Source organism: Nycticebus coucang, chromosome 17 (assembly GCF_027406575.1).
Source record: "Nycticebus coucang isolate mNycCou1 chromosome 17, mNycCou1.pri, whole genome shotgun sequence".
Taxonomy (NCBI): Eukaryota; Metazoa; Chordata; class Mammalia; order Primates; family Lorisidae; genus Nycticebus; species Nycticebus coucang.
The window spans coordinates 80286330-80512127 of record NC_069796.1 but is presented as its reverse complement, the minus strand read 5'-3'; the positions used below and the strand labels follow the sequence as shown (position 1 = coordinate 80512127).

Genomic DNA, 225798 nt, shown 5'->3' with positions numbered 1-225798 from the left:
GGACTAATGGAACAGAGTAAAGAACCTAGAAATAGGTTGGGCTTGGTGGCTCATGCTTATAATTCTAGCACTCTAGGAGGCTGAGTCAGGAGAATTGCTTAAGGCCAGGAATTTAAGAACACTCTGAGCAAGAGCAAGACCCCATCTCTACTAAAACTATATAAGTTAATCAGGCATTACGGTGGCCACCTGTAGTCTCAGCTACTCCAGAAGCTGAGACAGGAGGATTGCTCAGCCTGGGATTCTGAGATTGCTGGGATTCTGAGCTAGGCTGATCCCATGGCACTCTAGAGTGACAGGTGAGACTATATTAAAAAAAAAAAACAAACAGCCGGGCGCGGTGGCTCACGCCTGTAATCCCAGCACTGTGAGAGGCTGAGGAGGGAGAATTGCTTGAGCTCAGGAGTTCGTGACTCGCCTGAGCGACAGTGAGACCCCGACTCATGAAAAAAATGGAAAAACCCAGCCGGGCGCCGTGGCGAGCGCCTGTAATCCCAGCGGCTTCCGGAGGCTGAGGCAGCGGAGTGCCCGCAGCCCGAGTCTGAGGTTGCGGTGAGCTACCACGCCCACTGCACTCTGCTCAGGGGCATAGGATGGGACCCTGTCTCAACAACAACAACAAAAAGTAAAGAAATAAAAAATAAGCAATGAAATAAAATTTTAAAAAGCCAAAATAAAATAAAATAAAAAACCCAAAAAAAAAAAAAAAAGACCTACACAAGTATGGCTAGCTCCATCTGCTTTTTTTTTTTTTTTTTTCATAAGGCAGGGTCTTGGTCTGTCACCTAGGCTAGAGTGAGTGCAATGGCATCATCATAGCTCACTGCAACCTCAAACTCCTTAGCAGGTGGAACTACTGGCCCATGCCATCATGCCTGGCTGATTTTTCTATTTTTTGTAGAGACTGGGTGGGGGGGTCTTACTGTTCTTGCTCAGGCTGGTCTTGAACTCCCGGCCTTAAGCAGTCCTCCTGCCTGCAGACCTTCCAGAGTGCTAGGATTACCTTGCCTGGTCAGCCAACTAATTTTTAAACATTTGATGAAGGGCAATCTTTTCAAAAAATATATCCCACAATTTACACAGAAATTTATTCAAAACGGATCATAGATTTAAAGGTAAAACATAAAACTAGAAAACTTTAAGGCTCCGTGCCCATAGCACAGTGGTTACGGTGCCAGCCACATACACCAAGGCTGGCAAGTTCAAACCCAGCCTGGGCCAGCTAAACAATGACAACTGCAATAAAAAATAGTTGGGCATGGCAGCACCTGTGGCTTAAAGGAGTAGGGTGCCGGCCCCGTATGCCAGAGGTGGCGGGTTCAAACCCAGCCCGGGCCAGAAACTGGAAAAAAAAAAAAAAAAAATAGCTGGGCATTGTGGCGGGTGCCTATAGTCCCAGCTACTTGGTAGGCTAAGGCAAGAGAATTGCTTAACTCCGAGAGTTTGAGGTTGCTGTGAACTGTGACACCACAGAACTCTACTGAAGGCAATATAGTGAGACTGTCTCACCAAAACAAAACAAAACTAGAAAACTTTAAGAAGAAAACAGGTGAAAATCTTCAAGATCTAGGGAAGAGATCTTGGAGATGACTGACACAAAAAAATAATCCATAAAAGTAGAGTTGATTATTGGACTTCATCAAAAGTAAAACTTTTAAGTAGCAAGCCACATATCTGACAAAGAACTCATATGTCAAGTATATAAAAAAACTCTCAAAACTCAACAAAAACCAAAAAATCAATATATTAAATACACCTATACTTACAAAAAGACGTTCAACACCTTTAGCCAATAGAGAAATGCAAATTAAGCTACAATGAGATATTATTATACACCTATTAAAAGAACCAAAGTAAAAAATAGTGACTATCGGCTTGGCGCCTGTGGCTCAAGCGGCTAAGGCGCCAGCCACATACACCTGAGCTGGTGGGTTCGAATCCAGCCCAGGCCTGCCACACAACAATGACGGCTGCAACCAAAAAATAGGTGGGCATTGTGGCAGGTGCCTGTAGTCCCAGCTACTTGGGAGGTGGAAGCAGGAGAATCGCTTGAGCCCAGGAGTTGGAGGTTGCTGTGAGCTGTGATGCCACGGCACTCTACCCAGGGCGTCAAATTGAGGCTCTGTCTCAAAAAAAAAAAAAAAAGTGACTATCAAATTCTGGCAAGAATGTAGAGAAACTGGTGGTAGGAATGTAACATGAATGATAAGCCACACGGAAATACCGGTACTTTCTTATAAAACTTAAGTAATTACTTACCATACATTCCTAGACATTTAGCCCAGAAAAAGAAAGACTATGTCCATGCAAAAAATTATACACAATTTGCTGATGTGGTACCTTCGGGAAAAAGAAAACAAGGCCAGAAGGCTCGGCGCCTGTAGCTCAGTGGCTAGGGTGCCGGCCACATGCACCGGAGCTGGCAGGTTCAAATCTAGGCTGGGACTGCCAAACAACAATAACAACTACAACCAAAAAGTAGCTGGGTGTTGTGGCAGGCACCTGTAGTCCCAGCTACTTGGGAGGCTGACACCAGAGGATTACTTAAGCCCAAGTGTTTGAGATTGCTGTGAGCTGTGACGCAACAGCACTCTACCAGAGGTGACATACTGAGACTCTATCTCAAAAATAATAATAATAATTAAAAAAATAAATGAATAAAATTAAAAATAAAATATAAAGGATCTAAACTACAACTTGGACTTTACCTAACAAATGCATGGATAGCGTCTGTGGCTCAAGGAGTAGGGCGCCAGCTCCATATACAGGGGTGGCAGGTTCAAGACTGGCCCCGGCCAAAACTGCAAAAAAAGAAAACCAAATGCAAACAATATAACCGAATCGTTTGTACCCTCATATTAATCTGAAATTGAAAAGAGAGAAATGAGCTATTGATACATACAACAACTTGGATGGATTACATGTAAATTATGCTGAGTGAAAAAAGGAAATCACAAAGGTTACACATGACTTCATTTATATAACATTATTGAGACAATGACATCAGAGAGATTGAGAACAGATTAGTGGTTGCCAGGGGTTAGGAATAGGGAGGCAGGGGGTGGTGTGACTATGAAGAGGTAGCATGAGGACTATCTTCACAGTGATGGAACATGCAGTATCCTATTTTTTTTCAGTCTCATTTTGTCACCCTCGGAAGAGTGCCATGGCATCATAGCTCACAGCAACCTCAAACTCCAGGGCTCAGGTGATCCTCTTACCTCAGCCTTCCAAGTAGCTGGGACTACAAGTATCTGCCACAATGCCTGGCTAGTATTTCTATTTTTAGTAGAGATGGGGTCTCATTCTTACTCAGGCTGGTCTCAAACTCCTGAGCTCAAGCAATCCATTAGCCTCAGCCTCCCGGAGTGCTAGGATTATAGGAGTGAGCCATCACACCTGGCACATTCAGTCTCCTGATTGTGAGTACACACATCTACATGTGCACTGAGACTGATAGAAGTACACACACGAATGGATGCATATAAAACTAGTGAAATCGGTAGACTATACCAATGCTGAGTTTCTGATTTTATACAAGATGTTAGAGCCAACATTACGAATCAGATTACAATTCCAGTGTCTTCAGACTGAAACTCTGTTATTTTAAGGTGTGATGGCAGTAAGGGGGTAGGAGGTCATTCTGGTTACTTCTTTTCTATCAAAAGCTCTGACTGCAGCAGCTACAACAGTACCGAACCCATGTGGGTGTTTTTAAATGAATGAATTGGGAGTAAAGAGTGTTTTTATTTTAATACAAGTTTAATAAAACAACTTTCTAAGGAGTAAATACAAGTTGTCCTCAAAGGAAGGAGGTTGGAGTCCATGACTGGATGCTTTCCACCATTTTGAGATCAGCCTGTATGTTGACAAGAACATTCTGGTTCTTCTTTGGGCACAAAAAGATTATAAAAGGCTTGACACTCTAAGGGCAGTTTAACAGCCACTAGATCTTCAGTGGCAAATGGTAGGGTTCTTGGCATGTCATTTATGACAAATACATTCATTCAACCAAAAGTGGCTGAGTGCTTCTGCCTCAAGCCAGGCACTGTTCTAGGCATCAAGCATACCCCAGTGAATGAGACAAAGTTCTTATCTCCAGGAAGCTTGCATTCTAGAAGGAGAGAGAGAGAAACAAAGAAGTCAAATTACTCCAAATCATAAGGGCCATCGAGGAAAAGACAATGATAGGGCACCCTGACATAGAGGTGGTCTGGCAAGGGAGGTGACATTGGGATTAGTGAGACATGAATGATGAGAATGAGTCAGTCAGGAGAAGAGCACTCCAAATAGAGGGAACAGACACAAGGCTCAGATACAAGGATGAGCTTGAGTAGGAGCATGAGGAACAAGGTGAAGTTTCAGAGGAGGGCAGGGGCCCATTCTGGGGAATCATATAAACCAGGGTGTTTCATATGCTTCTCAGCATCCTGAGTCAAGGTGTTATCTTCAGTTTCCACTTGGAGAAACTGAGGCTCAGAAAGGTCTTGGTCTACACCCCGCTAGAAAATGGGAAAATCAGGTAGTTTGTAGTCTCCACGCTTGGACTCACCAAGTCGGAGAATTCACTTTTGAAAAGACCAGATGGAGTGCCCTAGGTTTGGCTGGTCTCTGAAGCTCTGAGGACTCTTCTCAGTCTGCTGTCCATGCATCCTCCAGATTCCAGGTGCACCCTTCCCCACCCACCACCTACAACTTCCCAACACAACAGGAGATGGAAGTCCTCTGTCCCTTGGGAAGTCCTTGAGGGAGCTGCAGCAACAGTTCTATATGATTTTTCTTCTCTGATCTTGAAATTTCAGAGGAAGATGGAGGATATTGAAGAAGCTTCCATGCTTATCTCCTCCAGCTTCTCTGTGAGAGGGGATGGAGGCAGCGGAAGAACCAGTATCCCAATTGTCTCCCTTTTATTTTATTTCATTTTTTTGAGACAGAGTCTCACTCTGTCGCCCTTGGTGGAATGCTGGGCTCCACCAAACTCTCAGGCTCAAGCGATTCTCTAGCCTTGACCTTACAAGCAGCTGGATTTATAGGCGCCCGCCACGATACCTGGCTATTTTTAGAGATGGGTCTCGCTCTTGCCCAGGCTGGTCTTAAACTGGTAAGCTCAGGCGATCAGCCCACCTCGGCCTCCTCTAGTCTCTCTGTCAGCTCTCTTCCTTTTTCTTTCCCACAAACCCCTCAAATTCTCATGGTTTCCCAAAAAAGCCAATTTCCCCCTCATGTTGTGCACGTTGTTTGCATTTTGTATGTGCCTACCATGCGGCCAAGTTCTCTCTCATGGAACCTTTCTATTGTCTTGCCAGTAAAACTACTATTGCTTTCCTTGTAGTTCCCACTGAGGACACAAGAGGTCAGAGAGGGAAGATAACTTACCCAAGATCGCAGAGCCAACAAGCAGCAGAGCTGGGATTCAGTTCCAGGTCTGCCTGTCTACTACACCCCTGTGCCCATGGATCACACTATGTTGCCTCTTTGATTTAACTTCTTCCTCTTCCTTCTGGTAAGCATGCTCCTTTTCCAAAGTGTGACCCCTCCTCAAACCAGAGTCAGCCATGTGTCCACTCTGGGCTTCTAAAGCATGCGGTGCAAAGGCCTCTTCTCTGTGTGTCTCACCTGTCACGATCAATCCTGCTGGTGGCCCACGTCTGTGCTTCATTAGACTGAGGGCCATGTCTGACATTTGCCAAAATCCCAGACCCTAACAAACGGGCAAGGACACAGCAGGAACTTGTGAGCATATCCTCAACAGGTGATTGAATAAGCAAATGAATGAACTGCCGTGTGGGAAGTTGACTCATCCCTAGGTCCCAGGTGATCTCGCATAGGCTCTGTCCTTTTTTCCAGTGCCTACCTTAGTGAAATTTCCTATTTATCTCATTTCCAGTTATTTTTATATGATGACGATGACTTCTCCCAACCCCCACGTGCTTGGACAAACCAATCTACCAGTCTCTGCTGCTACCGTTTCCCTGAAAATAAGACAGTGTCTTATTTTAAGGTGTGCTCCCAAAGATGCGCTAGGTCTTATTTTTCAGGGGACGTCTTAGCTTCCCTGTAAGTAGGTCTTATTTTCGGAGGATGTCTTATTTTCGGGGAAACAGGGTATTTCTGCCTTGGATGGAGGTGCATCTAGGAAGGCCCTGGAACAACAGAGGACTCAGCTGGTCAGTGCCCACATGTGGGCAGGTCTACTCAGGTGGCCAGCACAAAGTATAGTTCAGCTAGATGTTAGCCATATCTGCTGAGCATGGATGTATTTTAGCAGATATGTGAACATTTTTCTGTGATTTTAACCAAAGTATATCAATAGAAAAAAGCTGGAAACATGTGCCAAAATATTAATCATTTTGGATGAGTAATGGTCTTTTTTTTTTTGAGACAGAGTCTCACTATGTTGCCTTTGGTAGAGTGCCGTGGTCATAGCTCACAGCAACCTCCAGCTCTTGAGCTTAAGCAATTGTCTTGCCTCAGCCTCCTGAGTAGCTGGGACTACAGGTGCCACTACAACATCTGGCTATTTCTTGTTGCAGTTTGGCTGGGGCAGGTTCGAATCCGTCACCCTCGGTATATTGGGCTGGCGCCCTACTCACTGAGCCACAGGTGCTGCCCTAGTCATCTTTTCTTTATATTTTTCTCCAATTTTTTACAAGGCTCTGCCTCATTTTATTATAGTACAACAGAGCACAGAAGCCTGGGTCTCGTACAGATCATGTTCCATCCCAAAGGTGGTCCCTGACATCAGTGTCCTCCACATCTGGCAGGCCCTCCCCAAAGCTGTGCTCAATTCACCCTCCCTAATGTCTGGCTTTTAATTGTGGGACCTACCCCATAGCCTCTCAACATATCAATTTTTTCCTTAAATTAGTGAGAGTGGGTTTCCTGTTTGATGCTTACGACAAAAACTTCTCATGTTGGCACCAAATGGTAACAGTTGCATGAGAGGAGCTCTAGGTGCGTGCAGTTTCTGTGTGTCTAACCTGGTCTATCGGAGGTTATGATTTACACCTACACTTGCCAGTACGTGGGTTATGCTGAACCCAGGATCAAAGCCGAGTCTTATGTGATTCTGGGACTGGCTTTGTTGGTAACCAGAGGAATTTGAGAAACTGACATTTAAATCACTTACTTTGAATATCAGTGCTCAGTCTAGCTTTAGGTAGGAAAGTGCATTGTGTGTCTAGGCAACAATCAAAGGATTCCTGGGACAAATTAACATGATCACACAGAGGAACAGAGAAAAAAGGAAGCTGAGAGGTTAGGCAAGGGTCCCAGTGCTGAGGCCCCTGACTTCTGCCTGGGGAGCTGAACTTTCACCTTGGACAAAGGGGGCACTAACTGCTTCTGAATGCTACATGTGACTTCTCAGAAAGTGGCAGCTGTGAAGGTGGAGTGGTGACAAGTACCTTTTTGTGAGTGCTCCCACTACACACTCATGGTCTCAATCTCACCTGGGTCCTCAGTATTGTCCAAAAAACATTCTAAGAGCTTCCCAACCTCTTAATCTCTAAAGCAGCTATTTCAAATCTTCCTCGCTCTTTTTACACCTTTGACCCTACTATAGCATCCCCCTGCCTAACAGAAAAAGCTCAAGTTGTCACAAGGGAACTTCTGCCTTAAAACTTACAACACACCTACTTCTCACTCTTTTTACAAAGCCACTGCCCCAGTGACATCTTTCTCTGCCTCTTCCTATAACCTCTCATTGCTTTTTGTTGATTTTAGTGAATAGTTAAAATGTTACCAAGCAGTGAATCTAAGATTTGGGAATTTTCTTTATGTAAAATACATCTCATTAAAAAAAAAATACACCTGAGAGACTGAAAGAGGAAGCAAGTGGATTACAAAACAATTTTGAAATGAAATAGGAAGATGAGGTTTTGTGACAAGACCTCAGTTTTTCTCAGGAGGTAGGCTGCTGTAATAATGGGCCTAGACCAAGGATGTGGTTAAGACTGGGTTTGAGAAAGGGAAACATACTGGAATAGTCCTTATGCACAGGAAGTTACCTAGAGCCTGATTTCAAACACAGGCACCACTATCCAGGGCTCTTCTGTTTGCTCTGACATACACTAAGATTTTACAGTTTAAGGAGCAAAGGGAAGAAAATCAAAATGGTTAAGTTTATTTTAGGAATTGCAACAATTAGTATGGGCTTGTAATGGGAAGGGAATGAAGCCAAGTAGGAAGAATTGAGACAACTCAAGAGGGACAGAAAGGCTTTGAGGGCAGATCCGGGACAGTGGCATCTGGAGATAAGACGGTACTCAGAGGGATTGGTGCTGACATCTTGAGGGTGAAGCAGAAGGATAGGAGGGAAGAAAGCTAATACATTCAACATTCTGATACTGAATGCCAGGACTTCAGACACGAGCTCATTTAAACAGCACTCAACTTTACAAGGATGTACTAATGGGGAAATAGGTTCAGAGGTCAATAACCTACCCTCGATCATAGCAAGCAGCAGAACAATTTCAAATCTAGATTTGACTCCAAGGTCTCTTTTCACATACTCAGCTGTCATAGTTAAATTGGGAACAGTAGGGCTCAGCGCCTGTGGCTCAAGCGGCTAAGGCGCCAGCCACATACAACTAAGCTGGTGGGTTCGAATCTAGCCTGGGCCCACCAAACAATGATGGCTGCAACCAAAAAATAGCTGGGCGTTGTGGCAGGCGCCTGTAGTCCCAGCTACTTGGGAGGCGGAAGCAGTAGACTCGCTTGAGCTCAGAAGTTGGAGGTTGCTGTGAGCTGTGATGCCATTGCATTCTACCCAGAGCCACGGCTTGAGGCTCTGGCTCAAAAAAAATAAAATTGGGAATAGTAGGGCCAGAATTTCAGGGAATGTGTAAATGTGGGAGTCATCTAGGTTGCTAGAGGAAGCAAAAAAAAAAAAAAAATCAGTTGCCAACTCCTGGAGAATGGTTAGTAGTTACCAAAAAAGGATAAATTCATCCAAGCAGGCTTGGTGCCTGTAGCACAGTGATTGCGATGCCAACCACATACACCCAGGCTGGTGGGTTCAAACCCAGCCTGGGCCAGCTAAACAATGACAACTGCAACAAAAAACAGCCAGGTATTGGGGGGGGGGTGGCTGAAGTCCCAGCTACTTGGGAAGCTGAGGCAAGAGAATCGCTTAAGCCTAAGAGTTTGAGGTTGCTGTGAGCTGTGACATTACAGCCCTCTACTGAGGGCGACATGACTATCTCAAAAAAAAATTCATCCAAGCAGATGGTATGTGCTTCAGTGATCTCCTTCAGGAACATGCATAAATGGGGCAGAAAAGAATACAGATCCTGCTTCCTGGTGCCAAGGTTCCTGGGGAAATGAGTGGCCTTTGTTTGAAGGTTTTTTTAAATGGCTTTTTCAAGGGATGACCAGGTAAAGTGGAAGAAACCTGGGGGTTTTAGGGTATCTTTTGGAGAGTTAGCAAGAGGAGCAAGGGGAAGGTAGGGGGAGGGCTAGGAAAGGCTCAGCATGCGTGGTGACTAGGTGCACAGGCATGAGGGACTTGGGGCTGCCAGAGACTGCATCAGGGTAAAACTGCTCATGGAACTGATCACAAGTGGAAGTGTCAAAAAAAAAAAAAAAAAAAAAAAAAAGTGCCTGACTGGGGCTGGGCAACCTTAGCTCAGTGTTTAGATTGCTAGCCACATGCACCAGGGCTGGTGGATTCAAAACTGGCCTGGGCCTGCTAAACAAAAACAAAACAAAACAAAACAAACAAACAAACAAAAAAAAAAGCCCGGCTTTGTGGTGGGGGCCTACAGTTCCAGCTACTAGGGATGCTGAGGCAAGAGAATCACTTGGGCCTGAGACTTTGAGGTTGCTGTGAGCTGTGATGCCATGGCACTCTACCAAGGGCTACAAGCAAGACTCCAAAAAAAGTGCCTGGCCAGGTACAGTAGCTTCACACTCTGGGAGGCTGAGGCAGGTTGATTGTTTGAGCTCAGGAGTTTGAGACCAGCCACACATTGTGGTGGGTGCCTGTAGTCCCAGCTACTTGGGAGGCTGAGGCAAGAGGATTGCTTAAGCCCAAGAGTTTGAGGCTGCTGTGAGCTATGACACCATAGCACTCTACTAAGGGCAACAAAGTGATACTGTGTCTCAACAACAAAAAAGTGCCTGTTTCTATGTGCCAATAAGTAAAGCCTAAACTTCATTCCCTCTTCTTTTTCTAACCTTCCCCTTACCTACACCTAGAGTAAACTTTTAGTAGTGAGTAAACTCCAAACTTTTTTTTTTTTTTTAAAGAGTTCACTGCTATTTATTTATTTATTTGCGCAGTTTTTTTTTTGGCCGGGGCTGGGTTTGAACCTGCCACCTCCAGCATATGGGACTGGCGCTCTACCCCTTTGAGCCACAGGCGCTGCCAAACTCCAAACTTTTTAAAATAAAGGCCAAGTGTGGTGGCTTACACTTGTAATCCCAGCGCTTTGGAGAGATAGGAGGCCTTCCATTTGAGGCCATGATTTTGAGATCAACCTGGGCAACAAAGCAAGACCCTGTCTTCACACAAAATAAAATTGGTGTATGCCTGTTGACCCAACTACTTGGGAGGACTGCTTGAGCCTAGGAGTTTGAGGCTGCACTGACAAATGATCTTGCTACTGAATGAACTCCAGCCTGGGTGATAGAGGAAGAGCCTCTCTCAAGAAAAAAAAAAATGAAAACAAAAAAGCAAGCCCACCCACATTGAATAGGAGATAGATATTCCATACATCTACTGTATGTGTTAGGCACACTGCAATAGCATTTAATTTTCACAGCAATGCTACAATCAACCCTATTTTGCTGATAAGATAGCAGGCCTATAGAGAGATGAAGTCACTTGGCCAAAACTATGAGCGAGGATTTAAAACTGGGTGGCATCAGATTTGGATTTTTTTTGAGACAGAGTCTCAATCTGTTGCCCTGGGTAGAGTGCCGTAGCGTCACAGCTCACAGCAACCTCAAACTCTTGGGCTTAAGTGATTCTCTTGCCTCAGCCTCCCAAGTAGCTGGGACTGTAGATGCCTGCCACAACATCCAGCAGGTTTTTTTTTTTTTGCAGTTTTTGTTGTTGCTTAGCAGGCCCAGGCTGGGTTCGAACCCACCAGCTTCGTTGTATGTGGCCGGTGCCCTACCCACTGAGCTACGGGCGCCACTCAGATTTGGATCTTTCTTGATTCTATTAATAGCAAAATTTTCATAAATAAGCTTCAGAGTCAATTATGAAATTCATTTTAAGTGGCTTCTGACCTTAGTTGAATAAACTATTTTTGCAGACTTAACTAGACTTACTGAGCAAATATTAAGGTTCACACCTGAAAAATATGAGGGCCTTACTTTGGACAGAGTAACCAGAAAATTTTCTCTCAGAAATGAAAAAAAGGCTTGGCGCCCACAGCACAGTGGTTATGGTGCCAGCCACATACACCGAGGCTGGTGGGTTCAAACCCGACCCAGGCCAGCTAAACGACAACTGCAACAAAAAAATAGCCAGGGATTGTGCCAGGAGACTGTAGTCCCAGCTACTTGGGAGGCTGAGGCAAGAGGATTGCTTAAGCCCAAGAGTTTGAGGTTGCTGTGAGCTGTGACACTCTACCAAGAGCGACATAGTGAGATTGTCTCAAAAACAAACAAAAAAAAACCAAAACCAAAAACCTTTCCTCTCATTCTCTCCCTCCCTCTCTTTTCTCTCTCACTTTCACTCTCTTCTACACATTCAGGGAAAAGACTCTAGTAACAAACAAGCAACTACACAAGCGATCCCTGAAAGTATAGTCTTGAACTATATACTTTAAATGGGTGAATTGTGGACTGTGTGAATTATATCCAAATAAAAATGTTATTTTTAATCTAGGTGCCATAAAAAAAGTGAAAACATGAACAAAATTACTCTAGGAGGGGAATTCTGATGGTTCAAAGTCTGAGGTCAAAAATGACTCTTCTCCAGCCACTCCTTTGCAAAGGAGAAATGAAAAATTCCTTAAGAAAATGAAATTATTGGGGTCAGGCGCAGTAATCGTGCCTATAATCCCAACACTCTGGGAGGCCAAGGCAGGGTGGATCACTTGAGCTTAGGAGTTCAAGACCAGCCTAAGCAAGAGTGAGACCGCATCTCTATTAAAAATGAAAAACTGATGCAAGAGGATCACTTGAGCCCAAAAGTTTGAGGCTGCTGTGAGCCATGATGCCACGACATTGTACCCCAGGATGACAAAGTGAGACTCTCTCTCTAAAAAAAAACAACAAATTATTGCAGGAAAATATTTCTTTAAAATATACTCCCATGGAGAAGAGTTCAAAGAGTTCTATACGCCAAGAGCTTTGTATATATTTATTTGATTGAATCTAAAAACCTATCTTGAGGCAAATGGCTTTATATTCATTTATAGTTGGGAAAACTAAAGCTCATGGAAGCTAAAGAATTTGCCTGGTTCACAAAGCTAAAAAATGACATAGCCCAAATTTGAGCTCCAATATACCTGCTCTACCACATCATGCTGCCAAAGCTGATATTTTTCATAAGAATACAATATAGAAGACCTATTTTAACTCCTTGCTCCTCTTTGATTTTTCCCTTGCTTCATGGCCATGCAATGTTCTGCTCCCTCCCCCAACATTTTCCAATCTTTCCTTCATACCCCCAAAATATCACATCTCTCCTAGACAGAAAGACCCACAGCTTGTTAGAAATTTTTTGTTATAAAACATTTAATGTTAACCTACAATACAATGTAAACTTTTATGAAAAAAATTTAAAGTACACTAGATTTCTTCAGTAAATTATCATGTTATCTATTCAGGTGCAGTACAAGTTGGGGCACTGCATCCTTTGTGGATGGATTTCCCATTGCTGCATTCCTCACAAGTCCTAAAAAACCAGTTGTAAAGTGGAGCTCCTTGTTCAAGCACCAGATGATAATACTTCCCTGACTCTGCATTCCAGGGATTATCACTCCTTCCCACAGTCATTTTCTGAAACTCTTTCTATGGCCTTGGCACCATCAGCAATTTTTGTAACTGCTCATTTGAAGATTCTAGATTTTTTTAGTTTTACTTTTTTAAAGAGATATTCTCCTCTGGCTATTCTCTCATCATGGTGGAGGCAAACAAGGAGAAATACTTGCTGGAGGAAATTCTGCATGAGTGGGAGAAAAGACCAGAATGGCCCCACTGAGGCTGCAAAAATCCGACTGACTCCAATTGAGTGTCTTTGCTTGGTTATTTCCCATGGTTATTCAGCTGAATCTGTAACTTCAGTCTTGGGAGTACGGAACAAAATTCGAAACAAGTGTTTTCATTTAGTTGATGGCTTGCCATTTAGAAACAACAGTTGAAATATCCCAGTGATTTGGAACAAGAGCAAATGCCTGCAGATCACCAGCTTCTCAGTGTTTTCTCCCTTGCAGGTCCCATCAATCTCCCAGAAGTCCTTGGGAGTAACATATAGATTGTACTGGCATTAAGTGACAAATGTGCAGCCCATATTTCACTTAGGAAAGGAAATGGCACAGAGGCAGCAGCAGTGGGGTCAGCAGAGAGACAGGCACCAGGGTCTGAAAGCAGAACTGTTTCAAATGGGACTGGAAAGGGTAATGTGCTGAAGCCTCTTGAAACGTTAACCAATGGGGATGCTGTCCCAAGAGTTGTACTAACATAAAGATTTAGAGACTTAAAAAAAAAAATTCTGGCATCGGACCTCCTTCACTGAATAAGTTATCAAAGTCAAGAGGCATAAAGTGCATACTGTAGAGTAAGATGAGAATGAATTATAAAAGAAAAAAATCACAATTTCCCCCAAAGAAGTGTGGGCAGAATACTTACACAGTAAACCTAGCCTAACAAAGGTTCTTGATACCCTCCTGTGTGCTACCAGAGAAAAGTTGTGAATTCCAGTCAGGGAGGGAAGCTTAGTTAAGCGGAAAAATTCCTCTTTGCTTGGTTATCAGAGGGAAGCAAATTTCACATACAGTTTGAGTGCAGAACATGGTTTATCCTGGTGTTCACTCCAGATATATTTCATGACAACAGTCAGATGGTGACTTCCCACTCATCTAGACTTGGGACAGCAGAAAACAAAGTAGAAGAATAATCAGCAGTCAGGGACAGAATTAAATCTTCCTAGAGATGGTGCTCTAGACACCTGTGCCAAAGCCACTGGGAAATTCTTAAGACTCTCTAGGTGATATCTGAAGGTGCCTCATCCTACACTATGTTTACTCCAGTAACAAGGGCTACAGACAAGAGTAACCATATTACTTACTCCTTAGGTTTTAGTTAAGCACGAGAGAAAGGCTTTGGAGACACAAATCTAGCAAGTTATGCTTTATCTTGTTGATCTGAACCCCCTATCCTCACAGCACTCTAGGAACTATAGGAACTTCAACAAGTTGCAGTGTTACGAGCCTGCACCAGTCTAGAAAGCTTTGGAATACTTGTCAACACACACTGGCATCTGTAAATACATGGCCTGACCCATGTACCCTTTACTATAAACCCAGTCATAAAAAACCTATTACTTCAACACAGCAACAGAGGGAAGAGGATAAAAAGTGCCTCCAGAAGGTGGCTACATCAGAAACTAAAATGTGCCTCCAAGAGTTTGTACAGGCTGGGAGTTCTGTCTTGGCTTCCTTCGAGGCCACTGGTTCCTCCTGTCCTTAAAACACACTTTCACTGAGACAAACAGGGCACCCTATATGGTTCTGCTGACTCCACCACAGGCCCTGCTTGGAAAGGCACCAAGCTTGGCAATTCAGGGAAGCATGCACATGTCATAAGAGGAATGAAGAGCTGCTATCCTTTGGTTCACACCCCATAACCACCACCTGGCACAGATTCCAAGGAAAAGCTGCAGTTGTGTGTGCCTTTGTGGAGCTATAAACCCAGATTTCCTCCCACTGCTTCAAGTGGTGTAGATAGGTGGCAAGAAAGGACAGCAGGAGTTGGACCAAAAAAGAACGACCTCCCTGGGAACGTGAGAGGAACAATGGCAGAAGTAAGTACAACCCAGCCCGGGGCACCTTTATTACACTACTGTGCACTGAGGAGCCCAGAACATGAACAATTAACTCGTGGGTTTAAAAATTGGCTCTTTATCAAATAAAGTTACGGGGAAAAAATAAAACAAAACATCTGTCAGCCTCATTCCTTTGGTCATTACAAAGCAACACAAAGTTATTTGTAAATTGTGGGCAGTTTAAGGAACATCTCTGTTCTGTGCTTTTTCTTTCCTTTCTTCTCCAGATATGGGAGAAGCAAGTCCTTAGGAGATGCTGCAGTAAGTCGCTGGTTGGAGGTTTTCCCACTTTTACGTTCCATAAAAGCAGGAATGAATGAGAACTAGTGGGAATGTCCCCATCCTTAGTTGGGACAATGGATGCATTGAAGGTAAAGAGTCTCCGCTTGCTGGAAGGTGCATGTGCAGAGGCCATAGGGAAGGATGGGCTTGTCCGGGGTCACGTTCATTGCTAAGTTAGCGCGCGCGCACACACACGCACACATGCACGCACGCACACACTCACACACGCATACAGGTTGTGACTCTTGCAGGCAGCATGGTTTCTGATCCTACCTTAGGATGCAGCAGTCTTTTTAAAAAAAATATTGTATAATAATAATAATAATATGAATTTCTCTCTTTTTGTTTGTTTGTTTTCTGTTTTTTCTATTTCTCTTAGGGATTGGGGTAGGAGCAGAGAGAAAGAAAAAGTGTCTATCATTCGTCTGTTAGGTCCTGAACAAAGAGAACTTCTGTGTGGCTGAGTCCAGCTTCCTGCAGTGTAGGGGGATTAGGCCACTCCTCTGAAGGGACGCAGGGCAGCACCCTCCTGGGAAAATTGGCTTCAATCTGAAACTTTTCAGGGCTTTCCTTCAAGGAGAATAAGAAGTCATGGATTACCTGCAGAAGTCATACAGAAAAAGAAGGGCAGTAAGAAAAAGAGAGATATACACATGACTATGAAGTCAAATGTCTCCAACTCACCCTAGGATGACTCTGAGATATGAAGTAATTAAATTACATCTGAATTCCACTTTGAGTTCTTTCCATTTTCCTGGGCAAACATGTGGAGCAGCCCGTTAAAAGAAATTACACAGGCCCAACACTAGTCCTGCTCTGAACTAATTCATCTGTATCTTCTTTGACAACTTGTCTGATTAAATGCTAAAAAATTTTTCTTAGAAATAACAAAGTTACAGACAAGGTGAAAGTATAGGACATAAACTTTTTTTCTTTGAACCAGTTGTGAGTGTGTTCCCAACCTGATTTCCCATTACTCCAGAATACTTGAAAGGGTATATCTCACAGGCGGTGCCTGTGTCTCAGGGAGTAGGGCACCGGCCCCATATACTGAGGGTGGAGGGTTTGAACCTGGCCCTGGCCAAACTGCAACAAAAAATTATCTGTTGTGGCAGGCACCTATAGTCCCAGCTACTTGGGAAGCTGAGGCAAGAGAATCGCCTAAGCCCAAGAGCTGCGATGCCATGGCACTCTACCGAGGGTTGACAAAATGAGACTCTGTCCTTAAAAAAAAAAAAAAAAGAAAGGGTATATCTCACAAACAAGACAATCTTCTACATAACCACAACTCAACCATCAAAATCAGGAAACTTGACAATCCAGTGATGTGTGCCTTGTCATCCCAGCTACTCGGGAGGCTGAGGCAGGAGGATCTTGTGAGTCCAGGAGTTAGAGTCCAGTCTAGGCAACTTAGCAAGACTCTCGTCTCAAAAACAAAGCAAACCAAAAAAAATTGGGAAATTTAACTGATACATTATTACAATATAACATATAGTACATTATAATTTTGGCCCCATTAAAGCTTCACCAGTGTGAAGCTTCTGCTTTTATAGCAGAAAGATGCAGATTTAAATCAAATCCTCAGTCTTCCCTTGACTTTCATGACTTCGATATTTTTGTTTACTTGTTTATTTATTTATTTTTGAGATACAGTCTTATTCTGTTGCCCTGGGCTAGAGTGCAATGGCATCAGCCTAGCTCATAGCAACCTCAAATTCCTAGGTTCAAGTGAGTAACTGGGACTGTAAACACCTGGAATGACATTCAGCCTTTTTTTGGGGGGTGGGGCGGTCTATTTTGTCTATTTTAAGACAGGGTCTTGCTCTTCCTCAAGCTGGTCTTGAACTCCTGGGCTCAAGTGATCCTCCTGGCTAGGCCTCCCAGAGTGTTGCGATTACACGTGTGAGCCACTATAGCTGGCCCTGACCTTGACCTTTTTAAAGATTATGGGTTGGTTATTTTGTAGAATGTCCCTCATTTTGTCTTATGTTCACTCACAAATATTACAGAAATGATGCTGCATTTTACTCAGTGCATCTCATCCAGATGGAGTAACTATAAATTTTGCTACATGATGTATGATCACTGTGATTGCTCAATTATGGTGGTGTCTACTAGGCTTCTCCACTGTAAAGTTATTCCTTTTCTTTTTGTAATTGATCAGTATTTTCTGGAGAGGTACTTTGAAACCATAGAGATATTTTGTTCCTCAAACACTTAAATTTATTTATTTATATTACTGAATGGGGAGTCATGATTTCTATTTAACAGGTTATAATTTATTTTAATGTTCAAACTATTCCAGATAGAGTAAGCATAAATGGTTGCCTTCTGTGTCATTCTCTGAACAATTCCTTGCTTCCTGAAACAAGCCCCATTTCTTCAAAGGGGCCTGGTTCATTTTCATGGACAATGGTATGTATGTATGTATGCATGCATACATGTGTTTATTTATATATATTTTTAATCTTTTTAGACAGAATCTCATTCAGTCACTCTGGGGTAGGGTGCCATGGCATCATAGCTCACAGTAACCTCAAATTCTTGGGCTCAAGTGATCCCCTTCTTTCATCCTTCCGAGAAGCTGAGCCTACAGGTGCCTGCCATAACATCGGGCTAGTTTTTCTTTTTTCTAGTAGAAATGGGGTCTTGCTTTTGCACAGGCTGGTCTCAAACTCCTGAGCTCAGGCAATCCACCTGCCTCGGCCTCCCAGACTGCTAAAATTACAGGTGTGAGCCACAGTACTTGGTGTAGATCTTGACTTTTTTTTTTTGGACAGAGTCTCACTTTCTTACCCCTGGCAGAATGCCGCTGCATGATACCCCACAGAAACCTCAAACTCTTGGGCTCAAGTGATTCTCTTGCCTCAGCTTTCCAAGTAGCTGGGACCATGAGCCACCATGCTGGGCCCCTAGATCTTGACTCTTTTTTGAGACAGAGTCTCACTTTGTCACCCTTGGTAGAGTGCCGTGGTGTCATGGATCACAGCAATCTCCAACTCCTGGGCTTAGGCGATTCTCTTACCTCAGCCTTCTGAGTAGCTGGGACCACAGGTGCCCGCCACAACGCCCGGCTACTCTTCGTTGCAGTTTGGCGGGGGCCAGGTTTGAACCTGCCACCCTTGGTACATGGGGCTGGCACCCTACTCACTGAGCCACAGGTGCCGCCATAGATCTTGACTTTTGAATACCATTATCAGATGGGCTCTGTTGCTCATGGCTATAATCCTAATACTCTGGGATGCTGAAGCCGGTGGATTGCTTGATCTCACAAGTTCGAGATCATGCTGAGCAAAAGTAAGACCCCATCTCTACCAAAAATAGAAAAACAGGAGCCAGGCACGGTGGCTCACGCCTGTAATCCCAGCACTCTGGGAGGCCAAGCCAGGTAGACTGCCTGAGCATAAGACCAACCTGAGTCAAAGTGAGACCCTGTCTCTAAAAATAGCCCAGTGTTGTGGCGGGTGCACGTAGTCCCAACTACTTAGGAGGCTGAGGCAAGAGGATCACTTGAGCCCCAGAGTTTGAGGTTGCTGTGAGCTATGATGCCACAATACTCTACTGAGGGTGAGAAAGTGAGACTCTGTCTCAAAACAAAATAAATAAAAAAATAAAAAAAGGCTCAGCGCCTGTAGTGCAGTGGTTACAGCGCCAGCCACATACACCAAGGTTGGTGGGTTCGAACCCAGCCCGGATCAGCTAAGCAACAATGATAACTGAAACAGAAAAATAGCTGGGCGTTGTGGCAGGCACCGGTAGTCCCAGCTACTTGGGAGGCTAAGGCAAGAGAATCTCTTAACCCCAAGAGTTTAAGGTTGCTGTGAGCTGTGACACCATAGCTCTCTACCAAGGGCAACATAGCAAGACTTCGTCTCAGAATAAATAAATTAAAAATAGAAAAACTAGCCAGGTGAAGTGGCAGGTGCCTGTGGTCTCAGCTGCCTGGGAGGTGGAGGAAAGGCAATCGCCTGAACCCGAGAGTTTGAGGTTGCTGTGAGCTAGGACACCACGGCACTCTACCCAGGGCACAGAGTGAGACTATCTTAAAATACAAAAATAAAAATATCAAGATCTAGCAGCTAGGTGTGCTTATTGCTACTGGGGAGTTGCTGCTCCTAGGCATTCTTTGTGGATTGGGTTAGAGAAATCTGTGTCTATGTGCATCCCTGCACCTATATTTACATATAAAAAATATGTAAAAGGCTAGGTGCAGTGGAGCCTTGGTGTGTGCCACACCTTTTCGGGGCAAGACAAGATTGTAAGAGGGACTTTATCTAACAATGCAATCAGTGTAACGTGGTTTCTTGTACCATCGATGAATCTCCCCCCAAAAATCAGGACTTTAGGCTTGGCTCCCATAGCATAGTGGTTACGGTGCTAGCCACACACACTGAGGGTGGTGGGTTTGAACCTGGGCCGGGCCAGCTAAACAACAATGACAACTGCAACAAAAAATGGCCGGGCATTGGTCATTGTGACCGGCACCTATAGTCCCAGTTACTTGGGAGGCTGAGGCAAGAGAATTGCTTAAGCTCAAGAGTTTGAGGTTGCTGTGAGCTGTGACACCATGGCACTCTACCAAGGGTGACATAGTGAGACTTGTCTCCAAAAAAAAAAAAAAAAAATCAGGACTTTACTTCTTCCCCCTCAACCCCACAAACTGGTGAATTCCTATATATACCCTCCTTGCCCTGTTCTGGCTTTGATACCCATCCTGGGCTAGTTAGGCTGATGTTCCTGACATGCCCCCCTCATGTGGACATATTCTTTAACCTGATGAAAATATGACACCCTTATGTGGACTTTGCCTGTATGGCAATGACCTCTTCACCCTGCTATGCCTCTGACGAGACACGGGTAAATCCTTAGTGAGAAGGAACGCAACATCAGGAGAATTTCACACTGCTAAAACTTAAAACTGTCAGTGAAATACTTGTGGACAGGCCACCGTTGTCTCTCCAGGCTCTTAATGCTACACATTAGGAGTAGGCATGCTCTGTGTCCCTCCCTATCTAGCACTATTTCTTTCATTTCATTTTTTTTTTCTTTTTTTGCAGTTTTTGGCAGGGCTGGGTTTGAACTTGCCACCTCCAGTATGTGGGGCCGGCGCCCTACTCCTTGAGCCCCAGGTGCTGTCCTACCACTCTACTTCTAACAAAGACTGCTCATCTCTTTCAAGTCAACCTCAAAGATGAGAAACACACCACTCAAGTTATTCTTCCTTTTTTGGAGGTATCTACTTCCATTTTCTTTTAATCATACCTCTCAGAATAATGAATTTTCTGTGTTTACTCCCCTGTGGGTAAGTTTATCTGTCTTAAACTTACCTCTTTAGGGATTTTTAAGGGGCTACAATTCCAGAATTTAGGGAGTAAACCCATGTTCCTCTTATCTTAATCCATTCATGATTTTATAAACTTTTCATATTTTAGTCTATCAACCTCAATCATTTTTTTTTTTTTTGTAGAGACAGAGTCTAACTTTATTGCCTTCAGTAGAGTGCCATGATGTCACAGGACTCACAGCAACCTCTAGCTCTTGGGTTCTCCTGCCTCAGCCTCCTGAGCAGCTGGGACTACAGGCGCCCGCCACAACGCCCGGCTATAACCTCAATCATTTTTAGTTGCCTTCTCTGACTCTTTGCAATTACCATTAATGTTCATTCTCCTTTTCTTGAGATGTATCAATTAGATTTGCACCAATTATTCTTGGTATGACATTAACAAAGGTTTCATAAAAATGAAGTAACACTTGTTTCTTTTTTAGTCACTGCTTAAGAATTTCAAACATGTAGTCCCAGCTGCTCGGGAGGCTGAGGCAAGAGAATCGCTTAAGCCCAGGAGCTGGAGGTTGCTGTGAGCTGTGTGAGGCCACGGCACTCTACTGAGGGCCATAAAGTGAGACTCTGTCTCTACAAAAAAAAAAAAAAAAAAAAAGAATTTCAAACATGGGTGCAAAACTGGCAATTTGGTTTGTAAGGAACAGAAAAATTAGCTCCAGGTTGAGTATAACTTGAATTTCTGATTCACTTAAAAGAAAGTCAGCTGGCTCGGCACCTGTAGCTCAGTACACTGGAGCTGGCGGGTTCAAATCCAGCCTGAGCCTGCCAAATAGTCACAGCAAATACAACAACAAAATAGCCGGGTGTTGTGCCTGGTACCTATAGTCCTAGCTACTTGGGAGGCTGAGGCAAGAGAGTCGCTTAAGCCCAAGAGATTGAGGTTGCTATGAGCTGTGATGCCAGGGCAACAGCTTGAGATTCTGTCTCAAAAAAAAAAAAAAAAAGCATGGGACCTATATATTTTCCTGTTGTTTATCCTTTTTTAGCATAGCATTTAACCCAATGTCACTTCTTGAGATTATTTATGAAGGCCCAAGTTTATAATAAGATGACACAGGGTCTGCAAGAGTACTAAAAAACAATCACTACTTGGTTTTATGTAATTTTCTCTGCCAATGTTAATTTCCAGGCCAGCACCACAGTGTAATTCTCTTTAATACTACTTCCCCATCTCTAAGTCTCATTTATGACCAAGCATTACTCTTAGTCTCAGGTGGTCACAATGATCTTTTTTTTAAGCTTTTTTTTGTTTTTGTTTTTGTAGAGATAGAGTTTCATTTTATCACCCTCAGTAGAGTGCCATGGCATTATACAGCTCATAGCAACCTCCAACTCCTGGCCTTAGGTGATTCTCTTGCCTCAGCCTCCCAAGCAGCTGGGACTACAGGCACCCGCCACAACGCCCGACTATTTTTTTGCTGCAGTTTGGCCAGGGCCGGGTTTGAACCCATGACTCTTGGTATATGGGGCCAGCACCCTGCCCACTGAGCCATAGATGCCGCCCTTTTAAATAGCTTTTAGTGAAGAAATCTATTGAAGTCTTCAAGGATTAAAATAGTTAATGAATAGTTAGTACCTGTGGCCAGAGGCTTTTTTTTTTTAAATTTCAAAATATTAAGGGGGCCTAAATGTTTTTGTTACATGGATACACCATATAATGGTGAAATCAGGGCTTTCAGTTTGCTCATACCTGGATAGTGTTCACTATCCCTAACTCCTTTCCATCTTGCCTACTTCTTAGTTTCTAATGTCCTTTACATTTCTTTATGCTTGTGTGTATCCATCATTTAGCACAGGCCTATTCTATGCCACAATTCTCTTTTTTTTTTGAAACTCAAGTCTCAACCTGTCACCTGGGTTGAATTCCATGGTGTTATCTTAGCTCACAGCAACCTCAAACTCTTGGGTGCAAGAGGTCCTCTTGCCTCAGCTTCCCACGTAGCTAGAACTATAGGTGCCCACAACAATGCCTGGGTAGTTTTTCTATTTTTAGTAGAGATGGAATCTCAATCTTGCTCAGGTTGGTCTCAAACTCCTAAACGCAAGCAATCCCCTGGGCTCAGCCTCTCAGAGTGTTAGGATTACAGGTATAAGCCACCACGTCCAGCCTCCCCTCCACAATTCCAATAGCTTTTTCCTCTAAAACTCTCAGGAGAGTAAAATTTGGTTAAATTTTACATACAGTTTTATCTATCAGAGCAATGGGAGTAGAAACTTTAAGAAGTTCCATAGAGCTCAGGTGTACAACAGCGCAATAGCTAGTGAACAGGTAAGCTAAAATCCATATGCGAACCTGAAGTCAGGAAACAGAGGGGGAAGCCAGAGGAAGGGAATTTACATTTCCTAACCACCTACAGTGTGAGGCATATTCACAATAGCCAATTAAAAAATCCAAAGTTAAAGACATAAGCATTTTCCCCAATATGAATAAATTTATAAATGAAAGACAAATAAAATGAGGAAGCTATTTGCTTCTTTCTCACCAAGATGCTTTATGCTTTTATGCTTTTATTCTTTATAAGTTCTTTGAGCCTTCTATCATCTATGGCCAGTAAGCTCCATGCATTTCAGAATTATGGCTCCCTCACTTGTATGTGTATAATCTCTCCAGGGTCCAGCTCAGTGCATGACATTTCTCTAGTTTAAAGGTATTATTTTTTTATATTTATTTATTTATTTAGATAGAGTCTCACTATGTCTCCCTCTCACAGCAACCTCCAACTCTTGGGTGTAAGCAATCTCTTGCCTTAGCCTCCCATGTAGCTGGGACTAGGCGCCCATCACAATGTCTGCCTATTTTTTTGTTGCAGTTGTCATTGTTGTTTAGCAGCCCCGGGCCAGGCTTGAACCGGCCAGCCTCAGTGTATGTGGCCGGCGCCCTACTCACTGAGCTATGGGCACCGAGCCAGTTTAAAGTTATTAGAGGGCAAAGTATATTTCCATTTTATAAATGGGAAGTCTGAGGCCCTGTAAAAGATTCTGTGACTTGCCCAATGTTCTCTAGTTAAACAACAAGAAGCAATGAATGTGCTACCAGCCTCATTTGATTACAGTACATCTTCATTTCTATTATGAAGTTTACTCTTGATTATTTCAGGTGATAAAGAAAACACCACAATCTAAAATAGCTGTACAATTTGGAAAGGCAACACACCAATTCTCAATATAAACAAAAGCTTTCTTTTGGTTATATATCCCAAAGACAATAATTACTATTTGAGTACTTACTACAAGCCAGGCCCAATACTAAGTAACTGCATGTATAACAAACATATGAAGTAACCTCACAAACTGGTGCTTCTATTCTGAGTATGATGGCTTGCTTCTTGGGAGACTGAGGTGGGAACATTACTATAAGGCAAGAGCTTAAACTAGCCTGGGCAACATACCAAGACCTCTCTGTTAAAAAAAAAAAAAAAAATTAGGGGCTTGGTGCCTGTGGCTCAAGTGGCTAAGGTGCCAGCCACATATACCTGAGCTGGCGGGTTCGTATCCAGCCCTGGCCCGCCAAACAACAATGACGGCTGCAACCAAAAAATAGCCGGGCATTGTGACAGGTGCCTGTGGTCCCAGAGACTTGGGAGGCAGAGGCAGGAGAATCGCTTGAGCCCAGGAGTTGGAGGTTGCTGTGAGCTGTGATGCCATAGCACTCTACCCAGCACAACAGCTTGAGGCTCTGTCTCAAAAAAAAAAAAAATTAGGGTAGCACCTGTGGCTCAGTGAGTCGGGCGCCAGCCCCATATACCACCGGGGATGGCGGGTTTGAACATGACTCCAGCCAAACTGCAACAACAACAAAAAAATAGCCAGGTGTTGTGGTGCATGCCTGTAGTCCAAGCTACTCGGGAGGCAAGAGAATTGCCTGAGTCCAAGAGCTGGAGGTTGCTGTGAGCTGTGATGCCACGGCACTGTACCAAAGGCAACAAAGTAAGACTCTGTCTCTAAAAAAAAAAAAAAATTATTTATAAATTAAATTTTTACCTCCTTGTAAAATTATGTTATGAATATTTTGTTAATGAAAGTATATTTAGCTACAATTTCCCAACGTATGGTGACTTTATGGACTACCTTTGGGATACCCTGCACTTATATTGAGATGCATAATTCCAGTGTTTCTGGGTTTTTGGAGACAGAGCTTTCTCTATAGAGTAGGAGCTCTGGTGGGATTCTAAAACCAAGGGAAGATGAAAGCACGGAAGGGTCCCTCAAACATAATTTTTTTTTTTTAATTTAATTGGATTATTTGCTGTTAATAAACTGGCAACACAAGGAGGGGCAAGGGCAAGCTCCCAGCCAGGCTCCTGTGTCTGGGCTCAAGCAGGAGATGCTGCCCTGCACTCCAAAGGATAGAGGGAAAGGCCCCCTCACTTTTGGAGCAACCCCCTGGGATGAACACAGGCCAATGAGCAAACAAAACCAAAGGAGCTAAAGGAAAATACGGTGGAGGAGGGTGGGCTTGGGGGAAGGCAGCCTTCTCTGGTACCCCCCATCCCTGCCCAGGGCTCAGAAGCTTTTGCCTGGATCCAATGGCCAGGGACGGGAGGATTGGCTCACATAAATCCTCCATTTATGTGAGGGGGTCAAACATAAATCTTTTGTGGTGCTTTCTGTAAAGTACTTTTTTCTTTCTTTTTGAGTCTCACTTTGTTGCCCTTGGCAGAGTGCCGTGGCGTCACAGCTCACAGCAACCTCCAGCTCTTGGGCTTAAGGTGATTCTCTTGCCTCAGCCTCCTGAGTAGCTGGGACTACAGGTGCCCACTACAACGCCTGGCTATTTTTTTGTTGCAGTTTGGCTGGGGCCAGATTTGAACTTGCCACCCTCGGTATATGGGGCCGGCATGCTATTCACTGAGCCACAGGTGCTGCCCTAGGGTACCTTTTTTCTTAGCACAGCTCAAATATTACTATTTAAAAACCTTAAAAACTGCTTTGAATTGACAGCTGGACTTCAAGGAACCTACAACAGTTCACTGCACTCTTTCTGCACTCATGCTAATATCAAACCCATTTCTCTCTTCTTCTGTACCTCCCCTGTTTATCAGAGCAGCAGATAACACTAACAAGATTCTCAAAAGTCCATAAAAGCTTCCAAATCTACAGCCCAGATGCTACATATACTTCACACAACTTAGGTGGTCCTTACTGTTAGAGACTGTGAAAAGTGGAACCGTCTCTCTACTCGAGAATCATTGGGTAATTTGAAAATGATCTTGACACTTTCAGGGTCATCAGGGGAAGGCTCAGGGGGCAGACACTCCAACTTTCTTTCCTTTTCCTCCTGCAAATTCTGTAGAGACACAAAGTAAATGTGGCACAAATAGGGAAACAGGAAACAAGAAATACAATGACCATGCATGTTTATGATACAGTCAGAAAAAAAATTAACAACTAATTAATTAGCATAAGAAAAACCTCTTCGTGAAAGTCAGAAACAGCCTAATTCAAAATATTATTGCACCATACATATTATTTATGGACTATATTTAGGTATTTATCTGAATAAAAAGAGAATGGGAGCTGGGTGTGCTGGTATGTGCCTATAGTCCCAGCTACATGGGAGGCTGAGCAAAGAGGCCTGCTTGTTGCAGTGCACTAGGCGAGACATATATAGAGAGAAGGGGAATGGCTACTAAAAGACATTGGTTAGATTAAAAGTAAGTGGCAATACACAAATAAAATGCCAATGCCAAATCAGCTAACACTAAGAACAAATATTTAAATGGTAAGGAAAACTTAAATCACCCACAATCCCAACATCTAGTTCTTTCCTTTCACACTTATCAAGACCAAGATGACAAAATCTCAACAGTTTGGAAGTCACATGAATGAAGACACCGGTTCATTACCCGCCGCCGTCTCTCCTCTGCTAGCTTTTGCTGTTGCACCTCCTCCTCCTTCCGTCGCTTCCGCTCCCGCTCCTCCCGTTTCTTTCTTTCTTTCTCCTGGTCAGCCCTGAGAGAGGCCAGGTAGGCCTCATCTTGCTGTTGTCTCAGCACCTGGGTCTGGTTTCTTTCTTCCCTTTGGAAGAAAGCATAGCAGGAAAACAGCAATCTCACGAAGTTCTGTGTTTTCTGATATTGAAATTTTAGGTTTGGGTAGGGTGGGGATAAAAATGTTGACAATCTTGGCAGATGACTATTTCACACTATCATAAGGGATTCCAAAAGCAGACCACGGCAGAATCTGAACAAGATGTCTCTTTTTCCTTTAGTCTAATTTGGCATAAAAAAAAAAAAATGGCAAGCTTTCATTTTAATTTTTTTTTAGAGACAGAATTTCAGTTTGTCACCCTCAGTAGAGTGCCATGGCGTCACAGCTCACAGCAACCTCCAACTCCTGGGCTTCGGTGATTCTCTTGCCTCAGCCTCCTGAGTAGCTGGGACTACAGGCACCCTCCACAATGCCCGGCTATATTTTGTTGCAGTTTGGCTGAGGCTGGGTTCAATCCTGCCACCCTCAGTATATGGGGCTGGCACCCTACTCACTAAGCCACAAGCCCTCCTTTTAACTTTTAAGATAAAATTTTATCTCTTTTCCACATTCTTTTTTTGGCCAGGGCTGGGTTTGAACCCGCCACCTCCGGCATATGGGACCGGCGCCCTACTCCTTGAGCCACAGGTGCCGCCCTCTTTTCCACATTCTAACAAATGTAATACAGTAATATTAAGAAGTGGCAGGGCACCCGCAGCTCAGTGGTGAGGGTGCAGGACACATACTCCAGGGCTGGTGGGTTAGAACCTAGCCTAGGGCCTGCTAAACAAACAAACAAAAAATAGCCAGGCGTTATGTAGGGCCCCTATAGTCCTAGCTACTAGGGAGGCTGAGGCAAGAGAATTGCTTAAGCCCAAGAGTCTGAGGTTGCTGTGAGCTATGATGCCACAGCACTCTACTGAGGGTGACAAAGACTCTGTCTCAATTAAAAAAAAAAAAAGTGATCAGCACCATATTTTATAGGTAAATCATTTTTGTTTCTTTCCTTTCTTTTTTCTTTGATTCCTTTTCATCCCTTCTCTTTCTTCCTCCCCTTCATTCTTTCCATTCATTCCCTTCCTCCTTTTTTCACTTTCCTTCCCCCCTTCCCTTTCTCTCTTTTGCAACAGAGTATCACTCTGTCACCCAAGCTAGAGTGCACTGGCATTATCATAGGTTACTGCAACCTCAAACTCCTGATCCTTCTGCCTCAGCCTCCCTAGTTGGGACTATAGGTACATGCCACCACACCTGGCTAATTTTTCTGCTTTTATTTAGGGATGGGGTCTCACTCTAGCTCAGGCTGGTCTCAAATTCTTGGCCTCAAGCAATCATCCTGCCTTGGCATCCCAAAGTGCTAGGATTACAAGTGAGAGCCAATGTGCCCAGCCTGTGTTGCTTTCATAAAACCAAAATCTTTACATGTACACCAATACATACATTGTGGAAGATGTTAAAAATGCAGAAAATATTATTTAGAATTTCACTAATCAGAGAAGAAAACACTAACATTGTGGTTTATTTCCTTCTGTCCTATAAATTTTTTGTTTTCTCTTACAAAGAATATTCAGCCAATCAAAATGGTTAATGAGATAAGATATTCCTATTTTATACTTTCTTTAAAAATTAATGGGCAGTGCCTGTGGCTCAGTGAGTAGGGCGCCGGCCTCATATACCAAGGGTGGCAGGTTTGAACCCAGCCCCAGCCAAACTGCAACAAAAAAATAGCCAGGCGTTGTGGCGGGCGCCTGTAGTTCCAGCTACTTGGGAGGCTGAGGCAAGCCCAAGAGCTGAAGGTTGCTGTAAGCTATGATGGCACAGCACTCTACCAAGGGCAACAAAGTGAGACTGTCTCTAAAAAAAAAAAATTAAGATAAAATTTATATGCAGTAAGATGCACAAATCTTAAATGTACAATTCAATGAATTTTGATAAAAGTAATCACGTAATCATCATTCCAATTGAGATACATCATTTCTGGTTCCCCAGAAAGTTTCCCCTCCTATAGATTTCTTAGATACACAGCTAAAATCATACTATATTGACAAAATTTTTATCCTGTATTTTTATGAACATTTCTCATAAGTTTTATTTATTTTACTTATTTATTTTTATTTTTTTTGCAGTTTTTGGCCGGGGCTGGGTTTGAACCCACCACCTCTGGCATATGGGGCCAGCGCCCTACTCCTTTGAGCCACAGGCACTGCCCTATTTATTTATTTTCGAGATAAAGTCTCACTATGTTGCCCTTGGTAAAATGCTGTGGCATCACAGCTCACAGCAACCTCAAACTCTTGGGCTTCAGCGAGTCTCTTGCCTCAGCCTCTCTAGTAGCTAGGATTTACAGGCACCTGCTATAACATCTGGCTATTTTTTTTTTGTAGTTGTCATAGTTGTTTAGCAGGCCCAGGCTGGGCTCGAACCTACCAGCCTCTGGTGTAAGTGGCCGGCACCCTACTCACTGAGCTATAGGTGCCAAGCCATCTCATAAAATTTAAGTTTGTGTAACTTTTTTGAGGGTATTTTTTTGGTATTATAATCAAAAGCCTTAAATACATTTATATTGGGAGGTGAGCGGGGCCTTGGTGTGTGTCACACTTTATGGGGGCAAGACATGATTGCAAGAGGGACTTTACCTAACAATTGCAATCAGTGTAACCTGGCTTATTGTACCCTCAATGAATCCCCAACAATAAAAAAAAAAAAAATACATTTATATTGTCTGACCCTGAAATTACACTTCTAGGAATATAAATTTTATTATTTATTTTTTTGAGACAGAGTTTCTCAATTTGTCATACTGAGTAGAGTGACATTGCATCATAGCTCACAGCAATCTCCAACTCGGGCTAAAGCGATCCTCTTGCCTCAGTTTTTCTATTTTTTAGTAGAGATGGGGTCTCACTTTTGCTCAGCTGGTCTCAAACTTGTGAGCTCAAGTAATCCACCCACCTTGGCCTCCCAGAGCGCTAGGATTACAGATGTGAGCTACCAAGACAGGCTGGAATGTAAATTTTAATCCATGCAAAAAATTTTCTCCATGCATATTTTTAATAATAAATAATGTGAAAATTGGCTCGATGCCTGTAGCTTGGTAGCTAGGGTACCAGACACATACACTGGAGCTGGCAGGTTCAAATCCAGCTTGGACCTGCCAAACACCAATGAGAACTAGAACCAAAAAACAGCTGGGTGTTGTGGCGGGCGCCTGTAGTTCCAGGGAGGCAGAGCCAAGAGAATTGCTTAAGCCCAAGAGTTTGAAGTTGCTGTGAGCTGTGACGCCATAGCACTCTACTGAGGATAATATAGTGAGACTCTGTCTCAAAAAACAAACAAACAAACAAAAAAAACAGTGAATATAATCTAAAGATCTAACAAGAGTGGTCTGGTTAGATTATGGTATGTTCATAATGGAATGCTATGCAATAATTTTTTAAATGTGACAGAAAAATAAAATATTTAATGATGAGAGAAATGACTGTGACATATGCTGCATTTAAAGGGCTTATAAAGACTGGGTGAGGTGGCTCAATGCCTGTAATCTTAGCACTCTAGGAAGCCAAGATGGGTGGATTGCCTGAGCTCACAGGCTCGAGACCAGCCTGAGCAAGAGAAAGACCTCATCTCTAAAAATAGCCAGGCATTGTGGTGGGCATCTGAAGTCCCAACTACTTGGGAGGCTGAGGCAAGAGAATCACTTCAGACCAAGAGTTTGAAGTTCCTGTGAGCTGTGACGCCATGGCACTCTACTGAGGGTGACAAAGTGAGAATCTGTCTGAAACATAAATAAATAAATAAATGGCTTATAAAATAGTATTATTCTAATTTTATAAAAAATGTGTATCTATATAGGAAATGAATATATATGCACAAAATCAAAAGAAAATGTTAAAAGTGGTGTGATATGATTGTAAGTTATTTTTAATTTCTTCTTTTATTTTTCTGTGGTTTTTAAATTTTCTATAATTAATGTATATAACTTATGTCATGGGGTAGGATTTATAACTATTCCACATCTTTTACATTTAAGTTCTTTATATCATGTTCAGCTATTCTGTTTTTTTTCATTGCAGTACAATTCAATGTTTTGCTAGCTATTCTAAATGACATAACACACCTTATTAAGCCCTGTCTCTATTTTGATTCACATCTCTAAGAACAGATCTGATATAGAGTACTTTAGGTCAAAGGACTTAAATATTTTAATGTTAAATGGGCTAGGACTTTAATGTTGCCTGATGCAGGGGAAAAGTCAGGATTTGTGGAGCACCAGGTCAACCCTACAAATTCAAATCTAGTCTTTTTGCTCCATAAAAGAACTCCCTTGTAGGGTGGCACCTGTGGCTCAAAGGAGTAGGGCACCAGCCCCATACACCAGAGGTGGCAGGTTCAAACCCAGCCCTGGCCAAAAACTGCAAAAAAAGAACTCCCTTGTACCTTTCTAGGCGTTCTGACACCAAGTAAGTCTGGTTGGCATCCATGATAAATGTCAGTTGGTTAATGAGGTCATCAGGTTGAATAAGGCCTTCTAGCCGTCCCACCACAGTCATCCTCCGATCCTTAAGCATAATCATGGCCAGGAATGGGTAGGTGTTCTCTCGTAAAGCCTGTGAGACTAACAAAAAGACCCAATGTATTAAGAGCAGGACTTGAGAATACAATAGATCAATGCTTAGACTTTTCTTAGTGATTTATAAAACTGCTTTAATCCCAGTTGAGAAAAAAGAGAAGTGTCATTTACTCTCTGCCTACCATTTTCCCACCTAGTTTCTTTCTCTTTCTTTCTTTTTTTTTTTTTGAGATAGAGTCTCACTCTGTTGCCCTGGACCTGGGATGAATGCTATGGCATCATAGCTTATAATAACCTCAAACTCTTGGGCTCCAGCGATCCTCTTGCCTCAGCCTCCCAAGTAGCTGGGACTATACCTGCTGCAGTGCCCAGCTAGAGATGGGGTCTTGCTTTGCTCAGGCTGATCTCAAACTCCTCAAGCTCCATAATCCACCTGCCGTGGCCTCTCAAAGTGTTAGGATTATAGGTGTGAGCTACCACATCTGGCCCTGCCTACTTTATTAGTCTTTTCTTTTTTATACATCTGTGTCCCTATCCCTAAGAGCTTGATTGGAACCAGACAATATTTTCTGGTGGAGGTGTGGTTGCTGCAGTGATGTTAGGGAAGGCTGGAGAGTTCAAGCATAATGTCTACTTCATGGTAGGAAAAGGATCTATATAGAATATGTCTACTACTTAGCATATATATTTTTTTTTTGCGACAAAGTCTCAAGCTGTCATCCTGGGTAGAGTGCTGTGGCACCACAGTTCACAGCAACCTCCAACTCTTGGGCTTAAGTGATTCTCTTGACTCAGCCTCCCAAGTAGCTGGGACTACAGGCAACCACCACAATGTCCGGCTATTTTTTGGTTGCAGTTGTCATTATTGCTCAGCAGACCCGGGCTGGGTTCGAACCCGCCACCCGATGTGGTGAGTGCCCTGCTGACTGAGCAACGGACACTGCCTGCTTAGCATAGTTTTCCCTGGATGAGGGGTTAAGTCTAAAAGGGGATAAGGTTGCAAGTGTCAGCCTGCTGCTTCTCTCTGTCTTTTCTTCATCTTGCCTAAACCTTTCTTTATCCCTTTTCCCTATATATCTTTTTTTTTCTACTTCTAAAAAGACCATTTGCTCTGTTCCATAGGAGTTTAGAAAGGTGGTCTCCAAATAACCAAGATTTTACTGTAATAAGAGTTTTCCTTATGGTATGAAAGGAAAGATTTTATAAACATCTAAAAAAATAGATCCTTGGGCGGCGCCTGTGGCTCAGTGAGCAGGGCGCCGGCCCCATATACCGAGGGTGGCGGGTTCAAACCCAGCCCCGGCCGAACTGCAATTAAAAAAAAAAAATAGCCGGGCGTTGTGGCAGGCGCCTATAGTCCCAGCTACTCGGGAGGCTGAGGCAGGATAATCGCCTAAGCCCAGGAGTTGGAGGTTGCTATGAGCTGTGTGACGCCACGGCACTCTACCGAGGGCAATAAAGTGAAACTCTGTCTCTACAAAAAAAAAAAAAAAAAAAAAATAGATCCTTAGTTTCCTTCTATTCACAGCCCCATTATCCCCATAAAGCCATATTAGAATGGCAAAGTGTATGCTGCAGAAACTCATCACATGTTTAAAAACAATTAGTAAAGATTCAGATTCTGAGATGCAGGGAAAATGTGCATCTTTGGTTTTGAAGATCTCACACAGTGGTACTGGCCAGTGCCCTCTGCCACACAGTGCCCACCACCTGCGCCAACTAAAAAAAAAAGATCTGACACAGTGCTTGACATGCTAGTATATACCCAAAGGTTGCTGTATAGCAGTAGGTGCAAAATGAGTGCTTTTTCCTTTGTCTACTGACTTCTTCTTTTTTTTTTTTTTGTAGAGACAGAGTCTCACTGTACCGCCCTCCGGTAGAGTGCAGTGAAGTCACACGGCTCACAGCAACCTCTAACTCTTGGGCTTACGTGATTCTCTTGCCTCAGCCTCCCGAGCAGCTGGGACTACAGGCGCCTGCCACAACGCCCGGCTATTTTTTGGTTGCAGTTTGGCCGGGGCTGGGTTTGAACCCGCCACCCTCAGTATATGGGGCCGGCGCCCTGCTCACTGAGCCACAGGCGCCGCCCTATCTACTGACTTCTAAAAATACTTAACTCCAGTTAAGACTTATTATCAGCAAAGATCTAATTTCTGAATTCATATCAACACTCAAAGCACTCAAATAAGTAACTCTGTGCAAGAAGCTCTGTTAAAATTGTTGATGAATAAAATAAGCTCTTCAGACATCAAGGTAAGTCAAACGGGCCAGGCACGGTGGCTCACTCTTATAATCCTAGCACTCTGCGTGGCCAAGGCAGGTAGACTGCTTGAGATCAGGAGTTCAAGATCAGCCTGAGCAAGAGTGAGACCTCATCTCTAAAAATAGCCAGTAGTTGCAGCAGGTGCCTGTAGTCCCAGCTACTTGGGAGGCTGAAGCAAGAGGATTACGGAGGCCCCAGAGTTTGAGGTTGTTGTGAGTTATACGCCACGGCACTCAACCCAGGGCCAGGGTAACAGAGTAAGAATCTATCTCACAAGAACAAAAAGGCTCTAGCAGTAACTATAAAGAATTGGCTTTATATTCCATTTAGACCTGCTACCACTCCAAAACTTGCTAACTATATGATCATGGCCCAGGGGCTTAAAGTCTCTGAGCCTGATTCCTAAACTATAAAGTGGAGGTAATACAAACTGTATCTCTCAGGACTGCTGAGAAGATTAAATGAGATAATGTTAAAAAAAAAACCCAGCAACTAGCATAGTGTTTGCCGCATAGCCACGTAATAAATGGCATGATATGTCCTCCCAGACCATTCCAAAGATACTCCAACAATCTCAATGAGGCAAAAGGAAGAAACTTACCCCTGTAGCCCTCAGGTTTGTTTGTAGAGCATGCCCAGAAGAGCATCCTACTGTTTATTAATGAAATAACTTCAGGTGCACAGAGTGTGTTGCTGTGGAAAGGAATGAAAAGGACATGAGAACAATTTGCTGACTATAATCTGCCAACAGAAAAGATCAAAAAAGAGAAGTAAATCAAGCAATCTGTTTACCGACAAAACTCATCAGAGTCCTGGTGATCCTCTCCATGAAGATAAACCAAAAGAAAGCGAAGTTCCCGCTTGGCATCATTAAGTGCCTGTGAGAAAGACAAGATCATTTATTATTATAAAGACTATGCTTTGAGCTTTTAATTAGGCTAAAAGTCCTAATGGATACAGGTATGTATTTAGGACAAAAAGAAAATAAGAAAAAAAGGTGAGGAAGTCACACAATAATTCCTGAGCTCCTACCTTCACATCCCTGTCATTTTTTTTCCCCCATACAAAGTCCACGTTAACAAGCTTTAATGAAAAGGTTTTAGTGCAGTGGTTCTCAACCTTCCTAATGCCACGAACTTTTAATACAGTCCAAAGGGGCTGCGACCCACAGGTTGAGAAATGCTGTGTCAGTGTTATTAGGATTTATTAAATAAATTGTATCAGGCACATGAGAGTAGACAGGCTTACAAATACAAGTCCCCAATAAATCACAGAAAAGTCAGCTGTTCCCACAGTCTAAAGGAAGATAAAAACAGGAGAATTAATCATATAAAAAGGGAGATGATAATTTTGTCACTTCACAGCTACAACATCCTTATAAGTAAAAGTTAACTGTGAAGATGAGCCTCATTCCAGGCTACAAATAAAGCATTAATAGGGGTGGTGTGGGACCATAGGACCCAAAGGCATTCTATTTTTTTTTTTTTTTTTTTTTTGGCCGGGGCTGGGTTTGAACCCACCACCTCAGGCATATGGGACCGACGCCCTACTCCTTGAGCCACAGGCGCCGCCCCCAAAGGCATTCTAAACAACACAAGATTTAAAAGATCTCTGAAGACAAAGCTAGAGTACAAGATTGCTGTGTATGCTTCTACGTGTACATACTTCTGAGATTTCCTGAATGGCCAATGCTGGTCTCCCCTCATGATGATAATGATCATAGTAAAGAGGGTATCTGAGAGGTGCTCATTTTATTCATCTCTGTATCTCTAGCACTGAGGACAGCAACTGGTAATATGATAGGTGCTCAGTGTTCGCTGAATGGGGTGGGGGCAGCCAGGAAAGAAACTGACTATGAGAAAAAGCAGATGAGGGAAAATCAAAGCAGGAAGGGTAAATATTTTTCTTTTTCTCCAGATTCAGGAATCCTGGAGGCTGCAGAATAGAATCGCCCCTTTGCCTATGCCAACAGTGTTAATTCTATATTTTTCTCTGGCAAACTAGAGATATGTCTAACACCCAGAAAACTCTAATTTTTCCTCCCTTGAGAGGTAACAGTCAAAAGTCTATGTGGCTTAAGTTGAATGGTCTATGTCCTTATTCAATTCTGTCAGGGATCAAACAAGATTTAGGCTTTGGCTTTAAAGGACTTACAGTCTGGTAGAGGAGACCAGTCATGAACACAAATAACTAATATAAGGCAGAATGTGAAACTGCTATAAATTTTTTAAAAAGCCATGGAAGAACAAAAGGAAAAATTAATATTTTAGATTGCAAGGTAGGGCAAGATAGGGCACGACAATTAGCAATGGTTATAAGAGAAAAGCAAAATGAACTAGAAGGATGGGCAAGATTCCAATTAGCAAAACTCTGAGAAAGGCATTCCAGGTGAAGGGACTAGCATAAGCAAAGGCACAGGGGTAGGAAAGTAGAAAGTGTATTCAGGGAATGGTTTAGCTGGAACCTACGGTATATGGGAAAACAAGTAATTCAGAAAGACCTCAAAAGAAGGCTGTTGGAATTAGATCAAGAAGGCCCAGCTAAAGGCTTTATTTATTTATTTTCTCCCCTGTAAGCAGTGAAGAGCTATTTAAGGTTTTTGAGTAAAAGAGTGAAATGATCAGTGCTGAGCTATGATTTCCTTTGAGGACAGAACCATTTCAGTAAGTTGGCATCTATATGGTTTGTGGCACTGACCTGGCTGTACGTTCCCTGGTAGAAGACAGGGTGTGCCCTCCCATATTTCTCTTCAAAAGAATGCATAAATGAAACAATATCCCCAACGGGATCAGTGACCCGGCTGCGAGGGTCAGGCCGTATAAAACGAAGAGCAAACCTGGGGAAGAAGGAATAAATATCACATGAATCCAGCTTACTGTAGTGCATATGGAGTGGGCCAGTTTGTACAGATTCCTGTAACAGAGCCAGAGGCATGGCAACAAAGGCAGACAAATGGTCTGTGAGTAGACCATCAAACCTTTGAGTCTGACTTAAAAGCCAAAGTAACAAGTGTTGTTCCACTGCCTGCTCAAGGAGAATGCAAACTACTAGGATTACAAATTCCAACTGTGGACTAAACAAAAATCCTGAATATTTTTTGCAGAAAAATTTAACGTACAAGGGTTGGGAAGGGAAGATTAAGGGTCAGGCTGTGCACCTAGACTCCTAGAATGGCACTGCCTAATACAGGAGCCACTAGTCACATGTGGCTATTCTACTTTTATTAAATTAAATACAATGAAAAATTCAGCCCTCAGTCACAATAGCTACACTTCAATAGCCATATGGGTTTAATGGCTTCCATATTGAATGGTGCAGGTACAGAATATTTCCATCATCAAAGAAAGTTCTATTGGATAGTGCTGCTCTAGAACAGGGATCTCCTTCTGGTTGTCTTACTTGTCTCTCTTCTTTTCTGTTTTCCTGGGATTTTGAATTTTTAGTTCATACTTCCATACTCTGAATTTATTGTCAGAACTTACTTGTTCTTTAATGGGACAAGTAAATTTTGCCTGATGGCTTCTATGGGGGAAGTTATAAAAATGATCCAGAGTACACTGGCAGATGTGGAATACTGGCAGCTATTATAAAGTTAAGGATGTATTACCTGATGGTACCACATATCTGTTTCTAAACAGCCTATCATATCATATTTGTCTAGCACCATTTTATGTACCTTTTGGGTTTCTACAGAAGACAAAGGCAGAGGCCATGTGCTACATAACATTAAATAAGTTGCTTGGATGATAAAGCTGCATTAAAATTAGTAATACATGCCATGCATATTTACCCTGGAAAAGCAAACAATATTCATTTACTTTAAGAATTTTCAACACAGAAAAGGTGACTAAAGTATGACACTTTCCTTACCAAATCTTGAGCCAATTCCTTATCCCCTCAACAAATTCCCCAGTATATAACAAGTGTATATAAATCCACTTGTAATTTTTCCTGAGTAATCAAATCAAATTCACTGATACAAACACTCCAGAGCAAATTAAAAACATATAATGTAAGATATAGTGTACATGGGGAAGTGGTTACAGGTCCTACAGTGGTTCTCAACCTTCCTAATGCCTTTACTACAGTCCAAAGGGGTCGCAACCCACAGGTTGAGAACCACTGTGCTTTAGAAGAATGATGTTTTGGCTACTTTAAAAGAAAAAAAAAAATTTGAAGATTATCTCTTTAAGTTTTCAAATTCTGGTGAATGGGCAACAGCTGTAACATTTAGTTTCTCCCTACGATATACTGTCATGGCTTACACAATTTGGGATAATCAGTTTTTTAAAAAAATAAAGGTATGCGGCTTGGTACCTGTAGCACAGTGGTTACGGTGCCAACCACATGCACCGAGGCTGGTGGGTTCAAGCCTGGCCCCGGGCCTCCTAAAACAACAATGACAACTGCAACAAAAAATAGCTGGGCATTGTGGTGGGCACCTGCAGTCCCAGCTACTTGGGAGGCTGAGGCAAGATAATCACTTAAGCCCAAGAGTTTGAGGTTGCTGTGAGCTGTGATGCCATGGCACTCTACCAAGGGTGACATAGTGAGACTGTCTTCAAACAAACAAACAAACAAATAAACAAAACAAAACCAAAAAAACTGAGACATCAACTCTTTCATCATCTTGGTTTTAAAGGTTTTTACACCCTTTTTTTTTTAAATTTCAGATTAGTATGAGGGTACAAATGTTTAGGTTACATTGTTTTTATTTCAAAGGTAAAGTTTAAGTTGTAGTTGAGCCCTTCACCCAGGAAGCATGCTCAACACCCTCACATTGTGCACATTAGGTGAGATCCCGCCAATCACTTTACCCTCCCTTCTCCCTTGCTAGAAAATACTTGTTTTTTCTTTTAGATGGGTGTATAGTTGTTTATATATACATATGCCCGTTCTTTTATTTTGAGTCAGAGTCTTACTTTGTCACCCCTGGTAGAATGCTATGGCATCATAGCTCACAGCAACCTCTAATTCTTGAGTTCAAGTAATCCTCTTGCCTCGAGGCAAGATCCTTGAGGCAAGAGGATCACCTGAACCCAAGAGTTTCAGTAGCTGAGATTACAGGGGCCTGCCACAATGCCCAGCACTCCCAAGTAGCTGGGATTATAGGGGCCAGCCACAATGCCCAGCTATTTATTTTTTTAGAGATGGGGACTCGTTCTTGCTCAGCCTGGTCTCGAACTCCTGAATTCAAGCAATCCACTCACCTTGGCCTCCCACAGTGTCAGGATTATAGGAGTGAGCCACTGCACCCAGCCTACATTCTCATTCTTAAATAAAACAAGGATGGAAAGAGTACTAAGCAATTAATCGGTGACCATTAAGAATTGTGCTAAAGTTAGAATGCCATTAAGCAGGCAGTCTCATAAAAAGCCAATGTAAAAGCTATTAATCTGCCCCTCACACTTCAGCTGTGGGGTCTTTGCCTCCAGCTTCTGTTCCCTAGAACAGGCCAAAGATGGTTGCATATGTGGAGGGAGGTAAGGTTTCCCCGGCATGCAATGTCCAGGTCACATGTTATAGCCCCATCTACTGGCCTGGATGCCCCTAAACATTTTAGTTCTCTGTAAAGCCAGGTGGGCTTTAGATGAGATACACTTCGTGCCAAGAAGTTGGGTCCCACTCAACATTTTCTAGCTTTGGGCATTCTGTAGCTTTCAAGGATTGGTACATGAAGGAAGCTAGAAGGAAGGTGAAAGTATGAAGCAAGTAAGGTGTATATACAAAAGGGTTCCCGGGGTTGCCAGGGCAAAGTGAAAGGTATAGACCGAGTGTCTAGAGAGGTGCCACTATTATGGCAGGTGGGAAATCACAAAGCCAAGAGATTTTGTTGGAATTGTGAGCAGTGAGATAAAGGAGTAGGGGTTTTAGGAAAAAAGTTCTAAGGAATGTGAAGCCAGGAGATAGTGGTAGTTAAAAAGGAAAGGGTGTAGAGATCAACAAAAATGTAGAGGTGGCAAATATGGTGAGGGAAAGAGAGGGAGACCAATAAACGTATGCAGACTGATTTTTGCAAACAATGTAAGTAAGACTAATCTAAAACAATTCCATTTCACGACATCTGTCACAATGTTTGAGCAATTTAAAATATTTTTACAATATTAAAAGCTCAGGATTAAGTATTTAACCTGATGACAAATTGGCAAGTCAAAATTGACAGAGCATCAAACTTAATTCTGGTCTAATTTTCAGCTCCAAAGTCTACCCTGATGCTATTAACACATAAATGCAGAAGTACGTACCTAAATATATCAAGTATCGTGTAATAGGTAAACCGGAATGGAAGCATTATCAAGTAATAACCCCATCCAAGCAGCCCCTGAAAATTTTGGAAAACAAAGTTAGAAACAATTCCTTCAACCAGTAATACTTTACTAAATGGCTAGTTCAAATTTTCTCACTCTTTTTTGTCCTTTCACTTGTTTTCTTCCTCTACAATACAGCCCCCTCTTCCCGGCCACCTCATCCTTCTCAAAAGCCCATGTCTTTGATAGTGATCAATTTCACTTAATACTATCATTTTTCCTTTTTTCATATATTTTTTCCCCCAGTTTTGCTTTTTATTTAATCAAAGACTGGTGGATAAACATAAACACAGCACAATTACTTCAGCTCATTCTTTATATTATATACACACAGACTATGAACATAATCTGAAAGAACTCTGCAGTCAGCAATGAAATTCATATGGCTTTTTCTTCCCTTGCTCAAAAAAAAAAAAAAAAAAAAATTTTTTTTTTTTTTTTTTTGAGACAGAGTCTCACTATGTCGCCTTTGGTAGAGTGCCGTGGCATCATAGTTCACAGCAACCTCAAATTCCTGGGCTTACGTGATTCTCTTGCCTCAGCCTCCTAAGTAGCTGGGACTACAGGCGCCTGCCAAAACACCTGGCTATTTTTTTTGTTGCGGTTGTTTAGCTGGCCTGGGCCAGGCTCAAACCCACCACCCCCCTTGGTATATGTGGCTGGTGTCATAAACACTGTGCTACGGGCACCAAGCCAAAACAAATTTTTTTTAAAAACACACAAACTTAGAATCTTATCAGCACATACTCTCCTGTGACAAATGATTCAGGCATAAATAAAGAATGGATGCAAAGAAACTATATTACATATGAATAACCTTTGTTAATGAAAAAACAGAAGCAGCCATATGATTAAGATACATTTGGTTACTGATAGCTAGTTGTGCCCTAAAGGGCATTATCAAAAAGAGAAACAGTGCTGCAGAGAAAAGCTCTCTCTATACATACACAATGAGAAAACAAATTGCAAGATTAACGCATGCATTAATTGGAAAAATCACTGCCCTCCAAAATTTCTCCATGTTTGTTATAAAAGCCCTCTGCACTCAACTAAAATTAAAATGATCTTAAAAAGGATAATACTTGTAAAGTTTAAGTCTTTTCAGCCACGGAAACTGCAATGGAAATAAATGTTCAGAGTCATTTTCAAAACAAAAACAAAAATCTGTTCTTCTGATGACATGCATGATTAAAAGGTCTACGCAAGATACATTGCTCTACATTTCCAATGACTAGGAAAAAGAAGTCAAGTCAATTTTTAGTTTGCAATGGTCAAAGGATTTTGTATTCCAGCAGGAATTCAAATCTTTGGATCTTTTCACCAACAACTACTGGATTTTCTTTTCTGATTTTCTCAGCAGCATCAGCTTCGTAATTGTAAGAGCAATTGTGTACGTCTGAGTAATGGTATATATACCACAGTAAACATTTCCACATCGGCATTCAAACCCAGTAGGTCCCACTTTCTTCCTGCACATGAAACAGCAATTCTTTTCTTGCTTTGGTTTTTCAAGAGACTTGCTTTGCTCTTCAGATAGCTTCTGTGCCGTATCTGATACTAAAGCTTGCAGATCTTCTGTTTCAGGTACTGCTTTATCCACAGAGGTACTTGGGAAGATGCTACCGATTTTGATAAAAGCGACTGATTTGACACAGGGGTTGGCTGCATACATGAAGATGTAGAGTCTAGTGTTGACCGAGCTTCTGGGACACTCCTCTGTGCACTCAACTGGTAAAGATTCAGACAGACTACTGACAGAAGTTGCTGTAACAGTACCACATTTCGTATTAGTGATTCCATACGCAGGGCAGTCTAAGACCTTATCAGATGGGCTTACTCTACCATTACTACTGTTCTGTCTTTGAAGATGTTCTTTACAGCATACTGAACACATGCCATTTGTATGAGGGTTTCCATAAAATCTGCAGCCACTGGAACAAAGCATAGGCCCTTGGCTGTGATTAGTTTCTTGAGCCATGTTTCTCTGTTACACACCTGGCGGCGGCTCTCTCTGCCTGACCCGCTGCCTGCCACCTCTAGGCACTGCCGGTGAATGGGGAGAGGTGAGGCCGCTGAACCCCTATTTCCTCTGGCCCTGCTGCCATCAGCCCCTCCCTCACATACTTTTTATATTAAATCTGCTTTAATGTTTTTAAACCACCTATATTAGTTCTCAAATTCAATTGCAAGCAACCACCTATATTAGTTCTCAAATTCAACTGCAAGTTAATCTCCCCAAATGATAAATATTAATTCTTTCATCTTCAGATATGCACATCAAAATATGGTATATACAGGGGTGGCGCCTGTGGCTCAAAGGGGTAAGGCACCGGCCCCATATGCCAGAGGTGGCGGTTTCAAACCCAGCCCCGGCCAAAAACTGCAAAAAAAAAAAAAAAAAGGTATACAGAAATGGCAAGAAAGATAACCACAATCACCATACTTGGACAACTATACATAAATGATACTTATATTAACTACAATGAAAAATCCTCATATAGTTGCTAATCTCAGTTAATAATACCAATTATTAACAATATTGACTCTAGTTATTGTTAAAACTAGCGCATACTTGGGGATCTAGTTTATAAAGCATTTCTTAGACACCATATTATTTTCTTTTCTTTTTTGTTGTTACCCTCCATAGGAGAGTCATAGTTCACAGCAACCTCAAACTCTTGGGCTCAAGCGATTCTCTTGCCTCAGCCTCCCGAGTAGTTGGGACTACAGGCGCCTGCCACAACACCTGACTATTTTTTCTTTTTAGAGATAAGGTCTCGCTCTGGCTCAGGCTGGTCTTGAACATGTGACCTCAGACTATTCACCTGCCTTAGCCTTCCAGAGTGCCTAGGATTACAGGCATGAGCCACTGCACCCAGTGACATCATATATTATTAACCCGAGACTCTTTCTGTGTTCATGGTCAGGGAGCTCTGGAGCCCCAGGGCTCACATAGGAACTTGCCCTTCTACTCTACTTCAGAGTACCTCAACTACTTAGAAACATTTTTTTAAATGTAAAGTACTCCACAAAAAGGTATGTTGATGGGGATAAATTCTAACTTCTACAAGGTTAAAGGGATGCTTTCTTAGGATTCTAAATGCAAGTAAGAGGTAAGTAAGACACCAAGGATAAGAAATTCCAAGAAGTTCATTACAGGTCATTATACACACACACACACACACACACATACATCTGATTATCTTCCCTAATCAGACTATAAGAATTTGAATTTGAATCAGACTATTTGAATTTGAAATGGGAAGACTGGCTATTTATTCATGTCTATATGCCAATAGCAAAATGCCAGGTTATAAGAGTACTCTCAAATACCTGTTCAATTTAAGTGAACCACCTTCTTGCTACTATCTCTTCAAGGCTAATTTTCTTCAGAAGTAGCTCAAGATTAAATAAACTGAGGCAATAAAGAACTGAATAAACAGAAAACACTCTCCAAATAATTGGCAAAGAATGAAAAAAATGATTCACTGGTGATTGAACTAGAAAAGAAAAGGAAAAAAAGAAAAGAAAAAGAAAAAAATGAATAGTTTCTCAATCAATTCACTGAGTAAGGCAAAATTATATATTTGAAGGGACAGGTCTAACTAACAGATTTATATTCTAAATATTTCTTTCACTTGTATCATAAAGAGATCAACATAACTAAGTGAACAAACTTATGAAATAAAAAAAGAGGAAATTCCAGCCACAAAATAACTTGCCCTCGGTTGTGGTCTTGAGACAACATAGCTGTAGATCCTGTGGTCAGCTGTATTAACCTGCAGGGGGCGGGATGGAGGTGGATTGAAAACACTCGGTACACCTTCTTGCTCATTCAGTCTGTCCTGTACAGCAGCCTGGGAAGGAAAACAGTAGCAAGAATTTCAATGATGCTCAAATCAACACAGAAGAGATGAGGTAACTACTATTTGGCATTCCAAACACGATGATCGTTAATACACCAAAAAGATTCTTGAATGTATTTTTAAGAACCTATTAACCTTGGGCGGCGCCTGTGGCTCAGTGAGTAGGGCACCGACCCCATATACTGAGGGTGGCGGGTTTGAACCCGGCCCCAGCCAAACTGCAACAAAAAATAGCCAGGCGTTTGGCAGGTGCCTGTAGTCCCAGCTACTCGGGAGGCTGAGGCAAGAGAATCGCCTAAGCCCAAGAGCTGGAGGTTGCTGTGAGCTGTGACACTATGGTACTCTACTGAGGGTGACAAACTGAGACTCAAGTCTCTAAAACAAACAAACAAACAAACAAACAAACAAACAGAACCTTTTAACCTGCTGGGAAGCAATTTAGGTCATGGTTCCAGAATTTAAACACAATAGAGGAGACCAGAGGATTTGTCTGGAAGCTACATTTATGTAGCAAGCAAGCTGCTTTTATTCAAATGGTATGTACTATTTAGAGTAGCTGGGATATAAAATGCTCCACTATACAATCCCAAGAAAAGCTGTGCAGAGAATACAATGTGGACAGTGCACCTGGAGTTAACAAAGCACTCCTGACAAGTAGAATCTGATGAAAGGCCCTGGAATACAGAAACTTGGGTCTGAATCCTAGTTCTATCACTCAGAAAAGTTTAAGCCTCAGTTTCCTCAAGTGCAAAATGAAGGAATATCTCTCAGAGTTACTTTGAAACTTTAATGAGTTGGCCATAGATAGATACTAACAGAACTCTTGGCAGATAGCTGATAATTCAGTTTTAAGAACTCATTTCCTTCTTAACTCTGTCCCTGACAATGGATATTTGTCCCAGTGTTGTAAAAAAATGTGTCCTTACCCAGAGAAAAGTCTGGTCTTTGTCTTTGGCTTCTGCAAGGTAGTAATCCATGACATACCTGAATACCTGATGCAGGGGTCCTCAAACTTTTTAAACAGGGGGCCAGTTCACTGTCCCTCAGACCGTTGGAGGGTTGGACTATAGTTTAAAAAGAAAATCTATGAACAAATTCCTATGCACACTGCAAATATCTTATTTTGAAGTAAAAAACCAAAACGGGAACAAATACAATCACACCACCTCATGTGGCCCACGGGCCGCAGTTTGAGGACCCTTGCGGGCTAACAGGAATGTCTTTATTATCAGATGAAGGCTGGAGCTTGACAATCAATAGTTAATAGGTGAAAGCTGACTACAGCAGAAAAATCAATCACAGCTGGTACAGTGGCTCACGCCTGTAAGACCAGAACTTTGGGAGGCCAAGGCAGGAGGATCACCTGAGCCTAGGAGTTCAAGATCATCCTAAGCAACACAGTGAAACCCTGTCTCTCCAAAAATTAAAAAAATTAGCCAGGTGTAGTGTTGTGCACCTGCAGTTACAGTTACTCAGGAGGATCATTTGAGCCCAGAAGTTTGAGGCTGCAGTGAGCTATGATTGTACCACTGCACTCTAGTGTGGGCAACACAACAAGACCCTGTTTCAAAACTCAAATAACAACAAAACCCAAAACAACAAATGAAAACAAAAAAGAAGACAAACCATGTAGTTTACGAGTGGGGATTTTGGATAACTTAATCTCTATCAACTTGAAGATTTGGGTTCAACAATGTAGGCAGCCAATCAAATCAATCGTGCTTATGTAATGAAGCCCCAGTAAAAATTCTGAACATACTGAAGTTCAGGTGAGCCTCTCTGGTTGGTTATAATAAAACAGTCACCCCTTATCTACAGGGATACATTCCAAGATCCCCAGTGGGTGCCTGAAACAGCAGATTGTAATGAACCTGACTGCCATCCACAGGAACCCATTTCTGTTCAAGTCTTCCATCCACAGATTTAATGCCTTTTCCATCTTAACATTGTGGCTGTAATTTTAGCAGTTTGAGGCACAACAGCAAAACTAGCACAAATTTTCTTTTTACGATTTCAAAGATAAAAGATTTGTTCTCACTATAGATCTTAGCAACCTTAGCATACGATTTTTTTCTCCTCTTATTAAACTGACATCTTTCACCTTTTCACTTAAAGGAAGCACTTTATAGCTCTTTAGCTTATCCAAATTTCTAGCATCACTACTCCTGAGCTTTGGGTCCATTAAGTAAAACAAGGGTTATGTGAACAAAAGTACTGTATTATCATGACAGTTGATCTAATAATGGCTTAGGCTACTAAGGGACCAATAGGTGGGTAGTGTTACAGCAAAGAGACAGACACTGGCTCAGCGCCCGTAACTCAAGTGAGTAGGATGCCAGTGACATACATTGAGGCTGGCAGGTTCGAGCCCGGCCCGGGCCTGCTAAACAACAATGAAAACTCAACCAAAAAATAGCTGGCGGGCAGCACCTGTGGCTCAAGGGGTAGGGCACTGCCCCCATACACCGAAGGTGGTGGGTTCAAACCCAGCCCCAGTCAGCTAAATCAGCAGTGGCAACTGCAACAAAAATAGCCGGGCGTTGTGGTGGGTGCCTGTAGTCCCAGCTACTTGGGAGGCTGAGGCAAGAGAATCACTTAAGCCCAAGAGTTAGAGGCTGCTCTGAGCTGTGACGCCATGACACTCTACTGAGGGCTACAGAATGAGACTCTGTCACAAAAAAAAAAAAAAGAAAAGAAAACTGGGCATTGTGGTAGGCACCTAGTAGTCCTAGCTACTTGGGAGGCTGAGGCAAGAGAAATGCTTAAGCCCAAGAGTTTCAGGTTGCTGTGAGCTGTGACATCATAGCACTCTATCAAAGTCTCAACAAAGTGAGACTGTCTCCAAAAAAACAAAAAAAAAGAGAAAGACAGACAGACACTGGATAAAGGGACATTTATGTCCCAGGCAGGCTGGAGTAGGACAGAATGAGAGTTCACCAGGCTACTTAGGAAAGTGTACAATTTAAAAATTATGAATTTCTGATTTAACATTTTGAATTGCAGCTAAATGCAAGTAACCAAAACTGCAGAAAGCAAAATCCACAGGGTGTAGTTCATGTACATAGTCACACATCTACAATAGGAATGTGAGAAGAGTATACAATTTTCATGTTTGAAACCCTTTGAGGCTCTTCTTTAATTGATTTTAATTTGTATATCTTCCCTGTAATAAACTGTAACCATGACTATAACAATTTTCAGTAAGTTCTTCCAATGCACTATCAAACTCAAGGGTGATTTTTTTGGAACCCTTTGAAACTGTAGCTAGAGTCAAAAGAGGCCACCTGCCCTCTAAACTTAGTAGTTGGTTTTAAACTTTGCAGTTTGGCCAATTTCAGGTCATCCCCTAGTTTTACAATTCAATGAGAAAGGAATATAGACATTTAGGAACAGAACAAAGAATAAAACAAACCAGTCTCCAGTAAGTCTTATTTTTAATAAGGGAAAATAAACATCATAAAAAGAAAGAATTATGAATGAGATGACAGCACAAATGCAAAGAATGAAAGACTTGCTTTGTATAGCTCTATGCAGAAAAAACTGAAATCTCAAAGAAGCATTTTCTGAGAAAGCATATCACTTTTCTTTCTTTCTTTTTTTTTTTTTTTTTGTAGAGACAGTCTCACTTTATGGACCTCGGTAGAGTGCCGTGGCATCACACAGCTCACAGCAACCATCAACTCCTGGGCTAAAGCGATTCTCTTGCCTCAGCCTCCTGAGCAGCTGGGACTACAGGCGCCCGCCACAACGCCCAGCTATTTTTTGGTTGCAGTTCAGCCGGGGCTGGGTTTGAACCTGCCACCCTCGGTATATGGGGCCGGCACCTTACCAACTGAGCCACAGGCGCCGCCGAAAGCATATCACTTTTCTAAGAAAGGTGTAGGAAACAGATTATGAATGTCAGAAGTGGGTAGAAACCTGATAAAGTTAATAGAGAACAGGCAAAAACACGTTTTCATGCTTTCTTTCAAAACTTTAAGGAATAAAGGGAGGGTATGAGGCATAATGTAGGCTAATGTGCACATTGTGAGGGTGTATAACACACCCCCTGGGTGAGGGGCTCTTCTACAAATGGAACTTTGCCCCTGGAAGTGAAAACAACATAACCTAAATATTGTACCCTCATATTAAATTGAATAAAGTTTAAAAAAAATCTTTAAGGAACAGATAATTTCTATGCTATTTAAGCTTCTCAACACCCCACCCTGCCTTTTTTGCCTTTTTTGAGACAGAGTCTCACTTTGTCATCCTCAGTAGAGTGCTGTGACGTCACAGCTCACAGCAAACTCAAATTCTTCGGTTCAAGTGATTCTTCTGCCTCAACTTCCCAAGTAGCTGGGACTACCACGACACCTGGCTATTTTCAGAGACAGGGTCTTGCTCTGGCTCAGACAATCCACCTGCCTCAGCCTCCCAGAGTGCTAGGATTACAGGTATGAGCATGCCCAGCCTTTCTCAACTCATTTTATCAAGTCAACAAACACATGAAATCAAAATCTAACAAGGAGCCGGGTGTGGTGGTTCATGTCTGTAATCAGGAGTTTGAGACCAGCCTGAGCAGAAGTCTCTACTAAAAATAGAAAAACTGGCACAATGGCTAACGCCTGTAATCCTAGCACTCTTGGGGGCCGAAGTGGATGGATTGCCTGACCAGCCTGGACAAATCCAAGACCAGCCTGAGCTGAGTGAGACCCTGTCTCTAAAAATAGCCTGGTATTGGACAGCGCCTGTGGCTCAGAGGGGTAGGGCACCAGTCCCATATGCTGGAGGTGGCGGGTTCAAACCCAGCCCAGCCCAGAAACTGCAAAAACAAAAAAAATAGCCTGGTATCATGGTGGGCGCCTGTAGTCCCAGTTACTCGGGAGGCTGAGGCAAGAGAATTGCTTAAGCCCAGGAGTGTGAGGTTGCTATGAGCTTTGACTCCATGGCACTCTACCCAGGGTGACCAAGTAAGACCATAAAAGAAGAAAATCTAAGAAGGAAAGGACAAATTATCACACTGAAAATCATCCATATCCTTTGCCTGAAATGCATTTCTCTCAAGTTGTTCATAGTCATCATTTCTTTTCATTATCTAGGTGTCAACTCAAATGTTAATCTCATCAGAATAGCTGTACTTGACCACCCTATTTGAAATAATTCTCCATATCTTCTCTACTACATATTCTATACTCGCTTTCTTCACCATTTTTCTTAAAATGTAATTTATTTATTTTTGGGAGAGAGTCTCACTGGGTCACCCTTGGTAGCGTGCCATGGCTTGTTAGCTCATAGCAATTGCAAACTCTTGGGTTCAAGCTATCCTCCCAAGTAGATGAGATTATAGGCACCCACCACCACACCCAGCTATTTTTTAGAGATAGGGTCTAGATCTTGCTCAGGCTGGTCTGAAACTCTTGAGCTCAGGCAATCTACCTTGCCTCGGCCTCCCTAGTCCTTGGATTATAGGCATGAGCCACCACACCAGGCCCCTCTTCATCATTTATTATAAACTGAAATTATCCAGAATTAAGCTCTATGAGAGTAGGGAACTAATCCTGTTCAGAGCCTTGGATTTAACTGCTCAAAAATATGTGTTGAATAACTAAATATCACTTAGGAATGTTATCAGGAATCCAGCACCCTATTAAAATAGTACAATAATTTAAAGTAGTAATTCCAGAGATCAAAAGGGTATCTGGTTCTTTGTGACAGTGGCTGTGGGGGGCCACATGCTGCTTTTGCCAACATGCTGCTTTTAGTACAGGAGCTATATACCCTTGAAGTGATTGGCCAGGAGATGGTCGCCCAGAGCTGAGTGAGACCCTGTCTCTAAAAATAGCCAGGTATTGTGGTGGGTGCCTGTAGTCCCAGTCACTGGAAGGCATCATGCCAGAAGATCAAGTCATGCTTTTGGCAGGCAAACCCCTAGAGCAGGGGTCCTCAAACTGCAGCCGGCAGGCCACATGAGGTGGTGTGATTGTATTTGTTCCCATTTTGTTATTTTACTTCAAAATAAGATATGTGCAGTGTGCACAGGAATTTGTTCATATTTTTTTTTTTAAACTATAGTCCGGCCCTCCAACGGTCTGAGGGACAGTGAATTGGCCCCCTGTTTAAAAAGTTTGAGGATGGGGTGGCGCCTGTGGCTCAAAGGGGTAGGGCGCTGGTCCCATATGCCAGAGGTGGCGGGTTCAAACTGAGCCCCGGCCAAAAACTGCAAAAAAAAAAAAAAATAATAAAATAAATAAATAAAAAGACTGAAAAAAAAATGGAGCGGCACCTGTGGCTCAGTGAGTAGGGCACTGGCCCCATATGCCGAGGGGGTGGGTTCAAACCCAGCCCCCGCCAAACTGCAACAAAAAAATAGCCGGGTGTTGTGGTGGTCACCTGTAGTCCCAGCTACTCGGGAGGCTGAGGCAAGAGATTGCTTAAGCCCAGGAGCTGGAGGTTGCTGTGAGCTGTGTGATGCCACGGCACTCTACCAAGGGCCATAAAGTGAGACTCTGTCTCTACAGAAAAAAAAAAAAGTTTGAGGATGCCTGCCCTAGAGGATGAGGCTATCCTGGGCTAATGTGCAGTGAGGCCCTGACAACTCTTTAAGTAGCTAGCCACAAGCTTGGAGGTAAAGTCCATGGTTCCCTGGCCTGTGCTGTGAAGTGAGAGGTCAGACTCCTAAGGTGGCCAAACAGGAGAAAAAGACAGGCCAGGCTAAACAGCAGATGCAGTACAATCAGAGCTTTGTTAATGTTGTGTCCACCTCTAGCAAGAAGAAGGGCCCCAATGCCAACTCTTATGTCATTTGTAATGCTGGCTTTCTCTAATCAAAAACAGCCACTTAGCCCCGTAAAAAAAAAAAAGAAAAAAGAAAAAAGAAAAAAAGCGTATCTGATAAAACTCAGAATTCTTCATCAGAAACTACTAATATACTAAGAACAGAACAGTCAACAGAAACTTACTGAGAACCTATGATGTACCAAGTTCAGTGTTATCAGCTGGGAATACAGCAGTTAATAAAACTGGAAAAAAAAAATCTCTGCCCTCAGGGAGTTTACATCTTAGTTGATGTACGTCAAAGCAAGAACCAACATCACACTGGAAAATACAACATCAGAGGCATCACAGTGAGCACAAAATGTTTGCTATTACCATTATAATTGACACTGGTCTAAAGTTCTAGCCAATTCGATGGTCAAATAAAAGAAACAAAAGATGCATATACTAAAAAAAAATAGAGTTATAGATAACATGACTACACAGACCTTCCCAAATAATATGTATTAAAAAGATTCAAATGGGGCGGCACCTGTGGCTCAAGGAGTAGGGCGCCGGTCCCATATGCCAGAGGTGGCGAGTTCAAACCCAGCTCTGGCCAAAAAAAAAAAAAAAAGATTCAAATGGGTGGTGCCTATGGCTCAGTGAGTAGGGTGCCGGCCCCATATACTGAGGGTGGCAGGTTGGAACAGGGCCCCAGCCAAACTGCAACAAAAAAAATAGCCAGGCGTTGTGGTGGGCATATGCAGTCCCAGCTACTTGGGAGGCTGAGGAAAGAGAATTGCGTAAGCCCTAGAGTTTGAGGTTGCTGTGAGCTGTGACACCACTGCACTCTACCACGGGCGACATAGTGAAACTATCTCAAAAAAAAAAAAAAAAAAAAAAAACTGATTAAAAAAAAAAATTCGAGTAGGGCACAGCCCCATATACCAAGGGTGGAAGGTTCAAACCCAGCCCTGGCCAAACTGCAACAAAAAATAGCTGGGCGTTGTGGCGGGCACCTGTAGGCCCAGATACTCAGGAGGCTGAGGCAAGAGAATCACATAAGCCTAAGAGTTGAAGGTTGCTGTGAGCTGTGATGCCAAGGCATTCTACCAAGGGCGACAAAGTGAGATTCTGTATCTAAAAACAAACAAACAAAAAAAACTAAATAGGCTCGGCGCCTGTGGCTCAAGTGGCTAAGGCGCCAGCCACATATACCTGAGCTGGCAGGTTCAAATCCAGCCCTGGCCTGCCAAACAATGACGGCTGCAACCAAAAAATTGCCAGGCGTTGTGGCAGGTGCCTTGTAGTCACAACTACTTGGGAGGCGGAGGCAGGCAAATTGCTTGAGTCCAGGAGTTGGAGGTCACTGTGAACTGTGATGCCATGGCATTCTACCCAGGGCGATAGCTTGAGGCTCTGTCTCAAAAAAAATAAAAACCCCAAACTAAATATATTAAAATCAGTAGTTTTACTAAAATCCACACTTTTCTTTTTAAAGAGTCATAATTCTGAAAAAAATCTATTGTGTGGCTCGGTGCCTGTAGCTCAAGCGGCTAAGGTGCTAGCCACATACACCAGAGCTGGCAGATTTGAATCCAACCTGGGCCTGCCAAACAACAATGACAACTACAACAAAAAAATAGCTGGGCATTGTGGCAGGCACCTGTAGTCCCAGCTACTTGGGAGGCTGAGGCAAGAGAATCGCTTAAGCCCAGGAGTTGGAGATTGCTATGAGCTGTGATGCCACAGTACTCTATGCAGGGCGACAGCTTGAGGCTCTGTCTCAAAAAAAAAAAAAGAGGGCGGCGCCTGTGGTTCAGTGAGCAGGGCGCCGGCCCCATATACCGAGGGTGGCGGGTTCAAACCCAGCCCCGGCCAAGCTGCAACAAAAAAATAGCCGGGCGTTGTGGCGGGTGCCTGTAGTCCCAGCTACTCAGGAGGCTGAGGCAGGAGAATCGCCTAAGCCCAGGAGTTGGAGGTTGCTGTGAGCGGTGTGACGCCACCGCACTCTACCGAGGGCAATAAAGTGAAACTCTGTCTCTACAAAAAAAAAAAAAAAAAAAAAGAGAGAGAATATATTGTGGGAAACAAATCCTGCTATGGAAAAATGTATGTTTTTGATTTTTTTTATCAGACCAGAGAAAACAAAAGAAATAATTTGTTTTCAAAAGAATGAATCCTATTATACCTCTATGTTCCAGTTATGCTGTTCCAAGGTATGGCGACATTGATCCATGGATTCTATGCCAGTCAGATCCTAGAGAGGATAAAAACAGAGTAACTTAGAGAAAAACTAACAGTACGTAGGTGAGTATTTTTACTCTTAATAGAGTATTATAAATATTGTTAGGAAAATACACTAAAAAGTACTAAAGGTATATATTAATGCAGCGATTTTCAACCGGTGCGCTACAAAAATTTTTTTAAAGATCACTAATTCAACTGTTTTCAAAAGAAGTTCAAAACACAGTAAGTTTATTCTTTTTTTGCTCTTTTTTTTTTTGATCAACATAATTTAAATGTGCCATATGAGTTTAACTATAGGTTCAAGTGTGCTATGAGATTAAAAAAAGCTGAAAAGTATTGTGCTAATTTATGGTAAAACTTCACGATTTACAATTTATTCTGTCACCTAACTATTATAGACTACTATCGAATTAGAAAATGATAATTACTTTTAAAACTTCAAGGCTCGCTCCTACAGGACCTTCTACATGTGTGAAACCACTCTGGCCAATGTGGGATACACAGCCACCTACGACTTCAAGATGGCCGACCTGCAGCAGGTGGCACCTGAGGCTGCAGTGCGCCGCTTCCTGCAGGGCCACCGCTGCAAGCACAGCGAGGACTGCACCTATGGCCGCGACTGCAGGGGTCTGTGCGACAGGCTCATGAGGCAGTGCAAGGGTGACCTCATCCAGCCCAACCTGGCCAAGGTGTGCGAGCTGCTGTGGGACTACTTGCTGCCTGGTGCTCCCGCAGACCTCCGCGAGGAGCTAGGCACGCAGCTGCGCACCTGCACCACGCTGAGTGGGCTGGCCAGCCAGGTAGAGGCCCACCACTCGCTGGTGCTCAGCCACCTCAAGGCCCTGCTGTGGAAGACAATCTCCAACACCAAGTACTCCTAGCCCCGGGGGTGGTGCTCCCCCCCATCACCCTGAGGGACCAGCCACAAAGTGGCCTCCCTCTCCCTCAAGGAATCCTGCTGCAAACTTCTACAAGTCACCCCCCTGCAGACCCACCCCAGCACCAGGGCAGGCTGGACTACAGCAGCCCAGACAGCTGGGACCCTCTGGACTCACAGGAAAGGCTCTAGCAAGTAGGGCAGAGGAGGGCCTAAGAGCCTGATTCTAGGGGGAACCTAGGCTGGCCTCACTGGGTTTTGTTACACTAAAGAATGTGATGTAAATAACTTTTGTGATGCCCAGTGTCTGGAGCATCCCCAGCCCCTGCTGCACAGGCCCCACCACAGGCCAAGGCGTGCCATACCCCTGCAGCCAGGCACTCCAACGGGAGCTGCTCTTGGCTTGGTTCTCGGGCAACCCCGCCTCAAGACTTCTCAAGCTGTTCCAGCTATCAGGGTGATTAATGAGGACACAAGGGGACAGGAATTCTTGAAAGTAGCCAATAAACACCCCATGTCCGGATTATGGCATAGTTTATAATAAAGATCATGAACAGGCAAAAAAAAAAAAAAAAAAAAACTTCAAGGCTCATATCCCAGATCTGATACTTTTATTTAAAAGGTCACGGCTGGCTTAGCGCCAGTAGCACAGTGGTTATGGCACCAGCCACGTACACCACGGGTGGCGGGTTTGGGCCCGGGGCCAACTAAACAACTGCAGCAAAATATAGCCAGGCATTGTGGCGGGTGCCTGTAGTCCCAGCTCCTTGGGAGGCTGAGGCAAGAGAATCGCTTAAATCCAAGAGTTGGATGTTGCTGTGAGCTGTGACACCACAGCACTCTACGAGGGCGACATAATGAGACTCTGTCTCAAAAAAATAATAAAAATAAACAGTCACGGCTGGGCGGTGGCTCTCACCTGTAATCTTTAGCACTCTGGGAGGCCGAGGCCAGTGGAATGCTCAAGCACAGGAGTTCAAGACCAGCCTAAGCAAGAGCAAGACCAATCCCCACAACTCATCCCAATCTCTACTAAAAAAAAAAGAAAAGCGGGCCTAGTGGCCCACACCTATAGTCCCATCCCAGCTACTGGGAAGCTGAGGAAAGACGATTGTTTAAGCCCAGGAATTTGAGGTTGCTGCGAGTGACTTTACCCAGGGTGACAGGAGTGAGGCTGTCTCAAAAAAAATTTTTTTAATTAATTAAAATAAAAAAAATAAAATAAAACTTCAAGGCTTTCAATTAAGAGGACAACTGATTATAATCAATATTCTTCTTTCAAATTCAAGTTTTAAAAGTTAAAGACTTCTTTATCACATCTGGGTTTAGCAAAATATCCCTTAATGTTAAAAAACTATTTTATTTATAATACAGGTTGAGCATCCAAAATTTCAAATCCAGCTTGGAGCCTGTAGCTCAATGGTTAGGGCGCCGGCCCCATATATTGGGGCTGGCAGGTTTCTGGCCTGGGCCTGTTAAACAACAATGACAACAACAATAAAAAGATAGCTGGGCACTGAGGTGGGCGCCTGTAGTACTAGGTACTTGGGAGGCTGGGGCAAGAGAATTGCTTTAAGCCCAAGAGTTTGAGGTTGCTGTGAACTGTGACGCCAAGGCACTCTACTGAGGGCAACATAGTGAGTCTCAGTCTCAAGAAAAAAAAAATTTCAAATCCAAAATGCTCTAAAATCTAAATTTTTTTGAGTAGTGACATGAAGCCCAAAGGAAATGCTCATTGGAGCATTTTAGATTTTGAATTTGCGATGTTCAACAATAAAAGGAAAATAATCCAACCCTCCCGCCCCCCAAAAATGTGAAACACCTTTGGTCCCAAGCATTTTGGATAAGAGTAATTAACCTGTACATAATAATGTAATACAGCTTTCCTGGAAAATGTTCTGCCTTTCTCCTTAACTTATATCATGTTTTATCTGTTGGTGTATAATATAGTTATTATACGAACATATAAAACATTTTAAAAAGAGTCTGGGCTGGGTGCAGAACTCATGTCTGTAATTTTAGCACTTTGGGAGGCTGAAACAGGAGGATCACTTGAGCCTAGGAGTTTGAGACCAGACCAACCTGAGCAAGAGAAAGACCCCATTTCTCCTAAATATAGAAAAATTAGCTGGGTGTGGTAGCACGTGCCTACTTGGGAGACTGAGGCAGGAAGATTGCTGGAGCTCAGGAATTTGAGGTTCAGTGAGTTATCATGACACCACTAAACTCTAGCCCCGTGACAGAGTAAGACCCTGTCTTAAAAAAAAGTCTGTAATTCAGATATTTCCCTACATTAACTATTTTCGTGACCTCTTCCTCCTTAGACAGCTGGATTATTCCATGCAAGGTTTTACCTTGTCTCTGACCAAAGCTCCTTCTCTGGCTCTTCTTCTTCCAGCTCTCTAAATGTAAGAACTTCCCTAAGGATATATCCTTGATTTTAGTCTCTCTTCTCTCTCCAACTACCTCTCTAGCTATTTCACTCAATCCAGCCTTCAGCTATCTTTCAATGCAGCTGACTCCTAATTTAATCTCAAGTTTAGCAGCGCATTTTCTTTTTTTTTTTGTAGAGACAGAGTCTTACTTTATGGCCCTCGGTAGAGTGCCATGGCATCACACAACTCACAGCAACCTCCAACTCCTGGGCTTAAGCGATTCTCCTGCCTCAGCCTCCCAAGCAGCTGGGACTACAGGCGCCCGCCACAACGCCCAGCTATTTTTTGGTTGCAGTTCAGCCGGGGCCGGGTTTGAACCCGCCACTCTCAGTATATGGGGCCGGCGCCTTACCAACTGAGACACAGGCGCCGCCCTGGCAGCGCATTTTCAATAACCTATTCAACATTTCCAGTACCTCAAATTCATCATTTAAAACCATAGTATCTGTTAACAATATCATAACACTCCAAAACATCCAGGTAAAGATGACATCTGGAACATCAATATCATCTTGGAGAACTCTATCCCAGGAATGCCACAATTTATCAGTAATAAGTTCTGAGAGTTCATTTTCTACCTTACATCTGTAATTGAATTTCCATTCCCACAACCACAATCTTTAATCTTTTCACAATGCTTTAAGTAAACTCAATAATTTATTATAATTTCTCTGTCCTTTTGACTCTTCTTCTCATTTATTTTTTTGTGAGTTATTCTTCTGCTCATAACCTTTCAGTTGACTAGATAATTCCAAAATCCTTAATGGGCCATTTAAGTGCTTCCGTAAGATGGCCCCAACCTGGCTTTCTGGTGTCCAATACTCTGCAAAATCTGATAGTTCATGACTACATATAATGCCCACAATTTCTACAGAGCTAAACCCTAGCCTTCCTTCAATGATCAATATAAAAGCTAAATTCATCCATCCATCCTTTCATTCAACACACGCCTACAGCATGCCTATTCTATATATTACTTACTATGTCCAAGAGATGTAAAGATGAATGAGATATACAGTAGTCTCTATCCTCGAGAAATGCCTCTCAGGGCTGGGAGCAGTAGCTCACACCTGTAATCCCAGTACTTGGGAGGTCAAGGTGGGCGGATCGCCTGAGCTCATGAGTTTGAGACCAGCCTGAGCAAGAGCAAGACCCTATCTCTAAAAATAGCCGGGCATTGTGGCAGGCACCTGTACTCCCAGCTACTTGGGAGGCTGAGGCAAGAGAATCACTTGAGCCCAGGAGTTTGAGGTTGCTGTGAGCTATGACGCCTCAGCATTCTACCCAGGGCTATAAAGTAAGACAGTCTCAAAAAAAAAAAAAGAAATGTCTCTCAACAACCACCAAGCATCAGGACAAAGAGACTGACAAGAACATGGTAACATGAACTGATGTTCAGAACACTAAAGTTCTCGCTTTTATTCTACACCCTATGGCCATGGAAAGGCAATTTTAACTCTGAATTTAGCTTTTATGTGCAACAAGAGGGGTTTATTTGGACAGAATATCCTTTCCAGAATTAAAAAATGAAATAAATTCCCAAACTAAAGTTTAGATTCTTTAGGTATGTATGTATGTATTTATTTGTCGAGACAGAGTCTTAAGCTGTCGCCTTGGGTCGAGTGCTGTGGCGTCACAGCTTACGGAAACCTTAAACTCTTGGGCTTAAGTGATTCTCTTGCCTCAGCCTCCCAAGTAGCTAGGACTACAAGCACCCGCCACAACACCTGGCTATTTTTTGTTGCAGTTGTCATTCTTGGTTAGCTGGCCCAGGCCGGGTTTGAACCCACCAACTTCAGTGTTATGTGGCTGATGCCATAACCACTGTGCTGCAGGCGCCGAGCCTATTTATTTATTTTTTTAAGACAGAGTCTCACTTGGTCACCTTGTAGAATGCCATGGTGTCTTAGCTCAACGCAACCTCAAACTCCTGGGCTCAAGTGATTCTCTTGCCTCAGCCTCCCAAGTAGCTGGGACTACAGGCAACCCACCACAACGCCTGGCTATTTTTAGAGACAAGGTCTCACTCTGGCTCAGGATGGTCTCAGACTCATCCTCCCAGAGTGCTAAGATTTCTTTTCTTTTTTTTTTGTAGAGACAGAGTCTCACTTGATTGCCCTCAGTAGAGTGCGGTGGTGTCACACAGTTCAGAGCAACCTCCAACTCCTGGCTTATAGGATTCTTTTGCCTTAGCCTCCCAAGTAGCTGGGACTATAGGCACTTGCCACAACACCCGGCTATTTTTTTGTTGCAGTTTGGACGGGGCCGGGTTTGAACCCACCACCCTCGGTATATGGGGCCAGCGCCCTACCCGCTGAGCCACAGGCACCACCCCAGAGTGCTAAGATTACAAGCATAAGCCACCATGCCCAGCCTGCCTTCCAGCTTTTAAGAGCAAACCTTCCTCCCCACTCTTAACTTCAAATTCCCTACATCATTACAGTCTACTAGAGGGCTAGGATGTCCGGGGCTCCTCCTTCCTACTGTACGTTGTATTTATGGATTGGACTCCAATCTTACCTTCTTCTCGGGGCACAAATGACTCCTCCCTCCTCTAAATACCAAAATTGTTTTCTACCTATTTCCACCTTCTATGATTATTTATATATAGTCATGTCTTCTCAAAGGGTTCCTTTTGAGCAATGTCTATGATTCATTATAACATTCCCTAGTACCTAGCACATAGTAAGAGCTTAAATAATTGCAGACAAGGTCCAAATTAAAAAGACCTTTTTGTCTGTGGGTAGTGGCTCAACCTATAATCCTAGCACTCTTGGAGGTGGGGAGGCAGGAGGACCGCGTGAGCCCCGGAGTTTGAGACTGCAGTGAACTATGATGATGCCACTGCACTCTAGCCTGGTGACAGAGTGAGTCTCTGTCTCCAAACAAAGGGTGTGGGGTGGGGTATGAACATTGTAAGAGAGAACAACCAGAGCGGTTGCACATCTTAACATACTAAACTATTTAACCTAATCTGCAACTCTGAGCCAGATGGATAAGTGGCACTATGCATTTTAAGTAGCAAAGCAGGGTAAACTGGAAACCCAACTGAACAAGCCTGCTGACAATCACTACTAATCATTATGAAAAAGCATGTACTGGGAATAAGCAATGCTGGACACACCTAGGACAAGATTATTCATGCTTCGATATATAAATCACTGACCCAATATTCTAGATATCTAGGATAATGAGATAGTCCCTGCTCTTATTAATGTGTATTCCAGTGAAGAAGGACTGATTAAAACAAAGTGTGTACACACACATAAGTAAATAAATTAACAAAATTTTCATATTGTTCTAGTAGACTCCTTTACATTGGGTCCTGCAGGAAAGCCTTCGGAAGAGGTATCATTTGAGGCCAGGAGTGGTACCTCACGCCTGTAAACCAGCTACTTGGGAGGCGGAGGCAAGAGAATCACCTAAGCCCAGGAGTGGGAGGTTGCTGTGAGTTGTGTGACACCATGGCACTCTACCCAGGGTGACATAGTGAGACTCTTGTCTCTACAAAAAATAAATAAATAAATAAACCCACAGAACTTTATAGCAACATTTAAGAGGTCAGAAGATCCCTGGCTGGAACACAGACTGTGACAAAAGAATCTAACTATATTACAAATATCTGAAACAACCTCAACTGAAGGGAATGAGGAGGGAGAAAGGTGTCAACTTAAACAACTATGGAAATAAGTTGTGTCTATATGACTAAAGGTAAAGGAACTACACAAAAGGAACTCCTCTAGTTCTGTAGCTCCCAACCCCTAAGCTATGGGCCACTACGGACCAGACTGGCATTGTGGCCTTCAGGAACCAGGGGACATCACGGATGGTGAGCAGTAGGACAGTATAACCACACCCCCATCACTTGCATCACTGCCTGAGCTCTACCTCCTGTCAGATTCCTGTCCCCATCCACCAAATCCATGGAAAATTGTCTTATGTGAAACCAGTCACTGGTGCCAAAAGGTTGGAGACTGCTGCTCTACTTGACAGCTGTTTCCCGTGGGAGTACATATTCAGTGAAGCTACTGTATCTGTGTATGTGTACCAAAACGGAATAGTTAAGAAAACAGATGGTACATGGTGAAAGCTAGTTTTCTCACTGTTGAAGTAGAAGGTTACAGATAGCCAAGGGAATAAGGCTAGAATGATCTATGTGGTAATGGATTAGACTTGGAGACATCAATGCAAGTTTAGTTTAGTATCAATACAGACGACCGCACATAGGAAGATTTAGTTTTGTATACACACATGTATGTCCTGGTCCTATCAACTGAGAGGGCCTACAAGCAACAACACTCTAGCAAGCACACTTAATCCCCAGATCTTGGTTTCTAAATACTACTTTCCAGTAAAAAGAACCCAGGCTTCTTGGATAAATGGCTGATTCTAGAACTAGGGGAAGTAACATATGAGATAAGCCAGAAGAATCTTATAGTACCACCAAGTAAGACGTGCTCAAAAAGCAAAACAAAACTCTCCACAATGATGTGGTTGGGATTATGTCAAAGGGATATAGGAGTCAACTAAAAAAGATCCCAGTGTGCTGGCTGGGCGTAGTGACTCCCACCTGTAATCCTAGCACTCTGGGAGGCTAAGGCAGTTGGATTGCTTGAGCTCAGGAGTTCCACATCGGCTTCAGCCAAGAGCAAGATCCCATCTCTACTAAAAGTAGAAAAACTGGCTTGGTGCCTGTAGCTCAGCGGCTAGGGCATATGCATTGGGGCTGGCTGGTTTGAACCAGGCCTGGGCCTGCCAAACAATAATGACAACTACAACAAAAAAAATAGCCGGGCGTTGTGGTGGGCACCTGTAGTCCTAGCAGCTACTTGGGAGGCTGAGGCAAGAGAATTGCTTAAGCCCAAGAGTAGGAGGTTGCTGTGAGCTGTGACGTGACACCACAGCACTCTACCAAGGGGGAAATAGTGAGACTCTGTCTCAAAAAAACCAAAAAAAAAAGAAAAGAAAAGAAAAACTGCTGGGTGCGGTGGGTTACATCTGTAATCCTAGCACTCTGGGAGGCCGAGATGGGTTGATTGCCCGAGCTCATAGGTTTGAGACCAGCCTGAGCAAGAACGAGACCCTGTCTCTAAAAATTGCTTGAGCCCAAGAGTTTGAGGTTGCTATGAGCTATAAGGTCACAGCACTCTATTGAGGTTGACAAAGTGAGACTCTGTCTCAAAAAAAAAAGAAAAGAAAAAGAAAAACTAGGTGGATGGTATGGCATAGGCCTGTCGTCCCAGGTACTCAGGAAGTTGAGGTAAAAGGATCACTTGAGCCCATGAGCTGAGGTTACTGTCAGCTATGATGATGCCAGGGCGACAGAGTGAGACTCTGTCTCCAAAAAAAAAAAAGAAGATCCCAGTGTCCAAAGCTGGAACAATTTGAGCAATGAAATATTAAATAACCACAATATAAATACGTTTGAATAAATAAATGCAGAACACAAAAATACTTCATGCAGAAAAATTCTGAATAATTTATGAAGAATCTACCATCAAGGAGGTGGATCATAACTTCCCATTCCTTGCCAGTGTGAGTTAGGAATAGGGTTTTCAGTATGGAAAAAGGGGGTAGGAGAAAATGAACTTTATAGTGGAGAAACTTGATAAACACTACCTCAGCCAAATGGTTACAGTCATCATTAACAGACACGGCTCATGTCTATAATCTCACTACTTTGGGAAGTTAAAGCTAGAAGATCACTTGATGCCAGGAGTTCAAGACCACCCTGGGCAATATAGTAAAACCTCATCATTACAAAACACAAAAAAATTTGCCAGGTGTGGTGGCTCACACCTGTAATTAGTTCTAGCACTTGGGAGGCTGAGGCAGGTAGTCTACCTGCGCTCACAGGGTCAAGACCAGCCTGAGCCAGAGAGAGACCTTGTCTCTAAAAATAGCCAGGTGTTGTGGCGGGCACCTGTAGTCCTACCTACTTGGGAGGCTGCAGTAAGACAATAGCTTAAGCCCAGGAGTTTGAGGTTGCTGTGACCTGTGACGCCATAGCACTCTAGCAATGGTGACAAAGTGAAAATCTGTCTAAAAAAAAAAAAAAAATTAGCCAGGCTGTACAAAAATAAATAAGATTGGGCGGCGCCTGTGGCTCAGCGGGTAGGGCACCGGTCCCATATGCCGGAGGTGGCGGGTTCAAACCCAGCCCTGGCCAAATTAAAAAAAAATAAATAAATAAAATAAATAAATAAGATTGGTGGATGCCTATAGTCCCAGCTAAGTGAGAGGCTGAGGGAAGAGGATGGCTTCTACATTGAGCTAAGATGATATCATGCCATTGCATTTAGCCCAGGTAACAGAGTAAGACCATGTTTAAAAGAAAAAATAAAAAAATAAAAAAAGGCTAGGCACAGTAGTTCAGGCCTATAATCTTACTCTTAGCACTTTGGGAAGCCAAGGTGAGACAATTGCTTGAGGTCAGGAATTTAAGAACATCCTGAGCCAGAGAGAGACCCCATCTCCACAAAAATAGAAAAATTAGCTGGGCACAGATGCATATGATCTGTAGTCCCAGACACTTGGGAGGGTGAGGTTGGGGGTGGTGGTGGATGACTTAAGCCTAGGACTTTGAGGTTGCAGTGAGTTATAATGACGTCACTGCACTCTTGACAGGGTGACAAAGTGAAATTCTATCTCAAAAAAAAAAGAACAGGGGCAAAAGTGGAAATGAACTGCCAAAGAAAGGCAAATATGGTCTTACTTACTTCATCACATTAAATATGTTATGTGGGAATGGACTGCCTGACGTCAGTCTAGTCAGCAGGATGGATCCTACTGATTTGTCCAAAAGATCAAATAAGTTGGTGGCGCCTGTAGCTCAGTCGGTGAGGCGCCAGCCCCATATACCGAGGGTGGCGGGTTCAAACCCGGCCCCGGCCCTGGCCAAACTGCAAACAAAAAATAGCCGGGCGTTGTTGTGGCGGGCGCCTGTAGTCCCAGCTACTTGGGAGGCTGAGGCAAGAGAACCGCTTAAACCCAGGAGCTGGAGGTTGCTGTGAGCTGTGTGAGTCCACGGTACTCTACCGAGGGCCATAAAGTGAAACTGTCTCTACAAAAAACAAACAAAAGATCAAATAACTACTAAGCTGAATTCATTCACTGTCTGAAGTTATATTCATAACCCAGATAGGGTTGGCTACCTGGGTTTTTCTCACCAGTTTTTTGTATTTTTTTCATTAAAATAATTTTAGAATTTTTTTGGGCAGCCCTTGGGGCTTAGTGGGTAGGGCACCGGTCCCATATATCTAGGGTGGTGGGTTTGAACCCAGCCCCCGCCAAACTACTGCAACAACAACAACAACAACAAAAAAATTTAGATTTTCTAGTTGGATTTTTTTTTTTTGAGACACAGTCTCAGTATGTCACCCTCGGTAGAGTGCCATAGTGTTACTCACAGCAACCTCAAACTCTTGGGCTTAAGCGATTCTCTTTCTTCAGCCTCCCAAGTAACTGGGACTATAGGCACCCGCCACAACGCTCGTCTATTTTTTTTGTTGCAGTTGTCATTGCTGATTTTAGTTGGCCTGGACTGGGTTTGAACCCATCAGCTTCATACACCCATCAGTGTATGTGGCTGATGCCCCACCCACTGAGCATAAGCACTGCCCCAACTTTTGAAATATTGTGATTTCGCTCATGCTAAAGCACAAGTTAAGGAAAGTATTATGAACAACAGATGGTGTGTAGTATTTTAACCAGATACCTCACTCAACTATTTGGATAGGGATTGCATAACTAGGGTGTATTCACCTCGATTTCCTAAGAAGTGTTTCTCTTTCCATATCTCATCTATTCACACTAACAAACACGGCAGGTGGTTGGCTCAAAATCTCAGTTGAGCTCTAAGTAATCTCTAACTTCTAATTGGCTTGTTGACTCTAGGTTTGTGAGAATGCATATTTTAAGTTTTGTTTTCGGTTATTCTCAGAGAGAAACTTGGCAAAAAAAAAAAAAAAAGAGGGATCTTCATTCTCTCCTTCCTACTACACAAACAGCTTTGTTATGCTTTATGCAATAGGGAGTTATGCCTTCTCAGGTAGTGGCAGGTAAAATGGAATTTGAAATCCATCCAGGAAGTTAAGCAATCATGGCTAGGCTCTGATCTGTAACTAAAACTCTCAACACTCAGATCTTTATTATTCACATTTAATCACTGATTTCCCAAATTCAGTATGAGCAGCTCCTATTTACTTAATACTTATTACTATAGTAAGTACTGAAACACTCATTTTTACTATAGAGAAGGAAGGGTTCAAAAGATGACGTACCTTGTCTAAGAATATCCAAATGATGATGACTGATAGAGCTGAGACTGGAACCCAGAATAACTACCTCCAAAGTCCAGACCATTTCTTATGCCGTAATGCCTCCCATTATTACTTGATTATTTAATGTTACAGAACAAAAAGTTTTCAATAAATTCTCAATTCAGAAAATTTCAATTTCGGGCTCCACACCTGCAGCTAAGTGGTTAGGGCGCTGGCCACATACACAGACGCATGCGGATTCGAACCCGGCCCAGGCCTGCTAAACAACAATGACAATAACAAAAAAAACAAACAGCCAAGCGTTGTGACGGGTGCCTGTAGTCCTAGTTACTTGGGAGGCTGAGGCAAGAGACTCACTTAAGCCCAAGAGTTGGAGGTTGCTTTGAGCTATGATGCTACGGCACTCTCCTGAGGGTGACACAGTAAGACTCTTGTCTCAAAAAAAAAAAAAAAAAAAAAAGGTAAAGAAAATTTCAATTTCTTTATTATACCTACTGTCGGCTATATTGCAGCTTATATATGTATATAAAATTGTTCTCCTTTAGATCCAGGATCATCAATAAACATGTTGATACAGTTTTGCTCTACAGACAAGGGATTTGGGGCCAGATAAAACTCGAAAATGTTGCACATCAAATTCTCCCTTTGGAAATTTGCAATACGATCTTTTAAAAACTTTGAAAGGTCCTGTTTTTAGGAAAAAAAGAAAACTAAGCCTCACAGCTTCATAAAATGGAAAGTCTTTTTTTAAAAAAAAGCACTATTGGAGCCAGGCATAGTCCTTGGCACTCTAACTGGGTGACAGAGTAAGACTCTGTCTCAAAAAACTAAACAATGGCTTGGCGCCTGTGGCTCAAGTGGCTAAGGCACCAGCCACATACACCTGAGCTGGCGGGTTCGAATCCAGCCCAGGCCTGCCAAAACAACAATGATGGCTGCAACCAAAAAATAGCCGGGCGTTGTGGCAGGTGCCTGTAGTCCCAGCTACTTGGGAGGCAGAGGCAAGAGAATCGCTTGAGCCCAGGAGTTGAAGGTTGCTGTGAGCTGTGATGCCATAGCGCTCTACCCAGGGCAACAGCTTGAGGCTCTGTCTCAAAAAAAAAAAAAAAAGAATGGTACAGTGGGCAACACTTGTAATCCTAGCACTTTGGGAGGCCAAGGCAGAAGGATAGCTTGAGCTAGATCCTGACTAGATAAAAAAATGAAAAGAACCAATTGGGTATAGAGGTGTGCACTCCCATCTACTCAGGAGACTGCAGGAGGAATGCTTGACTTTAAGGCTGCAGTGAGAAAAGATGATGCTAGTTCACTCTATCCCTCGAACCTGGTTGAGACAGAGCAAGACATTGTCTCAGACCACCTCCCACCCACCCAAATTCCAAACACTATTGTACTATTTGGCAGACACATGGGTCACTCTTATAACCCTAGCACTTTGGGAGGCTGGGGAGAGAGGACTGCTTGAGGCCAGGAGTTTAATACCAGCCTGGGTAAGACTGGTACAGTGAGACCCCATTTCTAAAAAAACACACAAAAATATTAGCTCGTTGGTGAGTCATCCCAGTCCCTAGCTACTTGGGTGGCCAAGGAAGAAGGATCACTTGAGCCCAGAAGTTGGAGGCTGCTATAAGCTAGGCATTCTACCTTAGGGAACAGAGACTTTATTTCAAAAATAAATAAATAAATAGGGTGGTGCCTGTGGCTCAATGGGTAGGGCGCTGGCCCCATATGCCGAGGGTGGCCGGTTCAAACCCGGCCCTGCCCAAACTGCAACAAAAACATAACTGGGCATTGTGGAGGGCGCCTGTAGTCCCAGATACTCTGGAGGCTGAAGCAAGAGAATGGCCTAAGCCCAGGAGTTGGAAGTTGCTGTGAGCTGTGACACCACAGCACTCTACCCAGGGCAATAAAGTAAGACTCTGTCTCTAACAAAAGTAAATAGATTCTGAATGGAATCTATTTTTAAGAGAATAAAGTCTATTTTTTGTATTTTAAAGATTGCAAGGGCTAGGAAGGTTGCCCTCAAATAACTTATTGCATTATAGGCCCCTATGCTGGGGGCATCAGTCTGTTGGTCATACCTACTTGCTTAGGCAGGTGCTCTGGTCTTATCCCTGATCCTTGGAGCCTAGGTGCAGAAGCTTCTACATTCCTGTCAAGTATGGGACCAAGGAGGCCAGAACCTGTCACTGGAAACCAGGGCATAGCCATGAGCATTGAGTGGCTCAGGGCTCCTTGGGTGCATGTGTATAGTTGAAGCTGCCTGTCTGCATGTATCCTCTGGCTCTAATGCTCTCTGTTGGCTCTGCAGCACAGTATGTAACCAATAAAGCTCCCTTGTTTCCAATAAATAAATAAATAAAAATTTATCACTTTTCCACATCAAAACCTGACATTATTGGCTCAGCACCTGTGGCTCAAGCAGCTAAGGCACCAGCCACATACACCTGAGCTGGCGGGTTTGAATCCGGCCCGGGTCCGCCAAACAACAACGGCTGCAACCAAAAAATTGTCAGATGTTGTGGCGGGTGCCTGTAGTCCTGGCTACTTGGGAGGCAGAGGCAGGAGAATTGCTTGAGCCCAGGAGTTGGAGGTTGCTGTGAGCTGTGATGACACAGGACTCTACCCAGGGCAACAGCTTGAGGCTCTGTCTCAAAAAAAAAAAAGCAAACAAAAAAGCCCCCCCTGACATTATTGAATGCTACAGGATTTATTTGTTTACTTGTTTATTTCTTTGAGGCAGAGTCTCACTTTGTTGCTCTGAATAGAGTGCCATGGCATCATGGCCCACAGCAACCTCAAACTCTTAGGCTCAAGTGATCCTCTTGCTTCAGCCTTCTGAGTAGCTGGGAATACAGGCACCTGCCACAATGCCCAACTAGTCCAACTGCTGCAGGATTTAGATTCAACTATTTATTACACATTATCTGAGTCAAGCACTATAGTATGTGCTATCTCATTCATTCTTTTAACAACCTTGTAAACATAAAATATTAGTCATTTTGCAGATACAGAAACCAAGAGGCTTAAATCTGCACACGTCTACAATCCCCAATGCCTATCTCCCCATTAGTCATGGCCTGGTACAGGTCCAGGACCTATTAGGAACCAGGCCTTAACACAGCAGAAAGTGAGCAGTGGGTGAGTGAGTGAAGCTTCATGTATATTTACAGCCACTCCCTATCACTCAAATGCAGCACAAACCCTACTGTAAACTGCACATGTGAGGGACCTAGATTGCACACTCCCAATGAGAATCTAACAGCTGATGATCTAAAATGGAGATCTAATCTGCCAAAACCACCCCCTAACCATCCTTACCCCCTATTCACGGAAAAACTATCTTCTACCAAACCAGTTTCTGGTGCCAAAAAGGTTGGGGACTGCTGGTTTAAGTAAATGTCAGAGATCTCAAACTGCCAACTTCTGAATACGGAGCTTTTCCCTCCTATATCATGCTGTAAAGATAAAAGATGGTTAACTGGATTTTCTAATTTATCCTTCCCCCTAAAAATGGGATAATTAATGCTGCTGGAATGGTGTGGGTTGGGGTCGACAGAATTAACAGTACAATAACAAAGTTTTCTGGAGTTAAATAATAATTCTGGTGAATTAGTCAATTAATTCATCAAATATTAACTAAGCAAGCACAAAACAAAGAAATCACAGTCTGGTCCTCAATAACTTTGTTGAGTAAAAAGATGTAAATAATTATACTATTAGGACAGGTGTCATACATCAGCAGTAAACAAATCCGTGTCTTTCAAGGAATTTATAGGGATGGTACCAAGGTTCTAAGCTGAAACTAGTGTAAGATGTTTCAAGGCAATGGAAGAACATGTATGGACACATGAGAAAGAATGATTATGTTAGGGTACTGAAACATATCCCTGGAATAGAAATGGAAAGGACAGAAGTATGAGGTTGGACAGGGAAGTATGGGTCAGATCATGAGGTTCAAAGAAAAATTTCATGCTGTTCTATCAATGCCTCTCCAATCATTTTTGTTAAAAATATTTAGGAAGCCTAAAATGAAGGAGAGAGAAACTTTAAATATGGGGCATCAGAATTAAAAGATACTGAAATAGTCCAGAGGAGAAATGGAATATAAACTAGAATAGTAACAATGTAGGCAGAGAAGAGGGTTAACTGAGGATAATAGATTGTTTAGGTTGTTTGATTTTTATTTCTTCAACTCCAATAAGAACTTGCAAAAAACCTAAAAAAAAATTCCCCACATATTTCACATGAAAAGTTTTTCTCTTATTCCAGGACTATGAGAAAATTTTCAAAAATTCCTTTGTGGGAAAGTCCAAAGGCCCCTGTTAATGGTGATTTCTTTTTATTATTTCTGGCACTCTCACTAAGGAGAGTTGTATTAAACAACTCACAATGCACAAACAATTGAAAGCAGTGAAAATAAAACCTTAATTTTATCACTTTACTACATCATTTTTCCTACTCATTGTAAGCAAAAACATAATGTTGGAGACATGGCAACTAGAATTCTTGAATATGTAAACTAATCCTTAGATGGTTCAAAAGAAAACTGACAAAATTTAATAAATCCTGTTCAAAGACCAACTTCTAAACAAATACCTACTGCACTTTGAGGAACAAATCATAATAAATAGGCGGTGCCCATACCTCAGTCGGCAGGGTGCCAGCCACCTACACCAAGGGTGGAAGGTTCAAACCCAACCCAGGCCTGCTAAACAACAATGACAACTGCAACCACAAAATAGCTGTGCCTGTAGTCCCAGCTGCTTGGGAGGCTGAGGCAAGAGCATTGCTTAAGCCCAAGAGCTGGAGGTTGCTGTGAACTGTGACTCCATAGCACTCTACAGAGGGTGACGGCTTGAGACTCTGTCTCAAAATAAAATAAAATAAATAGACAAATAAATGAAAGAGTATGTTTAGTACAGGCAATCCTTTACTCAGAATAATATCAATTTATACTTCTCTGGCAAGTACAGAAATATTTCTCAAAATCCTTAGAGGAATATGACTTAATAAAAAAATAATTAAAAAAAAACATATAAAGTGAAAGAAAAGAAAAAAGAACCTTAGAGGAATACATAAACACTGATGCCCAACGCATTCTGAAAAAATAATATTGAACCAACTTTGATAATAAGTGCCTATACTTGTTACATAAAGATGTGCCCACCGCTGGGTGGAGCCTGTGGCTCAAAAAAGTAGGGTGACGGCCCCATACACAGGAGGTGGCGGGTTTAGACCTGGCCCCAGCCAAAAGCTGCACACAGCACAAAATCTCAAAACTGCAGATACTGGCGTGGATGTGGAGAGAAGGGAACACTTTTACACTACTGGTGGGACTGCAAACTAGTACAACCTTTTTGGAAGGAAGTATGGAGAAACCTCAAAGCACTCAAGCTAGACCTCCTATTTGATCCTGCAATCCCATTACTAGGCATCTACCCAGAAGGAAAGAAATCCTTTTATCATAAGGACACTTGCACTAGACTGCTTACTGCAACTCAATTTACAATCGCCAAAATGTGGAAACAGCCTAAATGCCCACCAACCCAGGAACGGATTAACAAGCTGTGGTATATGTACATGATGGAATACTATTCAGCTGTTAAAAATGGAGACTTTACATCCTTTGTATTAACTTGGATGGAAGTGGAAGACCTTATTCTTAGTAAAGCATCACAAGAATGGAGAAGCATGAATCCTATGTACTCAATTTTGATATAAGGATAATTAATGACAATTAAGGTCACGGTGGGGGTGGGGGGAATGGGACAGCAGACAGAGAAAGAAGGAAGGAGGGGTAGAGAAAGGAAGAGCAGAGAGAGGGAAGGAGGGAGGGGGGTGGGGCCTTGGTGTGTGCCACACCTTTTGGGGGCAAGACATGATTCCAAGAGGGACTTTGCCTAACAAATGCAATTAGTGTAATCCGGTTTCTTGTACCCTCAATGAATCCCCAATAAAAACAAAACAAAACAACAACAAAATAGATGTACCCACCATCAAAAAGAAGTTTCTAAGAAGACATAACTGTATTCTTCAAGAGTCAACTTAAAGATGTCAATCACACTTCCTGAAGTTCATTTACAAATTTAATAAAAATTTCCATTTTAAAAAGTTGATTATAGGCTGGGTATAATGGCTCACACCTGTAATCCTAGCATTCTAGGAAACCAAGGCACAAGAATTGCTTGAGCTTATGAGTTCAAGACCAGCCTAAGCAAAAGTGAGACCCCATCTCTACTAAAAGCAGAAAAACTAGCCGGTGTTGTAGCGGGCACCTGTAGTCCCAGCTACTTGGGAAGATGAGGCAGGGGGATTGCGTGAGCCCAGGAATTCGAGGTTGCTGTGACCCATGACACTGTGGTACTGTACCCAGGGTGACAGAGTGAGACTCTCTCTCAAAAAAAAAAAAAAAAAAAAAAGGTTGATAATAAAGTTCTTTTAGAAGAGCAAATAAGTGATAAAATCTAGAACACCCCCCCCAAAAGCAATAAGGGGGCAGCCCTCCAGACCAAAATATAACAGAACCTCCATAAGTGACCACCTCCTTACCTGACCTAATTTTCAGAGACTGGACATGCACATGGACTCAATGGAATACTGACCTCTACATATTGACCACCTCTGTACATTGTATCTTGACCACTTGGACTGTGACACACAATATTAATTTACCCTCTGTAACCTGACCAGTTGAGTCCACTCTATATCAAGAGGTAGAAGGTATGGGCTTTGTCCCTTAATTGTAATATTTTTTCTTTAGTATAAGTTATTTTTTCATGTTTTCTTGTTAAACTTGGCAAGAGTGGAAGTGAAATCAGGAACTTATTAGTTCAAGTTTATGGGCATAATGCCATGAAGAAACAAATGGATTTAATGTTTTTCTGAGAGGAGAGAAAGCCATTACCAATGGAGAGAGGTCGGGCCACCAGTAAAGAGAAGAACTGATGAAGACAGTGCAAAAATTAATCAAATTATATGTCAAAATCATTGGCTGACTATGAGAAGCAAACAGACATCAACAGAGAAACAGGAAAATCTTAACTGAAAGTCTTAGACAATAACTCACAGCTCCTTGCTGCATGAGCTCACACGGTGCTATCTGTGAGGGAGTTTTTAGTCAGTAAACAAATAACTGTATTGAATACCCTTCCTACTCAGCTGATCTGGCCCCCAACGAATTTTTCTTTACCCCAAAATAAAAGAAATATTGAAAGGAAGACATTTTGATGATATTCAGGACATCAAGGGTAATATGACGACAGCTTTGATGGCCATTAAAAGGGTCCCAAAATTGCTCTGAAGGGTGGACTAGGTGGTAGCGTTGGGGCAAAGCTTCCCAAGGGGAGTACTTCAAAGATGACTGTACTGATCACAGTTCTGGTCAATCATGTTGAGGGCCTCCTTAAGACATGAAATGTGCCCCACTGTGGCCTCTTTGGTGGTCTTGGCCTTGGCCCATTTGCTGGACATCTTGGCTTCAGGTATGGGGGCGAGGGTGGCTTCCCTAGCACAGAGAAGGTACTGGCTTGCTGGGTGGCCGTCCTACAGCCCTTTTTCTTTTCTTCTTTTTGAGACGGTCTCACTTTGTTGCCCTTGGTAAAGTGCCATGGTGTCACAGTTCACAGCACCCTCAAACTCTTGGACTCAAGTGATTCTCTTGGTTCAGCTTCCTGAGTAGCTGAAACTACAGGAAACCACCCAACGCCTTGCTATTTTTAGAGACAGGGTCTCACTCTTGCTCGGACTGATCTCGAACTCCTGACCTCAAGCAATCCACCCACATTGGCCTCCCAGAGTGCTGGGATTACAGGCATGAACCTCTGTGCCTGGCCCCTACAGCACTTTTTCTAAGATGAGTTCACAAGATTGTCAGACTTCCATAGGTACATTCTACAATTACTGAAAAAAATTATAGTTAATCAGGACATGATAACCCAAAAGAAAGAGCTGACTGACACTGAAGGAAAACGTTAATCTTCAACACTGTCTGGAAAGCAGCAGCCAAGGGAAGATGGCAGAATATTTTGGTGTTAACCAGGTCACAAGGCCAGGTGTGGTGGCTCACACCTGTATCCTAGTACTCTGGGAGGCTGAGGCGGGTAGATTGCCTGAGCTCACAGGTTTGAGACCAGCCTGAGCCAGAGTAAGACCTCGTCTCTAAAAATAGGCAGGCATTGTGGTGGGTGCCTATAAGTCCCAGCTATTTAGGAGGCTGAGGCAAGAGAATCACTTGAGCCCAAGAGTTTGAGGTTGCTGTGGGCTGTGACACCATGGCACTCTATTGAGGGTGACAAAATGAGACTGTCAAAAAAAAGAAAGAAAAAAAAATGGGCAGTACCTGTGGCTCAAGGAATAGGGCACCGGTCTCATATACCTGGGGTCTCAAGCCTGGCCCTGTCCCCTCCCCCCCAAAAAAAAACAAGACCACAGCAACATCCAAAAACACAAACGTTAAGTACTTGGAGAGACATGTTAAGGAATGTAGAGACTTCCAGCAGAAAAGGAGGAAAACTTCCCTCAGTGAAGTCAGTGAAGCCATATTAAGCTGGTTCAAACAAATGAGACAGCTAATGCCAGAATCTCCAAAAAGTTGCTAAAAACTTCACACAGGAATTTGGGGTGGTAAATTTCCAGGCATCAAGTGATTGGTTCAAGAAATTTAAACTGTGACATGAGATCTCCTGGAAACTCTTGTGTGGTGAATCCAATGAAGTTTTAGTAGAAGTTGTGGAAAAGTTCACCAAAAAGTTCCCAGACTTCACCAGAGGCTTCAAGGATAACATCTGAGTGTGGAACTCTTTTTCTTTTTTTTGGCCGGGGCTGGGTTTGAGCCCACCACCTCCGGCATACGGGACTGGCGCCCTATCCCTTGAGCCACAGGCACTGCCTGTGGAACTCTTTTTCAAGGCAATGCCTGTCAGAAGCTTCATCAGGAAGGGTGAGGAATGTAAGAGAGAGAACTTTCCAAAGAATGTTTCACAGTTCTGCTTTGTACTAGCTCAACCAGAGAAAACTAAATCCCTTGGTGCCTAGAAAATTGGCAAAGCCACATATATTCAAACACCTGAAGCCTAAAGATCTCCCAGTTGGTTATTTGGAGAAGAAACAAATGCATGTGGATAACGGGTGCCCTATTTGAAGAGTGGGTAAGGAGTATGGACCAAAAAATGAAGAATAGTCTATTCTACTCACAATAGACAACTGTCCTTGCCACCCGCAAGTAAATCATTTCAACAAAGTGACAATGAAATTTCTGCCTCCAAACATGACCTCAAATATCCAATCTCTTGAAAAGGGCATTATCAAAATACTTAAAGTGGGCAGCGCCTATGGCTCAGTGAGTAGAGCACCAGCCCCATATACGGAGGGTGGTGGGTTCAAACCTGACCCTGGCCAAACTGCAACAACAAAAAAAATAGCCGGGTGTTGTGGTGGGTGCCTGTAGTCCCAGCTACTCAGGAGGCTGAGGCAAGAGAATCGCCTAAGCCCAGGAGTTGCTTTGAGTTGTGACGCCATAGCACTCTACCAAGGGCGACAAACTGAGACTGTCTCAAAAAAACAAAAAAAAAACAAACAAAAAAACCCCACACATTTCAAGTGCACTACCACGCCCAACACCTGCAGTGGGTCATTACTAAAACACAGTGGTCAATTATGGAAGCAACTTCATCCACTCTGAATGCTGTCCTCTGGATCAGTTCTGCTTGGAATAAAGTCTAGCCAGAAACAATACAGGAGTGTTTCAAGAAGGCTAGATTTGGCTCGGTGCCTATAGCTCTGCAGCTAGGGTACCAGCCACATACACAGGAGCTGGTGGGTTTGAATGCAGGCCGGGCCAGCTAAACAACAATCAATGACAACCACAACAAAAGATAGCCAGGTGTTGTGGCGGGCACCTGTAGTCCCAGCTACTTGGGAGGCTGAGGCAAGAGAATTGCCTAAGCCCAGGAACTGGAAGTTGCAGTGAGCTGTGTGACGCCACAGCACTCTACTGATGGCAATAAAGTGAGACTGTCTCTACACACACACACACACATACACAAAAGGCGGCTGGATTTATCGCAACTCAAGGACATGATCTTTTAGCCCCCATCAGATAGTCCATCTCCGGTGGCAGAATCTGAAGGAATAGATTTTGAAGGTTATGTTGATGAGGAGGTGGCAACTTGTAATGAACCTGACTCAAAACCACTTTTTCAAGTAATATTGACCAAAATACAAACAAGCATAAAAGTGCATGAGGCAGCTGATGAAGTGGAATGAGTGAGGATGACACAGAAATTGCAGACTCCAAAAGAAGATGATTCTAGGCATCTAGTAATACAGCTGAAGTCACTACTGTGGAAAATGGCCAGGTTGACTGGGCACAGTAGACCATGCCTCTAATCCTAGCTCTATGGGAGGCAGGATTGCTTGAGCTCTAGAGTTTGAGACCAGCCTGTGCAACAGTGAGACCCCTGTCTCTACTAAAAATAGAAAAATTAGCCAGGTTTTTACTGTATTTTGATAATGTATGACTTCATATAATATTCTTAATAAGGCTCAGCACCCGTAGCACACAGTAGTTACAGCGCCAGCCACATACATGGAGACTGGCGGGTTAGAGGTTGGCCCAGGCCAGTTAAACAACGATGACAACTACAACAAAAAATAGCTGGATGTTGTGGCAGGAGTCTGTAGTCTCAGCCACTTGGGAGGCTGAAGCAAGAGAATCACTTGAGCCAAGTGCTTGAGGTTGCTATGAGCTGTGACACCATGGCACCCTACCGAGGGTGACATAGGGAGACTGTCTCAAAAAAAAAAAAAAAGCTTTATACGAAAGTAAATGGGGCTGTGCCCGTAGCTCAGTGGGTAGGGCACTGGCCACATGCACCGAGGCTGGCAGATTCGAACACAGCCTGGCCCAGCCAAAACAACGACAACTGCAACAACAACAACAAAAATATAGCCAGGCATTGTGGCAGGCGCCTGTAGTCCCAGCTACGAGGGAGGCTGAGGCAAGAGAATGGCTTGAGCCCAGGAGTTTGAGGTTGTTGTGAGCTGTGACACCACAGCACTTTACCAAGGGTGACAAAGTGAGACTCTGTCTCAAAAAAAAGAAAGTAAATGAAGGCCCAGCACTTGAAGCCCAGTGGTTAGGGCACCAGCCACAAGCATCAGGGCTGGTGGGTTCGGACCCAGTCTGGACCTGCTAAACGACGACAACAATAACAAAAAGGGTGGTGCCTGTGGCTCAAGGAGTAGGGCGCCGGACCCATATACCAGAGGTGGTGGGTTCAAACCCAGCCAAAAAAAACAAAACACAATAAATAATCGGGCGTTGTGGTAGGTGCCTGTAGTCCCAGCTACTTGGGAGGCTGAGGCAAGAGAATCGCTTAAGCTCAAGAGTTTTGTGAGCTATGATGCCATAGCACTCTATCCTGAGTGACAGAGTGAGACTCTGTCTCAAAAATTTTAAAAATGGTAAATAAATAAGGAAAGGAGAGAAATATAAGGAAGAGAATGCATAAACCTACCCAGTGTGGTAAATGTTCTATTCTGTAAGTATGTTTGTGTGTGGAAGAGAAGCTAGATGGGTCTCTGGGGACTTGGGAATGTCACGTGAGCGTGACCCACAAAGTCTTATCCTCAGTGTCTGTAACAGAGAGAATGGTCTAAAACAAAGGGTAATGTGCTTGAGGTTGCTGTGAGCTGTGACACAAAAGCACTCTACTGAGGGTGACATAATGAGACTCTGCCTCAAAAAAAAAGTAAATGAAGTACTTGTCTGTATCACTACTACAGTAGGTCTAGCTTTTTTTTTTTTTTGAGACAGTCTTACTATGTTGCCCTCAGTAGAGTGCCGTAGTGTCACAGCTCACAGCAACCTCCAACTCCTGGGCTCAAGTGATTCTCTTGCCTCAGCCTCCCTAGTACTGGGACTACAGGCACCTGCCACAATGCCCAGCTACTTTTTGTTGCAGTTGTCATTGTTGTTTATTTGGCCCAGGCTAGGTTTGAACCTGCCAGCCTCGGTGTATGTGGCTGACTCCGTAACCACTGTGCTACAGGTGCAGAGCCAGTAGGTCTACTTTTTTGTTGACTACCTCTGTTATGTTGACGAGTTTGTTACAGGCTCTTGGGTGGTCCACTTACAGGGGTTCTGCTACATATTACAGGCCCCTATAATTAAGAATAATATTGTCCTGATACTTTGGAAGGCTGAGCTGGGAGGACTGCAGAAGACAGGAATTCAAGACTAGCCTGAGCAGCATAGCAAGAACTTGTCTCTACTGGAAAATAAAAAATTACCAGGGCATATGGCCCACACCTATACTCCCAGCTACTTGGGAGGCTGAAGCAGGAGAACGGCTTAAACTCATGAGTTTGAGGTTGCAGTTAGCTATGATGCCACCACTATACTCTAGCCCAAAGGGGCAAGGTAAAGAGCTTACTTAAAAAAAAAAAAAAATCTGTGTTGAGTAGCACCTGTGGCTCAAGGAGTAGGGCGCGGGCCCCATATACTGGAGGTGGTGGATTCAAACCTGGCCCTGGCCAAAATCTGCAAAGAAAAAAAAAAAAATCTGTGTTGCTAAAAACAAAAATTAATTGTGTAACAATTGGGATTTCTTTCTTTCTTTCTTCTTCTTCTTTTTTGTTTGAGACTGAGTCTCACTCTATGGCCTTTGGTAGAACGCCACAGTGTCATCATAGCCCACAGCAACTTCAAACTCCTGGATTCAAGCAATCCTCTTGCCTCAGCCTCCCAAGTAGCTGGGACTACAGACATGTACTACCGTGCCTGGCTAGTTTTTTTTTTTCTTTCTTTCTATTTTTAGTAGAGATGTGGGTCTCACTCTTGCTCAGGCTGGTATGGAACTCCTAAGCGCTAGCAGTCCATTGGCTTTGGCCTCCCAGAGTGCTGGGATTATAGTGTGAGCCACTGAGCCCAGCCACAATTGGGATTTCTTATTTTTTTTGAGACAGAGTCTCAAGCTGTTACCTGGGTAGAATGCTGTGCCATCACAGCTCACAGCAACCTCCAACTCTTGGGCTGAAATGATTCTCTTGCCTCAGCCTCCCAAGTAGCTAGGAACACAGGCGCTCGCCACAACACCCGGCTATTTTTTGGTTGTAGTTGTCATTGTTGTTTGGCAGGTCTGGGCTAGATTCAAACTCCCCAGCTCGGGTGTATGTGGCTGGCGCTTTAGCCGCCTGAGCTACAGGCACCGGACCACAATTGGGATTTCTTTTTTTTTTGAGTTTTAAAATGGGTTTATTAAAGAATGTTCTTAAGAAGGCAACAATTTTTGATTTGTCATTTAAAAAATGTTATGGTTTTTCATGCTGTATAATAAAGGTAAGAGGCTACAGAGTCATAAGCTTCTTTCTACTGGAATTTTCTGATATAACACAGTGTAGACATTTCAGCAATGCTAGAATAAATTAAAAAAAGTCTCTTCTATGCTTCTTTGCAAAAAATGATGAATAATAACAAAGGTGGCATAAAAAAGCCATTGCTTTCTATTCATTCTGTAGTACTGGAGCCAGTATTTTTACCATAACAGGCTACAATTTTCATTTTATCCACTTTAATGTAAGTTCTGTCTTCTCTCTGAATTCAACATCATTCAATACAAAAGTCCACACATTATCGCAGAATCTGTACGTATTTAGAGAGCGCCTGAAATTGACTCTGTCCCTGACTCTCTGAGCCAATGCTGAATTTATAGCCTTATCAAACTAAAGTAGAACTTGAAGGGCAAGTTGGGCGGTGATCTGTTGAGACTGTATAAGCTCATCTAAGCTCTCTTGTAGACTGTTTCCCAAAGTGGTATTTCTGTATAACCGATATGCCATGGTTTTAGGAAGAAGAAATTGTTTTTCTTATTCAGGCTTGCATTGATGTCCTGACATTCAATCTGTTAGCCAATCCTTTCAGCTCTTCCTTCTAAATAGAGCCAGAATCTGACTTCCATCATCTTCAATGCTATCATTCTTAAGTCACCATCACCTGTGACTGTGGGAAAGGCGCCTCCCACCGCAGAGCAGACAGAAGCGGCCAGGAGCACAGAGGGACCTTCCTACTTCCCGACCGCCTCCTCACTCGCTGCACAGACCGCAGAGGTAGCCACAATTGGGATTTCTTAAGAGAAAATAAAAATCCTTAGGAGACAACCCGAAGAGACTCAGAGTTGTCAAAGATGGCACAATCAGAGCCCCAGTAAGCATAATAATAATGAATTGCAGAACATTAAATATATTTAAACTCATAAGTTCATACCCATTTTCAATGTTTTTTTTGAGACAGAGTCTCAAACTGTCACCCTAGGTAGAGTGCCATAGTGTCACATTTCACAGCAACCTCAAACTCTTGGTCTTGAGCTATTCTCTTGCCTCAGCCTCCCAAGTAGCTGGGACCAGGTGCCCGCCACAATGCCTAGCTATTTTTTTTTTGGTTGTAGTTGTCGTTGCTTGGCAGGCCCTGGCTGGATTCCAACCCACCAGCTCCAGTGTATGTGGCTGGCGCCCTAGCTGCTGAGCTACAGGCGCCGAGCCAATTTTCAAAAAATTTTAAAATCTCACTGGTGGCCAGGCATGGTGGCTCACTCCTGTAATCCTTGCACTCGAAAAGGCTAGGGTGGATGGATTGCTTGAGCCCAGGAGTTCGAGACCAGCCTGAGACCGTGTCTTTACTAAAAATAGAAAAAAATTAGCTGGGCATTGTCGTGTATCATTGTATAGTCTCAGGTACTTGGGAGGCTGAAGCAAGAGGATCACTTGAGCCTAAGAATTTGAGGTTGCTGTGAGCTATGATGCCACGCTAACGAAGAGTGAGAGTGAGATTCTGTCTCAAATAAATAAATAAATAAATAACCAACCAACCTTTGATCACTTTTGGACGATGCTAGGAAACCAACTCATTATTTATATACCAGTAAATAACTAAAGGAATCAACTGTTTATGCTGCTTTAACTCAGTGTAACTAAACAAGTCAGAGAACAATTTTCTCTCTCTCTTTTTTTTTTTTTTGGAGGCAGAGTCTCAATCTGTCTTCCAGGCTAGTGTACCACAGCCTCAGCCTAACTCACAGCAACCTCAAGCTCTTAGGTTCCAATAAGCCTCCCACTACAATACCCAGCTAATTAATTTTTTTGTAGAGACAGGGTCTCACTCTTACTCAGGCTGGTCTCCAACAAAACAAGCCTCACCTGGGCCTCCCAGAGCGCTAGGCCACACCTGGCCAAATAATTCTCTTTATAGAGGTATCCCTATTAATAAATACAAAAGGAATTAAAAAATCAGAACATCATCATTTTTTGTAATACCTATTAAAAGCAAGGATCTAGGCAATGGACACTAATCCTAAAACTGCATAGGTCGTGTTACCAATACAAACAAAAGATACTATGTACCTTCTAATGAATGATCAAAACACATACTAAGCATTTCTCACTTCCCATCATCAAACAACAAAATATCTGAATGAGATGAAGCCTCTTGATGTAAATATCAATATAAGTGAAATACAAAGTGACAAAGAAACAAAGTACAGATCTTCAAGATGCAATCCACCAAATCCAGTAGAAAACTTTAGCATAGCTCTTTTCTTCAACAAACAAAAAACTGCAAGATAAAAAAGAAGGGGGAACCAATGGTTTAAGACACACATTAACCAACTTCAATTTGTAGACTTTGATTCTTAATTCTGTGCCATTTGACTTTAACAGATGGTTTAAAGTTATACTGAGAATAAGCCAAATCATCTAGCATCGTCTAAAATGTTACAGCAGGTATTAAGCCCTGGGTAAGAAGCCTAACCCCTGATTATTATTTTTTTTTTTTGTAGAGACAGAGTCTCCCTTTATGGCCCTCGGTAGAGTGCTGTGGCCTCACACAGCTCACAGCAACCTCCAATTCCTGGGCTTAAGCGATTCTCTTGCCTCAGCCTCCCGAGCAGCTGGGACTACAGGCGCCCGCCACAACGCCCGGCTATTTTTTGGTTGCAGTTTGGTTGGCCGGGGCCGGGTTTGAATCCGCCACCCTCGGTATATGGGGCCGGCGCCTTACCGACTGAGCCACAGGCGCTGCCCTGATTATTATAGTAACTGTTTCTATAAAAATAAAGCTTGACTCTCCCTATCCCTTATCTTATGGTCTTTTTCTAAGAACTTAAACCACAATCTATTCATTCAACAAGTACCAAACAAACTATGTAATAGGCACCAACACAGACACTGGAGAGTCTTAAGGCACAAGAAAGGAAATTCTTGTCTTCATGGAACTTCCCATCTAGCTGTAAATTAATGGAACTTAAAAAAAAAAAGAAAAACTCATCTAACAGACACTCTGAATAAACTTTTAAGTATTGAAGAAACTGAATCAGTAATTTATAACCTTCTTTTTTTTTTTTTTTGTAGAGACAGAGTTTCACTTTATGGCCCTCGGTAGAGTGCCATGGCATCACACAGCTCACAGCAACCTCCAACTCCTGGGCTTAAGCGATTCTCTTGCCTCAGCCTCCCGAGTAGCTGGGACTACAGGCGCCTGCCACAACACCCGGCTATTTTTTTGTTGCAGTTTGGCCGGGGCCAGGTTTGAACCCGCCACCCTCGGTATATGGGGCCGCCACCTTACCAACTGAGCCACAGGTGCCGCCCAATAATTTAACCTTCTAAAATGGAAAGTACCAGGCCCAAATAGGTTCTCTGATGAATTTTACCAAAGATTTATGAACAAAAGAGAACCTAAATGAGCCAGTTCTTCAGGATGATCGATCCCGAGTGGCTAACTAGGCCAAAATTTAAAATACAGCCAAGTAGCCATTTGCTGATTATGGGTCACATGCCTTTTATCTCTGGGACTTTCAGAGCTCACCTGCCTCAACTAATCAGCTCAGCTCTATCAACCAATCAGAACTAACCACATTGCAAGCTTTCATTTGTATAAAGAGACTTGAATGGGAACTTTGGGCAGGAAATTTTGCTGTAATACCTGAGTTTTCCCTTTGTTCCCTGGAACACACCTTCATTTTACACCTTAAGGCTGTGTCTCTCCAGGTTTGCAATCTGTTCACCGGAATAGTCTTTTCCTTTAAATTCCTTTTCAGAGAAGGTTTGTTCCCACATTTAATGAAGAAATTATATTAATTCTCTACAATCTCTTCCAGAAGATAGAAGCAGGGGAACAACTTTGTAATTCCACAGACAAGTATCACCCTAATCGTAAAACTAGAAAAAGGCATTATAAACAAAAACAACAGACCAACATATCTTATAAACACAGATGCAAAAATCTTCAACAAAATACTAGGAAATAGGGTGGTGCCTGTGGCTCTGTGGGTAGGGCGCTGGCCCCGTATACTGAGAGTGGTGGGTTTAATCCTGGCCCCAGCCAAACTGCAACAAAGACTAGCCGGGCATTGTGGCAGGCACCTGTAGTCCCAGCTACTTGGGAGGCCTAGGCAAGAGAATCACCTATGCCCAGGAGTTTGAGGTTGCTGTGAGCTGTGATGCCATAGCAGTCTACCGAGGGCAATAAAGTGAGATTCTTTCCCTATATATAAAAAAAAAAAATTAGGAAATCAAATCCAACAACATATAAAAAGAACAGTAGTATTCATTCTAGGTATGGAAGGCTGGTTCAACATTTAAAAACCAATTAATATAATCCATCAAATCAACAAGCTAAAGAAAAAAAATCACATGATCGTAACTGGAAGTATGTGACTTATACTAACTATAGATGCAGAAAAAGCATTTGACAAAATCCAACATCCATTCATTGTAAGGGCTCTCAGCAAACTATATATACAGATGAGAACTTTTACAAGAAACCTATAGCAAATGTCATTCTTAATGGTAAGAAACTTTCCCACTAAGATCAGGAACAATACAAGGAAGTGTCCCTTCTCATCATTGCTTTTCAACATTGTACTAAAAAGTCCTAACTAACGCAACAAGAAAGAAAAGGAACAAAGACGCCAGGCGCAGTGGCTAACGCCTATAATCCTAGCACTGTGGGAGGCTGAAGAGGACGGACTGCCTGAGCTCACAAGTTTGAGACCAGCCTGAGTCAGAGCACGAGACCTCGTCTCTAAAAACAGCCAGGCAGGCATTGTGGCAGGCAGTTGTAGTCCCAGGTACTTGGGAGGCTGAGGCAAGAGAATCACTTGAGCCCAAAAGTTTGAGGCTGCTGTAAGCTATGACACCACAGGACTTTACTGAGTGGTGACAAAGTGAGACTGTCTCTAAAAAACAAAAAAGGAACAAATGTATACAGACTGAGAAGAAATAGCTGGCCATGGAAGTACGTGACTTATAGTCCCAACTACTTCGGAGGTTAAGGCTGGACAAGAAATAAAACTGTTTGTGGGGGTGGCACCTGTAGCTCAAGGAGTAGGGCGCCGGCCCCATGTACTGGAGGTGGTGGGTTCAAACCCAGCCCTAGCCAAAAAACTGTTTGTAGATGGCATGACTGTCTATGTAGAAAATCTGAATATGTAGCAAGACTGCAGGAAAAAAAAGGGTTAATATACAAAAGTCAATCACTTTCCTATGTGCCAGCAATGAAAAAGTAGAATATGAAATTACCACTTATAAACAGCATCCCCAAAAATGAAATATTTAGGCATAAATCTAAAAAAGTATACAAATCTAAATAAGGAAAACTACAAACTATGATAAAAGACATCAAAAAAGAACTAAAAAAAAATGGAGAGATATTCCATGTTCATGGATAGGAAGACACAAAATGTCAGTTCTTCCCACCTAATGCAATCACAATCAAAATCTCTGCAGGCTGCCGGGCGCGGTGGCTCACACCTGTAAGCCTAGCACTTTGAGAGGCTGAGGTGGGTGGATCTTCTGAGCGCACGAGTTCAAGAGCAGCCTGAGCAAGAAAGACTCCCATCTCAAAAAAATAGCCGGGCATTGTGGAGGGTGTCTGTAGTCCCAGCTACTTGGGAGGATGAGGCAAGAGAATCACTTGAGCTCAAGAGTTGGAGGTTGCTGTGAGCTGTGATACCATAGCTCTCTAATGAGAGTGACAAAGTAAAACTCTAAAAAAAAGAAAAATAAAAAAAAAAACTGGACATAGACCACACATCTTTTATAAAAACTGACTCAAAATGGACCGAAGACCTAAATATAAAACACAAACTATAAAATTTGTAGAACATAACATAGGAGAATATGTAGATAAGCTTGGGTGTGGCAATGACTTTTTAGGTACAACATCAAAGGCATGATCTATGAAAAATAATTAAAAAGCTAGACTTCATTAAAACTAAAAACTTTGTGCTGGGTGCTGTGGTTGATGCCTGTAATCCTAGCACTCTGGGAGGCCAAGGCAGGTAGATTTCCTGAGCTCAACGGTTTGCGACCAGCCTGAGCAACTTCGAGACCTCATCTCTTAAAACATATCTGGGTGTTGTGGTAGGCACCTCCCAGCTACTTGGGAGGCTAAGCCAAGAGAAATCACCTAAGCCCAGGAGTTGGAGTTGCTGTCAGCTGTGATGCCATGGCACTCTACCGAGGGCAATAAAGTGAGACTCTGTCTCTACAAAAAACAAAACAAAACAAAAAAAACCTCTAAATTCAGCAGTAAGAAAATGAACAACTTGATGTAAAAATAAGCAAAAAAGATTTCAATAAGATTTCAATTCAAAAAATGCTCTGGTTAAAAAAATGAGTTTTTAGGATATATCTCACCAAAGAAGATACATATAGATGACAAGTAAGCATATAAAAAGACATTCAACACCATATGTCAATAGGAAATTGCAAATTAAAAAAATGAGATACCACTTACTACATACCTATCAGAATGGCCAGCATCCAAAACACTAGTAACACCACATGTTGGTAAAAACGTGGAGCAACAACAACTCTCACTCATTGCTGGTGGTAGCATAAAATGGTACAGCTATATGGGGACAGTCCAGCAATTTCTTACAAAGCTAAACATACTCTGGGCACTGCCTTGTGGTTCAAGAAGTAGGGCGCTGGCCCCATATACCGAAGGTGGTGGGTTCAAACCCGGACTCAGCCAAAAAAAAAAAAAACCTGCAACAAAATCTAAACATACTTCCTATTGCATAATCCAGTACTGTCATGTTCCTAGGTATTTGTCTAAATAAGTCAAACACTTTACGTCCATACAAAAACTTGGAATGGATGTTTGTATATCCACATAGAACTGCTACAACATGAAAGCAAACAAGAAGTCCTCAGTAAATGAGTGAATAAACTGTGATATATTCAGATAATGTAATGTTATTCAATGCTAATAAGAAATGAGCTACTGAGCCATAGAAAAGACATGGAGGAGGTGCCCGTACCACAGTGATGACGATGCGGGCCACATACCCTGAGGCTGGCGGGTTCGAACCGGCCTGGGACAGCTAAACAACAACTGCAACAAAAAAATAGCCGAGCATTGTGGCAGGCACCTGTAGTCCCAGCTACTTGGGAGGCTGAGGCAAGAGAATTGCTTAAGTCCAAGAGCTTGAGGTTGCAGTGAGCTGTGATGCCATGGCACTCTACTAAGGGCAACATAGTAAAACTGTCTAAAAAAAAAAAGACATGGAGGAATCTTAAATGCATATTACTATATAAAGGAAGTCAATCTGAAAAGGACATATATATATATACTGCATATTCTGGAAGGGGCAAAATTATGGAAACAGTACAAAGATTAATGGTTGCTAGGGGTTCGTAAGTGGGATAATAGGCAAAACACAGAGGATATTGAGGACACTGAAACTATTCTGTATGATACCATAATGGGGCATACATATCATTATACACTTGTCAAAACCCTTAGAATGTACAATACAAAGAGTGAACTCTAATGTAAATTATGAACTCTGGGGATAAGTCATCAGTCATAACAACTGTACCACTCTGGCTCGGTGCCTGTGGCTCAAGCGGCTAAGGTGCCAGCCACATACACCTGAGCTGGCGGGTTAGAATACAGCCCCGGGGCCACCAAACAACAATGACGGCTGCATCCAAAACAACCCAAAACAACAGCCAAGCGTTGTGTCAGGTGCCTGTAATCCCAGCTACTTGGGAGGTGGAGGCAGGAGAATCCGTTGAGCCCAGGAGTTGGAGGTTGCTGTGACCTGTGATGCTACAGCACTCTACCCAGGATGACAGCTTGAGGCTCTGTCTCAAAAAAAAAAAAAAAAAGAAGAAAGCAAGAAAAAAAAAAGTACCACTCTGGCATAGCATGTTGACAACAGTGGAAGCTGTGTGTCTGTGTGGTGACACAGGGTGCATGGGAACTATCTGTACTAGCTACCAAATTTTACCTAAAACTGCTCTTCAAAAAAAAGTTTACTACTTAAAATAAAATTCAGGCCAAATGCATGGCTCATGCCTGTAATCCTAGCACTCTGGGAGTTTGAGGTGGGTGGACCACCTAAGCTCAGGAGTTTGAGACCAGCCTGAGCAAAAGTGAGACCTTGTTTCTACTTAAAAATAGAAAAACTAGCCAGGCATGGCAGGTGCCTGTATTTGGGAGGCTGAGGAAAGAGGATTGCCTGAGCCCAGGAGTTTGAGGTTGCTGTGAGCTATGATGCAACAGCACTCTACCCAGGACAACAGAGTGAGACTCTATCTCAAAAAAATAAAGTAAAATAAAAAAATTCACGTATACCTATCAATAAAGTAATACCAATTAAATAAAAAATCTTATGCAAAATAAACACTTGCCATTTGTTCAATTAACACTTGTAAAAATACAGAGTTTTGTTTGTTTGTTTGTTTTTAGTAGAGATGAGGTCTCACTCTTGTGCAGGCTGGTCTTAAACTCCTGAGCTCTAGCAATCCACCTGCTCAGCCTCCCAGAGTGCTAGGATTATAGGCATGAACCACTGTGCCCAGCCAAAATGTACAGCTTTTATAAAGGTAACATGTTATAACTGAGGCAGAGGACAACTCTACTATAAATTAAAAAAACTACAATAATAACATATTTACTAAGTAATTATTTTGCATCAGGAAATATGCTGGGCAGTTTAATATGTGCTAATTCAACAACACTTTATATAAATATCTTTATTTTTATGGTTAAAAACTCTAATGTTGGGCGGCGCCTGTGGCTCAGCGGGTAGGGCGCCGGTCCCATATGCCAGAGGTGGCGGGTTCAAACCCAGCCCCGGCCAAATTAAAAAAAAAAACAAAAAAAAAAACTCTAATGTTCGCTCAGCACCTGTAGCTCAAGTGGCTAGGGCATTGGCCACATACACTGGAGCTGGCGGGTTCAAATCTAGCTCGGGCCCGCCAAACAACAATGACAACTACAACCAAAAAATAGCTGGGCGTTGTGCTGGGTGCCTTGTAGTCACAGCTACTAGGGAGGCTGAGGCAGCCTCGCTTGAACTCAGGAGTTGGAAGGTACTGTGAACTATGACACCATGGCACTCTACCCAGGGTGACAAAGTGAGATTTTGTTTCAAAAAAAAAAAAAAATATATATATATATATAAAAAAACAATATGTTAGATGGTATTTAGTGCTATGGAAAAAATAGAAAATTTCAAGGAGGGGCTTCAATCTTAAAACAGGATAGGGCCAGGTGAGTTGGCTCATGCCTGTAATCGCAGCACTCTGGAGGGCGAGGCGGACAGATTGCCTGAGTGCATAGGTTCGAGACCAACCTGAGCTAGAGTGAGACCCCGTCTCTAAAAGACAGCCAGGCATTGTGGCTGGCACCTATAGTCCCAGCTACTTGGGAGGCTGAGGGAAAAGAATTACTTAAGCTCAAGAGTTTGAGGTTGCTGTGAGCTGTTATGCCACAGCACTCTACCGAGGACGACTTAGTGAGTCTGTCAAAAAAAAAAAAAGAAATGTTGCAAAGTGAATTTTTGTTTTTTTGAGACAGAGCCTCAAGCTATTGCCCTGGGTAGAGTGCTGTGGTATCACAACTCATAGCAACCTCCAAATCCTGGGCTTAAGGGATTCTCCTGCCTCAGCCTCCCAAGTAGGTGGGATTACAGGTGCCCACCACAATGCCCGGCCATTTGCGGGTTGTAGCTGTCATTGTTATTTGGCAGGCCCAGGCTGGATTCGAACCCGCCAACTCTGATGTATGTGGCTGGTGCCTTAGCTGCTTGAGCTACAGGAACTGAGCCTGCAAAGTGAAATCTTGACTGGTATATGAGGTAGGATTCTCCAGAGAGAACCAACAGGAGATGGACAGATGAGAAAAGATTTATTAGGGAAATTTGCTCTTGTGATTATGGAGGCAGAAAAGTACCGTGAAGGCTGTCTACAAGTTTGAGACCCTGATGGCTCACATCTAGTCTGAAGGCTTCAGAATTGGGAAAGCCTATGGTATAACTCAGTCTGGGGTCAAAGGCTTAAAAACAGGGCAGTATGGAATTGAGCAGAAATGGAGTAAATCCTGGAGTCCAAACAATGAGGAGCCTGGAGTTGTCTGACCACAGGAGAGAAGAGTCTATCTTAGCTCCAAAGCATATGTTGACACATTTGCCTTTTCTCCATTTTTGTTCTTTCGAATGTGATGCCCACATTCAGGGCAGATCTTCTCCACCTAGTCCACTCAAACTTTCAGGCTTATTTCTAGAAACACACTCACTGAAACATTTCACCAGGTTTCTAGGCATTCTTTAACGCACTCAAGCTGACACCTAAAATTGCATACAATTGAAGTGAGTTCAAGAGAGAATGCGGCTCAGCATCTGTGGTAAGCCCAGGACTTGGAGGTTGCTGTGAGCTGTGATGGCACAGCACTCTACCCAGGATGACAGCTTGAGGCTATGTCTAAAAAAAAAAAAAAAAAAAAAAAAAAAGCTGGGTGTTGGGTGGCGCCTGTGGCTTAAAGGAGTAGGGCGCCAGTCCCATATGCCAGAGGTGGCAGGTTCAAACCCAGCCCTGGCCAAAAACTGTAAAAAAAAAAAAAAAAAAAAAGGAGACTTTACAAAAAAGCTGGGTGCTGTGGTGGGCGCCTGTAGTCCCAGCAGCTACTTGGGAGGCTGAGGCAAGGAGAATCCGTTGAGGCTTTGCTTAAGCCCAGGAGTTGGAGGTTCTGTGAGCTGTGACGCCATAGCACTCTACCCAGGGCGACACTTTGAGGCTGTCTCAAAAAAAAAAAGAGAGAGAGAGAGAGAATGCATGAGAAATTGAAGTTTCTGCAGATTTTATTCTACAAAGGAAAGAGAATAGGCAGAAGCTGGAGTAGAAAAAAAAGGGTTTTGTTGGTTTTTATCTGGGAGTAAGTATCGGCATGTTTGTATGCTGAGGAGGAAGAAAAATTAGAAAGAGAAAACTTGATCCAGAGGAAGGAAAGTTGCTACTATAGGCCAGGATTCCCACCTGTAATTCCAGCACTCTGGTAGGCCGAGATGGGTAGATCCCTTGAGCTCATGAGTTTGAGACCAGCCTGAGCAAGAGAGCAAGTGTGAGTGTGAGATCCCATCTTTAAAAAAGAAAGGAAAAAAAAAAAAAACCCAAAAACCCAGCCAGATGTTGTGATGGGCACCTATAGTCCCAGCTGCTTTGGAGGCTGAGGCAAGAGGATCACTTGAGCCCAAGAGTTTGAGGTTGCTGTGAATTATGACATCACAGCACTCTACCAGGGGCAAGAAAGTGAGACTCTGTCTCCAATAAATAAATAAATAAATAAACAGAATAAACAGAAATTTGGAATTTAAAAGAATTGTGATTTAGTTTAAGGGGATATGATCATATCAAAAAGACAAAAGATTGATTATAGTATTTGACTACAGAATTCATAATGGATAAGATGGGAAATGAGGACATAAGGTACACTGAGGTACAGTGAAAAGTTATAAGGATCAATAGATTGTAGGTCCTGGAAGGGTTGTAGAATTGTTACAGATGAGAGATTAGAAGGAAGAAGCTAAAAAGGCAGGAATATGATAGATTATGGAAGGGCTTGCAGTTTTTGACAATGGTGAGGTCCAGGGTTTGACCCCAGCAGTGAACGGCTGAGGTAGGGTAGAGATCATTGGAGGAGTTGTAGACAAGGAATGGAAAGACCAAAGTATTAGGACAACTATGCAAATAGTAAAATTACCAGGACACCAGAGAGAATGAACCCAGAAGCTAAAATTTTAGAGAAAGGCAATCATTGGGAGTGAGAAAATTGACCCTGACAAGAAGGGATATTGAATGGTATAGTCTAATAAAACTTTTGAGATTTGGGCGGCGCCTGTGGCTCAGAGGAGTAGGTGCCAGTCTCATATGCCAGAGGTGGCGGGTTCAAACTCAGCCCCAGTCAAAAACTACGAAAAAAAAAAACTTTTGAGATTTGAAGATTTTTTTTTTGAGACAGAGTCTATGTCACCCTGAGTAAAGTGCTGTGGCATCATAGCTCTCAACAACCTCAAACTCTTGGGTTTAAATGATTCTCTTGCCTCAGCCTCCCAAGTAGCTGGGACTACAGGTGCCTGCCACAATGCCCAGCTATTTTTTGATTGTAGTTGTCATTGTTTGGTAGGCCTGGGCTGGATTTGAACCTGCCAGCTCTTATGTGGCTAGCACCCTAGCTGCTGAGCTACAGGTGCCGAGCCAAGAGATTTTAAGATTTTTTTAATGATGTTTAAACATTCATTGAATATTTACTTTGACCCAATTGTTCTAGATCCACAGTGTAATAAATCTTCCAAATAAGCAAATGGGGTAGGACTGGTGTTGGTGAGTTAACTAGGATCAGTGTATAAGTTACCCAAGGTTAATCATAAGTGAGATTTGATCCAGTTCGACCCAGAACTCTAGATACCCTTTTCTGCTTTTCTTTTTTTAAATGGAGACTGAGGCTAGAGTGCCTAGCTCATAGCAACCTCAACCTCTGGACTCAAGTGATTCTCCTGCCTCAGCTGAGTAGCTAGGACTACAGACACCCACCACAATGCTCGGCTAATTTTTTTCTATTTTCTTTTACTTTTTTTTTTTTTTTTTGAGACAGAGTCTCACTATGTCGCCCTGGGTAAAGTGCCATGGGATCATAGCTCACAGCAACCTCCAACTCTTTGGGCTCAAGCGATCCGCTTGCCTCATTTTTTTTCTATTTTTAGTAGCGACGGGGGGTCTTGATTTTGCTATGGTTGGTCCCGAACTCGTGAGCTCAAGCAATCTACCCACTTTGGCCTCCCAGAGTGCTAGAATTACAGGTGTGAGCCATCGCGCCTGGCCTTGGCCTTTTTTACTATTTTCAGTAGAGATGGGAGTCTCTCTTGCTTAGGCTGGTCTCCACCTCTAGAGCTCAAGAGATCCTCCTACCTCAACCTTCCAGAGGGCTAGGATTACAGGCATGAGCTACCATGCTGACCCCCTTTTCTCCTCTTTCTTACCTTAACACTCTGGTGCCTAAATGTTAATTTGTTTTTAACTACAGGTAAGTGAGGAGGATCAATACAAATAACTATGTGGCTATTTTAAGAAAGAGAAACACCCAAACCTGGATGTTTGGTTCTAACCCTGGACATCATCACTGATGGAAACTCTCTTAATCTTCTCTACATAAAGGTGGTTTAATCTTTTGACTGTGAAGAATGCCTATATGTGTTCAAGCAAGTTCATTTGGTGCAAATGATGCATGTAGGCACATTTTGTTTCTGAGAGGTCCACAAAAGGTTAAGAAGAGAAGGAATGAAGAATTGCCCATGCCGGAGGTGGCGGGTTCAAACCCAGCCCTGGCCAAAAATCACAAAAAAAAAAAAAAAAAAAGAATTGCCCAAAGGTGGGAACGAAAAAAAAAGGAGACAGAGTCCACAGGGGACAGTAAAGTTTCAGTCAGATGAAGGAAATATTCAGAGGAGTTAAGGATACATCCCTGATATAGCAGGGCTTTTATTTCTGTACAACAGACTCCTAAAAATGTGGCGTTACTTAGTCAAAATAAATGTACCTGGTAAAATTTAATGCCTACTACTACACTAATTTCCAGAAGGGTTTTTGGCAGCTCTCTCCCACCAAGAGGATGCAAGAGGACCTATTTCCCCACACCTGTGCCAGCAATGAATGATATCTTTTTTTCATAAAGTCTCACTTTATGGCCCTCGGTAGAGTGCTGTGGCCTCACACAGCTCACAGCAACCTCCAACTCCTGGGCTTAAGCGATTCTTTTGCCTCAGCCTCCCAAGTAGCTGGGACTACAGGTGCCCGCCACAACGCCCGGCTATTTTTTTTTTTGGTTGCAGTTTGGCCGGGGCCGGGTTTGAACCCACCACCCTCGGTATATGGGGTCGGCACCTTACCGACTGAGCCACAGGCGCCGCCCAATGAATGATATCTTTTTCAATTTTTATTAATCTGATGGAACAAAAAAGATCTCATTTTAATATGCACTTCTGGTAGGGGTGGTGGCAGCTGTAGTTTGTTTTGTTTTGCCATCAGTTGAGTCGAAGGAGCAAATGCAGACACTTGCTTTAAGCTTCTTCAAGTAGGGAAAAACAGATATCTAAGGATTTAGAGATAAGTGTATCAGTATCTATTTTTCAAAGAGGTATGCAAGTGACCCTTAGTATTTGGAAGGTTTGCTTTATTGACCAAGTACATGGAGAACACAGGTGCTGCTTTTAAAATTAGATTCCATTATTCCATAAACCTCCTATCACAGATGATACTGACCTTCTTTTTATCACTGATTGTGTAAATTGCCAGTCTATCCTTTGTTCATTTTCTGCTGGGTTGTTTTACATTTTCTACCAATTTGTAGATCCTCATATAAATATGGATATTGGTCATGGATAGCAAATATTTTCTCCTGTAATATCATTTATCATTGAGTTTGTCATCTTTTCTCTTTTTTTTTTTTTTTTTTTGTAGAGACAGAGTCTCACTGTACCACCCTCAGGTAGAGTGCCGTGGCATCACACAGCTCACAGCAACCTCTTAACTCCTGGGCTTACGCGATTCTCTTGCCTCAGCCTCCCAGGCAGCTGGGACTACAGGCGCCCGCCACAACGCCCGGCTATTTTTTGGTTGTAGTTTGGCCGGGGCTGGGTTTGAACCCGCCACCCTCGGCATATGGGGCCGGCGCCCTACTCACTGAGCCACAGGAGCCGCCCGTTATCTTTTCTCTTAACATTTCTCTTTTTTTTTTTGAGACAGATTTTCACTTTGTTGCCCTCGGTAGAGTGACTTAGCATCATAGCTCACGGCAAACTCAAACTCTTGAGCTGAAGTGATCCTCTTGCCTAAGTTTTTCATTTTTAGTAGAGAAGGGATCTCACTTTTGCTCAGGCTGGTCTCAAACCTGTGAACTCAAGCAATCCACCTGCTTCGGCCTCCCAGAGTGCTAGGATTACAGGCGTGAACTACTGTGCTGGCCTCTCTTTAACACTTCTTTAAAAATTTTATGTCACAGCCAGGTGTGGTGGCTCACAGCATCTATAATCCTAGCACTCTGGGAGGCCGAGGTGGGTGGATTGCCTGAGCTTACAGGTTTGAGACTAGCCTGAGCAAGAGCAAGACCCCATCTCTAAGAAAAAAAAAAAATAGCCGAGGTTGCTGTGAGCTATGACACCAGAGCATGCTACCAAAGGTGACAAGTGAGAGTCTGTCTAAAAAAAAAAAAAATTTATGTCATATAAAATTGGTATTCCCTCACACCCTTTTTGGCTCTTAGATTTTCTGTTTATCTAAGAAGGCCTTCTATTTAATGGGGGCTATAATGGGGATATCCAAATATTCTCTTTTGTTTTCTTTGAAATATTTTGTAGTTTTGTTTTGAGACAAAGTCTTGCTCTGTCGCCCTGGGTAGAGTACAGTAGCTTCATCCTACCTCACTGCAACCTAAAACTCCTGGGCTCAAGCAATCCTCCTGCCTTAGCCTCTTAAGTAGCTGAGACTATAGGTGTACATCAGCACAACAAGCTAATTTTTCCATTTTTTGTAGAAACCAGGTCTCACTTGGGTAGGCCTTGAACTCATTGTCTCAGCATCGCATAGTGCTAGGATTACAGGCATGAGTTGTGGTGCTGGGAAAGCCAGGCCCATATTATACTTTCCATTTATTTTAACTCTTCTGTCTCTTCCCATTAGTATGTGAGCTCCACTAGGAAAAAAATTATGTTTAATGTATTGCTGTATCCAATGCCTAGAACTGTGACTAGCACATAGTAAGTGCTGACTGAGAAAGAAGAAATCTACACATATAAGAATATTTACTAAAAAAAAAAAAGAATATTTACTGTTGGGCGGCGCCTGTGGCTCAAGGAGTAGGGCGCTGGTCCCATATGCTGGAGGTGGCGGGTTCAAACCCAGCCCCAGCCAAAAACCAAAAAAAAAAAAAAAAAAAAAAAAAAAAGAATATTTACTGTAGCATTAATGTATTGATATCTCAAAATGAAAACAATCTGATCATCCATCAATTTTTTTTTTTTTTTTTTGTAGAGACAGAGTCTCACTTTATAGCCCTCAGTAGAGTGCTGTGGCCTCACACAGCTCACAGCAACCTCCAACTCCTGGGCTTCAGCGATTCTCTTGCCTCAGCCTCCCGAGTAGCTGGGACTACAGGCGCCTGCCACAACGCCCGGCTATTTTTTGGTTGCAGTTTGGCCGCGGCCGGGTTTGAACCCGCCACCCTCGGTATATGGGGCTGGCGCCTTACCGAATGAGCCACAGGCGCCGCCCTCATCCATCAATCTTTTTTTTTTTTTTGTAGAGACATAGTCTCACTTTATGGCCCTTGGTAGAGTGCCGTGGCATCACACAGCTCACAGCAACCTCCAGCTCCTGGGCTTAAGCGATTCTCTTGCCTCAGCCTCCCGAGCAGCTGGGACTACAGGTGCCCGCCACAGCACCCGGCTATTTTTTTGTTGCAGTTTGGCCGGGGCTGGGTTTGAACCCGCCACCCTCGGCATATGGGGCCGGCGCCCTACTCACTGAGCCACAGGCGCCACCCTCCATCAATGTTTTTAAAAGCTACAAAGTAATAATGTTTACCATTCAAGTGCTAGTGATTTAAATATATTTACTATTAATCAAATTACTGAAACAATCCTATGAAGTATTTAATTTTAGTCTATAGATATTAATCTATTAGGGGTGTCCAACCTTCCCCCCTCCAACCCCCATGTCTCACATCAGAAAAATAAGAGTTGTCTTGGGCCCCGCATTAAATACACAAACACTAATGGAAGCTGATCAGCAAAAAAAAAAAAAAGGTCCATGAATACTTTTCATGATACCTGACACCACAGATAAGCAAAAAAAGTCCTCACAAAATCAGCATGAAGCCTGCTGCCCACAGGTTGGACACTTGTACCTATAGATGAAGACACTTGTGCCATAGAGAGGTTAAGTAACTTGCTCCAGGTCACAAAGTTAGTAACTACAGAAGCTAGGACTTAAATCCAGGCAGTCTTATACCAGTCAGTCTTCAAGACCACTTACCATGCTACACTGACTAATATGATCATCTCTCGAGATAAGACATAAGTTCTTACCAATAAGTCCCATAACTAATTAATTGAAAAGTCGCTCAAATTGGCTTGACACCTATAGCTCAGCAGCTAGGGCGCCAGCCACATACACCAGAGGTGGCAGGTTTGAAGCCTGGCTGAGCCTGCCAAACAACAACCACAACCAAAAAAATAGCTGGGCATTTTGGCAGGTGCCTATAGTCCCAGCTACTTGGGAGGCTGAGGCAAGAAAATCGCTTAAGCCCAAGAGTTTAAGGTTGCTGTGAGCTGTGATGCCACAGCACTCTACCAAGAGCAACACAATGGCACTCTGTCTCAAAAAAAAAAAAAAAAGAAAGAAAAAGGAGAAAGAAAAAAGTTGCTCAAATTGAGGAATAAAAGGATCCTATAAAAATATTCTATAGAGGCCAGGTGTGATGGCTCATGCCTGTCTGTAATCCTAGCACTCTGGGAGGCTGAAGCGGGTGGACTGTCCTGAGCTCAGAGGTTCAAGACCAGCCTGAGCCAGAGTGAGTCCCTGTCTCTACAAAAAAAAAAACAACAAAAAAAAACTGAGCATTGTGGCAGGCACCTGTAGTCCCAGCTACTTGAGAGGCTGAGGCAAGAGAGTGGTTTCAGCCCAAGAGTTGGAGGTTGCTGTGAGCTGTGATGCCATGGCATTCTACCGAGAGCCACAAAGTGAGACTCCGTCTCAATTAAAAATAGCCAATTGAAAGTCAAATTAAAGAAAAAAACAAAAAAAATCCTACAGATTAAATATTTAACTTTAACATAAAGTATATACACTTACACAGCAATCTTTTAATAAGTCTACTCATTTTTTTTTTAAGAAAATGGGTCCAAAGGCATTCCTTGGATTTTTCTAGCATAAACCACATTGTTTTCATTTCTTTAAGTGTGCAACCTTAAACACTTGCCAAGCATTAAGCACACAATTCACTATCTCAATGATTTTTTCCCAGAGTCATTTACAGTTATCTTGCCCATATCTAACTAAATGGCATTTTGTTTATTTGTTTTAGCAATTTGTCCTTACAGAGCCATTCTAAAGCATCTAATTTAGTTATAAAAGAAAACTTTTTGCACGGGTATTTTATTCGTTTATGCAATTTTTAATTTAATTAACTTTATGCCACAAATATAACCAGCACATACTATGTTTCCAAAGAAGCAAATATGATTGGCTTTTTCTTTTTTTTTTTGTAGAGACAGAGTCTCACTGTACCGCCCTCGGGTAGAGTGCCATGACGTCACACAGCTCACAGCAACCTCTAACTCTTGGGCTGACGCGATTCTCTTGCCTCAGCCTCCCGAGCAGCTGGGACTACAGGCGCCCGCCACAACGCCCGGCTATTTTTTTGTTGCAGTTTGGCCGGGGCTGAGTTTGAACCCGCCACCCTCGGCATATGGGGCTGGCACCCTACTCACTGAGCCACAGGCGCCGCCCCGGCTTTTTCTTTTTTCTGATATAGGGTCTCACTCTAATGCCAGCTGGCTAGAGTATAGGTGTTGTTACAGACCAGTGTAACCTCAAACTCCTGGGCTCAAGCAATCTTCCTGCTTCTTGAGTAGAGAGGACTATAGGCACGAACTACCATGCCAGGCTAATTTTGATTTTTTTTTTTGTTTTAAGAAACAGATTCTCGGGCGGCACCTGTGGGTAGGGTGCCGGCCCCATATGCCGGAGGTGGCAGGTTCAAACCCAGCCCCGGCCAAAAAAAAAAAAAAAAAGAAACAGATTCTCACTATTTTTGCCTAGGCTGATCTGGAACTCCTGGCCTCAAGTGATCCTCCAGCCTCAGTCTCACAAAGTGTTGGTTGGGATTACAGGCTGAGCCATGGATCCTGGCCATAAATGGCTCTTATACACTCCAACCTAAGATGACAGAATAAGATCCTCTCTGTCAAAAAAAAAAAAATAATAAATAATAATAATAATAATAATACACTTCAACTGGTGAGAGCAGAAACACTTAAGTACATTATAGAAAAAAGGCCTTAGGAAATAGAAGATATCTGTTCCAATTCATCATTCAAGTGAAGTTTAGTAAGATAGCTTCAATATTAGTTTATGTGTCTGTATATACAGAACAAAGGCTGGGTGTGGTGGTTCACACCTACCATTCTTTTTTTTTTTTTTTTTAAGAGACAGAGTCTCATTTTGTCGCCCTCGGTAGAGTACCATGGCATCACAGCTCACAGCAACCTCCAGCGCTTGGGATTAGGCGATTCTCTTGCTTCAGCCTCCCAAATAGCTGGGACTACAGGCACCTGCCACAACACCTGGCTATTTTTTTTGTTGCAATTTGGTCGGGGCTGGGTTTGAACCCACCACCCTCAGTATATGGAACCAGCGCCCTACTCACTGAGCCCTGGTGCTGCCCAACTCACCTATAATTCTAACACAAAAGAATACAAAGACATAACAAACCTAGAATTAGGATGATGGGGCTTGGTGCCTGTAGCACAGTGGTTACGGCATCAGCCACATACACTGAGGCTGGTGGGTTGATTTCAGCCCGGGCCTGCTAAACAAGGACGACAACTACAACAAAAAACAGGGATGTAGCCAGTGCCTGTAGTCCCAGCTACTTGGGAGGCCGAGGCAAGAGAATCACATAAGCCCGGGCGGCACCTGTGGCTCAGTGAGTAGGGCGCCGGCCCCATATGCCAAGGGTGGCGGGTTCAAACCCAGCCCCGGCCAAACTGCAACAACAACAAAAAAATAGCTGGGCATTGTGGCGGGCGCCTGTAGTCCCAGCTGCTTAGGAGGCTGAGGCAAGAGAATCGTGTAACCCAAGAGTTAGAGGGTGCTGTGAGCCGTGTGACGCCACGGCACTCTACCCGAGGGCAGTTCAGTGAGACTCTGTCTCTACAAAAAAGAAAAAAAAAAAAATCACTTAAGCCCAAGAGTTTGAGGTTGCCATGAGCTGTGACACCACAGCACTCTACTGAGGGTGACATAGTGAGACTCTGCCTCAAAAAAAAAAAAAAGAATTAGGATAATGGAGATAAGATTCAATTACTTTTTAAAAATACAAATGTATGCTGCTAATTTGCAACAAGCATGTATAATTTGGTACGTTTTTTTAACATAAAAAAGAAAAAGAGGCTTGGCACCTGTGGCTCAAGCAGCTAAAGCACCAGCCACATACACCTGAGCTGGTGGGTTCGAATCCAGCCCAGGGATGCCAAACAACAATGACTACTGCAACCGAAAAATAGCCAGGTGTTGTGGTGGGCGCCTGTAGTCCCAGCTACTTGGGAGGTGGAGGCAGGAGACTCGCTTGAGCCCAGGAATTGGAGATTGCTGTGAGCTGTGATGCCACAGCACTCTACCCAGGGTAACAGCTTGAGGCTCTGTCTCAAAAACAAACAAACAAAAAAGGAATGCTGTAAAATTCTTCCAACTGAAAAGAGGAAAGAGATCCAAAGAATGAACTTATTCAAGACTGCAGAATTCACCAGAAGCTAAGTTGAAAGGTAAATTCATGTTTGCCTGGAGTTTCAAAACTGTTTTCTCTACAATACCAAATCCCCTGGCAAAAATCTCAGATTTTACTTTTCTTTTTAATTTTTTTTTTTTTGAGACAGAGTCTCATTATGTTGCCCTCAGTAGAGTGCTATGGCGTCACAGCTCACAGCAACCTCAAACTTTTGGGCTTAAGCAATTTTCTTGCCTCAGCCTCCCAAATAGCTGGGACTATAGATGCCGGCCACAACGCCCAGCTATTTTTTTTTTTTAATTGTTGTTGTTGTCATCATTGTTATTTAGCAGGCCAGGGCTGGGTTCAAACCTGCCAACCCTGGTGCATGGGGCTGGTGCCCTAACCACTGAGCTATGGGCGTCAAGCCTATAATTTTTTTTTAAATACATAAACAAAAAGCACCCTGTATTTTTTTCCCCTTTCAGGGACCCTCAAACTGCACCCTACAGGACACATGAGGCAGTGTGATTGTATTTGTTCCCGTTTTGTTTTTTACTTCAAAATAAGATATGTGCAGTGTGCATAGGAATTTGTTCATAGTTTTTTTTTAAACTATAGTCCAGCCCTCCAATGGTCTGAGGGACAGTGAATTGGCCCCGTTTAAAAAGTTTGAGGACGCCTGCATTATCATAGTCAAGACAAAGACAAAAGGAAGATCTTCAAAATGAGTTATATTCTGTAGCCCAAAGTTCAGGCTTCCTGCATTTTTTTTTTTTTTTTTTTTTTTTTGTAGAGACAGAGTTTCACTTTATCGCCCTCAGTAGAGTGCTGTGGCGTCAGACAGCTCACAGCAACCTCCAACTCCTGGGCTTAAGCGATTCTCTTGCCTCAGCCTCCCAAGTAGCTAGGACTACAGGCGCCCGCCACAACGCCCGGCTATTTTTTTGTTGCAGTTTGGCCGGGGCCGGGTTTGAACCCGCCACCCTCAGTATATGGGGCCAGCGCCCTGTTCACTGAGCCCCAGGCGCCGCCCCAGGCTTCCTGCATTTTAAGAGAAATGAGAGTCACACCTTCACATCCACTTAAAAGGAGAGAAACTTCTTACTCTCTCTTTTTTTTTTTTGTAGTTCTTGGCCAGGGCCCGGTTTGAACCCACCACCTCCAGTATTTGGGGCTGGCATCCTACTCCTTGAGCCACGGGCACCGCCCTATTTTATTTTTAATTTATTTAATTAATTTATTTTGTTGCAGCTGTCACTGTTGCTTTAGCTGGCCTGGGCTGGGTTCAAACCCTCCAGCCTCGGTGTATGTGGCCAGCGCCCTACCCACTGAGCTGTGGGTGCTGCCCAAAACTTCTTACTCTTTTGCTAATAGTAAAGGGATCATTTCTTCCTCTGCTCACTATGCATAGCTCCCTCTATTTCCTCTCTCTCTGTCCATGTTATCCCTCCCTCCCTCTTTTTTTTAGAGACAAGAGTTTCACTTTGTTGCCCTCAGTAGAGTGCCATAGGGTCACAGCTCACAGCAACCTCCAGCTCTTGGGCTTAGGTGACTCTCTTGCCTCAGCCTTCCAAGCAGCTGGGACTACAGGTGCCTGCCACAACACCCGGCTATTTTTTTTTTTTTTTTGTGGTTTTTGGCCGGGGCTGGGTTTGAACCCACCACCTCCGGCATATGGGATTGGCGCCCTACTCCTTGAGCCACAGACGCCGCCCCATTTTTTTTTTTTTTTTTAACACCCGGCTAATTTTTTTGTTGCAGTTTGGCGGGGGCCAGTTTAAACCCACCACCGTCGGTATATAGGGCCGGTGCGAACTCACTGAGCCACAGGCGCCGCCCATGTCATCCCTCTATAAGTGTTCAAGCACCAAGGCACTAGGGGAGTTTGAAATATTTGGAAACTTGGAGAAATGGATTCCATTAAAAATGTCCTTCCACATGCATTAACTCTTTTTTTTTTTTTGAGACAGTCTCAAGCTGTCGCCCTGAGTAGAGTGCCACAGCGTCATAGCTCAGAGCAACCTCAAACTCTTGGGCTTAAGCGATTCTCTTACCTCAGCCTCCCAAGTAGAAGGGACTATAGGCGCCTGCCACAATGCCCAGCTACTTTTTGGTTGTAGTTGACAGTGTTGTTTGGCAGGCCCAGGCTGGATTCAAACCCACCAGCTCCAGTGTATGTTGCTGGTGCCCTAAGCTGCTGAGCTACAAGCGCAGAGCATCTTTTTTACTTTTGCATTAACTCTTCTTAAAACCTATGTTCCTCCCTATTCTTTCCCATGTGAAACAATTTAAGTATACAATCGTTACTCATATCCAATTGGTTCCAAAACAAACAGGAAAATGGAGAACCACAGAAAAAAATCTTAGATGACATCAAATGGACTGAGAAACATAATAAATATATCTTGGAGAATTTCAATAAATCTCATGTCAGAAAATAAGTGAAAACAAGAAAATATTTTACTTTCACTAATTTCAATATAGAAAGAAACACATCCAAAACCAGCTCCTAGCAGTGTCACCACACTCTGTCCTGACTCCTGTGGAGATCCCAAGCATAAGCTCTGCATTGTTAATGAAGCAAACCTGAAACCTAGTATTGTCACTCTGTAGTTGAAATATCCTCTGATGGCTTCCCACACCTACAGATTAAAGTTTAAGCCACTGTGCAGTACTGAAAAGCCTCCAAATTCTGGCTCTAATTTACCTTTCTACTCTTATTTTCCATTTCAATTCTCTAAATCCATCACTACAGATACACTCCACACTTGTCCATCTCCATACCTTGTACAAGCTGTTCCCTCAGCTTTGAAGGTCCTCCTATTCAACACCTGCTGAAATGCTATTCCTCCTTCAAAGTAGCAAGATACAGTAGTAAGAGCCCAGTCCTTAAGTCCAGATCCAGACCCACCAGAATTCTACTACTTAAGAGTTTAATGACTTTGAGCAAATACATCAGTAGATATTTGCTTCCTTACCTGGAAAAAGGCATACCACCTATAGTATTTTATATCGCAACTGTTAGGATTAAGCATAATAGTTAGAAATTACCTAACAGTGTGCCTAAGACATAGTAGAATACTTAAATGTTAATTGCTAAGCCATCCTTATCCCCTACATCAATACTCCTACCCTTCCCTAAGCTGCCACAGCACTTTTTTAAAATACATATTGCATTAAGAACACTAATATGTTGCAGGATACTCATTATTCATGATATGTACTTGGCTTCTCCATTAGGTTAGATAAGATAGTTATGGAAATAGATTTCTAAATCTCTTCCACTTACTACTTGTGCAAGTAATATGATCTCTCTTAACTTGTTTCTTCATTAATAAAATGAACAAGGATTAACTTTCTACAGTGTTATACAAAAAAGTTTCTAAGAGTCAATCTATCAGCTTGGCGCCTGTAGCACAGGGGTTATGGCTCTGGCTACATACACTGAGGCTGGCGAGTACAAACCTGGCCCAGGCCAGCTAAATGACAATGACAACTGCAACAAAAAAATAGCCAGGGGCAGCACCTGTGGCTCAGTGAGTAGGGCGCAGGCCCCATATGTCGAGGGTGGTGGGTTCAAGCCCAGCCCCGGCCAAACTGCAACAACAACAAAAAATAGCCGGGCGTTGTGGCGGGCGCCTGAAATCCCAGCTGCTCGGAAGGCTGAGGCAGAAGAATCGCGTAAGCCCAAGAGCTGGAGGTTGCTGTGAGCTGTGTGACGTCACGGCACTCTACTGAGGGCGGTATAGTCTCTACAAATAAAAAAAAAAAAAAAAATAGCCAGGCACTGTGGCAGGTGCCTGTAGTCCCAGCTACTTAGGAGGCTGAGGAAAAAGAATGGCTTAAGCCCAGGAGTTTGAGGTTGCTATGAGCTGTGACACCATGGCACTCCACCAAGGGGCGACAGCTTGAGACTCTGCCTCAAAAACAAACAAACAAAAAGAGTCAATCTATCTTAATGCCTGGCGTAATGCTTAACACCTGTGCTTAAATGGCAATGAATCTGATTCAGCAATTGCTTCTAGAACACATAAATGTAAAGTATTTTTCCCTCAATCCAATTTCATAAAGCAATCTGAATACAACTAGAACCTGCTACCAATCTCCTATAATATAGATGTACACTGAAAACAAAATTCACCTCAGAAATGCCATAATTCATTCTCATGTTCTTCCAGTCTGAGAATCAGTACATCATGCTTTATAACTCACATCATTTTATTACACTTAAACATAGTGGCTTACCTCTTAAGAGTTTCTAGGGCAGTGGTTCTCAACCTTCCTAATGCCGCAAACTGGGTTGCGACCCAGAGGTTGAGAACCGCTATTCTAGGGGAAAAATAATCTATCAAAGTTAAACAAGACTTTGAAATTGGTCCGCTACCAGGAAGTGAAAGCTGGCTGCTGTTTATTCATTCTTTAATTCTAATTTGCTGTCATTAATTTCTCTATTAAAAATTCCAATCAAGGGCGGCGCCTGTAGCTCAAGGAGTAGGGCGCTGGTCCCATATGCCGGAGGTGCTGGGTTCAAACCCAGCCCCGGCCAAAAACCACAAAAAAAAAATTCCAATCAAATGTCCACAATAGTATTCTTCCATTTATACACTTTCAACCTATTGCCCAACTTAAAATGGGTTAAAAACACTTTGAAATTGGGCGGCACCTGTGGCTCAAGGAGTAGGGCGCCGGTCCCATATGCCAGAGGTGGCGGGTTCAAACCCAGCCCTGGCCAAAAACCAAAAAAAAAAAAAAACACTTTGAAATTACAGTGAAAGCTAATCAAGGAAATTACAAAAATGAGAGAACATAGCCCCCTCCCCAAATAATCAGACTTATATCACAGCATTTGTATTCTACTCCTAGCTGGTACTTATCTAAGTGATACAGCACACAAGTAAAAAACCTGGGAAAGGTTCCATAAAGATGGATCTGGCTTTAAATATGACAGGCTACAAACATTGTAACACAGCTGTTTGTACCCTCACATTAATCTAAAATTAAAAAAAAATAGTGACAGACATTTCTTAAGCCTGACATCCTTCATTATCCTTCATCTGTAAAATGAACAGTATGAACCTCTTAGGGTTGTAAGTATCGAATGAGATTATGTACGATAAGTCGCTTAGCAAAGTACTTAAAACATCTTAAATAGTAGATGGGATTCTACCTACCAGTGCTTGAGCACTAAAGTTCTTCAGGTATATTGTTAAATTAATGAATATTTGGCACATTTTACAAATTCCTTCTGATATCGATAGCTCATCTGATTGATTTCCAGGACATTTTCAGGGAGTAGATTTTTTAAGACATGCATTTCAGAGAAAAGGAAACTGGTAACAAATGCCAAGGTTACCCACCCTGGTGGTCTCCAACCAGATTCTCCAGCTCAGAGGTAAGTGATTAGTGTAGTGTTCTTAACACAACATGCTGCACAAACATAACATTCCTGCAAGTTACCACTCTCCTGAAGTACAATCACTGGCGTCTAGGAATATACCCTGTCGGAAGCCACCGATGGTAGTTATAACTATGCATTGTTCCTCACGTGGTGTCCTCCCAAACCTCTAGGGCTGGGACCAAGACTGCGTGTAGGTGCCCCCTGCCAAACGCCAGAGCGCCCAACACGAATCTGGTATTTAATCTGCTCTCAGCAAATGTTTGTGAAAATGGTATTAGAGATTTTCCACAAACTCGAACTGACGCCAGCTCAGCGGTGGGGATTAAGCATCTCCGGCAGATGAAGTCATGATCCACCCAGTAACCTGGCTGGAAAGGATGGCTGAGGACTGACTCTGCTAAAGGAAACCGCGGAAGCTGACCCGCTGAGGGCAGAGGGACACAGAGGAGATGACTTAGACCGCAGCGATGGCTGGAAGACTAGGGAAGACTCGGGGGCCGGGAGAATCAAGGCAGTTGGCGTCTGGGGGGAGGGGGGAATCACTCGCTGGTTTGAGAAGGATCTAGGCCCAATCTGAGGAGAGTTCTGCGCTCCTACAAGGGCCCACTCCCTATCCTGCGGCGGCACTTGCTGCACCGGGTATTCGCTGCTACCTGAAACTGCAGCAGCTTCTCTGTCTGCTCCTGGGTTAGATCCCGCTCCTCAGGCGCCGCCATTTTGCCGCCGCCTCTACGCTCCTGACCCGTCCGCACCGTCACCCGCCGGAACTGACGTCAGCCTTAACCACATCCGGTCTGAACGACCGCGGGCAAGCAACCGCGTCTGCGCGCTCTGGCCGCTCCCGGCAGCCGGCCGTCAGGGGGCTCCACTCTCAAGCCCATCCCGAACACTTCCGGAAACTGCCGACGGCTTGTCGGTACAATTTAGGCTTCGTACGGCTCTGCCAGAGACCTAAGATTCAGGACTAGATTGCAGAGCTGACCGTATCCGAAAGTGCCTCGAGAAGCTCCGGAATGTCTCGAATGGCACTCGGCTTGTTTCGACTGTTCCCAGACTATTTTCCGGTAATCTCGGATATTCCCGAAAGTTTCTCCGGAAATTGTGGCGTTTCTGTAACACCGGCTGTTTGATGTCTCTACGTTTCCAAAAGCTTTTGAACATTTCTCGAGAGGTTCCGAAAGTCCCAGAATCCTGGTGGGCCATTTCCAAACCCTGCTGTCGAACGGAAAGCCGTGGGAAGGCTTTCGCTGCGTTTAAATTGCTGTGTCAGGGTCACTGGCTGGGCCGGGCTCCCGGGGTCTTTGATAGTTAACGGTGTTCCCGGCTTTCCGCAGATATTTACATCCATCTGGCTGGATTGGAGCTGAGCCTCGGCCCAGCGTTTGCTCACCCCTGCCTCAGGCGTCTCAGGTTTCTCTACATTTAGTGCTGCGGACCCTGCTCCTTGGCCCTGTGGCAGGCGGAAGAAAGATGTCTTCGCTGGGATCAGGAGACCTAGGGTCGGGTTATAAATGCCACCTTGCAAAGTGCTGACATCTTTGGACAAACCGCTTGGGCTCTATTTTGCCTTTGGTGATTGAAATTACCAGCAACCTGCAAACGCCGCCTCTGCTCCTTCGTCTGGGAGGCCATCCCTTAAGCTGTCTGTATGCTGTTTCCACTGTCATATAACCAGTCCTCAATGTCTGCTTTCCTCTGCAATTTCCTTGCCTTTTCTAGTCCACCAGTTCCCTTAAAAAAATAAATAAAAATTAAGGACATAAATAAGTAACAAACTACTTTCCTTTAGATCTCTCTTTTTTAATTGCCACATCCTTTTCTTTTCTTTTCTTTTCTTTTTTTGAGACAGAACCTCAAGCTATCGCCCTGGGTAGAGTGCCGTAGTGTCACAGCTCACAGCAACTTCCAACTCCTGGGCTTAAGTGATTCTCTTGCCTCTGCCTCCCGGCTAGCTGGGACTACAGACGCCCATCACAACACCCAGCTGTTGTGCTCGCTTCGGCAGCACATATACAACACCCAGCTATTTTTTGGTTGTAGTTGTCATTGTTTGGCTGGCCTGGACTGGATTCAAACCCACCAGCTCTGGTGTGTGTGGCTGGCACCTTGGCTGCTTGAGCTACAGGTGCTGAGCCAATTGCCACGTATCTTCTACCATCCGCCTCTGTCCACTTTTCAGAAGGCCTTGGAGAGGCAAAGAGGTCGGGGTCTTGTACACACCTTTCCACTGACTCTTTGTGACTCCCAGCAAAGCAGCCAAGCTTCTAGGAGCCACTGTCCATTGTAGACCCCTTGCCACTTCGTAAGGTTGATCAAGTGAGACAGAAGACAGGAAGGGCTTTGAAAATTGAAGTTCTATAAGTAAGGAGTAGTGGTTTCAGCCTTTTAGCTGTAACCAATGACTTCCATGAAAGATCAGTATTGCCCAAACTGACCATTATTATTTTCTTCTTTTTTGAGACAGAATCTCACTTTGTCACCCTTGGTAGAGGACCGTGGCATCACAGCTCACAGCAACCTCAAACTCTTGGGCTTAAGAGATTGCCCATTACTTTAAAAAGCACCTACAGGCCAGGCCCAGGATCCATTCCTGTAATCCTAGTACTCAAGGAGGCTGAGGATAGTGGATTGCTTGAACTCATGAGTTTGAGACCAACTTGAGAAAAGTGAGACCCGGGTGGCGGGAATTCGGCTGCCACTGGGTGACTAGGCCTCTCCAGAGGCAATCTGGTGGGAATCAAAGCCATCAGAACCGCCACCATGACCGTGGGCAAGAGCAGCAAGATGCTGCAGCATATCGACTACAGGATGAGGTGCATCCTGCAAGATGGCCCCATCTTCATCTGCACCTTCAAGGCTTTCGACAAGCATATGAATTTGATCCTTTGTGACTGTGATGAGTTCAGAAAAATCAAGCCTAAGAACTCCAAACAAGCTGAGAGGGAAGAAAAATGAGTCCTTGGGCTCGGCGCCTTTGGCTCAAGTGGCTAAGGCGCCAGCCACATACACCTGAGCTGGCGGGTTCGAATTCAGCCTGGGCCCGCCAAAGAACAATGACAGCTGCAACCAAAAAATAGCCCGGTGTTGTAGCAGGCGCCTATGGTCCCAAGCTACTTGGGAGGCTGAGGCAAGAGATCACTTGAACCCAGGAGTTGGAGGTTGCTGTGAGCTGTGATGCCACAGCTCTCTACCCAGGGCGACAGCTTGAGGCTCTTATCTCAAAAAAAAAAGAAACGAGTCCTTGGCCTGGTGCTGCTACAAGAGGAGAACCTGGTCTTTATGACAGTAGAGGGACCACCTCCTAAAGATACGGGTATTGCCCGAGTGCCACTTGCTGGAGCTGCTGGGGGTCCAGGGATTGGCAGGGCCGCTGGCCGAGGAATCCCTGCTTGGGTTCCCATGCCCCAGGCTCCTGCAGGACTTGCTGGGCCAGTCTGTTGGGTTGGTGGGCCATCCCAACAGGTGATGACCCCACAAGGAAGAGGTACTGTGGCCACTGCTGCAGCTGCTACCACAGCTAGTATTGCAGGGGCCCCAACCTGGCCATGGAGGTCCTCTCCCACCTATGGGTCAAGGGGCACCCCCTCCAGGCATGATGCGCCCGCCTCCTGGTATGAGGCCTCCCATGGGTCCCCTAGTGGGAATTCCCCCTGGAGGAGGGACTCCAATGGGCATGCCCCCTCCAGGGATGCGGCCTCCTCCCCCAGGGATGCGAGGCCTTCTTTGACCCTTGGCCACAGAGTTATGGAAGTAGCTCCACAGAGGCGTGGGCTCCATTCCTCAGGGCCACGTTCCCACAGACCTGTTTGTTAGGCTGTTGTTCGAGGAGTCTCACCGGATTGTCTGGTTTCCCTTACAGGGCCCCCTCCTCTGGGAATGTGCCGACCAAGGCCCTAGACTGATCTTGGCCCTCCTCAGCTCCCTGCCTGTTTCCCGTAAGACTGTACATAGTCCTTTTATTTCCTGGTGGCCTATGAAACTGGTTTATAATAAACTCGTAAGAGAATAAAAAAAAAAAAAGAAAAGCAAGACCCCGTCTCTACTAAAAATAGGAAAACTGAGGCAAGAGGATCACTTGAGCCTGAGTTGGAGGTTGCTGTGAGCTATGATGCCATGACACGCGACCCAGGGCGACTGTCTCAGACTTTGCCTCAAAAAAAAAAAAAAAAGACAGAATTATTCTGCTAGTCAACTGTAATTACAAGTCAGGAGCTGCCAGCCTGCACCGAGGCAAAACCCTTATGGTCTCTGTTTGTCATGGAGAAGCAGAACTTGGAAGAAATTTAAGCATTTTTTGGTAAGTTTAAGATGAAAAGTATAGAAAGCATTACCTATTATAGGTTTGCTGTTTTCCTTTAAAAACAATTTAAGGTTCGTTTGCCAGATGTGGATAATGATAATGGTAAGTATATTGGACAGTGAAGTTTTGGAGTATTCTGAATGTCTTTTTTTTTTTTTTGAGACATAATGCCATGGTGTTACCCTAGCTCCCAACAACCTCAAATTTCCTGGGTTCACGTGAGACTTCTGCCTCAGCCTCCCCTGCCACAACACCCAGCTTTTTTTTTTCTTTGTAGAGATGGGATCTCAGTCTTGCTCAAGTTGGTCTCAAAATCCTGAGCTCAAAGGATCTGTCTGCCCTGGGGTCCCAGAGTGGTAGGATTAGAGGCGTGAGCCACTGTGCCAGTGCTGAATATCTTTTTGATAGATTTGTTAATTATATTCATCTATAGATTTTAGAAATTCATTCAACAAATATTTCTTTAGTGCTTATTCTGAGCCCAGCTCTAAACCAGATGCTACTAAGATAAAAAGGACACAGTTCTTGCCCTCTAAACACGGTTTAATGGAAAATTGAAGGGATTTCATCACTTCTCTAGAAGGATTTTTTGTGTATGTGTGTGATAAGTTTTTGAGTCCCAGTTTTCTCCCTGTGGCAACTGGGACTTGTGACTGAGAGCTATCTTAAAGAACCTAATGGATGGGTGGCGCCTGTGGCTCAGTGAGTAGGGCGCTGGCCCCATATACCGAGGGTGGTGGGTTCAAACCCAGCCCCAGCCAAACTGCAACAAAAAAAAAAGCCGGGCGTTGTGGCAGGTGCCTGTAGTCTCAGCTACTCTAGAGGCTGAGGCAGGAGAATCGCCTAATCCCAGAAGTTGGAGGTTGCTGTGAGCTGTGTGATGCCATAGCACTCTACTGAGGGCGATAAAGTAAGACTCTGTCTCTTAAAAAAAAAAAAAAAGAACCTAATGGATGAACGTTTCTGTAATCTTAGTAGAGAGGTTTTGCTGATGCCTTGCCATTTTGTTCTTGACAAGTGACACATTCTGTCCTGCTGAGTCATGAAAATTCTAGAACAATTCCTCAATTTCTAAGTAGCTGGAACATAAGATGTTTTCTATCGGTTAGGAACATGACATCTTGATTGCTGAGTAAAGCAGACCATTAAGATGCCAGCAACGGTTTTTGTTTGTTTGCTTTTTTTTGGTCTCCTGCCCCATCAAATTGTACATTATAGATTAAGAGGGGCCAATAGGAATTAAGGTGACTCAACTAGATTCACTCAAAGAGTAAGAGAAAGAGTGAGAAAGGTAATACCTGTACCCAGTAGTATATTATAGATCCTCAGGCTTCTGATAAGAGTATTCAGATTGATGCAACAAGTTAGGTTTGGAGGCAAAGTTTTACTTTTGTTTTGCTATTTATTTATGTTTTGAGACAGAGCCTCAACCTATTGCTCTGGGTAGAGTGCCATGGCATCACAGCTCACAGCAACCTCCAACTCCTGGGCTCAAGTGATTCTCCTGCCTCTAGCTCCAAGTAGCTGGGACTACAGGCGCCCGCCACAACACCCAGCTATTTTTGCAGCCATCATTGTTGTTTGGCGGGCCCAGACTGGATTGGAACCCGCCAGCTCAGGTGTTTGTGGCTGGCACCGAGCCGATTTATTTATTTTTTTGAGACAGAGCCTCAAGCTATTGCCCTGTGTAGAGTCCGGTGGCATCACAGCTCACAGCAACCTCCAATTCCTGGGCTCAAGCAATTCTCTTGCCTCCGCCTCCCAAGTAGCTGGGACTACAGGCACCATCTACAACGCCCAGCTATTTTTTGTTTTTTTTTTGGTTGCTGCTGTCGTTGTCTGCTGGGCCCGGCTGGATTCGAACCCACCAGCTCAGGTATACATGGCTGGTGCCTTAGACGCTTGAGCCCAGGCGCCGAGCCTTGTTTTGCTTTTTGAGACAGCCTCACTTTGTTGTCCCTGGTAGAGAGCTGTGGTATCATAGCTCATAGCAACCTCAGACTCTTGGGCTCAAGTGATTCTCTTGCCTGAGTCTTCTGAGTAGCTGGGAGTACTGGTGCCCAACACAACACCCAGCTATTTTTAGAGACGGGTCTTTCTCTAGCTTATGCTAGTCTTGAACTCCAGAGCAATCCACCCACCTCGGCCTCCTACAGTGCGGGGATTACAGGCATGAGCCAGCGCACTTGGCTCAAAGTTTTACTTTAGAAAGTTGGCGGCGTCTTTGGCTCAGTGGGTGGGGCACCAGCCCCATATACCGAGTGTGGTGGGTTCAAACCCCATCCCGGCCAGCTAAAACAGCAGTGACAACTGCAACAAAAATACCCGGGCATTGTGTCAGGTGCCTGTAGTCCCAGCTACTCGGGAGCCTGAGGCAAGAGAATTGCCTAAGCCCAAGAGTTGGAGGTTGTTGTGAGCTGTTATGCCACAGCACTCTACCGAGAGTGACAATATGAGACTCTGTCTCAAAATATATATATATATATTTTCTAGAAGCCCAGCTTGGTGGTTCATGCTGTAATCCTAGCACTCTGGGAGGTCAAGGCAGGTGGATTGCCTGAGCTCACAGGCTCATCAACCTGAGCAAGAAGCAAGACCCCGTCTCTAAAAATAGCTGGGTGCTTTGGCATTGCCTGTAGTCCCAGCTACTTAGGAGGCTGAGGCAAGAGAATTGCTTGAGGATGGCGCCTGTGGCTCAAGGAGTAGGACGCCAGCCCCATATACTGGAGTGGTGGGTTCAAGCCTGGCCCTGGCCAAAACTGCAAAAAAAAAAAAAGAGAATCACTTGAGCCCAAGAGTTAGAGGTTTCTGTGAGCTATGACAATATGGCACTCTACTGAGGGCAACAAAGTAAGACTTGGTTTCAAAAAAAAAAAAAAACGGGTGGCGCCTATGGCTCAGTGGGTAGGGTGCTGGCCCCAAATACTGAGGGTGGCAGGTTTGAACCCAGCCCCGGCCAGACTGCAGCAACAACAAAAAAATAGCCAGGAGTTCTAGTGAGCGCCTGCAGTGAGGCCACGGCACTCTCTAAGGGCGATAAAGTGAGACTCTGTCTCAAAAAAAAAAGATAGGTGGACGTTGAGGCAGGTGCCTGTAGTCCCAGCTACTCAGGAGGCTGAGGCAAGAGAATTAACTAAGCCCAAGAGCTGGAGGTTGCTGTGAGCTGTGACGTCACAGCACTCTACTGAGGGTGACAAAGTGAAACTCTGTCTCTAAAAAAAAAGAAAGATTTTTCTGGCAGCTGAGACTGCCCTAGAGAGGGACAAGATTAAAATCACAGAGATGAGGTAGGTAGTAACTGTAGTGGTCCAGGTGAGAGATGAGATAGGGAGCTCAGTAATACTGAGACAGTCTATTGTCAACCACATAACCTCTAGGTCTCTTGTCACTCCTACCTACTACTGTGGTTGGGTTTCTGTTAGGGAGATTCCTGAGGCAAGGTCACCCCCACAATGACTTAGTAGTAGACAGTAACAAACACATGATGAATGGGATCTATAGTAATAACTAACTCCTGAGAAGGGCTATCGCAATGGCAAAGCCTTTCCTCAACAACAACACCACCACCACCAACAACAACAAAGCCTTTCCTCAAACAACAACAGCAAAAAACATGTATCATTAGAAAACATTGCCTTGTTTACCTGTTTATTATTTCTCTCTCCACTCTGGGTTTTATGAGGATCACAGAGACAACATTGGCTTTGGCTGCCACTGAATCCCCAGGGCCTAGAATAGCACTACGCCCAGAATACAAGTTCTGTAAATATTGATAATTGGCGCAGGCTAGAGCCTTAGATAGAGGCCTCACAAATGTAGATGGACTTAGGGGAGTAAAGCCAGGAGAACTAAACTGGGGAATAAAGCTACTGCCTGTGGTATACTAAACAATGAGCTTTATTAGAGCATCTCAAATCAGGAGATAAAAGAAGGACCACTACAACGGGTGATAGAGTAAGAAATGCTTATAACAGGTGACTTTAGGGCAGAGATGTTTCGTTGCTCTTTTAAGTTCTATTCATAAAAAATTGCATTATTCACAGTTTGAACTGTGAGTTCAAACAACACCTCAGTTGGCAGAATGGAGAAGGGAGGAAAATCAAAAGACCTATTTACAGATGGTTCAAATAACCCACTTTTATTTAAATTGTTTCTATAGGGCAGCGCCTGGCGCTGGCCCCATATGCCGAGGGTGGCGGGTTCAAACCCGGCCCCAGCTGAACTGCAACCAAAAAATAGCCGGGCGTTGTGGCGGGCGCCTGTAGTCCCAGCTACTCGGGAGGCTGAGGCAAGAGAATCGCTTAAGCCCAGGAGTTGGAGGTTGCTGTGAGCTGTGTGAGGCCACGGCACTCTACCGAGGGCCATAAAGTGAGACTCTGTCTCTACGAAAAAATAAATAAATAAATAAATTGTTTCTATAACATTAGCCTCTACCTGGTTGGGGGAGGGCATGTTTCCCAGTGACATAGTGTGGGTTCCATTGAACTGTCTGCTGCAATTACTGTCTGAACACTTTGCGCTCCTTGTGCCATGAACCTGCAGGCGAAAGAGCTACCATTCCAGCAAGGTATTCCCTCTGATAGGATTGCTGTTAACACACCATGGCGTCAGAAGGGATATATCTGGCTCCCAGGGGATTCACTGGACATCTCTTGGCATTTCCATACCCGGTAATAACAGAAAATCAGTAATTGGAACAACCACAACCTGACAATGGCAAGGTAACTAAAAGCCTATAGCAGCGGTTCTCAACCTGTGGGTCTCAACCCCTTTGTAACTGAAAATACATCGCAGCATTAGGAAGGTTGAGAACCATTGGCCTAGAGCCTTCAGAAGTAAAAGTCTGTATCACCTCACAGGAAATCAGGCCTTGCATTAGCCAAACATGAGGGAAATCTAGAATGACTAATTGAGAGAAGGGATGATACGATTTTCAATACAGGCTTGGGACCAGTTGCTGCTGCTCAGAACTGTGGTTTGTCTCACTATCTCACTGGCTTTAAGTCTTTAGAGAGATTGTGGCTGACTGCTGCATTAAAGGGAATTTTTGTGAATGACTGGACTTTAGAAGGGAGGGCATTCTGTTCCCACAATAGAGCAGGACCCTTATTATAGTATGGGACTAGATATAATAGGAGGGAGGGAGTAACATGGAGCACCACAAGGGAGGTAATCTATCTAACATCTCTTAGTTTCCTCCTTAGATCTTTGCAGTCTTTCTGTGGCCTTTGGTCTCTTGTTTCAACCCCAGCCAATTCTGTGGTGACCAACTTTACTTGGATGCATCTGGCTCAGCTATCACAATGGTGACTAACTTACACAGACTCAATACAACAGCCTCTCACCTTATGCATGCACCACAGGCCTCCTGCCTCCTACCCTAGAGCTTTCTGATTGCTACCAAAGCGTGAGACACTATGGACCTGCACAGTGCCTATACTTCTCTAACTCTGAAGTGCAGAGGAAATAATGTCCCCGGGGTAAACGCTTAACCAATAAGAGATGCGGGAAATATTTTCATTTTCTGCTTAGTGATGAGCTGCCTTGAGGATACAGAATTTCTTCTTCAGTAGGTCCCTGGTCTTGGGATTCGAAGAATGAACCCACAGACCACAGATTAGAGGTAAGATAGGATTTTATTAGAAAGGAATACAAAAGAAGTAAAAAGCACCAAAGCTTCTGATGGGGGGGGGGAACTAACTGGGGAGTCTACGCAGGCTCTTTATCTAAGGGCATTAGGTCTTGAGAATTACACATGGCCAGGACTTGGTAGGTCACTTGGTAGGAAAAACAGCTTTTCAAAGTTAATGAATGCATTAACAAATAAATGAATGTATTTCTTCTAACACTAGGGCAAAGTTATCAGATCCTTACAGTTTTTTTCTCCGAGAAGGGATTAGGGTGTGTGCTCCCTACTCAAGGTGGAACCACCCAAAAACCATCACAGGCTGCTTTGTTATTGATCTTATTAGAGCCCAGAGGGTGTGTCCTGAAAAAGGCATCCTGTTTGTGCCTGGAAACAGGGGCCTAGATTTCTGAGCTCACCTGGGCCTAGAGAATGGGAGGGTTCCTGTCCAGCCCTGCGTGGTGGAATCCTGTATCAATGAGATGCAGCAGCTTAAATGGTCTCTCTGAGGACGAGCTTATGGGATTGACCAGTGTACTTGGTAGCAGGCAGTAGGTGGTTAGCGCCTTGTTCCTGCCTTCCCCTTCTGCTGCCTCACTTGCCTGTCCCCTCAGTCCTGATTCCCTGGGGTTGCACTCACCAAGAAAGGATAAATATATAAGCTTTTAAGTCAGTCTATATTTTTTGTATAACCTGGACTATGACACTGTATGTGAAGTTAGTGGTGCAACTACAAAATAACAAATATAAGTGAATATTCAATAGTAATGTCTATATATTCCCTATAGGTTATGTTCTAAGAATGAAAAGAACAAATTATTTTTTTGAGACAGAGCCTCAAGCTGTCGCCCTGGGTAGAGTGCCATGGCATCACAGCTCACAGCAACCTCTAACTCCTGGACTCAAGCCATTCTCCTGCCTCTGCCTCCCAGGTAGCTGAGACTACAGGCGCCCAGCACAACACCTGGCTACTTTTTTTGGTTGCAGTCATCATTGTTGTTTGGTGGGCCTGGGCTGGTTTGGAACCCGCCAGCTCAGGTGTAAGTGGCTGGCACCTTACCCACTTGAGCCACAGGCGCCGAGCCCAGACAAGTCAAATTGAAAGAGGAGTCTTTTATTGAAGAGCCAGCCAGCGACTGCCTCTGTCCCAACATGGGATTACTGAGAGCTGTCCCAAGTGCTTAAGGCAGTTGTTCTCAACCTGTGGGTCACGACCCTCTGTGCGTCTTGATCCCATGAGGAACTGTATTAAAGGGTTGCAGCATCAAGAAGGTTGAGAACTGGGTGGCGCCTGTGGCTCAGTCGGTAAGGTGCCAGCCCCATATACCGAGGGTGGCGGGTTCAAACCCGGCCCCGGCCAAACTGCAACCAAAAAATAGCTGGGCATTGTGGCCGGCGCCTGTAGTCCCAGCTACTCGGGAGGCTGAGGCAAGAGAATCGCTTAAGCCCAGGAGTTGGAGGTTGCTGTGAGCTGTGTGATGCCATGGCACTCTACCGAGGGCCATAAGTGAGACTCTGTCTCTACAAAAAAAAAAAAAAAAACTCCTGTAGTCCCAGCTGCTTGGGAGGCTGAGGCAAGAGAATTGCTTAAGCCCAAGAGTTAGAGGTTGCTGTGAGCCGTGTGACGCCACGGCACTCTACCCGAGGGCGGTACAGTGAGACTCTGTCTCTACCAAAAAAAAAAAAAAAGAAGGTTGAGAACCACTGGCTTAAGGGATCGGTTTTTTTTTTTTTTTTTTTTTGGTTTTTGGCCAGGGCTAGGTTTAGAACCCGCCACCTCTGGCATATGAGACCGGCACCCTACTCCTTGAGCCACAGGTGCCTCCCAGGGATCGGGTTTTTAAGGCTTGGTCAGCATCCTGGTTGCTGTGAGCTATTACACCAGGTGTATCCGGGTAGAGTAGCAAGCAAGCATTGTACAAAAGCAGAATTTTGCGGTTAGTTAGCCATACATTTTTGTTTTACTATTTTACCATATACATCTTAGTCTCAGTACTTTCCCCACCTGGTATTGTTTAAAAGTCAGTCTGGGAACAGTTGGTACCTCCTGGTCTGTTTCCCAGGGAGTTAGCCAAGCAAGAAATTTGGAGTGTACTAGAAGCAAGAAATTAATTAGTACTTTCCTATCTATCTTGGGAGTGAACTAGACTTACTTCATTTTTTTTTTTTTTGAAAGCTTGCAGTCCAGAAATTTGCCAGGAGTTAACTGGTATTTTTCCATTATAGCCTAAGCCTGACACATTTCTGTCTTAGTAGGCCCACTAAGCCTAACAAAGCCCCATTAGAAACCTTATCAGTACGTTCAAATGGGAAGTAACTTATGGAAGATCCATAACAAACCTTATCAGTACATTCAAATGGGAGTTCCAGGTATTAAAACTGTATTAAAATTGCAATACCTAGCCATTGCCTGTAGCTCAGCAGCTAGGGCACCAGCCACGTACACCCGGGTTGGCAGGTTCGAATCCAACCTGGGCCTGCCAAACAACAATGACAACTACAACCAAAAATTAGCTGGGCGTTGTGGCGGGTGCTACTTGGGAGGCTGAGGCAAGAGAATTGCTTGAGCTCTGGAGTTTGGGGTTGCTGTGAGCTATTACGCCATGGCACTCTGCAGGGATCTACAAAGTCAGACTCTGTCTCAAAAAAAAAGAAAAGAAAAAGAAACACTTGTGAAAAGTCTGTCTCTAACAGCAAAGACAGCTGCTCATCATCCTGCTAGAGGAAAAGCAGATACAACATTCAAAGTACACTGTGAATTTGACTGCAGTTACATTTCTTTCTTTCTTTCCTTCCTTCCTTCCGCCCACCCTTCCTTTCTTTCTGAGTCTCACTTTGTTACCCTTGGTAGAGAGTTGTGGCGTCATAGCTCATAGCAACCTCTAACTCTTGGGCTCAAGTAATTCTCTTGCCTCAGACTCCCAAGTAGTTGGGACTACAGGCACCTGCCACAACACCCAGCTATTTTTAGAGGTGAGGTCTCACTCTGCCATAGGCTGTTCTTGAACCTGTGAGCTGAGGCAATCCACGTGCCTCAGCCTCCCAGAGTGCTGGGATTACAGGAGTGAGCCCGACACTACTTTTCCCACTCTTTCACTCTTTAATTCCCTATTTCCTTCTATGAAGATAAAATTTATACTTATATCCTAACTTTGTCTAGAGGAATTCTTTTTTTCTTTTTTTTTGAGACAGAGTCTCACTATGTCACCCTGGGTAGAGTGCTATGGCATCACAACTCACAGCAACCTCAAACCCTTGGGCTTAAGCGATTCTATTGCCTTAGCCTCCCAAGTAGCTGGTACTACAGGCGCCCACCACAATGCCTGGCTATTTTTTGTTGTAGTTGTCATTGTTGTCTGGCAGGTCTTGGCTGGGTTTGAACCCGCCAGCTCTGATGTATATGGCTGGCGCCCTAGCTGCTGAGCTATAGGCGCTGAGCCTAGAGGAATTCTTTTCACTTCCCACAACCACCCTAATAGTGCCCACATAGTGGTTGCTAAATATCATTTCCCACTAAAAGGTTTCAGAAGTCTTTGAAGAAATCACTGATTCCAGTCTGGAGCAGAAATCATACCATAAGAGCCAAGCATAACCAGAAAGCAATCAAATTGTTATATCAGGCTTAGCACCTGTGGCTCAAGTGGCTAAGGCTCCAGCCACATACACCTGAGATGGTGGGTTTGGATCCAGCCTGGGCCTGCCAAACAACAATGATGGCTGCAATGAAAAATAGCCGGGCGTTGTGGCGGGTGCCTGTAGTCCCAGCTACTTGGGAGGCTGAGGCAGGAGAATCATTTGAGTCCAGAAGTTGGAGGTTGCTGTGAGATGTGATGCCACGGCACTCTACCCAGGGTGATAGCTTGAGGCTCTGTCTCAAAACAAAACAAAACAAAAAATATAATGGGATGCTTGCTTTGGCAGCACGTATACTAAAATTGGAACAATACAGAGAAGATTAGCATGGCCCTGCTCAAGGGTGACCCACAAATTCATGAAGTGTTCCATATATTTTTTTCTTTTTGAGACAGAGCCTCAAGCTGTCACCCTGGGTAGGGTACTGTGGCATCCCAGCTCACAGCAACCTCCAACTTCTGGGCTCAAGCAATTCTCCTGCCTCCGCCTCCCAAGTAGCTGGGATTACAGGCACCCGCCACAATGCCTGGCTATTTTTTGGTTGCAACCATGATTGTTGTTTGGTTGGCTTGGGCTGGATTCAAACCCACTAGCTCTGGAATGTGTGGCTGGCACCTTAGCCACTTGAGCCACAGGTGCCGAGCCTCCATATTTTTTTAAATATGTTGTAATAGCAGTGCAATGTGGACTAAGCTGCTTCACATTCCGCTTGTAAGTTCGGATCATCATGCCTGTTTGTATTTCTCCTAGGATTCCCTATCCCTCAAACAGTTCAATTTTCCTTAATCACAAATATAGAGGCTTTACATTAAATTGTTGTCTTATGGCTTGGTGTCTGTAGCTCGAGTTGCTAAGGCACCAGCCACACACAACAGAGCTGGCAGGTTCGAATCCAGTCTGGGCCTGCCAAACAGCAATGACAACTACAACCAAAAAATGTCCAGACACTGTGGCAGGCGCCTTTATTCCCAGCTACTTGGGAGGCTGAGGCAAGAGAATTGCTTGGGCCCAGGAGTTGGAAGTTGTTGTGAGCTGTGATGCCACAGCACTCTACTACCCAGGGCGACAGCTTGAGGCTCTGTCTAAAAAAAAAAAAAAAAAATTGCTGTCTTATGCTAGTTAAATTTCCCAAATTATTATTATTATAATTTTTTTTTTTAGAGACAGAGTCTCACCTTATCACCCTCAGTAGAGTCGGTGGCGTCACAACTCACAGCAACCTCCAACTCCTGGGCTCAGGCAATTCTCTTGCCTTGAGTAGCTGGGACCACAGGTGCCCGTCATAATGCCCAGCTATTTTTTGTTTTGTTCTTGTTGCAGTTTGGCCTGGGCCGAGTTCAATCCTGCCACCCTCGGTATATGGGGCTGGTGCCCTACCCACTGAGCCAGAGGTGCCACCCGACTTTTCCAATTTATTAAAAGAATATATACCTCGAAAATAAATTAGTATTTGTCTTGTAAATATATGCAAAAAAATAAAGTATAATGGGGCAGGATTCAGTGGCTGACTCTGGTAATCCTTCCATTCTGGGAGACAGGCGGGAAACTTTCTTGAGTTTAGGAGTTCAAGACTAGCTTAACCAAGAGTGAAATCCTGTCTCTACTAAAATAGAAAAAAAAAATTAGCTGGGCATTGTGGTGGTGCGTGTAAGTCCCAACTACTTGGAAAGCTAGTAGGATCACCTGAGCACAAGATATTTAGGTTGCTGGGAGCTATGATGGCACAATGGCATTCAACCCCAAGGTGACAGACTGAGGCTGTCTCAAAAAAAAATAATAATAATAATGAGTATTCCTTCACTGAATTGCCTTTGCAACTTTGTATACACGTAAATCTTCTTCTAGATTCTATACTCTTCCATTTATCTATCTGTTTATCTTTTGGTTCTTTTTGAGATGAAGTCTCATTCTGTTGCCCAGGCTGGAGCACAGTAGCATCATCACAAACTCCTGGTTTCAAGGAATCTTCCTGCCTCAGCCTCCTAAGTAGCTGGAACTACAGGGGTTCCATTTGTAGGTACACCACCACACCCAGATTTTTTTCTATTTTTTGTAGAGATGAGGTCTTGCTCTTGCTCAGGCTGGTCTCATACTCGTGGGCTCAAGGGATCCTCCAACCATGGCCTCCCAAAGTGCTACAGGAATTAGGCAACGCACCTGGCCCTTATTTGTTTATCTTGATGTCAAAACCAGTCTGTCTTGATAGCTTTAGGTATACAGGAAATCTTGAAATGAGATAGTGTTGGTTCTTCACTTGGTTCTTTTCTAAAGTAGTTTTGGCTATTTTAGGTCCTTTATATTTCCACACAGATTTTAAAATCAGTTTGTTAATCTCTTTTTTTAACAAAATCCTGCTGGGGCTAGGCTCAGTGTCTCATGCCCGTAAACCTAACACTTTGGGAGGCCCAGGAAGGCAGATATTGTCAACTTGGCTGTTATTGTCACATACAACGGCTACTGATTTGTGGACATTTATTTTATAACCTAAGACATTATTATATTTCTTGATCACTTCTGGGAGTCTTATGGTTGAGTCTCTGGAGTTTTCTTTTTTTAGAGACAAGAGTCTTAGTTTGTCGCCCTTGGTAGAGGGCTGTGGCATCACAGCTCACAGTAACCTCCAGCTCCTGGGCTTAGGCGATTCTCTTGCCTCAGCCTCCTGAGTAGCTGGGACTACAGGCGCCTACCACAACGCCCGGCTATTTTTTTTGTTGCAGTTTGGCCGGGGCCGGGGCCTTCGGTATATGGGGCTGGTGCCCTACTCACTGAGCCACAGGTGCCGCCCAAGTCTCTGGGGTTTTCTAAGTATAAGATCATCTCATCAGCAAAGAGCAAGAGTTTGACCTCCTCTGCCCCACTTGGATGCCCTTTATATCCTTCTCTTGCCTGATTGCATTGGCCAGAACTGCCAGAACTGTGTTGAATAGTAGTGGCAATAGTTGACAGCCTTGTCTGGTTCCAGTTCTAAATGGGAAGGCTTTCGATTTTACTCCATTCAGTGGGTTTGTTGTAGATGGCTTCAATTAGTTTAAGAAATGTGCCACCTATGCCTGTATTCCTAAGTGTTTTTGTTAGAAAAGAATGCTGAATTTTATCAAATACTTTTTCATTTATTTATTTATTTTATTCAGACAGAGCCTTACTTTGTCACCCTTGATAGAGTGCTGTGGCATCAGACCTCATAGCAACCTCAAACTCTTAGGCCCAAGAGATTCTCTTGCCTCAGCCTCCCTAGTAGCTCAGACTATAAGCACCTGACACAATGCCTGGCTGTTTTTTTGTTTGTTTGTTTAGCAGGCCTGGGTGCTTTGATACCAGTGCTTGATATTGGTCTGTTCAAGAGATCTATTTCTTCCTGGTTAAGTCTAGAGAGATGGTATGGTTCCAGGTATTGGTCCATTTCCTCCACATTGTCAATTTTTTTGGGCGTAGAGATTCTTGTAGTAGTCAGAGATAATCTGTTGTATTTCTGTGTTATCTGTTATTATTACCCCTTTTTCATTTCTCATTGAGGTTGTTAGAAATTTTCCTTTTCTTGGGTGGTGCCTGTGGCTCAGTGAATAGGGCGCCGGCCCCATATGCCGAGGGTGGCGGGTTCAAACCCAGCCCCAGCCAAACTGCAACAACAACAAAAAAATAGCCGGGCATTGTGGTGGGCGCCTGTAGTCCCGGCTGCTCGGGAGGCTGAGGCAAGAGAATCGCGTAAGCCCAAGAGTTAGAGGTTGCTGTGAGCTGTGTGACACCACAGCACTCTACCTGAGGGAGGTACAGTGAGACTCTGTCTCTACAAAAAAAAAAAAAAATTTTCCTTTTCTCTTTATAATTAATGTGGCCAAAGGTTTATCAATTTTGTTCATCTTTTAGAAGAACCAATTTTTTGTTTTATTAATGTTCTGAATGATTCTTTTGTTTTCAATTTCATTTATTTCTGGGTGGTGCCTGTGGCTCAGTGAGTAGGGTGCTGGTCTCATATATCAAGAGTGGTGGGTTCAAACCCAGCCCCAGCCAAACTGCAACAAAAAAATAGCCGGGCATTGTGGCAGGTGCCTGTAGTCCATTACTCCCGTGGCTAAGGCAGGAGAATCGCCTAAGCCCAGGAGTTGGAGGTTGCTGTGAGCTGTGATGCCCCAGCACTCTACCAAGGGTGATAAAGTGAGACTCTGTCTCTAAAAAAAAAAGACTACCCACAAAAAAACAAACAAACAAAAAAAACAATTTCCTTTATTTCTGACATAATTTTGGTTATTTCTTATCTTATGTTAGATTTGGGATTGGATTGCTCTTCTTTTTTCATTTCCTTGAGCTGATTCTGGATTTTTGATGTGCTCGCTTTCTGTTTTTCAAATGTATGTGTCTACTGCAATAAATTTCTGTCTTTGGTCTGCTTTTGCAGTATCTGACAGGTTTTTTTTTTTTTTTTTGTAGAGACAGAGTCTCACTTTATGGCCCTTGGTAGAGTGCCGTGGTCTCACACAGCTCACAGCAACCTCCAACTCCTGGGCTTAAGCGATTCTCTTGCCTCAGCCTCCTGAGTAGCTGGGACTACAGGCGCCCGCCACAACGCCCGGCTATTTTTTGGTTGCAGTTTGGCTGGGGCCAGGTTCGAACCCGTCACCCTCGGTATATGGGGCCAGCACCCTACCAACTGAGCCACAGGCGCCGCCCTATCTGACAGGTTTTGGTAGCTGTGGCTTTATTGTTTGTATGGTTTTTTTTTTTTTTTTTTTGAGACAGAGCCTCAAGCTGTCACCCTGGGTAGAGTGCAGTGGCGTCACAGCTCATAGCAACCTTCAACTCCTGGGCTTAAGCAATTCTCTTGCCTAAGCCTCCCAAGTAGCTGGGACTAAAGACGCTCACCATAAAACCCAGCCATTTTTTGGTTGTAGTTGTCATTACTGTTTGGCAGGTCCAGGCTGGATTCAAACCTGCCAGTTCTGTTGTATGTGGCTGGCGTCTTAGCTGCTTGAGCTACAGGTGCCAAGCCCATTGCTTTTTAAGTTTAAGGAATTTAATAATTTCCTCCTTGACCCAACTCTCATTCAGCATAAGGTTGTTTATTTTTCATGCCTTTGTGCAGGGATGACACAACTTTATGTTAAAGTTGAACCTATTTTTTTTTTTTTTTTGGAACCTATTTATTTACCTTTTTTGCCTTGTGGTCTGAGAAGATATAAGATATAATTTCAATTCTCCTAATTTTGTTGCGGTTTGATTGGTTTCCTAGGATATGATGTATTTAGGATTATGTTCCATGGGCTGATGAGAAGAACATATATTCCTTAACTTTGGGACGGTATGTTCTGTATATGTCTATACAGAAGCCAAATTGTTCTAGGGTCACATTTGAGTCCCTTGTATCTTTCTTTAGTTTCTGTTTAGAGGATCTGTCCTGCTCTGTCAGAGGGATGTTAACATCCCCAGCTATTATGGCAGCAGTTCTCAACCTCTGGATTGTGACCCACAAGAACTGTATTAAAGGGTTGCAGCATTAAGAAGGTCGAGAACCATAATATTATGGTGTCATAGAATACCATATTGCTCATACCAATTAAAGTTTGTTTCATAATTTTGGGAGCATTTAAGTTGGGTGCATAAATAGTTAGAATTGAAATAACCTCTTGTTGTACTGTTCCCTTGGCCAGTATGAAGTGACCATATTTGTCTTTCTTAACTTTAGTTGCTTCGAATCAACTTGTATCTGAAAATAAGATTGCAACCCTTCCTTTCTTCTGGTTTCCATTCGCCTGAAATACTGTTTTCCAACCCTTCATGCTGAGTCTTTTTTTGTCCTTTGAGGTTAGGTGTGTTTATTGGAGACAGATAGAGATGGCTGGTGCTTTCCTATCAAATCAGCCAACCTCTGTGTCTTCAGTGAGGAATTCAAGACATTAAGTCTGTTGCGTAATTTTAATCCTTTGTGTCATTGTGGAAGCTAGGTTTTGTTCTTCAGTTTCTGGGTGTTTATTTTGCTGATGGTGACTTATGATGGTCAGCATGCAGGGTAGGTCTAAGTATTCCTGTAGAGCTGGTCTTGTTGTGGCATATCAGTAAAAGATTTCATTTCTCCATCCATTTTGATGGTTAGTTTAGCAGGATACAGAATTCTGGGCTGAATATTGTTTTGTTTAAGTAAGTTAAAGGTAGGCTGGGCACAGTGGCCCACGCCTATAATCCTAGCACTCTGGACAGCTGAGGCAGGTGGACTGCCTGAGCCCAGATATTTGAGACCAGTCTGAGCCAGAGAGAGACCTTGTCTCTAAAAAATAGCTGGGTATTGTGGTGGACACCTGTAGTCCCAGATACTTGGGAGGCTGAGGCAAAAGTATCACTTGAACCCAAGAGTTTGAGGTTGCTGTGAGCTATTACACCATGGCCCTCTATTAAGGGTAACAAAGTGAGACTCTGTCTGAAAATAAAAATAAAATAAAATAAAAGAAAGTTAAAGGTAGATAACCATTCTGGCTTGAAAAGTATCAGCTGAAAAGTCTCCTGTCAATCTGATGAATCTGCCCCTGTGGGTCACTTGGCACTTACTCCTGGCTGTTTGCAGAATTTTCTCTTTCATCTTAACTTTAGACAGGTTCATTACAATGTGGTTTTTTTTCTTTCTTCTTCTTCTTTTTTTTATCTTTTTTTCTTTTTTGTTGGGGTTCATTACAATGTGTCTTGGAAATGCTCTGTTGCCTCAGCCTCCCAGGTAGCTGGGACTACAGGCACCTGCCACAAGGCCATTGTGATTGTTGTTTAGCTGGCCCAGGCTGAGTTTGAACCCGCCACCCTTGGTGTATGTGGCTGGTGCCATAATCACTGTGCTACAGGTGCTATATCCTTTCAAAATTCTTCACATTGTTCATCCATTATTTGGATCTGTTTTTGGATTTACTTTTGATTATTTTCCACTTTCTCATCAATTCCCTTCATTGTTTTTGCCATCCATATTTTAAAATCCATTTCTGTCATTTCCATTAATTCTTTTTAGGAAGAATCTTCTGTAGTAGCTAGCTCATGGTCCCTTGGGGGGATTGCTGTATTCTGGTTTTACATGTTGCCAGATGTTTTCTGCTGGTTCCCCCCAATGTGTGTTTTCTTCTTCTTTACTTTCTTCCCGTACTTCCCCCTCTCACTTGCTCCTTCACTTTAAGTTGCTTTGTCTCTGTGCTTAGGTGTTGAAGTGTCCTTTTGGTATAGGGCAATGGTTCTTAACCTTCCTAATGCCATGAACCTTTAATACAGTCAAAAGGGGTCGTGACCCACAGGTTGAGAACCACTGGTATAGGGTCAAAAGGAAGAGAAGGGTAAAGAATGAGAAAGGAGAAAGGAAAAGAAAAGGTAAAGAAAAAAAGGGGAAGTGAAAGAAAAAATAGAAAGAAGAGAGAATAAGGACCAAAAGAGAGAAAGAGGAGAAATGGTGGTGTTTGTCAGGGTCCTTTGACCCACATTACAAGGCCCTGTGGGGCTGGGCTGCATGGATTCCTTGAGGTTAGGATCTCTTTAGCAGCCTGAGCAAAGCAAGATCCAACCACTGCCAAATATAGAAAAAAATCAGCAGTATATCACAGTACTGATCTACCAATACCATCTTTTCAAAGGCCAAAACTAGAAGACACCAAAACTAGAGCCCCTTGCACCAGGGGCTCAAGGCCTCTGTGAGCCAAACCAATGCCAGGACACCCTAACCGAGGCTTCTAAGTGAGGCTTTGTCCCATAAATAGAGTACAAAATGAAATACATTAAAGCTGATCAGAAAAAAGGGAGAAAAATGTAAAGAAAATTAAAAATAAAATTATATAAGATGAGCTCAGCACCTGTAGCTTAGTAGTTAGGGTGCCAGCCACATACAATGGGGCTGGCGGGTTTGAGTCTGGCCTGGGCCTGCCAAACAACAATGACAACTACAACAACAAAATAGCCAGGAGTTGTGGTGGGCACCTGTAGTCCCAGCTATTTGGGAGGCTGAGGCAAGAGAATTGCTTAAGCCCAAGAATTTGAGGTTGCTGTGAACTGTGACACCACGGGACTCTACTGAGGGTGACATAATAAGACTCTGTCTCAAAAAAAAAAAAAAATATATATATATATATATATATGATGAAATAAAAAAGAGATATCGGGGGTAGAGGCAAGATGGCCACCTGGAGCCAGGTTTCCACAGAAGCTCCCATCCAGAAGGAGAGTGAAAGGACAGAAGTTTAGCAAGTAAGCTTATGGTCTGCAGCTGAGCCAAGAGAGAAGGTTGAAGAATGCACATCAACCCTGCTGAGCATCCCTTGAGGCGAGCTGCAACCCCAAGGAAACAAACATTAGATACAAAATCCATCACCAAGTGGATGGGAGTCCCCTCCCTCATGAGAATGGCTCACAGGATACGTTCTACAAACAAGCTAGCAGAGCTCAGAACTCCTCCTATTTAATCCCACAGGAGAGACCCTCTAAAAACTGGAACTCTTTCCCCAGAGAGGACCCACTAGTGTGCCATAGGTGCCATAGTACTCTCCCACAGGCATAAAACTATATATTCTCTATGTGCAATTCTGAACTCCCAGCACTCCCCACAGCTTGACCCTGAGGTCGAGAAGCCTGTCCTCCATGGAGTCCAGATTCTTGGGCATTTTCTCTAAAGGTGTGGACAAAGTGTGGGTTGTTGCAGGTCTGTGCTGATTCTGTGGCACGGGTGTAAAGAGAGGAAAGAGAGGACAGTGGACCGCGGGAGCCATACAGGAGAGGGAGAGGCGGTGTGTGGCACAGAGCAGCAGTGGCAGCAGCGGGAGCAATAGGGCTCACATCCCTGGGGATATTTTGGAGAGACACTCCCTGCCTCTTTTAACCAGAGAAAGACAGACCTCTACTCTGGTGGCAGCCACTGGCAGAAAAGATCTGGGACAGAAACGCAGGCCCCATGAGTAAAGGGTATTCCTGAGGTGGTACCTGCCTGGGTGGGGCGCAGTGGGGATGGAGACTAGAATACGCACACGCAGAGATGGCATACTCCCAGGGTGGGGCTGAATCAGAAGAGCTGCTTTACTGAGCCTTGGAGGCACCTGGCCCCCAGGGTAACATAGCTGAGACAAAAGCAGGTAGGCCAACAGCACCAGCACAGGGAGAGGCAAGAACAGAGAGCTGAGTGTGAGCTCTAACCGCGCCCACCCCAACACAGAGTACAGCAGAGATAGAGACTCCAGCTTTGGGAGAATTAGCGCAACAGCAGCGGCATAGAGTGGGGCTGAGTCACAGTTTCTGTGAACTCAAACAGCACCTGGCCTGCAGGGGAATATAGCTGGGACAGAAATGCTAGTTCTTTGAGAATACAGATTGGCACTGTTGCTCCAATTGGCAGCAACGTCAATCTGGGGCAGGGCTGGAACTGAGTGAATTGCTCCAGCTTCCATTAAGCACCTGAGGTTGTCTGGCTTCAGCACCCCCTGCAGGCTGGTGGCAGAAGGTGGCGGTCTGGCTTAGGAGACATAGATCTTCCTGTGACTCAGGAAGGCACAAACCCCTAGAGTATCTGTTTATCGGAGGGAACTGGATCACAGCCCTGCAGGGCTACCAGTTGAGTGGGTGTGACAGAGGTGTAAGGTGGGGAAGGAGGCATCAACCTTCCCAGACTAATTCATTTGCTGGATGGGTCCTTCTGACTCCACAGACCACTGAAGTGAGTCATACTTGAGCTGCCCTGCTATCTAGTTGCTGGAGACCTTTTGAACTCTCCCACTTGAGACCGGGTGCTGACTGGGACCATTGATTTGGGACACTTGTTCTGGGCCAATCACCCGAGGACTATCCAAAGTGGTATCCTGGGTGTGTGGTTGTGGGAAGGTTTTATTTTCTCTTTCCAGTTGTTGCTCTGAATGATGACTTAGTTCTTGGTATTTCTCCACAGCTGAGACTTCAACTTGGAGTTACTGATTCATTAGGATTGGACAGAGACCAGCTGAAAAAAAGACAGAGCCACTTAGTGCCATCACAGCAAGCAGGTCCCCCATGTCTTAGGCCTTAGTACTGTTTGTGTCCTTTTAAAACTCTAGGGGAAAAGGTACAGACACCAGTCCCAGCTCTTGGGCAAAGGGCTGGTTAATCCTTATTCTAGGAGCCCCTAACCCAACTATACCTGTCTGCTCATCTAGCCAAATGGTGCAAAATATTCATGGGGTGGAATCAATGGAAAAACTCTGGCAACATGAATAATCAGAGTAGATCGAATCCCCCAAGGAATGACATTGTGGACACACCAGAAGATCTCATTCATAAACAAATGGCTGATATTTCAGAAATCTAATTCAGGATTTGGATTGCAAATAAGATTTTTTATTTTTGAGACAGAGCCTCAAGCTATCACTCTGGGTAGAGTGCTGTGGCATCACAGCTCACAGCAACCTCCAACTCCTGGGCTCAAGCGATTCTCCTGTCTCTGCCTCCCAAGTAGCTGGGACTACAGGCACCCGCCACAATGCCTGGCTATTTTTGGTTGCAGCCATCATTGTTGTTTGGCAGGCCCGTGCTGGATTCGAACCCGCCAGCTCAGGTGTATGTGGCTGGCACCTTAGCCACTTGAGCCACAGGTGCTGAGCCTAAAAATAAGATTAATAGAATGGAAGTAAGGTTGGAATTAGAAATTTAAGGAGCATTTCAAAAGTTGTCTCAAGAATTAAATGCATTCAAAGAAAAAATTGCCAGAGATTTTGACACATTGAGACAAGAGCTTGTAGCCCTCAAAGATCTTAGAAATAGGGTGGCACCTGTGGCTCAGTGAGTAGGGCACCAGCCCCATATGCCGAGGGTGGCAGGTTCAAACCCAGCCCCGGCCAAACTGCAACAACAACAACAACAACAACAACAACAACAACAACAAAATAGCCGGGTGTTGTGGCAGGTGCCTGTAGTCCCAGCTGCTTGGGAGGCTGAGGCAAGAGAATCGCGTAAGCCCGAGAGTTAGAGGTTGCTGTGAGCTGTGTGACGCCATGGTACTCTACCCGAGGGCGGTACAGTGAGACTCTGTCTCTACCAAAAAAAAAAAAAAATCTTAGAAATACAGTAGAATCCCTTAGTAACAGAATGGAGCAGGCAGAACAAAGGATTTCTGACATTGAAGACAAAGCTTTTGTACACTCCCAAAAACTCAAAGAGGAAGAGAAGTGGAGAGCAAAAAACAGATCATTCTCTCAGAGAACTCTGGGATAATTCAAAATATTCACCTTATAGGAATTTCTGAAGGTGACAAGGTTGCTTCGAAAAGCCCAGATGGGGCGGCGCCTGTGGCTCAGTGAGTAGGATGCCGGCCCCATATGCCGAGGGTGGCGGGTTCAAACCAAGCCCCGGCCAAACTGCAACAAAAAAATAGCCGGGCGTTGTGGCGGGCGCCTGTAGTCCCAGCTGCTCGGGAGGTGAGGCAAGAGAATTGCGTAAGCCCAAGAGTTAGAGGTTGCTGTGAGCCATGTGTTGCCATGGCACTCTGCCCAAAGGTGGTACAGTGACACTCTGTCTCTACAAAAAAAAAAAAAAAAAGAAAAGCCCAGATGCTCTACTCCATGAGATAATCAAGGAGAATTTTCCAGACATGCCAATAGATTCTGAAATTCAGATAGCAGACAGTTTCAGACCCCCAGCACGACTCAACCAAAATAAGGCATCTCCCAGACACATTACAATTAACTTTGCCAAAGTTAATATGAAGGAGAAAATTCTGCAAGCAGCCAGATGTAAGAAAACCATAACGTACAAGGGGAAGAATATTAGAATGACTGCAGATCTCTCTGCTGAAACCTTTCAAGCTAGAAGAGGGTGGTCATGGACTTTTAATCTCCTAAAACAAAATAATTTTCAATCCAGGATCCTGTATCCAGCTAAACTGAGTTTCATTTATGATGGAGAAATTAAATACTTTAATGACATTCACAAGTTGAAGAAATTAGTGAAAACTAAACCAGCTCTCCAGGATATTCTCAGACTTATCCTCCATAATGACCAGCACAATCCTCTACCACAAAAGTAAACTCACTCAGAAACTTTTGATCAAATTCCAACTTCCACAGTGGCAAAAGGATTAAAAATGTCCACTGGACTTTCGAAAAACTCGAAACCCAAAATATTGCCAGGCTTATCAATATTCTCAATTAATGTGAATGTTTTAAATTGTCCTTAAAAGAGACAGAGGTTGGCTGACTGAATACAAAAACTCAGGCCTGGGCGGCACCTGTGGCTCAAGGAGTAGGGCGCCGGTCCCACATGCCGGAGGTGGCAGGTTCAAACCCAGCCCCGGCCAAAAATAGAAAAAAAAAAAAAAAAAACTCAGGCCAGATATCTGCTGCATACAAAAATCTCATCTTACCTTAAAAGATAAATATAGACTCAGGGCGAAGGGATGGTCATCTATATTTTAGGCAAATGGAAATCAGAAAAAAGCTAGTGTTGCAATTTTATTCACAGTTACAATAGGCTTTAAACCAACAAAAGCAAGGAAAGATGAGGATGGTTACTTCATATTTGTTAAGGGTAACACTCAACAAAATGAGAGTTCAATTATTAACATTTATGCACCCACCAGAATGTGCTTCAATTTATAAGAGAGACCCTAACAGACATGAGCAACTTGATTTCTTCTAGCTCCATAATAGTCAGAGATTTTAACATTCCTTTGGCAGTGTTGGATAGCTCCTCCAATAAGAAACTCAGCAAATGGTGGTGCCTGTGGCTCATTGAGTAGGGCGCTGCCTCCATATACCAAGGGTGGCAGGTTTGAACTCGGCCCTGGCCAAACTGCAACAAAAAAATAGCTGGGTGTTGTGGCAGGTGCCTGTGGTCCCAGCTACTCAGGAGGCTGAGGCAAGAGAATCACCTAAGCCCAAGAGCTGAAGGTTGCTGTGAGTTGTGACACCACAGCACTCTACCAAGGGCAACAAAATGATACACTGTCTAAAAAAAAAAAAAAAGAAACTTATGAAAGAAATTGTAGACTTAAAATTAACTATTCAGGCGGCGCCTGTGGCTCAGTGAGTAGGGCGCCAGCCCCATATGCCGAGGGTGGCAGGTTCAAACCCAGCCCTGGCCAAACTGCAACAAAAAAATAGCCAGGCATTGTGGCGGGCGCCTGTAGTCCCAGCTGCTGGGGAGGCTGAGGCAAGAGAATTGCATAAGCCCAAGAGTTAGAGGTTGCTGTGAGCCGTGTGACGCCACGGCACTCTACCGAGGGCGGTACAGTGAGACTCTGTCTCTACAAAAAAAAAAAAAAAAAAAAAAAAGAAACTCTACTCTCAGAAATATGAAAATCTGAAAGAAATTGACCAATACCTGGAAGTATGCCACCTACTAAGACTTAGCCAGAATGAAGTGGAAATGTTGAACAGGCCTATATCGAGTTCTGAAATAGCATCAACTATACAAAAATCTCCCTAAAAAGAAAAGCCCAGGACCAGATGGCTTTATGTCAGAATTCTACCAAACCTTTAAAGATGAACTAGTACCTATACTACTAAACCTCTTCCAAAATATAGAAAAAGAAGGAATATTACCCAACACATTCTATGAAGCAAACATCACCTTGATCCCCAAACCAGGGAAAGACCCAAGAAGAAAAGAAAATTATAGACCAATATCACTAATGAATATTGATGCTAAAATACTCAATAAGATCCTAACAAACAGAATCCAACAAAACATCAAAAAAATTATACCATGACCAAGTGGGATTTATCCCAGGGTCTCAAGGCTGGTTCAATATACGTATATCTATAAATGTAATTCAACACATAAACAAACTAAAAAATAAGGACCATATGATTCTTTCAATTGATGCAGAAAAAGCTTTGGTAATATCCAGCATCCCTTCATGATCAGAACACTTAAGAAAATTGGTATAGAAGGGACATTTCTTAAACTAATAGAGGCCATCTACAGCAAGCCCACAGCCAATATCATATCGAATGGAGTTAAATTGAAATCATTTCCACTTAGATCAGGAACCAGGTAAGGTTGCCCATTGTCTCCAATGTCTCAGGCTACAAAATCAACACCCAGCCCCCTAAATCTATAGCTTTTTTTTTTTTTTGGCCAGGGCCGGGTTTGAACCCGCCACCTCCGGCATATGGGACCGGCGCCCTACTCCTTGAGCCACAGGCGCCGCCCGTCCCAATCTATAGCCTTTATATATACCAACAACAACCAAGCTGAAAAAAACAGTCAAAGACTATTCCTTTCACAGTAGTGCCAAAGAAGATGAAATATTTGGCAGTATACCTAACAAAGGATGTGAAAGATCTCTACAAAGAGAACTATGAAACCTTAAGAAAAGAAATAGCTGAAGATGTTAACAGATGGAAAAACATACCATGCTCATGGCTGGGAAGAATCGACATTGTTTAAATGTCCATACTGCCCAAAGCAATATATAACTTTAATGCAATTCCTATTAAAGCTCCTTTGTCATATTTTAAAGATCTGGGAAAAATAATACTTCGTTTTATATGAAATCAGAAAAAACCTCGAATAGCCAAAACATTACTCAGCAATAAAAACAAAGCAGGAAGAATCACGCTACCAGACCTGAGACGGTAGTATAAATCAAAAGTGATCAAAACAGCGTGGTACTGGCACAAAAGCAGAGAAGTAGATGTCTGGAACAGAATAGAGAACCAAGAGATGGATCCAGCTACTTACTGTTATTTGATCTTTGACAAGCCAATTAAAAACATTCAGTGGGGAAAAGATTCCCTATTTAACAAATGGTGCTGGGTGAACTGGCTGGCAACCTGTAGAAGATTGAAACTGGACCCACACCTTTCACCATTAACTAAGATAGACTCTCACTGGATCAAAGATTTAAACTTAAGACATGAAACTATAGAAATACTTGAAGAAAGTGCAGGGAAAACTCTTGAAGGAATCGGCCTGGGTGAATATTTTATGAGGAGGACTCCCCAGGCAATTGAAGCAGCTTCAAAAATACACTACTGGGACCTGATCAACCTAAAAAGCTTCTGCACAGCCAAGAACTTAGTGAGTAAAGCAAGCAGACAGCCCTCAGAATGGGAGAAAATATTTGTGGGTTATACCTCCGATAAAGGTCTAATAACCAGAATCCACAGAGAACTCAAACGTATTAGCAAGAAAAGAACACGTGATCCCATCTCAGGGTGGGAATGGGACTTGAAGAGAAACTTCTCTAAAAAGACAGACGCACAATCTACAAACACTTGAAAAAAAGCTCATCATCCTTAATCATCAGAGATATGCAAATCAAACTACTTTGAGATATCACCTAACCCCAGTAAGTGTAGCCCACATAACAAAATCCCAAAACCAGAGATGTTGGTGTGGATGTGGAGAAAAGGGCACACTTCTACAATGCTGGTGGGAATGCACACTAATACATTCCTTCTGGAAGGATGTTTGGAAAACTCTTAGAGACCTAAAAATAGACCTGCCATTCGATTCTATAATTCCTTTACTAGGTTTATAGCCAGAAGACCAAAACTCACAATATAACAAAGACATCTGTACCAGAATGTTTATTGCAGCCCAATTCATAATCACTAAGTCATGGAAGAAGCCCAAGTGCCCATCGACCCACGAATGGACTAGCAAATTGTAGTACATGTATACATGTATACCATGGAATATTATGCAGCCTTAAAGAAAGATGGAGACTTTACCTCTTTCATGTTTACATGGATGGAGCTGGAACATATTCTTCTTAGCAAAGTATCTCAGGAGTGGAAGAAAAGTATCCAATGTACTCAGCTCTACTATGAAGCTAAATTATAGCTTTCACATGAAGGCTATAACCCAACTATAGCACAAGACTATGGGGAAAGGGCCAAGGAAGGGGAAGGGAGGGGTGAGGTTTTGGTGGAGGGAGGGTAATGGGTGGGCCACACCTACAGTGCATCTTAGAATGGGTACAGGCAAAACTTACTAAATGCAGAATACAAATGCCTACATACAGTAACTAAGAAAATGCCATGAAGGCTATGTTGAACAGTTTGATGAGAATATTTCAGATTGTATAGGAAACCCTCACATTGTACCCCTTGATTGCACTAATGTACACAGCTATAACTTAACAATAAAAATAAATAAATTTAAAAAAATAAAACAAACAAACAAAAAAACCCCAACCTGGTCCAAAAACTGCAAAAAAAAAGAAAGAAAGAAAAAGAATTAGGAACGCTTACATCACACTGGTTAATATATACCGTATCTTATTTACTTACTGTGTTAAGACATTTATACTCTATAGTTAATAGATCTGACATGTACCCTTGCATTATGCACTATAGGTGTGATCACATCATTCACCCTCCCTCCCCCCCTTCATCCTGTGCCATAGTTGTGATCTATTCTTCATGTGAACGTGTGAATGATTGTGAATTGTTTTCATAATAGTACTGAGTATATTGGATATTTTTCTTCCATTATTGAGATACTTTACTAAGTAGGATATATTCCAGCTCCATTCATGTAAATGTAAAAGAGGTAAAGTCTCCATCTTTTTTAATGTTGCGTAATATTCCATGGTATACATACACCACACTTTATTAATCCATTCATGGGTTGATGGGCACTTGGGCTTCTTCCATGACTTGGCTATTATGAATTGAGCTGCAATGAACAATATGGTGCAAATATTTTCATTATAAAGTGATTTTGGGTCTTCTGGATATATGCCTAGTAGAGGAATTGCAGGATCAAACGGCAGGTCTACTTTTAGCTTCCTGGGTATTCTGCATACTTCTTTCCAAAAGGAATGTATTAGCTTGCACTCCCACCAGCAGTGCAGAAGTGTTTCCTTTTCTCCCACACCAACATCTGTAGTTTTGGGATTTTGTTATATGAGCTACTCTTACTGGAGTTAGATGATATTGCATAGTAGTTTTGATTTGCATTTCTCTGATGATTAAAGGTGATGAGCATTTTTTCATGTGTCTGTAGGCCATGCACCTATCTTCTTCAGAGAAGCTTCTGTTCAAGTCCCTTGCCCACACTGAAATGGGATTACTTGTTCTTTTCTTATTAATAAGTTTGAGTTCTCTGTGGATTCTGGTTATCAAACTTTTGTCAGAAGCATAACCTGAAAATATCCTCTCCCATTCTGAGGGCTGTGTGCTTGCTTTACTTACTGTGTCGTTGGCTGTGGGGAATAGTTCCTAATTTATTCCACAAGGCCAGCATTACCCTGATACCTAAGCCAGATAAAGATATTACAAAAAAGGCTTGGTGCCTGTGGCTTAAGTGGCTAAGACGCCAGCCACACACACGTGAGCTGGTGGGTTTGAATCTAACCTGGGCTGGCCAAAACAACAATGATGGCTGCAACCAAAAAATAGATGGGCGTTGTGGCAGGTGCCTGTAGTCCCAGTTACTTGGGAGGTGGAGGCAGGAGAATCGCTTGAGCCCAGGAGTTGGAGGTTCTACCCAGGGCAACAGCTTGAGGCTCTGTCTCAAAAAAAAAAAAAAAAAAAATTACAAAAAAGGAAAGCACAGACTAATAAATATGTCTTGTGAACACTGAAGCAAAAATCCTCAAAAATATAGTTTCAAACTGCCCTAACTTAAGTATTATACAAGATATCCATGTGACAAAAACATTGTGCCTCTGTTTTGGAAAAAAAACAAAAAACCAGCAAACTGAATTCAACAGTGCAATAAAAGGATTAGATACCATGACCACCTGGATTGCAAGTGTGGATGAAAATACAAAAAATCAGTCAAGGTGGGCGGCGCCTGTGGCTCAAAGGAGTAGGGTGCTGGCCCCATATACCGCAGATGGTGGGTTCAAACCCAGCTCTGGCCAAAAACTGCAAAAAAAAAAAAAATTAGTCAAGGTAATACACTATACTAATACACTATATAAGAAAACCACATGATTAGCTTGGCACCTGTTGCTCAAGTGGCTAGGGCATTGGCCATATACACCTGAGCTGGCAGGTTCGAATCCAGCCCCGACCTGCCAAATAACAATGACAACTACAACCAAAAATAGCCGGGCATTGTGGCGGATGCCTGTAGTCTCAGCTGCTTGGGAGGCTGAGGCAAGAAAATGCTGAGGCTGAGGTAAGCCCAAGAGTTTGAATTTGCTGTGAGCTCTGTGACACCATAGGACTCTACCCAGGGTCACAGCTTGAGACTCTGTCTCAAAAAAAAGAAAAAAAAAAGAAAGAAAAAGAAAAGAAAACCACATGATCATCTCAATTGAGCAGAAAAAGCATCTGGCAAAATTCAACACCTTTTAATGACAAGAACATTCAAGAAACTAGGAATAGAAGATAGTTACATTGACGTAGTAAAAGCCATAAATGAAAAATCCACAGCAGGCTTGGCGCACGTAGCACAGTGGTTATGGTGCCAGCTACGTACACTGAGGGGTGGTTTTGAACCTGGCCTGGGCCAGGTAAACAACAATGACAACTGCAACAAAAAATAGCCAGGCATTGGGGTGGGCTCCTGTAGTCCCAGCTACTTGGGAGGCTGAGACGAGAGAATCGCTTAAGCCCGAGAGTTTGAGTTTGCTGTGAGCTGTGATGCCACAGCACTCTACCAATGGTGACACAGTGAGACTGTCTCAAAAAAAAATAAAGAAAGAAAATTCCACAGCAAATGTGCTCAGTACTGGAAGACTGAAAGCTTTTCCTCTAAGATCAGGAGCCAGGCACAGGTCAACCTAAAATAACAACCAAGAGAGTGTTGGTATAAAAAGAAATGAATTTATTTGGGAAAGAATGATGGGTTGAAACCTGGGAATAAACATACTATGGGAAACCATGGCAGGGCGTAGGTCCTCCACCCTCCCAGCTTGGGGCTTATCTTTCCTATTTCTCTTTTAGTTCATAACTCCTAGTTGACCTTTAAGTCTTGCATTAGAAATAGAAAACAGTCCAAATTCCATGTGGTTTTTGGGTCTCCTTGTACCCTGTGCTTAAATGTCAGAGCACCTCACACACAGCACTTTGATCATTTGCCATCTCTTGGACTCACTAGATTGTAATCCCCCCATGGCCAGGGCAAGATTTTATTTTATTTTATTTTATTTTTTTGAGACAGAGTTTCATTATGGTGCCCTAGGTAGAGTGCCATGGCATCACAGCCCACAGCAACCTCAAACTCCTGGGCTCAAGAGATTCTCTTACCTCAACCTCCGAAATAGCTGGGATGACAGGCGCCCACCATGATCCTGGCACAGGCCAGGTTTGAACCTGCCAGCCTCGGTGTGTGTGGCCAGAGCCCTACGTACTGAGCTACCGTCACCACCTCAGGGCAAGCTTTTACAAAATGTTGTCTTGGTGCTCAGCAAAGCCCTGGCAGGGAGGAGGCATTCAGAGATTGTCTACTGAAGGCAGCAGAAGAGTGGCAGGCAGCCTGATTAAATTAGGTCTGCCTTTCTTAGGCCATATCTAAAGGACATTTAGGAGGCCAGTTTCAGGGCGGCGCCTGTCGCTCAGTCGGTAGGGCGCCGGCCCCATATGCCGAGGGTGGCGGGTTCAAACCCGGCCCCGGCCAAACTGCAACCAAAAAAAAATAGCCGGGCGTTGTGGCGGGCGCCTGTAGTCCCAGCTACTTGGGAGGCTGAGGCAAGAGAATCGCTTAAGCCCAGGAGTTGGAGGTTGCTGTGAGCTGTGTGAGGCCACGGCACTCTACCGAGGGCCATAAAGTGAGACTCTGTCTCTACGAAAAAAAAAAAAAAATAGGAGGCCAGTTTCTAAGTAGGGGCCTAGTCAGGACACAGGATGATATGAGCTGAGTCTTCGCAAATGAAGAGAAATTCACAAAAATGCACTGAAGCAGTATGGTCTATTGGGAAAGGCCCTGGACTTTCATGAAAAGATGCAACTAAGGCTTTCCCAGCCTCATTTTCCTCCTCTTACAGAGGAGGAGCCTCTGTAAGAAGGGGAATGGGATTCATATTTGCCCAACTCGAGTGAAGAAACTTTTGCAGAATGAATGAAGAACAAGATTTGAGCGGCTACCACCTGCTCTGAGGTCCCGAGGCCAGGGCTGTCGCTCGGTCTTGGCCCGGTACACAGTATGGCCACTTTGCTCACCTCTCCCAGCCTATAGAGCGCGCAGGAACTGTGTTCTGGGAAGGAGCGCCTCTGCGGAAGGAGCCGGGGATCCCCGCCCCGGCCGCCAGACCCCTCGGCCTGAGCCCAGTCCTGCTGCCGCCCTCCTGTGGCCAACACGAGGCGACCTCTCGGCCGTCCTGTGGGCCCCCTCCCTCGGCCGGTGACATCACCACATTCCGGTCCGGCTCCTCCCGCCGCGGCGCCTGCAGCAGCAGTGACAGGAGAGCCCGGCCGGGTGGCGGAGAGGAAGTGCAGTGTCGCCGGGCCGAGCCTGTCTCCGCCGAAGCCGGCTCCCCCCCGGCGGCTCGGGTGACAGCGTCGCGGCCACCGCGCACAGCGCGGAGCACGCGCCGGGCAGAGCCGAGAGCCAGGCAGAGGCTTCAGCAGGGACGCGGGGAAAATGGCTGATGACTTTGGCTTCTTCTCGTCATCGGAGAGCGGGGCTCCGGAGGCACTTGAGGAGGACCCGGCGGCTGCCTTTCTGGCCCAGCAGGAGAGCGAGATCGCAGGCATAGAGAATGATGAGGGCTTCGGGGCTCCTGCCCGCAGCCAGCTGGCCTCGGCGCAGCAGGGACCTGCGAGTGGGGGTGAGTCAGCGCTGTGGCCTGTGAGCTGGTGTGCCCCGGGCTCGCACTGCGGGACCCAGGTCCTTACAGACCGGCCTAGGGGCCCTGCGTAGAGTGATGAGGGCCGGCTGTAGGCCAGCCAAGAGCAGGCCGGGGGCTGTGTTTGTGTGTGAGCGAAAGCCTGCGGGAATCTTCTTGGAGATCCCTATCTAGGACCTCTGAGCTGGGGGATGAGCCAAGGCCTCTTCTGGGGCGGTGAATCTGGTGGCTCCAGGACACCGATTCTGTCATGACATTTCATTCCCAGGCCATCTCCACTAACTGCCCACAGCCCAGTTCTGAGACTCCCTCCTGAGCCTCTCAATACCCTGCTGTCCCAGGATCCCTGCCAAGTGGAGCAGGTGTGGCCTCCTAGGCCCTCATGCTTAGCTCTCTTATACTGGTGCTCCAGGAACTCGAAAACCTTCCATGGGAACCACCCGCCATTCTGCAGCTACTAGGCTAAGCATGCTAGTTATATTTAATCATTTCATACACATTATTGGACAGTTTCAGAGATAGCAAAACCGAGGCTCAAAGACATACATTATTGAAATATCTAGTAAGAGTAGATCAAAGATTTAAACTTGTTTGTAAGCCCTCTCTAAGCTCTCTCCACATAACTTCACTGTCTTCCAGGCCTGGCTCTAAGTTTGAAGCTGGGGTAGAGGCAGGGGCCCAAAGGAATGTATGTGTTCCTGCCTTTCAGGTGTTTGTAATTGTCTACTTAATGGTTTTCCAAAGGTGGTCCAGGGCTACTGTGCTTAGCTTCAGACCTCAGGGTATTGTCGTGTTTATCAATGATGTTCCTGCTCAGTTTCTGGCTTGAAAGAACAATTTTGTAAACTATCTAGTAAAACAAGGTGATATCACCTTCAGGAATATATCCAAAACAGACTTTGTTTCCTGTTAAGGTCATTTTTAAGGATTTATGGGCCTATTGTAATAAGTACTGGGATACACACAATAACATTCACACACATGTTTATGAGGCTCTCTACAGTATATTTGCATTCATTTCACATTCACCAAGCACCTAATGCATGCCAGGCCACTGGGGATACAGAAATGAGTAAAATAGTCCCTGTGACCCAGGAGTGGGAAGCAACTCTGTATCCCTTTGATAAGAGAAATGTAGCAAGCCTTTAGTAATATGTGAGAAACTAGAGCCCACACAGCAGTGAGTAATAGATCTAGGGCTTGATCCCAGGACTCCTAGCTCTGGGCTCCATCTCTTTCAATAATGTGGCAGTCTCCCTGGGAGATGATGGATGTGGGAGTGAAGAGACATGGGTCTTTTGCCACTTGTCCAAATTAGCGATAGAGCCAGCTGAGCAAGTAGCTTCCAGCACTGGAGCATCCTCCCATGTCTCAGGGAATTCCTAGGAAATACTTGTCGAAGTTAATGCACTAGTATTCATTTGTCTGAGTTGAATGAGACTGCCCCTTTCCCTAATCTGTCTCATGAGGACCAGAGTATGGCATCCAGGGTGGAAGGGTGGGGTGGGGGGAGGCCTTGCTGAGAGGAACCATCCTCAGAACTCCAAGACAGGGAGAAGGGCAGGTAGAATTCAAGTCCAGGGTAGGCAGAGCAAGTTGTGGCCTCTCCTAGGACAGTGGGGCTGCAGAAGCTTACAGCCCGGATGGGAGGTTCCCTCTCTGGAAGGGGTAGGGCACAGATTGGTCTCAGAACCAAGGTGACCAGAAGAGAAACAGGAACATTCTCTCTTTGTGCAGTGAGCTGCCAGCTTTCTGAGGCTCTCCCAGACTCACACATGCTAAAGCCACAATGCTCAGCTGCTGTCCTAAATGGCAGTCTGGGAAGCAGTGGGGAACTGCAGGGTGGCAGCTCAATGGGTAATCAGACATGATAGAGTTTATCCAACCCTTCTCACCCAGGCACTGCTGAAGAGGTAATCCTCCCCTGAGCAGGAATGAGTGCCAGAAACCCGGATGGGGTGGAGAACAAGTGCCTTGGCTTGCTGGGACCTGGGTGGAAGCTGGCTATAGCAGCAGAAGCAGTCAGCCCCTCTGGGTCACCTTCTCTTGAACGATGGGGTCCTCATATTAGCAGTCCCTGTGCTGAGTGCTCTCATGTTGGGCTCCCAGATACCCCTGGGGAAAGAGGCATCTGGTATAAGCCTGAGCTGAGCCACATTGAGTCTATTGGCTCTGGCTGGATCTGCCTGAGTGATGGAGACTTTGTTTCCATTCATCAGCCTTGGGTAGGGCCCAAAGGGTTTATGTTTTCACACTCAGTTTTCTGAGCCCTAGTCCTGGCTCTAACTTGCCCATGAGTTCTGGGCAAGCCCATTTCCCCTGCTGGGCCTCAGTAAGCTCATAGGAATGTTCTGGCTATCTCTGCTCTTGTTCCAAAATGGGTCAGGCAGCTGAAGGAAGCAACACACCCAGGGGCTTATTCCTGCCTCAATTCTGTTCTGCCAGTCTCTGATTATGGACTCACGGTGATAAACATGCAGTAGATTGATCAGAGCATTGTGGCAACAGATAACTCGTAATTCTATGTATGGGTGTGTATGGATTCCCAAAGAGGCTGAAACCTCATCTCCAGAGGAATCCTCCCAAGACTGGGGTAGCAAGTCATTCCAAAGGTCAGAGTGGATCCTGGGAAGCTTCCTGTAGGTGTGGACAGGGTGGGTGGGGTCTGAGGCCAGGGGTGCTCAGGGTGGAGTGGAATGGTGCCGCTTCTCCAGAAGGCCAAGTGTACAGACCGGCTTCATGTGAATGTGGTAACGTGAAGTCCTGGTGCAGGAGATAGCCCAGGAGAAGAAGCCCTTTTGCAGAAGATGCTGCCACTGAAACCCAGTTGTTCCCAGCCTGATTTAGGGACCTGGGCACCCAGGCAGGAGATAACCTATCTGAATGAATGAGGGTGACAGCTGCAGAATTGGTCAAAATCAGTCACTGACTCTAAAAGCAAAGCCAATTATAATTTATGTTACTTGGGGATTATTTCCCTGGGATTAAGTGTCCCTCTCTTCAGTCTCCAGGCCTAAAGCATTGTTGATGCTGTTCACAGCCTATCCGGCTGGTGAAGGCATATTTGTCCATCTGTGATAACCTCTTGTGGCCTCCCACAGCTCTTTGCTTGGAGGCATCACAGTTTCTGAGAGGCCTGACGGATAACAGAGGACCCCCAAAGAGCAATTCGACTTCCACTTACTGACAATTACTGCTCACCTGTTCTGTATAGGAGCCCTTAGGAGCTGAGTAGGATATGATATAGGGCCTGGTAAGGGAATATGTGGCCACTGTGGGTAACAGGTAATTGTACAAGAAGGTGCAGAGAGTCTGTCCAGTTTTCTGGGATGCCCCAGAGGGGAGAGACCTTCTGTTAGTGCCTAGGCAAGTGGAAGAAGAGGGGCAGGGCTGCCCGGAGGCAATGACTTATGAATTGGATCTTGGAGAACGAATGGATCCAAAAATATCATTCTTTAGAGAGGGAAGCAGGGTGATAAGCCTGGCAGGTAGGGAGCGGTATGTTTGGGGAAGGTGGAAACCAGAACTTAGGAGGGATGGATGGGAAATGAGTCAGGAAAAATGGGCAAGTCAAGACCAGAGATCCTCATGTACTATGCTCCAGGGTTAGATGTCTTCATCTGGCAAATATTTATTGAGTCCTTATTATGTGCCAGGCACTGTTCCAGGTACTGGGCCCCATCATGGAGAAGAAAAAGACCCAGCTCTCAATGGAGGATCCATTCAAGTGTGGAAGACAGATAATAAATACCTACATAATAAATACCTACACCAACAAATCTGTCAGGCTACAGTGAGTCTAGGCCAGCGGTTCTCAATCTGTGGGTCGTGACCCCTTTGGGGGTTGAACTACCCTTTCACAGGGGTCGCCTAAGACCATCCTGCAAATCAGATATTTACATTACGATTCATAATAGTAGCAAAATTACAGTTCTGAAGTAGCAACAAAAATAATTTTATGGTGGGGGGTCACCACAACATGAGGAACTGTATTAAAGTGTTGTGGCATTAGGAAGGTTGAGAACCACTCAACCAGTCCCCAAGTTACAAACATCTAACACGTGACTTGCACTTATGAACTGAGGCTATTATAGGTAATAGGTAAATGTCCCTGTTCCAACTTACATACAGATTCAACTTAAGAACAAACACAAAGAGCCTATCCTGTTTGTAACCTGGGGACTGCCTGTACTATAGAGAAAATGTTGCTGGGGGAAGAGGAGGGATGCCAGAGGAATGGGTTAGGGTGTGGTCTGGGAGGCCCTCTAATAAGGCAGCTTTAAGCAGAGGCTGCAGGGGGGTAAGGGAGCAACCTTCCAGATGGAACAGCACCTGCAAAGTCCCCAAGGCAGGAGCAGACCCTGCACCTCCATGTGGTCCCATAGTCCATGGGAAGTGGATTTTGGGAGGGTTATGTTCATTATTTTTTGAGTCAGAGGAGTGACACACATTAATGTATGTTTTACAAAATGTCAGCCCTGGTGATTGGTTTGAAAGAGGGACAGGAGAGGGTGAAGCTCCAATCTGGGCCACCTGTGAATGGGCAGAAGTCACGTATTCATCTTTTCTTTCTTTAATGCATGTCTTGATGTTTATTCAACGAATAGCCATTGAGTTCCTACAAAGTTGCAGGTACCATTGCACAGCTCTGGGAAAGATAAAGAGCAAAGAAAGAGGTACAGTTATGCTTTTACAGATGTTTGCCACTAACAGGGCAGACAGAGTAAAACAGTTGTACAGGTCTGAGATGATGAGGGCCTGGGCTGGAGTTGGGCAGCTAGAAAGAGGGGAGGGCAACTCTGTAGGGTTATTGTTGCAGCAGAAGCCCCAGGAATTTATGACTAATCAGATGTAAGGGAAAGGAAGGGGAGGAGTCACTGCTGAGGGTAAACTCAAATCCTGGGAGGGGCACAAAGAGAGCAAATAGGCCAGGTTGGCCGGGTGGGAACGGCAACTCCTGTTCTCCCAGGTGGGACAGGCCTCTCTTCCTTATGCCTCTCATCCCCCACCCTCAGCCTGTAGTGTTTGTGCCTCCTTACCAGGTGTGGGCTCTGTGGATGATTGGCCACTCCCAGATGCAGCTGGGAGTCCTTTAGTTTCAGGTAGGTTAGGAGCTATTACTGGCTGGGTGATCTTGGACAGTCATGTAGACTCTCTGAGCTTCATCTTGAGAATCTGTAAAATGGGTTGATAACATCGTGATAAGGCTGCAGTGAAAATCAAATGTGATGATGGCTGTGAGAGGCTTTGTGAATAGTCAAGGTTTGAGCCCAAGTTATTTTTGTATCCATTAGGTGTAAGTGTGGGGGATGGTATATACATGGGCATACACGGAGGTTGGCTCAGTGTGCTAATGTAGGACCAGCTGAACAATGAGTAATGCTGTCTCCTTGTTCTTTTTCCAGCTGGTTCTGAGGACATGGGGACCACAGTCAATGGAGATGTGTTTCAGGTAAACAGTATTCTGTCTCAGCAGTGGTGAGGACCAATAGCTTGGGTCTCAGTAACTGATAGCCCCATCATCAGTAGGCCTAGAGCTCCAAATTCTCCTGTCCCTTGTGTCTGATACATTGGCATGGGACCATAAAGAAAGGTTTTGACATGTTTTCTTGTCATGTAGTGGGAAGGGATGAAGAATACGGTCATCAGACAGATGGTCTTCAGATTGCCTGTGGTGATGTCTAGTTATAGGAGAGAGAGATAAAGTGGTCCACAGTGGCATGGAATGAGGAAGATGAGGTCCTGCCTGACCATGTACCACTGGTGGGAGACTGAAATGAGTGGCCATCTCCAACACATATGAGTTATTTATTTATTTATTTATTTTTTGTTGAGACAGAGTCTCACTTTGTCACCCTCAGTAGAGTGCTGTGGTGTTATGGCTCACAGTAACCTCAAACTCCTGGGCTCAAGAGATTTTCTTGCCTCAGCCTCCTGAGTAGCTGGGACTACAGGTGCCTGCTGCAATATCTGGCTCTTTGTTTGTTTGTTTGTTTTTTTTTTAGAGATGGGGGTCTCATTCTTTCTCAGGCTGGTCTTGAAGTCCTGAGCTCAAGCAGTCCACTTGCCTTGGCCTCCCAGCCTGCTAGGATTATAGGTGTGAGCCACTGTCACGCTGTATGAGAATCTTTTTTTTTTTTTTTTGAGACAGAGTCTCACTTTGTCTCCCTTGGTAGAGTGGTAGAGCCTCTAGTGGTCACTGCTTAGTAATAGATGTTTCTCTTGCATTCTTTGTGTTTGTTTCACTGAGAATAGTACCATAATATACACACAGTCATTGGCTGGGATGGTAATAGATGTTAAAACTTCAAATTCTGGCTTTCTCATTTTTGTCATTTTTCTTAAACTTTTATTTTTATTTTTATTTTTTAGATAGAGTCTTATTTTGCCGCTCTGGGTAGAGTACTGTGGCTTCATAGCTCACAGCAACCTCAAACTAATGGGCTTAAGCGATTCTTTTGCCTCAGCCTCCCAAGTAGCTGGGACAACAGGTACTCATCACAATGGGCCTGGCTGTTTTTAGAGATGAGGTCTTGCTCTGGCTCAGGCTGGTCTTGAACCTGTGAACTTAGACAATCCACCTTTCCTCGGCCTCCCAGAGTGCTAGGATTATAGGCATGAGCCACCTTGCCTGGCCCCATATGAGCATGAGCATTTTAACGGGGTAAGCCATTTGATCCAGAGGTTTCACTTCTTGGAATTTTCCCTAAACAAATAACTGGACAAAAACAGCCAGATTCTTTGCCGGTTTACTTTTTTTTTTTTTTTGGAGACAGAGTCTCACTATGTAAGTAACCCTTGGTAGAATGCCACAGTGTCACAGCTCACAGCAACCTCAAACTCTTGGGTTTAAACGATTCTCTTGCCTCAGCCTCCCCAGTAGTTGGGACTACTGGCATCTGCCACAATGCTCAGCTTTTTTTTTGCTGCAGTTGTCATTGTTGTTTAGCAGGCCCGCGCTGGGCTCGAATCCACCAGCCTTGGTATATGTGGCAGGTGCCCTACTGACTGAGCTATGGGTGCCGAGCCTGCGGGTTTACTTTTAATGGCAAACTGGAAACAACCTAAGTATCAAGTATCAGGGAACTAAGTAGATAGATTGGAAAACAATGTTGTTTTAAAAAAGGGCAGCCAGGGCGGCACCTGTGGCTTAGTGGGTAAGACGCTGGCCCCATATACCGAGGGTGGTGGGTTCAAACCCAGCCCTGGCCAAACTGCAACAAAAAAAATAGCCAGGTGTTATGCTGGGCACCTGTAATCCCAGCTACTCGGGAGGCTGAGGCAAGAGAATTGCCTAAGCCCAAGGATTTGGAGGTTGCTGTGAGCTGTGACACCACAGCACTCTACCGAGGGTTAATAAGTGAGACTCTGTCTCAAAAAAAAAAAGGAAAGCCAGAGCTTCCAGTATTCTGTATTGACACAAAAAGATGCCCACAATATATTAAGTGAAGAAAGCAGCTTTCAGAATAATATGCACAGTATGGTCCTGTTTTGTATTTTAAAAATATGTTTGCACAAAATATCTGAAAGGAGGTGTACCAACTGTTAACAATGGTTATCTCTGAGGGTGGGGTGGGGGTGGAGATAAGGAAAGAGCTTTCACTTTCAGTGGATCATTCAAAAATCTTTACAGTGATTTTTATACCAAAAAAAGCACAGCAGAACCTAGTAAGGACATTTCTAGTTAAAGATTGCTTTTCTATGTTCCCTACTAGCCCTCCTCCCCTCATATATACACAAATCCCTTTGAGAATTTAGACTGAGATAACTAATAATGGCATTCCTAAGAGTCCCCAGATTTGACAGTTCTTAGCCCCCACCCCCAGATGCCTGGGTGGGGCTAAACCTCCACTGAATGAGCCTTAATTCCCACACAGATTGGGTCAAAGACCCTTGATCCCTGGGGTTGAGGCTGTGGGATCTTCTGAGCCCTGCCCTGTGGAGGAACTGGCTTCTTGAATTCTCTGGGGGAATAAACAATACTTATGTAAGAGGGATGGGCTGGTACCTTATACAAGGAAACTGGCCAAGTCTTGTTTCTGGAAAATTACTCAACTATTAGCAGGCTAGAAAAGTCAATCTCTAAGACTTTAGCAGCTTCATGTCTACTTGGGCCTGAGAGAGGCAAAAGAATGAACATTTATTGCTGTATAGTTTGTTAGTTCATTGAGAATTAGCCACCCACACCCTGGACATATGCAGAAGAAGTTTGCTTGACCCAAAAGTTCTAAAGTGGACCTGGAGCTAGAGATATACCTGGAATCACAGATGTACCCAGAACACTATGAGCAGGATAATTTGCCTTTTCTATGGATTAGGATCATAATGCTCCAAGAGATGAAGTGACTAACGCACAGTAACACAGGAAATCAGTCAGTCCTGGAGTTTTCCCCATTTGGTTGACTTGCCCCCCAGCTCCCACCTCTCTCCTCCCCATCCCTTGGCCCCACTTTGCATGTGGGGAATCTGAGGAACCTGGGGCTTCCTTCCCAATTTCAGCAAGAACTCTTATTCTCACTGTTACTGGCACATAGTAATAACTTACATGTGTTTATTTGTATGTCATTTCACCCCAGTGCCATCCTAAAATCCTTAAAGATGGAAAGAGGTCATAGATGAAGGGAGTCATACGGAAGCTTAGTGGCAAAGCTCTGGCTCACCTACATCTTCTGAGCCCTGATCTGGTACACTTTGCGTTACCCCTCTATTGCTGAAACTGGCTGGCTGCACATGGAAAGCCTGGGAAAACACTCCTTAGTACTGAATATGGCAGAGTGTTCTGCCTGAACCTGCAGGGCAGCAGAAACCTGGGCCTGTGTACACCCAGTGCTCCCAAGGATTCTGGGCAGAACTTTTATGTTCCATTTCATCTTTTCTGTAGTCTGTGGGCACTGGGGTGTCCAGCTGCAAACCTGATCCCCCAACAGGGTTTAAGGATATGCCTGCCCATACCTAGGTCAGCTCCACCTAGCACTTCCTGGGACAGAGACAGAAGGCCCCTGCCACTCCCCCTTTTCACCTCCTGCCATCACCCTCCTTTGAGCTACTTACAGAAATCAACAGCTCAGCTCAGCTTAGGTTTAGCTTGTCAATCTCAAAGACAGATATGCCTCATCCTCTTTGTCCCCGGAGTCACAGCACAGGCTGAGCCAGTGCGGCCCACAGAGGCTGTCATGACCATGCCCAATAGAGAGGTCTCTCAGGGGAGGGATTTCAGTAAGCTGGGCTGAGCCTGGCCCTGAAGATAGCCTCCTGCCTTTGGGTCCTGGCTTTTCCTAAGCTTTCCCTCTCTGGAGTATTTCTGTGGGCACTGGTGAGCCTCCTGGCTGCCACCCCTTCTGGCAATAACCGAGTCTCCCCGCTGGGGTGCTCACATCATTAAAGAAGAGCCCGGCTGTGGTCCCTGACACCCACTGGGAGGGTTAGGGGAAGGGGTAGGAAGAGAAGGCCAGAGCATTCCAGAGAACAGGAGTAGTAAACTGCTTCTCAGGGTTCTGCCTGCCAGCAATGCCCCTGTGCTGTCCTGGATATGGTGCAACAAGGGCCAGCAGGTGTGGGGCCTGTGCCACTTGACATAGTGAGCCACAACACGGTGCTATCCCTCCTGTGTGTGTGTCCTGTACAGGCTGCAGAGCATTTCCACCACAGTTGTCTTGTGTGAGCCTCACTTTCCCCGTGAGGTGTTATCACTCTCATTTAACAGATTTGAAATCCAAGCTGCCCAGAGAGGGAACTTCTCAGAGGACACACATCCAGTGGGTAGCAGAAGGGAGACTCAAAGTCCAGCCCCCCTTGATGGTGTATCCCACACTTTCCCCAGGCCCTCTGCACCGCTTTGTAATCAGCCCCCTTCATTTACTTTGTCAATGCCCATTCATTGAGTGCCACATGGTGCACTCCAGGCAGTGGATATGGAGGCAAATCTGCTGGGGAGCTTGTCTTCACAGAGCTCACACCTAGTAGACAGGGACCTGGAAAGAAGTAATGGGACTCCAGGATAGTGAGGGATCAGAGATAGGGGAACATTAAGAGCCAAGAGTTTGAGTTCCCTCTGTGTGTCCGGCACTGGGGGATTGGTGGGAGGTTTTAGTAGCTTGCTGTAGTTGCACAGCTAGGAAGAGATAATCCAGGCTCAGGTGCCTACACTAAAGTCAGGGGTGCAACTGGGAGAGGATGCCAGAAGGGGGTTTCAAGACTGCCTGGGAGGTAGAGGGTGGTTCTGGTTGAGGGAGCAGCATGTGCAAAGACACGGAGAACAGGTTACCCAGTGCAGGGCTCACCCAGAGCCTGGGACTTTCACACAAGGAATGTGCCAGGAGACCTGGAGAGGCCAAAGGTGTAGGGGGGAGCCATGCACAGCTCCCACACAGGGGTGTTTGTGGCCCCTGATGCTGGTGGGCAAGTGGGAGAGGAGGTGGCCCCAATTTGGTCAGGCTTTGCAGCCTAGGTCTGGGGCATGGCTACCTCTCAGCATCAGGTGCTATGGAGATGCACTGAGTAATGCATTGATTTGGGGACTGAATGTTCCCTCGGGGCTATTTCTGCACCCAGACTGCAGGCTGCACTCAAGTTTGGATGGAGTTAGAAAACTTGGGCTTCATTTCCTGGTTGTTCCCAACTGTATGACCTAGTCACTGAAGTGCTCTGAGCATGATTTCTCACTTGTGAATGGAGAGTAGAAGCACTGCCCTGCCATCCCACAGTGCTGTTGAGAAAAAGTGCTTTGCAGCCCTGGAAGCACCTTATAAATTCCTGACCTATCCTCAGTAAGCTGAGATGTGGTGTGTGTGGGCTGTGACAGAGGGATGTGGGGCATAGAACGTGAGTATACTGGAGGAGTTGAACACAGAACAACAGAAAGTAGATTCTCAATCCTTTGTTACAGAAGTGACTTTGGTCCCTGTTAGCTACTATGTGCTGAGTCTGTTCACACTCATTCAGAGTGAATCCTGGCTCTGCCACTTCCTGGCTGGGTGACCTTGGTGCTTTGGAACTGGAGTTTTCCTACCTATAAAATAAGGATAATAAAACTCACCATGTAGAGTTATAAAGATCAAAGAAAACCATTTAATTGCAAGTTCTCTACAGTCTCATTTTAGGGCAGGCTTTATGGAGATGCACCCAGAAGGATGCAAATGGAAGAAGATTTCTGCCCCAGGGGCCTTCTCCAGTCCACCTCTCCCTTTGCATCTCCTCTCACACCTGGTGGCATCTGTGTACTTAGTTTCCCAAAGGCACATGTGCTCCTTACACATGCTGGCTCCTGGCCTAGAATGCCCTTTCCTTGTCCCTAAGCACTCTCCTCTGCTCCTGGGCAGGAATGGTCATGCCCTCCCTGTACCCTGTCCTCCTCCTTACCTGACCTGTGTTGCAGCAAGCTCCCCAGCCATGGTTCTCATTTGCATGAGAAGTGTGGTGTGTGTGGGCTGTGACAGAGGGACCCCCCCACCCCACCTTCCAAGCTCCTGGGATGTGGACTGTCTTGTTCACCCCTGTCCCCAAGTTGAACTTCTATTGAATTCATTCAACAAATATTCTTGAAATCCTCCTGCAGCCAGGCCCTCCTTGTCCCAGTTGCTATGGGGAGAAAGGCAGTCTCTGTCCTTGTAGAGCTTACTTACTTTCTGGGGGATGAGGGGGAGACAGGTAGTAAACATGTAAGTAAACCAGTCATTTCAGAGAGTGAAGAAAAGAAAGTTTTTCTTTGCTATGAAGAAAAGAAAATCCGATTATTACTTAGAGAGGTGGTTATGTTGGGGGGTGGGGGCTCTCTCAGAGCTCAAGCCTCAGTCAAAAGATGGGGAAGTCCTAGGAAGATGTAGGCCTTAGATTTGAGATAGAGATCCCAAGGGGACACAAGGATGACCTTAAGGACTAGTATGGCAAGAGTGGATGGATCAAGAACAGAAATCAGAGGACCAGGGAGAGATCAGATCTCTCGAATTGTATTCTAATCATAGTAGGGAACATTTGGATGCTTTTAAAGCTTGACATGATAAATCTGATTTAGGCTATGATGGAGAAGGGGCTGCAGGGAGAGAGGCGGCGAGGGTTTTCGGGGAAGAAGGTGGGAAGTGATCTGATCGGGCACATGTTTTAGAGAACTGTAACAGGAGGTGCTGTGGCTTGCAAGTGAGATAAGGAGGAGAAATCCAGAACAAACATGAGGTTTGGGCCTCAGCAACCAAGTGGATGCTGAAGTGCCTTTTCTCAAGATGGGGGAAGATGGTGGGGGAGTGAAAAGTCAAGTGAAGGCTGAGATGCCTCTTGGACACCCATGTGGGCTAGCACAGAGAAAGGGCTCAGCACCTGTTTGCTAAAGGAGTGGGGATTGGGTGGTGGTCAGACAAGGCTTTCATTTTATTTTTATTTTTAACTTCTCTGACTTCATAGAGGTAACTTTCTTAGAGCAGGGAGACATAGTCAATACAGAAACAAATAATCATTTTGGATAGAGTTAAGTGCTGTGAAGAAAATAAAATCCTGGAAAGGCCCCTTGGGATGTTGGGAGAGTCTCTAAATTGAAGTGTAATGCTGTGCAGGAAAAGGGATAAGGGCCACACCCTGGGCGCCCCACCCCAGGGCGCTTGGGTCTGATCCCAAGTGCCAGGCTGTACCACCCTGTCCTGGGCCGGCCCTTCCCTCACTCCCTAGCAGCTTGAGTCAGTGGCCCTGATGTTCCATCTACATGCTCCCAGGCATGCCCCCTGCCCAGCTCCTATACTGAAGCAGGCACCTTCTGGCTTTAGGGATCTTCGCTCATTCAGTCTCTGCTTACTGAGCACCTTCTATATGCTGGGTACGGGGATGGACACCATAGAACAGAGGGCGTGCCAAACACTGTCCCGTGGGGAGGAGACATCAAAAAAACACAGCATTTGTGACAGGTTTGATAAATGCTTGGAAGGAGGAGGACAGGGAGCCCCAAAGGAATAGAACAGGGATTCAGAGGCTATAAACAAAGAATGACCTTGCTTACCAGGAGCTCATGTTTCTTCAGGGGAGACTCACAGCTCAAGGTAGAGAAAGTGGTGACAGGGAGGACAGAGAGGAAATGGCATAAAATGTGCTTGGGGGACTGAGAAATATCCCTGAGCTAGTGACCCTTGAGCTAGAAACTTGAGGGAGGGGGAAAGATCTCCCAGTTAAAGCAGGGAGGGGAGACAATTGCAGGCCAAAAGCACCGAGAGACAGAAGGGCAGCAGCTGGAGTGTGGGATGCCTGCCGACAGGAATGTGTAGGGTGCAGAGCGCCAGAGGGGCTGTGGCAGGACCTAGGGCTGGATCAGAAAAGGGCTCCAGCTTTGCAGAGCAGAGAGTGTCACATCCTTGTTAAGCTGAGCTCACAATTCCCAGTGCTGCAAGTCTCCAGCTCTGGCAGGTAGTGGGGAGAAGCAGGCAGAACCCTGCCTGGGAATCAGAGGCTCTGCCACTGAGTTGTGCCATCTCTCCTGACCTCAGTTTTCACTCCTGTAAAATGGAAATGAATAATAATAGTAATCATTCTAGCTACCATTAACTGAGCTGTTACTCCATGCCAGGAACTCTTCTAAATGTCTTACAAATATTGTTGCATAAATCACAACAGCAGCTCTTAGTGGTCATCTTGCTATTATTCCTATTTTCTTTTCTTTATTTTTTTTTGTAGAGACAGAGTCTCACTTTATGGTCCTGGGTAGAGTGCCGTGGCATCACACAGCTCACAGCAACCTCAAACTCCTGGGCTTAAGCGATTCTCTTGCCTCAGTCTCCCGAGTAGCTAGGACTACAGGTGCCCGCCACAACGCCCGGCTAGTTTTTTGGTTGCAATTCAGCCAGGGCCGGGTTTGAACCCGCCACCCTCAGTATATGGGGCCGGCGCCTTACCGACTGAGCCACAGGTGCCACCCAACTATTATTCCTATTTTCAAGTGAGAAAAGAGAAGCCAGTCAAGGTGAAGCAACTTGCCCCAGGCCATCTACACATCTCATAGAATCAGAAGCAGGACCTAAACCCAGACAGCCTGGCTGGAGTGTCCACACTCTCCACCACCTTATGATCTTAGCCATGGCTGTCCTGTATACTCAGGGTGGCCTGTCTATTCAGCAAATGTCCATTGAGCATCTTCTATGTGCCAAGCACTGTGCTGGGCTCTGAGGACACAGAAGTAAACAGAATGGATAAGGTCCCTGCTGTCTCAAAGATGACATTCCCATGCAGGAGGCAGACAGTAGACAAATAAACACATTATAAAGTGATGTCCTTTCAGACTAAGTGTCATGAGTTAATACAGCTGTAACAGAAACTGACACTGTTCATAGTAACACAAGGGACTCACTGTGTGCCAAGTTTTTTAAGTTCTTTGTATTTTTTTTTAACTTGTCGAATCTTTCTATCAACCCTCTGGGATGTGTACTATTACTTAGCCCATTTTATGATGAAGAAAGTGGCTGACGCATGGTTTCCTGAGTGTCCTGCTTGTGGGGTATAAATCAGTGTGCTATCCTAGGGGCAATGATCAGGCACAGAGAAGTTGAATAATTTGCCTAGGGTCACATAGCAGGAAGAGAATTACTGGCAGAGGGAATGGCAGGTGTAAAGACGGTATGGTCACAGGAGACAGTGGGCATGGGGTGGTTTCAGGCTGTTGAGTTATCCAGATGTGAGGTGTGCTGTGGTACTCAGTCCCCAGCTGGGTCAGCAGACAGAACAGGGCCGGCGTGACATGCTGGGTGCACTGCTGTCTGTTTGTTTTCCTAGGAGGCCAATGGTCCTGCCAATGGCTATGCTGCGATTGCGCAGGCTGACAGGCTGACTCAGGAGCCTGAGAGCATCCGCAAGTGGAGAGAGGAACAGAAGAAACGGCTGCAGGAGCTGGGTGAGGGCAGGGTTGAGGCGGGAGCTGGGCTGGCTGTGCAGGACACGAAGTGTGGAGTGAGGAGGCCTTCAGGTTCCTGGTGCGTCACACCACCTTGCCATGGGACTGGGTGAGGGTGGCCCTGGGCTGACTGGTGGATGCCAGGGGAGGAGCAGCCAGGGCAGCTGCGCTTGTGCCATGTGACTGATAAGCTGCCTCTCATTCTCCTGGTGGGGTCACAGATGCTGCCTCTAAGGTGACTGAACAGGAGTGGCGGGAGAAGGCCAAGAAGGACCTGGAGGAGTGGAACCAGCGCCAGAGTGAACAAGTCGAGAAGAACAAGATCAACAACCGGTGAGAGGAGCTATGGGGACATGAGGGGTCTGTAGGGACATGAGGTGGCCGTGGGGACCTGAAGGACATGAGGGGGCTGTGAGGACATGAGGGGGCTGTGGGGATGGGAGGGACTGTGTGGATGTGAGGGGCTGTGGGGACGTGAGGGGCTGTGGGGACGTGAGGGGCTGTAGGGACATGAGGGGGCTGTGGGGATGTGAGGGACTGTGTGGATGTGAGGGGCTGTGGGGACGTGAGGGGGCCATGGGGACGTGAGGGGCCGTGTGGATGTGAGGGGGCCGTGGGGACATGAGGGGGCTGTGGGGACGAGGGGCTGTGGGGATGTGAGGGGGCCCTGGGGAAGTGATAGAGATGTGGGGATGTGAGGGTCTATGGGTACACGAAAGGACTGTGTGAACATGAGGGACTGTGTCGATGTGAGGGGCTGTAGGGACATGAAAGGGGGACATGAAGGGACATGAGGGAACTAAGTGGTTATGAAAAAAGCTATGAGGATGAGGCAATCCATGGGGATAGTTAGAAGAGCTATGGTATGGGGGATTTTCTTGAGGATAGGGGAGTTGGTGGCAAGAGCAGAAGAAAAGAAGTAACTACACCCCCCCGGTCTGCCTCCTCAGCTGCCTGTGGCATCCTGTGCCCTTGGCACTGCTGCACAGTTGAGACTCAGTTCCTCTGCGTCATGGAGAGGAAGCTGGGTATGCCATCAGCTGAAGAGGTCCCAGAGTCCATAATGCAAGCCTACTCTCTGGGGCCCCAACTGCCTATAGCTAGTCTGGGTGCACTGTGGCTCAGAGTTAGAGGCAGAGTGCACAGGCCTGGCTCTATGAGAAATCTACCTATACATAGGATTTCACTGCTTGTAGAAATACCAACATAGCCATCCAGAGTGGCTAAAGGCTGAAAGGAAATAGTGGTCTGCGGAACTGAAAAGGCCAGGGCTAGGACGGTGGGCACAGGGCAGCATGAGTGGAAATGAAGTCTGTTAGCACTGTCCCTCAGCTCTGCTTTCCTCTACATTGGCTTTACTTTTGGGCACACACCTCTAGTATGAAAGACAAAGATGACCATCAGCAACTCTGTGTTTTTGCCCTATTCCCTTGGCAATCCCAGTGAAAATAGCTCCAGCCAGGCTTGGCACTTGTAGCTCAAGTGGCTAGGGCACCAGCTACATACACTGGAGGTGGCAGGTTTGAGCCCACCCCAGGCCTGCCAAACAGCAATGACAACTACAGCCAAAAAATAGCTAGGCATTGTGGCAGGCGCCTGTAGTCCCAGCTACTTGGGAGGCTGAGGCAGGAGAATCGCTTTAGCCCAAGAGTTTGAGGTTGCTGTGAGCTGTGATGCCACAGCACTGTACGGAAGGCAACATAGTGAGACTCTGTCTCAAAAAAAAAAAGAAAGAAAGAAAGAAAGAAAATAGCTCCAGCCAAAGTCCTTGGCCTGACCCTCGCTGGTCTGGCTTGGGTCATGTGTTTGTGCCAGGCCCAGTGACTAGAGCCAATAGGTCGATGCTCTGATCGACCTATTCTAGGCAACAGTCCCATTCCTTGCTTGTGCACAGGATCAGCCCCTCCCAAAACCTCAGGGACTAAAGTGAGGGGTTGATCCTGTGCACAACCTCAGGGACATCAGAAGATGACCTGGGAGAAAGGGATTAAATGTCGGGTGGACAGAGACAACAGATGCCCACCAGAGAACACCTTTGTGGAAATGGTCCCAGATGGGACGCTGCTTAGTGGCCCATACCTCTGAGGCTTCAAGGTTTAATCTTCCAGGAAGGGAAAGGCCCCCTCTAGGAAACTGCCACTTTTCTGTTCAAGAAACTGCTGCATGCCAGGCTCTGGGCTGGGCACTGAGGAGGTAGAGATAAAGATAAGGAGGACCCAGTGTATGTCCTCAGGGAGCTCAGAGGAGAGAATCACATATACCACTGAGCTCAAATACAGGAGGGCCCTCTGCACAAAGGGCTTGGAAGTAAGGGAGCTAGGAAGCCAGTGAGGGGTGAGGCAGCTCTGTATGTGAGGACTTGGGCTTTGGAGGATGAGGGAAAAAAGGGGAGGGGTTAGGGGAGGACATTCTAGACCTGAGAACATGTTACAAAAGAAAGGATGTGCTGTATGGGCTCAGGGAATGGTGGCAGAGAAGGCAGAAGGGGTGGGGGTGGGGTCTCATGGTGAGGGCCTTGGATAATAGGGTTGGGCAGAGATATGGGCAGTGGGGAGGGACTGAAGGTTTTTGAACAGGAGTAATATGGTCAGGATTATTTTAGAAAAGCACTGTGGCTATAGTGGAAGATCCCCAGTCTCCTCTCTGGGGCTGTGGATCGCTGATGAACCTCCAGAACTGTGTTTCCTATCATCTTTCCCACTGGAGGTACTAACGCTGTCTCTCTTTCTTTTTAACCCTCTGCCTGCCTGTCTTGCTGTCTGTCTTCCCCACCTAACCCCTTCCCCTGACCTGTCCCTCAAGGATCGCTGACAAAGCATTCTACCAGCAGCCAGATGCTGATATCATCGGCTACGTGTATGTGTCTCTTTTGCTCCTCTGCCGGGGGCAACTGGAGAGGGTGTGTTCCTGTGTATGGCTGGCACACAGCTTCTTGAATCTCCTGCTTGTAGGGTATAAATGAGTGTGGCTGGACTTAGGGCAATGATCAGAGCAGGAGGTGAGCCCCTGGAAGGGTGCAGGCACAAAACCTGGGCTCCATTCCTTCAGCAAACTGGAGGCAGCTTGGCTAAATTGAAGCCCTGCAGGGTGTAGGCGGAAAGGAGCAGCAGGCCATTCCTGTGTGGGAGGGGCAAACGGCAAAGCAGCCCCTGCACCTTCCCTCTGAGGCGCTTCTTGTGGGTGGGTGGGTGGGGTGAAGGGGTCTTTCTATTGAGCAAATCAAACACTGAGCACAGGATGCTGGAGGTATATGAAGAGGAATGAGACGCCCTAATGACCACATCTGTTCCCTGCCTGCCCCTTGCCTCCAAGTGCACTGACTTTGGCCTTGAGTCTCTGCCCAGGCCAACATGGGCCCCTCTCACATGTTCCAAATTTGTGGGCTAGTTGGTACTATGACTAATCTAGATTTGGAATGGCACAGGTTTCATCTCATGCCAGCCTCAGTTGATTGGTAGTGACAGCCTGGAGGGTGGTGTTGGGAATCCTGAAGCTGAAGGAGAAATGCAGTGAGTGATATCCACCACGTGTGTGCCAAGTACTTGCCGATCCTCGCTCCTTCATGGAGCACAGGGCACATCATGGCCTCCTTCTCCACCCTCCCATCCACTTTGCCATCTTCCCAGTACTCACTGGCACTTACCCTATGCCAGACTCTGGCCAAAAAGAAGTAAGATACACACAGACTGTCCTCCAAGGTGCTCACGGTCTGGAGTATGTTGTGATAAGAGCCTCATGGAAGGACACAGCAAGCTCTGGGAACCACCCTGTGCTGGGGAAGCCAGGGCAGGCTTTGGAGATGTGGGACCTCCTGCTGGACCTTAAAGTGTGAGGAGGAGTTTTTTGGGCGGGGAGCATGGGGAGGGAAGGTGGGAGAAGCAGCAGGGGCAAAGGTATGGAGACAGGAATGACCTATCTGCCTGCAGTGGCCAGGCTGAGAGGACAGGTGGGAGCTGAGGCTGGGAGGTGGTCAGCCTGAGGCCATTAGCAAAGCTCTAAATTTGCCAGGCTAAGATGCTGAGACGATCCAGCAGGGGGTGAGGATGGGCACAGGGCTGTGGAATACCACAGGGGGCTTGGTGCTTCTGTTGAGCCTGAGGAAATGGCCTAGCGGGGTACCCAAGACAGCCTTGAAGAGAGGGAGAGTCTACACTAGTGCTTCTCAGACTTCCATATGCCTGTGATTTGGTAAGATTATAGTAAGACTCAAGATTCTGCATTTCTCCCAAGCTCCACGGTGATGCTGATGTCACTGGACCACAGACCACACTTTGAACTCCAAGGACAGAAGGGAGACTTTTGACCCCAAAGGGACAGCTCGTAGAATAGCTTTCCTCACCCACAGCACTTTTCCAAGCCTGCACACACTTGCCACCTCATTGGGTTCTCAGGCCAATGAAACAATTGGGAGGGTAAAGGTTAGGAAATGAGCACATAACCTGCAGCAACATCTTCCTTGGCAAGCAGCTCTTCATTGGCACAGTCTGTGGGGATCATCTGGAGAGGGCCCTGCCATCAGCCCATGCCTGGCATGTGGCAGAACTTGTTCTACTTGAGATGCAGAAGGGGCTTCCAGGAAGAGAAAGGGATTTTCCAAACAGGACACAGAGCCAGCCCTCCCCACCTAAGAATCCTTTCTTGCTTTCTCTTAATGACTCCCATGTGTAGATTTTGCCCATATACTGTATTTACTGTACTTTGTTTTCCCCATTGTTTCTTAATCAGTGGCATCTATAACTGTCAACCAGAACTTCTGATGGAAAGACAACCAGTTGACTCTAACCAAAAGCAAAGACTCCAATGGGGTATTCCCCTGGCTGTGGCTTTATAGAGATAACAGTCACTGAAGGCTAAAGAGGGCTCTATGGTCAAATATGCTTGGATATGGTGGAGTCTCTATCCTTCACACATTCCACCTTGGAGGTTCCAGATGCATTTTAGCACATTAAAGGCTTTGAAAGTCTTGCTATAAAGATCCCTTTTAACCGATCCCTTTCTGGATTGTGGTCAAATACTTATGTGTACTTACCCAGAAAACTTAGGCAATGCTGAACTAGGTGCTTCAGGTAGTTAGGCTAGGGTTCTGTGTTAGTTCCTTTAGGTGTCAGGAATCCCATGGTGGAAACTCGTGATGGGGAAGTAATGAACAGAGAATACCTGGGCTGGGAAGACCCTTCGGAGGAGGTGAACAAGGCCTGCATTGAGATTTAAATGACAAGAAGTAGCCAGCCCTGAGCAGGTCTGGGGGAAGAGCATTCCAGAAAGTGGTAATAGCAAGTGCAGAGGTTCTGAGGCAGGACCAAGCTAGGCTTCCTCTTTTTCCAAGGCTGTTGGAAAAACTGTTTCTCAGTTAGCTGAGATCAGAGGACACAGGGCTGAGAAGGAGACCTCTGGACGTGTTCCAGAGTAGTCTGGACAGAGCAACCTTGCTCAATGGGAGCAAAGCAGTGCTGACCTAGGGGAAAGGTGAACAGCTATGAAACCTCTGTTCTATTTCTACAGGGCATCTGAGGAGGCTTTTGTGAAGGAATCTAAGGAAGAGACACCAGGCACAGAGTGGGAAAAGGTGGCCCAGCTATGTGACTTCAACCCCAAGAGCAGCAAGCAGTGCAAAGACGTGTCCCGCCTGCGCTCGGTGCTCATGTCCCTGAAGCAGACACCACTGTCCCGTTAGGTGCCTGTCATAAGCACGGCCACAAGGCATGGGCCAGGTCTGGGCAGAGGAGGGGCAGCTGCTTTGGCCGTGGTGGAAACTTTCTCCAGCAGCTGCTACACACAGCCTATTCTGTTCCTCTCTGTCTCCTGGGGCTGGGAAGGGGGACCCTCACTCCTCTTACCCCTTACTCCCATCTGGCCCTATGGCCCAGTCCCTCACGCCTCCTCTCAGTCCACTCAATTGTGACTGTCCCTCCTGATGTATTTTTTTTCTTGGCTTAAAGGATGTGTTAACTCTTTTTACACTTATTTATTATCATTTTCATTTCTCTGGAAGCCACAATTGGTGTCAGGGCTCAGTTTGTGCTTAGAACTTTCCCAGTTTCATGGCCTCAGGAGAATGTGAGGATGTTCTCCTGGAAACCCAGGAGCTCCCAGCCAGAACTGGGTGCTCCAACCTGTTTATGTCTGCCTCCATCCTCAGGAGGAAGGAAAACTGCTCCTAGGATACTTCTGCAACATTGATCTTTTCTGATCCATTCACAAGCCTGTGAGGTAGGGATTCTGTTATTCTTCTCATATAGCCAAGCACACCAAGGCTTCCAAAGGGAAGTGGCTTGTAGGGGGAGGGAAGCAGCAAGACCAGAGGTTCCTGGTGGCTTAGTGGCTTCCTCTAAGCCTGGGTGAGCAGCTAGTGAAGGTAGCCTCTACCAGACACGCTTCCTAAGAGGTGGCTGGGACCCTCAGGATGCGGAGGCCCCACTGCTCTACACATTTTTTTTTTTTTTTTAATGAGACAGTCTTACCATGTCGCCCTTGGTAGAGTGCCATGGCGTCATAGCTTAGAGCAACCTCAAACTCTTGGGCTCAAGTGATTGTCCTGCCTCAGACTCCCAAGCAGCTTGGGATTACAGGTGCCAGCCACAACACCCAGCTATTTTTTGTTGCAGTTGTCATCGTTGGTTAGCTGGCCCAGGCCAGGTTCGAACCCACCAACTTCGATGTATGAGGCCAGCACCGTAACCACTGTGCTACGGGCGCTGAGCCTGCTTTACACATTTCACTCTCCATCAGCTGTATCCTTCTGTGGATTTGGAACAAATAACCAATGACCATACCTTCCTCCCCTTCAGCAGAGGCTGCAAACAGGACGTTTGTGACCTGCACAGTATTTAAAAAGATTTCAGTTGGGTGGCACCTGTGGCTCAGTGGGTAGGGTGCCAGCCCCATATAACGAGGGTGGCGGGTTCAAACCCGGCCCCAGCCAAACTGCAACAAAAAAAAGCTGGGCGTTGTGGCGGGCGCCTGTAGTCTCAGCTACTCGGGAGGCTGAGGCAAGAGAATTGCCTAAGCTCAGGAGTTGGAGGTTGCTGTGAGCTGTGTGATGCCACAGCACTGTACCAAGGGTGATAAAGTGAGACTCTGTCTCTACCAAAAAAAAAAAAAAGATTTCAGTAATTGCCAATAAATAGCATAATAGTCCCTTAGGGCTGCTGTAACCAAGTATACAAACTAGCTTGCTTAGAGCAACAGAAATTTGTCTCACAGTTCTGAAGGCCAGAAGTCCAAAATTAAGGTATCAGCAGGACCGTGTTCCCTCTGAAGGAGCTAGGTGAGGGTCTGTTCCCCGCCTCTCCCCTGGCTTCCGGTAGCCTCAGGTGTTCACTGGCTTACAGATGCATCACTCCAATCCAGGCTCTATCTTTGTGTGACTGTCTTCACATTGTCTGCCCTCTCTGCATGTCTGTGTTCAAATCTTCCCTTTTTCTGCAGACACCAGTCATACTGGATTAAGGCCCACACTAATGACCTCATTTTAACTTGATTACCTCTGTAAAGTCCCTATTTCCAAATAAGGGCAAATTCTAAGGAACCAGAAGTTAGGACTTTGATGTACCTTTTTTGGGGACACCACAACACCAACACTTACAAAAGTTGGCCATCCTCTAAAAGTGCTTTAGTTCTTACAACTCCGTATCTTTTCCTTTTACTTGAGGCCAAGGGTCATCACAAGGTGCTACTCTACATTTGTAATGTGGAGGCAAGAAACTTAGCTTACCCTGGTCACACACTCTCCTTCACTCCGAAAACTACAGACACTGTCATGGGACCCACAGGGTGTGTTTTCTTCATTTCCCTTTTCCTTTTTTTCAATTTGAAGCTGGTCTTGAAAATGGTGGTGGGCTGGGCTCAGTGCCTCACACCCGTAATCCTAGCACTCTGGGAAGCTGAGGCGGGTGGATTGCCTGAGCTCACAGGTTCGAGACCAGCCTGAGCTAGAAGACCTCATCTATAAAAATAGCTGGGCTTTGTGGCAAGTGCTATACCCAGGGTGACAAAGTGAGAGTCTCAAAAAAAAAAAAAAAAAAAAAAAAGAGAGAAAGAAAATAGAAAATGGTGGAGTCACACGTGGGAAGAGTATGGTCCTTGAATCAACACTTGGAGAGAGCTGATCACAGACCAAGAATACCTGTTTGAGAGTGTACACAAATGAGGAACTCACAGGTCATCTTTCTTCTAGAGTTTACTAAGGTCCCCAGTCTACTTTTCCAAAATCCTAAAACACTAATATAGAAATTGCTGGAGAGCTTCAGGACTGTGTGCATCGTGAGCTGGGAGTGCTGGCTATGGCCCTGGTGGGATCGGTAGAGGCTATAGGCAAGGACAGCCACTGTGCCCAGGCAACTTGAGAGATAACTGGAGAGGTGTCTCCCCACTTTGGACCTTCCTTCCCCAAGGCCAACACTTCTGGACAACAGCAGAGGGAGGGTGGAGGGGTTGTTTGAAGCAGGATCCTCCTAGTTGAAGAGTCTGCCCTATTTCAGCCCTCCAATCCAATCCTTAAACCTGACTGTTGTTCTCATTCTAATCAGTTCTTCCCAGTACACCAGGCTGCTTCTCTGAGCCTGTTTCCTATTCTGTCATCTGTCAAGAGTCAGGATGGCCAGGAATAGTGGCTCATGCCTCTAATCCTTAGCACTCTGGAAGGCTAAGGAGGGTGGAGTGTCTGAGCCAGACCAAGACCCCATCTCTAAAAATAGCCAGGTGATGTGACAGGAGCCTATAGTCCCAGCCACTCAGGAGGCTGAGGCAAAAGAATCACTTGAGCCCAGGAGTTTGAAGTTGTGAGCTGTGGTACCACGGTACTCTATGAAGGCAAGAGCAACTGAGACTCTGTCTCAAAAAAAAAAAAAAAAAAAAAAAAGCCAGGATGGTCTGGAGCAATGAAACCATATGGGTTCTCAGGAGGTGGGAGTGAGGTAAAGAGGAGGTGCAGAGTGGAGGGCAAAATCCCCTCTCTGTGACAAAACCATGGCAGGTCTCATCTGAAGTTTTCCTACTAAAAGTTTGAAATGCTGATGGCTAGATGATTTTTCTTCAAATAGCATCACCGTAGGCCCAATGTCTAGAACAGTGATTTTCAACCTGTGTCATGAAAATTTTTAAAGATCATTAATTCAGTTATTTTTGAAAGAAGTTCAAAGCATAATAAGTGTATTTTTTTTTTTTACTCAATTTAACTGTGCCACAGAAATTTAACTATAGGTTCAAGTGCACTATCAGATAGAAAAAGGTCTAGAATCTCAAGCAATGGCACCTGGGAACCTTTTTTTTTTTTTTTTTTGTGAGACAGAGTCTATGTCGCCCTCGGTGGAGGGCTGTGGCATCACAGCTCACAGCAATGTCAAACTCTTGGGCTTAAGTGATTCTCTAGCCTCAGCCTCCCAAGTAGCTGGGACTACAGGCATGCATCACAACGCCCAGCTATTTTTTGGGTGTAGTTGTCATGGTTGTTTAGCAGGCCCCGGCTGGGTTCAAACCCACCACCTCCGGTGTATGTAGCTGTCACCCTAGCAGCTGACCTACAGGTGCCGAGCCAGGAATCTCTATTTTTAACACCTGCCCCAAGTGACTGTTATCAGCAGTTTGGCAATCACTAGACTACCTGATCCTAAAGGACACTACAGTCCAAAGTCTGTTTCCTCCTAAAACAAAGGGGGAGGAGGAGGAAGGAGTGAGCCTGAGAATGAATTCACCAACCTACACGTGGATTAGTTTATTAAGTAGGGAGTGGAGGAGCTGTGGCATAAATAGAAGTATGCAGCATCCAAACTGAACAAAATCTGGGATTTCTGAAAAAATCTGTTGATTTTGGTTACCCAACCAGCCAGTTCCTCCTCCATTGACATAGCCGCCTTTCGGAGGAGAGGAGGGACTATGTTTCATGGCAGGGCTGGTGGCTGCTCCTGGGTCTTGGAATAATCTGAGAAGCTTTCAAGGGCAGGCCGAAGGCTCAGGATCGAGACTTCATAGCGGATGCAGCTAGACCCAGCAAGATGGCCGTGACCGTGAAGCCCTGGGCGGCGATCCGAGTGCGCATCATGAGCTGCGAGCGCTGGCTGTGGCCCAGGTGGAAGCAGTAGAGACCGTAGGTGAGGGCGGCTGCCGTGCCCAGGCAACCTAAGTAGGGGACAAAGCAGCTAGAGAGGAAGTCTCCCCCGCTTTGGACCTTCCTTCCCCAAAGCCAACATCTCTGGACAACCGGGGAAGAGAGGGCGGAAGGGTTGGTCGAGGCTGGGTCCTCCTGGATCTAGAGTCCACCCCATTTCGGTCTCCTCAATCCCGCCTACAAGCTCAGCCGCTGCTTCGCTCCAGTTTCACCCCCTCACTGCCCGGTTCCTTCATCACATTTCTGGTCCACTCTCGTCCAGTCACCGCAGGTGTCCCGGGTCTTCTCCTACTTCATTCCCCCCGACATCACAATTCCTTCCGTTTACAGTTCCTACAGCATCCACTTACCTATGGGTACCACTGGGTTCTCTCGGGTCTTGCGAAGGAACTTTTCCTTGAAGCTTTCTGTATTGCTGTAGACACTAGGGCTAAAGCCCTCAATGACAGGGGGCTGCGATGGTTCAAAGGGTGCCTTCGGAGTCACAGGGCCAGGACTTGCCATGTCTGGGCGACAACGTAGACGACCGCAACGCTGGGCTCCGCCTCCAGACGGAGGTCAAGAAACCGGCCGGAAATGACTGCTCTCGGAGAGTTGTACCCAGGCGCTGGCGCTCCTTGCATTCTGGGGGTCGTAGTCATCCGCACGGTACGGCTGAGGAAAGGACTACAATTCCCAGAAAGCCTGCAAAGCCTTTGCGCACCCACCGGAAAGGAGTTAGTTGCACGCGGTTTTGAGTGTGAGAGGCGCTGAGTGTGAGCTGCCGCTACCGTGGTCCGCGTAATGCCGAAGGCCAAGGGCAAGACCCGGAGGCAGAAGTTCGGTTACAACGTCAACCGAAAGCGTCTGAACCGGAATGCTCGACGGAAGGCAGCGCCGCGGATCGAGTGGTGAGGAGGCCGGGTTCGGGGGACAGGGGGCCTTGGCCGGACCGCCTGCCAGATAAATGATCCGCGCTCTCTCTCTCTTTGTAGCTCACACATCCGACATGCCTGGGACCACGCTAAATCGGTGCGGCAGAACCTGGCTGAGATGGGGTTGGCTATGGACCCCAACAAGGCGTTACCCTTACGTAAGAGAAAGGTACTGGCCCTTGTCTTCCCTTGTCTACTTAGCTGGGTTTCAGGACTGGATCCTGCCGCTTACCTCCTTCACGCTCTTTCCGGATTTCGGCCTCCGCACAAACTGGAAGCTGTGGTCCAGCGTCTGTTCACAACCTTCCTCCCAGCACACATTTGGACCTGGGTTGGAGCTTCTCCTTTACTGCGCTATTCAGGCTTTTTCCTTTCAAATTAACGGGTTTGGGTTTCTTGGTTATCTCAATGGCATTTTCCGGAATTTATCTTTTTTGCTCTTAACTTTCCTAATAAAGACCTCAGAATTTGGAGTCTTGTCTTACTGTTTCCTACACCTTTCCCCGGTCATTCAGTCATCCTTGGTCTGAGGCTTCCCTGGGACTAGTTTTTTTCGAGCAAGTCTTTTTATGGACCACCTTTTCAGACTTTCAAAAATTAGGCAGGGCATTTTGAGAGGCCTAGGTGAGAGGATCGCTTGAACTCAGGAGTTCCAGACCAGCCTGAGCAAGAGCGAAACCCCACCTCTACAAAACAACAACAAAAATAAACCCCAACAAAAATTAGTTCCAGTTACTTGGAAGGCAGAAGCAGGAGGATCTCTTGAACCCAAGAGTTCCAGCTTGGGTAACAGACTGAGACTCTGTTTCAATAAAAACCCAAAACCAAACAAAAGAAACTTTAAAAAATTGTATCCTTCACTCAGTAACCTCTTCCCTGCTTTAATTCATATTTTGTGATTACATGATGATAGTATATATGTATGTGTGTATATATATATTTGCTTATCACCTTTTTATGCTTCTTATGTGCAATGTAATCTCTTTGGTGACAAGGACTTTGTGTTTGGTTCTCTACTGAATCCCCAGGTTGCTTAGTGTGTGACGTGCTTAGTAAATAGCCTAATAAATGCACATGCTGAATGAATTTGTCCCATTGCCTAAGTTTCTTTTTATCCCTTCAGGCCAGAGAAAAAGGACACTACTGTTTCTTGAATAAATGTTAAGTTATAGCCAAGTGTTGTCAGGTAGCGCCTCCTTTAGAAAATATCTGACATCCCCTTATAAGGTGCTCTCACATGCATCCTTTCAGTTACCAGAGAACTGAGGAAGGCAAGGAGTGTTACCCCTATTGTATAGATTGGCAAGGAAAGATAAATTGCTTGTGTTTCTTTTGGGAACAGTGGATTCTAGTTGTTTAGTATTTGTTACCTGTTCTTCCTGACCTGGGGTGGGATTCTTATGGGTAATGTAGTTGTGTAAGAATGAGCAGGAGTCTCTAGAACATTGTTTTTCAGCCTTTTTTTTTTTTTTTTTTCTTTTTAATCTCACACCACACTTGAACCTATAGTTAAACTTCCCCGGCACACTCAAATTATGTTGATTAAAAAGAATATACTTACTGTGCCCTGAACTTCTTTTGAAAAAATTTAATTAATCTTTAAAAATTTTTGCACCACACCTAAGATCTTCTCATGGTACACTGGTTGAAAATCTCTGCTCTAGAACTTTGCCTCCTTGAAGAGCCTTCCTTTGTTACTGGTTTTACATGTTCTGGTCTCTGCAGGTGAAGGCCATGGAGATGGATGTAGAGGAGAGGCCGAAGGAGCTTGTGCGGAAGCCTTATGTGCTGAATGGTAGGTATGGGCCATATATATTCCTTTAGGTCAGTGGTTCTCAACTTTCCTAATGCTGTGACCCTTTAATCCAGTTGTGACCCACAGGTTGAGAACCGCTGCTTTAGGTCATTGTCCTGCACTGTCAGGGTTGGAAAGGACCCTCAGATGTCCTCATTTTGCAGATGGGGAAACCAAGGTTCAGAGAGAAGGAAGCTGGTTCATGATTCACAAAGCTAGTACTATGTCTCCAGTGCAAATTAAGTCTGTTGACTAAACTGAAGTGTGTGAATAAGGTCAGGGATGTTCAGGGAGGATAGAGCCAGGTACCTGAGAGAACAGCAAAGAAACTTAAATTTCAAGCCATGTGTTTGGCTTCTCACGAATTTAAACATGTACTGATTTTTAGGGATTCTACCATCTCATTAAATGTTGCTAACGAGCCAGTTTCACATATATTAGGGCTATACATGCTGAATATTAAAACAGGAGAGTAAACACTGCAGGATATCAGGAATACTCTAGGATCCCTTATCCATCTTTCCCTTTAGCTGTCAAGGAGCTTTAATAGCTCTCATGAAGGTTCAAGGATTTGAATGGCTAGACATCTGATACACAGTTCCTTGCATTCCTATCTTTATCTCATTAGTTCTTACAAGAATTACTGCATAGGCCGGGTGCGGTGGCTGACAACAGTAATACTCTGGGAGGTGGATGGATTTCTTGAGTTTGAGATTAGCCTGAGCAAGATTGAGAACTTGTCTCTACTAAAAATAGAAAAACTAGCCAGGCATTGTGGTGGACGCTGGTAGTCCTAGCTGCTTGGGAGGTTGAGACAAAGAGGATTGCTTGAGGTCATGAGTTTGAGATTGCTGTGAGCTATGATGATGCCATAGTACTCTACCCAGGGTGACCAAGTGAGACTCTGTCTTAAAAAAAAAAATAAATGGCATAAACAACAAAGAATTGCTGTATAAGATAGGGTTCTATGTACAAAACTGTAGGTACTTAATCAAAGAGAATTAAACATTTGTTTTTAATTTATCTGTTGCCCTGCTAGACTGCCGTGGTGTCATCTGACTCACTGTAACCTCAGACACCTGGCTCAAGTGATCCTTCTGCCTCAGCCTCTTGAGCAGCTAGGACTACAGGTGCCTACCACAACACCCAGCTAATTTTTGTAGGTTGAGTAAAGATGGGGTCTTGCTCTTGCTCAGGCTGGTCTGGTCTCAAACGCCTGACCTCAAGCTTTCTGCCCACCTTGGCCTCCCAGAGTGCTAGGATTACAGGTATGAGCCACTGTGCTCAGCTGGAATTTTTAACATTTTATTTTTTATTATTTATTTTTGTAGAGACAGAGTCTTTATGGCCCTTGGTAGAGTGCAGTGGCATCACATCTCATAGCAACCTCAAACTCCTGGGCTTTTGAGGCAATTCTCTTGCCTCAGCCTCCTGAGTAGCTGGGACTACAGGCGCCCGCCACGATGCCCGGCTATTTTTTTTTGTTGCAGTTTGGCGGGGCCGGGTTTGAACCCGCCACCCTCGGTATATGGGGTGGCATTCTACTCACTGAGCCACAGGCACCACCCAGGAATTTTTAAAAATTTATATTGTGGACATGATTGCAAGAGGGACTTTACCTAACAATTGCAATCAGTGTAACCTGGCTTATTGTACCCTCAATGAATCCCCAACAATAAAAAAAAAAAAAAGAAAAATTTACATTGTGGTTTAAAATATATATAAAATTTGGGTGGCACCTGTGGCTCAAGGAGTAGGGTGCCGGTCCCATATGCCGGAGGTGGCGGGTTCAAACCCAGCCCTGGCCAAAAACACACACACACACAAATACATATATATATAAAATTTAACATCTTCACCAACACTACAGTATTGTTTATTCACATAGTTTTACAACAATCCTCCAAACTTCCATTTTACAGAACTGAAACTATCCCCTTTAAACAACAACTCCCCATTTCCCCCCATGTACAGCTCCTATCAGCATGTCTAAAATAATTTTGATCTGGCTAGATGCGGTGACTTGCACTGCACTTCCTGAGGCAGGAGACTCTTGAGCTCAGGAGTTTGAGACCAGTCTGAGCAAGATTGAGACTCCATCTCTCTAAAAAATAGAAAAATTAGCCAGGCATTGTGGTGGGCACCCATGCTCCCAGCTACTTGGGAGTTTGAGGCAAGTTGGGATCATTTAAGCCCTACAGCAGTGGTTCTCAACCTGGTTGGCGACCCGCAGGAACTATTAAAAAGGGTTGCGGCATTAGGAAGGTTGAGAACTATTGCCCTAGAGTTTGAGGTTGCTGTGAACTAGACTCATGCCATGCCACTCAGGGTGGGCAGCCAAGTGAGATTCTGTCTCAAAACATTTTTTTTTTTTAACATTTTATTTTATTTTATTTTATTTTTTTGCAGTTTTGGCCAGGGCTGGGCTTGAACCCACCAACCCCGGTATATGGGGCTGGCACCTAACTCCTTGAGCCACAGGTGCTTAAATTATATAAGCAATATTAAGACCTAACCTCTGGGTAAGATCTGACTACTTCATTTCCGTCTTCTGGCTTTTCTCACACCAGACCTGGAGGCAGAAGCCAGCCTTCCAGAAAAGAAAGGAAATACCCTGTCTCGGGATCTCATTGACTATGTGCGCTACATGGTGGAGAACCATGGAGAGGACTATAAGGTGAGCGGCTCAGGCCTGGCAGGAAGAACCACTTAGGCTGGTTGGGAAGGCACCCTGTACCATTCATGGCCTGATCTGTTTGCTTAGCATCTGCTTCCTGAAACTGGAAAGAAAGGAAAGAAAAAAACTAGGATCCCGTCAACAGAGATCTAATGTGAACAGAATGCTTGCAGGAGGGATAGACTGGTCTGTGGTTCCTATCTCTCTCACAGATATGTTGTTTAGCTCATGTAGCATTTTTTGAACAATTTGGCTTAGTTGCCATTTTAATTATGGGAGGGTTCAAATAGAAGTCTATAGTTTTGGCTTCTTTTAACAATTGAAAGATCTGGGTGGTGCCTGTGGCTCAGTGAGTAGGGCGCTGGCCCCATATACTGAGGGTGGTGAGTTTGAGCCTGACCCTGGCCAAACTGCAACAACAACAACAAAAAAATAGCAGGGTGTTGTGGCAGGTGCCTGTAGTCCCAGCTACTCAGGAGGCTGAAGCAAGAGAATCGCCTAAGCCTAGGAGTTGGAGGTTGTCTCAAAAAAAAAAAAAAAAAAAATCGAAAGAGCTGGCCATACTGTGCTCAGGTGAGATTAGTTGGCTGTGAATGAGGGCATGGACTTCTCAGCTGGCCCCAGCTCCTGCTTAGACCAGAGGTTCTCAGCCTTCCTAATGCCGTGACCCTTTAATACAGTTCCTGTAGGTCACAACCCACAGTTAGAGAACCGCTGCCTTACAATCTCAGGCCTGCTGGTTCCTAGGTGCCGAAGGGCTCCACTTACATTGTGGCTTTAAAAAAAAATTTTTTTTTGAGACAGTCTCACTATGCTGCCCTCAGTAGAGTGCTGTGGCATCACAACTCACAGCAACCTCAAACTCTTGGGCTTAAGTGATTCTCTTGCCTCAGCCTCCCAAGTAGCTGAGACTATAGGTGCCCACCAAAACACCTGGCTATTTTTTGTTGCAGTTGTTGTTGTTTAGCTGGCCCGGGCCAGGTTCAAACCCGCCAGCCTTGGTGTATGTGGCTGGCACTGTAACCACTGTGCTATGGATGCTGAGCCATACAATGTGGCTTTTGATCTTAGGGATAAGAGGTAGCTTGCTCAGTTCAGCCAGAGCTAGGATTTGAACCTTTGCTTGTCTAGCCCTTCTCAAGTGGCCTTTCTTCCTTTGTAGGCCATGGCCCGAGATGAGAAGAATTACTATCAAGATACCCCAAAACAGATTCGGAATAAGATCAACGTCTACAAACGTTTTTATCCAATGGAGTGGCAAGCCTTCATCGATTCTTTGCAGAAGGATAAGATGGAGGTTGAGTGACTGGTTTATATTATATCTGCCCCATGCAGAGCCTTTTCCTGGACCAGTGAAGCTGGAGCCAGGGTTTAACGCAAGGAGGGGTGTGTACCTTCAGAAGGGTTGGCCAAATCATGGAATCAGGTCACACACACTCCCCCCTCTGTGGAAGGAACTCTCACAGGTTCCAATTTATATTCTTCTGGGGGCTCATGGAAAAGCCAGAACCTGTTTTCAGAGTGGGTAGTTTATCTGAATATAATCTGTACATAATAAATCAAAGATATTTTACTTCTTTGATGATTTTGTATTTTCCCCTTCCAGCCAAAACCACCTCTGCCAAGACTTGAAGCCAACCAGCCCAAGAGCATGTGCTACATTCACATGGCTTTTAGGCTCAGCCTCTCCTCAAGTGCTCTCTGCTTTTGTTTCCTACGAGAGCTTTATTTTTATTATTATTATTATTATTATTATTGTTATTTTTGAGACAGAAAAAGCCATGCCATGGCATCACAGCTCACAAAAAAAACCCCTCCAACTCCTGGGCTTGAGGGATTCTCCTGCTTCCGCCTTCCAAGTAGCTGGGATTACAGGTGCCTAGAGTTTCATTATGTTGCCCCTCAGTAGAGTGCTATAGCATCACAGCTCACAGCAACCTCAAACTCTTAGGCTTTAACTCTTGCCTCAAACTCCCAAGTAGCTGGGATTACAGGTGTCCGCCACAACGCCCTACCATTTTTTTGTTGCAGTTGTCGTTTAGCAGGCCTAGGCTGGGCTCAAACCCGCCAGCCTCGGTGTATGTGGTTAACACCCTACCCACTGAGTTATGGGTGCTGCCACCTATGATAGTTTTAACCCTTCTATAGAAGCTTCCTGGGAACCCAGGGCTGCTTGGAAGGAGCCTTACTTGCCTGTGCTAGTCCTATCCCTGGGCTGAAGGGCAGTGGGACTCTAGTCTGAGGCCAGCTATGGCTTGACTGGCAGAGGGTAAGGAGATGACTTCCTGGCCTGCCCACCACATGACCTGCTCTCTACTTTTCTTTGGATTGTTTTGTGTTGGCCTTGGCCCAAAGTGAATCTGAGGCCCCCACACCTGCCTTTGAGACCTGTGGTGGACCGCTAAATAACACTCTTTTGTGTGCTGGTACTAGCTAGCATGGCCATCCTCTGGAACTCGCCCTGCTTGATTTGGTGGCATGTGAGGTGGTGATACCTGTGACATAGCAGTATCACAGGATGTGGAATGGTCACTGAATATTTTCTTAAGTCCTGATAACTTTATCCCTAACTAGAGTAAAACAAAAAATGCTCTTATTTCCAAGGTTTCGCCTAGAAGTACCTATAATCTTTTTCCTCACAGCCCTTTTTTTTTCCTAGGCAATAGGATCTTGCTTTGTACCCCACACAATCCTCCCACCTCAGCCTTCTGAGTAGTGAGGACTATAGGTGTGTTCACCATGCCCAGCTCATATAAAACAATTTTTTGTGTGTGTGGAGATAGGGGTCTCACGATGTTACTCAGGCTGGTCTCCAACTCTTGGCCTCAAGCAACTGCCTCAGCCTCCCAGAGTGCTGGGATTATAGGCATGAGCCACTGTACCCAGTTCTCACTGTCCTTGAAAACCTGTAAGGTGCGTGGTTTTATCCTCATCTTAACAGGTAAGGAAATAAGCAGCAGGAGTGGTGTCACAGTGGGGTTTGAAGTCAAGTCCAACAACTAAGCCTAGGCTTTCTGCTTGTTGTCTTATCCTTTGATCTCTGAAGGCAACGCCACACTATCAGGGCAGGCTGGAAGGGTCCCAGAAGCTCTCCCCCCCTCGCCCCCAAACAGCTTATTAGACCTAGTTTTATTTATTTATTTTTTTGAGACAGCCTCGAACTGTCACCCTTTGTAGAATGCCATGGTGTACAGCTCACAGCAACCTCCAACTCCTGGGCTCATGCGATTCTCCTGCCTTTGCCTCCCAAGTAGCTGGGACTACAGGCGCTTGCCACAAGGCCCTGCTAGTTTTTGGTTGCAGCCGTCATTGTTTGGCGGGCCCAGGCTGGATTCAAACCCACCAGCTCAGGTGTATGTGGTTGGCACCTTAACTGCTTGAGCCACAGGCGCTGAGCCTAGACCCAGTTTTAGACTGCAACAGTGAGTTGCCATTGTGAGCATTGAGAGCAGAGTTGTTTTTTTTTCTTTTGACAGCAACCTCAAAACTCCTGGGTTCAAGTGATCCTCCAGCCTTAGCCTCCCAAGTAGATGGGACTACAGGCACCTGCCACAATGCTCTTCTAATTTTTCTATTTTTATTTATTTATTTTTTTTTTTTGTGGTTTTTTTTTTGGCCGGGGCTAGGTTTGAACCCGCCACCTCCGGCATATGGGACTGGCGCCCTACTCCTTGAGCCACAGGCGCTGCCCCCTAATTTTTCTATTTTTAGTAGAGACAGGGTCTCATTCTTGCTCAGGCTGGTCTTCTGAGCTCACAGGTTCCTCCTGCCTCACCTTCCCAGAGTGCTCGAATTTATAGGTGTGAGCCCAGGCCTGGTCTGAGGGCATAGTCTTTAGGATCTGTAACAGAGCTCCCAAAGGTCTATTCCAAATTTAGGCCTTTGATTAGGGGGAACGCCTTCCCTCTCACAATCCCTTCCTCCTAGGCCGTGTAGGGGCCCTATAGTCCCTAGTCCCCCGAATTCCTGCAGCAATACCTATCACTGCCAGATCTACCTTTTACTCACTTGACACCCCCTTCCAGACTGGGCTGAGTGCAGGAACCTTGCCTGGGATTCCAGAGCCAGGCCTGAGGTAGGTGCTGAGGGATGTTTGTGGCATGGGTGATGCTGGCTCTGTGGCCTCTCTTCTGACTTGGTGTGGAGGCAGTCAGTAGGCTTCCTTACTCCCATTTCCACCCCTAGCTCTGGCTCCCTGTCAGAAATAACAACTCCTTCCAAGGAATGTGGAAACTGAGTTAAGCCAAAGCTGATGTTCCTGCCCATCCCACTCCCTACCCACATGGGCTAAAGGATTGTGGGACTGGGACTTGCTGATTGACAAGTTATTGTGTCACTAGGAAAGTGTGGGACCACCTTCCATAGCTGCCCTTCCCTGGGACTGTAAGCACTCAGTACATACCACTAAATTGAAATGAAACCACACCAGAGTTTTGGCATTTATTGGGTATCTCAAATAGCCACTGACACTCCACTTTATACAGTTTGTCCTTGTCTTGTGGGTGGGGACTCACTGATGGCATGGGCTGAGATAGTAAGGCCCCTTACTTCCAGACCTTTGATTGGAATCCTCCCTGTTGCTTAATGACCTCATCTTCCAGAGGCAGCAGACAGGGTTTGGAAGTCCCTCCTCTTAAAGCTACTAGAAAGGACTTTGTGCTCAAAACCACCAGGCTTAGCCGGGCGTTGTGGCGAGCGCCTCTGGTCCTAGCTACTTGGGAGACTGAGGCAAGAGAATCGCCTAAGCCCAGGAGTTGGAGGTTGCTGTGAGCTGTGACGCTACAGCACTCTACCGAGGGCGATAGAGTGATACTCTGTCTCTAGAAAAAACAAAAAACAACAGGCTTGAGGATGTGTGAGCAGACAGCAAAAGTGAGGGGCAGTCTGCTCGGATTACTGCAGGGCAGGTCTGGGGTAGCTGTAGGGTGGTCCACTTCAGGTGAGTTTCAGAAGCTCATTCTAAAGGCTGGCAATTCCTCCTAAATTAGCATAACAACAAAATGTTTTGGAAATGCTTTTTGGAGAATCTGGTGTTTCAGGTAAATGGGCAAGTGTTGTCAATCTTCATCTGCAAGTGTCCATGCAAGACCCGAGGCTGAGGCAAGAGAATCGCCTAAGCCCAAGAGTGAGACTCTGTCTCTTAAAAAACAAAACCTGGAGTCTATGAAGTACTGAATTCTGAATTCTCCCAAATCTGTAGTTTAGGCACCAAGAATAACCAGAGGTGGCTTCTTGGGAGAGGCAGCCAGTCCAAGGTGGTGATCTCAGCAGTCTCAAGAGCCCTCTTGCCTTGACAATCCAAATGTCCAAGCTCTGGGCCAGGGTGGTCTTTCTTTAAAGCAATGGCAATAGGTATGGGAAAATGAGAGAGGATAGCCGAGAAGGGTGAGGTCTAGAAGAACAGGTCTTCTCAAGGAGACCACAAGCACATGCAGGGTCCTCTCCATGGTGACTCAGCTCTTGGGAATTTATAAACTTAACGTCCTGAAACTTGGAAATTTCCAAGTTCTGTGAAATCCTGTAGTTCTGTAGGGGTGGGAGTAGCATCTCCTGCTTGATTCAAATTGGCCAGTGAGAAGGGTACATGTGGGGTGGAACTTTTTGACTGTCAATAAAAAGGGAAAGACCAAGGCAGTCGGGGAGTGCGGCCATTTAGAATTCTTCTATGCTGTAAGCTCCCAGCTGGTGAATAAAGCCCTTCCTCTTATAAATGTGGTGTTTGGGTGCTCTTTCTCTCTGTTGGGCCTTGTCTTCTTGCAACAAAACTAGAAGTCAACGTTTCATTTAAGTTATTTAAAGTAAAACCCCCTAGTGCTAGGGGAAGGATTCAGGCAAGTGCTGGTAAGTATGGTGGACATTGCCATGTGAACAGTGGACACTGTGTGGTCCACTCTTGTAGGATACAGTCTTCAAGCCATTTTTGTTAGAACATGAGAGTTGCCTAGACATTAACTGTTCACAAACTCAGCTAGAACGGCAGCTGTTGATCTGTGACATTTGAGGGGAAAAGTTTCACTCAAGCTAGATCACTTTGAGATAAGCAGCTCCAGGTAGCTGGGCTTGTACCTGAGCGCAGGTGATCTGGACTCCTGAATCCAAGTTATATTCAGGAGCAGATGGGTAGGAGCACCACAAGGCCAGGCAGTTAGGTGAGGTTGTTAAGGACTGTTTGCCCATTTTGCCCAGGGTAGTTCTGCTAGAAGCCAGAGCAAATAGGCACTGCTTGGCACTTTGCCTGAAGGACAGGCTAGCAGTCACACCAGAGCACAGTCACACCAGTCAGCACAACCCCCCCAGGCTGCTGGTATGCTTATATTTTGTATGAGGATCAGAGGACGGTGGCACTTGGTTGCCCTCAGTGTGCCACTGGGACCTGAGGTTCCAAGAGTGTTCTTGATGAGAGCAGCTCAATTAGACACAGTGAAACTCTTATTCTTCAAGTTCGCCCCTATCAGGGACTTTTAAGAATAGTACTACAGGCTGGCATTAGCACTAATCTTCTGAGGCAGGTGGATAGCTTGAGCTCAGGAGTATGAGACCAGCTTCAGCAAGAGCAAGATCCTATCTTTAAAAAAATCGCCAAAATGTGGAAATGGCCTAACTGCCCACCAACCAGGAATGGTTTAACAAGCTGTGGTATATGTATACCATGGAATACTATTCAGCTATTTAAAAAAATGGAGACTTTACATCCTTCGTATTAAGCTGGATGGAAGTGGAAGACATTATTCTTAGTAAAGCATCACAAGAATGGAGAAGCAAGAATCCTATGTACTCAATTTTGATATGAGGACAATTAATGACAATTAAGGTCACAGTAGGGGTGGGGGAAGGGAAGAGCAGAGAGAGAAAGAAGGAGAAAGGTGTGGGGAAAGGAAGAGCAGAGAGAGGGAAGGAGGGAGGGGGGTGGGGCCTTGGTGTGTGCCACACCTTCTCCTGGGGCAAGACACGATTGCAAGAGGGACTTTACCTAAAAAATGCAATCAGTGCAACCTGGCTTATTGTACCCTCAATGAATCCCCACCACCAACAACAACAAAAAATAAATAAATAATAGAAAAACTAGCTGGGCATTGTGGCAGGTGCCTATAGTCCCAACTACTCAGGAGGCTGAGGTAAGAAGATTGCTTGAGGTTGCTGGGAGCTATGATGCCATGGCACTCTACCCAGGGTGACAAAATGAGACTGTCTCAAAAGAAAAAAAAAATTGTACTACATCATAATACTCATTAGAAAAAGGCAGATCTTAATTAGGAACAAAGGTCTCTCTCTTTCAACAATTAATGTTGGTTCCAAAGATAACGATTGTTAAATTGAATTAAGTTTGGCCTAAACTGCCTCTGTACATAGTGTGGTATAACCTAACAACATGCAACCTAACCTAACCTAAGAGTATACTTTTTTTAGAGACAGGTTTCACTCTGTTACCCAGGCTGGAGTGCAGTGGCACAATCAGAACTCACTGCAACCTCGAATATCTGCGCCCAGGTGGTCTTCCTGCCTCATCCTCCTAAGTAGCTGGGATTACAGGCTCAACTACCATGCCAGACTAATTTTTTAATTTTTTTGTAAAGACAGGGTCTCATTTATGTTGCCAGGGAAGTCCTCACGCAGTCCTTCCACCTTGACATCCCAAAGTGTTGGGATTATAACCATGAGCCAGGGTGCCCCTAATCTAAGAATACATTCCTGTAACAAGTGGCCTAGTCTCAGCCAACCACAGCAAACCTTCAGCCAGTCAGACTGAAGGATGCCAAAACATGTTAAATAAGGACAATGTCAGACTGCAGTCAAGCAGGTTATCTCTGTATGTCATTTCCACTTCTCTAGCTATAAAGATAGGCTGCATATGTTGTGGGATGGAACATTTGAAATGCTTTTGTTCCCGAGTGCTACCCAATTAATGAAACTTGTTTAAGTCAAACTATACTAAAGTTGTTTAGGATTTTTCTTTTAAAAGATTGGTGTCAGAAGGGGGATCCAAAGTAGAATTTTCAGCAATGCTCAACAGCATTGAATGACCAAGCAAAGATAACCTGCCAGCACCCATAGATTCCTCAGAGCACCTGGAGGCCATGGCAAATTCTCTCTCTAACTTCAAGCTTCATGAATTTACGTTTTGAGCTGAGTTTATTTCAGCAATATTTACTGTATTGGGTCCAGGGTTGGACTGAATTCAGTTAAGAGACATTGGGTAGGTAACTTTTTGATTATGGATTTGTCTCAATCCAAGAAGTCTGAGACTCCATCTTCTGAAACCCCGGTTAATTTTATGTGTAAGAATCATGGGTCCCAGAACTTGTGTATTATTAGAAAGATGGGTTAATCTTACTAGGAACAGCGTATAATTAAGATGGCCACAGTGTGGAAGTTTTAGTTGAGGCAGAACTGTTTATTTGTGGGGCAGAGGAAAAGGATTAAAACCCACAAGAATGGGTGGCATCTGTGGCTCAAATAAGTAGGGCGCCAGCCTCATATACCAGAGGTGATGGGTTCAAACCTGGCCCTGGCCAAAAAAAAAAGCCAAGAAAGAAAAAAACAATAATAATAATAATAACCCCCCCCACACACAAGAACACTGTGATGCACTGTAGAGACACTGAAGATTTTTCACAAAAAGCAAATGAATGACGGAAGCAGCTAGACATGAGGAAAGAGGTCTACCTTGACTGAATTAACCCCAACTGCTCCTTCTACCTGTCTTTACCTCAACATTCTGGGTCCACTAACTGTTTTGCACAATTTGAGAATAATGGAAAAAGGGGAAGCTGGGTAAATGCCTTACAAAGTGAGACCCTCTGATCAGGAAGACTGCCGGCCTAACCACTTTTACTCCACAGTCTAAAGCTGAGCCTAAAGTCATCATAAGGGACTTAGTTAATCCAAGAGAGTATCAAGAACTTACTGAGATGGACTGGTGCCCACAGCTCAGTGGTTAGGGCGCCAGCCACATGCACCGGGGCTAGAGGGTCTGAACCTGGCCCAGGCCCACTAAAAAATGACTAAAAAAAAAAAAAAAAAGCTGGGCATTGTGGTGGGCACCTGTCATCCCAGCTACTTGGGAGGCTGAGGCAAGAGAATCACTTAAGCCCAGGATTTTGAGGTTGCTGTGAGCTGTGACACCACCGTACTCTGCTGAGGGCAACATAGTAAGACTGTCTCAAAAAAAAAAAAAAAAGAACTTACTGAGAAATTTAGAATCCTCACAGGAGCTTATGATCCAGCACTCTCTAATCTTAATTAACTTACTCACATGATACTGGGACCAGGAGAAGCTTGAAAATGGATGGCAATAGCATAACCTGAGGAGGGGGGCCAGGCGGTGGCTCACGCCTGTAATCCTAGCACTCTGGGGGGCTGAGGTGGGTGGATTGCTTGAGCTCACAGGTTCGAGACCAGCCTGAGTCAGAGCAAGACCTCATCTCTAAAAATTGCCGGGTATTGTGGCAGGCACCCGTAGTCCCAGCTACTTGGGAGGCTGAGGCAAAAGAATTGCTTGAGCCCAAGAGTCTGAGGTTGCTATGAGTTGTGATGCCACAGCACTCTACCAAGGGCGACAAAGTGAGACACTGTCTCAAAAATACAAACCAACCAACCAACCAAAAAACACCTGAGGATATTAAAGACCCTTCCAAAACCTCCTCAAGAGAAGGGCCAAAAGAGCTAGAAAAACTGCTGGTCTTTTAAATTCAATCCCTAAGGTTTTTCTACAAAAATTTGGTCCAGAAAATCTTTTTTTTTTTGAGACAGAGTCTCACTATATCACCCTCAGTAGAGTGCTGTGGCGTCACAGCTCACAGCAACCTCAAACTCTTGGTCTTAAGCAATTCTCTTGTCTCAGCCTCCCACATAGCTGGGACTACAGGTGCCCACCACAACGCCGGGCTATTTTTGGTTGCAGTTGTCCTTGTTGTTTAGCAGGCCCAGGCCGGGTTTGAACCCACCAGCCTTGGTGTACGTGGCTGGTGCTGTAACCATTGTGCTATGGAGGTCGAGCCTGGTCCACAAAATCTTGTAGGCGAAAGGATGAAAAAGTTTCAGATCATAAGGAAACACCACTTGTGAAACCTGCAGATGGCATTAACTCTCTACTTATAAATGGACTTTGTTTCAAATATAGCAGTCTAATTAAGAAACATAAACCAGGATTGAAAATTATAGATATGGTTGCTCTAGGACAGCAGTTCTCAACCTGTGGGTCGTGACAGGAACTGTATTAAAGGGCCACAGCATTAGGAAGGTGCTCTAGGACTTTCAAGTTGCACTGAACCCTTCCACCTTGTTTGTTTATAAACATAACAATCAGGCATTATGGGCTCTTACCTAAGAACATGGGGGAAAACATATGTCTGTAATTAAGACCTAGTAGGTAAGACATATCCTAATTGTTTAAAGGCAGTGGCAGCAGCCAGATTGGTAGAGTGCCATCTGAGCTAGTTTTAGGGAGGGAACTTTTTTTTTGCAAATTCTATATGATGTGGAAAATTTTTTTATTGTTATTTTGTTTTTTAGAGACAGAGTCTCACTTTATCACCCTTGGTAGAGTGCTGTGGCATCACAGCTCATAGCAACCTCCAGCTCCTGGGCTTAGGTGATTCCCTTGCCTCAGCCTCCCGATAGCTGGGACTACAGGTGCCTGCCGCAATGCCCGGCTATTTTTTTGTTGCAGTTAGGCCGGGGCGGGGTCTGAACCCACCACCCTCAGTATATGGGGCTGGCACCCTACTCACTGAGCCACAGGTGCCACCCAGGAAAATTTTTAAATTCCATCCAACCCCAGCATTTTTCAGAAAGTAGACTAACATCCTTTGAAATTATTCTTTGGCAGGATATGACATTACAACTCATAATAAGTTAATAGAAAGCGGAACTCCTGAGACATTTAAAATTTTGGCTAGAGCTTAATAATTGATTAGATTTTCTGGTTTTCAAAAATTGCAATGAAAGGAAGTTTTGATGTGTTGTATTTTCTTTGTAGTAGCAAATAAGTGTGTGTGTAGAGAAACAATAAAATTGAAATTTGAGTACCTTAAAAGAACAAAAACAAAAACAAAGAAAGGGGACTACTCCAGTTTTTTTTTTTTTTTTTTATATTTTTTGGCCAGGGCTGGGTTTGAACCCGCCACCTCCAGCACATGGGGTCGGTGCCCTACTCCTTTGAGCCACAGGCACCGCCTGGGATGCCTCCAATTTAAGTCAGCTCAAACTGAAGAGCTTCTGCTCTCACCTGAGCTTACCAATATAGCTGAAGGCAAATAAATCAGTAGATACTTTTGTACACAGCCGATATGGTTTTGGAGTCATCCCCAATTTTGGCATGCTATGGTAACTTTTTTCCACCTTTTTACCTGGATTCACATGATAGTGATGGGTGGACTCCCCTTCAAAAACAGACTCTATTGGGCGGCACCCATAGCTCAGTGGGTAGGGCGCCGGCACAAACACTGAGGCTGGTGGGTTCGAACCTGGCCTGGGCCAGCTAAAACAATGACAACTGCCAACAACAACAAAAAAATAGCTGGGTGTTGTGGCGGGCACCTGTAGTCCCAGCTACTTGGGAGGCTAAGGCAAGAGAATCACTTAAGTCCAAGAGTCTGAGGTTGCTGTAAGCTGTGACACCATGTCACTCTACCCAGGGCAATAGCTTGAGACTCTGTCTCAAAACCAGAAACAAACAGACTCTATGATCTCATTTGCTCTCACAAACTCAAGCAAGGTCACGATTTGGCCTGCTTAATACTTGGAAGGGGGACACCTGGGAATACTGGGTGCTGTAGGCTAAAAGGAAACCCAAACCAACTGAAACAAAACAAAAAAACCCCAACAACCAGACTCCAAGTGGTTGACCTCCTTTCTATTATCTTGTTGTCATCCCAAACTGCTATTATTAAAACTGAAGCCCATACCTATAAAACTGAACCTGAATATCAAGGGAATGCCCTGGCAGATTTTCAAGCTAACTCAGTTAGCAAAGAAATAGGATGTGCAATTTCAATGAACTCCGTAAGACTGATCCAGATCAACTTTCATATAGTCATTTTAACAAACAGTGCAATACACCTGATCTGGAAAAACAAAATTGGTATCGAGGATTTAAATTAATGTTAAGTGTGCACTCATGGAGGGCACAAAGTGGCCGGCCACCTGGTACTTCTTAAGTCCTTGAAGCGTCCATTGTTAACAGCTATGCACTCTACAATTCATCATAGAACAAACAAAATGATCCAAATTATAAACAATATTGGTGGGGCAGCGCCTGTGGCTCAGTGAGTGGGGCGCCGGCCCCATATGCCGAGGGTGGCGGGTTCAAACCCAGCCCCGGCCAAACTGCAACAAAAAAATAGCCGGGCGTTGTGGCGGGCGCCTGTAGTTCCAGCTGCTCGGGAGGTTGAGGCAAGAGAATCGCGTAAGCCCAAGAGTTAGAGGTTGCTGTGAGCCATGTGATGCCACGGCACTCTACCCGAGGGCGGTACAGTGAGACTCTGTCTCTACAAAAAAAAAAAATATATATATATATATTGGTGGCATGACTGTTCTAAAATTGCTGAAATGGGGACAGTAGAAAAAGTCAAAGGTATTCAAAGTGTGAAAGAGATTCCATAGGAGGAATGTTCTTCATTGAACTAGGGACCTCAGTCATACAATAGCAAGGAACTAGATTCTGCAAACAGCCTGATTGAGCCTGGAAGCAAATTCTTCCCCAGAACCTCAGATAAGACCCCATCCTCTGACTGACATCTTGATTTCTGCCTCTAGACCCTAAACAGAGGATGCAGTTCAGCCTACCTGGACTTCTGATCTACAGAACTGGGAGATAATAAATGGGTATTTTTTTAAGTTAAAGGAAATAAAAAATAAATAAAATAATAAAATAAAGTATCTGAAATGGGTTATAACCAATACTTGCTTTGTCAAACTCCTAATCATGGGAAGATGATAAAAACTCCAGGTGGTATATTTCCACCTGATGGACCAACCATTTGAACATTTACAGATGGACTCATTCAACTGCCACCCTCAATGTGGTGTCAGTATGTTCTTGTAATATACTATTTTCTGGTTGTATAGAAGCTTTCCCATGTAGGAAAGCTGATGCTGACAGTAGTTAAGAAGTTATGAGAAGGGCGGCGCCTGTGGCTCAACGTGTAGGGCGCCGGTCCCATATGCTGGAGGTGGCGGGTTCAAGCCCAGCCCCGGCCAAAAAAAAAAAAAAAAAAAAAAGAAGTTATGAGAAAATATGTTTCCTTTATGGGGCATCTCTAGAAAAATCTCCAGCGATAGAGAAATCTATTTTACTGGACAAATTAGAAAGAAGCTAAATAAGGTATTACTAACACACATTACTATCGTCCCTATCACCCTCAGTCTTCTGCAAAGGTCTAAATGACAAATGACATTTTAAAACTGAAATTGTCAAAATTAATTGAATTGACTGGATTGCCTTGGCTTTGATGGCAATCAGACCCACTCCTACTGGAAAACATACGGACCTTTTTTGAAATAGTTATTGGAAGGCTTTTGCTCCACATAACAAAAGTCCATTTAACTCCCACTGTCCTAAACTTTTTTTTTTTCCTGAAATAGAGTTTTACTCTATTGCTCGGGCTAGAGTGCTATGGTGTCAGCCTAGCTCATAGCAACCTCAAACTCCTGGATTCAAGCAAGCCTCCTGCCTCAGCCTCCCAAGTATTTGGGACTACGAGCATTTGCCACCATGCCAAACTAGTTTTTTACTTTTAGTAGGGACAGGTCTCTACTAAAAATAGAGAGTTTAAGAGCTGAGTGGTCGAGGGAGCTCACACCTATAATCCTAGCACTCTGGGAGGCCAAGGCAGGTGGATCCCTTGTGCTCAGGAGTTTGAGACCAGCCTTAGCAAGAGCAAGACGGCATCTCTACTAAAAAATAGAATCATTTGAATTTGAGTTGTTTGATTCTAATCAGTTTGGCTTGTGGAGACGCCTATTAAGGAATGTACTTCAGCTTCTTTGCATTATCCTCCTGAGAACCATCATCATGGCTTCACTGATGTGCATAGTCTTCAATACTCATATGCAGCCATCCTTTGTATCTCAAATGGTCTCTTTACAGTTAGAATTACAAAAACATGGGCGGCGCCTGTGGCTCAAGGAGTAGAGCGCCGGTCCCATATGCTGGAGGTAGTGGGTTCAAACCCAGCCCCAGCCAAAAACCAAAAAAAAAAAAAAAAATTCATTAGAATTACAAAAACACAGACACAAAGAATCATCTAACTAATTTAACATTGCAAAGTTAAAATTTTATTCTGAGGTCAAACAAGTCCATTATTATGGTGACAAGAGGTAGTATTCAGTCAATAAAAATTGAGAGTCTTACCAAAAAGGGGGGTAATCACTAAACTAAGTTTGGCTTAAAGCTGCCTCCATACAGCTGAACTGTAACTTAAAGTGTAAACAACCTGCAACCTAATCTAAAAGCATGCTCTTAAAACAAGTAGCCAAGTTTTAGTCATAGCAGCTGAACCTTTGGACAATCACAGGATGGGCTGCCAAAACATGTCCAAATAAGGCAAACACCAGACTATAGGCAACCAGGCTATCTCTATGTCATTTGCATTTCTCTGGCTATAAATACATCTTACACACATTGTGGAATGGGGCATTTTGAAATGCTTTTGGTCCTAAGTGCTACCCAGTTCACTTTCTTTCAGTTCAATTAAACTCCATTAAAGTTAACTTGTCTAAGATTTTTCTTTTAAGTTTTTTCTGTAAGCCATGGAGAAAAAAGGTGTTCACAAAACAAAGAAGTTTCTTACCCTTCCATTAACAAAATGAAAAGTTGCCAGCAAAGTTTCAAAGGCTATTCTAAATCCCTACATTTTTAATAAAAGAGCAAATAAAATCATTTCTTACTGTAGAAAGTAAATCAGCCTTTTTTTTTTTTGAGACAGTCTCAAGCTGTCATTCTGGGTAGAGTGATGTGGCATCACAGCTCACAGCAACCTTAAACTCTTGGGCTCCAGAGATTCTCTTGCCTCAGCCTCCCAAGTAGCTGGGACTACAGGTGCCCACCACAACGCCTGGCTATTTTTTGATTGTACTTGCCATTGTTGTTTGGCGGCGGGCTGGATTCGGACCTGCCAACTCTAGGTGTTGTGGTGGCTGCCCTAGCCACTTGAGCTACAGGCCCCAAGCCATAAATCAGCATTTCTTTTTTCTTTGTTGCAGTTTGGCCGGGGCTGGGTTTGAACCCACCACCCTTGGCATATGGGGCTGGTGCCCTATTCTGATGTTTCTGCAGCTCCTGGGGCACAGGTGAAAACTCTTCCAATGATCACACTCACTCAGGTCCCTGACTTCTGGTGCCTCTTCCAGTATTGGCTGCCTATGAAACTGAAGCAACAAAAGCATTTGGGTGAATGTCAAACAAAATGAAGACACAAAATCTCTATTCTCCATTTGTGGCTGTCATTTAGTGGCCGTTCGTAGACAACAGGCTCTTTCTTCTGCCTGTACCAACACTAAGTGTCAATACAGACAGTCCTTAAATTGGCTTATCACCAAGCACAGGAGAAGCATGGAATGTTTACTGTGCACTGAACAGAACCCCAGAAATTCCGTCCATCTTTGTTTTTGCTGGGAAATAAATGGATCCAGGAAGGCTGAGTGATGTGCTCAAGGCCACCTTGTTGGCCTTGGCTTTTCCTGTCCTTTGGATTACATGATGAAAAACTTTTTATCACCTTTTTACCTGGATTCACATGATAGAAATTTCTTCTCCCAAAGTCATTTGTTATCTACCCAAAAGAGGTTTGCGTCCCTTCAGCATCCTGCACCACGGGTGAAGTTTAAGTTCATGTGAATCAATGTGAAGTGTTATGATGCCAATTACAGCCTCAAAGGCCAAGGCTAGCAGGGGCTGGGGTTGGGGGGAAGGCTACAGCGTTGTCTCCATTGACAGCTGCCAGTTATCTCACTGTCATTTATGATTCCAACTATGTTCCTCAAAGTTCCAAAACCCTAGGTCCAGTCATCTGGGGTTTTGATAACAGCACCTAGAAACAGAGCCTTGAACTTTGGCCTGTTCCTTTAATAAATAAGATGCAGTTCTGAGGTTAATGCCTGGCTCCAGTTGACAAGTCTTCTTTCCAGGGACATAAGCTCCTTCTTTCTCAGACTTACGTAAACGTGGGCTTGGCACAGTTAGTACACAAGCAGCAGCTCGTCTCCAGATTACGGGAAAAATAGAACCCAGCCTTCACTTTTTCTATTTGGCGGATGAATACCACTTATTCTGTAGTCAAGAGAGGCTGGCAGGCCAGGCTTTGGTTCAGGGAGAAGCAAGAAGGTCTTCAGAAAGCTCCTTGTTAGGATCGCCATGGCTGAGAAATGCATCTTCAATTTAGGAAAAAGCATGGAAATCACCTCCCTTTAAAAATCATGGCCTTGGGGCCAGAAAGGCAGAGATTGCACAAGGCCACAGCCAGTCAGGCAGAGCTGGGGTTGGACGATGCAGGACTGGGTGCAAGGGCTCAATGCATACCACCCTGGACCTGCCCACGAGAAGGGCATTATGTCACCAGGAGAGAACAATCTCGACTAGGAGAACTTAAGGCTCTAAGAGTACACCTACAATGGTTCTTCAATCACAAGGACCTGCAGGGAGGGAAGGATTGAACCCATGGAGCATCTCACTGTACAGGTTAAGAGAAGGGAAAGCTGGATCCACACTCCAGCATGGAATGAGCCAGACACTATGTTCTTCCATTTCACCCACCTTCCTGCTTCAGCCTCACCACTTCAGGAGGGCATCTGCATGGTTCTTGGTCTTGCCCAGGTCCTGCTCTTCAGAGAGCAAGAACGGGAGTAGGAAAGTGCTGCTACATGGCTCTTACTCCTGGCCCACGCTGGCAACGAAAAAGCAGCAGCAGCAGCAGAACCGCAGTCCTAAGGCTGGGTGGTGAGGACGCAGACTCCAGCCTAGGAGAGAAGCTCCAAGAGCAGTTTCCAGATGTGCACAGTGCCAGGTTCTTCAAAACCAGGTCCTGCAGGGGCAATGCTGGCTGCTAAGAGAAAAATCTCTTGCTGGCTGTTGACAGCCTGCAGGCCCAGCTCCTGCTGCAGTTCCACCACACTCATGGCCTCGCTCAGGTCCTGGTGTAAAACACAGAAGCCAGTGAGAACACTGCTGACAGTGTCTCCCAGCACACTCCCACTCTGTTATCCATGAAATAAACTGTTCTTAGACTACCCTGGGAAACATCAGGGCCCCAGTTACCAAAAAAATAGCCTATGGACCCCTTGGTCTAAACTCAACACTCTCTCCTTCATCTTTGACTCTCCCTTGTATCAACCTCTTTTCATCAGCCACTGTGGTAGTAAATAGGGCACTTCCTAAGTCTCAGATGTGGGGACAGGCATTTGTATACCCAGTCTGATTTAATTCTCACAGTCCATAGTTAACTGGAAATCAGCTCAGGGAGGTAAAGTTGTTAAGCCAAGATAACAGTGCTAAGTAGCAGAGTCAAGTTCCCACTCAGGTTGGTTTGATAACCAAGGTTTTGACTTTTTTTTTTTTTTTTTTTTGAGACAGAGCCTCAAGCTGTCACCCTGGGTAGAGTGCCATGGCATCACAGCTCACAGTAACCTCCAACTCCTGGGCTCAAGCGTTCTCCTGCCTCTGCCTCCCAAGTAGCTGGGACTACAGGCGCCTGCCACAATACCAGGCTATTTTTTGGTTGCAGCTGTCATCGTTGTTTGGCAGGCCCAGGCTGGATTTGAACCTGCCAGCTCAGGTGTATGTGGCTGGCACCTTAGCCACTTGAGCTACAGGCGCCAAGCCATTTTTTTTTTTTCCAGAGACAGAGTCTCATTTTATTGCCCTCGGTAGAGTGCCGTGGCGTCATACAGCTCACAGCAACCTCCAACTCCTGGGCTCAGGCGATTCTCTTGCCTCAGCCTCCCAAGTAGATGGGACTATTGCCACAATGCCCAGCTATTGCCACAATGCCCAGCTATTTTTTTGTTGCAATTTGGCCAGGGATGGGTTTGAACCCGCCACCTTGGTATATGGGGCCAGTACCCTACCTACTGAGTTACAGGCGCTGCCCAAGCTTTTGACTCTTATAGGAATCCTAACTAGTTCCTGAACTCATAGTAGTGAGACTGTATAGCAGGGTCACTTCCAGATAAGACCTTAGGAGCCAGCTGGAGAAAGAGAGTCCACTACATAGCATGGCTGGTGATGGTACATTTTATTTTATTTTGAGTCTCACTATGTGGCCCTTGGTAGAGGGCCATGGTGTCACAGCTCACAGCAACCTCAAACTCTTGGGCTTAAGCGATTCTCTTGTCTCAGGTTCCCAAGTAGCTGGGACTACTATGCCACAATGCCTGGCTGTATTTTGTTGTAGCTGTCATTGTTGTCTAGCTGGCCCAGGCTGGGTTCGAACCCGCCACCCTTGGTGTATGTGTCTGGCGCTGTAACCACTGTGTATGGATGCTGAGCCGATGGTGCATTTTAATTTCAAAACCCTGGTCCAAGACTAAAATGAATCTTCTTAGAGCAATTCACAGAATACTAGACCTTAAGCTTTATCTTCTGTAGGTTCAAAACTGCTATAAATTAGATTATAAATAGGGATTTATTGTCCAAACCAAGGTACTTCTCAGGCTCAAAGTGGGTGCTATTAAGAGTTATACAGGCTGGGGGTGGTGGCTCATGCCTGTAACCCTAGCACTCAGGTAGGGTGAGGTGGATGGACTGTTTGAGCTCAGGAGTTCGAGATCAACCTGAGCAAGAGTGAGTTCCCAACTCTACTAAAAAACAGAAAAACTAGCTGGGTATTGGGGCTGGTGCTTGTAGTCCCAGCTGCTCAGGAGGCTGAAGCAAGAGGATCACTTGAACCCAAAGGTTTGAGGTTGCTGTGAGCTATGATAATGCCATGGCACTCTACCCGGGGAGACAGAGTGAGACCTCATCTCAACAAAAAAAAGTTATACCAAAACAATAGGCATGCATGGGGACTGTCCTAGGCAGACGAGGACATACGATCACCCATTTATAAATGATTATTGAGTATTTCCTGACAAGCCTGGGGAATCTAAGGCCAAAGATATACAGCTTCTCTGCAAGTCAGGCTGGGAATGTGTACCACAGTTCTCAGAGACACATGAGCATAGGCCACAGGAGACGTGGCAGGGCTCTATACTGCAGCACTTTCACCTTGTATTGAGAATGGGACCCAGGGTCTGTGGCACTGAAAGCTGCTAGACCTGAGGCAACTCTCTGGTGCCCAGAAGAGGTAGTGTGGTGGTCAAGAGCAGGAACTCTGATGAAAACGTGAGTTCAAGGCTTGGTTTTGCCACACAGTAAGTGTTAACTTCAGGCATTTGGGGATAACAGCAGGGCTACCATGGGGTTTCAGTAGGACTGATGCGAGGTCATGATTGTCAAATGCTTAACGCTGTGCCTGGCACTGTGACCACACAATAAATGTTAGTTATTATTATTTAACCTGTTCTACTTTTTTAGTCACTTCCCAGTTTTAGTTCTCTGGCACACAGCCAGAAGTTGCAAGGCACAACAGAGAGGAAAAAGTGCGGATTGGGAATTGGACATCCTATTTTCACTACTCTCAAGGTATACAACCTTGGGGAGATCATAAAACCTTGTTGAGCTTCAGATTTCCCATCTGGAAAATAGGAATAGTACTTTATAGTTGTAGGGTCAACAGAAGCATCATAACAAATGTCATCCAAAACCATGCCTGGCATATAGTAGGTACTTATTATTTTTTTTTAATTGAGACAAAGTCTCATTTTGTTGCCCTCAGTAGAGTCCTGTAGCGTTACAGCTCACAGCAACCTCTGATTCTTGGGCTTAAGCGATTCTATTGGCTTGGCCTCCCAAGTAGCTGGGACTAGCCACAACGCCCGGCTATTCTTTTTTTTTTTTTTAGCAGCAGGCTGGGACTGGTTTGAACTCACCAGCCCTGGTGCATGTGGCCGGCGCCCTACTCACTGAGCTACGGGTGCCGCCTAATTTTTTCTTTTCTTTTTTTCCCCAGATGTATGAAATTATTTTATTTATAAAAAACAAAACAAAACTTGATTACATTGCCAGAAATTAGAAAAGAGATCCTTGAACATTTTTTAGTATTTTACTGGAGCTTAGGAGGATTTAGGCATTCCAATTTCTCATGTTTGTCTGAGTTGAACCAAATGTCTCCATTCCAAACCTTAGTGTCCCATTCCTTCTTATTTAATGCCCTTTCACATAAGGAAAGTGGGGCACCTGTGATTTCTAACATCGTAATTCTGCACCAGGATCAATGTTTGGGTCTGATTTTCAATTATATTAGTTCTGCAGGCACTAATTTTTTCTTTTTTGACACAGAGTCTCACTCTGTTGCCCTGAGGTTGAGTGACATGGCATCATAGCTCACAGCAACCTCAAAGTGTTGGGTTCAAATGATCCTTTTGTATCAGCCTCCCAAATAGCTGGAACTACAGGTGCCTGCCACAACACCCAGCTAGGCTTTCTTTTTTCTTTAAGAGACAGAGTCTCACTTTATTGCCCTCGGTAGAGTGTGTCACACAGCTCACAGCAACCTCCAACTCCTGGGCTTGGGGATTCTCTTGCCTCAGCCTCCCAAGTAGCTGGGACTACAAGTGCCCACCACAACACCCGGTTATTTTTTTGTTGCAGTTTGGCCAGGGCTGGGTTTGAACCTGCCATCCTTGGTATATGGGGCCGGCGCCCTACTCACTGAGCCACAGGCGCTGCCCTAGGCTTTCTATTTTTTAGTAGAGATGAGTGTCTTGCTTTGGTCAGGCAGGTCTTGAACTCCTGAGCTCAGGTGATCTACTTTCCTTGTCCTCCCAGAATGCCAGAACTAGTTATGAGCCACCACGCTCAGACAGTGCTTAATACTTATTTTTCTCATCCTTCTAGGGCAACAGGTGATAGGAAAGCAAAGAAGAAAGAAGCAGGGATAAGGAAATAGCATAGGTAGAAAAGGTGGGGACAGTATCTTAGCCAACCTCCCAGGCCACTGTGGAGGTAGGCTAAGATAGTGTCCCCACCTTTTCTACCTGTGCTACCCCACCGGACCCAAATTGCTATACCGTGCTCCCCGCCCCTGCATAGGCAGCTCTGAGTTGAAGTCCAGCTGGCCTAAGCCTCCCTCTCATGGCTGTCACCTGCTTGTTGGCCACCACGATGACAGGCAGGTCAGGGTCCTTGTCCAGCAGCTTGTGTAGCTCCTGCCTGGCCCAAGGCAGCCGCAGCCGGTCTGCTGAGTCCACTACAAACACCAGTACATCCACCTCATTCACAAACTCCTTCCAGTAGAAGCGCAGGTTCTGGCTGCCACCAACTGAAGAGAGGCCAGGGGCCAGTTCAGAGCCTCCCTGGGCCCTGGTTCTCCACCCACACCCTCCCAACTCCAACCCACTTCCAACTTCCCAAGGTTCCACCACCCAGGACATAGAAAAGACCACAGGTTCCAGACCCAACAGACCTGGGTTTAGTTCCAGCTCTGACAGCTGGGTCTCTTAGGGCAAGTCCCTACCTTTGAGCACCAGTCTCTTCCCCACTGAACTTACCTACTGAACAGGTTACAGTAACCCAAAGGTACCATATATAATGTACCTCTCACAGAAGTGACATATGAATAGCTCCATAAATGGTACTATGCAGTTCTCTCTCCTAGGCTGCCTTGCCTCTTGCCAATTCCTAGGTTCTACCTGAGCCCATTCAGGCCAATAGGTCACTAATGGCTGTGATCAATAGCCAGGAGTCCTAAAGTCTAGAAAAGTCAGAATCCCCTGCCCTGCCTATGCACAGCTGTTCTCCCTTCAGTCTCCTCATTTAGTCCTGTCATTCCATTCTCTTTCCTTGGAAATGCCACTCTCAATCCTACCAACACATGGTTGCTCATGCAGCATCCCCAATCTGGGTTGCCTTCTTGTTCCTCCCTGGCCCTATGCACAGTCCTGCTGGCCTACATGCATTCTAGTGTTTTTCATTATGCTTCTTGGGCTTGTGGAGTCCAAGCCCTGAGAGTCAAAGGCACTTACCTCTGGATCCCCCCAAAGCCCTCAGCACAATGCCTGGCACATAGCAGGCACTCAACAAGTACTTACTGAGTGCTTACTAGGTGCCAAGCACTGATCTGGGTGCTGGGGATACAGAGGTGAGAGAGGTAGGCAGGGCCCTGCTCCCAAAGGATTCCCTCCCCAGTGAGGATGAATAGGGCAATAAAATGAACACATTTCAGAAAGGAAGGAAATAGAACCTAAAAAGGGAAAGTGGCTGGGGTTGGGGTGGCCTTGGACTAGGTGGTCTGAAAAGGTCTCCCCAAGGAGGTAACAAGTGCGCTGAATCTGGCATGATGAAGGAGGGAGAGAGGAAAGCATTACAGACAGAGGGAAGAGCAAGCTCAAAGTGTGTGAGACACAGAAAGAAGGCCAGGGCAGTTGAGTCACCACTGGAGGGAGGAAGAGGAAGGTATGAGTAAGGCTGGCTGGGGTGGACCATATAGGGTCAAAGCCCACAGTAGGACTGTGGAGAGCCCCTTAAGGACTTTAAGCAAGGGTGACACAATTTGACATGGGTTTCTTTTTTTTTGTAGAGACAGAGTCTCACTTTATGGCCCTTGGTAGAGTGCCGTGGCATCACACAGCTCACAGCAACCTCCAACTCCTGGGCTTAAGCGATTCTCTTGTCTCAGCCTCCCGAGTAGCTGGGACTACAGGCGCACGCCACAACGCCCGGCTATTTTTTGGTTGCAGTTCAGCCAGGGCCGGGTTTGAACCCGCCACCCTCAGTATATGGGGCCAGCGCCTTACCCACTGAGCCACAGGCGCCGCCCTTGACATGGGTTTCTAAGAGGTATCTCTGGGTGACACTGGGGACAGAAGTGAAAGCAGGAGGACCACTTAGAATGGGTACAGGCGAAACTTACTAAAGGCAGAATACAAATGTCTACGTACAATAACTAAGAAAATGCCATGAAGGCTACGTTGGACAGTTTGATGAGAATATTTCAGATTGTATATGAAACCAGCACATTGTACCCCTTGATTGCACTAATGTACACAGCTATCATTTAACAATCAAAAAAAAAAGAAAGCAGGAGGACCAGTTAAATAGTACTGAGAGTAAAGATGACAGTGGCTTGCAGAAGGTGGGGAGTGGACAGACACAGTATATTAGAGGATACAGCTGACAGAAAAAGCTGATAAACTGGACTTAGAGGGTATGGGAAGGAGAGTCATCAAAGTGTTGCACTCATTCATTCAATCATCAAGTATCTACAAAGAGTTCATTCTCTGTTGGGCCTCATGCTGGACACTGTAGAGGAACACAGTCAAGGGATTGTTGGGCCTGGGCCCTTGCGGCCTTGCCAGGGCCTAGTGAGGGACTCAGGCTGGTATGTGACAAATACTGCAGCAGAAGGGGGGCCCAGAGGAGACTCATGTGGGAGTCAGGGAAGGCTTCAAAGGAATGATATGTTTGAAGTGAATCTTGAAGGATGGGGAGTTTACCAAGAGAAGAAGGGCTTTTCTGACTGAGGGAACAGTATGCAAAGGACAGGAGATAAGACACCAAGTACCCTTCAGAAACAAGCAATGGAGCACACAGTGCTTAACAGCCAGGGTCTAGATCTATTTAATCTGCATCAGAAGACTAGGATCTTGGATGACCTTGGATGAATGATTTTACTTGCTTAGCCTCAAGTTTTCTTGGAAGGCAGTGACCAATGCTAGTTATATAACTAGACTTTATATAACTAGTTTCATTAAGCAATGCCAGTCAAGTATTTGGCATATGAATCCTTAGTTATTGGCATATAAGTGTTAAACGTGGGCTTTGGTAGGGGTGAGGGGCAGGTGACCAAGCTGGAGATGCCCAATGATGAAGGGCCCTAAACAGCTGAATACACATCTTGGACTGAGTCCTGTGCCCCAGAGAGGGATGGGAAGGTTTTAAGAATGCGGGAGTGTCGTGCTTAGATATGCATTTTGATCCAGGCCTGAGTTTAGTAGAGATGATGGGGACAGGGGTGGAGAGACTGCTCACTTTCTAGCAGGTCAACTTCGAAGTCCTTGGTGGGCAGACGCACAGAATTGAAGCCCCAGGTGGGTACGTGGCCTTCCAGCGCTGGCTTCCCTGACAGCACGCGAAGAAATGTGCTCTTCCCAGAGCCGTCCAGACCCACCACCAGCACCTCGCGCTGCTCCAGCTCCTCCAGCACAGGCTCCTCGTCCTCCTCGTCCTCGGGCTGTGGGGCAGAGGTCGGGCTGCGGCCGGAAACCTCCCACCTGACCCTTACTGAGGGAAGACCAAAGGCACCAAAGCCTGCACTCCACCGGTCCAGAGGACAGGTGGTCACGAGCTGGAGGAATGGGACAAGCGCTGCCTTTGGAGTCCTGAATTCCAAGCCCTAACCTTCGGGTTTTCTCTAAGCGACGTCGCACATATTCCTTACCCTCGTGGAGCTTCCTCGGACTATCCCCAACCCCCGAGGAAAACAGGGGAAACACGCTTGAAGCTGGACCCTGGGAGGGCGGGGGAGCTTCACCGGCAGCTGGCAATGCGCAGGCGCAGCGGGCCTGGCTGGGTCCCAAGATTGCTATCCCGTCGCTCCCTCCTGACTCCCGCGCCGGCGGGAACGCCCGAGGCCCGCGGCGTGGCAGGACAGCACCAGGCGTACCCACCCAGACTCAGCAGACTCAGCGCCCGCTGGACTGCTCGCCTCGTGCCCACCCGCGTGGGGCCCGCGGGCTGCGGCGTCCAAGCCCCCAACCCCGGCGCTTCTGGCGCTCACCCGGCTGCGGTCACACCCCTCCGCCACACGCGCTAAGGCGCAGACCCGAGTCCGCCTACTCCCTCCGCGGGCCCCGGCCGGGCACTTACGTCCCAGTCGTCCCACTCAGGAAGACGGGCAGGCTCCGCGCCCCACCAGGCCTCGCCCCGGTCCCAGCGCCGCTGCGGTGCGCGGCCGAAGTAGGTCTTCCAGAGGATGAAGAGCACCGAACCCACCACTGCCGCAGCGCCGCCCAGCGCTAGCACCAGGGGGCCCAGCGGCCGCGGCGCCATCGGGCAGGCGGAGAGGCGCAGGTGCGGACTGTGCTGGCCCAGCCACTCTGCTCGCCGAAGATGGCCCCGCTGCAACTGCCGCGGCCGCGCCCACCCACCCACCCAACCCAAGTCCCGCACTACAAACCCCACAATGCACCGCCGCTGTCGCTACAGGCTGCCGGACCCGCGGCGCGGGGACCGCCCGCTCTCTCAGCCAGGTGCAAAGCGGAGCCAAAAGACGTGCCTGGGGTGGGGTTCCCCCTTCTGCGAGGCATGGTAAAGGGTAACCGACAAAAGCCGCGAGCTAACCCTTTAGCCCCCACCAAGTATTCGTAGACGATAGCAAGGTCGCCCCGTAGTTAATTGGTGCAGTCTGCATTAACCCCCCAGCGTTCCGTCTCCTGGGGATCCCTCAAGGCTTCGGGAGGAAATTAAAGCACTATGCCCGGATCACGCGGCTATGGGCTAGTAGAGGCAGGACTAGAATCTGGATCCCTGACTCCTAGCCTCTTCTACCCTCCTTTGGCTTCCTCCCTAACTCCAGAGATTTTGCTGTCCCAGGGGTCCTGGGCAGGCTGATGAAGTAGGCAGGGCCAGGAGTCAGAATGTGTAGATATGACCACTTTGTCCTAGGTCACCCCAGAGACTGCTAAGACTTCCAGATATAGACCAAAGAGGAGGAATGGGAGGAACAGCCTGAAGAACAGCAGTCGGGTTCCTTCAGCTTTTCAGAAGGAGACACCATGGGGCTGATACAGGACAAGTGGCATCCCAGCCAGCTTATGGAGCTGGGGGCGCGGACCTGCTGCCTCTGCCTTGATGATGTTAGTGCAGTGGCAGCAAGCAGCGGAACCAGGGCTGAAGGGTGGGCAGGGGGGCCCCATTTCCTAGGCCTGGGAATGAAAGGGATTGTAGCCATTCATTTGTGACCCAGACACAGGTCCCAGACAAGCTAAATGTAACTACCAAGCCCCGCTAAAATGTAACTACCAAGGGCCAGACATGTCCCAGACAAGCTAAATGTAACTACCAAGCCCAGCTAAAATGTAACTACCAAGGGCCCCATGTGACTATATATACCCCAGCCAAAGAGCCTACAGATGGCAAGAGAGCACTTTTCTCTCCTGACTCAGTTTCTCTCTCTGCCAGGAGCTCTGGCACTTCTGTATTCTTTTCTGTAAACAAATCCTGTCTTACCACTGATCTGTGGTCTGGGGATTCATTCTTCAAATCACTGAGACCGAGAACCTACTGAAGAGCGAAATGAAATTCCAGTATCAGGGCTTGTGGGGTGAAGACCTAGCCTCAAGCACTCAGGGCTCTGGAGGGCTTACCTCTTCACCTCGTTCGCATTAATCATGTGAATATCAGATTTTCTAAGACACCCATCTCCTAGTTCTTCTAAGCCCCTGGCTCTGCTCCCTGTTCTGTTCTCATTCAGCTCCCTTTCCCCTTTCTTTGGCTGCATATCTGTGCTCCTCTCCTCCTATCTTGACTTTTTAGCTATATCTGATTTCTTCCAGCACTGATAGTTTTGAAAAAATTACTTATATATTAATTGAGGGGGCAGTGCATGTAGCTTGTTTAGGGTGTGATGTCCAGAGGCAGAAGGATGTAGGAAGGATAGAATAGGAAGAAAAAAAGGCCAGTGTAAAGCTGCAGTATTAAGAACCCTCTGGGCTAAATCCCATTGGGATTTCTGAGAAGGATACCAAATGCCTCTGGAGTGTATATGAGCACTTGCTTCATAATATGTTTTTATTGTAAGCCACTTCAAGCCATCCTGTAGACCAGTGGGGATTAACTTAGAAATAAGTGTATAAAATCACTCCCCATCTCCCCAGAGGGCTCTTTTCTAGCAGCCTACATATATGTTAAGATCTCTCCCATTTCAGAAAACCACCTATGATATAGGACAAGTGCCATCCCAGCCAGCTTGTGGAGCTGGGGGGCACGGACTGGCTGCCTCTGCCCTGGCAATGTTGGTACGGTGGCAGCAAGCAGTGGAACCAGCGGGCTGAAGGGGGGGGTGGGGGGTGGGGGCGGCATTTCCTAGGCACTACCGAGGGCCCCATGTAACTATATATACCCCTAGACAAAGAGCCTAGAGATGGACAGACATTTACACAGACAGAGAGCTTTTCTCTCCTGACTTGGGTTTTCTCTCCCTGCCAGGAGCTCTGGCCCTTCTTCATTTTTTTTTTTTTTTTGGCAGTTTTTTTGGCCGGGGCTGGGTTTGAACTCGCCACCTCCGGCATATGGAGCTAGCGCCCTACCCCTTTGAGCCACAGGTGCTGTCCTTAGATGTTTTGTTGTGAAAATCCCAGATTCTTTTTTTTTTTTTTTTGGCTGGGGCTGGGTTTGAACCCGCCACCTCCAGCATATGGGGCCTGCGCACCACCTCTTTGAGCCACAGGTGCCACCCCCGTCTTTATTCTTTTCAGTAAATAAATCCTGTTGCACCACTGATCTGTTGTCTGCGGAATCATTCTTTGAATCACCAAGACCAAGAACCTACTGAAAAGTGAAATTCTGGTATCATATTTGGGGGCTTGTGTCTGGGATTGAAGATCTGTGGTAAGCAATGGGACCACTTACCTCGATCCTGCTTTTCTCCAGTTATAATAATGGAGACCAATAATTTTCATGCTCATCAGCTGGTAAATGTGCATAGTGTAGCTGCTGACCTCCAGGTCACAGGCAAGAGGCTGTTGGGGAACAAACTTTCTAATTCCCTTTGGCTCCAGAAAGGAGTAGAAGGGAATGTTAGAAGACTTTTGAAACTGTTCTGTATTTACTCCTTTTCTCTGGTTGAGAGCTGAGCAAAGAGGTAGCACCCAGAGGCCCCCCAGTTCCCAGCAGTGGTTCTGACCCCAGGACGTGGGAGGGCCTTCTGAAAATCGTGCTCTCCCAGCTTTTACTATCTTCTCTTCTCTTCCATGGCCCCAAACTTTTCAGATTTATCTCTAGAATCTCTATAGACCTCTTCAGCTTCTCTCTCTCTCCTTGTAGTTTACATCTTTGTTTGAATGTTGGTAAAGGATTGCTTTATATACTAGTTCAGTTTGTACGGGCTCATTCTTGTATTTTTCAGATGTTTTAAGTGTGCCTCAAATGTAGGTGTGTTATAAGGTCCTTTTTTTATTGCCTTTCATTGCAAAATTAAATTCAATTGGCATTTTCATGGGTCTGAGAAAAAAGGCTAAACCAGGTTAACTACAAGTCAGCTCCAAACAAAGGGCAAAAAGACTCCCCTACATGGCTTCTCTGGACAACTATAGGCCTGTGGAGGGAAGCAACTCCCCAAGGCAAGAATGGCCCTAAACCAGGCGTCCTCAAACTGTGGCCCGCAGCCCACATGAAGCAGTGTGAATTGTATTTGTTCCCATTTTGTTTTTTACTTCAAAATAAGATGTGTGCAGTGTGCATAGAAATTTGTTCATAGTTTTTTTTTTTTTTGAAACTATAGTCCGGCCCTCCAACAGTCTGAGGGACAGTGAATTGGCCCCCTGCTTAAAAAGTTTGAGGACACCTGCCTAAACCCTCAGCTACAGTTCAGTCTCTTAAAAATGAAGAAAGGTGGGCGGCGCCTGTGGCTCAGTGGGTACGCCATATACCAAGGGTGACAGGTTTAAACCTGGCCCTGGCCAGCTAAAAAAGCAGTGGCAACTGCAACAAAAATAGTTGGGCTTTGTGGCAGGCGCCTGTAGTCTCAGCTACTCCGGAAGCTGAGACAAGAGAATCCCCTAAACCCAGGAGTTGGAGGTTGCTGTGAGCTGTGTGACGCCATGACACTCTTCCAAGGGCAATAAAGTGAGACTCTGTCTCTACTGAAAAAAAAAAAAAAATGGGGGCGGCGCCTGTAGCTCAGTGAGTAGGGTGCCGGCCCCATATGCCGAGGGTGGCGGGTTCAAACCCAGCCCCGGCCAAACTGCAACAGAAAAAAAATAGCCGTGCCGTTGTGGCGGGCGCCTGTAGTCCCAGCTACTCGGAAGGCTGAGGCAAGAGAATCGGGTAAGCCCAAGAGTTAGAGGTTGCTGTGAGCCGTGTGACGCCACGGCACTCTACGGAGGGCGGTACAGTGAGATTCTGTCTCTACAAAAAAAAAAAAAAAAAAATGAAGAAAGGCAATGAAAATGACCATGGGTATTTGATTCTTCTGGTTTATTGGTGTGTGTAAATGGAATGTTTAAAATATTGACTCCCGGGTTTCTTTAAGACTTCTGCTAATTGTAATTAATTGTGATCCAAAAGTTTCAAAGTGCCTCTCAACTCTGATGTGTCACAAAGTAATTATCATTGCCTGGCTAACTTTTGGGAAAGAAAAGGGAGGTTGAAAAACAAGCATTTAAGACCTGCTACTTTCCGTTGTTACAAAGAAGCTTGTAAAGATTATATAGAGTTAAATGTGCAAGCACTGCACAGCCATTTTCTCCAGAATGGGGCTCATCCCCACTTTGATTGATACTCTGAAGCTGGAGGGGGGAAGGGGCAGCATATACGTCACGTGGGACCAGGCTCCCTGATACCTGATTTCTCAGACTGTGCTGCCCGCACATTATAAGCACAGGAGAGCCAGTGGGTACTGAGTGCTACACTGGTAAGAGTGGCTAATCCTAGACAAGCGCAGGGGCTGAGGAGGCCACTCTCCTCCAGGCTTCTTCCCCAAGCATTGGAAGGATGCTTCCTTTTGTTTGGCGGAATGCTTCTTGGGTTGGTTGTAGGACACTTTGATGTCCCAGGAATACAGGGTGGGATTAAGACGCTGGAGGTTTGTTCTTTCCCACAAGATGGGTAACGTTCTCTTCCCAAGAGAAGTGTCATCAGGTGGGACCAGGCTCCCGGATATCTGATTTTTCAGCCCGTGCTGCCGGAACACTCCGCTGGGCTGTATTCTGAAGCACTGGGATGTGTTTGATCCGCAGACGCTGAAAAAAGAATGTACGGTTTTCTTCTGCACCCAGGCGTGGCCTCAGTATCAACTCTGTACTGGGGAACAATGGCCTCCTCAGGGAAAAAGAAAACGGTGTAAAATGTGTCAGACAGATTCAGCTCTCCTGGCTGTAGTAACTTCCCCAAATGGTCAGGGATTCCTGAGAGAGATGCTGTCACAACCTAGTTCAAACCCAACATCTACCTCTCCTGCACCTTCCTCTGTGCATTCAGAAAACCCCAGGAGGGAGGCTGTGTCAAGAGTTTTGTCTGGTCCTACTGGGACACCCCCCCCCAAAGGCAGCCATATCCTTCTTTGGGTCCCTCAGTTAAGACTGCGGGTGGTGAAAGGGGAAGTGTGCGAGTATATACTCAATTTTCTCTGGCAGATTTAAAGCAAATTAAGGTTGATTTAGGAAAAATTTCTGATGACCCTGATAAGTACATAGATGTTCTCCAAGGGTTAGGACAAAGGTTTGACTCGTCTTCCTGTCTTGGAGAGATGTAATGTTACTACCAGATCAAACTTTAAATTTTAATGAAAAAAATGAAGTCTTAGATGAAGCTAGGAAGTGGGGTGATTTGTGGTTCATGGCCAATACTGATGGCAGTATGTCTCCTGAGGAAAGGGACAGATACTGCATGGGAAGATAGGCAGCTCCCTTTGAGGATCCCGAATGGGACCCTGAGAAACAAGGTGACTGGTGGTATAAACATTTTCTAACATGTATCCTGGAAAGTTTACATCAATCCAAGAAAAAGCCTATGAATTATTCTAAGTTATCTACTATTAACCAGGAGCAAAATGAAGAGTCCCCCAGCCTTTCTTGAGCGGCTTAAGGAGGTGATGAGAAAACATACTCGGTTAACACCCGACTCCTTAGAGGGCCAAATTATTTTAAAAGATAAATTTATCACTCAGATGACCCCAGACATTCGAAGAAAACTCCAGAAATTGGTTCTAGGCCCAGATCATAACCTGGAGAATCCTCTTAAAATGGCCACTGTGGTCTTTTATAACCGAGATCAGGAGAAAGAGGAGGAAAGAGAGAAAAGGGATATGAAAAGAATGACAGCTCTAATAATGGCACTCCGACAAATGAGCACCTTTCAGGGGCAGAGGGAAGCCAGTGGAGCTAAGAAAAGTGCTTCCAATGTGGTCAGGCTGGCCACTTCAGAAAGCACTGCCCCCAGCAGCACCACTGGCTGGGCAAGCCACCTGGCCCCTGTCCAGAATGCAAGGGTGACCACTGGAGGGTGGCCAGTCCTCAAAGGTGAAGGCCTCTGGGGACAGTGATCCCATCAGCACCCAAACTGGACTGAGGGTGCCTGGGGAAGATTCTCATGGCTCCAGCTGTGTCATCACCCCTCAGGAGCCCCAGGTTTGCCTTATAGTGGAGGGCCAGGAGATAGAATTTCTTCTGGACACTGGAGCAAATTTTTCTGTACTTCTCTCTAACCCTGGTCTTCCCTCCCCCCCCCAAATCTATAACCTATACAGAGGGTGTCTGGAAAGTTGGCTACCAAATTTTTCTCTCAGCCTTTAATCTGCAATTGGGATGACTGGCTGTTCTCTCATGCCTTCCTAATCATGCCTGAAAGTCCTGCTCCCCGTTTGGGGAGGGACATACAACTAAAGCAGAAACAACCATTTATATGAATATGGGACAGGAACCTGTATTATGCCTTCCCTTATTAGAGACAGAAATTAGCCCAGAAGTGTGGGCTACTGAGGGACAGGTGGGAAGAGCAAGATATGCTGAATGAGTCCAAATTAAATTAAGGAATCCCACCATCTATGCCAATCAAAAACAATATCCTCTAAAAGCAGACACTAAGAATGGACTAATACCCATAATACAGAATCTAAAGCGACAGAAATTATTAATATCTGGCAATAGTCCATGTAACACTCCTATTCTAGGAGTGCCAAAGCCAAATGGAACTTGGAGACTAGTCTAAGACCTCCACATTATAAATGAAGTGGTCATTCCTCTCCATCCTCTAGTTCCCAATCCATATATTTTATTGTCTCATATTCCTGCAAAGGCTGCTTATTTCACAGTCCTAGACTTAAAAGATGCCGTCTTTTGCATTCCACTTCATGAAGCAACAAAACAGAAGTGGACTTTTGCTATTACTTGCCGCAAGCTAATGGAAAATACTTAAAACTTTACATCAGTCTTTTCATTTTGGCACTGAAAGTACCTATCAAATGGCTAAAGCTCTCTTTAATGGAAAAAAACTTATTTAAAATCATAAAACAGATAACAAGGACTTGTGAGGTATGTCAAAGAAGCAATTCTTTAAATCACCATCTAGGGCGGTGCCTGTGGCTCAGTCAGTAAGGCGCTGGTCCCATATACTGAGGGTGGCTGGTTCAAACCCAGCCCCGGCCAAACTGCAACCAAAAAATAGCCAGGCGTTGTGGCGGGCGCCTGTAGTCCCAGCTGCTCGGGAGGCTGAGGCAAGAGAATCACTTAAGCCCAGGAGTTAGAGGTTGCTGTGAGCTGTGAGCTGTGTGAGGCCACGGCACTCTATAGAGGGCCATAAAGTGAGACTCTGTCTCTACAAAAAAAAAAAAATAAATAAATCACCATCTAGCTCCCCCAGGTATACAGAGACAAGGTAAATATCCAGGTGAAGAATGGCAAATGGATTTCACTCACCTCCCTAAAGTACATGACATACAATATTTGCTGGTATTTGTGGATTCCTTTACTACTTGGGCTGAAGCATTCCTTTATAGAACAGAAAAGGCCCAGGAAGTTGTAAAAGCGTTAGTACATGAGATTATCCCCAGGTTTGGACTCCTTTGGAGTTTGCAAAGTGATAATGGGTCAGCCTTCAAGGCAGCTGTTACACAGGGAATATCTAAAGCCCTAGGAATAAAATATCATCTACACTGTACTTGGAGGCCCCAGTCCTCTGGGAAAGTAGCAAAAATGAATGATAAAATCAAAGGACAGTTATGAAAGCTAACTCAAGAGATTCATCTCCCTTGGACTAAATTGCTTTCCATTGTTCTCCTTAGAATAAGAAATTTACCTCAGAAACTAGGTTATAACCCATTTGAACTATTATATGAAAGACCTGTTTTAACTAATGATTTATTATTAGATCAAGAAACTACAGAATTAGTAAAACATATTACGTCTTTAGCTAAATTTCAACAAATCCTTAAAACCTCTCAACTACATTTTCACACTCAACACTAAAGGAGCTTTTCTCTCCTGGAGATCTAGTCATGATCAAAACTCTTCCCTCTAATTCGCCTTCCCTAACCCCAACTTGGGAAGGTCCCTTTTCTGTTATCTTGTCTTCTACAGCTGTTAAAGTTATGGGAATAGATTCTTGGATACATCATTCACGAGTAAACTCCTGGAACCCACCACCTTCTACAGAAGCAGACCAGGAAGAGAATCAACCACAGTCCACCTACACTTGTGAGGCTAAAGAAAATTTAAAGTTGGGGCAGCGCCTGTGGCTCAGTCGGTAAGGCACCGGCCCCATATACCGAGGGTGGTGGGTTCAGACCCGGCCCCAGCCGAACTGCAACAAAAAAATAGCCGGGTGTTGTGGCGGGCGCCTGTAGTCCCAGCTGCTTGGGAGGCTGAGGCAAGAGAATCACTTGAGCCCAGGAGTTGGAGGTTGCTGTGAGCTGTGTGATGCCATGGCACTCTACCCAGGGCCATAAAGTGAAACCCTGTCTCTACAAAAAAAAAAAAAAGAAAATTTAAAGTTATTATTTAGGAGACAGCAAGAAAAGTGTTAATATAGTTTTCTTTTTAACATCACTGACTTTGTTCTTCTAACCTGACACTGTAATTAACCCCCTCCTCTCACTGTTCTACCCTTGCCTTTTAATGTGCTAATCCGATTTATGTCTTCCAGAAATGTCATCAAGCCACACACAGTAAAGATGGTTCCAGTCCAAGATCTGATCCACTCCTGGATCACTCTCCCTCTGGAGAAACCCTAACTGCCCCCTCCTATCATCGCTCGACTCAGCAGGAAGCAGTTAGATCGAGTCTTTGTCCCTTTTCCCTAACAGCAGTTAGAGTTTCTACTGGGAGAGGGAGAGTTGATACAGGACAAGTGGCATCCCAGCCAGCTCATGGAGCAGGGGCGTGGACCTGCTGCCTCTGCCTGGGTGATGGTGCAGTGGCAGCAAGCAGCGGAACCAGAGGACTGGAGGGTGGTCAGGGAGGCCCCATTTTCTAGGCCTGGGAACCAAAAGGATTGTGGCCATTCATGTGACCCAGACATGCCCCAGACATATTGTCCCAGACATGACCCAGACATGTCCCAGGCATGATGTCCCAGATACACTAAATGAAACTACCAAGCCCCTATATGTAAATAATGTAACTACCGAGGGCCAGACATGTCCCAGACATGTTATTCTAGACATGACCCAGACATATCATCAAGCCACACACAAAGAGCCCAGAGAGGAACAGACTTTTAGACAGACAGAGAGCTTTTCTCTCCCAACTTGGGTTTTCTCTCTCTTCCAGGAACTCTGGCCCTTCTGTATTCTTTTCTGTAAATAAATCCTGTCTTACCACTTATCTGTGGTCCGTGGATTCATTCTTCAAATCACTGAGACCAAGAAGTGAAATTCCAAAATTCCAGTATCACCTCCAGCAAACCCTTTGTTGATAAGTCCATTAGAATTCCTGAGCCTGTCTCTTGCTTAATTTCCTTGTACCATTTAAAACTGTTAAAAGCTGGAAACTAAGCAGTTAATAAATAATACTTCCTTCTCCCAAGTTTAGAACTAAATGAGAAGATTCAATAGAAAACCAAAAGGAGAGATAAATGTCATCTCCTGACCCTACAGAGCCAGACTCCTCCCCAGGAATCAGGGGCCATCCTGACCCTCATTGATGGGCAGGGCCAGGATGGTAGGTGGTGGGTTGAGCATGCCTACTGCCTTCTAAAATCTCCATTCAAACAAATCACTCCTCTGAAGAGGAGTGACTGAGGGTTGGGAAGAGTGCCTAAAATGGGGTTCAAACTGTGGTTTAAGACCATTAGTGAGTTGTGAAAAACAGTTCAGTGGGTATCAACTGTAACTTTTAAAATTAGAAAATGATATAGAGGGCTGGGCGCCATGGCTCACACCTGTAATCCTAGCATTCTGGGAGGCTGAGGCAGGTGGATTGCCCTGAGCTCACAGGTTTGAGACTAGCCTGAGCAAGAGTCAGACAATTGCGCTAAATATAGTTGGGTGTTGTGGGTGCCTGTAGGCCCAGCTACTCTAGAGAGCTGAGGCAAGAGAATTGCTTAAGCCCAGGAGTTAGAGGTTGCTGTGAGCTATGATGCCATTGCACTTTACCAAGAGTGACAAAGTGAAACTCTGTCTTAAAAAAAAAAAAAAGGCTGGGTGCGGTGGCTCATGCCTGCAATCTCAGCACTTGGAAGGCTGAGGAGGGTAGATTGCTTGAGCTCACAGGTTGGAGACCAGCTCTGAGCAAGAGCATAACCCCATCTCTAAAAAATAGCCAGCAGGTGTTGTGGCAGGCACCTGTAGTTTCAGCTACTGGGGAGGCTGAGGCAAGAGAATCACTTAAGCCCAAGAGTTTGAGGTTGCTGTGAGTTATGATGCCAGAGCACTCTACTGAGGGCTACAAAGTGAGAATCCATCTCAAAAAAAAAAAAAAAGAGAAAACGAAAAAAGAAAAGAAAATGAAATAGAATAGAAAAGAATAGAGTGGAGAGGCGGAGCAAGATGGCAGCCGAGTAACAGGTTCGTTGCATCTGGGCACCGTGAGTCTGGGGAGATAGGACTCCAGGCATCTCTGGCTGGTGGGATCTGCCTATCATCACCCCTGAGAGGATACAGGGAGTCAGTGAGAGACTTCTGGACCCCAAGAGGAGGACTAAAACAGTGGAAAACCGGCAAGTGGTCACGTGTGTTCAATCTGTCTAAACCTGCTCACAACTGTAAGTTCAGTAGCAGTGAGACTGCAAACCAGAAAGGCCTTACCTGTGAACTGTTTTGGTGTCTTTGGACTTGGCACTCAGCCGAACTGCCTCGGGGAGAGCCTGAGCGGGAGTGCGGAGAACTTTGGCCTTTGTCTGGGGCCCCAGTCTGAGCCGCTGATCCAGACGGAGCTAATAGTGTTTGGCTCTGGGTCACAGGCAGCCATTGTGAGCGATCTGCCCTGGCAAGCTCCGCCCTCAGGGTTGCAGAGCTAGAATTGGGTGGGAGCTGGTAACCCAGCGACCTAGCCTAAGGGCCGGGTCTGAGCCGCCTTGCAGCCCTAACCCTCGGGGGCAGAAGGAGACCAGTTTTGGCACACAGGGTAAGTGGATAGCCACTTCAGCAGTGATTCCAGCGACAAGCACTTCCCTGGGAAAGCTTCTGCTCAGCAAGTGAACAAGTTCAAAGTGCCTTTTAAGTGGGCTGAAGAGAGATTTAGGGTGTCTACTTGCTGGGGTTTGAGAAACTAGCAGCCTCCAGTCGTATCAGAACTGTGATTAACATCTCATACCCCAGAAGACCATGTGTTGCCCAGACAATATTCAATGACATATACATACTGCTTTCTTTTTCGTTGTGTTTTTTTTTTTTTTTTTTTTTTGGTTTGGTTGTTTTTTTTGTTTATTTTGATGATGTTGATTGTTGTTTTCTTTTTTAAGTTCAACCTTTTCCATACAGATCCTTTTTCTTTCTCAATTTTTCTTTTTACAAAGTATCTTTTTTTTTTCACAGTTTTTGGCTGGGGCTGGGTTTGAACCCACCACCTCTGGCATATGGGGCTGGTGTCCTACTCCTTTGAGCCACAGGCGCCACCCTACTTTCTCAATTTTTCTAGTTTAATTATAATTTCCCATTGCTGCCTATTTCAATAATTAGAACTTCATTTTTGTTAGTGTTTCTACCGCTATTATTTGGTTTCCCACTCAATTTTATCCCGTAAAGTTTTCTGTTTGCTTGTTTTGGTTTGATTTATAGCATTTTTGTCTTTCCTCTCTACTTGGTGGAGGTGGGGTACTGTGTCTGATCAGGTTAGCAAAGAGCGGCTGACCTCAAGGGAACCACCAAACTGGGCACCCCCAGAAGGTGGTTTTTTTTTTTAAGGTTGTATCAAAGTACCCTCCTGTACACCTATATTGCTCTGTCTCCCTCTTTCTGTGCCTCTCTTCTTTTTGTTAATATTCCTTTTACCCACTTCCTCTCCTTCCTCTATTTTTCTTTTTTTTTTTTTCTTATCACTCGGTCCTCCTTTCTTTCATCCCTTTTTTGCTCTTCAACCTTCTCACCCTTCTGGTCCTGTAACCCTTAGTCCACAGGCACGAGAACTTAAAGAGCAAGAGGAAGTGAAAGGAAAATTAGGGCAAGGAAACAGATAAAAGAAATCACTCATGAGGAAGAATCAGCAGAAAACTCCAGGCAACATGAAGAACCAGTCCAGAACAACCCCGCCAAGGGACCATGAGGTAGCTACTGCAGAGGATTCCACCTATACAGAAATGTTAGGAATGACAGAAAGGGAATTTAGAATACACATGTTGAAAACAATGAAAGAAATGATGGAATCAATGAAGGAAACTGCTAATAAAGTGGAAAATAACCAAAAGGAAATTCAAAAACAGAATCAAATAAGAGATGAACGATATGAAGAATATGAAAAGGATATAGCAGAGCTGAAGGAACTGAAACAGTCAATTAGGGAACTTAAAGATGCAATGGAAAGTATCAGCAACAGGTTAGACCAGGCAGAAGAAAGAATTTCAAAGGTAGAAGACAAAGTTCTTGAGATAACTCAGATAGTAAAAGAGGCAGAAAAGAAGAGAGAGAAAGCAGAACGTTCACTGTCAGAATTATGGGACTTTATGAAGCGTTCCAACATACGAGTTATAGGAATTCCAGAAGGGGAAGAAGAATGCCTCAGAGGAATGGAAGCCATACTAGAGAATATTATAAAAGAAAATTTCCCAAATATCACCAAAGATTCTGACACACTGCTTTCAGAGGGATATCGGACCCCAGGTCGCCTCAACTCTAACCGAGCTTCTCCAAGACACATTGTGATGAACCTGTCCAAAGTCAAGACAAAAGAAAAGATTCTGCAAGCTGCCAGGAGTAAGCACCAGTTGACCTACAGGGGCAAATCCATCAGAATGACCACAGACTTCTCTAATGAAACTTTCCAAGCAAGAAGACAATGGTCATCTACCTTTAATCTACTTAAACAGAACAATTTGCAGCCCAGAATTCTGTACCCTACTAAGCTAAGCTTCAAAATTGATGGAGAAATCAAATCATTTACGGATATACAAACATTGAGGAAATTCGCCACAACAAGACCAGCTCTACAGGAAATACTTCAACCTGTTCTGCACACTGACCACCACAATGGATCAGCAGCAAAGTAAGAACTCAGAAATCAAAGGACAGAACCTAACCTCCACACTGATGCAAAAGATAAAACTAAGCAATGGACTCCCAGCTACTCGGGAGGCTGAGGCAAGAGAATCGCTTAAGCCCAGGAGTTGGAGGTTGCTGTGAGCTGTGTGAGGCCACGGCACTCTACCGGGGGCCATAAAGTGAGACTCTGTCTCTACAAAAAAAAAAAAAAACAAAAAAACCCCAAAAAACTAAGCAATGGACTCTCACAAAATAAGACGAATAGAATACTACCACACTTATCAATTATCTCAATAAATGTTAATGGCTTGAATTCCCCACTGAAGAGACATAGATTGGTTGACTGGATTAAAAAACACAAGCCATCCATTTGTTGTCTGCAAGAAACACACCTGGCCTCAAAAGACAAATTAAAGCTCCGAGTCAAGGGTTGGAAGACAATTTTTCAGGCAAATGGAATTCAGAAGAAAAAAGGAGTTGCAATCTTATTTTCAGATACATGTGGATTTAAAGCAACTAAAGTCAAAAAGGACAAAGATGGTCACTTTATATTGGTCAAGGGAAAAATACAACAAGAAGACATTTCAATTCTAAATATTTATGCACCCAATTTAAATGCTCCCAGATTCTTGAAACAGACCTTACTCAGTCTGAGCAATATGATATCTGATAATACCATAATAACAGGGGACCTTAACACTCCTATTACAGAGCTGGACAGATCCTCTAAACAGAAATTAAACAAGGATATAAGACACTTAAATGAGACCCTAGAACAACTGTGCTTGATAGACGCATATAGAACACTCCATCCCAAAGATAAAGAATATACATTCTTCTCATCACCCCATGGAACATTCTCCAAAATGGATCATATCCTGGGACACAAAACAAATATCAACAGAATCAAAAGAATTGAAATTTTACTTTGTATCTTCTCAGACCATAAGGCACTAAAGGTGGAACTCAATTCTAACAAAAACGCTCGACCCCACCCAAAAGCATGGAAATTAAACAATCTTCTGTTGAATAACAGATGGGTGCAGGAAGAAATAAAACAGGAAATCATTAACTTCCTTGAGCATAACAACAATGAAGACACAAGCTACCAAAACCTGTGGGATACTGCAAAAGCAGTTTTGAGAGGAAAATTCATCGCTTTAGATGCCTACATTTGAAAAACAGAAAGAGAGCACATCAACGATCTCACAAGAGATCTTATGGAATTGGAAAAAGAAGAACAATCTAAGCCTAAACTCAGTAGAAGAAAAGAAATATCCAAAATCAAATCAGAGATCAATGAAATTGAAAACAAAAGAATCATTCAGAAAATTAATGAAACAAGGAGTTGGTTTTTTGAAAAAATAAATAAAATAGATAAACCATTGGCCAGACTAACGAGGAATAGAAAAGTAAAATCTCTAGTAACCTCAATCAGAAATGATAAAGGGGAAATAACAACTGATCCCACAGAGATACAAGAGATCATCTCTGAATACTACCAGAAACTCTATGCCCAGAAATTTGACAATGTGAAAGAAATGGATCAATATTTGGAATCACACCCTCTCCCTAGACTCAGCCAGGAAGAAATAGAGCTCCTGAACAGACCAATTTCAAGCAATGAGATCAAAGAAACAATAAAAAATCTTCCAACCAAAAAATGCCCTGGTCCAGATGGCTTCACTCCAGAATTCTATCAAACCTTCAAGGAAGAGCTTATTCCTGTACTGCAGAAATTATTCCAAAAAATTGAGGAAGAAGGAATCTTCCCCAACACATTATATGAAGCAAACATCACCCTGATACCAAAACCAGGAAAAGACCCAAAAAAAAGGAGCATTTCAGACCAATCTCACTCATGAATATAGATGCAAAAATTCTCAACAAAATCCTAGCCAATAGATTACAGCTTATCATCAAAAAAGTCATTCATCATGATCAAGTAGGCTTCATCCCAGGGATGCAAGGCTGGTTTATCATACGCAAGTCCTTCGATGTAGCAATTGTCTGATTCCTTTTCTGAATGTATTTATGTTCGTTTGTTCTTTACGAGGTTTTTGTTAATAGTCCTTATCTTAAACATTGCTTTTGTTATTAAATTTTAAGCCCTTTTAATTCTGTGAAGGCAAAAAAATGGAAACCTAATAAACACATGTATATGTAAAAATAAATAATATACTGAAAAAAAATATGCAAGTCCATAAACGTTATCCACCATATTAACAGAGGCAAAAATAAAGATCACATGATCCTCTCAATAGATGCAGAAAAAGCATTTCATAAAATCCAGCATCCTTTTCTAATTAGAACACTGAAGAGTATAGGCATAGGTGGCACATTTCTAAAACTGATTGAAGCTATCTATGACAAACCCACAGCCAATATTTTACTGAATGGAGTACAACTCAAAGCTTTTCCTCTTAGAACTGGAACCAGATAAGGTTGTCCTCTGTCACCTTTACTGTTCAACATAGTGCTGGAAGTTCTAGCCAATACAATTAGGCAAGACAAGGAAATAAAGGGAATCCAAATGGGAGCAGAGGAGGTCAAACTCTCCCTCTTTGCTGACGACATGATCTTATACTTAGAGAACCCCAAAGACTCAACCACAAGACTCCTAGAAGTCATCAAAAAATACAGTAATGTTTCAGGATACAAAATCAATGTCCACAAGTCAGAAGCCTTTGTATACACCAATAACAGTCAAGATGAGAAAAAAAAAACAGTCAAGATGAGAAGCTAATTAAGGACACAACTCCCTTCACCATAGTGTCAAAGAAAATGAAATACCTAGGAATATACCTAATGAAGGAGGTGAAGGACCTCTATAAAGAAAACTATGAAATCCTCAGAAAGGAAATAGCAGAGGATATTAACAAATGGAAGAACATACCATGCTCATGGATGGGAAATATCAACATTGTTAAAATGTCTATACTTCCCAAAGCAATCTACCTATTCAATGCCATTCCTATCAAAATACCAACATCGTACTTTCAAGATCTGGAAAAAATGATTCTGCGTTTTGTATGGAACTGGAAAAAACCCCGTATAGCTAAGGCAGTTCTCTGTAACAAAAATAAAGTTGGGGACATCAGCATACCAGATTTTAGTCTGTACTACAAAGCCATAGTGCTCAAGACAGCATGGTACTGGCACAAAAACAGAGACATAGACGCTTGGAATCGAATTGAAAACCAAGAAATGAAACTAACATTTTACAACCACCTAATCTTTGATAAACCAAACAAGAACATACCTTGGGGGAAAGACTCCCTATTCAATAAATGGTGTTGGGAGAACTGGATATCTACATGTAAAAGACTGAAACTGGACCCACACCTTTCCCCACTCACAAAAATTGATTCAAGATGGATAAAGGACTTAAATTTAAGGCATGAAACAATAAAAATCCTCAAAGAAAGCATAGGAAAAACACTGGAAGATATTGGCCTGGGGAAAGACTTCATGAAGAAGACTGCCATGGCAATTGCAACAACAACAAAAATAAACAAATGGGACTTCATTAAACTGAAAAGCTTCTGTACAGCTAAGGAGACAATAACCAAAGCAAAGAGACAACCTACACAATGGGAAAGGATATTTGCATATTTTCAATCAGACAAAAGCTTGATAACTAGGATCTATAGAGAACTCAAATTAATCCACATGAAAAAAGCCAACAATGCCATATATCAATGGGTAAGAGACATGAATAGAACTTTCTCTAAAGATGACAGATGAATGGCTAACAAACACATGAAAAAATGTTCATCATCTCTATATATTAGAGAAATGCAAATCAAAACAACCCTGAGAAATCATCCAACCCCAGTGAGAATGGCCTACATCACAAAATCTCAAAACTGCAGATGCTGGTGTGGATGTGGAGAGAAGGGAACACTTTTACACTGCTGGTGGGACTGCAAACTAGTACAACCTTTCTGGAAGGAAGTATGGAGAAACCTCAAAGCACTCAAGGTAGCCCTCCCATTTGATCCCGCAATCCCATTACTGGGCATCTACCCAGAAGGAAAAAAATCCTTTTATCATAAGGACACTTATACTAGACTGTTTATTGCAGCTCAATTTACAATCGCCAAAATGTGGAAAGAGCCTAAATGCCCACCAACCCAGGAATGGATTAACAAACTGTGGTATATGTATACCATGGAATACTATTCAGCCATTAAAAAAAAATGGAGACTTTACATCCTTCGTATTAACCTGGATGGACGTGGAAGACATTATTCTTTAGTAAAGCATCACAAGAATGGAGAAGTATGAATCCTATGTACTCAATTTTGATATAAGGACAATTAATGACAATTATGGTTATGGGGGGGGAACAGAAATAGGGAAGGAGGAGGGGGTGGGGCCTTGGTGTGTATGGGGGCAAGACGTGATTGCAAGAGGGACTTTACCTAACAATTGCAATCAGTGTAACCTGGCTTATTGTACCCTCAATGAATCCCCAACAATAAAAAAAAAAAAAAAAAGAATCATATACCAGAAAAAAAAAAAAGAATAGAGTGGAAAACACCAGCAATTTATGAAACTTTGTGTATATATGTTTGTGTGTTATGCGTGTACTGGGGAACCCTGTAAAAAATATTTCTTACTTTGGGATTGGTAATAAAAAATAGCTTGGTGGGTGGTGCCTGTGGCTGAAGGAGTAGGGTGCTGGCCCCATATACAGGAGGTGGTGGGTTCAAACCCAGCCCTGGCCAAAAACTGCAAAAAAAAAAAAAAAATAGCTTGGAAGTCTCTGTTATCATATAAGTACCTCCATGAGGATACTGAAGTCTAGGAAGGTGTGCAGACCCTTCTGCCCACCTACAGGCATTGGCCATTCCTCCTGCTTGAAACTTGCTTCCACCACTTGTATACTTGGGAAGCTTTTAGATGGTTTTCAAACCTGGGCAGGGGCCCCAGCTCCCGGCCCTGCCGTGAGGAGGGGGACCAGGACTCGGATGAGAAAAGTTAATGCTAGTGAATTAATCCAGAACTTTGCAGTCAAAAAATTAAAAAAACAAAAAAGCAAAACCAAAACCACATAGTGATTTAATTTTGGTATTCATGTAACTTTTATTTAATTTCATTTTTTCTTTCTTTCTTTTTTTTTTTTTTGAGACAGTTGTCATAGCTCACAGCAACCTCAAACTCCTGGGCTGAAGCAATCCTCTTGCCTCAGCCCCACGCCACAACACCTGGCTATTTTTTAACGGTGGGGGTCTCTCTCTTTTTCAGGCTGGTCTCGAACTCCTGAGCTCAAGCAATCCATCCACCTCAGCCTCCCAGAGTGCTGGGATTACAGGAGTGAGACACCACACCTGGCTAGTTTTATTTCATTCCAAAGGAAAGCACCTTAATCCTGTAAGAGCTGAGGGCGCCTCAACATTTAATTAAAATTTTTTTTTTATTTTTACATATACATGTATTTATTAGGTTTCCATTTTTTTTGCCTTTACAAAATTAAAAAGGCTTAAATTTTAATAACAATAACAATGTTTAAAATAAGGACTAGAAACAAAAACCTTGTAACGAATGAATGAACATAAATACATTCAGAAAAGGAATCAATTGCTACATCGACATAGTAAGCAAAAATAATAATGCAAAGAAAGTAACATTCACATTGTCAAATAAAAGTATGTCTATTATAGAATGCTTTGACTCTGAGGTTCATTATGGCGTCATCAGTTAACAACTTATTATTATTTTTTATTTTTTTGTAGAGACAGAGTCTCACTTTACTGCCCTCGGTAGAGTGCTGTGGCATCACACAGCTCACAGCAACCTCCAGCTCTTGGGCTTACGTGATTCTCTTGCCTCAGCCTCCAGAGTAGCTGGGACTACAGGCGCCTGCCACAAGGCCCAGCTGTTTTTTTGTTGCAGTTTGGCCGGGGCTGGGCTTGAACCCGCCACCCTCGGCATATGGGGCTGGCACCCTACTCACTGAGCCACAGGTGCTGCCCCAACTTATTATTTTTTTTACGTCTCAAAAAATAGACAACTAATATTTATAAATAAAAGTAACAGATAATTTCAAAAAACAGATCATGCCAAGTCTTATAGATAATAGAAAAAGAAGAAATGCTTCGGGCGGCGCCTGTGGCTCAGTGGGTAGGGCGCTGGCCCCATATACCGAGGGTGGCGGGTTCAAACCCGGCCCCGGCCAAACTGCAACAAAAAAATAGCCGGGCGTTGTGGCGGGCGCCTGTAGTCCCAGCTACTCAGGAGGCTGAGGCAAGAGAATCGCTTAAGCCCAGGAGTTGGAGGTTGCTGTGAGCTGTGTGATGCCACGGCACTCTACCGAGGGCCATAAAGTAAGACTCTGCCTCTACAAAAAAAAAAAAAAAAGAAGAAGAAGAAATGCTTCAAAATCATTCTACTTGATCTAGGTACACCTGATATTAAAAATTGAAGAAAATATATTATTATAAAGGGGAAATTACAAACATATGTCACTTATAAATGAGGATGCAATATCTTAACATATTAACAAGTTGAATTAAAAATTAATGTTTAAATAATGTACTTTAGTCAAAATTAAATCCAATTTATGTGAGAATTAGTCACTATTTGATTCACAGGGATCAGTCCCTCAGTCATTTCTGATTGAAGTTACTAGAGATTTTACTTTTTTATTTCTAGTTAGTCTGGCCAAAGGTTTATCTATTTTATTTATTTTTTCAAAAAACCAACTCCTTGTTTCATTAATTTTCTGAATGATTCTTTTGTTTCCAATTTCATTAATCTCTGATTTAATTTTGGATATTTCTTTTCTTCTGCTGGGTTTAGGCTTAGATTGTTCTTTTTCCAATTCCATCAGATGGCTTGTGAGTTTGTTGATGTGCTCTCTTTCTGTTTTTTGAATGTAGGCTTGTAAAGAGATAAATTTTCCTCTCAGGACTGCTTTTGCTGTGTCCCATAGGTTTTGGTAACTTGTGTCTTCATTGTTGTTATATTCAAGGAAGTTAATGATTTCCTTTTTTATTTCTTCCCGCACCCAGTGTCATTCAGCATAAGGTTGTTTAACTTCCATGCCTTTGTGTGAGGTTGAGCATTTTTGTTGGAGTTGAATTCCACTTTTAGTGCCTTGTGGTCTGAGAAGATGCAAGGTAGAATTTCAATTCTTTTGATTCTGTTGAGGTTTGTTTTGTGTCCTGGGATATGATGAATTTTGGAAAAAGCTCCATGGGATGATGAGAAGAATGTATATTCTTTATCTTTGGGATAAAGTGTTCTTTATACATCTATCAAGCACAGTTGTTCTAGGATCTCATTTAAATCTCTAACATCTTTGTTTAATTTCTATTTAAAGGAGCTGTCCAGGTCTGAGACAGGGATGTTGAAGTCCCCTGTTATTATGGTGTTATGGGATATCATATTGCTCAAACTAAGCAAGATCTGTTTCAAGAATCTGGGCACATTTAAATTGGGTGCATAAATATTTAGAATTGAAATGTCTTCGTGTTGTATTTTTCCCTTGGCCATCATTGTCTTTTTTGACTTTAGATGCTTTAAATCCACATGTATCTGAAAACAAGATTGCAACCCCTCTTTTCTTCTGAATTCTGTTTGCCTGAAAAATTGACTTCCAACCTTTAACTCTGAGTTTTTTTTTTTTTTTTTTTTTGAGACAGAGCCTCAAGCTGTTGCCCTGGGTAGAGTGCTATGGCATCACAGCTCACAGCAACCTCCAATTCCTGGGCTCAAGCGATTCTCTTGCCTCTGCCTCCCAAGTAGCTGGGACTACAGGCACCTGCCACAACACCTGGCTATTTTTTGGTTGTAGCCATCATTGTTGTTTTGGCAGGCCTGGGCTGGATTCGAACCCGCCAGCTCAGGTGTATGTGGCTGGTGCCTTAGCCACTTGAGCCACAGGCGCCAAGCCTAACTCTGAGTTTTAATTTGTCTTTTGATGTGAGTTGGTTTCCTGCAGACAGCAAATAGATGGCCTGTGTTTTTTAATCCAATCAGCCAATCTATGTCTCTTCAGTGGGGAATTCAAGCCATTGACATTTATTGAGATAATTGATAGAACGATAAGTGTGGTAGCGTTCTATTCAACTTATTTTGTGAAAGTCCATTGCTTAGTTTTCCCTTTTGCATCATTGTGGAAACTAGTTTCTGTCCTTTAATTCTGGGTGTTTACTTTGTTGAAGGTCCATTGTGATGGTCAGTGTGTAGAATGGGTTGAAATATTTCCTGTAAAACTGGTCTTGATGTGGCAAATTTCCTCAATGTTTGCATATCGATAAAAGATTTGATTTCTCTGTCAATTTTGAAGCTTAGCTTAGTGGGATACAGAATTCTGGGCTGGAAGTTGTTCTGTTTAAGTAGATTAAAGTCAGATGACCATTGTCTTCTGGCTTGAAACATTTCATTAGAGAAGTCCATGGTCACCCTGATGGCTTTGCCCCTGTAGGTCAGTTGGCGCTTAAGCTTGCAAAATCTTTACTTTTGTCTTGATTTTAGATAGATTCATCACAATGTGCCTTGGAGAAGCTCTATTTGAATTGAGGTGACCAGGGGACCAATATCCCTCTGAAAGGAGTATGTCAGAATCTTTGGTGATATTTGGGAAATTTTCTTTTATAATATTCTGTAGAATGGCTTCTATTCCTCTGGGGGCATTCTTCTTCCCCTTCTGGGATACCTGTAACTCTGGATACCTTTGAATGCTTCATAAAGAGTCCCATAATTCTGTCAGTGAGCATTCTGCTTTCTCTCTCTTCTTTTTTGCCTCTTTAACTATCTGAGTTATCTCAAGAACTTTATCCTCTACCTCTGAGATTCTTTCTTCTGCATGATCTAATATGTTGTTGATACTTTCTAATGCACCCTTAAGTTCCCTAATTGACTGCTTCAGTTCCTTCAGCTCTGCTATATCCTTTCTATATTCTTTGCATAGTTCGTCTCTTATTTGACTGTTTTTGGATTTTCTTTTTTGTTATTTTCCACTTTCTCAGAAATTTCCTTCATTGTTTTTTGATTGTTTTCCACTTTCTCAGAAATCTTCTTGATTGTTTTTTGATTATTTTCCACTTTATCAGCAATTTCCTTCATTGTTTTCATCATCTGTAAATTCTTCTTCTGTTATTTCTAACATTTCTTTATAGGAGGAGTCCTCTGCTGTAGCTACCTCATGATCCCTAGAAGGGATTACTCTGGACTGGTATTTCATGTTACCAGGATTTTTCTGCTGATTCTTCTTCATGAGTGCTTTCTTGTATTTTTTTTTTCTTAACCTAATTATCCTTTCGCTTCTTCTTGCTCTTTAAAGTTTTAATGAGTTCTTTTGGTACAGGACAAGAAAGTGAGAAAATTGAAAAGCAAGAAGGGAAAAAATATTTTAAAAAGAAAGAAAAAAGAGAGAGAAGAGGGGGGGTGAATAAAAGGAAATATTGACAAAAAGAAGAAAGGCACCGAAAGAAAGAAACAGGAGTAATATAGGTGTATAGTAGGGTACTATGACCCAACCTTGAAGACTCTTAATCTCTGGGAATGCTGGGTTGGCTGATTCCCTTGAGGTCAACAGCTCTTTGCCAGTCAGATCAGACATAGTACCCCACCTCCACCAGGTAGAGAAGAAAGCCAAAAACACTATAAATCAAACCAAAACAAACAAGCAAGAACCCTTATTGGATAACATTGGGGGGGGATGAACAAATAACAGGGGCAGAAACACTGGCAAAATGAAATTCTAATTGTTAAAGAAGGCAAAAATGGAAGATTGTATTTAAACTAGAATAGTGAAAAAAAGATAAAAAGAAAAAAGAAAACCAAGGAAAAAATGTTGAAATTAAGAAAAACAAAAATAGACAAACAACCCCCCCCAAAACCCCCAAAATCAAAGAACCAAACAATATATATATATATCTTGCTGAATATTGTCTGGGCAACAGGTGATCTTCTGAGGCATAGGATTTTTTTTTTTTTTTTTTTTTTGTGGTTTTCGGCCGGGGCTAGGTTTGAACCCACCACCTCCGGCATATGGGACTGGCGCCCTACTCCTTGAGCCACAGGCACCACCCAAGGCATAGGATGTTAATCACAATGTTGATACAGCTGTATGAGATGGAGACTGGAGACCTCGGCTGATCTGTCAGACCCCACAGGATTGGGAGTGCAAAAGTCTCCTCAGCCCACTTAAAAGACACTCCAAACTAGGAACCTTGGCCAAGCAAGAGCTTTCCAGGAAAGCACTTATTCCTGGGATCTCTCCCGGTGTGGCTGCCTGCTTATCCAGTGCACCAAGTCCAGACTCCCACTATGCCCCTGAGGGCCAAGGTTGTTAATCTGCATCACTTGGATCTCCACACTTCCCCAGAGTCTCACACTTCCCCACCTTAGGGCAGCTCAGTCACTAGATTGCTTGCCCAAGGTCTCCCAACTGACCTCTGTGCTGCAACACACAGGGGCAGCTCTCCCACAGCAGCTGTGCAGGCAGCCTACAGCTGAACGATATTAGCTCCTTTCTGGCTCAGCAGCTTAGACCAGGGCCCCAGACAATGCCCAAAATCATCTGCACACATTGGCCCAAGATCTCCCAAGGCAGTTCAATAGAGTGCCCAAGTCCAAGAAAATGAAAAAAGCCCACAGGTAAGGCTTTTCCTGTTGCAGTCTTGCTGTTGCTATGGGTACAGCTGCAGGCAGCTTCCCACCGAACAAACGCACCTACTACTTGCCAGTTTTCCACCGCTTCTGTCCTCAGGGGGGTCCAGAAGTCTCTCACTGGCTTCCTGTGTCACCAAAGAGAAGCCTCTGGGCAAAACCCACCGGCCAGAGATGCCTAGAATTTTCTCTTGCCACTCTCACTGCACCCGGTTGCACAGAAGCTGTTACTTGCCACCATTTTTTTCAGGTGTTCCTCAACATTTAATTTGATCCTGCCTCACTTTTCCTGCCTCTTGTCACAGAGTTGGTAACCATCCTCTGTGTCTTTCTCAGCTGACGTCCTGTCACCCTGCCTCTCTGCCCCCTGTGTTGAGGACGGTGGCCAGGCTTGGTTCATCTTGGGGTCTGATGTGCTTCTCACAACACTGAGGGCCCAGAGCTCATGATCAACATGAGGTTGAATCAGTTGTGCTTGTCCCTCCCCTGTCTCCTGTGACACATTTTTTTCTTTTCTTTTCTTTTCTTTTCTTTTTTTATTAAATCATAGCCGTGTACAATAATGCAATCATGAGGTACAATGTGCTGGTTCCATTACGGTCTGAAATATTTTCCCCGAAATGGTTAACATAGCCTTCATGGCATTTTCTTAATTATTGTGTTCAAACCCTTATACTCTACACTAGTAAACTTCACCTGCACCCTTCCAAGATGCAGCCTAGGTGTGGACCCACCAATGACCCTCTCTCTACTCTACCTTCCCCTTCCTTCCACTCCCTTGCCCCCTTCCCCATATTCTTGTACTGAGATTGGGTTGTAGCCTTCGTATGAAAGCTATAAATTAGTTTCACATTAGAGCTGAGTACATTGGATACTTTTTTTTATTATTAAATCATAGCCGTGTACATTAATGCGATCATGGGGCACCATACTCTGGTTTCATAGATCGTTTGACACATTTTCTTTCTTTTGTTTAATTTATTTTTTATTTTTTATTAAATCATAGCTGTGTACATTAATGTGATCATGGGGCACCATACCCTGGTTTCATAGACCATTTGACATATTTTCATCACACTGGTTAACATAGCCTTCCTGGCATTTTCTTAGTTATTGTGTTAAGACATTTATATTCTACATTTACTAAGTTTCACATGTACCCTTGTGAGATGCACCGCAGGTGTAATCCCACCAACCACCCTCCCTCCACCCATCCTCCCCCCTCCCTTCCCTCCTTCTCTCCCTTCCCCATATTCTTAGGTTATAACGGGGTTATAGCTTTCATATGAAAGCCATAAATTAGTTTCATAGTAGGGCTGAGTACATTGGATACTTTTTCTTCCATTCTTGAGATACTTTACTAAGAAGAATATGTTCCAGCTCCATCCATGTAAACATGAGAGAGGTAAAGTCTCCATCTTTCTTTAAGGCTGCATAATATTCCATGGTGTACATATACCACAATTTATTAATCCATTTGTGGATCGATGGGCACTTAGGCTTTTTCCATGACTTAGCAATTATGAATTGGGCTGCAATAAACATTCTGGTACAAATATCTTTGTTATAATGTGATTTTTGGTCTTCTGGGTATATACCTAGTAGAGGAATTATAAAATTGAATAGCAGGTCTATTTTTAGATCTCTAAGTGTTCTCCAAACATCTTTCCAAAAGGAATGTATTAATTTGCATTCCCACCAGCAGTGTAGAAGTGTTCCCTTTTCTCCACATTCACGCCAACATCTCTGGTCTTGGGATTTTGTGATATGGGCTAATCTTACTGGAGTTAGATGATATCTCAAAGTAGTTTTGAATTGCATTTCTCTGATGATTAAGGATGATGAGCATTTTTACATATGTCTGTAGGCCATGCACCTGTCTTCTTCAGAGAAGTTTCTCTTCAAGTCCCTTGCCCAGCCTGCTATGGGATCACTTGTTCTTTCCTTGCTTATACGTTTGAGTTCTCTGGATTCTGGTTATTAAACCTTTCTCGGAGACATAATCTGCAAAAATCTTCTCCCATTCTGAGGGATGTCTGCTTGCTTTACTTACTGTGTTCTTGGCTGTGCAGAAGCTTTTTAGTTTGATCAGGTCCCAGTAATGTATTTTTGTAGCTGCTTCAATTGTCCGGGGGTCCTCAACATAAAATACTCGCCCAGGCAGATTTCTTCAAGGGTTTTCCCTGCACTCGCCTCTAGTATTTTTATAGTTTCATGTCTTAAATTTAAATCTTTAATCCAGTGAGAGCCTTTCTTAGTTAATGGTGAAAGGTGTGGGTCCAGTTTCAGTCTTCTACAGGTTGCCAGCCAGTTCACCCAGCACCATTTGTTAAATAGGGAATCTTTTCCCCACTAAATGTTTTTAATTGGCTTGTCAAAGATCGAATAATGATAAGTAGCTGGGTTAATCTCTTGGTTCTCTATTCTGTTCCATACACCTACATCTCTGTTTATGTGCCAGTACCACGCTGTTTTGATCACTATTGATTTATAGTATAGTCTGAGGTCTGGTAGCGTGATTCCTCCTGCTTTGTTTTTATTTCTGAGTAATGTCTTGGCTATTCAAGGTTTTTTCTGATTCCATATAAAACGAAGTATTATTTTTTCAAGATCTTTAAAGTATGACAGTGGAACTTTAATAGGGATTGCATTAAAATTGTATATTGCTTTGGGTAGTATGGACATTTTTAACAATGTTGATTCTTCCCAGCCATGAGCATGGTATGTTTTTCAATTTGTTAACATCTTCAGCAATTTCTTTTCTTAGACTTTCATAGTTCTCTGTATAGAGATCTTTCACGTCCTTTGTTAGATAAAATCCCAAATATTTCATCTTCTTTGGGACTACTGTGAATGGCATAGAGTCCTTGACTGTTTTTTCAGCTTGACTATTGTTGGTATATATAAAGGCTACCGATTTATGAATGTTGATTTTGTAACCTGAGATGCTGCTGTATTCCTTGATCACTTCTAAGAGTTTTGTAGTAGAATCCCTGGTGTTTTCCAGATATACAATCATATCATCTGCAAAGAGTGAAAGTTTGATCTCTTCTGACTCTATATGGATACCCCTGATTGCCTTTTCTTCTCTAATTGCGATGGCTAAAACTCCCATTACAATGTTAAAGAGCAGTGGAGACAATGGGCAGCCTTGTCTGGTTCCTGATCTGAGTGGAAATGATTTCAATTTAACTCTATTCAATACGATATTGGCTGTGGGTTTGCTGTAGATGGCCTTTATCAGTTTAAGAAATGTCTCTTCTATACTAATTTTCTTTTCTTTTTTTTCAGTTTTTGGCTAGGGCTGGGTTTGAACCCACCACCTCCGGCATATGAGGCTGGTGCCCTACTCCGTTGAGCCACAGGCGCCACCCTATACCAATTTTCTTACATGTTCTGATCATGAAGGGATGCTGGATATTATCAAAATCTTTTTCTGCATCAATTGAGAGAATCATACGGTCTTTGTTTTTTTAATTTGTTTATGTGCTGAATTATATTTATAGATTTACATATATTGCACCAGCTTTGAGACCCTGGGATAAAACCGACTTGGTCATGATGTATAATTTGTTTGATGTGTTGCTGGATTCTATTTGTTAGGATCTTGTTGAATATATTTTTGCATTTAGGGCGGTGCCTGTGGCTCAGTGAGTAGGGCGCCAGCCCCATATGCCGAGGGTGGCGGGTTCAAACCCAGCCCCCACCAAACTGCAACAAAAAAAATAGCTGGGCGTTGTGGCAGGCACCTGTAGTCCCAGCTGCTTGGGAGGCTGAGGCAAGAGAATCGGGTAAGACCAAGAGTTAGAGGTTGCTGTGAGCTGTGTGATATCATGGCACTCTACCTGAGGGTGGTACAGTGAGACTCTGTCTCTACAAAAAAAAAAAAAAGAATATTTTTGCATCTATATTCATTAGTGATATTGGTCTATAATTTTCTTTTCTTGTTGGGTCTTTTCCTGGTTTGGGGATCAGGGTGATGTTTGCTTCATAGAACATGTTGGGCAGTCTTCCTTCTTTTTCTACATTTTGGAACAGGTTGAGTAATGTAGGTACTAGTTCCTCTTTAAAGGTTTGGTAGAATTCTGACATGAAGCCATCTGGTTCCGGGCTTTTCTTTTTAGAGAGATTTTGTATGGTTGATGCTATTTTGGAACTTGATATTGACCTGTTCAACATTTCAACTTGATTCTGGCTAAGTCTTGGAAGGTGACATGCTTCCAAGTATTGGTCAATTTCCTTCAGATTTTCATATTTCTGAGAATAAAGTTTCTTGTAATATTCATTAAGGATTTTTTGAATTTCTGAGGAGTCTGTCGTTATTTCTTCTTTGTCGTTTTTTATATGGGATTAGAGATTTTATGCTTTTTTTTTTCCTGATTAGGTTGGCCAAAGGTTTATCTATTTTATCAACCTTTTCAAAAAACCAACTTTTTGATTTATTGATCTGTTGTATAATTCTTTTGTTTTAAATTTCATTTAATTCTGCTCTATTTTTGGTTATTTCTTTTCTTCTACTGGGTTTGGGGTTGGAATGTTCTTCCTTTTCCAGTTGCTTGAGATGTCCCATTAAGTTGTTAACTTCCTCTCTTTCCATTCTCTTGAGGAAGGCTTGCAGTGCTATAAATTTCTCTCTTAGGACTGCCTTTTTGGTATCCCGGAGGTTCTGATAATTCGTGTCTTCATTGTCATTTTGTTCCAGAAATTTGGCAATTTCCTTCTTAATCTCATCTCTGACAGCTATCATTCAGCATAGGTTATTTAACTTCCATGTTTTTGTATGAGTATGCAGATTTCTGTTGTTACTGAGTTCAACTTTTATTTCATGGTGGTCTGAGAAGATGCAAGGAATAATTTGTATTCCTTTAAATTTATTGAGGTTAGACTTGTGACTTAAGCTGTGATCAATTTTGGAGTATGTTCCGTGGGCTGATGAGAAGTATGTGTATTCAGTTTTGTTGAGATGGAATGTTCTGTATATGTCTGCTAAATCCAAATGTTGGATGGTTAGGTTTAAATCTAAAATTTCTTTGCTCAGCTTCTTATCGGAGGATCTATCCAATAATGCCAAAGGAGTGTTGAAATCTCTGACTATTACGGAGCTGGAGGAAATCAAGTTGCTCATGTCTGTTAGACTTTCTCTTGAAAATTGTGGTGCATTCTGGTTGGGTGCATAAATATTAATAATTGAAATCTCATCATATTGAGTATTACCCTTAACAAATATGAAGTGACCATTCTTATCCTTCCTTACTTTTGTTGGTTTAAAGCCTATTGTGTCTGAAAATAGAATTGCAACACCTGCTTTTTTCTGATTACCATTTGCCTGAAATAAGGACACCATCCTTTCACCCTGAGTCTATATTTATTTTTTTAAGGTAAGATGAGACTCTTGTATACAGCAAATATCTGGCCTGAGTTTTTGAATCCAGTCTGCTAACCTGTGCCTCTTTAGAGGACAGTTTAAACCATTGACATTAATGGAGAATATTGATAAGTCTGGTAAAATTTTGGGTATCGAGTTTTTCGAAAGTCCAGTGGACATTTTTAATCCTTTCACCACTGTGGAAGTTGGAGTTTGATCAAAAGTTTCTACGTGAGTTTAATTTTGTAGTAGAGGATTGGGCTCATCATTATGGAGGATAGGTCTGAGAATATCCTGAAAAGCTGGTTTGGTTATGCCACATTTCTTCAACATATGAATTTCATTAAAGTATTTAATTTCTCCATCATAAATGAAACTCAGTTTAGCTGGATACAGGATCTAGGGTTGAAAGTTATTTTGTTTTAGGAGATTAAAAGTCAATGACCACCCTCTTCTGGCTTGAAAAGTTTCAGCAGAGAGATCTGCAGTCATTCTAATATTCTTCCCTTTGTAGGTAATGGATTTCTTACATCTGGCTGCTTTCAGAATTTTCTCTTTCATATTAACTTTAGTGAAGTTAATTATGATTTACCTGGGGGATGTCTTATTTGGATTGAGTCATGCTGGGGTTCTGAAACTGTCTGCTATCTGAATTTCAGAATCTCTTGGCATGTCTGGAAAATTCTTTCATAATTTCATGGAGAAGGGTCTCTGGGCCTTGTGAGGCCACTTCATCACTTTCAGGGATTCCAATGAGGCTGATATTACCCTTCTTCGAATTATCCCACTGCTGTTTGAGAGAATGATCCGTTTTTGCTCTCTATTTCTCTTCCTCTTTGAGAGTTTGGGAGAGTTCAAAAGCTTTGTCTTCAGTGTCAGAAATCCTTTCTTCTGCTTGCTCCACTCTGTTACTGAGGGATTCTACTATATTTTTCAGATATTTGAGGACTGCAAATTCTTGCTTCAGTGCATCAAAATCTTTGGTGGTTTTGTCTTTAAATTTGTTAAATTCTTGAGACAACTTTTGAATTTCTCCTTGAATTTCTAATTCCAACTTTTGAATTGCTCCTCGAATTTCTAATTCCAATTTTTACTCCATTCTATTAATCTTGTTTGCAATCCAAATTCTGAATTCAATTTCTGACATCTCAGCCAGCTATTTATGAATGGGATCTTCAGTTACATGTGCCATATCTTTCCTGGGGAATGTTGATCTATTCTGGTTATTCATGTTACCAGAGTTTTTCTGCTGATTCCGCCCCATGATTATTTTATACCGTTTGACTTTTCCCCTGGAGCTTTGTTGAGGACCCATACAGTGCTACAACCTGAGAAACTGGGGACCTGTTTGGTGTGTTGGGGCTAAGTCATTCTGTCTTGTTTTCAGCTGGTCTTGTCTGACCCTAGTTAAACAGTTACTCTGGGTTGAAGTCCCAGCTGTGGAGAAATACCAGCAATTAAGTCACCCTGCCCCGCAAAGGCAACAATTGGAAAAGGAAAATCAAACCTTCCTGCAACCACATACCCAGGGTAGCACTTGGATAGTCCTCGGGCAATTGGCTCAGTTCAAAAGGTCCAAATCAATTGTCTCAGTCAGCACCTGTCTCAGGTGGGAGAGTTTAAAAGGTCTCTGGCAACTGGATCACAGGGGTCTGCTGACAACTCGAATATGACTTGCTCTGGTGCTCCGTGGAGTTAGGAGGACCCACCCAGCAAATAGATTAGTCTGGGAAGATTGATGCCTCCTCCCCCACCTTGCACCTCTGTCTCTACAAAAAAAAAGTTAAAAAAGAAGAAAGAAAAAATTAAAGATATAAAAAGTAAAATAAAAAAATAAAAAAATTAACAATAGCTCCTCCAAGAAAATGATGAGGAAAAAAAGAGAAAAAAAGGGCACCAACCACAAAAAAAAATTCTTGTATATATATATATATAGAAATATACATCTGTATGTATGATGTAGGGATCAACTTTCATAGGAGTATATTTATAATGCAATATACTTTCTGGACACCAGGTGGCACTGTGAGGGGTTCCCAGGCCTATACCTGATTCACAGTTTACATTGTTACTATGGTAACCACCCTACCTTGCTGATAACCATTTTGGAGTTTTTACAAAAGTTTAACTCCTAATTGTTGTCCAACCTAGGCTGCTCTTTCCAGACAGCACTCCTGTCTGACCTCCCAGCTCGATGCAGGAGTCCACACTTCACAAATCTTTCCACTCTGCTCCCAAGTTCTCCCGCAAACTGGCAACTGCAATCGGCTGTGGGGGAGGGGCTGGCTGCCGCTGTCTCCCACCACTGCAGCATGGAGATCTTTTCCTCAGTTTCTGTGGCTCAGAGTCTCACTTTTGGATCTGGACTTTTGAATCCAGCCACCCGCCAGTTTGCGGCACAGCCTGAGCTGCCAGTCCACACTAATATTCCTCGCCAGGAATGGTCCGGTCTGTTTAATCACTCCTGTTGTTCTGGGAGAAGGTATCCGCCATTTCAGACAATTCAAAATGTCTGTTTCCTGGGTGGGATCCCTTCCCTTCAATTTTCCATCGGTCTGCTTAGTCCCTTGTGGCTCTGAGTGGCATCCCTTTCTGGTCCCCAAACTCAGCTCAGGAATAAATTTTCATCAATTGGGTTTTGCCAGGAATTGAGAACTGCTGTCCTCTATGAGGGAGAGGCCGGCTGCCGGCCAGCATGGCCAGGCAGAAAAAATCTCTATGACAGAGTCTGTGGTTTTGAATTACACCTCATATACAGCAATCCGCCAATTAGCTGCATGTCTCCAGCTGTCTGTCCACACCCCGCATTGATTCTTATTTTTACATTCATTTTCAACTTTGTACTTCCACTTGAAAATGACATTACATTTTCCATATCCATTGAGAAAACAGAGCCATTCAACTTTCTTTGAAAAAGGGGCAGGTAATGTTTTATCAGTCAATATGTACATTTCTAGATATTGTTAATTTCTCTTTACTTTTTTTTTTTAGACAGAGTCTTGCTCTGTTGCCCAGGGTAGAGTGTTGTGGCATCAGCTTAGCTCACAGCAACTTCAAACTCCTGGACTCAAGCAACCCTCCTGTATCAGCTTCCTGAGTAGCTGGGACCACAGGCATCTGCCACAACACCTGGGTTATTTTTATGTTTTTAGTAGAGACTGGGTCTCACTCTTGCTTAGGCTGGTCTCAACCTCCTGAGCTTAAGGGATCCTCCCATCTTGGCCTCCCAGTGTGCTAGGATTATAGGTGTGAGCCTATAATGACCTAATTTCTCTTCAGTCTTAATCCTCACTTTAAGACTAAATTACATTTGCAGGTGACAGGCTTCTAGGGAAAAAGAAAAAAATTAAGATTATAATTTTTTTTATAATCCCAGCACTCTGAGAGGCCAAGGTTGGTGGATTGCCTGAGAGCATAGGTTCAAGACCAGCCTGAGACCCCCAGGATGGC

General features: G+C 44.4%; 5 protein-coding genes, 1 non-coding gene and 3 pseudogenes across 9 annotated transcripts; 4 read left to right on the top strand and 5 right to left on the bottom strand.

Annotated features, from left to right (window-relative positions):
- Positions 1-12676: 12676 nt before the first annotated feature.
- FAF2 (Fas associated factor family member 2) lies at positions 12677-104230 on the bottom strand. Its single transcript, XM_053567257.1, has 11 exons — positions 104067-104230; positions 52531-52599; positions 43461-43595; positions 39676-39752; positions 36128-36266; positions 34223-34308; positions 34032-34123; positions 31035-31212; positions 26474-26645; positions 25771-25914; positions 12677-15886 (listed from the first exon to the last, which is right to left on the bottom strand). Exons 1-11 carry the CDS (start codon positions 104127-104129, stop codon positions 15704-15706), a joined length of 1338 nt encoding a protein of 445 aa, XP_053423232.1. The 5' UTR covers positions 104130-104230; the 3' UTR covers positions 12677-15703.
- On the bottom strand, positions 41066-41821 carry LOC128569147 (AN1-type zinc finger protein 6-like; annotated as a pseudogene).
- Positions 77429-78025, bottom strand: LOC128569150 (transcription initiation factor IIA subunit 2-like; annotated as a pseudogene).
- On the top strand, positions 104227-107266 carry LOC128569148 (small nuclear ribonucleoprotein-associated protein B-like; annotated as a pseudogene).
- Positions 107267-117248: 9982 nt separating this feature from the next.
- On the top strand, positions 117249-117350 carry LOC128569367 (U6 spliceosomal RNA). Its single transcript, XR_008375331.1, has one exon. It is a non-coding gene; the product is annotated as a U6 spliceosomal RNA (small nuclear RNA).
- Positions 117351-137173: 19823 nt separating this feature from the next.
- CLTB (clathrin light chain B) lies at positions 137174-158439 on the top strand. 3 transcript variants are annotated; one of them, XM_053567264.1, is made up of 6 exons: positions 137174-137610; positions 143034-143080; positions 152368-152485; positions 152707-152818; positions 155288-155341; positions 157988-158439. In XM_053567264.1, the coding sequence occupies exons 1-6, from the start codon at positions 137424-137426 to the stop codon at positions 158157-158159; spliced, it is 690 nt and encodes a 229-aa protein (XP_053423239.1). In that variant the 5' UTR covers positions 137174-137423; the 3' UTR covers positions 158160-158439. The 3 variants fall into 3 exon arrangements, with proteins under 3 accessions (XP_053423239.1, XP_053423240.1, XP_053423241.1); XM_053567266.1 differs by lacking the exon at positions 137174-137610 and adding an exon at positions 142606-142730; XM_053567265.1 differs by lacking the exon at positions 155288-155341 and having other exon boundaries at positions 137195-137610.
- A 3729-nt stretch (positions 158440-162168) lies between these two features.
- HIGD2A (HIG1 hypoxia inducible domain family member 2A) lies at positions 162169-163094 on the bottom strand. Its single transcript, XM_053567268.1, has 2 exons — positions 162941-163094; positions 162169-162601 (listed from the first exon to the last, which is right to left on the bottom strand). Exons 1-2 carry the CDS (start codon positions 163092-163094, stop codon positions 162435-162437), a joined length of 321 nt encoding a protein of 106 aa, XP_053423243.1. The 3' UTR covers positions 162169-162434.
- A 246-nt stretch (positions 163095-163340) lies between these two features.
- On the top strand, positions 163341-169549 carry NOP16 (NOP16 nucleolar protein). Its single transcript, XM_053567267.1, has 5 exons — positions 163341-163480; positions 163565-163673; positions 165230-165299; positions 167870-167976; positions 169139-169549. The coding sequence occupies exons 1-5, from the start codon at positions 163374-163376 to the stop codon at positions 169280-169282; spliced, it is 537 nt and encodes a 178-aa protein (XP_053423242.1). The 5' UTR covers positions 163341-163373; the 3' UTR covers positions 169283-169549.
- Positions 169550-182225: 12676 nt separating this feature from the next.
- On the bottom strand, positions 182226-193150 carry ARL10 (ADP ribosylation factor like GTPase 10). 2 transcript variants are annotated; one of them, XM_053567262.1, is made up of 4 exons: positions 192878-193150; positions 192041-192242; positions 189157-189332; positions 182226-185106 (listed from the first exon to the last, which is right to left on the bottom strand). In XM_053567262.1, the coding sequence occupies exons 1-4, from the start codon at positions 193058-193060 to the stop codon at positions 184933-184935; spliced, it is 735 nt and encodes a 244-aa protein (XP_053423237.1). In that variant the 5' UTR covers positions 193061-193150; the 3' UTR covers positions 182226-184932. The 2 variants fall into 2 exon arrangements, with proteins under 2 accessions (XP_053423237.1, XP_053423238.1); XM_053567263.1 differs by having other exon boundaries at positions 189157-189260.
- Positions 193151-225798: the final 32648 nt, after the last annotated feature.

Excerpts from the sequence above, each read along its gene's own strand:
- HIGD2A (XM_053567268.1), bottom strand. The coding sequence starts at position 163,094 with ATGGCAAGTCCTGGCCCTGTGACTCCGAAGGCACCCTTTGAACCATCG. Across the intron at positions 162,602-162,940 it reads GAACCCAGTGGTACCCATAG|GTTGCCTGGGCACGGCAGCC; the intron begins GTAAGTGGATGC and ends TCCCCTACTTAG.
- FAF2 (XM_053567257.1), bottom strand. The coding sequence starts at position 104,129 with ATGGCGGCGCCTGAGGAGCGGGATCTAACCCAGGAGCAGACAGAGAAG. Across the intron at positions 34,309-36,127 it reads ACCAGGGAACGTACAGCCAG|GCACTTAATGATGCCAAGCG; the intron begins GTCAGTGCCACA and ends TCTTTCTCACAG. Across the intron at positions 31,213-34,031 it reads CAAACCTGAGGGCTACAGGG|TCTCACAGGCTTTACGAGAG; the intron begins GTAAGTTTCTTC and ends TCTTTTTGTTAG.
- NOP16 (XM_053567267.1), top strand. The coding sequence starts at position 163,374 with ATGCCGAAGGCCAAGGGCAAGACCCGGAGGCAGAAGTTCGGTTACAAC. Across the intron at positions 163,481-163,564 it reads GCAGCGCCGCGGATCGAGTG|CTCACACATCCGACATGCCT; the intron begins GTGAGGAGGCCG and ends CTCTCTTTGTAG. Across the intron at positions 167,977-169,138 it reads ACCATGGAGAGGACTATAAG|GCCATGGCCCGAGATGAGAA; the intron begins GTGAGCGGCTCA and ends CTTCCTTTGTAG.
- CLTB (XM_053567264.1), top strand. The coding sequence starts at position 137,424 with ATGGCTGATGACTTTGGCTTCTTCTCGTCATCGGAGAGCGGGGCTCCG. Across the intron at positions 137,611-143,033 it reads GCAGGGACCTGCGAGTGGGG|CTGGTTCTGAGGACATGGGG; the intron begins GTGAGTCAGCGC and ends TTCTTTTTCCAG. Across the intron at positions 152,486-152,706 it reads GAAACGGCTGCAGGAGCTGG|ATGCTGCCTCTAAGGTGACT; the intron begins GTGAGGGCAGGG and ends GTGGGGTCACAG.
- ARL10 (XM_053567262.1), bottom strand. The coding sequence starts at position 193,060 with ATGGCGCCGCGGCCGCTGGGCCCCCTGGTGCTAGCGCTGGGCGGCGCT. Across the intron at positions 189,333-192,040 it reads CGAAGTTGACCTGCTAGAAA|TTGGTGGCAGCCAGAACCTG; the intron begins GTGAGCAGTCTC and ends GCCTCTCTTCAG. Across the intron at positions 185,107-189,156 it reads TCGTGGTGGCCAACAAGCAG|GACCTGAGCGAGGCCATGAG; the intron begins GTGACAGCCATG and ends GTTTTACACCAG.